Source organism: Rhizopus delemar, genomic scaffold (genome assembly GCF_000149305.1).
Source record: "Rhizopus delemar RA 99-880 supercont3.8 genomic scaffold, whole genome shotgun sequence".
NCBI classification, from domain to species: Eukaryota; Fungi; Mucoromycota; class Mucoromycetes; order Mucorales; family Rhizopodaceae; genus Rhizopus; species Rhizopus delemar.
In genome coordinates this window covers 968070-1246660 of record NW_027137834.1, presented here as the reverse complement: position 1 = coordinate 1246660, position 278591 = coordinate 968070, and the positions used below count along the sequence as shown (strand labels likewise).

The 278591-nt window shown below is 36.4% G+C and overlaps 89 protein-coding genes and 2 non-coding genes across 91 annotated transcripts in view; 47 read left to right on the top strand and 44 right to left on the bottom strand.

The window, feature by feature from the left end:
- Window positions 1–620: 620 nt before the first annotated feature.
- Window positions 621–1772, bottom strand: RO3G_10672 (uncharacterized protein; the record flags this gene model as incomplete). The annotated part of the gene is made up of 2 exons (XM_067665257.1): window positions 621–1090; window positions 1181–1772. The coding sequence occupies 2 exons, from the start codon at window positions 1770–1772 to the stop codon at window positions 621–623; spliced, it is 1062 nt and encodes a 353-aa protein (XP_067521358.1).
- A 2643-nt stretch (window positions 1773–4415) lies between these two features.
- Window positions 4416–5090, bottom strand: RO3G_10671 (uncharacterized protein; the record flags this gene model as incomplete). The annotated part of the gene is made up of 1 exon (XM_067665256.1): window positions 4416–5090. One exon carries the CDS (start codon window positions 5088–5090, stop codon window positions 4416–4418), a length of 675 nt encoding a protein of 224 aa, XP_067521357.1.
- Window positions 5091–7673: 2583 nt separating this feature from the next.
- On the top strand, window positions 7674–9748 carry RO3G_10670 (uncharacterized protein; the record flags this gene model as incomplete). Its single annotated transcript, XM_067665255.1, has 10 exons — window positions 7674–7919; window positions 7969–8041; window positions 8100–8221; window positions 8269–8359; window positions 8493–8815; window positions 8880–8907; window positions 8962–9020; window positions 9088–9207; window positions 9260–9557; window positions 9630–9748. 10 exons carry the CDS (start codon window positions 7674–7676, stop codon window positions 9746–9748), a joined length of 1479 nt encoding a protein of 492 aa, XP_067521356.1.
- Window positions 9749–10548: 800 nt separating this feature from the next.
- On the bottom strand, window positions 10549–11883 carry RO3G_10669 (uncharacterized protein; the record flags this gene model as incomplete). The annotated part of the gene is made up of 4 exons (XM_067665254.1): window positions 10549–10974; window positions 11038–11127; window positions 11226–11533; window positions 11628–11883. 4 exons carry the CDS (start codon window positions 11881–11883, stop codon window positions 10549–10551), a joined length of 1080 nt encoding a protein of 359 aa, XP_067521355.1.
- Window positions 11884–18293: 6410 nt separating this feature from the next.
- On the top strand, window positions 18294–20366 carry RO3G_10668 (uncharacterized protein; the record flags this gene model as incomplete). The annotated part of the gene is made up of 10 exons (XM_067665253.1): window positions 18294–18539; window positions 18589–18661; window positions 18716–18837; window positions 18885–19041; window positions 19109–19431; window positions 19501–19528; window positions 19583–19641; window positions 19708–19827; window positions 19880–20177; window positions 20248–20366. 10 exons carry the CDS (start codon window positions 18294–18296, stop codon window positions 20364–20366), a joined length of 1545 nt encoding a protein of 514 aa, XP_067521354.1.
- Window positions 20367–21184: 818 nt separating this feature from the next.
- RO3G_10667 (uncharacterized protein) lies at window positions 21185–21391 on the bottom strand (the record flags this gene model as incomplete). The annotated part of the gene is made up of 1 exon (XM_067665252.1): window positions 21185–21391. One exon carries the CDS (start codon window positions 21389–21391, stop codon window positions 21185–21187), a length of 207 nt encoding a protein of 68 aa, XP_067521353.1.
- Window positions 21392–25805: 4414 nt separating this feature from the next.
- RO3G_10666 (uncharacterized protein) lies at window positions 25806–26083 on the top strand (the record flags this gene model as incomplete). The annotated part of the gene is made up of 2 exons (XM_067665251.1): window positions 25806–25992; window positions 26064–26083. The coding sequence occupies 2 exons, from the start codon at window positions 25806–25808 to the stop codon at window positions 26081–26083; spliced, it is 207 nt and encodes a 68-aa protein (XP_067521352.1).
- A 639-nt stretch (window positions 26084–26722) lies between these two features.
- On the top strand, window positions 26723–27401 carry RO3G_10665 (uncharacterized protein; the record flags this gene model as incomplete). The annotated part of the gene is made up of 3 exons (XM_067665250.1): window positions 26723–26789; window positions 26852–26926; window positions 26992–27401. The coding sequence occupies 3 exons, from the start codon at window positions 26723–26725 to the stop codon at window positions 27399–27401; spliced, it is 552 nt and encodes a 183-aa protein (XP_067521351.1).
- Window positions 27402–31014: 3613 nt separating this feature from the next.
- On the top strand, window positions 31015–32445 carry RO3G_10664 (ATP-dependent Clp protease, ATP-binding subunit ClpX; the record flags this gene model as incomplete). The annotated part of the gene is made up of 6 exons (XM_067665249.1): window positions 31015–31171; window positions 31234–31407; window positions 31464–31594; window positions 31648–31773; window positions 31820–32035; window positions 32089–32445. The coding sequence occupies 6 exons, from the start codon at window positions 31015–31017 to the stop codon at window positions 32443–32445; spliced, it is 1161 nt and encodes a 386-aa protein (XP_067521350.1).
- A 323-nt stretch (window positions 32446–32768) lies between these two features.
- On the top strand, window positions 32769–33554 carry RO3G_10663 (uncharacterized protein; the record flags this gene model as incomplete). Its single annotated transcript, XM_067665248.1, has 2 exons — window positions 32769–33053; window positions 33099–33554. 2 exons carry the CDS (start codon window positions 32769–32771, stop codon window positions 33552–33554), a joined length of 741 nt encoding a protein of 246 aa, XP_067521349.1.
- A 1372-nt stretch (window positions 33555–34926) lies between these two features.
- On the top strand, window positions 34927–35337 carry RO3G_10662 (uncharacterized protein; the record flags this gene model as incomplete). The annotated part of the gene is made up of 1 exon (XM_067665247.1): window positions 34927–35337. One exon carries the CDS (start codon window positions 34927–34929, stop codon window positions 35335–35337), a length of 411 nt encoding a protein of 136 aa, XP_067521348.1.
- A 1518-nt stretch (window positions 35338–36855) lies between these two features.
- Window positions 36856–38100, top strand: RO3G_10661 (uncharacterized protein; the record flags this gene model as incomplete). Its single annotated transcript, XM_067665246.1, has 1 exon — window positions 36856–38100. The coding sequence occupies one exon, from the start codon at window positions 36856–36858 to the stop codon at window positions 38098–38100; it is 1245 nt and encodes a 414-aa protein (XP_067521347.1).
- Window positions 38101–38433: 333 nt separating this feature from the next.
- RO3G_10660 (uncharacterized protein) lies at window positions 38434–41781 on the bottom strand (the record flags this gene model as incomplete). Its single annotated transcript, XM_067665245.1, has 7 exons — window positions 38434–39094; window positions 39146–39665; window positions 39724–39847; window positions 39897–39972; window positions 40032–40467; window positions 40617–41519; window positions 41583–41781. 7 exons carry the CDS (start codon window positions 41779–41781, stop codon window positions 38434–38436), a joined length of 2919 nt encoding a protein of 972 aa, XP_067521346.1.
- Window positions 41782–42192: 411 nt separating this feature from the next.
- Window positions 42193–42751, bottom strand: RO3G_10659 (uncharacterized protein; the record flags this gene model as incomplete). Its single annotated transcript, XM_067665244.1, has 4 exons — window positions 42193–42200; window positions 42245–42360; window positions 42408–42519; window positions 42646–42751. The coding sequence occupies 4 exons, from the start codon at window positions 42749–42751 to the stop codon at window positions 42193–42195; spliced, it is 342 nt and encodes a 113-aa protein (XP_067521345.1).
- Window positions 42752–43004: 253 nt separating this feature from the next.
- On the bottom strand, window positions 43005–45325 carry RO3G_10658 (uncharacterized protein; the record flags this gene model as incomplete). The annotated part of the gene is made up of 10 exons (XM_067665243.1): window positions 43005–43009; window positions 43064–43319; window positions 43374–43711; window positions 43768–43868; window positions 43919–44178; window positions 44230–44466; window positions 44529–44595; window positions 44660–44841; window positions 44896–45047; window positions 45100–45325. The coding sequence occupies 10 exons, from the start codon at window positions 45323–45325 to the stop codon at window positions 43005–43007; spliced, it is 1824 nt and encodes a 607-aa protein (XP_067521344.1).
- A 1888-nt stretch (window positions 45326–47213) lies between these two features.
- Window positions 47214–47972, top strand: RO3G_10657 (uncharacterized protein; the record flags this gene model as incomplete). Its single annotated transcript, XM_067665242.1, has 1 exon — window positions 47214–47972. The coding sequence occupies one exon, from the start codon at window positions 47214–47216 to the stop codon at window positions 47970–47972; it is 759 nt and encodes a 252-aa protein (XP_067521343.1).
- A 12665-nt stretch (window positions 47973–60637) lies between these two features.
- On the top strand, window positions 60638–62576 carry RO3G_10656 (uncharacterized protein; the record flags this gene model as incomplete). The annotated part of the gene is made up of 7 exons (XM_067665241.1): window positions 60638–60791; window positions 60867–61208; window positions 61291–61509; window positions 61669–61721; window positions 61880–61901; window positions 62008–62508; window positions 62554–62576. The coding sequence occupies 7 exons, from the start codon at window positions 60638–60640 to the stop codon at window positions 62574–62576; spliced, it is 1314 nt and encodes a 437-aa protein (XP_067521342.1).
- Window positions 62577–72220: 9644 nt separating this feature from the next.
- Window positions 72221–73674, bottom strand: RO3G_10655 (serine hydroxymethyltransferase; the record flags this gene model as incomplete). The annotated part of the gene is made up of 2 exons (XM_067665240.1): window positions 72221–73489; window positions 73540–73674. The coding sequence occupies 2 exons, from the start codon at window positions 73672–73674 to the stop codon at window positions 72221–72223; spliced, it is 1404 nt and encodes a 467-aa protein (XP_067521341.1).
- A 997-nt stretch (window positions 73675–74671) lies between these two features.
- RO3G_10654 (adenylosuccinate lyase) lies at window positions 74672–76163 on the bottom strand (the record flags this gene model as incomplete). Its single annotated transcript, XM_067665239.1, has 2 exons — window positions 74672–75783; window positions 75833–76163. The coding sequence occupies 2 exons, from the start codon at window positions 76161–76163 to the stop codon at window positions 74672–74674; spliced, it is 1443 nt and encodes a 480-aa protein (XP_067521340.1).
- Window positions 76164–76922: 759 nt separating this feature from the next.
- On the top strand, window positions 76923–77358 carry RO3G_10653 (60S ribosomal protein eL37; the record flags this gene model as incomplete). Its single annotated transcript, XM_067665238.1, has 4 exons — window positions 76923–76925; window positions 76985–77120; window positions 77174–77275; window positions 77321–77358. The coding sequence occupies 4 exons, from the start codon at window positions 76923–76925 to the stop codon at window positions 77356–77358; spliced, it is 279 nt and encodes a 92-aa protein (XP_067521339.1).
- Window positions 77359–78165: 807 nt separating this feature from the next.
- On the bottom strand, window positions 78166–78291 carry RO3G_10652 (uncharacterized protein; the record flags this gene model as incomplete). Its single annotated transcript, XM_067665237.1, has 1 exon — window positions 78166–78291. One exon carries the CDS (start codon window positions 78289–78291, stop codon window positions 78166–78168), a length of 126 nt encoding a protein of 41 aa, XP_067521338.1.
- Window positions 78292–79595: 1304 nt separating this feature from the next.
- Window positions 79596–81396, top strand: RO3G_10651 (malate synthase A; the record flags this gene model as incomplete). Its single annotated transcript, XM_067665236.1, has 4 exons — window positions 79596–79977; window positions 80019–80160; window positions 80208–80378; window positions 80442–81396. The coding sequence occupies 4 exons, from the start codon at window positions 79596–79598 to the stop codon at window positions 81394–81396; spliced, it is 1650 nt and encodes a 549-aa protein (XP_067521337.1).
- Window positions 81397–81809: 413 nt separating this feature from the next.
- Window positions 81810–82187, bottom strand: RO3G_10650 (uncharacterized protein; the record flags this gene model as incomplete). Its single annotated transcript, XM_067665235.1, has 1 exon — window positions 81810–82187. One exon carries the CDS (start codon window positions 82185–82187, stop codon window positions 81810–81812), a length of 378 nt encoding a protein of 125 aa, XP_067521336.1.
- A 1122-nt stretch (window positions 82188–83309) lies between these two features.
- RO3G_10649 (multi drug resistance-associated protein MRP) lies at window positions 83310–88204 on the top strand (the record flags this gene model as incomplete). The annotated part of the gene is made up of 12 exons (XM_067665234.1): window positions 83310–83312; window positions 83387–83509; window positions 83557–83805; window positions 83862–83971; window positions 84023–84103; window positions 84153–84210; window positions 84289–84549; window positions 84602–84665; window positions 84712–84896; window positions 84954–85019; window positions 85077–87908; window positions 87980–88204. The coding sequence occupies 12 exons, from the start codon at window positions 83310–83312 to the stop codon at window positions 88202–88204; spliced, it is 4257 nt and encodes a 1418-aa protein (XP_067521335.1).
- A 6840-nt stretch (window positions 88205–95044) lies between these two features.
- On the bottom strand, window positions 95045–96264 carry RO3G_10648 (uncharacterized protein; the record flags this gene model as incomplete). Its single annotated transcript, XM_067665233.1, has 5 exons — window positions 95045–95329; window positions 95383–95748; window positions 95804–96009; window positions 96067–96151; window positions 96208–96264. 5 exons carry the CDS (start codon window positions 96262–96264, stop codon window positions 95045–95047), a joined length of 999 nt encoding a protein of 332 aa, XP_067521334.1.
- A 186-nt stretch (window positions 96265–96450) lies between these two features.
- Window positions 96451–97610, top strand: RO3G_10647 (uncharacterized protein; the record flags this gene model as incomplete). The annotated part of the gene is made up of 4 exons (XM_067665232.1): window positions 96451–96644; window positions 96699–96781; window positions 96838–97358; window positions 97416–97610. 4 exons carry the CDS (start codon window positions 96451–96453, stop codon window positions 97608–97610), a joined length of 993 nt encoding a protein of 330 aa, XP_067521333.1.
- A 406-nt stretch (window positions 97611–98016) lies between these two features.
- RO3G_10646 (uncharacterized protein) lies at window positions 98017–99299 on the bottom strand (the record flags this gene model as incomplete). The annotated part of the gene is made up of 2 exons (XM_067665231.1): window positions 98017–99135; window positions 99264–99299. The coding sequence occupies 2 exons, from the start codon at window positions 99297–99299 to the stop codon at window positions 98017–98019; spliced, it is 1155 nt and encodes a 384-aa protein (XP_067521332.1).
- A 548-nt stretch (window positions 99300–99847) lies between these two features.
- RO3G_10645 (uncharacterized protein) lies at window positions 99848–102364 on the top strand (the record flags this gene model as incomplete). The annotated part of the gene is made up of 5 exons (XM_067665230.1): window positions 99848–100120; window positions 100172–100387; window positions 100446–100673; window positions 100745–100847; window positions 100902–102364. The coding sequence occupies 5 exons, from the start codon at window positions 99848–99850 to the stop codon at window positions 102362–102364; spliced, it is 2283 nt and encodes a 760-aa protein (XP_067521331.1).
- Window positions 102365–104465: 2101 nt separating this feature from the next.
- RO3G_10644 (uncharacterized protein) lies at window positions 104466–104930 on the bottom strand (the record flags this gene model as incomplete). The annotated part of the gene is made up of 1 exon (XM_067665229.1): window positions 104466–104930. The coding sequence occupies one exon, from the start codon at window positions 104928–104930 to the stop codon at window positions 104466–104468; it is 465 nt and encodes a 154-aa protein (XP_067521330.1).
- Window positions 104931–105406: 476 nt separating this feature from the next.
- On the bottom strand, window positions 105407–105548 carry RO3G_10643 (uncharacterized protein; the record flags this gene model as incomplete). The annotated part of the gene is made up of 2 exons (XM_067665228.1): window positions 105407–105432; window positions 105482–105548. 2 exons carry the CDS (start codon window positions 105546–105548, stop codon window positions 105407–105409), a joined length of 93 nt encoding a protein of 30 aa, XP_067521329.1.
- A 976-nt stretch (window positions 105549–106524) lies between these two features.
- RO3G_10642 (uncharacterized protein) lies at window positions 106525–106731 on the bottom strand (the record flags this gene model as incomplete). The annotated part of the gene is made up of 1 exon (XM_067665227.1): window positions 106525–106731. One exon carries the CDS (start codon window positions 106729–106731, stop codon window positions 106525–106527), a length of 207 nt encoding a protein of 68 aa, XP_067521328.1.
- Window positions 106732–107674: 943 nt separating this feature from the next.
- On the top strand, window positions 107675–108102 carry RO3G_10641 (uncharacterized protein; the record flags this gene model as incomplete). Its single annotated transcript, XM_067665226.1, has 2 exons — window positions 107675–107908; window positions 108097–108102. The coding sequence occupies 2 exons, from the start codon at window positions 107675–107677 to the stop codon at window positions 108100–108102; spliced, it is 240 nt and encodes a 79-aa protein (XP_067521327.1).
- Window positions 108103–109278: 1176 nt separating this feature from the next.
- Window positions 109279–110179, top strand: RO3G_10640 (uncharacterized protein; the record flags this gene model as incomplete). Its single annotated transcript, XM_067665225.1, has 3 exons — window positions 109279–109286; window positions 109338–109492; window positions 109554–110179. 3 exons carry the CDS (start codon window positions 109279–109281, stop codon window positions 110177–110179), a joined length of 789 nt encoding a protein of 262 aa, XP_067521326.1.
- A 1003-nt stretch (window positions 110180–111182) lies between these two features.
- Window positions 111183–112774, top strand: RO3G_10639 (uncharacterized protein; the record flags this gene model as incomplete). Its single annotated transcript, XM_067665224.1, has 7 exons — window positions 111183–111488; window positions 111542–111697; window positions 111753–111896; window positions 111971–112153; window positions 112202–112393; window positions 112449–112610; window positions 112748–112774. The coding sequence occupies 7 exons, from the start codon at window positions 111183–111185 to the stop codon at window positions 112772–112774; spliced, it is 1170 nt and encodes a 389-aa protein (XP_067521325.1).
- A 1041-nt stretch (window positions 112775–113815) lies between these two features.
- RO3G_10638 (uncharacterized protein) lies at window positions 113816–114548 on the top strand (the record flags this gene model as incomplete). Its single annotated transcript, XM_067665223.1, has 2 exons — window positions 113816–113970; window positions 114020–114548. The coding sequence occupies 2 exons, from the start codon at window positions 113816–113818 to the stop codon at window positions 114546–114548; spliced, it is 684 nt and encodes a 227-aa protein (XP_067521324.1).
- Window positions 114549–115070: 522 nt separating this feature from the next.
- Window positions 115071–116458, bottom strand: RO3G_10637 (uncharacterized protein; the record flags this gene model as incomplete). The annotated part of the gene is made up of 5 exons (XM_067665222.1): window positions 115071–115158; window positions 115291–115373; window positions 115568–115757; window positions 115807–116166; window positions 116220–116458. 5 exons carry the CDS (start codon window positions 116456–116458, stop codon window positions 115071–115073), a joined length of 960 nt encoding a protein of 319 aa, XP_067521323.1.
- A 19-nt stretch (window positions 116459–116477) lies between these two features.
- RO3G_10636 (uncharacterized protein) lies at window positions 116478–117335 on the bottom strand (the record flags this gene model as incomplete). The annotated part of the gene is made up of 4 exons (XM_067665221.1): window positions 116478–116534; window positions 116624–116926; window positions 116988–117104; window positions 117159–117335. The coding sequence occupies 4 exons, from the start codon at window positions 117333–117335 to the stop codon at window positions 116478–116480; spliced, it is 654 nt and encodes a 217-aa protein (XP_067521322.1).
- A 1148-nt stretch (window positions 117336–118483) lies between these two features.
- Window positions 118484–119169, bottom strand: RO3G_10635 (uncharacterized protein; the record flags this gene model as incomplete). Its single annotated transcript, XM_067665220.1, has 2 exons — window positions 118484–118827; window positions 118893–119169. 2 exons carry the CDS (start codon window positions 119167–119169, stop codon window positions 118484–118486), a joined length of 621 nt encoding a protein of 206 aa, XP_067521321.1.
- A 2667-nt stretch (window positions 119170–121836) lies between these two features.
- RO3G_10634 (uncharacterized protein) lies at window positions 121837–122392 on the top strand (the record flags this gene model as incomplete). Its single annotated transcript, XM_067665219.1, has 4 exons — window positions 121837–121947; window positions 122010–122144; window positions 122209–122340; window positions 122390–122392. 4 exons carry the CDS (start codon window positions 121837–121839, stop codon window positions 122390–122392), a joined length of 381 nt encoding a protein of 126 aa, XP_067521320.1.
- Window positions 122393–123376: 984 nt separating this feature from the next.
- RO3G_10633 (uncharacterized protein) lies at window positions 123377–124669 on the top strand (the record flags this gene model as incomplete). Its single annotated transcript, XM_067665218.1, has 3 exons — window positions 123377–123493; window positions 123542–123980; window positions 124035–124669. 3 exons carry the CDS (start codon window positions 123377–123379, stop codon window positions 124667–124669), a joined length of 1191 nt encoding a protein of 396 aa, XP_067521319.1.
- A 491-nt stretch (window positions 124670–125160) lies between these two features.
- Window positions 125161–125843, bottom strand: RO3G_10632 (uncharacterized protein; the record flags this gene model as incomplete). The annotated part of the gene is made up of 3 exons (XM_067665217.1): window positions 125161–125366; window positions 125417–125546; window positions 125595–125843. The coding sequence occupies 3 exons, from the start codon at window positions 125841–125843 to the stop codon at window positions 125161–125163; spliced, it is 585 nt and encodes a 194-aa protein (XP_067521318.1).
- Window positions 125844–127029: 1186 nt separating this feature from the next.
- Window positions 127030–128909, top strand: RO3G_10631 (uncharacterized protein; the record flags this gene model as incomplete). The annotated part of the gene is made up of 8 exons (XM_067665216.1): window positions 127030–127035; window positions 127074–127157; window positions 127213–127524; window positions 127595–127847; window positions 127895–127958; window positions 128009–128294; window positions 128339–128773; window positions 128835–128909. The coding sequence occupies 8 exons, from the start codon at window positions 127030–127032 to the stop codon at window positions 128907–128909; spliced, it is 1515 nt and encodes a 504-aa protein (XP_067521317.1).
- A 356-nt stretch (window positions 128910–129265) lies between these two features.
- Window positions 129266–131168, bottom strand: RO3G_10630 (uncharacterized protein; the record flags this gene model as incomplete). The annotated part of the gene is made up of 4 exons (XM_067665215.1): window positions 129266–129282; window positions 129431–130769; window positions 130826–131020; window positions 131079–131168. 4 exons carry the CDS (start codon window positions 131166–131168, stop codon window positions 129266–129268), a joined length of 1641 nt encoding a protein of 546 aa, XP_067521316.1.
- Window positions 131169–134204: 3036 nt separating this feature from the next.
- On the bottom strand, window positions 134205–135656 carry RO3G_10629 (uncharacterized protein; the record flags this gene model as incomplete). The annotated part of the gene is made up of 2 exons (XM_067665214.1): window positions 134205–135203; window positions 135261–135656. The coding sequence occupies 2 exons, from the start codon at window positions 135654–135656 to the stop codon at window positions 134205–134207; spliced, it is 1395 nt and encodes a 464-aa protein (XP_067521315.1).
- A 430-nt stretch (window positions 135657–136086) lies between these two features.
- On the top strand, window positions 136087–136784 carry RO3G_10628 (40S ribosomal protein uS12; the record flags this gene model as incomplete). The annotated part of the gene is made up of 2 exons (XM_067665213.1): window positions 136087–136090; window positions 136351–136784. The coding sequence occupies 2 exons, from the start codon at window positions 136087–136089 to the stop codon at window positions 136782–136784; spliced, it is 438 nt and encodes a 145-aa protein (XP_067521314.1).
- A 919-nt stretch (window positions 136785–137703) lies between these two features.
- RO3G_10627 (uncharacterized protein) lies at window positions 137704–141164 on the top strand (the record flags this gene model as incomplete). The annotated part of the gene is made up of 7 exons (XM_067665212.1): window positions 137704–137886; window positions 138065–139352; window positions 139402–139616; window positions 139666–139854; window positions 139933–140343; window positions 140400–140870; window positions 140919–141164. 7 exons carry the CDS (start codon window positions 137704–137706, stop codon window positions 141162–141164), a joined length of 3003 nt encoding a protein of 1000 aa, XP_067521313.1.
- Window positions 141165–142287: 1123 nt separating this feature from the next.
- RO3G_10626 (uncharacterized protein) lies at window positions 142288–142697 on the top strand (the record flags this gene model as incomplete). The annotated part of the gene is made up of 2 exons (XM_067665211.1): window positions 142288–142431; window positions 142479–142697. The coding sequence occupies 2 exons, from the start codon at window positions 142288–142290 to the stop codon at window positions 142695–142697; spliced, it is 363 nt and encodes a 120-aa protein (XP_067521312.1).
- A 2680-nt stretch (window positions 142698–145377) lies between these two features.
- On the bottom strand, window positions 145378–146516 carry RO3G_10625 (uncharacterized protein; the record flags this gene model as incomplete). The annotated part of the gene is made up of 4 exons (XM_067665210.1): window positions 145378–145594; window positions 145662–145729; window positions 145785–146278; window positions 146330–146516. The coding sequence occupies 4 exons, from the start codon at window positions 146514–146516 to the stop codon at window positions 145378–145380; spliced, it is 966 nt and encodes a 321-aa protein (XP_067521311.1).
- Window positions 146517–150323: 3807 nt separating this feature from the next.
- On the top strand, window positions 150324–151583 carry RO3G_10624 (uncharacterized protein; the record flags this gene model as incomplete). The annotated part of the gene is made up of 2 exons (XM_067665209.1): window positions 150324–150911; window positions 150957–151583. 2 exons carry the CDS (start codon window positions 150324–150326, stop codon window positions 151581–151583), a joined length of 1215 nt encoding a protein of 404 aa, XP_067521310.1.
- Window positions 151584–151879: 296 nt separating this feature from the next.
- Window positions 151880–152356, bottom strand: RO3G_10623 (uncharacterized protein; the record flags this gene model as incomplete). Its single annotated transcript, XM_067665208.1, has 2 exons — window positions 151880–152040; window positions 152101–152356. The coding sequence occupies 2 exons, from the start codon at window positions 152354–152356 to the stop codon at window positions 151880–151882; spliced, it is 417 nt and encodes a 138-aa protein (XP_067521309.1).
- Window positions 152357–153206: 850 nt separating this feature from the next.
- On the bottom strand, window positions 153207–153380 carry RO3G_10622 (uncharacterized protein; the record flags this gene model as incomplete). The annotated part of the gene is made up of 1 exon (XM_067665207.1): window positions 153207–153380. The coding sequence occupies one exon, from the start codon at window positions 153378–153380 to the stop codon at window positions 153207–153209; it is 174 nt and encodes a 57-aa protein (XP_067521308.1).
- Window positions 153381–154698: 1318 nt separating this feature from the next.
- Window positions 154699–155783, bottom strand: RO3G_10621 (uncharacterized protein; the record flags this gene model as incomplete). The annotated part of the gene is made up of 3 exons (XM_067665206.1): window positions 154699–155395; window positions 155571–155679; window positions 155732–155783. The coding sequence occupies 3 exons, from the start codon at window positions 155781–155783 to the stop codon at window positions 154699–154701; spliced, it is 858 nt and encodes a 285-aa protein (XP_067521307.1).
- A 2512-nt stretch (window positions 155784–158295) lies between these two features.
- On the top strand, window positions 158296–160645 carry RO3G_10620 (uncharacterized protein; the record flags this gene model as incomplete). Its single annotated transcript, XM_067665205.1, has 7 exons — window positions 158296–158319; window positions 158792–158848; window positions 158899–159001; window positions 159044–159681; window positions 159736–160067; window positions 160120–160375; window positions 160424–160645. 7 exons carry the CDS (start codon window positions 158296–158298, stop codon window positions 160643–160645), a joined length of 1632 nt encoding a protein of 543 aa, XP_067521306.1.
- Window positions 160646–160767: 122 nt separating this feature from the next.
- On the top strand, window positions 160768–161549 carry RO3G_10619 (uncharacterized protein; the record flags this gene model as incomplete). Its single annotated transcript, XM_067665204.1, has 5 exons — window positions 160768–160884; window positions 160932–161262; window positions 161321–161340; window positions 161393–161456; window positions 161503–161549. 5 exons carry the CDS (start codon window positions 160768–160770, stop codon window positions 161547–161549), a joined length of 579 nt encoding a protein of 192 aa, XP_067521305.1.
- Window positions 161550–162282: 733 nt separating this feature from the next.
- Window positions 162283–163447, bottom strand: RO3G_10618 (uncharacterized protein; the record flags this gene model as incomplete). The annotated part of the gene is made up of 2 exons (XM_067665203.1): window positions 162283–162501; window positions 162551–163447. The coding sequence occupies 2 exons, from the start codon at window positions 163445–163447 to the stop codon at window positions 162283–162285; spliced, it is 1116 nt and encodes a 371-aa protein (XP_067521304.1).
- Window positions 163448–163920: 473 nt separating this feature from the next.
- Window positions 163921–165820, top strand: RO3G_10617 (uncharacterized protein; the record flags this gene model as incomplete). Its single annotated transcript, XM_067665202.1, has 2 exons — window positions 163921–165775; window positions 165816–165820. The coding sequence occupies 2 exons, from the start codon at window positions 163921–163923 to the stop codon at window positions 165818–165820; spliced, it is 1860 nt and encodes a 619-aa protein (XP_067521303.1).
- Window positions 165821–166132: 312 nt separating this feature from the next.
- On the bottom strand, window positions 166133–166967 carry RO3G_10616 (uncharacterized protein; the record flags this gene model as incomplete). The annotated part of the gene is made up of 4 exons (XM_067665201.1): window positions 166133–166441; window positions 166492–166565; window positions 166643–166784; window positions 166839–166967. 4 exons carry the CDS (start codon window positions 166965–166967, stop codon window positions 166133–166135), a joined length of 654 nt encoding a protein of 217 aa, XP_067521302.1.
- A 3909-nt stretch (window positions 166968–170876) lies between these two features.
- On the top strand, window positions 170877–172019 carry RO3G_10615 (uncharacterized protein; the record flags this gene model as incomplete). The annotated part of the gene is made up of 5 exons (XM_067665200.1): window positions 170877–170969; window positions 171021–171067; window positions 171114–171331; window positions 171388–171590; window positions 171636–172019. 5 exons carry the CDS (start codon window positions 170877–170879, stop codon window positions 172017–172019), a joined length of 945 nt encoding a protein of 314 aa, XP_067521301.1.
- Window positions 172020–172675: 656 nt separating this feature from the next.
- RO3G_10614 (uncharacterized protein) lies at window positions 172676–173372 on the bottom strand (the record flags this gene model as incomplete). The annotated part of the gene is made up of 4 exons (XM_067665199.1): window positions 172676–172683; window positions 172808–173017; window positions 173065–173094; window positions 173147–173372. The coding sequence occupies 4 exons, from the start codon at window positions 173370–173372 to the stop codon at window positions 172676–172678; spliced, it is 474 nt and encodes a 157-aa protein (XP_067521300.1).
- A 1403-nt stretch (window positions 173373–174775) lies between these two features.
- On the bottom strand, window positions 174776–176707 carry RO3G_10613 (arginyl-tRNA synthetase; the record flags this gene model as incomplete). The annotated part of the gene is made up of 4 exons (XM_067665198.1): window positions 174776–175097; window positions 175145–176048; window positions 176102–176363; window positions 176480–176707. The coding sequence occupies 4 exons, from the start codon at window positions 176705–176707 to the stop codon at window positions 174776–174778; spliced, it is 1716 nt and encodes a 571-aa protein (XP_067521299.1).
- A 536-nt stretch (window positions 176708–177243) lies between these two features.
- Window positions 177244–178376, top strand: RO3G_10612 (uncharacterized protein; the record flags this gene model as incomplete). The annotated part of the gene is made up of 3 exons (XM_067665197.1): window positions 177244–177524; window positions 177574–178103; window positions 178156–178376. The coding sequence occupies 3 exons, from the start codon at window positions 177244–177246 to the stop codon at window positions 178374–178376; spliced, it is 1032 nt and encodes a 343-aa protein (XP_067521298.1).
- Window positions 178377–179086: 710 nt separating this feature from the next.
- Window positions 179087–179337, top strand: RO3G_10611 (uncharacterized protein; the record flags this gene model as incomplete). The annotated part of the gene is made up of 2 exons (XM_067665196.1): window positions 179087–179096; window positions 179138–179337. The coding sequence occupies 2 exons, from the start codon at window positions 179087–179089 to the stop codon at window positions 179335–179337; spliced, it is 210 nt and encodes a 69-aa protein (XP_067521297.1).
- Window positions 179338–181152: 1815 nt separating this feature from the next.
- On the top strand, window positions 181153–185124 carry RO3G_10610 (uncharacterized protein; the record flags this gene model as incomplete). Its single annotated transcript, XM_067665195.1, has 11 exons — window positions 181153–181348; window positions 181416–181448; window positions 181508–181678; window positions 181735–182291; window positions 182338–182444; window positions 182499–182630; window positions 182686–182839; window positions 182901–184173; window positions 184324–184805; window positions 184870–185058; window positions 185116–185124. The coding sequence occupies 11 exons, from the start codon at window positions 181153–181155 to the stop codon at window positions 185122–185124; spliced, it is 3303 nt and encodes a 1100-aa protein (XP_067521296.1).
- Window positions 185125–185331: 207 nt separating this feature from the next.
- RO3G_10609 (uncharacterized protein) lies at window positions 185332–185878 on the top strand (the record flags this gene model as incomplete). The annotated part of the gene is made up of 4 exons (XM_067665194.1): window positions 185332–185337; window positions 185390–185515; window positions 185594–185628; window positions 185860–185878. 4 exons carry the CDS (start codon window positions 185332–185334, stop codon window positions 185876–185878), a joined length of 186 nt encoding a protein of 61 aa, XP_067521295.1.
- Window positions 185879–186556: 678 nt separating this feature from the next.
- Window positions 186557–197572, bottom strand: RO3G_10608 (uncharacterized protein; the record flags this gene model as incomplete). The annotated part of the gene is made up of 3 exons (XM_067665193.1): window positions 186557–188451; window positions 188506–193437; window positions 193522–197572. The coding sequence occupies 3 exons, from the start codon at window positions 197570–197572 to the stop codon at window positions 186557–186559; spliced, it is 10878 nt and encodes a 3625-aa protein (XP_067521294.1).
- Window positions 197573–197875: 303 nt separating this feature from the next.
- On the bottom strand, window positions 197876–207078 carry RO3G_10607 (uncharacterized protein; the record flags this gene model as incomplete). The annotated part of the gene is made up of 9 exons (XM_067665192.1): window positions 197876–200940; window positions 200997–201512; window positions 201576–204410; window positions 204468–204971; window positions 205023–205259; window positions 205310–205549; window positions 205604–206353; window positions 206409–206762; window positions 206859–207078. 9 exons carry the CDS (start codon window positions 207076–207078, stop codon window positions 197876–197878), a joined length of 8721 nt encoding a protein of 2906 aa, XP_067521293.1.
- Window positions 207079–209238: 2160 nt separating this feature from the next.
- RO3G_10606 (uncharacterized protein) lies at window positions 209239–210133 on the top strand (the record flags this gene model as incomplete). Its single annotated transcript, XM_067665191.1, has 6 exons — window positions 209239–209347; window positions 209406–209549; window positions 209600–209620; window positions 209789–209824; window positions 209878–209909; window positions 210044–210133. The coding sequence occupies 6 exons, from the start codon at window positions 209239–209241 to the stop codon at window positions 210131–210133; spliced, it is 432 nt and encodes a 143-aa protein (XP_067521292.1).
- A 2997-nt stretch (window positions 210134–213130) lies between these two features.
- On the top strand, window positions 213131–213794 carry RO3G_10605 (uncharacterized protein; the record flags this gene model as incomplete). The annotated part of the gene is made up of 3 exons (XM_067665190.1): window positions 213131–213295; window positions 213347–213655; window positions 213714–213794. 3 exons carry the CDS (start codon window positions 213131–213133, stop codon window positions 213792–213794), a joined length of 555 nt encoding a protein of 184 aa, XP_067521291.1.
- Window positions 213795–214177: 383 nt separating this feature from the next.
- On the bottom strand, window positions 214178–214521 carry RO3G_10604 (uncharacterized protein; the record flags this gene model as incomplete). Its single annotated transcript, XM_067665189.1, has 3 exons — window positions 214178–214255; window positions 214307–214390; window positions 214444–214521. The coding sequence occupies 3 exons, from the start codon at window positions 214519–214521 to the stop codon at window positions 214178–214180; spliced, it is 240 nt and encodes a 79-aa protein (XP_067521290.1).
- Window positions 214522–214653: 132 nt separating this feature from the next.
- RO3G_10603 (GTP binding protein 4) lies at window positions 214654–216618 on the bottom strand (the record flags this gene model as incomplete). The annotated part of the gene is made up of 2 exons (XM_067665188.1): window positions 214654–216348; window positions 216397–216618. The coding sequence occupies 2 exons, from the start codon at window positions 216616–216618 to the stop codon at window positions 214654–214656; spliced, it is 1917 nt and encodes a 638-aa protein (XP_067521289.1).
- A 2773-nt stretch (window positions 216619–219391) lies between these two features.
- On the top strand, window positions 219392–222037 carry RO3G_10602 (uncharacterized protein; the record flags this gene model as incomplete). The annotated part of the gene is made up of 6 exons (XM_067665187.1): window positions 219392–219476; window positions 219530–220040; window positions 220158–220279; window positions 220338–220913; window positions 221044–221361; window positions 221418–222037. The coding sequence occupies 6 exons, from the start codon at window positions 219392–219394 to the stop codon at window positions 222035–222037; spliced, it is 2232 nt and encodes a 743-aa protein (XP_067521288.1).
- Window positions 222038–222611: 574 nt separating this feature from the next.
- RO3G_10601 (uncharacterized protein) lies at window positions 222612–224046 on the bottom strand (the record flags this gene model as incomplete). The annotated part of the gene is made up of 5 exons (XM_067665186.1): window positions 222612–222775; window positions 222831–222962; window positions 223030–223713; window positions 223772–223894; window positions 223959–224046. 5 exons carry the CDS (start codon window positions 224044–224046, stop codon window positions 222612–222614), a joined length of 1191 nt encoding a protein of 396 aa, XP_067521287.1.
- Window positions 224047–226820: 2774 nt separating this feature from the next.
- RO3G_19124 lies at window positions 226821–226894 on the bottom strand. The gene has a single exon. It is a non-coding gene; the product is annotated as a tRNA-Ile (tRNA).
- Window positions 226895–235082: 8188 nt separating this feature from the next.
- Window positions 235083–235156, top strand: RO3G_19123. The gene has a single exon. It is a non-coding gene; the product is annotated as a tRNA-Ile (tRNA).
- A 1045-nt stretch (window positions 235157–236201) lies between these two features.
- Window positions 236202–238797, bottom strand: RO3G_10600 (uncharacterized protein; the record flags this gene model as incomplete). Its single annotated transcript, XM_067665185.1, has 10 exons — window positions 236202–237006; window positions 237192–237255; window positions 237365–237475; window positions 237564–237632; window positions 237702–237798; window positions 237867–238235; window positions 238293–238418; window positions 238474–238587; window positions 238641–238679; window positions 238735–238797. The coding sequence occupies 10 exons, from the start codon at window positions 238795–238797 to the stop codon at window positions 236202–236204; spliced, it is 1857 nt and encodes a 618-aa protein (XP_067521286.1).
- A 2422-nt stretch (window positions 238798–241219) lies between these two features.
- Window positions 241220–241447, bottom strand: RO3G_10599 (uncharacterized protein; the record flags this gene model as incomplete). Its single annotated transcript, XM_067665184.1, has 1 exon — window positions 241220–241447. The coding sequence occupies one exon, from the start codon at window positions 241445–241447 to the stop codon at window positions 241220–241222; it is 228 nt and encodes a 75-aa protein (XP_067521285.1).
- Window positions 241448–245410: 3963 nt separating this feature from the next.
- On the top strand, window positions 245411–245638 carry RO3G_10598 (uncharacterized protein; the record flags this gene model as incomplete). The annotated part of the gene is made up of 1 exon (XM_067665183.1): window positions 245411–245638. The coding sequence occupies one exon, from the start codon at window positions 245411–245413 to the stop codon at window positions 245636–245638; it is 228 nt and encodes a 75-aa protein (XP_067521284.1).
- A 1057-nt stretch (window positions 245639–246695) lies between these two features.
- On the bottom strand, window positions 246696–248212 carry RO3G_10597 (uncharacterized protein; the record flags this gene model as incomplete). The annotated part of the gene is made up of 8 exons (XM_067665182.1): window positions 246696–246720; window positions 246772–247040; window positions 247092–247177; window positions 247229–247429; window positions 247488–247549; window positions 247609–247700; window positions 247758–247957; window positions 248008–248212. 8 exons carry the CDS (start codon window positions 248210–248212, stop codon window positions 246696–246698), a joined length of 1140 nt encoding a protein of 379 aa, XP_067521283.1.
- Window positions 248213–248816: 604 nt separating this feature from the next.
- RO3G_10596 (uncharacterized protein) lies at window positions 248817–249495 on the bottom strand (the record flags this gene model as incomplete). Its single annotated transcript, XM_067665181.1, has 2 exons — window positions 248817–249030; window positions 249386–249495. The coding sequence occupies 2 exons, from the start codon at window positions 249493–249495 to the stop codon at window positions 248817–248819; spliced, it is 324 nt and encodes a 107-aa protein (XP_067521282.1).
- A 1832-nt stretch (window positions 249496–251327) lies between these two features.
- Window positions 251328–252236, top strand: RO3G_10595 (uncharacterized protein; the record flags this gene model as incomplete). The annotated part of the gene is made up of 6 exons (XM_067665180.1): window positions 251328–251427; window positions 251477–251755; window positions 251897–251936; window positions 251987–252058; window positions 252105–252146; window positions 252194–252236. The coding sequence occupies 6 exons, from the start codon at window positions 251328–251330 to the stop codon at window positions 252234–252236; spliced, it is 576 nt and encodes a 191-aa protein (XP_067521281.1).
- A 1035-nt stretch (window positions 252237–253271) lies between these two features.
- Window positions 253272–253658, top strand: RO3G_10594 (uncharacterized protein; the record flags this gene model as incomplete). The annotated part of the gene is made up of 1 exon (XM_067665179.1): window positions 253272–253658. The coding sequence occupies one exon, from the start codon at window positions 253272–253274 to the stop codon at window positions 253656–253658; it is 387 nt and encodes a 128-aa protein (XP_067521280.1).
- A 2739-nt stretch (window positions 253659–256397) lies between these two features.
- RO3G_10593 (uncharacterized protein) lies at window positions 256398–256987 on the top strand (the record flags this gene model as incomplete). The annotated part of the gene is made up of 2 exons (XM_067665178.1): window positions 256398–256535; window positions 256601–256987. The coding sequence occupies 2 exons, from the start codon at window positions 256398–256400 to the stop codon at window positions 256985–256987; spliced, it is 525 nt and encodes a 174-aa protein (XP_067521279.1).
- A 1754-nt stretch (window positions 256988–258741) lies between these two features.
- RO3G_10592 (uncharacterized protein) lies at window positions 258742–259248 on the bottom strand (the record flags this gene model as incomplete). Its single annotated transcript, XM_067665177.1, has 1 exon — window positions 258742–259248. The coding sequence occupies one exon, from the start codon at window positions 259246–259248 to the stop codon at window positions 258742–258744; it is 507 nt and encodes a 168-aa protein (XP_067521278.1).
- Window positions 259249–259998: 750 nt separating this feature from the next.
- RO3G_10591 (uncharacterized protein) lies at window positions 259999–261068 on the bottom strand (the record flags this gene model as incomplete). The annotated part of the gene is made up of 2 exons (XM_067665176.1): window positions 259999–260437; window positions 260485–261068. The coding sequence occupies 2 exons, from the start codon at window positions 261066–261068 to the stop codon at window positions 259999–260001; spliced, it is 1023 nt and encodes a 340-aa protein (XP_067521277.1).
- Window positions 261069–262139: 1071 nt separating this feature from the next.
- On the top strand, window positions 262140–262975 carry RO3G_10590 (uncharacterized protein; the record flags this gene model as incomplete). The annotated part of the gene is made up of 2 exons (XM_067665175.1): window positions 262140–262403; window positions 262460–262975. 2 exons carry the CDS (start codon window positions 262140–262142, stop codon window positions 262973–262975), a joined length of 780 nt encoding a protein of 259 aa, XP_067521276.1.
- A 1276-nt stretch (window positions 262976–264251) lies between these two features.
- RO3G_10589 (uncharacterized protein) lies at window positions 264252–265180 on the bottom strand (the record flags this gene model as incomplete). Its single annotated transcript, XM_067665174.1, has 4 exons — window positions 264252–264813; window positions 264870–264986; window positions 265043–265064; window positions 265120–265180. The coding sequence occupies 4 exons, from the start codon at window positions 265178–265180 to the stop codon at window positions 264252–264254; spliced, it is 762 nt and encodes a 253-aa protein (XP_067521275.1).
- Window positions 265181–268703: 3523 nt separating this feature from the next.
- RO3G_10588 (uncharacterized protein) lies at window positions 268704–269408 on the top strand (the record flags this gene model as incomplete). The annotated part of the gene is made up of 2 exons (XM_067665173.1): window positions 268704–268925; window positions 268977–269408. The coding sequence occupies 2 exons, from the start codon at window positions 268704–268706 to the stop codon at window positions 269406–269408; spliced, it is 654 nt and encodes a 217-aa protein (XP_067521274.1).
- Window positions 269409–271776: 2368 nt separating this feature from the next.
- Window positions 271777–272205, top strand: RO3G_10587 (uncharacterized protein; the record flags this gene model as incomplete). Its single annotated transcript, XM_067665172.1, has 1 exon — window positions 271777–272205. One exon carries the CDS (start codon window positions 271777–271779, stop codon window positions 272203–272205), a length of 429 nt encoding a protein of 142 aa, XP_067521273.1.
- A 356-nt stretch (window positions 272206–272561) lies between these two features.
- RO3G_10586 (uncharacterized protein) lies at window positions 272562–275554 on the top strand (the record flags this gene model as incomplete). The annotated part of the gene is made up of 3 exons (XM_067665171.1): window positions 272562–273054; window positions 273111–274841; window positions 274902–275554. The coding sequence occupies 3 exons, from the start codon at window positions 272562–272564 to the stop codon at window positions 275552–275554; spliced, it is 2877 nt and encodes a 958-aa protein (XP_067521272.1).
- A 767-nt stretch (window positions 275555–276321) lies between these two features.
- On the top strand, window positions 276322–276856 carry RO3G_10585 (uncharacterized protein; the record flags this gene model as incomplete). The annotated part of the gene is made up of 2 exons (XM_067665170.1): window positions 276322–276547; window positions 276741–276856. 2 exons carry the CDS (start codon window positions 276322–276324, stop codon window positions 276854–276856), a joined length of 342 nt encoding a protein of 113 aa, XP_067521271.1.
- Window positions 276857–278141: 1285 nt separating this feature from the next.
- The window catches only part of RO3G_10584 (uncharacterized protein), a gene marked incomplete at both ends in the record, with an annotated part of 957 nt that continues 507 nt past the window's right edge, over window positions 278142–278591 (bottom strand). The window contains one exon of the mRNA XM_067665169.1: window positions 278142–278591. This exon is cut by the window's right edge and continues 507 nt beyond it. Within this exon, the coding sequence (XP_067521270.1) occupies window positions 278142–278591 (450 nt within the window).

Genomic DNA, 278591 nt, shown 5'->3' with positions numbered 1-278591 from the left:
AGACCCAATAAGGGCATTAGTAATCTTGTAAAGCGTTATCGAAATATAAGGATGAGAAAAGTTTGTTTTGATAGCGGTAAAGCTACTTACGAAAAAGCCATAAAAGTACAAACAGAAGCACATCAGAACATATTATACAGCCATAAAGGACAAGCTATCAAAGAAATAACATACATTTAGTGAACAAAACATTAAACATTTCCTTAATTTACAATTTTAACACATGGAACCATGAAAATAAGCCTTTTAATCTTGAACACATCTACTGGGATGGTTTATACCACTTACACATTTTATCTGAAACATGAAGAGGATCTAAAGCAAGCAAAGATTGTATTAGATATTTTTTTTTTGTAGGGGCGATTAGGCCGAAAATTTATTAAATAAAGAAATAAATGAGAAGCCACATACTGAATAGCGGTGAGCTTCGCATTAACAAAAAAAAGCATAAAAGTATCTAAGGAGAACGAGATTAACTTAGAGAAAAGAAATCAAGGTGATGGACTTAAAAGTACCAACCGATGACAAAACGTTTTGAAAGACCAACAATGGGTCAAAAGGTATGTCGTCGAAAATAAATCTCCAGTGAGATTTCCAAATGCACGATAAAGTGCAACCAATTATACTTTCCATGGAAAGTAAGGACAAGTATTGAGAAGGTAAACGTAAAAGATGAATAGCTCGGTAGACCAAGTGAGTAGATAAGGGGCAACCGAAGAAGTGAGGCCACATTTGCTCCCACACAAAACATTTTTTTGGACATAGAAAAAAGAAATGATCAACATGTTTAGTGGTTGATTAAGGTACACAAACACGACAGATTGGATCACATAGGTCTTAAGCATGCTAGTAAAGTATTTGAGCACAAGGGGATTTTCCTTGTAACAAACAGTATCACGGTGTTCGAACGGCAAGAGGAATTTGTGAACGCCAAAAGAATTTCCAAAGATGTACCAGTTTTGTCGAACAGGAGAGGACAGTGGAATTGTTTGGAGCAGCTTAATCAGACTTGCCTGACGGAAACGTTTGGAAGATATTAGTTGCAGAATGGGATCCACATCAGGATCAACCAAGATTTTGAAAAGAGGATCTAAAAATCTACTGCCAGCAAGTCATATTGGCCTAGAGGGGGTCACAGGGAGATATAAGCGTGCAAAGAAAGGCAACAGATAAACCTTACTAGATGTAATCCAGCATAATAGTTTTTGAACCTGATATCGACCAAAGGTAATATTGGGACGTTCTGTAGGAAGAACTTTTCGACGTAGACAATCCAGAACAGGGACATATTCAAAGACGTAGCGAATTAGGATATTGCCAAAGGAGTTTTGTTCTTTTCTACAAAAATCATTTATATATTGTATAACAGAAGACACAGGCAAGTCCAGACTAAGGTTCAAGGGAAAGATGTCAGGCGTATTGAGATCAATGTTGAGAACCCCTGAAATAGTGGAAGAGTCATACAAACCATCAAAAGCCCGAAAAAGGATTGCGCAAACACCTGGGTGATGTTGTTGAAGCATATTACGACGTAAGACCTTGAAGAGGAAAGGTAAACGGTGATCAAATAATGCTATAGGAGCTATGCTTGATATATGTGCCCCAATCCATTTCGCCGCTAAGTGAAGCGGGTAATGATGTTGAAACAAAGGAGTGAGCCAGCGAAATTGTAGAGCTTGCTGTTGAATTGTAGGGTCCAAGGCACCAATACCACCTTGTTGTAGAGGCAAATGAAGGATATCAGAAGTAATAGGAGGGAAGACACGGAACATCTGGATTTTTCGACCGATACGACGTATATTTCCTAAAGTTGTTTGACTAACCCAGGTGACTCGGAGAACATACCAAAGTGTGAGCAGTATCAAAGTATTTAAAACTGTTACACGACCATGAATAGAAAGGTCACACTGTTTATGAATGTCACATGCCCGACTAATCTTAGCAATCAGATGAGATTGAAACCAGTTGTGGTGAGCGTTTGAATGCATCAACGGATAACCAAGATATATGAGGGATTCGACTGAGAGTCGATTATGCCATTGAGTGATACCATAAAATGCTAAGGTAGGCAACCAGTGAGGATGAGGAATCCCGGAAACAGAGAACGCGACGGTTTTGTCGTAATTCATTTTCGCGTTAGATGATTAATTATAGCAGGCAATAAGGGACTGAACTGCATCAAGATCACCAGGATTGTCCAAAAAAATTAATAAATCATCAGCATATGCAAGAACATTTATAGAACATGACAAGGGTGGTCCATATACTGGTGTGCGTATGTTCGGCAGTGATAGATTAAGTGGGCAAAATCCAATGATTCGTGAGGAGTCAACGATTGCTTTTATGAGAGGTTCGATCGCAAGATTAAACAGGATAGGGCTGATCGGATCACCTTGACGTAGACCCCGTCCCAGAGGAACGGGCATGGTGAGGAAGCCATTGACATTAACTCTCATGGATGTCCCAAAGAACAATTTGTCTATAGAAGACACAAAAGAAGCAGGAAAACCATGCTGATCAAGGACCGTACGAAGATATTCAGGATGAATTCTGTCATAGTCTTTTTCTTGATCACATAGGAAGCCAATTTCATCCGAGTTTCTGACAGCAGCTTGTTCAATAGCAAGATTGACTAGGATGCCATTGTCGGCGATAAATCGATCTTTCATAAAACCACTCTGCCATGGCGAGATAAGTAAAGAGACAACGGAACCAAGGCGGGAGTTGAGCATGCGAGTAAAGATTTTTACATCACAGTTAATTAAGGTAATCGTACGCCAATTCTGCAAAGATATGAGTTCCCCTTTCTTTGGAAGCAGACAAACACAAGTTTCAAGCCACAACTTGGAAAAAATACTATCCGAGAGGGAATCATTGTATAATCGTAGTATCAAGGAAGAATACTTGGGATACTTGAATATCAAATTGAGAAAAAAGGATGACAGGCCATCCATCCCTGGGCTACTGACTTTAGGAGCGCCTGTGAGTTGATCCAGAATTTCGTCCTTCACAAAAGGTGAGACCATCATGTCAGAATCTTTCATGGATAGACGACAAGAAGCAGGAATGTTAGAAACCATATTGCTAAGAGCGGATAAACAGATCGCATCTGCCGATTACAGGTTCTTGTAAAACTTTTCAGTAACATCTGACATCTGATCTTGTGTAAAACATATATTCTGTGTCAAAGGGTTCCGTAAAGATGGAATTGATCGTTGAACTCATCGTTGCTCCGCTGATTTCTTGAGATACCCTGCATCTGTTTCGCCTCGTTCTCTCCAGATACGTTCTGCCTTAAGAATAGCAATAGAGGTTATCTCTTGTTGTAAAGCCTGGATTTGACTTTCAACTCGAGGCAGATGAATTGTCAAAAGTGAAGTAGGCAAATATCCTCTAAGTATACGTTGACATTTCTTCTGTAAAGCAATCATTTGTTGCTTACGTCTGTCTGCACGTTTTCTTCCAAATCGTCGAGTAAAAAGTTGAATTCTGCTTTTAACTAAATCTCAAAGTTCTTGCGGTGTCGAAGAGAAGCGTTCAATTTCTTTATCATACAGGACATTAAGCATAGTCGCCAGCTGCTGTCGATATTCTTTAATATACACGTATAGGGGATTAGCCCTCCATATACCCGAACCTGTATCAAAAAGAAAATCAGCCTTTAGAGTCACCTGAAGCAAAGCCTGACCGATCCAACCAGCATTGAGAAATTCAACGTTTGCGTCAACGTAACTAACTGACATATCAAGAGACACATAGATAAAATCGATGGTGGATCGAGTGCATGGTCCTCGTCAAAAAGTGGGAGTATCCAGAGAACAGAGATCCACCATCACATTTTGGAAATGGCATTGAAGAAAATGTAACCATCTCGGAGGAGGCGAGGCGCGATTGGTTGATGATGGTGATGGGAGAGAATAGTTAAAATCTCCAGCGATAATCATACGATCAACACAAGAATCAGAATCATATGGCGAGAGTTGACGATAAGACAACAGAGTATCAAAAAAATTCAAGTCTATCACGCGGCGAAGAAGTCGGAGCGTAGACAACTAAAATGTAAAAGGGAGCCATCTGATCATTAGTATAAATGATTTTGGCTAAAATACAGCGTGCCTCTTCAGGATGAGGAATGCGCGTTAGCGTATATTGAAAATCAAAGTAGAGAATACCACAGTAGCGAGTCCAGAAGGGTTGATGACTACAAAGCTGTTGGTGTAATAACTGTAAATGATGAACATCACTACCACTATTGTCAATTTCTTGAAGAGCAACAAAAGTGGGATATTTCGAGCGAATGTACCGTATTAAATGTTTTCGTGAAGAGGGATTACTAATCTTGAAAAGACTGTTACCGTTCAAGGAAAGTAATGTATGAGTCTTGCGTTTGTTACGATTATTCATAGTCATAATATTTAAAGATTCATAACCTGTCGGAGTTTTGGTGGTCGATTGGACTTCCGAATCGGTTGAGCAGTCGAAGTCTGATGAGCTTTACTTGTCAATTTATTCTTCATTTCTGGAGTGATTATATGTGTATCCGATATGTCTTCATCGGAACTAATATCCATAAATTCCTGTGTCGAATTGAGATCGGAAGGCGAATCAGATCGTGATGGTAATTCCATCTCTTCCACCAATGTATGAGATGTATTCTCATTCGACATCGTATCTACAATGACATATTGAGAAAGATTGGATTGTTCGAACAATGGATCTGTGGAACGTTGACGATAAACGGTAGAAGATTGGATCGAATCAGTGGAATCAGATGGATCGTTCGTAAAGGTCCCATCTAAGGATACCTTCATGGCGTACCAGGAAACCTCTGTATTAAACATCTCCAAAGCTGTCGTGTCTGAGGACATGTTAGCAGTCGTCGCAGCGTTTACAGGAGGAGTTAGTTCGTGTGAAACGGAGGATGTGTGATTCCCTTTTCGACGTTTACCCAAAGCAACTTTATCAGGACATTGCGCTCTAATGTGTCCTGGCTTAAAACAATAAAAGCAAGTACGTTTATTACTAGGAGTATCTTTACATTGTATCGCACTATGTTCAAGTTCATGCCAGTACTTGCGATAGATAGGCATGTCTTTCCAATAGGCATGGATAAAAACTGAAGACAGCACTACCAGATGTATCTACCCACTCGATGGCATGCGTAAGTTCGAGATAAGGATCTGTTGAGTAGGATCAGGAGAACAATCTAAGACCGCATACCCAGATCCAAGGAATTTTTATATTTGTTGGTAGATGAAGAATGTTTTTCCGAAAAAGAGACTTATCTACCACAATCATTGTATGAAAAATAACTTAGGGAGGGTTTTTTTTGTTTGGATGAAAATTTAATATCTTGTTTTATTCTAAAGTTGAGTGTTGGATTTACGGAAATGGGTCTGATACTTATCTTTCATTTGTTGAACAAATTGAAGGGCATGTTTATATTTTTCATGCATTATTGTTGCTTCTTCTTCAGTCATATACGTAGATAGTCTTAATAAATCAGAATTAGCATACTTTAATGTTGAACTAATATCCATGCAGTATTTAGCGATTTCTTGTTTTCTGTTAACCACGAAGGTGGAAACTGTTTCAGATGAATTGTTGTGAAATATATCTTGACCAGTTGTATTGGGAAGGATGGGAGTTGTCGAAGAAAGAAAACGCAAAGAGAAATTAGTATGTAATTTCAACACAGTCGCCCAAGTAAATTATGGAACAAAGAAATTTATTAAGGAAAATTTTATACTCATAACAAAATAAACTTATCTTTTTCTCATCCATCAACACATTAAAGAAAGCATGTCTGCTCAAATCTTCAAAGATTACACCCGACCTTTAATTATGTCTGAAGATGAAACAAAAGAAAGTAAAACATGGGGGGGTTATCTTCTTAGAACACATCACACGATTAGAGAGATTGCAGAACTTGTTGGCTTGAACAAGCCTATTGTACAAAATATAAAAGCCAGGATTGATGACTATGGTAGCCCTTTACCTCACAGGCAAATTGGGCGACCATTGAAAATAAATGAAAGAACTGAAAGGCATTTGAAGAGAATAATTAGAAAAGATCATTTTGCCTCTTTTAAAGAAATAAATGTGGAATTAGCAAAGCTGAATGTTTTAGTTAGTATAGAGGCTCTCCGATCGTACGTGGATCGACTTGACTTCAAATCGTACAGAGCATCTCACAAGCCTAGATTGACTGCAAGACATCGCAAAAGTAAGCTTCGCTGGCCGAAGGAAGACCCCAATTGGACCGAAGACCACCAATGGAGAAGCGTAGTTTGGTCTGATGAATTGCGCCTTTGTATGAAAGGCAGTAAACGCGGAAAAAGAGTGCTCAAGAAGGAAGGAGAGCGCTATGATGAAATAAATATGATATCCACAATCAAGTGGGGGTGATGGCGGTGCTATGCTTTTGGGATGTTTTTGGAGAGGAGGTTTCGGACCTTTAGAAATTATTGATACCAGTTCCGTAGACAAAGAAACATGCATCAGTATTTTGGCCAATATGTTTCATCCTTGGTTTACAAATGTCACGTTGCATCAGGAGAGGAATTTTATCTTCCAAAAGGATGAAGCTTCCTGTCATACAGGTGGTTATGCTCAATGATGAAAGGAAACCCACCAAATTAGGGGTTTTGAGTACTGGCCTGCTCAAAGCCCTGATTTGAACCCCATTGAGCATGTTTGGAATGCTCTTGAAAGGCGAATTGAAAGAAAAAGATCGTCGGTCAAAAACTTGGAGCAATTGAAGGTGGCTTTACGAGAAAAGTGGGAAAGAATGGATGATGAGTTTACCGACCAATTAGTTCGAAACATGAAGAGACGGTGTGAAGCAGTTATCAAAGCTAAAGGTGGCGTAACAGAATGCTGAAAATGATTTTATGAATAAATTCTTAAAATAAACATGTGAATCTTTCTTTTCTCAAAACTTGAAAATCCAAGTTTAGGTTTATAAGTATTAATTGGTCTTGAACTTACGTGCCATAGTTTTTAAAAATGCTGTTTCAATATTTTGTCCCAAAACTAATTTGGTGTCACTGTATTATAAAGCAGTACTTGTTATACTAATAGAAATGCTAGATTATTCAAATAAAGTTTTATTTATTAAAAAAAGGGAGAAATCATATTCACAAGGCTTTTTAGAAAGAGGTTAACTCTTTTCTTAATGTCATATTATACAAATGTCAATTGGATACAATCCAAACACGTGATACGCTTTATATGCCCAATGAGAGATATATTTAAAGTTATTTCTGCTCTTGAAGCATAATATAGAGCAACTTTCAAATAGCCTATTTCACTTGATCGACTTAAAAATTAACGCATCAATAAATAAATATTAGGCAAGGCTTTTTTTTTCGGCTTTATTTAATAAATATAGCAAAAAGAGTAATGATAACATGCTGTTTGATGGCATGCTTACATTAAAGAGATACCCTTTGCGACCCAATGAAATACACGAAAAAGACATAAACAGATGCATGCAATATGTAAATTAGTCTTTTGAAAGTAAATATTATTTTGTTTGTCGTTTCACCTCCTTTTTTTTCATTGAGGGGCTATAAATGTATAAATCAATACAATAAATTATAGAGAATTAATCTACTTTTTATTGTCTATTCAAACATAAAAAGATGGATGATTTGGTTACAAAGTATAATATGACACTTGAGGGAGTACTACCACTATTCCAAAAGAGATCAAAGTCTTCTTACATTGTCGCTGCTATTCTTTTGATTACTGTCAAGCAAATCTATTCTTTCTTCCGAGTGCCCACCAATCTTCGTCACCTTCCCATTGTATCATTTTTTGCCATGGCTAAATCATTTTTAACATGCGAACCACCTTACAGTCGGTTCAAGAGAATTACTTTTCCTGCTATACAAGAGGGAAATGGATTCTATGTTGTACGATACTTACCTTTATATGTGCTCCATTTCTAATTTTATTATTTAGAGCAAAATACCTACTGGCTGGACGGTTTATGTTGCAAACCCAGTGGCTGCTAAACAACTTTTACTAAAATCAGGTAAAATATCACAACAATTTTGTTTTCATAATATATACTTATTCCTGTAAAAAAAAAGATAACTTTCCTAAATCTCACCGCAGATTTGACACCATTGGTGAGAAAAGTACGGGTGTGCAGTTCGTAGGTCGTGATAATGTTGTTTTATCAAATGGAGAAATATGGAAAAAGCAACGAAAGGTAAATGCATAATGGGTGATAAAGCTCTATGACACTCAGCATAGTAGATTATGAACCCCGTTTTTCATCGTTCAATGCCTATCAAAACTGTGGCTAGTTTGGTTCCACTGCTTTTCTCCGCTATTGAAGAAGCAAATGGTAGAATTCCTATTAATCCAAGGATGAAAGACTTTACTCTCGATGCGCTTGGACTTACAATTTTTGGTACTTTCATGATTTTTTAGATATGAAAGGATACGTTTTTTGTTGCTAAACAATACAACGTCTTTAGGCTTTGACTTCAAGGCTCTTCAAGGGGATCCTGACCATTGGACATCAATTTACAGGCTGGTGATACAATCCATATCTGACCCTATCTCCAATGTGTTTAGTGCCTTGGAACCTTTATTAGCTTATGTGTATCCCAAAAGAAGAAGGAGTGTTGATGCTGTTGCAAAAATAAATGCAAAGTTTGATCAAGTAATAAGCAAGAAGCGTGAGGAACTTCAAAATGGCATTTGTAGTAATAAGCCTGATAATGAAAAAGACTTGGTTACTTTGATGTTGGAAGCAGGAATGCAAGAAGATGTTTCGATAACAAATGAAGAATTAAGGGTAATGCATGTTGTTTCTATTGTAATAAAGAGGGCCTTGCTAATTCCTATTTTTTTTTGCACAGCATAATATGGCAGCTTTATTCTTGGCAGGTAAGTCAGACATTTGAAGTCCGTCCTGCTCTGTAGCTAAAATACGATGCTTAGGACATGCTAGTACCTCTAGCGCAGTATCTTTCTGCCTATACCATCTAGCCAAGAACAAGGTAAATCTAAAAAACAAAAAAACGTCAACATCTTTGTTAAATTTGAATGATTACGCTTATTTTGTAGCGTGTACAGCAAAAGCTAAGAGAGGAAATAATCAATATACTTGGAAATGGCGATATGGATATTGTCCCTTCTTTAGAAGAATTGAAACAGATGAAATACATGAACATGGTCATCAAAGAGGTACATGGTACATTTTCTTATAAAGAAGAAGAGTCTAACTTGCATTGGCTAGAATCTTCGACTCAACATGGTTCTTGACTTGTTATTACCACGCAAAACAGCTGAAGACATATTCTTGGCTGGTACTTTTATTCCAAAGGATACAAATATTGCAGTTGATGTAGGTGCTCTTCAACGTGATCCAAGGAGCTGGAAAGATCCTGATGAATTCGTGCCTGAAAGATTCGAAGATGATGGAGAACAAAATAGTCATGAGGGTTTAACGTGGGTTCCATTCAGCAATGGAACACGGCAGTGCATTGGAATGAACTTTAGTTTAATGGAGCAAAGACTTACTTTGACTATGTTGTGTAAGTCTATTTTATTTCTTTTTTTTTTTCTGTAATATATGTGTAGCTAAGACCTATATCTTTTATTTAAAGTGAGAAAGTATGAGGTTGATTTGCCAAAGGATTCTATCCATTATGATCATATCATATTCGAAAAACCAACTTATAGTTGTCCCGAATCATTAGAGTTGATATTCACAAAGCGATACTAAATTGAATTTTATTTTGAATGAAATAAAACTACAGACAAGTCTTATTCAAATGGATATGAAGGGGTAATCCTGTGATCTAAGTTATTGTGTCAACAGAAACTAAAGTGGAAGGGGAAAGAAAGGATTTATGCATTTAGCAGTCTATTTCAATGATTTTATTTCAAAAAAGAGTACATATAAAAAGGAAAACAAGGATATTCATCTTTGAGCTTACCAAAACCAATGGTCTCGTCTATCACTAACATGCTTTGCTATTTGACATTAACAGAACTTTACCAGCTGAGAGTAAGAAGATACAGTCTATTTATCAAGTCTAGAGTTTCTATTGGTACAGTCCTCCTCCTCCTCCTCCTCCTCCTCCTCCTCTTCTTCTTCTTCTTCTTCTTCTTTTTACGATGTCATTAAGAGACTTCAATTTAATTTATCTACATTTGAATAAAACGCATTGAAGATAGCTGTGATATGATAATGAAGAGAGCATACTGGATATGATGATTCATTTAACATGTACTTTCGGTTATTATAATAGTAACACATATGGCCTAATTCTCCATTTCTTAATTATGCAAGTCTTTTTTATATTAAAATAAGTCTGATGGATGCTGTAAATCGAAATCATGGGATGACATTTAGATCTGAGCTATAAAGATGAGCGCACGATACGAGAAATTGAATTACAATGAAACGAAATGAGGTTTTTAAGCAAATCGGTTGCCTTTCGGCTCAAAGATAAGCTAAGAAGATATTAAAATGAAGCATATAGGCATTTATTAACATTGTTGTTTTACAAATAAACGCTCTTACGCAAATGGACAGCTAGACACTTTTCCTTTGGCATACTTTTCCGGTCCAAGGTTTGATATGTCATAGCCATCTTTGTAGATCATGTTGTTAAAGACAAAGTAGTTGGGTACATATTTTCCGTTGCTGTTTGGATAGAAAGGCGTACGAACCAAAAACTTCTTGCGAGGGAGCATGAAATGACGAATAAAGAATGCACGAATCATGAATGCCACATAAATAATGAATGAATAGAACTTGTTCTCTTCAGGTAAACCAAATGCCTTTGTCTCATGTTCAGTAAGGAATGAGGGAAGGACTTTACAGGCAAATTTGTAAAGGTGTGTGGATAGAAAGGAAGGTAGGAAAGTGATGAACAATCGAAGCGTAGGTTCTCCACACATCCAGTTAACTTTTGCATAACGAATGTGTTTCTTCGCGTGCTCCTAACAACAAACATGAGGGGATATGAGCTTTGCTTGTTGTATCATGAAAAAAAGTGGATTTACCTCTTTAAACTGGATAACTTTCTCAAATGACTCAGGGATATCTTTCATGTTCATCTCAAGACCAATGACATACCAAGCATGGTAACATGCCTATATGATACATATGTAAGTTTAGGGAGTGAGGCAAACAAAGCTATTTTTACATTGATTTCTCTTTCATCTAATTGTCTCCATTCATACTTGTTTACCCAAGCAACTGGTTCCGTAATAAACATGGTTAATGTATACAAAAAGTCGTCGTTTCCAATGTTGTATTTTCCATGAAGCTCATTCAAACGTTTGATAGCCTTTTCTTTCCTATCCAATTGACCGAGAACATGCTCATTAGGGGTATCGGGGTGATCCTTGAGATGGTTTTGGATCCGTCCGTGTACATCTGCAAACTCTCGAAGGATAAGCTCAGTGTCCTCATATCGTCGAGGACACTCTTTTTCAAACTCTCCAGTGGATACTAAAATTTTTGAGGTCTTTGGTGTCGTGTATGTCTTGAACATGGCTAATTGTAACGATAATTGGAATGCGACTGAATGAAATAAAGAATGAAATAAGCAATGAGAATCACATTTGGCTTTATGACTTGTAATGCTTACATGGAAACTCTTTTTGTCCTGTGATTGCAAGTACTTCAACAGCGGCAGCGGTATCATTTAGTATCTGGTTTGGATCAGGATACTTTTTGCGGATATATTCGAGGTTCTTGTAGCGTTGCCTATGAACAGTGATCAAGTATGATACCAAAGCGATCACTACAACAGTAGATACCAAGTAGCCATAGTTAACTGAAAAATAAGTGAGACAAGTTTCTAATGGAGATCTGCTTGCCCAATACGTAAGGGATGTGTTCATTTATGAATTTCTTTGTATAAATGCAGTATTGGAAAAAAAAAGGGGGAGGGAGGATAATTGCTCTAAATCGACCGTTATTTATAACTTTCAATGATGGAATAAAACATCTAAAAAAAAAGAAAAAATAAATAAATAACTTGCTGATCATAAAGGGTATTCTTAATACTATGCAAGAGAAATGATCTCTTAAATCCCAGTGTACTATTTTTGGATACAGTTTTTCTAATAAAAACTGTTTGATGCTTTCCCCATTTAGTAAACAAGGACACTGAATACCAACATACCCACTAAATCCCTACCCCCTTTTTTTTGTTTATAGAGGAGGCAACTCGAAAGGGAGCTCTAGTTTATTTGGAGTCAAGAGTGACTGCAATTAAAATAATAATGAAAATACAAGTTCTTTTTTAACTGTTAAACATCGCCGTCAAAACAGATTTCTGTCGCGAGTTGATATGTTTTTTTTTGTGCTTGTGATGATAAGACATCACTGTGAAAAGAAATATTATGGAAAATAGATTACCATCGTATCGTCTAAATAGTTTATAAGACACATACAACAGTTTGGCTGGTGAATAATGTTGGTGCTAGGGCAATCGATCGATCGCGAGGTGGAAATACAGATAGATGGGATACAGCAGCAGAGATGTTTAAAAAAAAAATGTATTTCATGTTGTCACGCTTGTTCAATAAACAAATTTGATATGTGTATCCAAATGGGTTTAATTTTGGAGTAGGTGTAGAAGAAGTGAATAAGTGAACCGGGCTCGACTGAGAGTAATGGATATAGCATAGCGGGAAGCTTTTATGGGTTACATAGATAAAGGAGACCTGTGTTTGGGGTGGAATCATGGATAATCTTGCACCACACTGTGTATGCGCGAAGCGAAATGGGTAAGCGTCAGAAAGACGACCATTTCAGTGGGCTGATGTGTGTGAATGAGTCGTTGCAAGAGGGTGTGTATCTCGAGACAGGACATGGGCAAGATTGATGGGAATGCTGTTTGCTGAATAAGAGAGCTTTGAAGATCTTTGAGGAGGGTAAAAGAAGTCGAATTGGAATTTGTGATACTAAGTCTAGGGATAAGCAGAATATAATCGATGGAGTTGCTGTTGACAGTATTCATAGCTGTAGTAGAATGGGTAGAGGCAAGCGGTCGAAGCTGTAGCTTGTTTGAAGTAAGTTGATTAGTTGTTTGGTGATTAAATCTCCTTTTTCCGTAATACTACCGCTTTTATGCAAATTGGATTTTAGTGCCTTTTTCTCGTGTTTTTTTTTTTTTTTTTTTTTTTTTTTTTGGTCACTTTTGTTTTGTAATCTGTGCAAATTTTGATAATGGCAAAGAAGCTTGAGGTAGAGAACAGAGAAGAAAAAACCTATGGATTAGCCTTTTAGTGGACAACTATTGTGTTCTTTGTGAACCTTGAGGATTTGCCTAGTAGCTCTTGCTACTACTTCCTGAGGTCAAAATTGATGGTCTTCAAAAATAAATTTCTAGTGAAGTTGCCATAGATAGAGCAGCACAGAAGCTATGATATCCAAGTAGGCCACAGAGAATTAAAGAGCGACTTCAATGCCAAAGGAAGAAGGGAGTTGAATGAAGCTATAGTCAAGTTTGCAGGTTCAACAAAAAAACGAGAAGCAATTGTTTGCTAGGTTTCATGCTTGAAAAGACAGGTCTAGAAAAAGTGCTCTTCAGAATCGACACCGCCACAATATACACAATAAGGATCTAGAAATCGGGTTGGGATTAGCTGGTGAGGATGTTCCTTACACGGCATTTTGTGATGATAAAGTCCCCAGAGCAACGTGTGAGCTTTGTGTGGGACAAATGTCTTTCAAAAACGGTGTCAGACCGTAGGAGTTGCACACGGATATGATACTAGTAATGTAGATGAGCAAGATAACTAAAATTCATAAAATCATTCTGTATTTTAAGAAGCAATATGAGTTTCATCTTGTAAATGAATCCAGGATGTTGTCAAATCCTGTTTCAGTAAGCGTAGGAAGGGGCAGTACTGACGAGATCATGTGTATTGAGTTGTGTGGACATCTGAACTGAGAGAAAAAAGTATTTTCTTGCATGCAACATAGCTGAAGCTGTTCAAAGTAATTCTTGTTTCTGGAGAGAAAAGAATCCGAGGATGTGGGGATCTACTTCTAAACTTATCACAGGCTATATCAAATACGTACACATACTTGGCAAGGGTTCCAGGCCAGTAGGAAGCCTTGAAATCCTGATTTCACATGAGTAAAGAAAGACAGACTTCAGTCAGTGGTAGTTCATTGACCATACGGATAACGAAAACTTGCTAATCAATTTTATTCATCGTTTTGAGCAATGGGTTGAAACAGTCAAAGGACTTGATTGTGCTTGAACGCACATTAGGAAACAGTAGAGGTAAAATATGAGGAGGTAAAACTGAGAAAAGACGCAAAAAGTGTCGAAAAGCATCATTAATGAAGGTATCATAACAAGGTGGGTCAGAGGAAGGAAGAAGTAATGGCTGCAATCATAGAAGTTGTAGAGTTGCATATTGTGGTACAGGGTCTAAAATGGGAAAGTTCACCTTCCTTACATGATCGTTGGCATGTTTGGAAACTGACTGCAGGAAAGATTTTGCGTGCGAGAAATTAAATTATAGTTGAACGAGCCTTGCCAAGGTAGAATTGGGGAACAGCAAGAACATGGGTAGTATACCAGAGAGGACAAACAAGATTATATGCGTGACTAAACTGAGGCGAAGAATTAATAAACTTCGTTGAGCAAGCATTTGAGAGAGTTGCTGTAACTTAAGTAGGTGTTAAGAATACATAAGATTATAATCACTTTATTTTAGTAAAAGGAATCAAATATGATCCTGAATAGTATGTTGACTTAACTTGGAATCATTTATAACATTATTCCCAACACAGATCAATAAAAGACTTTGATTAGATTTTTATATTAAGCTTTATTCATATTAACTTCACATAGTCAAATAAGATGACATGGTTGTAATATAGTTTATTGATGATATGAGCATGTTGAATAAGGAATGACAATTATTTACCGGATCATCATTAAGTCATGTAAACATTTATCCTGACTGAGATGTTATTATTAGCAATGATATCTAATCACGGAACTAGAGGTTTTTATATTCATCCGTACCGTCTCCTTAAATAGTCCTACATCCAGAGTTATCTGAAACCATACCAATAACATAATTGACAATACAAGCTAGGAACAGGATAAACTAATAATTAGAAATAGTAATCATCTATTCTGTCAAATTGATCATAAATCTGTCCTAATTCTTTATCCGTATCATGTCTATAAATATTCTCGCTTTTTACATGTAGAATTAAATTATTCAATCTTAGTTATCTTAACTTAATAAAGAGATATCAAGTTCTAACAGTATTTCTTTATCTTTGTTGTTATACTACCTTTTACCTAAAACTCCCCCTTTCCTAAACAGTAGGGGGTTATCAAGAAAACTAGAAATCTGATATTTGGCGCTAGAGAGTGAGTAGCCAAGGTATATGGCCGTTGTGGAGTTGGATCGATCATGCCACTGTGTTATACCATGGGGAGACAAGGTGGATTGCCCAGATAGCAAAACTACCAAGGTTTTATAACGGTTTAGGCGAACATTGGATTCCTGAAAATAGAATTAGGATATTATGTAGAGCATGAAACTCACCAGAATTGACTAAAAATACAGCAATATCATCAGCATACGTCGTGTTCTTAAGGACGGGCGCTTGAGTCAAAGAATTAGCCAACCATGTGTCAGAGCCCTTTTGGAAAGGAAAATCAGGAATAGATGGAGAGGCATGTATGGTACGCAAAAGAGATCTAACAGCAAGATTAAAAAGCAGCGGTGAAAGAGGGTCTCCCTGGCAGAATCCACGACCCTGTGTAAAGGGCACCAAAAGGAAACCATTGTTTTTGACGCAAAGAGGAGTATTGAAGAAAAACGAGGTTATGCAATTGATCAGTTGTGGATGTAGACCAAAATGTGTTAGACAGGCATAAAAATAATCTGGGTGAGCCTGATTGTATGCCTTTTCTTGGTCTAATAGCAAGCCGACTCCAGAATGTTGTACCGTCTGGCGATATCTGCGATCATTCTAGGGCAAAAGCCGTTGTCTTCAATAAACCTACATGCCACAAAGCCAATATGTTGGGGATAAATCAAATCGGGGAGATATAGAGTGAGGCGAGTTGTAAGAATTCGCGTAAATATTTTGGCATCAGTATAGATTAAGGAAATAGGATTCTGATCCTTTAGCTGACTTCGATCACGTTTCTTAGGAAGGAAGATGCTTACTGAGCGTTGCTAAGTTGAAGGATACTTGCCTCTCAAAGTGCTGTATGAAGTACACGAAGAAAGAGTCGACGAATAAACGGATGATTTAATAGCAGTATTAATAGGACATATGAGATCCCGTATACTTTAGGGCTACTCTTGGTGGATGTTCGTTGGAGGCACTTATTTCATCCACTGCAGATCTGGTACAGCTTGTCCATCAATAGAATCTGGAGAATATAGCCATTCATAGTATTCTCGTGCATCCTCTGTACTGTTCAAAGACTCTATGATGACTATTCTGGTATCGGTTCGTGTTGAACTAGTAGACTGTTGCTGCTGTCATTGACGTAGGCATCGATAAAAAAGCATTCGATCTTTCTCGTTTTTCTCTCCATTGTTGGACAGAGCGAAGCGTGAACACAGAAGAAGAGTGTTCATACTGAAGTTCTAGATATGATTCGACTGAAGCGAATTGGGCGCTAGTGTCATCATTAGTTGATTGACGTAATAGTTGTTTGCATATTCTCTTTAGTTTATTAAGGTTACGGCGATGTTGAGTAGCAGCTTTGTTAGAAAATGTATGAATAAAACATTTAAGGTGACATTTGAACAGATCCCGCAATAAAGGAGTGTCTAAGTTGGGATAGAAGCGTTCAGCGTTAGTACAGAAAGCAGTCAATTCTGCGCGAAAGTGAGGATCTTGGGCGACGTAAGGATTACAGCGCAAACCCCCTGGACCTGCTCGAGTACATCTTAGTGTAAGATGTGTTAAATTTGCAGCATGGCCGCAGCGAGCAACATATATAATATCGTGGTTGTCCAGCATGTCGGTCAAATCTGCAGTGATGAGCAGAAAATCAATGGTTGAAATGTTGCAAAACGTGGATGTTTTGTTATGTTCTGGATCAGTGTTAATTGGATAGTGTCAATTGAGGTGAATCCACTGAAACCATTGATCTAAAGATTGACTAGAAGATCTTGTGTGGATGCTGTGATTGAAGTTGTCTAAGAGGATACTGCGCGAGGGCAGTAGTTGATCAAAAGGCATGATAGTCGTAAAAGAGAGAAGGAACTCGATTCATTCTCGGTATTGGGCAGGAACATATGGTTAATTAGTCTTTGAAAAGCAGCGCTCTTAAAATTCGAGTAATATTCGGCATTATTTGCAGTGAAGTCCCGTCGGCTTTATTTTCTGTCTTTCTGAACACAAGCGCGTTCTGAATGGCTGACATCAGCATGAAAGCATCATTAGCAATGATCTGTCGATGAACTTTCCTTGGGACCTGTGCTATTCCTGTATTTTCATTCGCTCATGTCTGTTCCTTCTGATTAGATCCATTTTACTCTACCATGAACTGCATGAGTTATTTTATTTTTATACAAAGCATGTATGAAGAAAACTTAAGGGAATCATCGAACCGTTCAAATACCATTTTTAGATGGTTTGTTTTTCTCTTTGTATAACACAGTACTTGATATACAAATAGAAACGCTGAATTATTCAAAATTCTTTTTAGCTATATGAAAATAAAAAAAAAAAAGATAAATCACTTTCATAAGGCTTTTTAGAACGATTTTAGTTCTTTTTTTTTTAATGGCATATTTTATAAATATTAATTGGGTACAATTTAAAGATGTAAGATGCTTTATATGCACAGTGAAATTTGCATCTAGCAAAAGGTTATTTCTGCTCTTGAAGCATAATATAGAACAACTTTCAAGTAGTCTATTTCACTTGATCGACTAAAAAATTAATGCATCAAAAACAAAGATCAGGCAAGGTTTTTTTGTCGATTTTATTTAGCAAATATAGCAAAAAAAAAAAAAAAAAAAAAAAAAAAAAAAAAAAAAGGAATGGTAAGATGCTATTTGATCGCCTGTTTGCATTAAATACGTATTCTTTGTGACCCAATAAAATACATATAAAAGAGATAAGCAGATGCAACCATTATGTAAATTAGCATTTTCTTGAGGATGAATATTATTTTGTTACTTTCATTTATTGAGGAGGAACAAATGTATAAATAGAATTTAATCACATAGAGAATTAACCTACTTTTTATTGCCTATTCAAACATAAAAAGATGGAAAGTTTGGTTACAAGATATAACATGGCACTTGAGGGACTACTACCGCTATTCCAAAAGAGATCAAAGTCTTCTTACATTGTCGCTGCTATTCTTTTGATTACTGTCAAGCAAATCTATTCTTTCTTCCGAGTGCCCACCAATCTTCGTCACCTTCCCATTGTATCTTTTTTTGCCATGGTTAAATCATTTTTAACAAGCGAACCACCTTACAGTCGGTTCAAGAGAATTACTTTCCCTGCTATACAAAAGGGAAATGGATTCTATGTTGTAAGATACTTATCTTTATATGTGTTTCATTTCTAATTTTATTATTTAGAGCAAAATACCTGTTGGTTGGACGGTTTATGTTGCAAACCCAGTGGCTGCTAAACAACTTTTACTAAAATCAGGTAAATAATACAATAGTTTTGTTTTCATAATATATACTTATTCCTGTAAAAAAGATAACTTTCCTAAATCACACTTTGGACTTGACGCCATTGGTGAGAAAAGTACGGCTGTACAGTTTGTAGGTCGTGATAATATTTTTTTATCAAATGGAGAAGTATGGAAAAAGCAACGAAAGGTAAAAGCGTAATGGGTGATAAAGCTCTATGACACTCAGCATAGTAGATTATGAACCCCGTTTTTCATCGTTCAATGCCTATCAAAACTGTGGCTAGTTTGGTTCCACTGCTTTTCTCCGCTATTGAAGAAGCAAATGGTAGAATTATGATTACTCCAAAGATGAAAGACTTTACTCTCGATGCGCTTGGACTTACAATTTTTGGTACTTTCATGATTTTTTAGATATGAAAGGATACGTTTTTTGTTGCTAAACAATACAACGTCTCTAGACTTTGACTTCAAGGCTCTTCAAGGGGATCCTGACCATTGGACATCAATTTACAGGCTGGTAACACGTTCTATATTTGACCCTATCTCTTATGTATGTAGTGCCATGGAAAACTTTTTAACTTACACATATCCCACAAAAAGAAAAGGCTTTAATGCTGTTGTAAAACTGAATGCAAAGTTTGATCGATTGATAGAAAAGAAACGTGAGGAACTTCAAAATGGCATTTTCAGTAATAAGCCTGATAATGAAAAAGACTTGGTTACCTTGATGTTGGAAGCAGGAATGCAAGAAGATATTTCGATAACAAATGAAGAATTAAGGGTAACACATATTACTTTTATTGTAATAAAAAGAATCTTGCTGATTCTTATCTTTTTTTTTTTTGCACAGCATAATATGGCAGCTTTATTCTTGGCAGGTAAGTCAAACCTTTGAAGTCCGCCCTGTTCTGTAACTAAAATGTGGGACTTAGGAGATGATAGTATTTCCAACGCTTTATCTTTGTGCCTATACCATCTAGCCAAGAACAAGGTAAATCTAAAAACAAAAAAACATCAACATCTTTGTTAAATTTGAATGATTACGCTTATTTTGTAGCGTGTACAGCAAAAGCTAAGAGAGGAAATAATCAATATACTTGGAAATGGCGATATGGATATTGTCCCTTCTTTAGAAGAATTGAAACAGATGAAATACATGAACATGGTCATCAAAGAGGTACATGGTACATTTTCTTATAAAGAAGAAGAGTCTAACTTGCATTGGCTAGAATCTTCGACTCAATATGCCTGTTGACGTGTTACTACCACGCAAAACAGCTGAAGACATATTCTTGGCGGGCACTTTTATTCCAAAGGATACAATCATTGTAATTGATGTAGGTGCTCTTCACCGTGATCCAAGGAGCTGGAAAGATCCTGATGAATTCGTGCCTGAAAGATTCGAAGATGATGGAGAACAAAATAGTCATGAGGGTTTAACGTGGATTCCATTCGGCAATGGAACACGACAGTGTATTGGGATGAACTTTAGCTTAATGGAGCAAAGACTTATTTTGACTATGTTGTGTAAGTCTATTTTATTCCTTTTTTTTTCTGTATTATACGTGTAGCTAAGACCTATATCTTTTATTTACAGTGAGAAAGTATGAGGTTGATTTGCCAAAGAATTCTATTCATTATGATCATATTGTATACGAGCACCCAACTTATATTTGTCCCGAATCGTTAGAATTGATATTCACAAAACGTTACTAAATTGACTTTTATTTTGAATGAAATAAAACTACAGACAAGTCTTATCCAAATGGGTATGAAGGGGTAATCCTGTGTTCTAAGTTATTGTGTCAACAGAAACAAAATTGGATAGGAAAAGAAAGGATTTATGCATTTAGCAGTCTATTTCAATGATTTTATTTCAAAAAAGAGTACATATAAAATGGAAAACAAGGATATTCATCTTTGAGCTTACCAAAACCAATGGTCTCGTCTATCACTAACATGCTTTGCTATTTGACATTAACAGAACTTTACCAGCTGAGAGTAAGAAGATACAGTCTATTTATCAAGTCTAGAGTTTCTATTGGTACAGTCCTCCTCCTCCTCCTCCTCCTCCTCCTCCTCTTCTTCTTCTTCTTCTTCTTCTTCTTCTTCTTCTTCTTCTTTTTACGATGTCATTAAGAGACTTCAATTTAATTTATCTACATTTGAATAAAACGCATTGAAGATAGCTGTGATATGATAATGAAGAGAGCATACTGGATATGATGATTCATTTAACATGTACTTTCGGTTATTATAATAGTAACACATATGGCCTAATTCTCCATTTCTTAATTATGCAAGTCTTTTTTATATTAAAATAAGTCTGATGGATGCTGTAAATCGAAATCATGGGATGACATTTAGATCTGAGCTATAAAGATGAGCGCACGATACGAGAAATTGAATTACAATGAAACGAAATGAGGTTTTTAAGCAAATCGGTTGCCTTTCGGCTCAAAGATAAGCTAAGAAGATATTAAAATGAAGCATATAGGCATTTATTAACATTGTTGTTTTACAAATAAACGCTCTTACGCAAATGGACAGCTAGACACTTTTCCTTTGGCATACTTTTCCGGTCCAAGGTTTGATATGTCATAGCCATCTTTGTAGATCATGTTGTTAAAGACAAAGTAGTTGGGTACATATTTTCCGTTGCTGTTTGGATAGAAAGGCGTACGAACCAAAAACTTCTTGCGAGGGAGCATGAAATGACGAATAAAGAATGCACGAATCATGAATGCCACATAAATAATGAATGAATAGAACTTGTTCTCTTTAATAATGTTACGGAAACAGACTTTGAAAATCCATCAGTTACAAAGAGAAAATTCTGGTATTATTTCTACAGATAATATCAATACTGTACGACTCATGACGTATACTTGAATTTAAAATTCTAACAATTATTCATATCTATCCATACCTATCCAAAATAAAATGTGTGCCAAATTCTGTACCAATTTATTTTTGAAAATGTGTGCTGGTGTGGTTTTGGTTTAACAGTGCTCATATGGAGGCGGCACTAGAATAAAATCCTAATACAAAAAAAAATGCGTTTTTGGTTAAGTCTGCCAAAGAGAATTTCCATTTTTGTGCTAACTGTTTTGGGGGGTGTGCCAAAAGTTGATGAAAAAAGTGTATGAACTCGCGACTCCTTTATTTGAAGCTATTAATCAACTTGATTTTATTCTTCCTGGGTTTGCTATTGATCCAAGTTTCTCAACACCACTACGTGGAAACGCCCAGATCAAGGATTATTATAGCCAGTGAAGCGGTGCCTTTTAGAGCATCTTCGTACTTTTGTTCAACATTCCATAAATCAATTTGACAATTACTTAAATAAACACCATATATGGATATGTTGCTATATCTTTATTACAAACGGCCAAATATACATGACCAAAAGTACTTGAACAAAGTGACCAAATCAAACTTTGTTTTAGTCAATTTGTTTTCAAAAAAGTGAGCAATAGAAATATCTTTTTTGAGACAAAAAAAAAATAAAATTTTCTCTAATTGACAGTGGAACCACTGTACGAGAGAAATGACCTCTTAAACCCAATGTACTATTTTTGTATACGACCTTTTTAATAAATCTTTTTGACACTTTTCACATGTAGTAAATAAATATTCACTAGATTTCCTTTTTCCGCAATATTGCCACTCTTATACGATTAAAGTAACTTTTATTTATATAAAATAAAATAATTAAAACCCACGTGAGCACATAATCACTTTTGTGATTGAATTGCCCGGGCTAGATCGAAAAAATGTGTAGAGAACTAAAAACCTTTTTGATAGGCAAAAAGGAAAAAAGACAGAGAAGGGAAGAGGAGAAAGAAAAAGTATGATAGGATAATAGGTTAGATCTTGCTGAGCCAGTTCACCAGCTTGATTCCAAGAGAGGGAATTTCCGAAGGGATCTTGCCATGATGGAGGTAGTCGAGTTCGAATAGAATTTGGCAGATAGTAGGCCAGCGGACAGTCCAGGCTGAGTGAGTTGATGAGGGATGTTTGAGAGCACCGTTCTTGCGTTTGGTTAGTAATTTGTTCAAAAGGAAGGACAAGGGATCAGGTTCGGTGGCCACTCTTATACAGTGCGGCTGGTAAATTTTGTCTGTTCTGAAAAAATAAACGACGATTTCCGAAAAATAAATGACGGTTACCTAAGAATAAGTGGCACTACCTGAAAAATGTTTGATCTATACAACATCTACTGGCACCGCTCCTTCTTTCGCTCTTCCATTTATGCTGAATGTGGTCTTACACCCCGCAATCTTGGCGTGTTGCTCAAGTTGTCCCGATATATAAAAAAGGCTCCACTAACGAACCGAGTAACTATCAACCTATCAGTCTAATTCTATCTTTAGAAAGATCTTGGAACGTTGCATACAATATAGCTTGCAAACTAACGGATACCCACTTGACATTGCACAAGGCGGTTTTAGAGAATCCCGTGGCGCGATAGATCAAGCTCTTTGTCTTGCAGAAATCTACTATATACTGCGGTCAAATCATCATACCAAGCCCGTACTAGCCTTTCTGGATATAAAATCCGCCTATGATACTGTCGACAGGAACTATATATGGGAGATCTTACAGCCTTACATATCACCTCTACTCCTTGGTCTTCTACGCAACTTATTTGATGAAGTCCAGATAGAAGTGCTCCTCTCAAATGCAACTTCTAGGCGTTTCCATCCAAAGACTGGAGTACTCCAAGGATCCATCCTCTCGCCCTATCTTTATTCAGTATATATAAATCAACTTCCGGTATACCTACGCCGTCAAGCTATAGAGGATGATACACCCCATTATATTTAGCACCACTCTTGAATTGCTTACTTTACGCGGATGATGTGGTTTTGATAGCCAACAGATCAACAATGGTTGACCTACTACGAAAATGCGAAGAACATAGTATACAAATGGGATACCGGTGGAATCCTTCAAAATGTGTCATTTTGGATAACCAACCACAGACAGTAGAATATGCTATCTATGACCAAGTTCTACCGCAAGCGACAACTTTTACTTACCTAGGAATACCCTTCAAACCAGGCGGCCATCTTGATCTGGAGAAGCTTGTTCAAAGCAATATTTTCAAAGTCATGTCTACGATGAATGTCCTATCTTCTATTGGAGTAAACCCATCTGGATTCTCCAAGCTCCTTTGCTCCCGATTTTATGCTCAAATAGTTCGGCCACAAATGGAATATGGCATAGCTATCAACTGCTTCAATCACTCTCAGCTGAAACCTTTAGAAGAGGCACAAGACAAATGCATATGTAAGATCTACGGTGCGTCTAGAAAAGCATCCACCAAGGTGATGCTCCATTTGGCTAACTTACCCACAATGAGAGAAAGAGTAGCTATCCTGCAAGCCCAATTCCTCTTTCGTTCATTATCTTTACCTGAGGACACACTGCTGTATCGCTTAATGCCACATATACAGTACACCAGAGGTCATCAATGGTATAAACTATCAAAAACTGCTCTGTGGAAATTGATGCCGCCGACAATAGCCGACTTAGATACCCGAGGCTTTAGAGCAATAAAAAAGAAATTCCTCCACTCTAACCTTGAAAAACAGATCCAAGGTAAGAACTCCAGACTACTTTCCAGCTGTCGCCCAACAATCACTCTCGACCCTATCTTGTGGCTACCAATGACGCATGAAGAAAGAAGTCGATGTATACGATGGCGCCTTGGTTGGTTGTCAGGTGGAGCTCCCAAACCCTGCCCTTACCATCCCAACAACAATCTATCAAGACGACACGCCATCAGCTGCCTCAATATGCATCGCCGTCTCTGTATGCCTGAAACAATAGCTGGCCTTATATCTTTCCTTTTGAATATGCTTCCGACACGCATATTTGTTCCCTCTAGTATTGCTTTGTCCTGGACCTGTCGATGGCCCGTTATATGTTCTATCCTCCATGAATTAGATCAACTACAACACTATACAACCATCCCGTGCAAGACACCTCATGACCAAAAATTAATTGAATGGCTGAAACAATTCGACTAACTTCGCATGTCTCTCTATGCATCCTACTTTCCTTTCTCATTTTTTACCCTTGAACCCGAAGGGGGGTTTTTTTTTTTCTAAACATCACACCTCCAAACGGATTGATCTGGTCCGGGAGGACACTTGTTTGTTTTATTTCTTAGCGCTCAATTGGACCTTTAATAAAATATAACGTTTAAACAAAAATGTTTGGCTGTTTGTTAGCAAATAATTGTCGCTTTTAATGCTTTACTTTGTCTTTTTGGGCTAAGTCAAATTGGAGTTACTGAGAGATTATTGTCGGCTATGATGTAAAAGCTTTATTTCTTTCCTTTCACTCTAACAATTGAATAACATAGCAAAAGATACATTTTTTTATGAGAACGGACACAATAATGTTTACAATAAGGAAGAGGGAGTCTTCGATTCGATGAAAGGTGAGTTGACCAAAATCAGTGATCCAAACGTAATACTTGAAACCATAACAAGCCAAAAGTCCTGTTTGAGTCTCAAACCAGCAGAGAAAGAAACTACTTCAAAAGATTCAACAAAAAAGGCTATAGAAGTGGACAAGAAAGCAGCGACTACAAAGACTACAACAACCAAACCAAAGAGATATTTATTAACCGAATGATCGAAGGTCCTACCGAAAGAGGAAAAGTGAATTTGCATGCAAAGGATCTTGGAATCAATCCTCTTACTGCTATGCGCTGGTGGAAACACTATCAATAAACAGGGAAGGTAGTTTACAAAAAGCTGCAAAGGAGTTCCGGCCGACCCAACTCACTGACTCCTGAGCATGAGCAGCACATTCAACAAATTGTAGAAAAAGACTCGCAACTTTGTGCTGATGACATTATTGATTCTCTGAAATCGCAGTTCGAGGACTTGAAAATTCTAAAGTCTCAAATAAACTAGCAATTGAGAAACAACATGCTCATTTCAGTAAAGAAGCCAACCTACAACCCTATGACAAGAAGCTCTAACAATAACTTTCAAACGAGATACGAGTGGTTCATGAAGTGGAAAGGCTCGGATCTGGGTTATACTAAGAACTTCGTTTTTATTGATGAGGCTGCCAAACCAAAAAGAAAAAAAAAAACTTGCAGGAGTCAAAGGGCAAAGAGCAGGCGACATTATGATTGAAGAGCCTACTATAGAGTACGTCGATGTAGAGGAGATTAATGCCATCGAGAACAACAAGTCAGTAGCAAAAATTACAGCTACTGCTCACTTTATAAGATTTATAAGTGAGCTTCTTGACATCATGAACATGGACGAAAGTCTTATGGGTAGTTATCTTGTAATGGGTTACTGTAATATTCGTAAGTCTCATCCAAAGATAAGAAAAATTGAGAGTAGAGGTTATAGAATAATGTACTTACCTCCTTATTAGCCAGAGCTCAACCCGATTGAGCAGTTTTAGGCTATAATTAAAGGAAATCTCAAACATCGTCGAATGAAAACTTATTGAGTCGAAGTGCTGATGCTTGTAATCAAGCTCTTTATGACTTCTCTAGTCAAATCACCCACTGTTGTAATAAAGCACCCACGTGAACATACGTTTAAAATTGTACTATAATATTTTCGTAACACCATACCTTTTTATAATATAAACTTTGCGAAAATTGGTATGATTAAAACAGTTTTATTGGGCTCAGCAAAAGATTTTTAATGGAGATTTTGATCAGTGAACATATCATCATCATGCAGTGTCATTACAAGATGACGGTCCAACGTTTTATGCTCATCAAATTTGTTCTTACCGTGTTTATTGTTGAGGTTTGATGAAAAAACACAAAGAACTTAACGCATTCAGACGCTAATAGCTTCTCGAGTCCTACCTACTATATGAACCTAGAAAACAAGTATTATCTATTGCAAGCTACTACATGGTGTAAGCTCATTGTAGGCGCATTGCTATTATTCGATTGTAGCTGTGTTTGAATAGATCTACATAAATGGGATGGGAGTATCTCTTTTTAACATTTAAATCAATTTCTGGAGACACTTTTTCTTTTTGTTCGTATATTTCACTCATGAAAATATTGAAAAATGAAAGGAAAGCAAAAGGATACTTTATTCTCTCCAAACCAAAAGAAGCCATCTAAGAGCGAAAACGGTAAGCTTCATATCTAATAATGGATCGAAATGTCACTGACCACAAAATTGATATCATTATAGACTCGTTTGAGCTATATGTAGAAGACAACTCAGACGACGACTTCCAACCCGTTGTAACAGCTAGAAAAAGAAAAAGTAAGTTACATTGCCAAACTTGATGTAGGTAAACAGCCAGTCTAACGTATGAAACCCCATCATAGGTAGGGAAAATATTTCACAGAGTGGATCACAAAAGAAACTCAAAGACAAAGGAAAAGCTACAGATTCTGAAGTTACTACTACAAGTATTACTGGTATCTCTACAACAGATGAACCTACCGTATTCAATAAGATCACTCTTGAGGACAATGATCTTGACTATTTTGATGCACCTGTCATCAAAAGACCCTTTCTGGGTGAATCAACCAAGTCTGCTTCTCGTATCACCAAATCAACTTCTACTGCTGTAAAGTCAAGCTCAACTGCTTCTAAAACAAGTATAAATTCTCCCAAGCCTAGCAAATCTACTCCAACTGCTTTCAAGTCAGCTGTAACTTCTGTCAAATCAAGTTTTTTTTTCCTGTGCCTGTTGACAAGGCAAGTGACATTAAAAAAGGTTCTAAGAAGATAAGCAAGCGTGTAATGACAATTAAAACGGCTGTAAAGAATATTTGGAATCCAACATATTTACAGCCATTGTATGATTTGGTTCACACTACCGACTTACTAATTACACATACCTTTGCCTTCACAAAGTACATATATTTACAAGAACTGACAGCAAATGAAAATTTTGCGTTGAACAACTTTGTGACAAAAGATTTCTTTGTTGAAGTTTTTCTGAGTCTTGTTCTTTTAAAAAGGGGGAAATAACACAAGACTAAAAGATACGACCAAAAATTATAGGCGGTTGATATCAAAACATAAAGAAGCTTACTTTGAAGACACTGGCTATACTCCCCCCAACTTACCATATGCTCAGCAAATAGTCTTGTACGAGTGTCCGAAGATCCAAACGGCCTACTATAATAACACCAAAGCTCATTTTGGAAACAGGCTGCATAGTTTGATAAACAAGTTATTTAAAAAGAAGGAAAAGACAGAGAGTCTCAGAGGAGAAATGCAAGCAAACAAGTCTAATAGTAAAGCGATAAAAGAAGCTATCCGAAAGAAGATTATCGACCCTGCGATCAGGTGAAGCTTGCCATCGCCAAAAAAGAGATGCCTGAAGTTGGTCTTTTAGATAATCGGTTAAGAACGCAATGAAATGATTTGCTCTCAAGTTACCCAGAGGAATATACTTTTCAAGAGAACTCAATTTACTATGATGTTATGGCTAGTCCAAAAACTGTTTCAAAGCCTTCCTCAGACTTGCTGAACTGTCTGAAGCCGAACAGACTAAACAGTTTGCTTGCTTCCCGCTACGTACCGCCTTTATTCCTTGCTACATGACGTTGGATAGCAAAATAACCCATTCACATATTCTCAAGAGCAAAAAGAATATAAAAACAGGAAGCAGGTTTGAGACATGGGGTGCCGTCGTAGGCCTAAATAAAAAGGCGTTCAAGCATCAAGGATTTCAAAAGTCTTAGCAGTTCCAAGGAACTCTCGAAACAGATGGAGTCGGTGTCTCCATAATAAAGCAAAACACTGATAAAAGCAGAAAGTCGCCTAAACCCAACACTGAAAAGAAAGTGGACGATAATCAAACAGAACATATTGAAGGATTAGGTCAACCCGACTTAAAGAGCATTGAAGGCAAGTGTGTCTTGATAGACCCTGGAAGGCGGGACTTAATGTACTGCATGAAAGAAACCAGCACTGTTGAAGAAAAACAAATACTTATATTTTCGAAGAACAACTGCTCAAAATGTTCAAGGCACTTTGGATATTTAAGAAAGCGTACTCAACCTTTTGTGGTCCAGAAAGCCGAAGCAGTCCTTTCTAGATGTGAATCTAACTCTGTAAACTTGAAAAAGTTTGTAAAGTACATTAAAACAAGAGCATCAGTAAAACACACTTTGTACGAATATTATGGAAACGAGACAACAAGGTCTAAAGAAACATATTTCCCTGAATCCGAATTTGACTTCGAGTCGACCAAAAATGCAATTTGTATTATGGAAATCTGTTTATAGCAAGAATCCGTGGTTTTTTCCCTCAACCTAAGAATTACTCTACTGATAGCTCTGTAAAATCTCAACTGTATGCCATTTGCCTACAAATAATGTTACAACAAAAGCATATTTCAGAAAGACTAGATTGTAGTGAGAAAAGCAAATTTCTAGGGCTGGCAAAAGAGATGTATAAACAATCACAGAAAAGCAATTACAAAAAGACTATCGGTACAGCATTAGAAAAGCTACAACTTTTACCTTTTCGAAAACTGAAGTTTTCAAGTAAGCTCTTCTTTGACCAGAATGATCAAAAATTGATACGCAGCTTAAAAGCAAAGTTTGGTCAAGATGCTGTCTTAGTTTTTGGAGATCGGTCCGCCCCTAATGTCAAGTATCAAGAACCGACAAGAAGCAAGGGGTTAATCAGGATGTTAAAGAAGAATGGGTTTGCTGTCTACTTAATCAATGAATACAAAACATCTTCCCATTGCCCAACCTGTGAAAATGAATTAGAAAAATTCAAAACCGTGCCAAGCCCTCGCCGTTACCAACGGAAAAAGAAGCCAAACGAGCTATGCAATGGTTTGCTGAGGTAATCCAAAGAAAAAAAAAAAAAAAGCAAGATTTAATTCTTGATAGCTAATGAAGTACTAGGTGTAAGAGCTTCTCATGTCTTAAACAACAAACCACAGGAATAAAAAGAAGACTTTGGAATCGTGATCAAGCAGCTGTATTGAATTTTTTCAAGATCCTAAATAGTTTGAGAAAGACTGGCGAACGCCCTAGCCTTTACATCAGAAAATACCCTTTAGACTGATTATTTTTAAGTAGGACAAAAATAGGAAAATCACAAAAAATTCTCCACCAAGGTTATCGCTTTGGTCATTTAATATAGACATTGCATTAAAACAAGCACAAAGCGACAACAATAAATGTACTAAACAAGATTTTCATTTAGGTTAGTGACATTTATTTTTCTGGAAATGACATTTGTTTTTTGCTAAACGAAGTTTATTTTCTTCAAACCGACAAAATTTACCAGCTCCACTGTACAATGAGAATACGTCTTTTTGCAAAGTATTAGCATGACTATTGTCAACATTTGAAATCCGACGGTTACAGTTGATTAGAAAAGCTTATTTCAGTAAAGCAGAACAAATGTATGCTGGCAAGTAATAAAGAAAAAAATGAAACAAAAAAGATATTGTTGCTTGTGCTTTCTGATGTAATCTGCTTGGTTTTAATTAATCAGATTAAAGATAACATATTAGATGGTACCTTTTGAAAGCAAAAGCTGAATATAACTCAAACGTACGATAGCAACGATAAACCATGAATTAGTAAAAAAAAAAAATTAACTTTTCATTACAACAATAGAACAAGTTTCAATCAAAAGAAGATACTCTCAGATACTGCCCTATATAAGTCTTCGTTTGATGAAAACTAAAGTGTAGAAAATTTAAAGTAAGCATAAAGAAGATCCTGTAAGCACGTTATTGATTTTCGATAAAATTAGGTTTGGCAAAAAAGCTCTTCTGACAATTCATCTTTACTTTTGTTAAACTGTTTCAACCCTTAATGTTTATCCTTTTCCCGTTTGGAGACGTGAAATAGAATAATGGGATCAATGCTGTGTGTAATGTTTGTTTCATAAAAGTCAAGTTTTTCTCTCTGATATTAGAGGTTCGGATCGGCATTTAAATCTCGAATTTCTTGAAAATGATGCATAATACAAATTCATTGGTACGCTTTTTTTATTAGCTGACCAAAACTATGAGAATCTTGACTTTATATAAACCTACAGCTTCCGTCTTTAGACCTACCTTGCTGTTATTTAGAACCTATCACAGTGCAGAGCACAGTGGTGGTGGGCTGATGGGCATAGACAATTTTTCTGTACAGCCACCGAACTCAAAGGGACTTGACCATCCTCTTAACCATTTAGAATCATCTCATATTAATAATCCTCGCTCGGTTAGTACGAAATTTAATGTAATATTCATAAAACTGACATGTTGAATTCTTTAGATTGTTCAGCATTTGAATGAATATGTTATTGGTCAAGAAAAGGCTAAAAAGACATTGGCCGTAGCCGTTTTTAATCATTACAAGCGTGTACGTGCTAACATGAAGAGACAATACATGTTACAGCAAAAGCATGAAAGAGAGATAGCAGAGGGTGAAGCTCACGCAGAACACCATCATCCTTCAGTTCCTCAAGATAGTTATTATGCTATCAATCCATTGCCGCACAATAGCGACTTGAGCCATACTAATCCATACGGTAACTTTCTCTCTCTTTTACTTATTATTTATTTCTAATCTGTTGTTGTTTATCGTATGTAGCTTCTCAAAGACGAGCATGGCTTAATCCTCCAACTGAAGGACATCCAAATTTAGAGACGAATGAACACATATTACATGATGAAATTGATTCAAGCTCTGTACTAGAATTTAATGATCAAGATACAACAGTTCATGATAAGAGTAATGTACTACTGATTGGTCCCACTGGTTCAGGTAATAAACAATCGATTTTTGCAACATAAAAAAGAGATTTATTATTTGTATATTAGGCAAGACATTATTAGCTAGAACGTTAGCTCAAGTATTACAGGTTCCTTTTTCAATGTCTGACGCTACACCTTTTACACAAGCAGGTTATGTAGGAGAGGATGTCGAGCTGGTTATTCAACGGTTACTTCAGGTATAAATAAATAAATAAAAATTCTGTGAGCGTGTTTATTGATAATTTTATAGGCTTGTGACTATGATGTGAAAAAGGCAGAAATGGGTATCGTGTTTATTGATGAAATTGATAAAATTTCTCGAAGATCGGATTCTTATACAGCATCAAGAGATGTATCGGGTGAAGGAGTGCAGCAGGTAAACCAGAAGAAAACTAATATCTTTTATACTTACTTTTTTCAAGTCACTGCTGCGAATGCTGGAAGGTACGATTGTGAACGTCACAGATAAATCTGGACCTAGCCACCCTAAGCGAGGAGGATCACCTTCGGGCGGTAGTGGAGCAAGTGCAAGTAGTAAGGGTGACACGTATACGGTGGATACAAGTAATATTTTGTTTATTCTGAGTGGTGCGTTTGTTGGATTAGAAAAGATTGTGGGTGATAGAATGGCAAAAGGGGTAAAGTACAGTACATATGAATAGTGTGTGTATATAAATTGATTCTTGTGTAGTCTATTGGGTTTGATGCCTATTTAAAACCGGAAAAGGACGAAAAGAGCAAAGATATACTGCATGAAGTTGAGCCTTCTGATTTGATCAAGTATGGATTTATTCCAGAGTTTGTTGGTAGAGTTCCTGTAGTAGCTTCTGTAAATGATTTAGAAGTGAGCGATCTTGTTCGTGTCTTAAAGGAACCCAAAAATTCACTGTTAAAGCAATATGAAGGGTTATTCAAGTTGAGCAATGTGCATTTGAAGTTCAGCCAGCATGCTCTTAAATCAATAGCAGCACAAGCATTGGAAAAAAAGACAGGCGCTCGTGGATTAAGACGTATTATGGTACTGTACAACTATAAATTCAAGCAATAAATGGTACTAACACACTGTATAGGAAAATCTTTTACTAGAACCAATGTATGATGCACCAGGATCACATATCAAACAAGTGGTTATTGATAGTAAAGTAGTTAATAAGAAAAAATCACCAATTTACATTAGCAATGAGAAATCACGATTAGCAGATGAAATTATATCGGAAGATGATGGTATTGATTTAGTAGAGGATGATACCCAAGAAAGAATGACCCAGATCTAAACTGCATTGAAAAAAAATAAATTGTGTAACGTACAATGCTTTTTTTATTTTTAATTTTATTTTTTTCTCTTCTCCTTATATTACAAATAAAAAGCAAATGAGCTCAAGTCAACAACAACCTATCCACTCTATCCTTTTTGATAACACAAACCAATATTATGGACAACAAGCCAGTGATGGTTTACAGTTTTATTCAGCAAGCTATGGAGACCAATACAGGTCAGCTAATTACTATGCTGCACCATCAGGAGACATGCGTTCAACTAATTACGAACATTCAACTTTGAGATCATTTTGGAGTGCATTTGGCACAGGTGGATATGCTGACGAACCACCTTTGCTAGAAGAGTTGGGATTAAATTTTGGACATATCAAGACCAAGGTAAGACCTGGAACGATCATCATGCATACAACTTATTTTCTATAGAGCCTGACCGTGCTAAATCCTTTTCGCGCTGTTCCAAGTACAATTATGGATGATACAGATCTTGCAGGTCCACTTTTATTTATCTTTCTATTTGGTACTTTTTTACTTTTGTCTAGAAAAGCACACTTTGGATACATCTACGGTGTGGGTGTATTCGGCGTTGCATCCATCTACCTCATCCTGAACTTGATGAGTGAAAATGGTATCGATGGATCAAGGACAGCGAGTGTATTGGGTTATTGTTTATTACCCATGGTCATGTTGAGCGGTCTAGGTGTGGTCCTAAACTTGGGTACTATCCTTGGCACCATTTTGACTGTCATCAGTACCTTGTGGTGCACCTTTTCAAGTTCAGGAATGTTTACAAGTGTACTTCACATGAGCGAACAAAGAATATTGGTAGCTTATCCTGTTGGATTGTTTTATGCTTGTTTTGCTTTAATGACATTTTTTTAATAATAAAGATTAAATTACTACAATATTGTTATACATGTCTTTATAACTATTGACAAAATAATGATAAAAAAAAGTTTATCAGACGTGCTAAAATTGACCTTTTGTTTTGTGAGAAAGACAGCCCTTTTAGTTCTAATAAAAATACTCACTAAGTTGAAAAGTAATTCACCGATTCTAATAAGAAATATCTCGCTTTTACATACCTCCAAAGTGTAGACGTCAGTATATTCACTGTGCAGTTGATAATATATTTTTTTGTACAGGAAGCACCCCATTGATGCTTTTCTTGGCTGTATCTTAAATAATTACTACAGGCATTTGATCATGCGACCCTTTCAAATGATAATGAAGTAAAGGGTGAAGAAGGGGTAATCCACGATTTTCATTGACCCAAATCTTTTCTGTTAACCAGTTCAACCACAAACCCTAACTTAAGCACTTGACACTGTTGTTATGTTACGAAAAAATATTGTTTCTATTCTAAAGAATTGTTTTGAATGCATTTATAATTCTTTGGAGGCAAAAATAAGGCTTCTCATTAAAAGCTATACCTTCAGATTCTCTGAACAATCTAAACATTTGAAGCTCAGAAACACCATACAACACAACCAAAGAGCTCAGTAAGTGGCAACAGGACTGCATTTATTGGCGCGTGTTTAAGTATTAAATTAATAAAGGTTTAAATGGCCCGTAGAAAGCTAAAGAAGGCCGTCTTCAGTTCAGATAGCTAGCATAAAAAACCTAAACATATAAAATATAGTGTTTTTCTTGAAAAAGAATCAAACTGATGGTAGATACCTGTTTCCTTTCTTTCTATATTAATTTAATATACACATAGTTGATCAAGACTTTTTAGCAATATCTTTACCTTTTACATTATTAATTACTCTGCTTGTTATAAATAAATATGCTTGTTACAGAAATTTTTTTAGGGTAGTAAATATACAAAAGACAATTGATTATGCTATTATTATTCACTTGTGGTGCGTACTGAACGACAATAAACATGTATTTATGAAATCTTGGCAAGTAGTAATAAAAATGCGGGAGAAGGATAAGGCTTATTTTTGTTTTAGTGATGTGGCTGATACGAGATAATGTTTCCAAGCAACATTTCGGACATTCTAAACATATTAAAAAAATGTTACGAAAACGAAGTCGATGATCTTAGCGCGCTCTTTTTTAATTACCCCTTAAATTTCTAGCTTTACGGTAAGCAATACGTCTTTTTTGTACCAAAAAGTAGCTAATTAAAAAATCCCTCACTCTTTGAATTTCGGCAGTGAATAGCATAGTTTCTGACATCAAAAAAATATATAAAAAGAGCATATTTTATAAAATCTTATCGTCAATCATTATTCTTCATACAAAAATGCATTTATCTTTTATCTCTCTTGGTCTGCTGACTATTCTTACCTTTGTTTTTTCACTTCCTGCTGTTTCCAATGATAACTTGAAGAGTCTTCAATTGATCAAGAAATCCCTGTCTGATTCTCATTTACATCATAATTCAAAGCCCTTAGTCACTAGAAGCCTCTTGGGAGATGATGGTTTACTTGGCAAGGATGGTCTTGTTGATGGTTTACTTGACGAAGATGGCTTACTTGATCGCTTACTTAATGATGATGGCTTACTGTATCACTTAGTTAGTGATGAAGGCTTACTGTATCGCTCACTTAAGCTCTTACTTAATGATGATGGCTTACTGGATCGCTTAATTAACCTCTTACTGGGTGATGAAAGCTTACTGGATCGCTTATTTAAACGCTTAGGATTGGCTTAACAAATGCCATTGATCTTCCATAAATAACATTTGCATATTATCCTTCTAATCTATTAAATACAATAAACTCTTTTTTTTTGCTCAAATCATTGAATTCAAGTCTTTATCATCGTTATTATTGCTATTGTTATTTCTTTGCTATTTAGTCCCATTAATTATTTCATGTTATCACAGTTTGATCTTAAAACCCCCCTAAAAAAACAATGATTGACCCATTCTATTATAAAAACGGATAAGACAATATTTTTATGAGAGAAAACGGCGCAATTAGTTGGGAAGAAAAAGCCAATCCTTTTGATTTAGAGACTTTAATGAGCTCGATACAATGTCAAAAGGCCTATATATGCCTTGGATGTCAATAATGAAGCTTTTGATAGGAATATGGAAGCTCTTGTTGAAAAGAAAATCGAATAAGAAAACTGGAAAACAATGCAATGCCTACAGGAGCTGTCAGTAAACCCATTTTCTATATTATACCATGCTAATTCTACATGGACTGCTAATACAATATATCCTATATTATTAGACAAAATAGTTTAGAGGTTCTTATGCAGAATACTTATCATTTCGATAATATTCTAATGCTTTTTATTGTTGTGTCATAATATGCTTATTTTTATAGCCACTACTGTGGTAAGTTTTCATTTTTTTCCTTTGATATTTATAATGCTGTGAGCAATTTTTTGTATTCCTTGATGCCTTCTTTCTTTTTAAAAAAGTAATGTATATATAAAAGAACCTATAGTAATATAACTTTGGCCTGAATATTCTCTCGGAAAATAATTAGAGATCTCATACTTATCCTTGAATGAATAATCGCAATTTAATTATATTACTATTATACACGCTGTTACTTTCCTTTGGTTTAATCAAATACACATTTATAAGCAATGACCTTATTAAATATAAATCATTAAAGAACAGGCATATTAAGCATTCTGCTTGATTTGATTCATTTAATAAACGCCTATTCTGAAATAGGCGTGATGTAAAGTAACGAAAAATTGGTTGCAGAACCAGTTTTCTTCTTTTACTTTTTTTTCCTACATTTTAACCTAGTAAATACCCATTTACTATCACTTTCTACCTTTGTCTTTCAACCCTTCTATTTTTTAATAAAAATTCCTCGATCCTCATATTTCCCGAAGTAGCAAAATGAAGGCTCCCTTATATGATGATCTACATATAGAGGCTTACCCGGCTCAAAGTATCATTGACATGATTATGATCGGACTACATGGTGTGGCCGACAAGAACGATAGTTGTGACCCAATAAATTCAGTAAAAGATACACCGCAGATATCTCCAATTGAGAACAAGTCGCAGAAACTTAAGGAAGAATTAAAGAAGGGGATAATAAAACGGTCAAATACAACATGCATAGGCTCAAGACCATCGCGCTATAGAGATCCATTGAGATCAAACAAGCCCTCAGCACTGCTGATACCCAATCCTGCTCCAGAGGAGTCCATCTATGAGCAGCCGTTCCCAGCATATTATCCCGATAGACCATTCTCCATGTATAATCCAGGTGTATCATTACAGCTATTTGATGATATTCACTTTTCAGAAGGTTCTTTATCGGCCATTAGCGCAACAAGTGAGCATCAATCAAGAAAGGCACAAGATCTTCCTGCAACCAAAGAGAATCTGCTTGCCTTCCGACAAGAAGCCACTCAAAGCGATGAGCCTTCTTTACAACTGGACTTTGCAAAGTTCCTACTAAAAGCATCAAATCAACTCAACGATGGCGATCCTGAGCGAGACAAAATAGCGCGAGAGGTGCTGGTGATGGAGGCGCAAAAGGTAGTTAAGAAACTGGCATCTTACTCGGGCAGAACGAAGCAGAGTTATCCAGAGGCTCAGTTCTTTTTAGCCAATTGCTATGGACAAGGCGACATGGGGCTCGCGGTGGACATTGAAAAGGCCTTTGAATTGTATGTACAGGGGTCAAAGCAAGGTCATCCGCAATGTACCTTTCGAGCAGCCGTTTGCTATGAGGTAGGCGTTGGTACCAAACGGGACAAGAATCATGCAATGCAGTTTTACAGAAAGGCTGCCAATTTAGGAGATCCAATGGCAATGTATAAATTAGGAGTCATCTTGTTAAAAGGATTCTTGAATCAACCTATAAACCATAGAGAAGGTATCTCCTGGTTGAAACGAGCAGCAGAACAAGCAGATGAAATTTATCCTCATGCACTTCACGAACTTGGGTTGGCCTATGAAAAGGATGGTATTCCATGTATCATTCCGGATGCAAACTATGCACGTGAATTGTTTACACAGGCTGCAGAGTACGGATATGCTGCGTCTCAATTCAAGCTTGGCCAAGCTTATGAGAATGGGTTCTTAAACTGTCCAGTGGATCCTCGACGATCTATCGCTTGGTATTCAAAAGCAGCTGAGCAAGGTGAAGTAGAAGCAGAATTTGCTCTTTCAGGATGGTACCTTACAGGAGCAGATGGTATACTATCTCAAAACGACCGTGAAGCTTATCTCTGGGCTCGAAAGGCGGCTGATAAGGGCCATGCAAAGGCGGAGTATGCAATTGGCTATTATACCGAAACAGGAACAGGCACAGAAAAAAATCTGGAGGAAGCAAAGATATGGTATAGGCGTGCAGCTGCTAATAATTACACAAGAGCTACAAAACGTCTAAACGAACTTAAGAATGAAGATATTGATCTTCAACAACAAAATTCAGAGCATACATTTAAACTTTTTAAGCGAGAAGGCGCCTTTCTGTGTAGAATTATGTAGCTTTACTTTTCTTTTTCACTTGGTCTCCTTCTTGTTTAAATAACAGTCTTTGCGTTAAATAAAAAGAAGAAAAAGGGTCATTATTACTTTTTCTTTTGCATCAATAGCAAACCATCAAGCATGCCTTTGTTGTTGAATAGTTGTTCAAGCTTATGCTGCTTCAATACTTTGATTTTGGTTATTGAAAAATCTTTATTTAAAATATTACAACATCTTCCCCCTCTGATCCAAGCCTATGATCAGAGCTAAGCTCTTTTTGTATAATTAAATTAATCTAAGCATAGAATCTATCATAATATGAGTAAGAAGGATAAGATAACATATTATGGTACTTTACTTTTTGTTCACAAGGTATATCAGTAAATTAACATTCACTTTAGCCATCCCATCTAGCATCATCATAGTTTGTGCACCCTCAAACTGTGTCTGTAACAACTCTTCATATCGCATATCAACTTGTACAGACGACATTGGCCAACGTGCATAACTTGCCTCGATAGAAATAATACCTGGATGATCCATAGACAGGATGATCGAAATACGATCATAATTCTTTTTGGTTATGTCCATCACCTCCAATAACACATTACGGTCGAAAAGCTGTTTGGCCGTGTATTTGTAAGATCCAAATTTAGGAACCAGCCCAAGTTTTTGAAGTCCTCGCATGTGAAAATACTGGCGAGTGAATGGCATCACAAAATTTTGCTTTCTACCGCGCTTGTTTGCCATTGCCTGCATGCAGCTGGTAAGGTAACCTTCATATTGATTACCCTGATCAATTAAATACTCTCGCTTTTCCTTTAAATGGCTCAGTGTTTGCTTAATTCTTTTGATCTCTTGATCTCGCTGTGTACGTCGGTTGTTCTTTCCGGTAATATCGCGTGCGATGAAGGTGATAATGTCTTGATAGGTATTGTCAGTAGATATCTTTTTAGCAATTTTCAAATTAGCTACAAGGCGGTGAGCCAATGCCTTGAGTTGGAAAAAGTTTAGACTAAGAAAATGTTAAAAAGGCTATATTCGTTTCCTTGTTCTTTTTTATTACCTTCTTAAATCAACGAGTTGATCATGTTGTCCTAGTTTCAAGTAACGTCTTTTGGCTGCTGCAGAATTTTTCTTCTCAACTTCTATAAATTCTTTATGTTTGAACTCATTCCATGCCTGTTCATGACTTGATGTGATGGGTTGATCAAATATACGAGCAAGAGTAGGGCCACTCTGGATTTTGATAACGTAAACCACAAGCCTTTTGGCATCTACCAGTAAACGCTGGATTTGGGCTTCAGTATCAGTCGGTAAGTCTTCATAAGGGCTTGACAATGATAGACAAACAATAGACTCTGGTAAATCAATCTCTGGATGATAAGCTGATTCTCCAAGATCATTCACAAGCTCTGAAAGTATACCGTATCCCTCAGGTTCAATCATATCCAAGTTGTTTTGAAGTGTATAGTGAAAGTGGAAAATTTCTGCAGGTAAAAGATAGACAACAGGTCTAACTGGACAAACTTGGTCTGTAAATGTATCCATGTTGTAATGAATTTCAGGATCTTCTACATTTGCCACTAGATAGTCATAAGGTTCTATCAGCAAACAGAAAAATGTATGCACTTTAAATATTACATGTAATAAACCAATCGGCAAACCTTTTTGAAGAATGAGCAAGATACTCATTTAATGGCGATAAAAGCTTATCTTGATCTGAAAATATTGATCCACTTGCAATACGTTGAAGCATCTTTGAGACCTTATTGTAAATATGATATTAGTAGGGTACCATCGAAGCATTTATTTACAAGACATGCCTCAGCCAAATTCTTTCTTTGGACAGGATTAACAACGCCATCAATCACATCATATTGTTCTGGAGCTCTGTTAAGGGTTATAATTAGCTAAAGATTTCGCTTACAGGTAAGAAATGGATCACTTACACCAAAGCTGGGTTCAAGTATCGATAGTAAATAAAATTACCAAGGATTTTGACAATGTTTATTTTAGGTTCATCCACAAACTTCTCTTCTAATGCCTGCTTAAGTTCTTTGGCTACCATTCGGATTCCATAGGGCACTGATTCAACTGTGGTCGTAATTTTGTCAAAGAATGCCTCTGTAATATCTCGCAAATTCTTTAAATGACACACAAAGGTATTGATTACATCTACATCAGATCGAACATCTTGCACATTAACTGCGTGAGGTCGATTCGATGGCTTGCCTGTCCTTGACTCTTCAGCATTGATTGAGCTGTGATAGATGCTGATAAGATCCAGATCAAGGTCTAAAGAGTCGCTTTGAATAATTTCCTTGATAAGACCACCAAATAATTCTCGAAAGAACTGCCGTTCTTTGGCCCCTCGATTGGTTTGAACTACGAGTTTCATAAATGTGTAGTTGCCTCGCATGAATTCTTGTGGACTTTCTACATATTGAATTTCTTCATAAATGCATTGCTTTTTTTTTTCATGGAGAGTTATTCTATTTAATTGAATTTGATGGTAGGTTGCTATTTTACCTTACAAAGATTGATCAACAAATATTCTTCACGGGCATTAGTAGCATATCCAAAAAGAGATAATACGGTAGTTTCAATCAACTTATGACTTGAATGGTGTCCTAAATCTTGTCGGTTGGTCATTGAAAGCAATCTCGCCACATACTGAGGCTCAGTTTGCAAAACATACACCAATTGCTGAAAGAGTTCCAACCGTCGTCTACTTTCCTTGTCTACCCCAGATAGCGAAAAAGGACTAGTATCATGACTTTCTGACATTATCCTCTTCTTTTCTCTCTTATTCCTCTTTTTAAAAGTACCTGTGTTTTTCAAAACTTCATCAATTGTAATTACATTTTTAAGAAACAAGGCAATCTGTATATCTAATGCAGTGACATGGGATTCAAGCATATTGTTTTCACGCAGATATCCAATCACCTCTTGACGAAGTCCTTCCAGCTCCAATTCACGATCAAAATCTAAATCGCTGTCATCCAACAGGTGAATAAAGCTCTTGACAGTACCTGGGGAAGGAGTTGGGTCGGCTGTCAATCGACGATAAGCCTTCACTACAAGCTTGTTCTTTATAAAACTTTGAACCCTCATCACCTGCTCGATATGTGTTTGATAGTATTCAAATGTTCGTTGGTGATAAAGTCGTTTCAGGTAGCCTCGACAATGGGCCTGTAAATGAAGAATAAAATCTGGTTTAAAAGAATTAAATGCTGCATAGCGTTTCTGCAATTCTCTTTGACCGCTTATTTTTCGGATTCTCGATTGAAGCTGAGTAATTAGTGAATTGAACTCGTGTGATTTATAGATCTGTTGCTTTTCTTGGTCTTCTTTTCTAGAAAGCCAACGACGTGCAATTCGTTGGCAATTAATGATTTTATTGGTATTGGGCTCATTTAACCAATATTTTTTGTTTGCTGAAACAGATGCAAATAAGCTATATTAAAAGTGATGTACCTTTAAAAAAGAGGATAACTAACCTTCTTCTGAATTTATCTCCACAACAGAGTCCATGTCTGATTCCTCTTCTTCAATGGTAAGATCAGGTGTCTTCAAATCGTAAGAAAAGGATTCTCTCTGCAAACATTTGTCGCCATTCTCTTTATCGTCTGTTTCATTCAATTCTAAGCGTAAGGAATGGCCTACATTCATAAAATTTGGCATAGGCAATCCTGACATATCTAAATGACGCTGTGTTTTGCTCAGTTCCTCGTCTTTTTTTTTTTTAAAAAAAAAAGATGCATTTGTAAGCAAAAACGTCTGGAACTAGTATTTCGTATATCGTTTACTTGTAAATTGAAGCTGTCCCAATAGATTCTTTATGTTAGGTGCCATTTTATGTCTTGATAATAAATGGCTAAAATGTTGCTTTATTTACACCAAACTATTTTACATATACAATATTATTTATTACCTGAGTGCATGAATACAGTAAATTACTTTGGGAACGTTTTTCTTTTCATATAAATCAGTTAGCTCAAACCAAAATATCTGTGGTAGTTCAATGATTTTTAATGCTCCAAAGAAATAGTTAATATTATCAGAATGACGAAACTGAAGCTTGGGATCCTTTTCAATTTAAAGAGCTTATTATAAAACTATGAATATGGATATGTATCTGTACTTACTTGAAATATTTTACGTGCAGTACCTGGTGCAAACCAATTAGCCAGCTTTGCTAACACAATACCGTTTCTCATCGTTTCTTCCAAGCGGATTACTGGATCAATTTCTTCTTGTAAACAATTTTCAATCCACCTAAGAGATATGGTTTACATGTAAGCATTTTATTAGGCAGTGTTTACTCTTTTGCTTCTCCAATATGACAAAGATATTCATAAGCCAATAAGTTGGTTCGTTGCTTATCCATCCACTGACTTGTATTAATTTTATTATCCTTTTGAAGCCGAATACGACCTATAGAACATTATTAATTCAGTGGATTGTTTTCTCTTTTTTGATGAATAAAAACCTTGCATTCCTATATGGAACCCCTTTTTTCTTAGTATTTTTGCTTTTAATGATACATTCAATTTTATATACCAATCACATCTTCAGCATTCTGTGTGATCGTAGCAATGTTTAGATCCAACAAACCACTTTTATCATCCATTGTTGATAGCCCAGTTAAAGGCACGTCATTTGTCATATTTAAATAATAAAAAAAAAAAGAGGACAGAAAATACCAAGCAATCTGTAAATGTTTAAACAGTTCAAAATGAACTGGGTGTATGATGTAAGTCTTCTCTACGTGTTTTTAGTAAACCGCATCTTCTCTTTTTGTATATGTGTATAAATTTTTGCAAGTTACACGGCACAAGCACAATAAAAACCCCCATCTTTTATAAAGAAGAAGAAAAAGACTACAATTTACAGGAAAAAAATTCTTTTTATAATAAAAATTAAGCTATAACAATCGTTTAGTTCATCTATGTTCGTATTCTATATACTTTTCATTTACCATTACTCTCCAAAGCTCTTGTAGCAAAGAACTTAACATCTCCATCTTGATCTGTGCAAAGTTTCTCAAGAGTAGGCTTTACAGAGCTACTAACAAGTTCAGCAGTGTTGGGGTCTTTCTTTAACAATGGTATCAAACTCTCCAAGGATTTAGCAACATTAAATCGAATGTTTGGAATAGGGTCTTTTGAAAGCTCAGTGATTGTAGGAAGAATAGAGTCTTTCACCATTACAGGTGTCAAAGCTTCAGCCATTGTCTATAATAGATATGCTTAAGAAAATGAAGAATTTCATAGAAAAAATAGACTTACTGTTAATGCAAAAATAGTGGTCATTCTGTGTAAATAATTTTCATCAGTAATCATCTTCATCACTTCAGGAATAATTGCTTTCTTCGCCCATTCAGCCCCAAATACTTCTGTCAATTTCATCAAGTTGACTGTGGCTGCTTCACGAATAGAAAATACAAGGTCACGAAGCCAGGACATGCAAAGCTCCAAAAGTTTCTCTTCAAAAAATTTTGGTCCAAACTGTTTGGCTAAAAGTGGGATATATTCAATAATAGCAAGACGAATACGCCATTGCTTATCCTCCGATAATTCAACAATGGCTGGAAGTAATGCTTGGGATACTCTTTCAATGCCAATAGCTATTTTAAATGTTTGTTAAAAATCATCATTATTTGCTTCTTCTGTTATATATTACCTTTGTTGATTGTTTCCAGGTTAGAGATAACATTCAAACGAACATCAGGAAATTCATCTGTAAGTTGTTGCAAAAATAATGGTAACAAATACTGCATCGTTCTACACAAAAAATAAGAACTCCTTCCATAACAAAAAAAAGCAAAACTTACGCATCTTGACCTATAATGGGCGCCAATCCACTAATATCTTTTGCAAGAGCAGCACGAGCATGTTGATTTTCATCTGTTACCAACAATTTGACGCAAGGCAAAAGATCAGAAAGGATTACAGCGTTATCTACCAATTTAGCATAGCCAGGAATTTGACTGGCTGCTGCTGTTCTAACTTCTCCTTCTGTATCCTTCAACATATTTACAAAGGCTCCTGTAAAGTTTTCTCGTGCAATATCTTGTCCAAATGCATCAGCAAGCTATAATACAAATCAATTTTGGGATACCAAGTGTACTATTGCATGATGTACCTCCACATATTTAGAAGCGACCATATACCTCACTCTCCATGCCTTATCATTTGATAAAGTTGTAAATGCAGGCAATAAGAGTTCCCTTCTCTTTTCTTCATCGAGTCGCTTGGCTAAAGCAACTAATATCTCAACAGTCAATAAACGAACTGAGTCTTGGTCATCTTGAGATAACTTCTGGAAGAGTGGAATGAGTGTTGGAAGAATATCTTGGTCAGACATTTGGCCGACAAAGTCCTAAGTGGGAGTTATTTTCATTTAGGGGAAAGCTGTTTTTCTAATAAAAAAATACAACGTACAACGAGAGCCTTGGAAGCAGCTCTTCTAACCATGGGGCTGTCATCTGCTGCTAATTGTTCAAATGACCTATATATTTTTTCATTAGATCTTACAAAGAAACACATAAACGAAAGCTTTTTTTTTTTTTTACTTTTTCAATTCAGTTTGCAAATTGGCATCACCTCTCTTGTAAACAATAGCATATAAGCTAGTAGCCGAAGTTCTACTTGTAAACCATTCTCCACTGCTCAGTCTTCTTAAGAGTGGTAAAAAGTATTGTTCAAGGTGTTGCTTAGATAAAATTGCTGCAATAGAACAAAGAGAAGCAACAGCCTACATAAAGCATATTCATATCTGTAATTTTCCCGAAAAAAATAAGTATTATACCTTATCTCTAACTGAAGCTTCTTCAACAGCAGCAATGTTCTCTAAGGGAGGCAAAAGACAATAAGCATATTCACTACCTCCAACAGCATCAACAAAATTTCCAAATTCTTCAGCTAAGGCTAATAAAATTTCATCCTCGTCATCAAGGGACTCTAACATACACGTGTTTTCAATAAAACTATAAAGAGAATTTCACGAGCATACCTTGAAGAAAAGGTACCAGCTCATTTCTCGTTCTTTCTACCCCGAAAGCATTAGCAATAACGTTTAATTTTTTAATAGAGGCAAGTCTAAAAGTAACGTCTTCGTTTTTAAGATCGTCAATCAAAGTGGCAATAGTGTTTATTTCATTTGGGGGATCTTCATCCATAAATTCAGTTGTTGGTACGTTGGTATCAATCTCCATATCGGTAGTGTTATTGGTTGTCATTTTTTTTTTTTTCAAGAGTGAAAAAAATGAAAAATACAAAAAAAACAATGACGTGTACAAGATGAATTTGCCGGGAGGCGCATTTTGAAAAATGGCCAATGTGTATTGCCAACAAAAAAATGAAAAGATCAAAATTGACCATTCTCTTCTTTTAATGCAACATACAAACTACTCTATTTAAAAGATAAAATTAATTCTTATGATTAAATTTGAAAGCATCTTTGGTTGCTATAATACTAATATAAATATGCTGGTGATATCAAGAGCCTAAATATATCATATAACATGCAAATCTTGGAGAAATTCTACAATAGTGAACATACAATGTGATTCAGTATATATAGCTGGATTGAGCGCGATTAATAATGCCAACAACCATTATTTGCATCTTTAAGTCGCTTACATAAATTGTTAACTACAATATTCATATTACTTATATGCTTTCGAACAGTAACTTTCTCACGTCTTCTTTTTACATTATTTCTACTACATATGGCTTTTTTCTTATTTGATAATTAAAGCTCTGCATTAAAGAAATACGTAGAATATCACAACAAAAATGTAAGCATTATACCAGTAATGAGTCTGAAAGAAATAGAAAAATATAAGATATTTCATATTTCAACATCAAATTGTTTAATACAATTTATACTTCATTGATCATGAAATTAAATAAACACCCTAAATCAAGTTAATGTTCTCAAGCTATTTTATCAAAAAGCATCATCTAATTCCTCCTCGAAAAGGGCTTTCATCTAGCAAAAAGCTTACAAAAAACCATATATCCACCATTCAATAAAGAGAAAAATCTGATAGAAAAAGAAGTTCAGAAGAACGTGTAGACCAAATAAGATAACAATGTATTGTTCTTAAACTGGCACCAAGCTTTCCTATCATATCTAACGTGTTTGGTCATCATTCTTTCCTTTGCATAGAATTTAACTGTTCTCAGTATGTGCGTTTGCCTTTTTTTTATTGTTGGATTATTATGAGTTTCATCTTTGATAGTTAGCACTTTGATTTAAAAGGGTTTTTTTTTTATTTTAGGTAAAAAAAGCTGACGGTAAATGATTATTATGTCCAATCATAACCTTTAAATTATTTTTGGTTCTCAGACATATCTACTTTTGCACTTGTAAAACTTCAATAGATAGATAAAGTAACAAAATAAAACGTACATACTGTATTAAATCATATGTGATATGAGAAAGTACGTGATTTGTTGGATTATAAAAGTATTTCAACAAAAAATGAGGAATTTAAAAAAATTATAAAGTCCCACAAGTTGAGAAAATTGAGTTCTCGTATGGTATATAAGAAGTTCAAATCAATAATATTCCGACTGGAAAGTGTAGCGTCTTTCTGTAAGCAGAGTTGCAGTCTATAAAAGGACGGATTCATCTGTTGATGGAATCACGGTATATTCAACACTTTGTCGAAATCAGTGTCTTCCAGAGTCTGGTGTCAACATTCGAGCTCGGGCGTAGGCCTGAGTTGGGAGGTTGTTCAATACTGGGGAACCGCCCGAGGGTAGCAATACAGCAGGGAAAACTCAGAGCACTGGCACGGCTGTAAGATAGCACGGTGGAGAAGTGATTGAATATACTACCATTGCGGGTGGGAACTACCTTTTTGATTTTGTTCATTATGAAAATTTTAGTGTTGTTGTGACGAAATTATAGATCCTTTCAGTCAAACTGTACCACTTGTCAAAGAAAGTTCGGACCTGAACTAAGTTCATATTCTCAAAAATTTTGATAACTCAATGAAATTGAAAAACTCAACAAAATTCACAATTCAAAGGAAAAACACTGTAACCCACAAAACACTCTTTTTCGCTTCCCCAACACTTTTGATAATTTTTTTCCTTTTAAGGAAATAATTCATCATGTCCACTCACCTTCAAACCATTCAACGATTACAAAATGAACTCGCAATCGCTAATGCCAAGATACACCAGTTGCAACAGGAAAACGCTTCTTTGCGGAAGCAAATATCCTCTGAACCCACACTAACTACAAACTCCAGCCCTCCTTCTAAATCCACTCCCCCCTCCTCCAAACGACCACGCTCCTCCAGCAATGATGCTGCTCCTCCCACAACCAAAGTATCTAAGCTTCCGAATCCCAAGCCCAAACACAGTTTAGCTGCCATTGCTCGGCATTTTTCCTCTCCTACTGCTCCTTCCAGCTTCACGTTTATCCACGTTCCCATTCACCGTCGCCTCCCCATCCATCAACTCCGTGCTAACCTTCGTGACTTGCACATTAACACACGCCGCATTCTGGATATTCAATATTCAGATCGAAATGTGGTAAGCTTCCTTATCCATACTGGTTTCGAACCTGAGCTCCGTTTTCAGCTGTACAAACACAAAATCACTATTCGTGACGACTTTGACCCTCTGAGCCCCACCATCATTCGTGATCCTACGCTTATCAATGAATCCATTGAGAGAAAAACTAAACTTGCTCGACATGTGTTCCTCCAACGACTTGGTTCTGCTTTCCGCCGTCTCAAGGCTCCTCTTTACAACGCTGTCACTAACTACTTTCTCCAATCTGGGCTCATAGACCTCAATTTCTTGGAGTCTTTTGATCTCGCTCCCCCTTACAGCCACCACAACCCTCTCCTAGACAAGATCTAGAGTTCTTTTATACCTCTTTCCTTCCCTTTCCTTTTTCCTTTTTGACTATCAAAAAGGTTTTTAGCACTCTTTTATCCTCTCTTCGATCTGGCCCGGGCAATTCAATCCCAGAAGTGATTATGTGCTCAATTGGGTTATTTAAATTTAAAAAAATAAAAAAAAATAAAAAAAATCTTTAATCGTAACCCACAAAACCAAAATGAAAGCGTTACACAAAGTCAGGCTAGCGAAGACTAGAAAGTTCAAAAATGAAACAAAGTTCAAATATCAAACAAGGTTCAAAAATCAAACAAGGTTCAAAAATGAAAAAAAAAATAGAAAAATGAAAGAAACTTCAAAAAAAAAAAGAAAAAAGAAAAAAGAAAAAAGAAAAAAGAAAAAAAAAAGAACAACCACAACTAGTATAAATATCCCAACAATTATTTTCTTTGACACAATTATTCTATATCTTATTCATTTCAATAAAGAATCACTTATATTATAAACAGGCTATCTTTACTTATAAAGTTCCTGATATTTTTATTATATACTTTAAATCCCAATACCTTCTCAAGAAACATCGTATTGATCTTACACATAAGATCTGGTGGTCACTAGCAACGACAAATATAACAAGCTTTTGCTTAAATCTTACTCTTATCAAGAAAAACTCTATCAACTTTAACAACCAAACACCTAAATTTACCTCCGTAAGCACATCTAACTACAGTATAACCGACAAGTTACAACACAAAAACCCAAAAACAACACAAAATCAAGAAAACCAAAAAACGTATAAATATCAACAATTTATCAAGCATCATTATTATTATTATCTTACCTTATCCAAATAGATCTTCTTTGAAACAAAATACTTTTTATTTTATAAACAGGAAGAATCAATAATCCCTTGAATCGTATACTTCATTGTAATCTCTTTTTTATTTAATCTTTTACCTATTACTTTTACTTTTATTCAAATCAGTTTGATCTACTTAACAAGGTCTGGTGGTCACTCTACACAAGCGAACTTATAACTCGAATTATCTACTCTATTTGGAACTTACTTTATCCAATACTTTATTCAATTACTATAACTTTACCTCAATAACTTATATCAAGCCTACCAAAATCAGAAAGCCTATCGAATCTCACAGCAGTTAGTGTAACTTTTGTGGAAGAAGGTGTAACACACGAAACACGAAAAAGGATCACCCTATGGTTATAAGAGAGATGCTATCTCAATAGAAAACGATGCTATGCTAATAGCAAAGGAATTCAAGGACAACAAAAAAAAAAGAAGAAAACAAAAGAAAAATCAAAAACAGCATAAAAATATGAAAATCAAAAAACATATAAATACCAGTATCTTTTTATAAATATTTCAATTATTATTATTATCTTATCGTATTATCTTACCTATTATTATCTTACCCTATTATTATATTATTATATTATTACATTACCTTACCTTATCACAATAAATATCCTTTGAATCCAATTATCTCTTTTTATTTTATTTGTATAGATAGGAAGAACCAGTAATCCCTTTTATTTTATCTTTACTTTATCAATATCTTTTTATTCAATCCAAGTCTGATCTACTTTATAAGACCTAGTGGTCACTTACACACAAACCCACATCTATTCAATTTTACTTTTTTGGATACAATATATATTCAATTCTTTATTCAAACTTCAGTACATTATTTCACAACAACTTATCTCGATCCTATCCAAATCCTGAAATACAAACATTTCACATTACCTATAAAAGCTCTAATCTCTTATTTTACTTTCCTTTGACATTATTTATCAAGAAACATTGTATTGATCCTATAAGGTCTGGTGGCTACTACTTATATCAAGCTTCTGTTTAAATTCTATACTTAACAACAACTTAAAAAACAATCTTAACCTTAGAACCTAACTTTACGAAAAATCTTACCTCCACTAATCCTGTAAACCTACAAGATATTATTTTGTAACATTATATTCATTATACAATAAACAATTTACTTTTACTTTTCTCCTAAAGTTCCTGATCTCTTAGTTTCTTTTTTTTATATAGCATTATGTTTAATAAACTTCTTATTGATCTTATACTTAATATCTGGTGATCACCACTGATAATAAAATATATCAAGCTTCCACTTACAATCCACCTTTATCAAGAAAAGCCCTTCCAAATTTAACAACGTACAGGTAAGTTACCTATGTAAGCCTAATAAATTACCCGATCATTAGCAAGTTACGCTAGAACCAAGGACACAGCAATTTCAGAAAGGGCAAGTTGCGTTTTGTAAAAGATTTAGATGTACACTTTACATTACTTTTTAAATGAATTTACTAGATATAAACTAATGATCTTGGTTTTTTTATGAAACTTTTTTATTTTCTCTTTTGCTTATAAAGCTTTATGCACAGATTTTATCATTTCTCTATCATTTCAAAACTTACAACAGAGAATTTAATAGCAATTATTTTCTACAGCGTTTACAGTAATTACGTTGTTCAACAACCTTTTCAAATAGAAACCAAGGACTAAGGTTAATCTAAGCATATTTGTTCATCTATGTTACCAATATCTAAAAGGATCCTGCAAGACTAACATATTAATATATGTTAAGCATTATTCTCATACAGGACGTACACGATCTCAGCGCATTACATTTGGTGTGTAATAAAAACAATATACAACGTGTTTGAAAATTTACAATATATCAATATTTTGTATTGTTTATATTTGACTTTTGCAAACCATAAAAAGTTCATTTACTAACAAATTTCATTTTCCTAAAAAGACCGAGTTTAATCACTATCGTCAAGTAGTCTCTTTTTAGAACAAGTCTCTTCTATCATTTGACAAACCATATACTAAATAATATAGTAATTTGGTCAAGAAAAAGACATATTGGATACTTGGCCAGAACATAAAGAAGTTAATAATTATCACATAGGCAACTTTTTCGTAGCTCATCAATTGAGAACTTAGAAATAACAAAGGCGACATTTAAATTTAGAAAAATAATAAATAACGTGAAAGAAAAATGGCTGAAGGAGGCCAATCAATTGAATACATTGATATAATTATAACAAGTTGTATTTTGCATAGAGTACTCTTCAAGCTTTCATTGTCAACATTAACGCAGAAATATAAGTTTTTAATTTATTACCTTGAAAATGCTTTTATAAACATTAGCAAATGCATTTCATTGTTGCTATATAACATTGAAAGGGAATGAAGAAAAGGCCTTTTTTGTTCTTTATCAAAGTTCAACTTCTACATTTATCTTGATGTTTACTGGTGTAATCTGGCTGTTAAGCAAAACATGAGTATAAACTATGTTAATGCTACCAGTGATTAGTATAGACTCAGTCAGAGCAAGCTGTTTGAATTTTGGTTGACTTTGTATATAACTTTGATTATTTTGCTAGTGAATCAGGAAGGATAAAAAAGGGGTTTAAGAGATAACCTTGCGCATTTCTGAAATGGAACTGTAATTGTGTGAGTAGAAGCTGACATGATGTAGGCAAGAGGGAAAAAAAAGAAAGGAAGCTAGCCAGTTATTGACATGCTGTTGTTATGAAATTGCTCCTAAGAGTGCTGAAAGATTGGTTTCTTTAGAGTGTATATTTTTTTCCTTAAAGCTGTATACATTGGTGATGCAAAACTCTGCTGTATCAAAACTTAAGCGGTAGCACTAGACATATAGCAATATGAACACAATACCTTATTATCCAATTTCAATGTATAATACGGAAGCATGGCTTAGGGGAGTGTTCTGATTTATATAATTACAAACTAAAGTTCTAGCTTGAAGCTTCATGAATTATAAAAAACGTTGGTAAACTGTATGCTTTTTAAATAGACTATCAATTTTACCGGTAATAGTGAATGTATTTGGTGTATGTGATTAAAAAAGAAATAAGAGGAATGGCTTGCATTGATAGCTAAAATCATAAAGACGATAACACCAAAGTTGCTATTGTTTGTTCATATTGAAGACACATCGCATATCAAGATCTTGCTCAGATATTTCTCAATCTTTTATATTTCTACATTAGTTGATTGGGATTTTTCTAGAATAATAATGAAAGGCTTCAGAAGTTTATATGTACAACAAATACCAAATAGGTCAATATGAGAGAGTTTTAAATATCCTTAATGCTTATTACCATTGTTAAAGCTAGTATTTGACTGTTACAAGCATTTTGCATTTCAATATTAAAAAAGAGGGTATGTTGGGCTATTGTGAATTCTTCTGTGTTGAGAATACTTATAATTTCTTTCTCTACTCTATGCTTTTTTTTTTAACAATCTGTATACAGTTGATGGAATGTTATATGTTGTGATCAGAGACAAAAGAAAAGGGCTTGTCCATTGCAAACAAAGCATGCTTTATAGTCAAAACATAGATAGAGCTATCTAACACTGACCATATAACATATGTTTGTCTGTTGCTTCTTTTTTCTTTCACTATCACACATTTCGCATCATTTACAAACTCTCTCATTCCCCCTCCTCCTCCTCCTCTTCTTCTTCTTTCCATTCACCAAGTCATCCTCAATCTGTCCTCATAATCACTGCTGTATGAACTATCTTTACTGGTACTTTGTTTGCTTCATGTTTGAATCCATATTTCGTCTCCTATGCAATGACATGACCTCTTTCCTATCCTTGCTATCAATACAAAAGATGTAATATTACATTATATTTGATCCAATAGCTATAAAAATTCGTTTACAAGCCTATCATACTGAGTATATCATTGCTTTTCCTCCACTCTTTAGTTTTGACTCGTGTACTTTCAAAATCCATACAGAATACCATTTTCTCTTTCTTTTCTTTTTTTGTGAAGCATAACAGCAAATACATCTCACACTACTTGGTATCTTGTAGAAAAGAAAAGAAAGAAAGAAAGAAAAAAGTCGAATACAGAAAACTATACAAGTAAATTATGGAGTAGAGGTTGAAAGATGGAAACAAAATTCCAAGCTGCCTCAACTTTTTTTTTGACTTTTCTGTCTTGGGAAGTCTTCAAATCTAAAGCAAGTTCCACACTTTGGCTCGGTCAGGGTCATCAAGTCATATATGCTGCTTTCTTTTAGAAAAGTTCTGTTCATTATTCCTTGTAATTAGCTTTTGTTATTAGAAAATAAAAATAAAAAAAAAATAAAAAAAAGAATGGATAATGTGTCACGTTAACTCTTTCGTGGATAAATGATTACACTCAACTAGTATGGAATCATGCTATTAATATCATCTCCATACACAAGCGTCGTACCTATTGTCACAGTGATACAGTGTAACGATTTAAAAAAGAACACTTGAATCGCCGTTTTGTTCATGGTGCACTCACTTTGGAATCCGTTTCTCTTTTACCCTTTTCTGAATTTGGTCATCTCGTACACAGCCAATCTGCAAAGACTTGACCGGCTTGCTTACTTTTCCATATATGTTGATGTCTCTTTATCATTTCCTGAATTGCATCTATAATCATTATATAAAAAGACAGAGAGAGAAAACACATTCTATTCTTTATTTACTTGACATGAAAATAAAAATAAAACAGCCTTTTATTCACTACAACATCTATTTGTTACATGCCAAGTACTTTATCTATGCTTATAAGCCAGCAAGTAGGCGATACATCCCCAAGTTCCTTAAAAGGAAGGTGAAAAGGGGAAAGTCGGTGCAAGTATAGTTACACTATATGCCTTATTAGTCTTGCTTACTTGCTTGTCTTTAGCTTCTTTACTCATCCCTCCTCAATCTCCATCATTCCTGTAAACATACTTTTCTCTTACCTAAATACCTTTAGACAAATAAAAGGCAAGAAAAGCAAGCAACTAAACAAAAGAACAGTAGCAGTTACTTTTTCATCTCTTGTCATCATCTGAATGCAAACCTGCATCAGAAAAATAAAAAAAAAAAAAAAAAAAAAAAAAAAAAAACAAAGGAAGATTTCTACAAAAAAAAAAAAAAAAAGGAAAGTAGACAAAGCATGCTATTCATATAATGAATACTTAGCATACATACTGACTGAATAACATAAAGAATGAAAGACTTGGCTCACCACTCATTAGATTCCTTTTGAGAATGTTGACCAAGGAATCTCAACTTTACCACCAACATTATTCTTTCTGCCTTTTCTTTTTCTTTGCTTTGACAATCATATACTATTTGGTCCTATGTTTATTTTATTACACAACTTGACTTTTCAATTAAAAGAGTACAGATAGTATTGGAAGAATGCTTAGCAAAACAATTGGTTTAAAAACAAACAAGTAACTTAGAAAAAAAAAGCAAAAGATAAAAGAGAAGAGCAATATTTAGAAAGTATTTTTTTAAAAAGTGATTTTTCATTTTTATTGAACATAAAAAAAAAGCTGACATTGTTAGCCATATTTTCAAAAAGAAAATATGTTTCCAGGCACTGCCACGTGGAGGCCATGTCTTTAAGTGCCCTTCGCTTTCGTCTTATCTTTATACTGCAGAGGAAATCGACATCGATTCAGCCACTTGATGGGAGGAGCGGTTCTCCCATCAAGCCTGTGCGATGAACAAAACGCCAACAGTTACAAAGAAGAAAATGATTTTGTAATTTGGCTCCTCTTTTTATACTTTTTTTTTTAAAAAAAATTATTTGAAAAAAGGTCACTTTCTTAACAGTCAAACCAAAGTCACCTACAGCAAAAGGATTTCATTTGTTCCTTTGGTTACATGCGAGTACTAATTCAGTAATTTTCTTTCCCTCATTCCTTGTTCAATATTAAATATTACTCCTTGTTCTAAATAATCCAACAGCATAGTCCATATTAATACTCCTTTTTATTTACTTTAATGCGGCGCTCCTTACAAAAATAAGACAACTTTTAGACTGATAGCTAAAGTCAGGGATCTTATTCGATAAAATTCGTCTGAGATGACTTCGGATTATAGAATTTATAGCTTTTTGTGGACAATATGTGACAAACGTTTCACTACATTTCACCATACAAAAGAATCATTCTTCAGCAAATACAAATATTAAATATCCACCCTATCAACAATAACACAAATTTAATTCAAAGTAGAAGATGAGCTGTTATTAAAATTATTATTTCCTAAAAATAACTTATCACACTTTAACAAAAAAGTTTTATAGCTAACGCTTTATATATTTTTAAAATGTGATATATAGTATAGAACTATAACTACAAAACTAAGCATAAAGTCTTATAATCAACAATACAACAGCGATGATCAAGTTTATATGATGATGAATAGGAATGTTTATGATTGCTAATGCATAACATGACTTTACTGTTCAGTTCGTATTTTGCACGTCCATATAACCTACCAATATTAAGAACACACAGTCCAAAATTCAATAGCATTTATTATAATCAAGTATAGTTCTTAGTTTATATCCTCATTAAATCGTATGTTTCATTATATTACTATTCATTCAATACATTGGACATAACATATAGAAAGATCCTACTTATTTTATCTGCATGTGTTAAAAAAATACTATAGTATTCTAGTCGTATATTATTTCCTTTATTAACAAACACGGAAAATAACTATTCACAACAGCTATAATATAAAAAGAACAACATGTAATAAAGCAATAGATTCTCTTGTAATTTGTTCATTTTGAACCCAACAGCGACTCATTCTATTCTTATAGGCCACAAAGTAATGCTTTTCCCGAATTTGTACGGTTGGTGGAGCATTAGCAAGAAGTCAGTTGCAAACATGTCGAATGTAAAGGAAAGAACTAAGATTCCGTCACTCATAAATTCTTCTTGCTAAACACATTTATTGCTAACCAGCTTTGTTTCATAATTGACCAATACTATAGCTCAACCTATTTCAAGAAATGTAATAATAACAAAAAGAGTAAACCAGATACACATCAACTAAAATTAGATTTGTCTCCAAGCGATAAAGGAACAGCAAAAAAGAACAATGAGAGATGATATGATCACAAAGTATCTCTTGATGCTTCTTCATATTCAATTCCATACAAAAGAATGAGTAGATAAAGGACAAGGTAAGTCTCTTTGATTTGGTATCATCTGGACGAAAGTCGTTATTTTCTTCCATTCCTTCTTCTTTATTGTACTTGACTGTGATCATGCTATGGAAGATAAAAAAAAAACATTGATTGTTTTTAGAAATGAAGTGACATATGAAATGCATTTGACTTACATTTCATAAAAGACTGTAGCATCATCTTTATGCAATACTGAATCTTAGGTTATTAATTCTGGCTAAATAGAACAATATTATGCTTTTCGGAGGCTTTGTGTTTCTAAATCTTTTCATATGCTTCCTTGTCAACTGAGAATGATGACTAGGTCAAAGTAGAATGATCATGTAAAGCCCTAGGACTTGTACTTCATTGGTTCTATAGACGAATTGATTAATTTAGTAGGACAACAGGTTTTATCACGTAATTACTTACAGATTATGTTTCAATATTACGACGATGGAAAGTAAGAAATGACTGAAGATGTCAGTTTCTTTTAGATTTTGACTGATGAATGATACAATAAAAGCATGAAGAGTGAGAGAAAGAAGGATTCCCATGGTCAAAAATGTAACAGACAGACAATTTTGCAGGAATTGTTTTTGTTAATTTCTTGTCATCGTGTCATACTAACACAGAGTAAGCTTTGATAAGAGCAAAAATTGTATAAAAGGGAGCCAGATTCGATGTTTTTTTCTTTCTTTCTTTTTTTGTCAATCACAAAAACACAGTAGATCAGCAATGCAACATACCAACAACATAGTAGACTAGCAATATAGTAGATCAGCAACACTGAGAGAGTTACAGAGTTACAATCATACAACTCTACAACTCTACCAGTTCAGCAGAGATTCTTCGATTTATTGCTTTATGTTTTATCTGATTCTCCCCTTTTTTGGAAAAAGAACGTAGAAGGGCACCTATTCGACATGGCCTCCACGTGACGGTGCCTGGAATCATGTCTTTACTATAAAGGCATGGCTAACAATGTCGACTTTAGTACTTGTACTTTTATATATATCCTATGTAATAAAATTATTCTTTGTCCTTTTTCTTTTCTCTCTCTCTCTCCTTGTATCTTTCTCTGCTTCTCATGTTACTTACATTGTCTACTATATTCTTTGGCTTCTTTTATGTCTTCAAACAAGTCCATTAGCTTCATGTATAGCAATCATCATCCTTAGCGTACAAAGGAAGAAAGCTGAAATAGCTTTGTATAGTAACATGGCTTCTTTGTCTTATATCTGCAAGCCAAGGCTTTAATACTATGCAAACAATGAGACAAAGCACCATCCACGTACCCATTAAAGCCTGGGACCTATTACCTTTTACAGATAGTATGATCATAACAGTTGGTCTAAAGTGTACTTTGCTATTCTTTTTTGGTTGAGTTTTCATTGTTCATTCATCATTACTTCATTTTTCATTCATTATTCGTTCATAATTCGTTCATTATTTGCTTATTACTTGCTATAGTAATAATGTTGTCAGCAGAGAGAGAGAGAAAGGGTGTTCTTGTGAGTGTACAAAAAAAATGCCAATTAATATTCTGTACTGATGAATGGCAAGCATTCAAATAAACCATAAAAGAAACCTCCTTGGTCACTTAGATATATTAGTAAAGTAACAGTATATGTTGTCAGATTGATTTACATTATGTAGTTCATTTCTTTCTAGATTGACCGTTCTGCTGAATTTTTTCCTTCACATGAAGTAGATCTGGACAACATTAGGTCAAGCAATTCCACTTTGCAATACAAAAGTATGCATATGACAAGTACTTATGAAGCGAATAGAAAAGGAAGTGAAAGAGAGAGAAAAAGAAAAAAAGAACAAGAACAAAGAAATAGGGATCGACAACAATGTACCTTAATTGATTTCATTATCCGTCAATGACAGATAAGATCACGTGAGAATTATGTCATTGTCGGACATTAGTTTATCCATGAGCGTACTTGACCTTATTTCCATTTATGGGTATCCTTGTTTTCCTCTCTCTTCCCCCCCCCCTTTTTCTTCATATCCTGTAGTCACCGTACCATAATAGAATAGAATAGAATAGAATAGAATAGAATAGTATAGAGAATAAGGCTCTGTTTGTGTTTTCGCTTTTTCTTATAGACTAATTAGTTTACATCGGAATACTTGGTTCACTAGTCATAAAGCTTTACAGCATCTTATAAAAACTCCACTCACACAGTCTTTTGTGTACATGAAAAGCAACTAAGCCGCATATAGAGATAGTATAGAGAAATAACATAGAGAAATAGTGCAAGGAATGTCTTTGTAAATGGGGGATTTATTAAAAAAGATATAGATTGATCAAGTATAAGACCTTAAGGTTGTCACTGAACAGTCTCATAGTGACTGATCTCACTGTCCTATTACTTGTTCCATCACTTCTTACCTTGTTTGATATATATGAATAATAAGCATGTACAGCATCGTTATGGTCATCATAGGCAATAGAGGATAAGCTCTACACGATGATTGTTGTCTATTACTGTATCGTACCTACCTTGTCATGTAAACTTGCTATTGGATGATCAACATTGATGGTGGATTGTAAGTAACTGGTTGTCATGGTGAAATCAGGTACTCATAGTCTTGTATCTCTCCTACTTTCATAATATTGTCATAGCAAGTAGGTCTTGACTAGATCCATGCATACATATATACCCATGGTTGATCTATCACATAATCACTTTCACAAGCACTACCATCTCTCTCTCTCTCTCTCTCCCCTTTCTTCTAAATAAACTATTCCTTTGCTGTCTTCTTGCTCTTGTTTTTCTTGTCTCTGCTCTCGCTATTAATAAATGTTAGGCCTCTGCAATAGCCACCCCTGCCCTATTGTTTGTGCTATAATATGAACACCTGAATCAATATTAAATAAAATGTCTTTTTCTCAGCTTAACTTTATTACTGTGCTGTCCCCCAATAATACATGTTCGTATCAGTATCCCAGCAACTATTTTAGAATCTGGTTTCAGGCATGACAGCTCAATGCAATCCTATTCGGCAGTTATTACCAGATCAATAATTTATCCACTTCATTGTTCCTCGATTCGTCAAGAAGAGGATGACTAATGTTTATTCACTAGCTTTCCTTTATATTTCCATCCTTTCCATATCATTACTTTTAACCTACCAATTGAACTAGTGCTAAAGACCCAAAAACTCAAAAAGCATGAATAGTCTTAATTGTTTTATCAATGAAGTCATATATATATAATCTTTAGTTTCATAACAATTTTTTTTTTACTTTTAGTCTTTGTCTTGTATTATATATTTGGCAAAGCATTTTCTTTTGAGAATTCTTTATTGATTTTTACATTTAAAACAAGCTCTTTTCATTACTACTTACCTTTCTCAACGTGTCAAACTCTAATGGTTTCAGCTCTTCTGCTACTGGTTCTTTCAGTAGTAATGATCAAACCCATCCTGATAACATTCGTCGTATGTCAGATGTATCTACCTTATCTTCAGAGACATAGTCCTCTGGAATGACTACTTCCGCAGTTTCTTCTGGTTCTCTTGAACCTAGAATCGCAGCTCCATCCATCCTCTCTTCTATTGAGGAGTTGGATTCCACTGTCATCGACGCCACACAGGTTATTCTTAACTTGTCTGTTCGTCTTCTTTATACGACATCTAATTCAGAAGAAGATAACATGGTGCCTACTAAGTGCGGATGTTGTATAATGGTAAAAATAGTAAAAGAAAAGGTGGAAACAAAGATCAAGAAACAGTTTGTGTACTTTTTGAGACTGATCTTTATTTCAGTTTAAGTTAAAGTAAAAATTATTCTAATTGAAGGCAGGTGTTTATATCTTATTGAGTGAGTGACTTGATATCTTCTATTGTGATCGTTCTTCTAATCTTCAGGTATTTTAGCAAGTATTATATCTAATTATGATTATGAAAACTTTTCATTTGTTCTTTTGTATGTCTGTCATAGATTATCTTTTATTATGGGAATTCCTCACTGATTTGAATAACGTTATTTTACACGTTATTTCAATTATGTGAAAGATTAGCAATATTCCTGACATTGGATTGGATTTGGTTATTTTAGTTGATACTTCTTCTTATCAAAGAACTCTCATGAATACAATGCATATTCTAAAAGAATATGTTTAATTGGAATTGATTGTATGATCTTGTATTAAGTCTTATATTTATCGTTGTCAACTACAATCAGTTACTGTTCTACAACAGCGGAGTCTGCTCCAATGACTTGAAGAATCTAGTTCATACTAGAGATCTCCTCCAACTAGCTTGAGCCATGCTGTACCTACCGCTTGGACTGGTGCACCTCAGGTAGCTCCTGCAGCCTTGAATGTTGTATCTCCAAACCTACCACTCATGCAGTGGAAGTGTGCGGTCTTTAACCCATCTGCCTCTGTCATTGTGAATATCAAGCACTGCTTGAAGGAATTTCAGGACATAATGTTCGCGCATGGCCTTGATCTTGATCAACATTGACTTCATCTTCTCTCTCCTTGTTTGTCAGCGAGTCAACGCACTTGGCTTGATGAGTATCAAGAAAAGGAGAATGTTCACACTTGGAGTCAGTTCAAAAAGGCTTTTACTGGCCATTATGGTGTTGATTCGGCTGAAGAAAAAGCCACATCTACAACAGAGTTGCTACGCATCTCTATGTCTGCTGCTGAAACTGTTGACCAGTACGTTGAACGTTTCAACAACCTCCGTCGCTTGGCACAAATCCAAAATCGCTATGCCTTGACTCGTTGCTTTTTGATCGGTCTTCAGGCCGATATTCACAAGAAGGTGATCGTGTCCTTAGCCAATTGTACGGATGCACAAAAATAATCGGCCAATTATGTTGTCAAGTTGGCCAAGACTTTGTACCATTCATTGTACAAAGTTTGTAGAATCGCCAACGCTATTCACACTTCTGCTGGCTCTTCGATGGTCAATGACTCCACTTCTGGTCGGAAGAAAACTTCTGCTTTTGTCTCTGGTTCTGCTGCTCGTGGTACACCTTGTCCAAGGGTTTCTAAGAAGTGCTGCAACTTACACAAGGCAAATAACCATAGCAACGATGAATGTCATGCTGTGAAGAAAGCTTCCTCTTGTTCAAGTTCTACCCGAGTTGATGTTTCCTCCAGTTCTGCTACCTGTCAGCGGAATTCAAGAAACCTACCTTCTGGTTTGGGAAGACCGTGCCACTTTTGTGGTGCTGATAACTGTCATCCTAATTACCCATGTAAAGGAAAGGGTCATTCAACTGGTTCTTCGGTTGATGATTCTTCTTTTGCTGGGCCTTCTAATATGTTTCGTGAAACGAGTCGAACCCCTTGCTTCTTCCTTGTCTTCCCTTATCTCTTCTGGTAATGATACTTCTGTGTCTGTTGGTTATTCTGCCACTTCTACTGCAGGTAGTAGTAATGCTTCTTCCGGTCGTAAGACTGATGCTGCTGGTCCCGTTGTTCCTGTTCCCGATTCGTCGGATGATATGGACATTGATGTTGCAAAAGTCCTCACTGTGATTGAAGCTGCTCAGGCATGTAAGTGCATTATACATCACATCTTTTCTAAAGCGCCTTCAAACACTAATACGCTTTATGTTCCTATTATTATAGAGCACATCAAAACATGGGCCATGACTGATACCGATTCGTCTTTTTCGTGTGCGTCTCCTTCGTTCTATTCGGCACTTGGCTTAGTTCCAATACATAATCCAGGATCGATCAAGTTAGGACATGATAGTTCAAGTACTGTAAGCCAGTTAGGCATAATAAATCTTACTGTTTATTATAACCAAATCCGTTTGTCATATGAATTTGAAGTCTTTGATTTTAGCAGTGATGTTGAATAGTGCTAATCGAATATTATCTTTCCTGCTTAGTGCCAACAGAAGTTTCATTTGGCGTATAGTCATCAGAGTTAACTGGATCAGGTATTTTAGGAATACTAGAACTTAACCAAGAAGTGGCTAATCCTGTTAAACCTATCCATAGCTTAGGCAAAATGTCAAGTTCTAAACAAATAGGAACCTTTGTTAGATTCTAACACGAGTATCCCCATGTCTTCTCACTGTAATTTACCTGGTGCTATTATTACCCTTGATACTGAACCCAATGCCTTTGCTTATCGAAGACAACCCGATATTGCTATTGCCAATAGAAAGATCATGGAAGATCAAATTCAAACTTGGTTGGATGATTGTGTCATTGAACCTGCTCCTTCCAATACTTGCTTCAATAACCCTATTTTTCTTGTTGGGAAAAAGGATATCAACGGATTATACACTAAGAAAAGAGCAGTTATTGATCCACGCATGCTTAACCAACTCGTGAAGAATGTTGATAGAATGCCTTTACCTCTAATCAGCGATCTTCATCAATGTATAGGTTCTGCTACTATATTTACTACTTTCGACATACGAGCATGCTTTCATCATTTTCTTATCCAAGAATCTGAAAGACCCAAGAACTCATTTACTCATCCATTCACTGGTATGCAGTATCAATTTCGTCATTGTCCTTTTGGCTTGGCAAGTACCGGTAACATTGTACAACACGTTTTTTTTTTTTAAAATTTGTTCGCAGACCTTCCTTATACTGCAGTTTAACATTAATAAAGCAAATGACCAACTGTAACAGAGCAACTGAAGAAAAAAGAAGGATCTGCACAACAAAATGTGGTTTGACTTAGTAATTAGAAGAGGAATAATAAACAAAGCTATTTGGACAAATTCTAAAGTTAGGACACTCTCTACATAGTAGCATCACAACAGACAGTCTAAACAGAAGCAGTAATAACAGTATCAATAGTAGTAGTAGAAAGAGGAGAGAGAAAAAAAAGAAAAGCCGGACAAGTATTCATCACTACAAACCATATTGCCAACCCTATGATGATCCTTTACTTTTGCTTCAGTTGTGATATTGTATAGGATATATGAGCTATACTAGTAGATGTATGGAATAATATACATGTATATACATAAAAAGAAAAAAAAAAAGAAAACAAAAGAAAGAAAGGGCAATGATTATAGACAATGGAAGACAAGTAATGTATTCAAAGAAGAATTAAGGTCATAGCAGCATCAATTCTTTGTCTATCGAAACAAAAACAAAAGCAATAGCCAAAGGAAAGCCTATAAGAGAAGTGTATCTGGTAGTTGACTATGGAACAATGGACAGTGATACTCAGGAGATGAATATGTGTAGAATAGGGTCAAGTCGAGGTAAGTGACACAAGATGATAAAAATGGGAAAAGACGGCTGCAAGTGTTTAGTCATTGTATGTACATGGCTTGATACAAGGCGATGCTTTAAACAAATGATCTACCAATAAATAAATAAAAGAGAAGAAAAGAGAAAGAGAAAGAGACTTTGTGTCTACCTGATTACCTTTGTTGTTGAGACGATGGAGTTGCACAAAGATGGCTTAGTAATACGTCTGTATTTGCTCCTTTTTCCTTTTTCTTTTCTCTTTTTTTCTTCTTCTTTACCTTTCGTGTTTATCCCGTGTCTTTTTACACAAGCAAAAAGCTTACTTTACAGCTAAAGACATAAACAGTCAAGTGCAGCCATAGACATCTCTAAAGGATCTTTTCTCTATTAATCTATCAACAGTTGAAAATAAGCAAACAATCGACGAAAGCAAACCTATGAAGAATGTTACCAACGTATTCTTCCTATACGAAAAGCAGGTTAGAGCAGCTCAATAAACAGATTAGCAACTACACATGAACCAAAGATAGGGAGTTAAAAAAATAACAAAAAGGAGAAGGAAGGAAAAAAAAAAAAAAAGAAAAAGAGCGATAGAAAAGCCTTAGTTTAAGAATACAGACACTTGTCTACTGAGATTACCACATAATTTGAAGAAAACAAAAAGCAAGAAGTAGAAATAGAAATAGAAGTATAGAGAACAGAGAGATAGCAGTGATAAACATTTTAAGTAAAATGCAACCTCCTCAGTCAACAAAAGTAGGAAATGAGATAATGATCAATAGAAAGGAGATGATGTATAGCTTAGAGTATCAATAGTCGTGGACCATAGATAGAATTCTGTATGCTTCTGAAGCCAAGTGGAGTAAAGGACAAACTATCGAAGCAAAACAGAGCGGAGACAAGAAAACAAGAGCAAGAAGACAGCAAAGGAATAGTTTATTTAGAAGAAAGGGGAGAGAGAGAGAGAGAGAGATGGTAGTGCTTGTGAAAGTGATTATGTGATAGATCAACCATGGGTATATATGTATGCATGGATCTAGTCAAGACCTACTTGCTATGACAATATTATGAAAGTAGGAGAGATACAAGACTATGAGTACCTGATTTCACCATGACAACCAGTTACTTACAATCCACCATCAATGTTGATCATCCAATAGCAAGTTTACATGACAAGGTAGGTACGATACAGTAATAGACAACAATCATCGTGTAGAGCTTATCCTCTATTGCCTATGATGACCATAACGATGCTGTACATGCTTATTATTCATATATATCAAACAAGGTAAGAAGTGATGGAACAAGTAATAGGACAGTGAGATCAGTCACTATGAGACTGTTCAGTGACAACCTTAAGGTCTTATACTTGATCAATCTATATCTTTTTTAATAAATCCCCCATTTACAAAGACATTCCTTGCACTATTTCTCTATGTTATTTCTCTATACTATCTCTATATGCGGCTTAGTTGCTTTTCATGTACACAAAAGACTGTGTGAGTGGAGTTTTTATAAGATGCTGTAAAGCTTTATGACTAGTGAACCAAGTATTCCGATGTAAACTAATTAGTCTATAAGAAAAAGCGAAAACACAAACAGAGCCTTATTCTCTATACTATTCTATTCTATTCTATTCTATTCTATTCTATTATGGTACGGTGACTACAGGATATGAAGAAAAAGGGGGGGGGAAGAGAGAGGAAAACAAGGATACCCATAAATGGAAATAAGGTCAAGTACGCTCATGGATAAACTAATGTCCGACAATGACATAATTCTCACGTGATCTTATCTGTCATTGACGGATAATGAAATCAATTAAGGTACATTGTTGTCGATCCCTATTTCTTTGTTCTTGTTCTTTTTTTCTTTTTCTCTCTCTTTCACTTCCTTTTCTATTCGCTTCATAAGTACTTGTCATATGCATACTTTTGTATTGCAAAGTGGAATTGCTTGACCTAATGTTGTCCAGATCTACTTCATGTGAAGGAAAAAATTCAGCAGAACGGTCAATCTAGAAAGAAATGAACTACATAATGTAAATCAATCTGACAACATATACTGTTACTTTACTAATATATCTAAGTGACCAAGGAGGTTTCTTTTATGGTTTATTTGAATGCTTGCCATTCATCAGTACAGAATATTAATTGGCATTTTTTTTGTACACTCACAAGAACACCCTTTCTCTCTCTCTCTGCTGACAACATTATTACTATAGCAAGTAATAAGCAAATAATGAACGAATTATGAACGAATAATGAATGAAAAATGAAGTAATGATGAATGAACAATGAAAACTCAACCAAAAAAGAATAGCAAAGTACACTTTAGACCAACTGTTATGATCATACTATCTGTAAAAGGTAATAGGTCCCAGGCTTTAATGGGTACGTGGATGGTGCTTTGTCTCATTGTTTGCATAGTATTAAAGCCTTGGCTTGCAGATATAAGACAAAGAAGCCATGTTACTATACAAAGCTATTTCAGCTTTCTTCCTTTGTACGCTAAGGATGATGATTGCTATACATGAAGCTAATGGACTTGTTTGAAGACATAAAAGAAGCCAAAGAATATAGTAGACAATGTAAGTAACATGAGAAGCAGAGAAAGATACAAGGAGAGAGAGAGAGAAAAGAAAAAGGACAAAGAATAATTTTATTACATAGGATATATATAAAAGTACAAGTACTAAAGTCGACATTGTTAGCCATGCCTTTATAGTAAAGACATGATTCCAGGCACCGTCACGTGGAGGCCATGTCGAATAGGTGCCCTTCTACGTTCTTTTTCCAAAAAAGGGGAGAATCAGATAAAACATAAAGCAATAAATCGAAGAATCTCTGCTGAACTGGTAGAGTTGTAGAGTTGTATGATTGTAACTCTGTAACTCTCTCAGTGTTGCTGATCTACTATATTGCTAGTCTACTATGTTGTTGGTATGTTGCATTGCTGATCTACTGTGTTTTTGTGATTGACAAAAAAAGAAAGAAAGAAAAAAACATCGAATCTGGCTCCCTTTTATACAATTTTTGCTCTTATCAAAGCTTACTCTGTGTTAGTATGACACGATGACAAGAAATTAACAAAAACAATTCCTGCAAAATTGTCTGTCTGTTACATTTTTGACCATGGGAATCCTTCTTTCTCTCACTCTTCATGCTTTTATTGTATCATTCATCAGTCAAAATCTAAAAGAAACTGACATCTTCAGTCATTTCTTACTTTCCATCGTCGTAATATTGAAACATAATCTGTAAGTAATTACGTGATAAAACCTGTTGTCCTACTAAATTAATCAATTCGTCTATAGAACCAATGAAGTACAAGTCCTAGGGCTTTACATGATCATTCTACTTTGACCTAGTCATCATTCTCAGTTGACAAGGAAGCATATGAAAAGATTTAGAAACACAAAGCCTCCGAAAAGCATAATATTGTTCTATTTAGCCAGAATTAATAACCTAAGATTCAGTATTGCATAAAGATGATGCTACAGTCTTTTATGAAATGTAAGTCAAATGCATTTCATATGTCACTTCATTTCTAAAAACAATCAATGTTTTTTTTTTATCTTCCATAGCATGATCACAGTCAAGTACAATAAAGAAGAAGGAATGGAAGAAAATAACGACTTTCGTCCAGATGATACCAAATCAAAGAGACTTACCTTGTCCTTTATCTACTCATTCTTTTGTATGGAATTGAATATGAAGAAGCATCAAGAGATACTTTGTGATCATATCATCTCTCATTGTTCTTTTTTGCTGTTCCTTTATCGCTTGGAGACAAATCTAATTTTAGTTGATGTGTATCTGGTTTACTCTTTTTGTTATTATTACATTTCTTGAAATAGGTTGAGCTATAGTATTGGTCAATTATGAAACAAAGCTGGTTAGCAATAAATGTGTTTAGCAAGAAGAATTTATGAGTGACGGAATCTTAGTTCTTTCCTTTACATTCGACATGTTTGCAACTGACTTCTTGCTAATGCTCCACCAACCGTACAAATTCGGGAAAAGCATTACTTTGTGGCCTATAAGAATAGAATGAGTCGCTGTTGGGTTCAAAATGAACAAATTACAAGAGAATCTATTGCTTTATTACATGTTGTTCTTTTTATATTATAGCTGTTGTGAATAGTTATTTTCCGTGTTTGTTAATAAAGGAAATAATATACGACTAGAATACTATAGTATTTTTTTAACACATGCAGATAAAATAAGTAGGATCTTTCTATATGTTATGTCCAATGTATTGAATGAATAGTAATATAATGAAACATACGATTTAATGAGGATATAAACTAAGAACTATACTTGATTATAATAAATGCTATTGAATTTTGGACTGTGTGTTCTTAATATTGGTAGGTTATATGGACGTGCAAAATACGAACTGAACAGTAAAGTCATGTTATGCATTAGCAATCATAAACATTCCTATTCATCATCATATAAACTTGATCATCGCTGTTGTATTGTTGATTATAAGACTTTATGCTTAGTTTTGTAGTTATAGTTCTATACTATATATCACATTTTAAAAATATATAAAGCGTTAGCTATAAAACTTTTTTGTTAAAGTGTGATAAGTTATTTTTAGGAAATAATAATTTTAATAACAGCTCATCTTCTACTTTGAATTAAATTTGTGTTATTGTTGATAGGGTGGATATTTAATATTTGTATTTGCTGAAGAATGATTCTTTTGTATGGTGAAATGTAGTGAAACGTTTGTCACATATTGTCCACAAAAAGCTATAAATTCTATAATCCGAAGTCATCTCAGACGAATTTTATCGAATAAGATCCCTGACTTTAGCTATCAGTCTAAAAGTTGTCTTATTTTTGTAAGGAGCGCCGCATTAAAGTAAATAAAAAGGAGTATTAATATGGACTATGCTGTTGGATTATTTAGAACAAGGAGTAATATTTAATATTGAACAAGGAATGAGGGAAAGAAAATTACTGAATTAGTACTCGCATGTAACCAAAGGAACAAATGAAATCCTTTTGCTGTAGGTGACTTTGGTTTGACTGTTAAGAAAGTGACCTTTTTTCAAATAATTTTTTTTAAAAAAAAAAGTATAAAAAGAGGAGCCAAATTACAAAATCATTTTCTTCTTTGTAACTGTTGGCGTTTTGTTCATCGCACAGGCTTGATGGGAGAACCGCTCCTCCCATCAAGTGGCTGAATCGATGTCGATTTCCTCTGCAGTATAAAGATAAGACGAAAGCGAAGGGCACTTAAAGACATGGCCTCCACGTGGCAGTGCCTGGAAACATATTTTCTTTTTGAAAATATGGCTAACAATGTCAGCTTTTTTTTTATGTTCAATAAAAATGAAAAATCACTTTTTAAAAAAATACTTTCTAAATATTGCTCTTCTCTTTTATCTTTTGCTTTTTTTTTCTAAGTTACTTGTTTGTTTTTAAACCAATTGTTTTGCTAAGCATTCTTCCAATACTATCTGTACTCTTTTAATTGAAAAGTCAAGTTGTGTAATAAAATAAACATAGGACCAAATAGTATATGATTGTCAAAGCAAAGAAAAAGAAAAGGCAGAAAGAATAATGTTGGTGGTAAAGTTGAGATTCCTTGGTCAACATTCTCAAAAGGAATCTAATGAGTGGTGAGCCAAGTCTTTCATTCTTTATGTTATTCAGTCAGTATGTATGCTAAGTATTCATTATATGAATAGCATGCTTTGTCTACTTTCCTTTTTTTTTTTTTTTTTGTAGAAATCTTCCTTTGGTTTTTTTTTTTTTTTTTTTTTTTTTTTTAAATTTTCCGAAGCAGGTTTGCATTCAGATGATGACAAGAGATGAAAAAGTAACTGCTACTGTTCTTTTGTTTAGTTGCTTGCTTTTCTTGCCTTTTATTTGTCTAAAGGTATTTAGGTAAGAGAAAAGTATGTTTACAGGAATGATGGAGATTGAGGAGGGATGAGTAAAGAAGCTAAAGACAAGCAAGTAAGCAAGACTAATAAGGCATATAGTGTAACTATACTTGCACCGACTTTCCCCTTTTCACCTTCCTTTTAAGGAACTTGGGGATGTATCGCCTACTTGCTGGCTTATAAGCATAGATAAAGTACTTGGCATGTAACAAATAGATGTTGTAGTGAATAAAAGGCTGTTTTATTTTTATTTTCATGTCAAGTAAATAAAGAATAGAATGTGTTTTCTCTCTCTGTCTTTTTATATAATGATTATAGATGCAATTCAGGAAATGATAAAGAGACATCAACATATATGGAAAAGTAAGCAAGCCGGTCAAGTCTTTGCAGATTGGCTGTGTACGAGATGACCAAATTCAGAAAAGGATAAAAGAGAAACGGATTCTAAAGCCGGTGTATCGAGAACTGCTCCGGTATCACTATTGTTGCACAAGGTCCTTGTGTGTAGAATAATAAATAAAATGTGTTACATAAGCACACAGTTTATTTGAATAGGATTCCCCTTTTTCTTCTCGTTTGTAAACACTATGAATCTTGTTAAAGCAGCATTGCAATTCTCTGAAGTAAATACCAACAAAACAAAAAAGATAGCTGGCTCTCTTTCTCAACATAAAAAAAAACGTCAATTCAAGACGTAATGTTAGTAACTACAACATACTTCTTTTAATTTGACACCTCTCTTCAGAAGAAACTCCCCTTTTTTTTCTCTTATATACCTTTGTAGTCAACAACGCGCCAAAAATAATGTGATATTAAGAATAACAAAAGGATAAACAACACTATTTCATCAGCTAAAAGAGAGAGGTTACTATCTCGAGATGCAAGTCTGTCAAATTAACTGTGTATAGCAAAAAAAAGAAAAAAAAATTAAAGCTGCTTGGGGACACTCTAAAGTTAGGATACTATCTACATAATAGCATCACAACAGACAGTCTAAGCAGAAGCAGTAATAACAGTATCAATAGTAATAACAGTATCAATAGTAGTAGTAGTAGTAGTAGTAGTAGTAGTAGTAGTAGAAAGAGGAGAGAGAAAAAAAAAAGAAAAGCCGGACAAGTATTCATCACTACAAACCATATTGCCAACCCTATGATGATCCTTTACTTTTGCTTCAGTTGTGATATTGTATAGGATATATGACCTATTCTAGTAGATATATGGAATAATATACATGTACATACATAAAAAGAAAAAAAAAAAGAAAACAAAAGAAACAGCAATGATTATAGACAATGGAAGACAAGTAATGGATCTAAAGAAGAATTAAGGTCATAGCAGCATCAATTCTTTGTCTATCGAAACAAAAACAAAAGCAATAGCCAAAGGAAAGCCTATAAGAGAAGTGTATCTGGTAGTTGACTATGGAACAATGGACAGTGATACTCAGGAGATGAATATGTGTAGAATAGGTCAAGTCGAGGTAAGTGACACACGATGATAAAAATGGAAATGCATTTTACATGCGTGTTTGTCATTTATACAGTTTTATTAAAAGGGCAAGGCTTGTCACAAATAGCAAACAATTTAAAAGAGGACTATGAGTGCTGTGTACTTTGTTTTGTTTGGATGTCACTCGACATCACAATGTTTGAATGGACTAGTTTACTTTGCAAAAAAAAAAAAAAAAAATGGGCAGTCGAAAATGGATAATTGGCTTTAGAAACAACTTTGCTCATTTATGAAAAAATAACATTTTGGCTTGATGCTATAAAAAGGCTGTGTGCTTGAGTCTGCCTTCCTATCGTGAGATATCTATACAGTTGCTCGTCTTGCCTCAAGACGAAAAAAAAAGAGGCCAACTCGAGAATTTTTTGATTTTCTTAATGTGATAAAGCTGAGATAAGATATCGAACATACAGTGTCTTTCTCTCGATGAAGACAAGTTGGATGATCTGCCCTTGCTTTATCAATCGTATGTTTCCAAGAAAAGACAGAGAGAAAGAGATGACCAGGTTCTAAAAAGTAGATTGTGAGTTAATGGAAATGAGATGGTTGACAGCACCTGACACTCAGGTCATGATGTGCATGATGACTGTTGCTGCCTAGAGTCGCGATGATTGAAGCCACAGAGCGGCTGTATGTTTCTGAAGCCAAAGGAGTATCTGTAGAGAGTAAAACGATTGATATTAGAAAAAGAAAGTACCGTCTGCGTGAAAGTGTTCAGCTGATAAAACTCAACCTTAGTCAAGGTCTATTATTATGATCAACCTATGTATGCCTATTGTTTCGACCAGTGATCACTGATACATAACATCGTATGGGTTTGTTATATATCTTGGGACATCTGCGTCTTGTTCTTGGATTACAAATGATGAGTTGATCTGGCATAACTGCATGTTTAGGTTGTGTCATGCGATAGAATATCACTTGATGAATAGTGATTATACAGATGCTGTAATCCCAAAGACGAAATGAAGACAGTTTCTTGATTTTTGTTTTGTAGACCAGAAAAAGAGGTGAAACCAAGGTTACCACCCTAGTTACCCTAACAAGCCTTGGACTTTTGATCTATTCATCTTTATACAAGCATCAAAGTATCTTCATGCTATCTTGAAGAAGGTCCCTTTGAACATTATCCTACAGCTTTATATGCACTACTTATAGGTCATTAGTTACCGTGATGCTTTGTGACAATTGTAATTTTTAATTCACAATTCATTCCTTGCTAAAACAGTCAAGTGTGAAGAAAGAAAAGAAAAAAATGTGTTTTCAGCAAAACTAAGGGTGAATAGCTCTTGTTTAGAAATAAAGAAAATTTACTTAATCATCCACTTTATTATCTACAAACAACACAAGGGGCTATATAAAGATGGGTTTATTTAATTGGCTCTCCTTTATAAACATTGAGTAGTCAATTTCTATCCATTTCTACTGGTAACCATTTTAATACCTTCATGACAAGGACCAAAGACCAAAGGCAATGGATAAACAGTTAATTTTATAATTTTTAAGGATTTTTATTATACAAAATGTGTTGAAACTTTTTACAAGCGATAAGGGAGGTGAAATAGGTATGAATAAATACGGAAAAAAAAAGACATTTAATAGTGTTGAACGTGTATACATATTTTTTGTTTAGATGGTGACGGTAGCATTGATCTTGGTAGGATCAAAACCAGGCATAGGGAAGCTGCGAGCAAACTCGATGACCTCCTTCTTCAATTGAGCAATTTCCTCATTACCTTCAAGAGCAGCAACAAAGTCCTTCATCAACTTACTACCGCACTTTTCTTGAACGGCAAGAGCGATTTGAACAGTTCTGTGCAAGAATTCGGCGACCTTGACAAAGTCATCTTCCTTCAAGGAACGAGAGGTCAAGGCAGAGGCACCCAAACGGACACCACCAGGGGTCACGGCTGACTTATCACCAGCGATGGAGTTCTTGTTGATCGTGATGTGGACCATATCACAGATACGTTCGACCTTGGAACCCGTCAATTTTTGAGGCTTCAAGTCCCAGAGGACCAAGTGGTTGACGGTAGAACCGGTGGCCAACTTGTAACCATAACCAGTCAAGGCTTCAGCGAGCTTCTTGGCATTGGCACGGACTTGCTTGGCATACAACTTGAATTCGGGAGAGGCGGCTTGCTTCAAGGCAACGGCAACAGCAGCAATGGTGTTGTTGTGGGGGCCACCTTGACAAGAGGGGAAAACGGCTTGGTTGACACGAGATTCGAGGTTGTCACCCTTGTCACGACGGAAGAAGACCAAACCGGCACGAGGACCACGGAGGGTCTTGTGGGTCGTGGTGGTCACGATATCACAGTAGTCAAAGGGAGACAAGGCTTCCTTACCAGCAATCAAACCAGAGATGTGAGCCATGTCACACATCAAGTAAGCACCGTGTTGATCGGCAACCTTACGCATGGTGTCATATTCCCATTCAGCAGGGTAAGCAGAAGCACCACAGATGAGGAGTTGAGGACGGAAAAGAGCAGCATTTTCTTCAAGACGCTTGTAATCAATCAAACCAGTGGTGGGGTTGACTTGGTAGGGCATAGAAGCAAAGTAAATGGAAGAGGCAGAGATCTTCTTCTTGGCGGTTTGGTAACCGTGAGTCAAGTGGCCACCAGAGGGAAGGTCGAGACCCATCAAACGATCTCCGGGTTGAATCAAGGCAGTCAAGGCAGCAAAGTTGGCAGTAGAACCAGAGTAGGGTTGAACGTTGACACCCCACTGTTCAGGGTTCAAACCGAAAGCGGCCAAGGCACGCTTTTGACAGAGAATTTCGAGTTGATCGATGTATTCATTACCACCATAGTAACGAGCACCAGGAAGACCTTCAGAGTATTTGTTGGTCAAGGCAGTACCGTTAGCCTCAATGACAGCTTGAGAAGTAAAGTTCTGAAAGAAACGATCAGCAACGTCCTCACTCACACAACCCTCTTTCTTACCTCAGAAGCAATAAGTTCCAAACCGGACCATTGTCTAAGCTTTTCGTTTTCGACAATATCATAGATTTCCTTATCTTCTTGTTCAAGGGTGGTGTTAAGACAGACGTTCCAGGAATCAGCGGGTCTAACGGACATTTTGAAGTATACTCTTTTAATAAAGGTTTAAAAAAGAAGAATAAAAAAAAATAAAAATCAAGCAAACCATTTATAATATATGCAAAAAGATGTGACTTGAATGATAGATTTCAAGATGGCGGAAACAAAAATTTTATTGATCAACCAATCAAGGCTGTGGAGATGAATTTAGATGAGACAGAAAAGAGTCATTTTGTTGAAACTAATGCGTACTTTGAATTCATCTTGAACCAATAAAGTTGAATGAATCAAGGAAGGTAAGAATGCGATGCGTTCATTGTGTATGTAAATAGAACGTTGATTTGTAAATAAAGCATCGCTTTGTTTGTTGAAGGGTTCAATCTGCCTTTTAATTACCTTTTATGTTCCCTAGTTACACTTAATGTGATTCATCTTTTACAAACATTGGTTACTTCTTTCAATGTCGCAATATCTCAAACACTATTGAATTGTTTATTGGATAGAAAAATGATTTTAAGTTTATTTTTAAAGATGAATGATTCATGATTCATAAAACAAAGGCAATCATACTCTTTTCAAAGCAAATAGATCAAGTTTAAAATTGTCTTGTGCTTACAATGAAGTAATTTGGATACAATTGCATATTGGTCCTATCTGGAATATGGCCGCAGCCAACGACCTTGCATCTCTTTATTTTCAAAGCTATCGTCTCTATGAATTAAATAAAACAAGTCTAGGGTACTGCTCATCATGCTATCCAATAAGTTAACTGTGAATTGATGGACCTATTCAATAGGATCAGCATGAACTGAATTTAATTATCCAACAGACTTGATCTAATCAAAAAAAGGATTTGATACACAGAATAAAATTATGAATCAATGGACAGTTCTAATTTATAACACATCAGTGTTTTATTGATCTTCACTTGATAGTGGGAACAGATTGGGATAAGATTCTGTTTCATCCTTGTTTTAAAATTCATAAATAGGTTTATACACAAAAATCAACACGCATCACAATAACAAAATAATAATTAAACAGATAATTCAGCCTTTGATTCTTGTTTCAAGATATCTTGATAAGGAGCCAAGGCAGGCTTGACATGTTTGGCCAAAAAGGAATCGACTTGTTGAGGAGCACGTCCGATGAAGGTCGATGGGTCGAGCAGACGGGGCAACTCATTCCAGATGGGTTCAAAGTATTTGGTTTTCTTGATACGTTCAATCAAGTCATTCTCACCTCCTTCCATCTTGACCACATGGCCTGCTTGATGAGAGAGCACACGGATCTCTTCATGGCATTCTTGACGATCACCCCCTTTCTTGACCATGGCCATGATGATGTTCTCGGTAGCCATGAAGGGTAATTCTTGAAGGATACGACGTTCGATGACCTTGGGATAAACCACCATGCCTTCACAGATATTTTGAAGTGTGGTCAAGATGATGTCGGTCGTCAAGAAGGCCTCGGGAAGTGAGATACGACGGTTGGCACTGTCATCCAACGTACGTTCGAACCACTGAACAGCACTGGTCTGAAGGGCATCGTTGATCAAGAGCATCAGATGACGTGAGAGAGAGCAGACACGTTCAGAACGCATAGGATTACGTTTGTAAGCCATGGCAGAGGATCCGATCTGGTCCTTCTCAAAGGGTTCCTCGATCTCCTTCAGGTTGGCCAAGAGACGGATGTCGGTGGCAATCTTGTGGGCCGTGGCACCAAAGCCAGAGAGAGGGTGGAGGACGTCGATGTCAATCTTGCGAGAGTACGTTTGACCACAGACAGGGTAGGCTTCCTTGAAACCAGAGAGTTCAGTGACGAGTTGATCGAGGGCCTCGACCTTGTCGTGATCTCCGTTGAAGAGGGCCATGAAGGAGGCTTGTGTACCTGTGGTGCCCTTGACACCACGCAACTTGAGATCGTCACGAGCACGTTCAAAGTTACGCAAGTCCCACAAGAGTTCCTGGATCCATAAAGTGGCTCGCTTGCCGACAGTGACCAATTGGGCAGGTTGGAAGTGAGTGAAGCCCAAGGTGGGTAAATCACGGTATTGTTCAGCAAACTGAGAGAGCTTGTTGATGACATGAGCAAGTTTGTTGATCACCAAATCATAAGCATCACGTAAAATGATCAAGTCACCGTTGTCTACTGTCTGTTATTTTCACCTCTTTCTTCCATCTACTCTTTCATTTACCTGTGACATAGCATGAAGTAGCACCCAGATGGATGATGGGAGCAGCAGCAGGTGCAACCAATCCAAAGGTATGGACGTGAGCCATCACATCGTGTCTACGCTTCTTTTCTTCTTCTGCAGCTACCTTGTAATCAATATTATACAAGTTGGCCTTCATCTGCTCGATGGCTTCATCCGTAATATCAGTCAAACCGAGTTGCTTCTCAGCAATAGCCAAGTTAAGCCAGAGCTTACGCCAGGTAGAGTAACGTTTGTCTTCAGAAAAGTTGTATGCCATTTCCTTTGAGGCATAACGAGAGACTAAAGGTGATTGATACTTGTCGTGAGACATCTTGATGAACAGTGAAAATAAAAAGAAAAAAAAAAAAAAAAGTTGGGATTGATTTTCTATTTAAAAAAACATAATCTGGGAAAGGGATTCATGCTCTGACTCTTCCATCTAAGTGGCTTGGAACTTTTCCTAATTTAATTAAAGCAAGGGGAAACCAAACACGAATAACATCTCTAGTCCTCTTTCTCTTTAAAAAGTCCCAAGGCAAGATCATATTGCGTACTCTTTTTTTTATTTGATTCTAAACAAAAAGAGATTGTGCTCTCTCAACTTTTTTTTTTCTTTAATCGAATGCCATTTGAAATGATGGGTGTATGCGATAATTCTCTTGAGATATTAGCTATAGAAATATTTATTGTTTTTGATAGACAGGATTCTCATTCCTTAGAATCATTTCTCAACTTTCCAATGTCTATTTGACAGCAAGCGGAGTAAGTTATCAAATGAGTGCAGTAAAATGATCATCGTTTTCCATATTCGTCCTAATTAAAAGAATCCTACAAAGAAGGTTTTCATTTTTTTTTTTTTTGTTTTCTTGTCCATTGACAATATGACCCAGATACAATTTGGTCAGTAAAGAAAGAAATAGATTCAATGTCGTAGCAGAATATCACTTGCATTCAGCATGGGCTTCAATCCATCGATTCATGCATGTCTCTTTCCTGTGGCTTAGATCACCGAAACAGTGCGTAAGTGGTGGATTGTGTTCAAACCGTCCTCTCCGACGCACACTCCCTCCTTCTTCAGAACAACTTAACCATGGTAAACACATAGATGAATGGATGGATAGATGGATGGATGGATTAATCCATGTTGTATAGACTAAGGGTACCAGTTCTTTCGGTAAACGTCACACCAAGTCTCACACCCTCTGCAGACGTTGCGGTAACCGTGCTTTCCACAAGCAAAAGAAGACTTGTGCTCAATGTGGATATCCTGCTGCCAAGATTAGATCTTGTAAGCATTGGAAATTGATGTAATGAAGCACACATTAAATCATTATTACATAGTCAACTGGTCCGAAAAGGGCAAGAGAAGAAAGACAACCGGTACTGGCCGTATGGCTCACTTGAAGGAAGTCCACCGTCGTTTCAAGAATGGTTTCCGTGAAGGTAATTGTGGTTGATTTCAAAACACATTCTAAACATATTCTGTAGGTTCTCAAGCCAAGAAGCAAGTTGCCGCTTCTGCTTAAATTTGAATTCACTTTTAAGGATTTTTTTTTTCTTTTTTTTATTCCAAGAATAAAACAATGAAAAATACAACAAAATGATTCTTTAGAAACAAACATGCTGTCTTTTTTATTGTTCTGTCGAATGTACAAACTGTGAACAGAGATAAAGAGCCATTTGTCAACTGAAGGATCGATAGGGAACAGCAGGTTCAGGAGAAGCCCTATGAAATGGCAAAAAGAAACAAAGAAATGCAGAGTTATTTACAACAGGGCACTTTTGATTCAACCGAGATAGTAACGCAATGTTACATAGCCATCCATCTCACACTGCAATTTGCTTTCTACTTTTGCTTCAATATCCTTTTCATCGACCGTTCCCTGAACAAATTTCTTCCAAGCTTCATGTGCTTTGAAAACATGCTTTTTCTTGGTCTCATTAAAAGCGAAAACATGCTCAGACTTTCTACCCAGACTCTTGTAAGAACAGAGCCATGCGTTGATAACATGAGTAAAGACCGGTCAGATGTGTTTTTCGACACCCTCCACGTCTGTTAATCAGTCTTCCTCTTTCTTTCATGATCCATTCCACTTGCTGTTTAATTTAAAAGCCAAAGGATCCTGAATGTCAATCATAATCATCTTTCAGTTTGTTTCATCCAAAAGAGCCATGATATCGAACACCTTGGCTTGCTTGATTTGACTGGGGTAAACAATCTGTTTACTGATTTCAATGGGTCATTGTTACCATACGCTTTGGTTTCAGGGTGAGAATGATTGGGATCTTTCCAAGTCTCAGTGGGTTGTGAGCTCAAGACTTGTTTGTTGTATTCATGTTGACTTGAAAGCATCCTGGTTCCAGACGTAACCTTTGTGAGGGAAATAGTTACAATCTGAGCTTATCCTTCTTGGGGTATTTTGGATGATAGGGGAGTCCTTGGGATTTCCCTTGCTCATCTATCGACCTGTGTTCAATTCTTTGTTATATATCCATGCATCCCGATCACTTTAAGTTTAGCATTGGACCAACGAGGGATCTCGACAACCTTATTCAGGATGGTCTCTTCGGTATTCATAAAAAAAAAAAGAAGGGATAGGATGAAAAGGTGAAACGGGAATACTGTTCTTGTCTTACATGCACTCTCAATTCCCCTTTCTCCCAAACCCATTCTAATATACTTTACCAAAATAGACATACTACTCAATGCACCCCCATTTGACGAGTGATAATCTCAGCCATCGATAACAAATTTTTAAAGGAAAAGAAGAAAAATTGGAAGCATCCATTGACGATGAAGATGACGTTATATGAGAAAGGAGAGAGATCCAGAATTTTAAATACAAATAGAGAGCTGTGTTGATTGTATAAAGAGTTTATTTGAAAAGGTAGATGAGAAGGATGACTCGCTTCTGTTCATTCAACCTCTTTCTAAAGATAAAGTGAATATTTGAGATAAAGCCTATTCAACTTTTTATTGGTTAAAGATAATGACTGTTTAATGAGCAAGTTTAGATGGTTTATCCTTTTTAATGGACAGTCAAGTTATTTTTTTACTATAAACATCTTGTAAGCAAAGTATGAGAAATAAAATGATAGGGTACAAATTAATTTAATAATAAAATACTTTTTGACCTCATTTAGACAAACTGGCTTTTCTCTTATCCGTAATATTTTCTCATGCTTTCTTGTCTAATGTAATTATCAACCCAATTACTTCCCCCCTCCCTTCCTTTCATCATTCAACACAACCCATCTAATCTATTTCAACTGGACATCCTCTCCTACTGTAATCTAATACCCCCTTCAACCAAATCATCCACACGGCCCTTTATTCATGCAATTGGTCATCTCAAAAACTATCGGAAATTTAAAACTTCAAATGTAAATGATGATTATACCATTTATAATTCAATCAAAAAAAAGAGGTATTTTTCATTTCAGTCTATATTTATTGAATGCATTGTATATAAAGAATCAATTTTTACTTGCTTTTTATTATTCATCTTTACCCTGTTTTCAAGGGCAAAATAAACCTTTATCCATTTACTTCCGCTTTTTCACCTTTCATTCATGTGAATATGATAAAAGTAGCATGTGATAGACCTCTTTGAAGGGTTTTTCCTGACTCGGTGGAATCACAGTCACTGGTAATGATCCACTCTTTCACACACACGCTCTCTCTCTCTCTCTCTCTTTTTGAGTATAAAAGAAACACTTTTTTTTCTATTTTTTTTTTTTTTTTTCTTCCGAAACTAAAAACATGTCCGCATCCGTCAGAACCACCCAACTGCTCACATCTTCTGCTCCAGGTGTTGCTGTCTTGGCACCTGTCACCTCTGCTGAATCAGAGATCCTTTCGACCGAAGCATTACAATTCGTAGCCACCCTTCAACGTATCTTTAATCCTACTCGTAAAACATTATTACAAAAACGTGCTTTACGTCAGCAAGAACTCGATCGTGGTGTCCTGCCCGATTTCTTGCCCGAGACAGCCCATGTTCGAAACGATCCCAACTGGCGTGCGGCTCCTCCCGCTCCTGGTCTTCAAGATCGACGAGTGGAGATCACGGGTCCTGTGGATCGAAAGATGGTGATCAACGCATTGAATTCGGGTGCTTATACGTTTATGGCTGATTTTGAAGGTATGATTTGAAGGTGAACATCAGAGACTGATGTACGATAGATTCAAGTGCTCCTACTTGGGAAAATATGATCAGTGGTCAAGTCAACTTACGCGATGCGGTTCGCAAGACAATCACGTTTGCTCAATCCGGAAAGAAATATGAACTTCGTAAGGATGGTAAGCTGGCCACACTGATTGTCAGGTAAGTCTAAATCCAGAGTGAAAGGACAAGAAACTAAACATAAACAGACCAAGAGGATGGCATATGGTTGAAAAACATGTTATTGTGGATGGTGAACCTTGTGCTGCTGGTATTTTTGATTTTGGTCTTTACTTTTTCCACAATGCCAAAGAGTTGATCAAACAAGGCAAAGGACCTTACTTTTATTTACCCAAGATGGAATCTCATTTAGAAGCCAGGTAATGAAAAGCCCATTTCAAATCATGCCTGTCTTTCTCATCCCCCATTTGTTTTGTCAACAGGCTCTGGAATGACATCTTTAATGTAGCTCAAGATATGATCAACATCCCTCGAGGCACGATCCGTGGTACGGTCTTGATCGAAACGATCCTTGCTGCCTATGAGATGGATGAAATCATTTATGAATTACGTGAGCACTCTTCTGGCCTCAACTGTGGTCGTTGGGATTATATTTTCTCATTCATCAAAAAGCTCCGTCAGCATCCCGAATATGTCTTGCCAGATCGTTCGGCGGTGACCATGACCGTGCCCTTTATGGATGCCTATGTTCGCTTGCTGATCCAGACGTGTCATAAGCGAGGTGTCCATGCCATGGGAGGTATGGCTGCTCAGATTCCTATCAAGGATGATGTCAAGGCCAATGAGGCCGCGATGGCCAAGGTCCAACAAGACAAACTCAGAGAGGTCACTGCAGGTCATGACGGTACCTGGGTTGCTCACCCTGCTCTTGTCAAGCTCGCCCTGGACGTCTTTAACGAACATATGCCTCAACCCAACCAGATTCACGTCCGTCGTGAGGATGTCACAGTGACTAGCGTCGATCTGCTCAACGTGAACTTCAAGGGCGCGATCACCGAAAAGGGCATTCGTGATAACATCCAGATCGGTTTGGCCTATATGGAGTCCTGGTTAAGAGGTGTCGGCTGTGTGCCCATCATGAACTTGATGGAGGACGCTGCGACGGCCGAGATCAGTCGATCTCAACTACACCAGTGGGCTCGTCATCAAGCACGCACAGATGAAGGCAAGATCATCACGGGTGATTATCTCTTGAAGGTGCTGGATGAAGAAACCGAAAAGATCAAGAACAGACTGGGTTCAAAATATGCTGCTTCCAAATACGAGGCTGCCAAACGCATCTTTTCTACAAATATCACAGGTGATCAATACGATGATTTCCTTACTACAATGCTTTATGATGACATTGTCACTATTTCCTCACCCGCCAGATTGTAAAAAAACAAATCCCCCCTTCAATAAATACAGAAATCATAAATTCAGCCTCTCTCCTTTTTTTTTCATTATTTTTTTTTTCTTGGAGAGGTCTTTTGTATAGACCTTGAAACGATCGATCGGGTCGTCCGATACAGTCTGTTGGTTGATTCTTCAACTTGTTATCTTGTCTGGTTCCAAAACACCTTTTGTGGATGAGTCATCTACTGCCATATGGACTGTGCACTTTACACACATCATCCCTTGGGTCTAATCAACAAACGTCTTTCATTTTTATGTATTTGAACTGATACATGCCTCACAGCTCAGACTATCTTTCCGGGGGGGTTTTCCGATGCCATCAGGGCCTTGACAGCGATCCTTGTCATCTCAAAACCCTACCGACCCATTCGATTGAAAAGAACAGATGGCCCTTATCAGCAGCCTCCTGTGTTGAATCCACCGACTACAAGAATACCCGAACTCGGTGAGGATCGATCTGAAGGCATGCCATGTGCATGGCCCACCCTACCACAAAGCCAGCCCAGCACTTGTAGGATGAATGACCCCCTGTCTTCAGCCGAAAACTCAACCTGTGGCACAACGTGGCACGATCGGTTCACATTCATGCTGCTCGACATTGACTTTTTTTGTGCAAGGGATCGCTTCGGAAGCAATACCGATCGGATGGATCGCTCCAAACAGACTGCGGTCTGAAGCGATAAAAGAAATCTCTGGAGGGTTTCAAAAGGCAGCCGATCGGGTTCAAGCCGACAAGCAGACTGGGGACTCATCTCATCCGGACCAAAAGACATGGACAACTCTGTGACATGTGTCCTCAAAGCCCAATAGAATGAAAGTGCATTGTTGCTTGATCAACCTTGTGTGATTCCAAAGGATCGTCTTTGGGTGATGCATTGTTTGTGGGTTAGTACAAAGAGGACAGTTTTTATAAAGTCTGTTGATCAGGTAAGGATGATTGGCTCTTGCCAGAGAGTTTCTTGATTCATCCAATCCATGATTCTAAAGAGGGGCAAGAAAGTCTCAGTGTTGTTTCCTCTTGATTATTATAAATATATCTTTGATATGCAAATTGGATCATCCCAGAAACTTCAAGGGCAAATCACTTTAGAGCAAATGTGCAAAGATGAAATGGTTTAAAGAAGCCGTAGGTCGTCATCTATAGAATGAATGATTTATAATAGATGCTGTCTATGTGCAAAAGAATAGAATTGATTGCAAGCCAATGTTCTTTATCGCCTTTAAAATGTTTATAAAAAAAAGACATACGATTTATTCGACTATGTGCGCAGAGTATGTCTCTCTTTGTATTTCATGAATACATTAACGATTCAAGTCATTTATTCCTCTCTGGTCTGATTCTATTTGTAGTTGATGATGCAATCCTTCTGTGGATTTTTTATTTTTTTCGTGTAGGCTTCTTTTTGCTTTACGTGGAAAAAAAAGTAAGGCAAATGAGTTTTGACCCACTGTGACTATCATCAGCCATCTTACTAATCCAAATTTTTGCATTTATTCTGTTTTTTTTGTGATTTTTTTTTTTTTTCTTTGCAGTTTTTATTACTTTGTGTGTATGGATCAACTGGTAATAAACTCTTATTTAGAGAAAGAACCTTGGCTGTGTAAAAATCCAGAAGGATGGGTAAATAGTGTATGTCATGACATAAATTGTTTTCTAACAAAAGACTTCAAAGGGTCCTTTCTCGGATGAACGTCTACCAGATTTTACACCTTGTTTCGAAGACACGTAAAGCGATTATAAATCCAACCTGATGCTCTTTACTTATTTTATTAGTGCACTTGTATCGATTCCCTACTTTTTTGTCCTTGTTGCTGGTATGGCACGAATTTGGATTCTTTCCAAGCGATCCAGTCTGTCTACTGAGCTCACGCACAATTGGCTGTATTTTATAAAAATGGTAATAAGGATATCACGGAAAAATTAGGGCCGAAGAATTAATTTTTTTTTTTTTTTTTTTTTTGTGGAAAAAAGACGACTTTGCTGTTACTCTTTTTGACAACGGTTTCAAGCTTTGCCTACTCTGTATTCCAAGTGGGTATTGAATGGATTGATAATGTTCAAATTTTATCTGAAGCTGTCTCTGTTGTGATGATGGTAAAATATAAAAAAGAGCGAATTATGTAGTGTAACACAATTGATAGGTATTCGTCATTGTCTTGCATCATATTGAATATACACGTAACCGTGTCTCATCCGCAGTGCTTTTGTTCTATTGGCTTTTTGTGATCCTCGTGAACGGTACAAAGTTACGTACTCAAATATTAAGCCATGTTTATGAAACCCAATCTGTGCCATTTATTCTTTTTGGTATTTATTCTGGATTGTCCCTTGTTATTTTTGTATTGGAAAATATACCAAAGCCAAAGTCCCAATACATTTTATTAGAAGAGGTAACTTGATAAACAGACGAGGAAAGAAAAGAATGCGATGGTTGACTTTAAAGTAGAATGATTCACCAGAAGAGATGGCCAATATTTTCTCAAGACTTACGTTCAGTTGGATGACACCACTGATGAGATTAGGTTATCAAAAGCCTTTGATCATGGACGATTTATGGTAAATGATCTTTTTGAATGATTCTCTTCTAACACTTTCATTCATATTCAGGAACCTTACAACTGAAGATCAATCTGCTATTATTGGTAATAGATTTCAACAAAATTGGGAAAAGGAAATGCAAAAAGCAAAGTAAGGGTTTAATAACAAATTGAGAGACACTCTGACTTAAACCGATTAGGCCTTCCCTTTTACGTGTGCTCGTCAAGACCCTCAGTGGTCCCTTTGCCTTGGCCGCAGTAAGTTGTAGTGGGTTCGATTAGTCATCTGAGCTGACACGTCCATAGCTTTTCAAACTCCTTCAAGACATCCTACAGTTCACGCAACCCATGCTCTTGAAGCAATTGATGCGCTGGGTCACTAGTTATACGACCTCTGAACATGAACCTTCCTATCGAGGCATCTTTATCGCAGTGGCCATGTTTGTCACTGCTGTCTGTCAAACCATGTTCCTTCATCAATACTTTCAACGTTGCTTCTCAACAGGCATGCGTCTTCGTGCTGCCTTGGTCACTGCGATCTATAGAAAGACGTTGGTGTTGAGTAACTCGAGTCGACAGAACTCTACTGTGGGCGAGGTAATGAGACTTGAATGCATTTTTTTTTGTTGTATTAAGCTTTGCGTTGTAGATTGTGAATCACATGAGTGTCGATGCCCAAAGATTGATGGACTTGTGTACTTATTTTCATATCGGTAAGCGATCCATTCAGTCACTTTTCTTTTCTCATCTCTTTTATAGTTTGGAGTGGACCATTCCAGATTGTGATTGCCTTGTTCTTTTTGTATAACACGATGGGAGTAAGCGTAGGTGCTGGTGTGGCTGTACTCATCCTGGCCATCCCACTGAATACTTATATTGCTCGTAACATGCGTGATTATCAAAAGACACAGATGGGCAATAAGGATTCAAGAGTCAAATTGATGGTAATCAAATGAGTGATGGATGGGCTGTGTTTCTAACCCTGTTTTTTTTTATATCAGAATGAAATCTTGAATGGTATTCGTGTCATCAAACTTTATGCTTGGGAAGCTCCATTTTTAGACAAGGTAAACAAGAAAAACCCAAAGTCAAAGAGGTAATTAACACCCTGTTTGGAATAATAGATCAACTTTATCCGTAACGATTTGGAATTGGCTACACTTAAAAAGATTGGTGTCTTGTCAGCCGTTCAGAACTTTACTTGGATGTCAGTTCCCTTCTTTGTCTCGCTATCTACCTTTGCCGTGTACGTGTCGATTTCGAGTCAACCCCTGACGAGCGACATTGCCTTTGTGGCCATTGCTCTCTTTGGTCTCTTACAGTTCCCCTTGAATGTGTTTCCAAACGTCATCACTTCCTTGATCGAAGCCTCCGTCTCACTCTACCGTATTGAGAAATACTTGTCTGCACCCGAACTCGATCCACATGCCGTCACCCGTGAGGACTACCGACTGGTTGAATCCTACACGGCCATCACGCCCCTGGTTGAAATCAATCACGGTGAGTTCAAGTGGTGTGAAGAAGACGCTCAGCCGACCCTCAAGAACATTGACTTGAAGATCAAGAAGGGAGAATTGACGGCGGTCGTGGGACGTGTGGGTGCCGGTAAATCGACCTTGATCAGCGCCCTCTTGGGAGACACGATCAAGGCGGATGGTGAAGTCATCCTTCGAGGCTCTGTCGCCTACGTACCTCAGCAACCTTGGGTCATGAACGCCACACTCCGGGACAACATTGTCTTTGGTCATCGCTGGGATCCTGAATTTTACGAAAAGGTCATCGAGGCCTGCTCACTCAAGACGGACATCTCGATTCTCGCCGGAGGAGATCAAACCGAGATTGGTGAACGCGGTATCAATCTCTCGGGGGGTCAAAAGGCCCGTGTGTCCTTGGCCCGCGCGATCTATGCCCGTGCGGATATCTATCTGCTGGATGATCCCTTGAGTGCGGTGGATGCGCACGTCGGTCGTCATATCTTTGACCATGTGATTGGACCCGAAGGGATCTTGAAAAACAAGGCCCGTCTGCTCGTCACCCACGGCATCTCTTTTCTCTCACGTACCGATCAGGTCGTCATCCTTCGTCAGGGCGAGATTGCATCCATCGGAAGCTATGATGACTTGATGGACCAAAAGACAGAACTGTACGCGTTGATCACCGAATTTGGCAAAAAGAACGTGTCGGCTTCATCCGATGAAGACAGCACGATTGAAGACGGTCAAGAAGATGAACTCTTGCCCGATTCGGCCTCGATGGATCTCGTGCCTCGTGAGGAAGAAGCTCTTTTGAACCGTCAGCGTCAAAGGATGAATAGTCAAGCGTCCATCATGAGTGGTCTCACCCTCCGTCGTGCCTCGCTTGCCTCGCTCGCAAAGACAAGCAAGGTGAAGAAGGCTGAAAATGAACGTCTGATGACGGTAGAAGAAGCCGCCAAGGGCAGTGTGAGCTGGGATGTATACAAGGAATACGCCCGATCTTGCTCCTTTTATGGTGTCATTGCCGTCCTTGTCCTCTTGTCTCTCTCTCAATTGGCCTCGGTGGGCACGAACCTGTGGTTGAAGCATTGGTCTTCTGCCAATCAAGAAACGGGTAACAATGATCGTGTTTGGTTCTATCTCGGTATCTATGCTCTCATCGGCTGGTCCTCTACGATTCTTTCCATGATCCAAACCCTCGTCCTCTGGGTCTACTGTGCCATTCGTTCCGCTCGTGTTTTGCACTCGGAGATGCTCGAGACCGTGATACGGTCACCCATGTCCTTTTTTGACACGACTCCCTTGGGTCGAATCTTGAACAGGTTCAGTAAAGATCAACACACGGTCGATGAAGCCTTACCCAGGATCTTTAGTGGTTATTTCCGTGTTTTGTTTGTCGTCATCTCTACCGTGCTCATCATTGCCTTTTCAACGCCTGCTTTCTTGATTGTCATGATTCCTTTGGGCGTGATTTATATTTACATCCAACGCTACTATCTTGCTACCTCTCGTGAACTCAAGCGACTGGACTCGATCGGTAAGAGTCCGATCTATTCTCACTTTCAGGAAACCATCTCGGGTGTATCGACGATTCGTGCCTATGAACAGCAAACACGCTTTATCTTTGAAAACGAAAATCGATTGGACGACAACCAGAGAGCCTACTATCCCTCTGTCTCAAGTAACCGTTGGCTTGCTGTTCGTCTTGAATTCATGGGATCCATCATCATCTTGTCTGCTGCCTTATTTGCCGTCCTTGGCATCCTGTATGGTGGATCGGCCATTGATGCCGGCCTGGTCGGTCTCTCGGTCTCTTATGCCCTGAGCGTCACACAGGCCTTGAACTGGGTCATTCGACAATACTGTGAGATCGAGACAAACATTGTGTCGGTCGAACGTGTGAAGGAATACATCGATTTGCCTACCGAGAAATACAATGCGGTCCGTGGTGTGAGTCCGATGTGGCCCGAGAAAGGTCTGATCGAATTCCGTGATTATGCCACTCGTTACCGTCCCGGATTGGACTTGGCTCTCAAAAACCTTTCGTTCACTGTGGCCTCCAAGGAAAAGATCGGTATCGTCGGTCGTACGGGTGCCGGCAAGAGTTCGCTCAGTTTGAGTTTGTTCCGTATTGTGGAGGCTGCCAAGGGATCGATCATGATTGATGGTGTGGATATCTCTAGCCTTCGTCTCTTTGATTTACGTTCTCGTCTGACGATCATTCCTCAAGACCCTGTTTTGTTTGCCGGTACGGTCCGTGATAACCTGGATCCCTTTGGTGCTCATGATGATGCTCAACTCTGGCAAGCCCTTCAACATTCTCATCTTCATCAACACATCTCTTCACTGGACGGCAAGTTGAATGCTGTCGTGCTCGAAGGGGGTGAAAACTTTTCTGTAGGACAACGTCAACTGATCTGTCTGGCTCGTGCCTTACTTCGTCGTACGACCATTTTAATCTTGGATGAAGCTACAGCTGCTGTAAGTTCTCGTCATAGTTTCATTACCGTTTTTTTTTTTTTTTTTTTTTTCTAACCCTTCCTTTCATATAGATTGATGTAGAAACAGATTCCATCATTCAGGAAACCATCCGTCGTCAATTCGCTCACTGTACCATTTTAACCATCGCCCACAGAATCAATACCGTCATGGATTCAGATAGAATCCTTGTTTTAGATAAGGGTAACGTGGCTGAATTTGATGCACCTCAAACGCTTCTCGATAACAAAGAATCCATCTTTTATTCGATGGCAAAAGAAGCTGGACTTGTTGAATAAGAAGGCTTGAATTTGTATCATTTATTCTTTTATAAAATAAATCACGTATCATTATTATTATTTTTCCATTTAAACTCTATAAAATCGACTTTTTTTATTATTATTATTATTATTATTTAATCTTTATTAAAAGAAGCGAATGAGGCTGTTTTTATTTAGAAAGAAGAAAGGGTTTATTTGATGGCTTAGATATCTATTGCTACCAAGGTTTTCTTAACCTTTTGTATGATTTCTTTGCTCTCTTAGCGTGAATTGGATTTAATCAGTTGGCTTATGGCATCTCACTGTCGTATGAGTGACTGGGATAGAAGGTTTGGAAAGATAACATATACAAAAGACCTTTGGTAGCAAGTTCACCGCTGCCCATAGGCATGATCTAGTCCTGACTTTTCATCTTTCAATGAACAAAAATTACGCGCATCGTTTTGTCTTGTGCTCTTTTTTTTTTTAATCAAAAATAAAGGAAAAGGAGATGGAAAGAGATTGCATGTTTTCAAAAGTCACTCTCTTTTTCGGTTACACGTATATCCGAATGATTACATAATTGTCTGGTTATTCCATTTGTGGGCATTTTAAACACAGAATAGTAAGCAAGGTTGAATGAGGTAGGTTCATATTTCAATGTAAAACAGTAAACAGATGACGTAAATAGCAAACTTTGATTGTCTGTGAAGGTATGAATAGCTTAGAGAGAATCTAGTAATATCAAGTAGATGGTAGTGTAAGTATTTGCTCTATCCTGTAAAAATACCAGTAGCACATGTATCTAGCCCTAGAATATACAAGTACTTTATTATTTCTTGGCACTCATTTTAAGGTTTTTTTTTTATTATTATTTGAATTTAAATTTGGATTTCATATTCCTTTCTTCAATGCAACACTTTAAAAAAAATATCTTTCACAAATGAGGGTTCTGTGGCAGTTGAATTTCCTTAAAAAGAAAGTAAATGTTCCATTCTTGCACAACCGCGTTCGTATTTGATTCGCGTCCTTTTTTTTTGTAAATGAAGCTAATTTGATTTCTTAAAGTACATTGGAGTAGTTTGCTAACAATCTAATTATTTCTGTGAATTGGTACACTCTTTTCATATAAGGCTTATTTCGCAGGAAATCCAATGGCAAATACCAGAATCAGTCTTTGAGACGGATCAAAGATTGTAAATCGAGATTACATTTTTTTCAATTTTAAAGTTCGCCAATCACGACATGTGTATGATATTACAACATGGATTGTTTATAGTAAAATGCAAATCAGTCTAGAAACCATGGATGCCTTGTCCATTCTTGACAATGAAAGTCAGTGATTGAAGCTTTAGATGAAAAGAATACACGTATTCATTTGTCTTTACTATCTATCGATCTTTAATCTCTACTTGGTTTTGGTTTAAAAAAAGGTAATTCAATACCCGACATATGCGATTGAAATCGTTTAAAGTCAGTGCATTGTTGCATATGTCGGTACCGGGTTAGTGTAACAAAGGTACCCGAGATGCTGTCGTTTATCGAAAACTTGCTGATGAGTAAAAGCTCCGTGTGAAGCTATGGATCGTTCTTGTCATGTATTCAAGAAAGACTTTTTGACTGAGCACATACAGCAAAGAAAAAGGAAGAAAAAAAAAAAAGAGATGTACTTGTCTCTTATTTGACTCTATGATTATCATGAAACCCATTGAACCCAATGAAGCTACTTTTTTTCTTTTTTATGCTAGGCGTTTTATTTTCGCTGAAGCATGTTCTTTATCTTAGCATTTTGTGTAATTCCGCAACTTTTTTATTTTTAAAAATTGTCTTGTTTCACTTTCTTTTCTTATTATAATCTTTAAATAGCTTCAATTCACAGACATAAAACATGAGATCAGCTTTCAATGATTCAATTTGACCCTGTATTCTTTACAAGCCCTTATGAGCTGCAGAAGAAGATAAAAACGCATTTTTACAAGAAATTGGGAGTACAAGATGATAAATAAGATGATCAAAGTCCTCAATGTTTTGTTGATAAGAAAAGTAAAAGATCATGAACAAGACAGTGACAATTAAGAGCTTGATTTTATAGGATAAAACCATTTATTATCAAACTTGGGATTAAAGTATTTTTGTCAGTTTGACTTGTTGTAGGCTTATTAACATATTCTTTCAGAAAAAATAAATAAATAAAAATATCGTCATGTGCATCACAAATGGAAAGAAGAAGAAAAAAAAAACATGGGGTAGCAAAAAAAAAATTCATTTTTATCTTTGATATCGTTTAATAAAGCAAGAAAAAAGCAGCCAGTCTAGTGTAAAGTCGACTCAAAGAACAGGTTATCCTTCAAGATAGACCATCTTTCTTTGCACACTTTTTTTTTTCAACATGGGGCATGCTTGGGTGCATGGAAATGACGGCTTCATGATCCGGTCTAGAATGAGATGAAGAAAGCAAAAGCTTTTTTTTAAGACAAAATAAAAAAAAAAAAAGAAACGCCGAAAAAAAAAAGGATTCTGTTTCCCAAGCCCCCCTGTTTTTGCTTGAAGATGATAATATAAAAAAGAATCAGATTTTTGTTTTTCGAAGCTTTTTTTTTTCTTCTTTTATAAAAAAATAGATGCTGTCATCAGACAGACATAATTTGACAATGTAAGACAAACAATAAAAGCTAATCCCAGTAAGGTCACTAATGCATCGTGTAAATCCCCAGACGTGAAACGTGAGGCAAGAAAAAACAACATTGAAATTGTTCTCAAAAGGATCAAGATTGGATAAGCTAATCTAACGATTGTCATACGCAAGGGAGAAAAAGACGGAGGTAGAGGACTTGTGTTGTTTGGATGAAATAAGTTTACTCAATCGACTTTTTAGGTATATTTAAAATGATATATTCATTGGCTTCAAGTAGAAACATATCCTGGATATCAGTGCTTTGCTTTGCTTTGATTTATACTCGTTTGGGAAAAATAGATTTCCCAATAAAATTTCTATTGCAATCATTTGCTAAAGTGAAAGAAGAATGAAAAAAAAAAAAAAAAAAAAAAAAAAATGAGATTGAATAGTGCTAAAAGATAACAAGAAATTATAGCCGTGTCGGAAAGTATGATGAGTAATGTATAAGAGAGTCGGAAGCTGCTGTATATGGTTATTATCGATAACAAGTGTGTCAATTGCCTTGTTAACCTTTCACTTGTCATCCCTTTCCTTTTTGTTATTAGCATTTCGCGTAAATGATTTGATTCGATTACTAACAGGCTTTTCTGTGTATGTATTTTATAAAAAGACTTGGCTCTGTCTCTCTCTCTCTCTTTCTGCATTTTATCTCCATTTGAATTCAAATGTATAGCTTACATTGGACTTTGATTCTAAACAAATCTCTTGATCACCTTTTGTCGTTCGCTGGCCTAGTGGCCCAAGATGCTGAAAATTATAAACAAGACACGTAAAAGGGAAATAGGACAAGATTTGACGTATCTTTGTTACACTTCTTTGGGACATTCAGGTGCAAACTACGCCGCTTGGAAGTTGGAAATAAAACGTGGATTATGTTTTGCATGCACGTGTAATTGATTAAGAAGGAAGAGCTTTTTGGCTCTAACCAACAAGATATCCAAATAAAACTTACTTGTAAACATCCTTGGCAATAAAAGTAAGCTTGATGAACAAACGGAATAAAAGAGAATAAAAAGCAATGAATTGCTTGTGAAAAAAAAAATGAAACATTTCTTAGTTTTACCTTTATCACTATTCATTCATACAACCCCTCGCATGTTTTTATAAAGAAATAGATTACGATCAAGTAGGATAAAGATGAATGGACAGACAAAGAAGCTAAACTGACAAGATATTTCTTTTAGTATCCTTTGCAGCCATCTTATTCCACACAGACAGATAAATTGAGTTGTACCATTTTCCTCTTTTGGTAAAAGTTTCTTTTTTATGGTAAAGCTTCTTAAAAAAATCTACATTTGAAGATCCTCCAGTAGAACACACCTAGATTATCATTTTCTTTTCTCTGAATAACCCAACAACCTATGTTTTTTTTCTTATTTTATATATAGTAAAGAGCCAATAAAAAGTAAATGTACACATATTGCATAGAGCATATTTTATTAAGTTCTATAAACGGTATTGAGCATAAAAAATAGAGATTGATTATGTGATAAGGAAGGGAAGAGGAGAGATGGTGAATGTATAGGTCTTGTTCTGATATTGTTGTTAAAAGAATGATGAATAAGATGGTATCAAGTATGTGCTTTGTTAATCGTTGAAATGGAAATGAAGTATGAAGCATATGTTTCTAGTTGCATAAATAATAAAAGATTTAGAAATTCAAAAATGTAGGCGGTGAAGGATCCGGAGGGTCTGGTCTTGGCGGCGGCTTTGGATTATTCGGTCGTGGCTTTCTATAGACTCTATTTGTAAATTTATCTGCAGTGACTGACATTTGTTCACTTTATATAAGATCAACAAATGATGGTACAGTTGCGTTTAGCCACTTGTGGTTTTACTACTGCAGTGATGAAAAGAGCAGTGACAGTTGTATGAGGAGATGACCTGTATAAATATATATAAAAAGTAGATGAGGTTAATAGGCTACATTGAAACGGGATGTTTATCAAATGTTTTGCATAATTGAACTGACGTTTACAAAGATTAAAAAAGGGACAAAAGGTCACAACAAATGAAGTTTAATTGAATGTTTGTGCGTTGTCAATGTCACGAAACAGAAACAAAGGAGGGAGCATAAAAATGATGCAACCATTGGTATTTATACAAAAAAAATTAGGGGTTTCAATTTCTTTTTTGAACAGTAGTACAGCATCCAGTACTTATTGTGTTAAAAAAAAAGTCAAGTAAAACAACTAAAATTGAGAGGGTATTGAAATAAGGTATTTTCTTTATTATGTAATTACTTGCTGATTTTGCTTGCTTTTTTTTTTTTTTTAAAAAAAAGAATTCAGGTTTTTACAAACTATAAAATGATGTTGAATACATTCTTATTGCAAGTAAAGAAGAAAAGATGGTGACAATCAAGCATATTGATTATCAACTGCTTACAAAAAGAAAAAAAAAAAAATAGAAACCAAGGTGTAAACCTGCTAAATAGTAATGTAAATGTTAATAGTTGCATCACAAGGACAATTGGATAAACACAAGCTGTGACTATTTTCATTCGCTCTTCTTTGCGAATCAAAATAGTTCTTGGCTCAATAGGTTTCGTTGGTGATTTAAAATGGCCAAGGAGCTCAAGATGATAAAAGAACATATGTTGATTACTTTTCAGTGCAACGGTATTGAATAGATAAAATGATAATAGTGATTAATGTCATTAATTACTTGAGTATAATAAGGACAGTATTAATCGTAAGGTTTCTATGTAAATTCTTGAGTGATACATGGAGGATGAAAGGGAAAAAGTAACATGTCTCTGCCACGTGCATTCTTTCTCAAAAACCAAGTCATATAAACCATCAAACGTATCATACGATCCCTCCCAGTGATTTTCCAAAGTAATTTTCAGGGGTTGCACAGATTAAAGTGTCATTAGGTTATCATTTTATGGCAGATGAAGGTGGTCATAGCTCTGGGGGTCTGTCTGTGTGTCATTTTGATGTAAAAAAATATTCTTAATTATCAAACATATCTTTGTCCTTCTCTCTCCTCCTTTTCCTATTACACAAAACAAACAGCTAACTTTTTTCAACTCATCCTTTCTCTTTTTTTTTTTTTTTTTTTTTTTTTTCCCTTTCCCTTCTTTTTTAGCCTCTTTCTACTTTTAAGTTATAGATCCTTTTATGATTAGCGCAGAAAAAAAAATAATACCACGTTCCTACTTTTAAATTCTGCAACTCCTGCATGTTTCATCTTTAACATTTAAACATTAGCACTCAATTAGTTATAAAAGATAAACTAGAGTAGACCTATAATTGTGACAATAGCATTACTTTATATGATGACGTGTCATCTTCTTGCACGATGAGTTACCTTTCAAATACAAAAATTGTCATAAAGACACATATGGGAATACAACTTGTCAACCTCGTGCTACTATATATCAGGTACATACTTTATACAATAGTTCAATTCATCGAAATAGATACAAATGAGTAAAAAGAATCAAACATGTTAAAATTTTTAAAACAGAAAATCAATCCGCATTAAAAGTAGAAAAGTTTCACTCTAAGCTTTTCTCTTTCTCCTTCACACATGCTTTTACAAAAGTAAACAAGCCAAATAAAATAAATGAATTAAAAAAAAAATCAAATCAAGTAAAGACACATCAGAAACGAACCACTCTCACAGCCAATTGAAAAGCGTATAGAGTTTCAAGGGTTGGAGCGGATGAATAATTTAGCCAATACTGAAATGAAAACTGCCGTTTTTTTAAGTCTTACAAGACATATGATTCTATCCATGTGAAGAGGAGGAGGGGGGGAAAGAAAATGTATAGAGTGAATTATTAGGATCATAGAGTATAGCGAATATCTAATGATAGCCTTTAAATATTCCCTTTTTCAAATTTAAAAGTAAATCAAACTATATATCTATTGGCATACAACATGGACGCATTTTCGTATAAACTCTCCTATGAAATTCACCAAAAAATAAGACATAATGAAAAATTGTTTTTTTTTATTAACACATCTTATTAAACATCAATGACTCGACTCAATTTTTGAATTCTGTTCAACAAGACATCGCCATGCTTGATAACTGATTGGTATTGAGCATTTTTTGCATCGGGTCTGTTTGTTTCAATGATGCCATTCACCTTATCAATAACACAATTAAGACGACCTGCTGCAATGAATTTATAAAGGTCCCTTTTGATGGTCTCTATTAGAACTTGTATCATACTATATTCACTCTGTCTACCTGTCAATATAATCTTCACTAACACCGAATGCTTGTGCCATACTTGTCACCGTCAAAGATCTGTAACTTTCTAATAACTGAGCATAAGCAAGGATACGCATTTCTCGAACGTAATAACGCATATGAGGCAAAAGGTAACGAGACGATCTCAAGTGTGTTTGTTCAATGGCCGCCAGTGAACGAAAGAATTGTGCATACTGACAATGATATAAACTGTTCATGTAGTCTTCAAGATGAGGGATATCGGAAATAACTTCTAAAACTTCTGGAGCATCCAAAACCTACAAACAGTACATCAACATACATCCAGAACCTATTATTCAAATCTCTTTACTCTTTTTTTAATATCAACACGTTGCATACTAATCAAGCTGGTCAAGACGGCATATTTCACAAATTCTTTATAAGACATAATCTCGGTACTGGTAAAGGTGCTCAAGGTATCCAAAAATAAAGTAGCAGCTCCCTTGAAATCGCGAATCGACATGAGATAAACGCCTTCATAGACTTTTAACCTATTACGACGATCCCAATCCCCTCCTTGTTCAATCAACTCTCTCAACTTTTCAATGTTGGTGCGAACGAGGTTGTTGTCATTAAAGAAAAAGCCAATACGAACATAGGTGAAGATGATATCGATACGTGTTCCCGTTGTGATGGATCTTTTCAATAAGCCTTCATAAGCTTTCAATGCATTTTCCTACAAGCTCAATTAATATCGAACGGCATACGTGCGCGTCGCGAACAAGAAATACCTTGTCTCCAATCTTGGCATAATAATCTGCCTTTGCTAATAAAGCTTCATTCACTTCTGTTTCGCCTTCATTCTGCTCAGCATTGGCTGCTTTTTCATCTTGCTTCTTTAATTCTTCTTCATTTTTGGCAACCATATTATTGTATAAGGTCGGATCTGCAGTTAATTGTAATTCATCAATCATAATCTTATAGAAAGGCGCCATATCTATCCAAAATAAAGTTATTGTCATACTTCAAGGTTGTCTGCTTTATGTCATTTTACTGTTTTCGTTAATGGCTTTGAATAGTTTGGTTTGGGCATCTTCTCGAAGTTCTGCAGGACCTTGGTTAATCAAAAACCGATAGTGCTATGTTCAATCAATAAACACACTATTTATTTTTTCTAAAAAAATATATATTTTACAGCAAGATAAAGGTCAGGAATCTTTGGAATTTGATTCTCGTCAGCAATATTAGACATGACTAAATAATTATGTATAAAAGAAGAATAAATATATTAGCTTTAATATCAACAGTGTCATTTTTCATCCCAGTGACTGTGAACGCGTAATCCCCTTCAACTGAATAGAGCTTTGAGCGTCTTTCTTTTTTTAATTTTTTTTTGAAAAACACATTTTTTTTTCTTTCTTTTCTTTTATTTACAACTATGGTTACTGCCATCACCAAAACCGCACCAAGTGAAAGATTACAACAAGCTGATTTATCCAAAAAAGCAAAAAAATTTGAAGAGGCTATAGTAACTTACCGAAACATCTTGGCACAACCATCCAACGACGAAGAAACAATAAAAGAACAAGAATATGCCCTTTCTCAGTTGGGAGAGGTTTACCGTGATCTTCAGTAAGAGTATATAAATGTAACAATACAATGTGCACGCTAAACATCCATATTTAGTCTCTCTCGTGAGCTTGCTGAATTGATCCGTTCTTCACGTCCTTTCATGCTTACTATTGCCAAAGCAAAGACAGCCAAACTCAGTAAGCAAACCATTCAAAAATGAAGAATTCAGAGACTAAATCACTATTGTCCGTAGTTCGTACGCTTGTTGATTACTTTAGCGATATTCCCAACTGTCTCCCACTTCAAATTGAAATTTGTAAAGAAAACATTGAATGGTGCATTCAAGAAAAACGATTGTTTTTAAAGCAAGCATTGGAAACTCGTCTAGTAGCGCTTTATTTGGAAAACAAAATGTACCACGAGTCTCTCAATTTGATTGCACAACTGTTGAAAGAATTAAAACGTCTGGATGATAAAATGGTGCTTGTCGAAGTTCAGTTGCTCGAGAGCCGTGTGTGTCATGCGCTCAGAAACCTCCCAAAGGCCAGAGCTGCTTTGACCTCAGCTCGTACATCTGCCAACTCGATCTATTGTCCTCCTTTATTACAAGCCTCTTTGGATATGCAATCAGGCATTCTCCATGCAGAGGATAAAGATTATAAAACTGCTTATTCTTACTTTTTTGAGACATTCGAAGGATTCTCGAGTCAAGAAGATCCTAAGGCTGTCTTGGCTTTGAAATACATGTTACTTTGTAAAATTATGCTCAATATGGTAACCGACATTGAAATCAACCGTGCTGATTGTTTTATACTGACGTTGACATGATAGACAGATGATGTTCACTCGATTGTTGGTGGAAAGGTAGCATTAAGATATGCAGGTTCAGAGATAGAAGCAATGAAGGCTGTTGCACAAGCTCATAAAAATAGAAACCTTCAAGAATTTGAAACAGCTTTGGCTACATACACAAAAGGTAAATTGAAAGAAAGATACGATAGACAAGATGCTCATGATGAACAATAGAGTTGAATGATGATCCTATTATTCGTAATCAACTTGCAGCTTTATATGACACTTTATTGGAACAAAACTTGGTTCGTATTATCGAGCCATTTTCTCGTGTGGAGATCAGTCATATTGCTGACATGGTCAAACTACCTACACAACAAGTAGAAGCTAAATTATCTCAAATGATTTTGGATAAAAAGTTTCATGGTATTCTTGATCAAGGAGCAGGTTGTTTGATTGTATTTGATGAGCCCGAAGAAGACAAGACTTATGAAAGTGCTGTTGAAACATTAAAACAGGTTGATAAGGTTGTCTCTAGTTTATATCAAAAGGCTGCCAAACTTTCTTAAATAAAATATTTATTTTATGATGCAAGCAGAAAGTGGGAATTTTAATACATTATCTAACAATAAATAATAAACTACTGTTGAGCACACTGCACGCCAGGGCCATGGCCATGATGATCATCTTCATCATCCTCGTCTTCGTATATGCCTCCATTTCTAGAGGGACCGCTTCTTTGATACCCTCCAGCATCTGTCATAACAACGTCTTCTACATGCTTATCCCCAGCAGAGGGAAGAGAAGGACGAGAAGGTAAGATTTGTTCGAGAGCTGCGATATTTTCGAGTGAGGTCCAGTTGGGTTGAGGGAATTCGATAGTGAACTTTACAAAGAGATGACCCTTGGAGTGGGTACGAGGAGCAGGCATGCCTTCATTAGGAATCACTTTTGTTTCGTTAGGCTTAATTGCCTCACCAGGGAGAATGGAAACCATGAGCACACGATCGTCTAGATGAGGAATGACAAATTTACCACCAGCAAGCGCCGTCAAGAGATCAATTTTGGCTTCATAAATCAAGTCATTGCCTGAACGCTTAAAGTGAGGATGAGGTTTTTCTTCTACAACGATAATGATATCACCAGGGATAACATCGGGTGCTTGATCCCCTTCACCCGAGAAAGTAATCTTTTGGCCATCTCGCATACCCTTATCAATATGGACTTCCAATATTTTCTTTTCGCCCACCACCTTCTTTCCACGACATTCTTTACAGCGATCCTTTTCATCAATCACTTCACCTGTCGCTTGACAGTCACCACAAGGCTGCTGCATTTGCTGAATCATGGGTCCCATCTGACGAGTGATGACTCGAACACCTTGTCCGTGGCATGTCTTACACTTTTGCACCGAACCCTCTTTGCCACCCCGGCCTTCACACTTTTTACAAAGAACCCGCTTTTGAAGAGCCAATTTGCTCGTCTTGCCGTTATAGAGGTCCTCCAAGCTGACCTTTAATGCATGGACCATGTCCTTACCCCGACGAGGACCGGATGGACCACTGCGACGACCGAATCCACCACCGAATCCACCACCAAAGAGTTGAGAAAAGAGGTCTTCGGCATCCATACCACCCATACCAGGACCACCGTTCAGGCCTTCTTCACCAAACTGATCGTACATTTGTCGCTTTTCGGGATCAGACAAGATCTCATACGCATGAGAGATTTCTTTGAATTTATCACCCGCTTCAGGGTTCTATAACAAAGAAGGTGAATACAAGAAAGGAAAAATAAGTGTTGTTTTATTACTTTGTCAGGATGGTATTTCAAAGCTAATTTTCTATAGCTCTTTTTAAGTTCACTTTCAGTAGCGTTCGGACTTACACCTAAAGCGTCATAAAATTTTGTATCCTTCACCATTTTTGATATATAAAGAAGAAGAAAAAGCTGCTTAGCTTTGTAAACATTTGGTTTTTTTTTTAAAATTTTTCCACTAGTTTCTTGACGTTTCTGTTCTTTTTTGATTGGCTAATGTTGATTACTAAAAAGAGTAAAGAATAAGATTTAACAAAAGAGAAAAGAGACATAGAGAATAATGCTACGATTGTTACACACACCCATCATTCTAAGGGACAGCATGCCAAGTTGACTTTCTAGTTGTTCAATTTTTAATTGTACTTGTACATTTATCAACTGATGAAAGTGACGTTCTTCATTTGAAACAAGTATAGAATGATGAAGTGGTAGTGATAGCCTCGGATAATATCTTAACAGGACTGAAAACTCCCTTCAAGGCAAAAGTTTATACATTGATTGGATATGTAGCATAATTTTAAAGAACGTTGTCAAAGAATCTTTGATTGTTCTCATTCATCATGTTTCTTACTTTGTAAAGAAACTTTTTTAGTTTGCATGTATCATTGTATTTTTTCTTTTTTCTTTTTTCTTTCATTTCCCTATAGTACACTATGCTTGCATTATCTTTTTGTTATGGACCACCAGCGTCTGAACAATATGTCTATAATGTTGATGGTAATGAACACACTTTGAATAAATTAAGAGAAGATTGTAGCAAGATTAGTTTATCTCGAGGATGTCAAATTAATTTAAAGACGGACAAAATAAAGGAAACCGTTTCACTCATCGATACACCTACTGGTTATAATCTCTCCATGATCGGTACGATCGAAAACGCCTTGCTGAAAGCTCGCGGTGATTTGCTTCAACAATGTTCACTCAAGGTTTGAAAATAATACTGAATATTTAAGAACATGTCTTTAAACACACAATAGATAAAATTGACACTTCAGATCCTACTTGTAGCTGACATTTCAAACGATCTTTTTACAGATCTACTCAAGATTTATAATGTCAAGATTAATGTAATACAGCCTAAAATTCAATATTCCTCCCTTGTCTCAGATAATCCTACTCTAATTGAAATCATCGGTACACCAAAGGAAGTGGAAGACTGTCGCGTTCGTATACTTGTTTTATTAGATGAAAAAGTAAAAGAAAAAGTTAAAAAGCCTTGTTATTCAATTTCCGACAATAATCCATTTGTAGCAAAATTTAAAAACAGAGACATTGCAATTACCACTGAAGCTACACTATCTGATATGTGGGAAAAAGAGAGGTGGTTTATTGCCTATTATTGAAGAAACGTCCACCAATATTTATTTCCCGTCACCTTTCGATCAACAAGGTGATGTAGAAGTTGATATTTATATCACAGGTGAACAAACACAAGTGACGCGTGTCAAAGGCATGTTGAATAAACTTGCAATCCAAAAGGTATACATAAACAACCTTCTTGGATGGGAGGGGTTTCTTTATAGTAAAATTAAAAAAAAATCCAATAATAGGCGAAATCAATGTACCACAAAGACATAGATTTATCTTCAAAAAAAATAGACTGGCTCTTACTACATCGTCGTGATGAATTACGAAAAATAATGCATGACAATGGTAAACTTATAAAGTTAAACTCTGTTTCTTTTTTTTAATGATTGCTGTATGTAGGCGCCTACATGATGTTTCCACCTATAGGTTCTGGTGAAACCCGTGTTACTGTTTATGCAGAGAACCGTGTCAACGCAGAACGTACACTACGTGCACTCAACTTACAAACATGCACTATTTATGAAGCCTTCTTTTACTTTAATAACGGAAATGATGAACAAGACGATCTATACAATGCACTGTTCAATTCCCCATCTCACTTGACCGTCTTTGTATCCGAGCTCTCTCGAGTGTCTGGTTCGGAGGTATTCTACAAACCCGAACAAGGGTGCATTGAGATCCTTGGTTCAGAAAGAGCGATACGTAATGTGTATCAACGTCTTCAAGAGATGCAGTCCCTTCAAACCCTTCATGCCCAAACCATCTTCCGACTCGAATCCTCCAATGACCACCAAGATTTTATCTCTGGCAAAAAGAATGGCAAAATCAACAAGATCATGCGAACTTCGGGCGCCAAGATTAAGTTTTCACCCTTTATCAATGATTATAACTTTCTAATTGAGGTCGAGAGTACAAGCTTCACCAAGGCCTTGGACGGTTTGACGCTACTTCAGGAAGAACTTCCCGCTGAAATTTCATTCTTTGTACCCGAATCGTACCATAAGCGCATCATTGGTGTGGGTGGAAAAAATATTCAGCGAATCATGAAACGATATGGTGTGTTTGTGAAATTTTCCAACACGGAAGAGTTTGCCTCGTTAGGTGGATACTATAACAATGAAGATAATGTGGTTGCCAGGACCCCAATGAAGAATGGTATTAATTTGGATAACCTTCGTCATGCCGTTATGGAACTTGTTCAACCTCGAGACAAAAACTATATAAGCAAACAGGTCCGAATTCCCTTTGTACTTCATCGAGAGCTGATTCATAACTATCAAGCTGATTTTATCACTGAGGTAATTGCCAAAAGATCGCACACCCGTGTTATCTGGCCTCCCGGTGAGCTTGCATGTAACTACGTCACTTTGTTGGGTCCTGAAGCCCATATTCCCAATGCCTCCAGTCTACTGGAAACCATCGTTCCTGAGACTTATCATCTCTATGTGCCCAATATCATCAACTTGGATCATGCATTCCAGCAAGAAATCGCCGGTCGTTTCCTGGAGACATACCATATTAAGGTAGAATATCAAAACGACCTGATTCGTCTTGGTTTCTTTAGGCATCAGGTTGATACGGATTTACCCAAGGCTCTCTCTGATTTAATTGCTTATTTGAAATCGCACAATATCCATCTAGATCCTAAACCTGCACCTATCACCTACGTCGCCTTCCCTCATCATATCCTTGGCACTAATCTAGCTTGGACACCAGTCACTCAAGATAATGATGATAGTTCCATACCAGACAATAATAATATACGCTCCATTTTTAATGCCCTTCCTTTAGAAGATCCTCTTATTCCTGGTTATTCTGGGCTGACGCCCGGTGGTGGCATTTGGACGCCTTCAAGATTTTAATTTTTGTATAGTTTGTGTGAAAAAGCTTCTTTTTTTTAAAAAAAAATGATTTATAAAATAAAATAAAAAGTTTAATATGACATAGTTGTTTATAGAGTTAATATTGAAAGGGATTGGGTGTAAAATATGAATATATTAATCACTCTTTATTAAAATTCGTAGCTATGTCACTTTTCGTTGACATTGGCTAACAAGATACGCCCCAAGTTTGCTAGATTACAAATGGCTTAATATGTAGAGCTAACAGCTTGTGTAGAGGAAAAAGAAAAGTTGAAAGATTTCACAAGTATACTTTGTACGCATTCTTATCTGAAAGTACCAAAAAGAAAGAAAGATTTAATCATTTCAATAGAAGAGTAATCTATTACTATTGAAAAATGTATTATATTACATATAGCAAATATAATGTAAATTAATAAAGTATATCATTTATCTTGTTTACCTTAATAATTTCCTTAACGTCGTGCGAGATCACTCAAAAAATCCTTATATTAATAGTATGACTGTATACTGTAGATAGCACTTTTGTCTTATCTTTTTATTCTTTATATAGATTTGTTTATTACCTTTCAAGTTCAAGCAGTTGCAAGCTATGACCCACAGAAGAACTACACATGTTCATTATCAATGACTCATGGTTTATAACAATCCCTGTTTGCACTTCAAATTTATAAATAATATAAATAATCAAATATTTATTAGAAATAAACATCATCTTCCTTTTGTTTAAACATAACCTTTTATTTAAAGTCCAATTGGGTGCATAAAATAAACAACATAAATGTCCACCCGGACCAGTTCAATCCGATTAGAAGTTAATGCTATGGAAAAACCTCTTTAGTAACAAGGGTAAAAAAAAAGTAAAAGGAAAAGCAGTGAGTAGAATCAATAAGCTAAAGGAATCATTGGATCCATTCAAGAAGCATCTGGCCATGTGGATAAGTAGTTGGGATTGTCGCAGCTCAGTGAAGTTGGCCGAGGTCATCCAATATTGAGCAAATAACAGTCCAACTTTATGATCAAAAGAGTGCCAGACCTGAGGGTACTGAGGGACGAGACGGAAGCATACTCAGAAGGAATGACAAGGAATCCTGAATTTTTTCAGGCATAAAGAGACGCCTATGCATGTTTATGCAGTTAATGACATGTTTCTTCGAGAGATGGTGAGCAGGGTGTCTGGGGCATGGTTTCGGCTTGCCACCAGGTAGCCAACCTAACCTCCAGAATATACAGCGACTATGTTCAGAAGTTGACATGGGCAACCACAGGATGAGGTCGAAAGACACAGAACGACGACGATGGGAAAGCGGTTTAGAATTACGGTTCGTAAGGCGCTTATCTAAGCTTTGCTGCAGGAATTACCGTTTGAAAGCTTTGAATGCGCGGGTATAAAAGTCATCACCGGAGGCGGGTATCATCTTCCAAAGTGTGGTTCGAGAAAGAAAGTACTACTGATGACCTCTAGTACATCGTATGTATGGTAGTAGGCAATCGAGCAGTGAGGCTTCCGGCAAAAGTAGAGAACTAAAGAGGAACTACGCTTGTAGGATATTGACCCGTTCGGACATGGGAGGTAGTTTGGACAGGTGGAGCGTCACTTTGGTAGAAGCTTTACCACGAGCGCCGTATATCCCTCTGATACATGCATCTTGCGCTTCTTCAAGTGTGTAAAGTTGAGAGCTTGTGAATCGATTAATGGTCACTCCGTATTCGAGCTGTGGACGAATAATATGTGCGTAGAATCTAGTGGAGAGAATCTTGGAAAAACCAGATGGATTTATCCCAATAGATGACAACAGGTTCATCGTGGCAAGGGCTTTGCGAGCGTTGTGCTGAATAAGTTCCTTTGGGTCGAGGTAACCACCTTGTTTGAACGGGACGCCAAGATTTGCAAATATGGTTTTCTGAGGAAACAGTTGGCCATACAGTATACAGTCACACCAAATAAATTTCCGGACAAAATATTGAAACAAAAAATTTAAAAAATATGGCATGTAAGTTCAAGACCAATTAATATGTGTATACTTAAGCTTGGGATTTCAAGTTTTGAGAAAAGAAAGATTCACATGTTTATTTTAAGAATATATTCATAAAATGATTCTCAGTATTCTGTTGCGCCGCCTTTAGTTTTGATAACTGCTTCACACCGTCTCTTCATACTTCGAACTAATCGGTCCGCAAACTCATCATCCATTCTTTCCCACTCTTCTCGTAGAGCCACCTTCAATTGCTCCAAGTTTTTGATCGACGATCTTTTTCTTTCAATTCGCCTTTCAAGAGTATTCCAAACATGCTCAATGGGGTTCAAATCAGGGCTTTGAGCAGGCCAGTACTCAAAACCCTTGATTTGGTGGGTCTCCTTCCACCATCGAGCATAACCACCTGTATGACAGGAAGCACCATCCTCTTGGAAGATAAAATCCCTCTCCTGATGTGCCGTGACATTTGTAAACCAAGGATGGAACCTATTGGCCAAAATATTGATATATTTTTCTTGGTCTACGGAACTGGTATCAATAATTTCTAAAGGTCCGAAACCTCCTCCCCAAAAACATCTCCAAACCATAGCACCACCACCACCCTACTTGACTGTGGACATTATATTTCTTTCGTCATAACGCTCTCCTTCCTTCCTGAGCACTCTTTTTCCGCATTTACTGCCTTTCATACAAAGGCGCGATTCATCAGACCAAACTACGCTTCTCCATTGGTGGTCTTCGGTCCAATTGGGGTCTTCCTTCGGCCAGCGAAGCTTAATTTTGCGATGTCTTGCAGTCAATCTAGGCTTGTGGGCTGCTCTGTACGATTTGAAGTCAAGTCGATCGACATACGATCGAAGAGTTTCTATAGAGACAAAAACATCTAGCTTTGCTAATTCCACATTTATTTCTTTATAAGAGGTAAAAGGATCCTCTCTAATAATCCTGTTCAAGTGCCTTTCAGTTCTTTCATTTATTTTCAATGGACGACCTGTTTGCTTGTGAGGTAAAGGGCTGCCATAGTCATCAATCTTGGTTTTTATGTCTTGCACAGTAGACCTGTTCAATCCAACAAGGTCTGCAATCTCTCTAATCGTATGATGTGTTCTAAGAAGATAAAAAACCCCCCATGCTTTACTTTCTTTTGTTTCATCTTCAGATATAATTAAAGGTCGGGTGCAGTCTTTAGAGATTTGAGCAGACATTTTTTTTTAATGTATTGATGGATGAGAAAAAGACAAGTTTATTTTGTTATGAGGTTAAAATTATTTCAATAAATTTCTTTGTCCGAAAATTTATTTGGTGTGATTGTATATGAAGTAGGATCAGTGTGGCTGTCTAAAATTACATACTTTGATGGGCTCCACTCGTATCCCATTTGCATACTGTGATATTCACATTTCTGAAGTAGATCAACCATATTCGAATGTTCGGCAATGAGGGGTACATCGGCAGCATAGAGTAGGCAGTTCAGGGAAGATATCATATCCAATGGCGAAATGTTAGGAGTGAGAGCTTGAAGACGTAGCTGAGCTGGAAGTTGGTTGATATATACTGAGTAAAGATATGTAAACAGTATAGATCTTTGTAGTACACCAGTTTTTGGACTGAATCGATAGGATGTTGCGTTAGAGAGAAGGACTTTGATTTGTACTTCATCAAAAAGACATCGCAACCGGCCAAGCATAGGAGGTGAGATGTAATGATGTAGAGTCTCCCATACGAAACTGAGATTGACAGCGTCGTATGCAGATTTGATGTTGAGGAATGCTAGTACTGGCTTGATTTGATGATGTATATGTAGTACATTGCAAATCTCGGCAGGGCACAAAGCCTGATCCAGCGCGCTACGGAATTTGTCAAAGCCATCCTTCAGGGTAGTTATGAATCGCTTTAGTTGGTGTCGTATCCCAATATATTTTAAACATGGTTCATATTCAATTTACAAGAAAAGAATGTAATAAATCTTTGTAAATCGTTCACTACTCTGATTTCTTGTAAATTGAATTTGAATCATGTTTAAAGTATATCGGGATACGGCACTATGGCCTTCGTGGGGAGGTAAAGGTACTAGAAACCTTGGTTTGCCGAAGTTGGTTGCAAAAGACTTGCGACAGTCTCTTGGTGTTGTTGACGGCTTTGTTGTTGCATTTGCAATAAATCCTCTTTCATATGTTGGAGTCATTCAGAATTGCGCCAGGGAGTAGAAGTAGTGTTATGCCAAGGAAAATTGAGGGAAAGTTGAGAAGTCGCTGCCAAAAATGGTTCAGATTGGCTAAATGATACATGATCCTTGTTTAATTGGCTTTGAAATTGAGCATTAATGACGTGTAATTGTTCAATTTCGGATCTGGCGGCTGCAATTTCACTGGTGAGACGTTGAACCATGTTTAAATGTTTGTAAATCTTCCGTATGTGGAGTTGGAATTTCCGTAGAAGTTCTGGAAATTTCAAATTTTCCTTTATGGGAGACAACTGCGAAGAAGTAGAAAGAGAAGAATAGACAACTGATCTCATAGTTGCAACTCGAAAGCTGACGCCACAGCCATCGCTGCAAAAAAATTGGCTGTGGGGGGGGGGGCTCAGTCTTAGTGCTGCCATTGTGGCGAAAGGCTCTTCTTTTTGCACATTGGGGACAAGCTAAAGTTTTGTGACAAGCTTCAAACTTTGAAAGCAGGTCTTCATTTTCCCCTGGATTGAGATTACTTATCAGAACTGTAGTATTTGTTGGCTTAGTAGAGCCAGATGACATAGTTATGGTGAGTTTGTATTTGTAGTGTGTGTTACGTATAAATTCACACAAGAAGTTCGGCGATCATCCTCATTTTGGGTTTTAAACCATTTTATATTGCTACTAATGCTCTACATATATACATCTATACTACAAAAACACCACTTTGTGCCATCTACGATAAAAAGCCTACAATTTATACCATACTACCTCGGATCCTAAATCGCATTATTATATTCTAAGACATAGTTTGCATTGAACAGGTTCCCTCTCTCGTCCTTACTCAATAGAGGTTCAAGTGACTCATTGATCGTTTGACTTATTTGTTAGTTTTATTAATCGAGAGGTATTAACACGCCTATTCCACATAACTTTATCAAAGAAGATAAAAATGAAAAATTGCAATTATTCAAAATCAGAGAAATGTCGACCGGCAAAAACCAATTAAGGAAAATTCCGACAAGAAGGAGCGATGTATTACTATTGAAAAATAATAAAAAAAAAACGCGTTCCTTATTCAGCAATTACTATATTCTTTTAAATATATATAAAGAAAGTCTGTTTAAATATTAAAAGGCAAAATTCATTTTTAAAACAAATATGGGTTATGACAATTACGGATTTAAGATAAGCAAGTTAGGAAGGCCGGAAGAGCCAGGAGAAACTGGTGCTAAGATTGGTGCAGCGCTTAGATATTTTGTTGATAATTACTGGCCCAGCATAAGAGATTGGATTGATGCTAAGGACGGTAGAAGTGAATTTACAAAAGCTACGGTTTCGGAATTGTGGAAACGAGAAGGCTCTGAGACTGTTGCTGGTTACATTATAACCGATGTAAAGTATAGAACTTCTGAAGAAATAGATAGCTGGAAAATAGAATATTATGGTGATTTTCCATTTGCTCAGTGGGAGTATACGGTCTTGGCATTTCCTAATGACAGAGAAACATGGTTTACACTCCTTGGAGATGGCGGTTATTTAAATTGGGCTGTTATAGGGAACTTTACTAGTGCAAATGGTAGTCCTGATGTATATTTTCATGAAACAGAATATTCAAAAAATAAAAAAAGAGAAGAACAGGAAAAACAAGATAAAGAAGATGAAGAACGACTGGAAAAACATCTTGATGACGATGAAAAATGGAAAAAAAAACATGGTGGACGTGTAGGACCAATTTAAATTAAAAATATTAAACTATACAAATAAAAAGAAAACAAATAAAGTGTTTTAAGTATAAAAGTAAGAACAAAGAAGAATTAACAGGACTGAACAATATTTCTAAAGTCGAATACTTCTATTAAAGAAAGATTTCAAGGTTATTTACATTAGTTTGAGCAGGACCTGAGATTAGATGACAAAAAGTAGTTACGACCAATATGATTAGGCAGAAGAAAAATTTTATAAACTGATGTTAATAATCAACTATTAAGATGAAAACAAAACTTGGCTGTTCAGAGCAGTGATAATTATTATGATCTATTCTTATTCAAACTTATTTGTTAAGATTTAATTCAGAACAATAAGACTGTATCTTATTGACATGTCAAAACATGACAACAAAAAAGAATAAAAATAAAATATTTGTGTAACGTCAAAGTTTAGAAGTAAATAAATAAATTATCTTTGATTCTAATGGTATACCATTATATTCAATAAGCATATTATAAATGATGAAGAGTAATCTATTACTATTGAAAAATGTATTATATTACATATAACAAATGCAATATAAACTAATCAAAATTTTAAAAAAATTCAAATTATTTGAGGGTTATAAGGAACTAAAAAAGATAAATCAATTAATATTTATTTTACAATATAAACACTTTATAAAGCAAATAAATAATTAATCATTGATTAAACGTTCAGCGCAACGGTAGTAAGCAAATTCTTCCTCAAATCTAGAAAGAATGATGACGATATGCTTGATAATGGGATTTAGAGGTTAGAGTTACAGAAGGGGTAAAATGTAACGTGGTGAAATTAAACTATTGATTTTACTTTATATTGCATATAAGACATAAACACCAATTAATAATTATGCTTTATAGTTGAACAATGGCGTTTTTTTGTTCGTGTTACTAACTAGCGGGCATAATTTTTTTTACATAAACAGCATCATATTTGATTCTTTTCTTTCATTCTCTAGCTTTTTATTTTATTTAGCATATAAATTCATTAGGAATTAAGTTTTGAAAATATTTATGGGACAGTATGAATTTTAACACATATGCTTGCGTTATTGTAATACTTTTATTTATAGTAAATTCAATGTTCATTCAGATCGCAAGATCGCTATTCCTAAACGTCGCTTGAAAAGAAAAGAGACGACCACTTCTTTAGATAGTACTGGAAAACCTTCAACATATTGGTCTTCATCATTTGGAAATCAAGCACAAAACATTTTTAACGCACCAAGTAAATAAAAAAAAATTGCTGCGTTTTCGTGTCATACCACAACATTATTTTTTAAATACAGGCACTGAAGCTATTAACCAAGGTGCACCCTATCAAGCCCTACCTAAAATGTTTTCTTTTGAAGCCTCTTCTATCAATAAGCCATTTACTTTTAACATCTCTTTACCTTCCTCAGTCCGACATTCTGGTTCTCCTATTGTACTAAAAAACAATCAGTTTGACATTCAATCAGAGTCTCCTGTTCAAAAATCTCTGTCGCTAGTGAACTCAAAGCTTTCATTGCCCACCTTTGGAACCGCTTCAAATGATCTCCCCACACCATTTACTTTTAGCCTTTCCAAGGAGCCTGTCACCCATTTCAGAGAGCATACTGCAGACGCAGGCACAATTGTGTTTGGCACACCACCTGCAACTATGAAAAAATCAATTGGTATCAAGAAGACATCTACGATCAGCAGTCCTGATGAAACAATAAGGGTTTCTAGTGTAAAAGGTAGCTCATCTATGAAGGTTACTGCCTCTACCATGGTGATGTTAGATACCAGTAAAGAAGTCGAAAAACCTGTATCCACAGCTATTGCATTTAGTAAAACAAATGAAAGCGATCAGAGCACATCCGTTCTCTCACTTAAGCCTATTCCCAAAAATGACTTTCGGTTAATCACTAAAAAAAAGAAGCTAATATAATTGCTTAATGTACTTTTGATAGCGAATCATCATTTACACTTACCACTTTAAAAACTGAAATCATTGACCCTACTCAAGTTTCATATGCAACTCGACTATGGGAGCTTCCAGAGACAGTCAGATGTGAGATTACACAATTGCAGTACTTTATTAATCAGCAACGAGATAAGCAAAACAAGATTAATGAACAACTTCATTCGCTCCATATGCCTATGATCAAAAATATTCAAACAAAGACAGATAATGCCAATGTTGTATGTTTATGTTTTCATTCTTTCTTAATTGTGTGTTTAACTTTTTTTTTGTTGAAAAAGGAAGCTGACATTTTATACAAAAAGCTTGAGATACAAGATCGCTCACTGGACCAACTCATCGATCATTGTTCATATCAACGACTTAGCATACATGCTGCAAGTAGTGTCGTCTTATCTGAACAAGCCCAATGGCATCGAGGTGCCCTTGAGAACTGGCAATTCTTTAAAGATGCAGTAAAAAGTATGGAACAAAGAATCTGCAGTCTTTCAAACAGGATGGTGCTCGTTGAGGAAGCAGTTGCGTCTCTTGGGAAAAAGAAGACTGAAGTGACACCAAAGCTGTTATCGCAAGTCATGATTGGACAGAAGCGCATGTATATATCTTTGGCTGGAAGAGTAGCAGAGCTACATGAGCAAGCTGAGCATATCATCAAGAAACGCAGATTGCAATAATGAATTCTCGTTATAATAAAACAAAAACACATAATTTATGCATACATATAATAAAGATTGAAATGATATACTTTATCTAAACTTTTCAGGTTACATAAAACTGCGCCGCCGAGACCCCTTCCAAGACTAAGTATTGCCAATAATTCATGTTCAGTGTAAAACTAGGCATTATAAGTTATAACAGAGGTGATATTTTTAATCCAAAAGAATATCGAAAGCCCTATATTAACTAATTGAATTATGCAAATGAACTGATGTTTTTTTTTTTTCAAACAAGTTATTTTTTTTCTTTTGCCATGCAACTTGGCAACTTGGCCAAGATCTTACGTAATACAAGCTCTAAAAGGTATAAAAAGACGAATATCTTTTTTTTATTCCAAACCCAAACAAAAATGAACTATCAAGAAAAGCAATCTTTGCTTCCCACTACAATGGCAGATGAGCAACCTTGTGAACGATATGATTGTCAAAAAAAATTAAAAAAGGCCAAGAGACGTTCGTTTAAGGTGGCTGCTTATGCTTTCCTTGTATGTTTGATCTTTTACATGCTTCGACGCGATGAGCATCCACACTGGAATAATCATATTGCTCATACAAACAAGGTAACAAAGTGGCTGTGCCGATTAAAGGAATGATGCTTACTCAGTAAATGTAGTCAAATGATATGGATGTTACAAGTGTGTATGGTTGTACAAAAGAACCCACCATTCCTTATGATGGTGTTTCTTCTTTTTCGTTTAAACCTGAGGATTATCGGAAATTAAGTATCAAACACAAACAGCATGGAAATGGCAGACAATTGAGTCTTATGGTAAGTACCAGGGATTGTTGTACAACATGAACTCTGATATTTTCTTCTGGGACAGAGAGGTAGTACCACCGTAGTTGTGGACAAAAGCTTGTCTGATATCACTGTAAATGTGGATGTCAAACTTAGTAAAGATGATTTGCAAGATTCATTTGATATTGAACAAACAATTGAAGATGATGTTTATGCTATATACCTGAACGTAAGCTTTCTCATGCGCAAAAAAAAGGGGGGGAGGAAGGCTTTTTGAAATATTCACCTTTTTTTTTCATTTAGACTGAGAAATCGATTTCCTATGAAGGCTGTGCAAAGATTGAAATCACTATCAAAGTGCCCGATGCATCTGCTTTAGAAGGTCTTTACATGTCTCTTGCTGACAATAGCTATAATCTTGGAGAAGGTCTAGTCTTTAAAGAACTTTCTTTAAATACTGCCAATGGTCGATTTGAATTTAAAAAGGTAGGACGAAAAAAAGATACTTTTGCAAACTAATTGTTCTATGTTTAGGGTATCACTTCTGGTAGTATTTCCCTTTCTGGCGCTAATTCATCTATCAAGGGTACAATTGTATCTTTATCTGATGATGTTAATATTAGTACAGCCAACGGTTCAACTGAACTTGTCATTAAAGAAATTATTCAACAAGAAGGTACCAAAATCACTGTCAGTTCTGCTAATGGCCATATTAATGTTCAATTGGTAAATAATAGCAATTCGCTCTGTGTGTACATAGACACTTACTTTTTACATGAAGCCCAGTGATTTTGATAGTCAATTCAAACTTAGCTCAATCAATGGCAGAAAAGTCGTCAAAGGTGATAGGGAAGCAATTCATGTAACCCATAGGTCATTCGGGTTAACTAGCGGTTACTATGGTGATCATGAGCAAACTAAAAACTCAGTTTCTTTAAGTGCTGTAAATGGGAATATAAATTTAACATATTAAATAAATAACTTTACATGTGAAATATTCCAACTTTATTATGCACGAGCTATCTTTATAAAACTAAAGAGGGGGGGGGGGAGTGTTATCGTTGATCGACAATATTATAGGAAATCAGATTTTTGAGCGATTTATAGAACAATCATAAGCATTCGAACTAGTATGACGTTTTTAAATACTCGAGTCTAGAACAAGTTCTAATCATAAGGAACTCTTTCGGTCTCTCTCTCTCTCTTTTTCTTTCTTCTCTTATATATTTGTTCAAATTACAGCTGAAGCTACCTCTTGCACTTTATTATTTCAATATACAGTGTGCACAATATAGCCATTTAAAGTAATTGATCTCATTTTATTTTACCTGTTTAAAATTCAGATTTGCTAGTCTTACTTCTTCTTCTGCTTTCTTAATGATAGAAACACCAATTTCACCAATTCTTAATTCAGAATTATCAGTAGAAGATCCTTTACACCATCACAGACGTATTGTTACTGATTTTGAATATGGAGACATTATAGGTGAAGGATCTTATTCAACTGTACGACAGAAAGTCCTTTGTTTATTGTTCTTTTTTTAATTATCGAAATTAGGTTCTTGTTGGAAGAGACAAGAAGAGTGGGAAATTATATGCAGTAAAGCGACTGGATAAAGCACATATTGTGAAAAACAATAAAGTTAAATATGTAATGATTGAACGAGATGCGCTCAGCAAAATGAATCATCCGGGAATTGTTAAATTATATTGGACTTTTAAAGACAATCGTAGTTTATGTAAGAGAAAAGCAAGATGTGTTTAATGTATTTTCTGTTTTTCTGATAATGATATAGATTTTGTATTGGATTTAGCAAAGAATGGTGAATTATACAGTTTTATTAGAAGAGTAAATGTCCATTTGACATTATGGTGATCACTGTACTAAAGTAACAATGTTTTAGCTTGCACCTTTTGATCTAAAGACAGCGCAGTTTTATGCAGCAGAAATATTATTAGCAATTGAGCATGTTCATAAACAAGGGGTTATTCACAGGTAATAGCAACGATAATAATAGTTGCTGTGATTCTAATAACATAATATTATCATAGAGATATCAAACCTGAAAAGTAAGTTTGTAAAACAAGTAAAGGGAGAATGGGATACATGACTTACACCAAATATGTAGTATATTAATAGATGATAATATGCATATCAAATTGACTGATTTTGGATCTGCAAAGATATTATCATCTGGTGAAGCTACAGAAGAAGAAAACAACATTGTTGGATCAAGATCATTTGTAGGAACAGCAGAATATGTTTCACCAGAATTACTTGCAAGTGAACCAGTATCAAAAGAGTAAAGAATACACTGTCATGTCTCGTTTTGCTTACATTTTTTACTTTAGAGCTGATTATTGGGCATTTGGATGCGTCATTTATCAAATGCTGTCTGGAAAATCACCCTTCAAGGCAACCACAGATTATTTAATATTTCAAAAGATTAAAAATTTAGAATACACAATACCCAACGAATTCCCACCTGCAGCCAAGGATTTGATTCAGCATCTGCTGGTTTCTAATCCCGCAGAGCGATTAAGTATCGAGGCCATTAAATCGCATACCTTCTTTGAAGGTGTTGATTGGGAAGGCATCTTTGAATCTACTGCACCTTCAACATTAAAGGAAAAAATGATGGAGGACTTGAGGAGGAATCCACCACCAGTAGAACAAGATGATGTCTGGTTTCAAGAGGATCCATTTGGTGATCATTTAACAGTAGAAAGACGTATGGATTCATATCCTTCCTCTGTTTCTTCCGTTTCACCAAAACCCAAGTTACCGCCCAGTCAGCAATCTTCTTTTACACATCTCTCAAAGGACGATAAACATGCGATCGGCGAAAGATTAGGGGAACAATCCCATCCATTATGGTAAGTAAAAATAGTAATATACAATGTATTCATATTATATAATAATAAAGCAAAAAAGGATACCACATCTTTATCCAAATGAATCTATCATTAAATCAGGCAGGGTGATACGACGAAGAGGATTGTTTTCAAGAAAGAGAAATTTGATATTAACCAATAGACCAAGGTTGCTTTATCTTGATCAAGGTACAGAAAAGGATAAATTGGATGGTAATCTAAGGTGTGAAATACCTTGGACTTCCCAACTACTACCCGAATTAAAAGGGAAATCTTTATTTTGTATACATACCGTAAGTACCATTATAGTGTTATTTATTATAAATTATAGCTAATATTCTCTGGATGGGAAAAAATAGCCTGAAAAATCATATACATTTGAAGATAGAAAAAATGCTCAAGAATGGGTTAATATTATTAATGCAATGCTTATTGACTCATTTGGTGTTTCTTCTTAAACTATATTCTGAGACATGTGCCTTTCCAACGCTTGAAACACATTATAAGCTATACAAATACGTTAGCTTTTTTATATATAACAACCATAATAAATATTACCATAATACTTTTCATCGAGAAAGTCACCCACTTTTTTAATAAATTTCTCAAATTCCTTGCTGTATTTTTCATTAATCACTTCGGGATATTCCATTAGAGTCAACAGTAATATTTTAAAAATGAAATAAAATATTCGATCACTAATCAACATCATTAGGATAGAAACAAGGGAAAGATTGAGTTTTACTTACACTTCTTCATGCGCCACGAGCGTTGTTGGAATACCTGAATAGGTTATAACATCCTCCGCAGTACGCACCAATTTCTCCAAGATCTAGGGTAAAATGTAAGTTGTCTTTTCCATTACTTTTTCTTTTTTTAATTTTACATTCTTTTTTAATTGAATGCCTGCCTTGGTCATGTCGTACAAACAATTCAGTGACATTCGTCTTACTCGATGCCACTATATGTGAAATAAAAATGAGAAATTGCGTTTTTTTTTATACTTTGTATGTTCATCTTAATTACTTGATGAGTGGTATAACTCCCTTGTTGAGTAGAAACCAAATCCGCTAATTTATTGGCAAGTGGCATCACTTCTTCCTTTCTTTTAATCATATCTATTGATTGTATGAGCATCAGGCATTCCTCAATGATGTTGATAGGCGTCTCTGAAGATAAAAGTTGGATAAACCCTTCCTGTCCAATCAATGGTAAACTATAAAGAAATTAATCTCTCTGCAAATATTCCGATTGTATTACTTTACAGTGGTGTATCATCTGTTTCATGAACAATGATTGAAAAAGTCCGTAGCAAATTAAGCACTGTTTCCTCTGCAAATTCTGGCTTACGTTTCCTGTTTAAATCACTGGTTATTTCTACTGGTGTTGTGTTGTATTGATCACAAATAGCCATGATCTCTGTATAGGATCTATCGGCAATGTCTGGATTATCTTGTATCACTTGCATCAGCGGCTTGTCATAAAAGCAATATAAATCCAATGCCTGTGATAACTTGTGCAGGATGGATGTACTGCCTAATATTAAATCTTTATATAAATAATAAGCTGTGTCATCAACAAATTTTGAAGTCAAGGTGAATATGATAGAAGAGATGTTTCCCAAACTAGCAAACTATTTGTAAATTGAATCAGTATCTCCTATTTCCTTTTTTTTTACATTATTCCTCTGTATTGGATACTTGCCAACTTTTCTTGAAGGCAAATGTTTAAACACCCACTCAAAGTGTTCAAGATCTGTGGTATAGTTCCACTTGCAGATTCGCATTTAATAATATATTCTGCCAAATCAAATGCCAAAAGTGATAATCTTTCCTTTGCTTCATTATCTGCTGTTGGAATGATTTGCTTTGCGAATTTAATACTAAATTCTTTTAAAAGTTTTGGTGAAAGAGACATTGTAAAATCACGTCTGTTTTCATGATGTTGGATGTTCCACTGCTGAAATACAGGTCCTAACAAGACCCTTAACAAACTATTCTGCAAAAAAAAAAAAAAAAAAAAAAAAAAAAAAAAAAAAGACTTTAAAGACTATTTCACACCATTGTAAACACGAGTACTTACGACTTGCTCTGAATCTGTAGGATCTACTTTAATAAGCTGTGGTGGCGGTGATGGTTGCTGTTGAAATTGCTGTTGTGGCTGTTGCTGAGTTGCTTTTACTTCTGATCTATTCAAATCAATTTGACTTTGTGTTAAGGATCCTAATCGAGCAGATGAAGAACTTGTTGGAAATACAGCTGCCTTTTTTCGAGGTAGATTTGATTCACATTCAGGAGATAATCTACCAAGAACATTCTTTTTCGTAAAAGATTGGTTATTTCTTAATACAGCCACTTGTCTCTTTAATCGATCAAATTCATGTGCCTAGCAAAAAACGCGTACAATTAATCACTCTCTCTTTCTTGTTTTCTGATCTCATCCTCACATTGTAGACAAGTTGGGCTTGTTTTTGTTGAAGTATTTGTAAATCCCTTTCTTTACGTGTTGAATCTTGTTGATGTTTCTCGAGTTGAAATTTTAATTCTTCTATTGTTTGTTTCAGCTACACACGATAAAATTAGATCATGCCTTTTTTTTTTTTTTTTTTTTTTTGTACTTTTTCAGTTTCTAGATTATTGACGTGAGTTGAAGGTTGAGATGCATAATGTTGAATAGGCTGGTTTTCATTGCTGGTTTGTTGTGTGCTCGTATACTCATATACTTGTGCATCAATGGCAGCAATAGCATCTTGATTAAAAATGTCGTCGTCAAATAAATCGTCGCCTTCATCCATAAAAAAGAAAGAGAAATTAAATGAAAAAGCGACACACTTTTAAAGAACAATGGTAAGCCCTGACTTTAAAATAGCAATGGATGGAAGTATCTAAAAAGTAATTAGCTTGAGTTTCCATATGAATTATATTGGTATAGTGCATATTGCAAATCAATTAAAAGACAAATAGATTTATATTTGAAAGCTACTTTGTTTATATGGTTCATTGTAGATGTAATTCATCTTGTTCGTTTTCTTTAAATGAAAAATAATAAATTGTCTGAATTAATCTTTAAGACATCTAAAAATGAATGCAAGTAATCTAAATTGATTAGACAATTAGTCCAAGTAAGAATTTTTTTGTCCAAAATTGAAGTAGAAGTGGTGTAATCTAAATTTGGGTTTGCTCTCCAGAGACCCTTTCCAGTTGAAGAGATTCATACGGTGAAATCTATAGATAAAAGGGTATAGTCTGTCCATTCTTTGCTCATGTATTCAACGTTTCAGTTAGTGAAATTGTTGTGTATATTTTTGTTTGCAGATATAAATCTATACAAGTGGATGGATCTGCTCTTCGGAAAGTGAGTCGGTAGCTGATATCTTCTTCCACGTAATCTATACAGCCATCAAATTGAAAAAGCATAAACCGCAGAAAGTGATGTGGGAGGTTCGATTGTCTAGTGTTTTGATAAGTATTGTTGTCAAATGAGAAATTAAAGTCTCCTGCTATGAAGAGATTTGGAATAATAGTATTTGAACTATCTGTGGAGTTTAGTTGATGAAGTACACTCGAAAAAAAAGATATTTCTGTCGGCTGCATTACTTGCTGGAGCATAGAGATTTAGTATAAAAATAGGTTGTATAGATTCGTCTGACCAAGTGAGCATTACAAATAAAAACCTTTGATCATCAGATTGTTGAATTAGTTCCATATCTTGGGACTGATTGAGATTAATGATTCCACAATACTTGGTTCACAGCATCTGATGAACTTGAAACCTCATGTTGAGTGATTAAGTTATTTCGCCAAATGAATGAAGAGGTATATTTGTTTTTTGACATAATAATATATTTAATTGCTGTTGTCTTAGATATCAGATATATGTATTAATGTGTTGTAAATTGTTCTGCAATTAATTGAGCCGAACTTCATGTTTATGACCTTAGTATTATGATGATTCATAGTGACTATATGTTGGGTTAGTAGAGGGCTGCGATGATCCTTCTGGCACAAAGTTATTTCTATCATATTCGTCTTCAAAAGCAACATCTTCTACTTCTAAACTATCATCAAAAAGGGCTGATTTTTTCTTGGCTCTTTCCGCGGCTGAAGTAGGTGTAAATGCTTCAGAGTTATTACGTTTCCGTATATTCATAGAGAGGCTATTAAATGTGACAAGTGGGTGCAGTAACCTCTTGGTGACTTCTTTTCTGTCCGGTTTCTTATGACTTGAATCTTCATTATTTTGGGTAGATAGGTTACTACGATCAATATTCTCTTCATCTACTGAACCTAAAGTAAAAATGGACTCTTGGAATTCACCTTTTCTTCGGTTACAGATATGCTGTCGGGTTTACTGTTATCTTCTGCTGACATTTCCGTATCCATTTCTTGAGGACTGTTCAATAAAAGCGCCTCTTTTTCAGTGTTCGTCAATTCTATATTAGTGTTCATTAACCTAGAGCGGTAGGTTGCCACTTGTTTTCTCTTAGGGTTCCAAGGGGCATCAGGATATTGGGATTTTAAATGTTGAGTACTCTCACAGATGAAGTAGGCTTTTCTTCTACGAAGGAGAACTGGACAACTAACTCTTGTATGATCGTCAACATGGCAAGGATTGCAAATAGACTTCATATTACTCCAGACAATATATAAGTAGTAACCTTGTTCCCAAGATGGAATTTGAAGTGTAAGAGGTTCATAATTTTTTACTTTATCCTTGACAAGAATAACATATCCTATGCCGTTAAACCATCCACTATCCACTGCATGATGAAGCCCTATTTTCAAAATACTTCCATGCTTTTCAAATGACTATATCATTAAAAGTATGAACTTGTCATCCTTTTCATAAGGAATATTGGTGATCCCAATTCTGATCACATCCGAGCTTTTATCCATCGTTGCTTATATTTTGATTTTTCTATCGAGAATTAAAACCCCTTTATTCAATGCTTCCATTCTATCTTCTTCATTATCAAAACTAAGCTCAAAGTACTGATGAGCCCTACCAATTTTTCTTTCTCTGAGGACAAGGTTAAGACTTCTATCTTTAAATTTTAAGATATCAAATTCTGAAGCGACAATAACAACGGAATGTTTGTCAATAGTTTGAAGAAAAACTGTTTGACCTTCCAAAAAAGCATCGTTATTATTATTTGAATGATTGTGAAATGAGGCGCTTCATTTTTGGTTTTTAACTGTTTGCGCCCATGCTTTGAATTCAAACGGTTTATTGCTGGAATTATGGCGAGAACCATCTATCCTAGGAGGATTATTAGTCTTGCTATTAATGTCGTAATTAATAGCGGAAATAACCATGGGCTTTTGTTTGATCCAATGTGCCGATCGGAAACTGAGAACTAGACGTATGCACACATTCAAATTAGACACACTAGGAATTTTTACTGGATGAAATGTTTTTCTTATGGGCACAGTAGGAAATTAGTTTAGATCTTACATCTTTTTGTCTAACACTCAATGATATTACTATCTGAGAAAATATATATTGAATTTTATTTTCGACCTAATTCTTTGTTTAAGCATCAATTCCCAATAGCTTTCAGAATGCTTAATTCAACGTAAACAATCCTTTACAGTAACAGTATACGTTTTAAGCTTAACATTCGTGTTTGTCACTTTGTCTCCATAAGCTAGATAGGCTGGAGCATATAAATAGAGAGTTTGTTTCAGCAGTAGAGGGACGGTATATAAAAAAATCCTTATGACGTTGAATTTACATAAATTTTTTAAATGAATGAAATCTCTGGCATAAAACGTCAGAAGATATAACTTGGATCATCGGGATTTGAATTTGAGAACCACGTTCTTCGTGTTCAACGCGTGTCAGCTTCAGCATCGCTATCATTGGAGGTTGATCTTTGGTAAGCCAAACTTTTCGTTCTCTTTTCTCGCATCCCTTTCTTAATAGACGTAGCCAACACTTGATCATTTTTATAGCTTGACTCTATTTTTTAATACAATAGTAGAGAAAAGAGTGTCTTCGACGATAATGCATTCATTCTTGATAGAAGGATCATCAGATATCAAACCGGAGCTGCCTTGTTGGCTAATTCTTCGTTTTGATCCGCGGGTGATGATGCCTGTCACGGTTGGTATATATACATTGAGCATGTTGAAACTAGCTGCCAAATACGCTGAATCCGTTTCAACATGCAAAAAAAAAAAAAAAAAAAAAAAAGTACACACATTTTGAATATCTGTAAAATAAACTGTAAATAAAAGAAAAAGAAAAAAGAAAAAAAAAAGAACTGTTCGCTTATATGGTAATTACTAAGCGACAAGTAAAGATAAACAAGGTTCATGAAATGTGAGTACGACTTCATTTTAGGGCGCAAAGCTTTTTGGACCATATCAAATATTAAAACTACGACTTTACTATTAGAAATGACTGGAAAATAAAAAAAGCGCAGCTATAAACATATTTTAGAGCATCTCCAAGCCTTGTGCAACAAGACAAGTCCTTTAAAGTTGAATATTATTCATTGTAACCATTAAATATTAATCTTATCCAAAAAAAAACTCTTGCTACTTTTTAACTGCAGTGTACAATACCGAATCCAGTGGCAATTTAAAATATAAAAACTTTTTTAAAGAAACATTCGCTTTCACAATATACAAAAATCAACAGTAAAAAGTAAGATTCATCTATCTTTACAAATTGAAATATGAACCCCACAGCATCATTCCTCTATTTAATTCTCAAAAAAATTCAAACGTTTTTAGCGATTGGATAATAATATTGAGGAAGGGAGTATAAAAAATAAAGATGTTTGTATGATTCAAAAGCGCGTTCAACCAATTTAGATGTTCTATAAGGAGAAATGAAATCCTTTTGCTTATTCAAGGAGGCGGAGCGACGTGCCATATAGGTTTGTATGCCACATGGTATTATGTTTAGACGTCAAATTAAATGTTTACATTTGTGGATCTTGTAAACGTTTTCATAGTTTATGAAATGGATCAAATTTATATGAAAGCATCGTCTGAGATCATAACATTCTCACTAAATTATTTGCACAAGATTTAGATTGAGTTATTATAGGATACGTCATTCATATTAATCAATACATGTGTAGATAAACCATGCTCAAGGTTCAATAAGCATTGAAGCACGCTTTTATTACTGCTTTTGAATCAATTCAAAGAACTTTGCTTACACGTGACAATTTCATTATCCGACAACAGACGATTTTTAAAACTTCTTTTTTTTCCTTACTACTTTTTTCTTGTTTCCCTTTTTTATTTCAAAAGAAAACAAACTCCTTTTTTTTCGCAAACATGTCTTGGCAAGCCTACGTTGATAATAACCTTATTGGTACTGGAAATGTATCTCAAGCCGCCATCTATGGTCATGCTGGTGGTGTTTGGGCTACCTCTGCTGGTTTCCAGGTAATGACGCGAATGTGTCCCTCCTTTTTTTCGAAAGCTAAAAAGAAATAAACTTTTTCTAGTTGCAACCTTCTGAAGTTCAAGAAATTATTGCTGGTTATGCTAATCCCGAAAATGCCACTGCTCATGGTGTTCACGTCGCAGGTGAGAAATACTTTGTAATTAAAGCTGATGAACGTTCCATCTACGGTAAAAAGGTAATAAAGTGTAAAATAAAAAGAAAAAGAAAGGGATACTCACTTGACTTCTCGATTAATAAAGGCTGCTGATGGTATTTGTATCGTCAAGACTACGCAAGCATTTTTGGTTTGTACTTATAAAGAAGGCATTCAACCTGGTAACTGTGCCAAGGTTGTTGAAGCATTAGCTGATTACTTGATCTCTGTGGGCTTTGTAAGTTTTTATATAACTGAGACTCTATGTGTTATTAACTGTTCCATAGTAAACTGTCTGTACCTTTTTATTACCCATTCTTTTTCTCCTTTTTTTTTACCCAACAATAAAATTGCATAAGGTACCCCTCTTTCCTACTTGTTGTTTTTGAAAAGTGCAAAAAAAAAAAAGATTGCATTTTTTTATATTTTGTGCAGACTGGAACTATTGCCTGTAAAAGCATTGCAGAACTCGATCCAAGTTACCGAGTCAACTCTAACTAAATTTCCATTTGCAGACGTACTAACGAATTGTTTGATGGGGTATTTTTTTTCTCTGGCTTTTAAAAGATTGGAATATTCAGATTTGTTCATAAAATATAGAAATAGAATAAATATACTTTTACATGTCTAAAATAAGCTCCCAAACAGGACAGAAATTTCTTGTATTTTATCCAAAGATAATTTCTAGTGAGTCAAGCAACATAGATCATGGACTGTTGATTAAAGGTTTTTAATTGTACAAATACAGCAAAAGTTGATCGAAAATTGCTTTTGTCTCGGAAATAATCTACAAGCGCTTTCTTTCATCGAAGGCTTTTTCAGTGACAAACCAAGCATCTTTTTCTTCAGTTTGCGCTTAAATTCCCTTCTCTCCCCTTCTATCTTCCAGTTAAGCTTTTTTGATACAAGTTCACAGTAAGTCACTTTGAAACGATCAAATACTCTACTTTTTGTATTCTAGCTCTTTTTTTTTTTATTTCCTTTTTTTTTACTTGTTACAGCTCACATCTTTCTTCAGTAGACAGTATGCACACAGATTGAAAGATCCAATGAAAAGAATATGCAGTCAACATTTTCAATGTCAGTGACGAATGATCGATCAGGACTAAACTTCATACCACTTGTAATGACTCACACCAATCAAAGCGCATGGATACACATTATGCATTGATGATTGATAAAAATGAACTGAATTTGATTGGATAATATGAATTATAAGTTGGATATAAAAAAAAAAAACCACTGATTTACCTTTTTCTTTTTCAACAACAACCATGGCTTCTCGTCTTTTCACTACCGCTCTTCGTACTGCCACTCGTGCTTCTCGTCCTTCAATCAGATCCATGTCCGTGATGGCCATGAGACGTGCTCCTACTGCTGTCAAGCCAATGGTAACAAAAAGATAAATAGACCCAACAATGATTGACCGGTTTGAATAGATGACAACTCAAATCCGTGGTTTAAAGACTTTGGATTTTGGTGGAACTCAAGAAACTGTCTATGAACGTTCGGATGTTCCCAAAGAAAAGTTACTCGAAACCTTTAAGGATGACACCATCGCCGTTCTCGGTTACGGTCCTCAAGGCCGTGGTCAAGCATTGAACTTGCGTGATAACGGAGTGAATGTGATCATCGGTCAACGTGAAGGCAAGACTTACCAACAAGCTATTGATGAAGGTTGGGTTCCCGGCAAGAACTTGTTTCCTGTGCTTGATGCTGTCGACAAAGGTACTGTTGTCATGAACCTCTTGTCCGATGCCTATCAAAAGGAAATCTGGCCTCAAATGAAGCCCTTGATTACGCCTGGAAAGACCCTTTACTTTTCTCATGGTTTCTCTATTGTCTACAAGGATCAAACTAACATTGTTCCTCCTGAAGGTAAGAAAAAAAGTGAGTGAGTGAGAGTGAGACAGAGACTGATGAGCTATTTAGGTGTCGATGTTGTTCTTGTTGCACCCAAGGGTTCCGGTTTCACAGTCCGTCGTCTCTTCCAAGAAGGTCGTGGTATCAACTCTTCCTTTGCTGTCTACCAAGATGCCAGTGGTAAGGCCAAGGAAAGAACGGTTGCCTTGGGTATCGGTATCGGTTCCGGTTACATGTACGAAACTACCTTTGAAAAAGAAGTCTACTCTGACTTGTTTGGTGAACGTGGTGTTTTGATGGGTGCCATTCAAGGTTTATTCCAAGCTCAATACGAAGTTTTACGTGCCAATGGTCACTCTCCCTCAGAAGCCTTCAATGAAACGGTCGAAGAAGCTACACAATCTCTTTACCCCTTGATCGGTGAACGTGGTATGGACTGGATGTATTCCAACTGTTCAACAACAGCCATGCGTGGTGCTCTTGATTGGTGGAAGCCTTTCCACAACGCCTCCAAGCCCGTGTTTGAAAAACTGTATCAATCTGTCCGTGATGGATCCGAAACCGCTCGTTCTTTGGATCGTAACTCTCAACCTGATTATCGTGAAAAGCTCGAAGAGGAATTACGTGAAATCCGTGAGTCTGAAATCTGGAGAACGGGTAAAACGGTTCGTCAACTTCGACCTGAAAATGTTGGCAAGAATTAAGAAAGTATTTATTTATTGTGTATAAATGTTGAAAGATTTAGATGACAACCATCTTTCTTTTACGTGTAAAATAAAAAGCAAATATTGGTTATAAAAGTCATTTTTTATTTTATATTTTAATCTTTTTAGCATTTTTATCATGCTGACCCAAGTTACCAAGGTTCCACTATACAACAAAATTGTCAACTTAATTTTTTACAATTCATCTGAAACTTACATTGTCTTCGATAGTTCTAAGCAAAGAATAATGATTGTATCTTGTCTTATCCTTCTTTTTCTTATTTGAAGGATGGAAATCAGGACCAAACAAGAGAGTGAGTACTTTGTTGTTATCAGAAGCACCATCGTCTTCATCAAAAGTAACCACAAACATTGTATTCTTATTGAATGCCTTCTTGTTGATTCGATTCGACAAGAATTTCTTTAACCATCTTGATCCATAAGCCATATTTGTATCATGAGCATCATTATCAATCTATATTCATATTAGTCTACAGATGGCACGTATTATGACGATTTACATTAGGAGTGTAGAACACAAACTGAGGCACACTGTTATCCTTAATGTCCTTATCCAATTGCTTTGAGTTTACAATGTTTGCACATCTTGATTTGCTGCTTTGAATATTCTTGAATGAAATGAATGGATTATGTTTACGTGCATAACCTTTAATATCCATCTTTTTATTACAGTTGCCTTTAAACATATGTCAATAAAGAATCATTCGGTTTGATCCAACATCATACCTGGATAATCTTCTTGATACGTTTTCCATGAGATACCTTTGGCTTCCAGCAAGTCAACGATGGTCTTTCTGTTGATATTGGATTCATCATCTTCATTTGTTCCTTTAGTGGATCCACTGATCATGGCAATCTATTGAATTGTTAATCATCATGTCATTCCTAAAATACTTCAACTTACATAATTGGGCTGAGAAGGATGGGTAGTAGCCAAATAGTTGGTAAGGGCCATTCCCTTATATTTAGACGTCAAAGTAGAGAGATATTTGTCCTTGGCTGCCACATCATAATCTTGATTTTCAAATACAATAATCACCACCCGATCAAAATATTTCCCTTTGATCAACTCGCTGGAATTGCTACTGACTGGACGAGCTTGGATCAATAGCCATTGGAGAAAGAAAAAGAAGAGAGTCAATTGGTTCAACATGATTTGAATGATAACATAAAACAACTTATTCTGTAGCTTATTTATATAGATTTTTGAGTTAATCAAAGTAATGGTAAATTCTAATGAGTACTTCCTCAATTGGAAGTAGAATTTATTACCAGGTAAAGAGTCAATCAGGGTACTCTCTTTACAATTAGGAGAAATTACTTGATTCGGTACCTGTGGATCCAGTGTACTTTGTTCAATCATGATAATTGATCCCTTCCAAATATAATGTGTATATCAATCGATACACATGGCTGCACTTTCTGAGTTCTATAATTTGCCTTTTTTTCTTTTTTTTCCTGAATCATCTAATTATTTAGCAATTAAAAATTACCAAAAAATCTAAAATAAATTCCGTATATTCGCACACACACAATTTAGAATGATTTATATTAAGAAAAACAATTTTTATTCTTGTCTTTTATCATCAGAATAATATCATTCGGCTGATTTACTGTAAAAGACTTTAGCCGTCGTAATTAAAAATCTGTATTGGTCTTGAATTATTTGCATAGGAGAAAATAAGTTGTCTGTCCTTTCGTCTGTGAATAAATGATGTCTATTAATTAAAATATGATGGGTATTTTTAAAGGGACATCAGGCGATATTTTCAATGCTCGCACATACACAAACAAGAAACCCATTCATCATTGTTCACTTTGTGTTTTGTCTAATGCGATGCAGGGTGATCCTACAACAATAGACAACAACAAAAACATCTGTTTAAATCATGTTTCTATGTTACACTACACTGGAACACCGACAAAGTGGCCCATTTATTGATTTCTCCCTCTTCCTTTTCTCCTTCTTTTTATTTTCATCGATGCCTGACGTTATTATCAAAGAAGGTTATCTTTCTTTAAAAGAAGAAGGATTGAGAGCTTGGATATGGTCTAAAAGATATTGTGTGTTAAGAGACCAATCACTTACTTTTCACCGCAACGAAGTAAGACAACTCGAAAGCACCCTCCACTCCTTTTTTTTTTTTACACTCACACCTTTGGTTTATAGGCTGGACAGTGTATTGGTTTATTATTTTTAAAAGAGATTGGATCAGTGACTAGAATTGATTTGAAACCCTATTGTTTTGAGATCACTGCAAAAGATAAAACTTATTACATTGCTTGTAAAAGTGATGAAGAACTTTATGGTTGGATGGACGAAATATATAATGTAAACTATGATGGTATAAACATGTCTGTTGAGTGCTAATGCGTTCCATAGAGATCTTCTGTGGGTACCTCAGGTCCAACTAATTTTGAACATAAAGTTCATGTCGGCTTTGACCCCATCACGGGTGCTTTCACTGTAAGAAAAGAGGTGTAGAGAGAGAGAGGGTGAGAGAGAGTAACCGATAGGATAGGGACTCCCTGATCAATGGACTCGATTACTGAAAGGCTCAGCCATTACAGCCGAAGATGCCGCTAAAAATCCACAAGCCGTATTGGACGTACTCGAGTTTTATGCAGAACAGACAAAACGAGAAGAAGAAGAGTATGGTACGTCAGAACTTCAAGGTGCTGTTGAACGTATGAGCGGATTGAATTGGGCAAAGGAGATGCAACAACAAACAGAGAAGCCAACAGTCAAGTTACCACGAAAGACAGCACCTACCCCACGGCCTGCTCCACCTCCTCCACCCGAGCCACATCCAAATGAGTCCAGTCAGCAAAAGGTAAATACTAGAAGAGAAAAAAAAAAAAAAGGGGGGGGGGGAAGGTTGATTGACTGATCTGTTGGCAAAGGTGACATCACCCGCAAAAGATGAAATTTCAGCCAAGGAGGGTCAATTGGATCAATGGCTGGAGACAAAACTTGCTTTAAATAAAAAACTACCCGATATGCCTACCAACAAGGAGCTGATTGATATGGAAAGGGAACGAGAGCGAGAACGTATCCTTCGAGAAAGAGAAAAGGCAGCGGCTCAGGTCTCTTCAAAAAAAAAGGTGGAGCAAAGAATCAGTACGATGACGGAAGCACAAATCATGGAGAAACTTCGTAAGTTCTGCTTGTGCCTCGACCTAGTTATTCATCATTTTCTTTAGGCTCTGTTGTTTCCAAAGGGAACCCTGGTGAATGCTACAAAAAGGTAAAAAGAGTCGGTCAAGGGTAAGTGATGACTTTATGTGTGTTGCGCAGATATTGATAGATGTCTCTAGTGCTTCCGGCTCAGTGTTTGTAGCTCTTTCATTAGCCACCAATACAAAAGTTGCCGTCAAGCAAATGGATCTGAGCAGTCAACCTCGTAAAGAGCTGATTGTGAACGAAATCCTAGTGATGAAAGAGTCACAGCATCCCAACATTGTGAATTATCTGGATTCCTTTCTTATTGGAAATAACGTTCTTTGGGTGGTGATGGAGTATATGGAAGGAGGCGCGTTGACTGATGTGATTGATAATAACAGCACAATGACAGAACAGCAAATAGCCACAGTTTGCCTTGAGGTAAATTGAAAAGGTGATATAATCTAGACTCATTGTTTATATAGTCCATACACGGCCTTCATCATTTACATTCACAAAACATCATTCATCGCGATATCAAATCCGACAATATCCTCTTGAACGCTCATGGCCATGTCAAGATCAGCGACTTTGGATTCTGTGCTAAACTCACGGACCAAAAACGCAAACGAGCGACCATGATCGGTACGCCTTATTGGATGGCACCCGAAGTTGTCAAGCAAAAGGAATATGGGGCCAAGGTCGACATATGGTCACTGGGCATCATGGCCATTGAGATGATTGAGAATGAACCACCCTATTTGGATGAAGAGCCGCTCAAGGCACTGTATTTAATTGCAACCAATGGAACGCCTACTCTGAAACATCCAGAAAGACTATCAACCGAACTGAAATCATTTTTGGCTGTTTGTCTTTGTGTCGATGTACGATCTCGTGCAAATTCAGCAGAATTGCTAAAGGTAAATCAATTTTTGATACCAAAAAAAAAAAAAAAAAAAAAAAAAACTCACTGGTTTATAGCATGAATTTCTGAAAAAGGCTGGACCTTTAGAAATTTTGGCGCCTTTATTAAAATTCAGATCAAAACAGACTTAGATTCCCTTCCCTTCTACTTGACCTTATACACGTTTAATAAACACACAGGAATTATTGTAATATTGACAAGAATGGGTTTAAATAATGATGCTTTTAATCAATTTTTTTAATACAAAATCATGCTGCTATTATGTGTTTATCTACTGAGATTCGATGTGCTTCTTGAGGATCCCTGACGAGAGATAGGGGAGCCAAAACTACGGGAGCTGCCAGAGCGTTTCATAGTTTCTTTTTCTTTTTCTTCATTTGCTTTCTTGACCTCTTGATGGATTTGTGCAATCGTCTTGGGTCCAGCTTGTGCTCCTCCACGTGTGAGCGTCCATCGACTCTTGCGGAGATCCATCACATCCTACATGTTATGAGTTGAGGAAGACTGTATATAAAAGAAGATGTGAATCTTACCAAAATCATAAATTTAACTCTAGAACTCAGTGTCTTGCTTTCATACATTTCTTTCATTCTCGTAAAGCAAACATCAAGCCACTGTCTATTGTTAATATCATTCGACTCAAATGTTTTACCGACTGTCGTAATCAGTTTACACATCGTCTCAGTCTCTTCATCTTCTGGTGTTTCGACATTACTGCACAACCTTCGCAGACATTCCTTCATCACATTATTACTCAACATACGAAGCTTATACAATTCACCAATGAACTGGACCAGACCCAGGCCACGACGTTTGGCCTTGACAGCAGCATAATATTCGTCTGTCAGCATCACGTTGGGGTCATTTTCATCCAGCTTGGGAATATCACTCTTCCAACCTTTATAAAAGTCAGACTGACAACGAATCAAGAGATATTTACGATACAGTGGGCCACCACAGACAGGCTTCTTGGTCTTTTCATCCAATATATTGACATTCTTGATGTTCTCATTGGCTGCTGTCAGTTCATAAAGTTTCATGGCCAACTGAGCCCACATGACGGCAAACGCGGGTTCATCACAGGCCTTATCAAAAATAAGGTCGATGACTGTCTTTAAGGAAACCGCATCCTCTTCCTTTTCGGCTTGCTTGACATAATCCCAGATCTGACTGGAGATGGATTCAAATTTTTCCAAAGTGAGTTTGTTCAAAAGCGACTTGACTTTGCGAATAATCATCTCTTGAGACACAAGCTCTTCTTCTTCTTTAGGCCCTGCCTCAGTCGTTTGAACCTTGGGCACCCAGCGGTTTTCGTTCTTAATCAAAGGTGCTACCTCTTCCAGTGGTGTGCTTGGTGTACTACCACCCTCTTGATCTTTCGGTGCCCGGCGCAATTTACCCCCACGACTGCTACGATTTCGACTGGATCCCGAACGCTCCATACCCTGTGAGCTGTCTTGACGACGACGACCCGATCCGCTGCGAAGCATGGCCTCACCCGCCAAGCCGCGTCCACGACCGCGTTCAGAGGTTTGGCGACGTGACATGCTGCGGCCGGTAGGTTTTTCGGCATTCATGTCTTCAAAGGGTACTAGATTGGCTCCGGCTGGAAGTGCTTTGCAGGTATCTTTGAATTGCATCATAAAGGCAATTTCGTAAACTACTCGATCACCCTTGCCTTCGGTTCTTGAGGTAGTCTCTGGGCTTGATCCTTCCTTGGCGGATACTTTGGGTTGGGTTTCATCTGTTGCTTTAATGTTGCTTTCTTCCTTGATAACATTATCCTTCTCTTCTTCCTTCACGTCCTCGCCTTTCTTTTCTGCTTGTACATCCTTTTTCACTTCTTCAGATCCTTCCAATCCCTTTTCCTCGACGTCTTTTACTTTTTTTTCTTCAATTTCCTTGGCTTCAGTTTGGTCTTTTATATCCTTATTCACTTTGCTTTTTTCTTCTTTTACATTATTTTCTTTTTCGCCCTCTTTCTCTGCTTCCTAAATAGTTCACATCATTAATACTCGTGCACTTTTATATGTCAGTTTAACAAAACCTTAGTGTCAGCCATCTTGACTGGGCAAGAAGTTTCTTGATCAGGTTCTTTGGTTGGAGGTTGAATCACTTCTCTGTTATTGGGGTTAATAATCGGAATAGCTTTACTTCCGGTAGGTGGTCGAATGAATGTTTGGCTGCTGTAATTGGCACCACTATTATCATTATAGGGTTGAAAAGTAGAAACAGAAGAATACTATGCATATATTCCGAATAAGCATCGATATAATATATAGTTTTATTTATATATTTACATGTTGATTATTTTGCCAAGTCTTACTAGTATCTTGGTTGTTAGATAAATCTGTAGGTGATGTTCTATCCTGAGAAGGTATATGGCTCATATTGAATATATAAAGATAAGAAAGCCAAAATAAAATAAAAAAAAATAAAAATAAAAAAAAACCAAAGTTTTTGTGACTATTTGTTGTTTCTAAAGTGCTTATGCATGTGTGTATCCACACGAAATTACATGGCATTCTTCATTGACGTACAGAGTACAACCATGGAAAGGTTTTTAGTACACATTCATAAGGCAAATGGCTTCTGTTAAAGACAAGCCTATATTTGAACATGTCTAGAGAAATGCAATCATTTTCCTTGAAAATCATACTTCAACTTGACGTCAAATTGATCTATTTTCTGTTCTTTTTTTATCTCCTCTTTTATCATCCACCTCGAGTTGATTTCCTCCCACCCCAACCTATGCCCTTTTCTTTTTGCGTTCTGTGAATTTTATTTGATTCAAGTAATTTTTTTATGCTAAAAATTCATGCGGAGATGCTTGTTTTATCCGAATCGCAATTGTTTGTATCTAGCAGTAACTTTCTCCGAAGAGCTTCTTTTGAGCAGCTACATGTATAGATATTGAAATAATGTTATTGAAATATTAAATTGCACTACTTTCACTATGATATATATATGATCTTTATGTTTGTTGATCTGTCTAAGTCATTATAACAGCATCAAAACCCTCGGATAAATCAACGCTCCGGGAAACTTAGCAGCAACAAAAAATATCATGGATACCTTTTTTTTGTCGTAATTTGCTTTAAAACAGACAGACCCTTTTCTATTTAAAATTAAAGCAAAAAAATATTATTAAAGAAAGAGAGAGCCAATAGCCACAGAAACCATTTCTATTTATTTCCAATATAAGATAAAATCTAAGTTTTTCTTTCTTCAAGGTTTCTTTATTATAACTGCTATCAGGACCATATAAAATGTATTCAATTGTAGGCTTTAGTAAGTCATTTCGTTTGGAAAGTAAATACTATGTATCTTTTATAGAAAGCATACATCTTATATGTCACTATAAGTAAAAAGAATGAGCTAAGGATAGCACAAGTAGAATTCGTAGTATTTAGCTTCTACCTTTCTGAGACAAATAGATACTCTTATACAAAGCCCAAAGACACTATTTTTTTCTATAATACAATATAAAACCAATTATAAGATAAACAGAATCTGCTTTTTCAGAACCTAACTAATACATACATAATAAAAAAGCAAACTGATATTTACAAAATAATGTATACTAAAGCAGTATGTAGCAAATAATGAGCTTGTTCAAACAATGCAAATCTTCAATCTTATTTATTATCTGATTTGTAGTGAGACTTTTTTTTATAGATTCAACAAGTAGGCGTATTGCTTTGAAGCCAATAGCCCACCTCCCTTTTTTTTTTTTTGCCAGTACTTTTTGCTGTAATTACAAATGGAATTACGTGCCAAAGTGATGTGCAAAAGTAAAATAGATAAAAAAAAAAGCTAACTTGAAATAAGCGATTTCAATCAATGTACCTTTAGACTCCATTGGAATTAAACTTCGTAAGCTTACAGTCTTTCTCAAAAGACATTCAAGAGTAAACAAAGACAGTAACACTGCATCAACACTACTGATACTTATCTTTATTTTTAAAGAAAAAATCTTCCTGTTAGTACATTAAAGAAGTACTTACAACTGTAACGATTATTTCCTGAAATTATATATTTGCAAAGCATCTGAATATCATTGAAAAAACAGAATTGTAAGCATCGTTCTAAAGATATTTCCTTTTCTGATGTATTTTCTATCCACAATGTACTCCTGCAGACTGTCTACAGCTACTTGTCATTTAGATACAAACTATAATTCTTTTATATCCTCACACTCTCTTCCACTAATTTGTTTTTCTTTTTAAAAACATTATGCATGCTTTGAATAAAGAATTAAAATAACGATAAAACCAAAATAAAAAAGTAAGCTTTATTTCAACAACTATTTGAGAACATAGTCTTGTCCCTGTTTTCTACGTTGATGTTAGGTAATGTAGTACAAATCGGCGAAGCGAGGAGAACAAGGTAAAGAATGATCTACTCATCCAATGTTGACCCAGGAAAAAAACGATTTGAGTATATTATGTATAGAGGAATACCACTTTTAAGAAGTTGTTCTGGAAAACATCCTTCAGGAAATCCTTTTTCACAAACGGCTTCACAGGTCACAGTAAAAACAAACAAGAATAGCAAGAGTAGGCTTTATTTCTGCTTTGCTTCATAATAATTTTCCTTTTTGTTGCAAAAGTGTATTCTTTTTATCTCAAATCTGACTATGTATCAAAAGAAATAAAAGACATAGGTTATGATTCAAGACTGGTACTAATGCTGACCTTGTGGTTTAATTTATATAGAATACACATTCTATGCTTCTCATTATATCCTGAATAGAGCTAAGCTGATATTTATTTAGTAAATAATTCTATTCTATACGCTGATCAGTATGCATACGGTTCCTTTCAATTTTTTTTTTTACTATAATGCCACTAAGAGGAAAAGCAATCATCAAAATATCACAATAACGCTTTTTTTTTTCTCTTTAGCAAATTTATTTATGCAGTCAAATACAATTTAATAAAAGCAATAAATAATATATTGAATAAGTTAATGGGTGAATATATGAGCGCAGTACAGCTAGCACTGAAGCTAATCTTTTGAACACATAAAAAAGAAGGCTAAAACTATGTCATACATACGATATGCAATTTCGGTTGTATTAGATGAAAGGTACTTCTATATCTTTTGTCGTCTGTATATCAACTTAGCACAAACTATGCTAGTGATGCTTTTGAGAAGAAAAAAGGTAAGAGTATAAATCTTTGTTGATTTATATGAAATTTAATCTTAAATCATCGCGTAGGCTAAAGAGGCATGAATTAAAATTTATTGCCTATAAAAAGATGAATCCGAATCAAAATAGACAGAATTTATAGAGAAATCATTCCTGTGTTAAAGGATGTTGTGTCTGTTTGAATTAAAGACTGGATACTTTTTAGTGAGATATGATACAAATAGCGAATCATGTTTAATATATGAACAAATTGTCCTTCTTCAAATGAAAATTAATAATATTGAAATCCTGTATATGGCACTGTCTGGGTAGTCATATAAAATGAGTTTTTTGATGTTGTAGATGATGATGAGGTATAGGTATGCTTATTATATACATTCCCTTGTGAGGATGGAGAGCATTTCGCTTGAAAGTAATCGGGTGCTTGATAGTTCTTTTTGTGTAACAATATTTTGTTTCTTTGTCGAAGCGCAGAGGATTTTTGCGATTCAAAGAGATGAGTCAAGGCCTGAGTGATGCTTACAGTGTTCACATTATGCTTTACTACAAATTCCTTGGCTAGCTCTTCAGGTTCATCCAGCTCTCTAATTTTCACAGGTATCTTTAACGTGTCACTCAATTCGACGTTGACCGTGATCAAGACTTCGTTTGTGGGTGGTGATGTATCCAAAGGTTTGTTACTATGATCAGAGTCCTTCTTCTTGCTAGGATGAGAGAAGGTGTGTGCTTTCTTTGTCGTATTTTTGTTATTCTCTAGATTGGATGTATCTTGTATAAAACTATTAGACACATTCCTTGTATTCTTGCTCTGAGACGGACTTTTTCTTGCTTGTCCCCATCCTCCCAGATCATTTGTTGGAGCACTGTTAATATCATCAGAACACGATGGCCAATCCGATGTATAAGTCTCTGATGTATCATCTGTACTCGTTTTTCCCCATTCTGATGAGCTTTCTGTGATCGATTCCCAATGATCCGAGCCCTTTTGAGCCGCATCAAACGCTGCCCATCCATTATGGGTATCCTCAGCAGCTTTGGCCCAATCTTCTGCTGTCGCCTTTGGTTTCGCTAGACCTAAATCAACGGGTGCCTCGGCTGATTTTATCCAGTAGTTATTCACCGGTGGTACTTTTTGGCGGATGAATGGTCTCGCTTCCTTGTGTCGATCTGTCTTTGATTCCAGTATGCTGACAACTACTCGTGCTGGTTTCTTTTGATGTTTGCCACTCTCTTTCACCTCTTTAATCCAACTTGCAGTGGTAGATGGGTCCTATTTATAAAGATGTTAATCAGTCTCTTTTCTCTCTTTATCATGTGTTGTACTCACTTTTTCTTCCCAAAATGGAGTCTCTATTAATTTTTTTGAATTCCAATGATTTGCCTCTTTTATCATTGACGTTGGAGTATTTTTCGAGAGCTGAACAGTAGATGAGTAAGTTGGAGTAGTCGAGATCGATGTTGATGTCGAGTTTTTTTTAACTTGTTTGATAGATTTGGATTCCTTGGGTGTTAATTTCTTTTTAGTTTGTTGAAGGCGATGAGCAAGAATATGTTGTTCAGAAATGGGTATAAAGTTCTTGCCTTGTCTGTGAAGTTGTCCACTACCAAGGCCATTGGGTCCAGGTAGATCTTGAGGATCGGCAAGTGTATGCCAAGATGAATCGGCGAGTTGTGAGCCCCAAGTAGAAGCCAAGGGTCCATATTCTTCGTCATTATCTCTCATTTAATTATATAATATGAAGAAAAGAAAGAAAAGAGGAGTAATATTTGAGTGATAAAAAGAATAAAAAATATTTTTTTTGGCACGGTCTCAAGAAATTTAGAGCACTGTGCACCTCCTTAACAGGGACTAAAAATACATACCTAAAAGCTTAATTTATAACAGGTATTTAAAGGAATCAAGGAGAAACCAGGGGGAAAGTGGGGTATGATAAAGCTTAATATGATTAGAATTGCAGATAGAAAGAAATGCATGACAATAGCAAAGAAGCATATGGTCCGATTTGGATACGAATTCCGGTCCGGAAACCTATTTTATCTAGGATGGGAGAAGCAGTAAAAAAAGAATCAACTTTGGGTGGTGCGAGTGCACATGATAGAAAACATGGCATATGCCTGTAGCCTAAAATCCTTCTTTCAATATATAATCCATCATGGGTATGTAACTTGTACATTCTTGTTGAGGTTTACTGTTGATTATAAAAAAGAGAGAGAAATACTATTTATTGGATGGATGCATTAGAATGAAAAAGACAGCTTAAAAAACCATGATGGACAACAACTAATGATTTGGCAGACAGTTTTGATGAATTCATTACAATGCAACATTCTTTTTTTTTTTTTTAATCAGCATTAAGCCTTTTTGAATTGTACAGATGTTGTATCATCAGTTTATTAATGCTCTTTCATTTTCATAGGTAAGGGACAACCTAGAGGTTTAAACGCTGCCCGTAAGCTTCGTATCCACCGTCGCGACCAACGTTGGGCTGATAAGCAATACAAAAAGAGAGCTCTTGGAACCGCTTTCCGTTCTTCTCCCTTTGGTGGTTCTTCCCACGCCAAGGGTATCGTTCTTGAAAAGATTGGTGTCGAAGCCAAGCAACCTAACTCTGCTATTCGTAAGTGTGTCCGTGTTCAATTGATCAAGAACGGTAAGAAGGTCACTGCTTTCGTTCCCAACGATGGTTGTTTGAACTATGTTGATGAAAACGATGAAGTCTTGATTGCCGGTTTCGGTCGTAAGGGTCGTGCTATTGGTGATATTCCTGGTGTCCGTTTCAAGATTGTCAAGGTCGCTGGTGTCTCTCTCCTTGCTTTGTACAAGGAAAAGAAGGAAAAGCCCAGATCATAAATTACCCCTCTTAATAAAAGCCCAAGTTATATACACATTTGATGTCATGATTCAGCACTTGCTGAACAATATGCATATCTTGGAGAGCGTTTTTTAAACAAGGCAGTTGCATATGTCATTTTTATGGTTGGCAAAGAAAAGTGGCAGGGACATGAAGCAATCCATGTATAAATTTCACATAAAACTTGAGTTCTTTGTACACGAAATACACATCTTGCTAAATTAGATGAATTATATTATGAAGACGACAAAAATGGTTGGCTGTGGATTACTCCTAACTCTTTTCTTCTCAATAGATACAGTATATGCCAGTCTCTTTTGACTAATTCCCCCTATCTTTTTTTTTTTTTTTGCGTAAATAAACTCTTTAACCTTTTGAATAGTAAGAAATTAATACTGTTCAATTGTGTTTTCATATATATTTTATTATAATCACAGAGAAAATATAGATTAAAAAATGATGTGTTTAAAGTTGTGATTTGCTTTTGGTTAACGTGGCCAGAATATTTCCCTTTTTTTTTTTTTTTTTGTTACCTAATAAGCCAATCAAATTAAACTTACACTAATTACTGTAGCCTAATTGACTACAACCATCAAAGTGACTTGAATAAGTCTTCAATCTTCTTATCTTGTATTCACTACAAGTAAAAGCCCACTGAAAGTAATAGTGAGTTACACAACAAAGTGCCATGTTAGTAAAGAAAAAAAAAAAAGTCTTTTGATCTTTTTGCGCAAGACAGAGAAATGATATATGATCGTGAAAGAAGAGGAGGGCGAAGAAGGTGGAAGAGAGAACAATAAACCATGTGGATAAAACCCTTTTAAATGCAAGTTTACCATGTTTGGTTACACTAAGCAATAAATTTTTTGGATCTTTTTTTCATTTACTATTCTTACTTCTTTCTTTCCTCTTACCAAAATGATGCCTAATTCTCGCTTAATCCCAACTACACCTACTACAACAACAACAAATCGTAAAAGATCCAACTCAGCAGCCCCTGTATATCATCAATCCACTACAAAAAAAGGATTCATGTCTCGATTGTTAACAAAATCAAGTACTGAACAACCTACCCATCATGAATACAGAGTAGAAAAAAAGGTACAGTTAATTTGCTCTATGATTTATGACTCAATGAGTTTATGTGACCTATAGACTCCTAATAGCCATCAAAAGAATAATGGCAGTATTGGCAAACTATTTAAAAAAATAGGTGGAAATAAGGTGACATTTTAATAAAATTTCGTGTGACAAAAAAGATGATTAATACTGCATACAGGCAGTGTATGAGGACAACTACCCAGAGACTATGCTAGATACCAACATTGAGGATGATTTACCTAAAGTAAGGCCAATTCGACAATCAAGACAACATTCAAAGATACCCTTAGCGCCACCACCCACATTAAATCGACACCGTACTTATTCTCAGCCTTCGCAGCAATTCTTGTCTGATTTACCAGATCAATACATCGTCAAACGACCCACAGTCAATACAACCCACATGACAAATACAATACGAGATGAAGACGCGATATCTATGATGAGGAAATCGTCAGGATCCATCTCGATTTACTCTACTTTTGGTAGAGATTCTATTGAATCTCAAATTGATGCTGAGATCAGCTCAGAAAGTTTAGATTCTTTTAATACAGTACTCCAGCACCACACAACTCCAGCACAACACAACGATGTCGAAGATGATGAGGATGAGGATGAATTTGTGGATGCCAACGGGTTTTCTCAAGAAGATATCGAATTATTTGAAAAGAAACTGATGATTGAAAACAGCAACTTGTCAAACCGACTGAGTGGCGGACATGTTGGAAGCGCGGGTGGGCTGTTGGTTAGCATTCAGCCCATGCCTGAGGATGATGAGCTTGCCCAATCCCTGCTGAACTGGAAACGACACAGTGGTGGAAACAAACGTTGGAGTCACATCTCTCGTGCTCAGAGCCCACCCCTGCCAGAGGAAGCAAACCACCATCAGAGCACGATCACCGTCATCGATCTCAGACAGACCAAAGAGGAAGAAGAGGAAGAACTGTCGATACCAGACAAGATGGCACTAAGAAAAGAGGCTGAAAAGGCATTGAACGGAGAGACAGCGACAGAAAAAGAAGAGACGTTGTTTGATAGCGATGTGTGGACCTCAAATACGGAATACAACATCTCTTTACCCGAAATCTCCCCACAAGAAGCAAAAGAGGAAGAATTAGCTACAGACACAAAAGTGTTAATCACTGACGATTTGATGGCAAAGGAGGATGAGGATCAAGAAGCAAAAGCCAAGGAAACAGCACAGCGACTTTGGAACGAAGATGAATCGATCGTAAGCAAAGAAAAGATGGCAGAGTGGCTAGGACAAGGCAAGGCTTTCAACTCGACCGTGCTAGCACACTACATGCAATATTTCAATTTTGATGACATGCGATTGGATACCGGATTCAGAAAGCTGTGCAGCAAGCTTTATTTTAAGGCAGAGGCACAACAGATTGATCGAATTCTGGAGGCGTTTGCGAATCGATACTGGGAATGCAATACGGATTGTCTGCTGGGCAGCTCAGGTAAATCCATCTCTTATGTCTCGTTTTATACTAAAACTGTCTTGGGCAGATGTGGTTTATGCGGTGGTCTATTCTTTATTGTTATTGAATACGGATTTACATGTGGCACAAGGCAAACATGTTCGAATGACACGATCAGAGTTTATTAGAAATACAATGTCGACTGTTTTGGATCAAAAGGAACATGAAGAATCATTGGGCAATAGAAGACCACAGAGTGATGATCATCGTACATGGGAAATGGAAGTGGAGAACTATTTGAAGGTATACTTGATAATACACATCTCTTGGTAAATACTTACAACTGGGATAGGAAATGTATACATCCGTTAAACAATATCAAATATTGCAACCCTTGAAGAGAAAGACAAGCTTGGTGAAAAGAGGAAGTATCTTGGGTAACCGTCGAGTGGCTGGATTGAAGCGAAGTGTCAATTCCATTATACGTAAATCAGGCATTGTTGATAGCATGATTATACCAGAAGATTTTTACCCTGCTATAGTAAGCACTCCCCTTCTTTTTTTTTTTTGCATACCATTCCAATAGAATCTGCTTACATGACCTTTTTTTTTCGCGTAGCAGCCAAGAGCAAGTATGAGTTCCAATCAGACTTCACCCAGAAGAGAATCCTTTTCATCCGTCACGTCCAGCAACACCTCTTTTTCTTCTCGCTGCGGGTCTCCAGTCCACAACATGAGTGCTTCCAATAGTCAGTACCAACCGATGATGATTGAGAATCACTTCTTTTCAAGCCGACCTCCTTATTACAAGGAAGGCATCGTCATAAGAAAACACCTGTTGGAAAATGCATCTCAGAAGGCCAAACATCGTGAGTGGAAAGAATGTTACCTGGAAGTGGGTAAAAACGGAGAGCTCTGCATGTATCAAGTACAGGAACAGGCACCACAAGACAAAAGTTTGTTTAGACATTCAAGTGCTCATTTTACGGATCGGAAATCCAATACACTCGGGGGTCATACAAAATGGGTGGTAAGCAAATAAACGAAATGTGACAAACATAGCGCTCATTTTTTTTTTCTGGATAGAATAATGCCCAGTTGATGGGTAAGATAGCTCTGAATCACACATTATCGAACCCGCTTCCACCTCCGGGTTACAACCGACAACGACCTCACGTGTTTGCCATTCAGCAACCGGACGGCGGTGTCTATTTATTTCAGACGACCTCCAGTGAACAAGCACAAGAGTGGGTTTCGACGTGTAACTATTGGGCTGCCAGAAATAGTAAAGAGCCGTTGTCGGGTGGTGTGGGTAACATGGAATACGGATGGAGTCATTGTCTGGATGACGTTGTTATGGACCTGGATGCCTCTCAAAGTTTTTATCTTGAGGACCCTGATCTTGTCGTCGTGCAAGATTGGTTACCGCCCACTCCAAGCATGGTCTCGAGTACATTAAGTGAAAAGGAACAATACCGAGTACTTCAGAGATATTTGAGTGAGTTGAACGATGAAATTAATGAACACAGAGATAGAAAGACAAAGTTATTGATCAAGGTAATTGTATTTATTCATCATGACAGTGTGATTAAACGCATAACGTAGTTTCCAAGTAAATGTAACAATTATACCAAAGTCATTACAAATTGGGAAGCGAGAGCTAAATACCTGCTACATGAAATCATCAAGTACCAAAATTACTGTGATGCCTTGGAGAAAAGTATAGAGCAAGTGGGCAAACTCAAGGGCGAGCAGCACTCAATAGAACAAGAAGAAGACAAGTTAATATACCAAACACTACAGGTGGATTTGTTTAAAGAAATCAACCAAGAACTACACTTTAATTTATAAAAAATAATAAATGCGCTCTCTATCGTCCTATAGCGCGCATGCAGACAGAATTAAACTTTTGTTTTGAAGCGGCCTTTTGAACTTTGAGTGATTCATCGCTATCTTTTGACACAAGCTATAACGTAATGTTTTTAGACATATTGTGACTCTAAAGTGCACAAGTGTTACACTAGAGTACAAAGCATGTGCGTTTTCATTCGGCTATTTGTAGAGTTTTGTTCTTGATCCTTTTATAATTCTGACTTCATGTCTAGGATTTCCCCCGTTTGAAATTGTGATTGGCCGACTGGGATTTTTCATTTTGCCAAATCAAATAGAATCATTGGCTCGTTAAACCATCATGTCTTTTCAACTGCTGCAAGAAAACATGAGTAACCCTACCACATACAAATTTGCTTATGAAAACATAGCCGATGATACACAAATAGATAATTTTGTAAAGGAAATGGACTTGAATACTGAGTATAAACCCTGATATTAATAAATAAGTGGCAGCTTTTTGCCAGGTCCTATGGAGTCGAAAAGAGCAAACACAAAAGCGTAAAATGCGTGACAGAATGTGGAGAGAGAGAGAGTATAAAGACGAGAAGGCTGTAATGAAAAATCGAAATAGTCAGTATAGAGGTGTCTATAGAAACTAGACTGAAGACTTGATGTATTATAGATATGAGGAACAACTATCTGCTGCTAGAAAAGCAGGAACCAACAAAAGAACAGGAAGAAATACGCTTTAAAAGTACAAAGATGATGAAAAGCAGCTGCCGGTGAAAAACACAACGCGAAGAACGGGACCAAAGACTAAACTTTATGAAATACAAGTACTTGATCAATTACTTGGAGAAAACCCCTCTAGCTGTTGTAGATGCCCTTTGTGAGCAGTTGAAAGAGCTCAATATGTCAAAAATAACTGTTCATAAGCACACAAGAGAGCAATGTTTGTTTTCGCTCAAACAAATCAGGTTGATCAGTGGTAATAGACGCTCTGATCGTGTCATAGAGCTTCGTAAGGTAGGGGCTTTGAAGATGGATGATTTTGGGAGAAAACCATTTTTCACTGACAAAGCTGGTTTCTCTATGCATAGAATTCGACTTATGGCTTGGTCAAGAAAAGGAGAACCAGCTTATGTCTGCGTTCTTGCATAGAGGAACATCACTGACGATCTTTGGCGCAATCGATCATCGAGATCTGGTATCCCTCTCTGTTCGACTCTCCGTCGGCCAGCAAGAAACAAAAGTTCTCTGGACAATGAAATGTGTTTACTTCAAAGTAAGGTGGAACGAATTCTTAGCACTACTTCAATTTTATTTTCTCAGTTCTTGACGAGTTTGACAAACATGCGCAAGAATGCAATTTGGTCATGGACAATGCATCGATCCACCACTTTAAAAAAAAAAAGAAAAGAAACTGTCAGTAAAAGAGGCTACCACTGTGTCTATTGGCTTCCATATTCGTCATTCTTGAATCCAATCGAAGAATTTGGAGCAAATCAAAAGCGTCCTTCCGCAGAAAACGCTTCAAAGTTGGCGAAGTAGTACCTGATGGAGTCATTGAGACCACCAAATCAATTTTGGCATGAGGATTTTTCTGGTTGAATCAAGTATTCCCTTTCATTTATTCCTCTTTGTCAAGAAGGAATAATAAATTGTAGAATAACGAAATAAAATGAAGTGACCAATTTACTTCACTGGCAAAATTATTTACTCTAATCAGCCAATCATTTTATTGGATTGGACAAAATGAAAAAATCTCAGTCCAATCATCTCGGAAATCCTGGCCCCATATCAGATCGTTTTCGCACTTTGATAAAAGTGAAAATTTTTTTAAAAAGTATTTTCAAAAGTGGTGAGCCATTACGACAAGAGCGAAAAGAGTCTATAAAAAGAATGAGAAGTATGCAAGCGGTCTTCCTATCTACGTATCTTCTCAAATCATTATCCCTTCTATTTCCTTCTCCTTTGTGTTTCGTATCACGCTCCCTCCCCTCCTCCTTTTTTTTTTATCAAACAAAAACATGTAAGCCTTTTCATTCGGTCCAAACTTTTCTTTGGTTCATTGTATTGAATATCTTTTGGAAAACAACAAAAGTTTTCTGCAGTGACCTGTGTTATTCTAGAGTTATGGTCTTGTTGTAAACAAACCATTCAGTGAAATGATCATCGTTTGTATTACAAAAGTTCCAATACATCTTTTAACAATCAGAAGATGGTGATTTTCCCACTGAAGACAAAGAGAACAAAATCACTGGATGATAAGAAAAGTATGCGATTCATATGGACAGATGAATTTCTGCTACTTTTACAAAACTCAAGCTCCTGGTGGGATATAGGCTCAACAGGTCTTGCTTGCGTGATCTGAAAGGTCCAATCTCTTGTCTCACTGACGTACAGAGAGCTAGGATGTGTTCAATAGAAATAAGCTGAGATCGCCTGTCGCCGTACGTTTATCACCGGTTGGTTTGTCCCAGACAGACTTGTCTATTGTTTTGAATGTGAACCCTCTCTTTCAGACGTGCTCACTGTATGACATCCACTTGTTCACAAACAGCCTTATCTTTAGACGTCTTTTCACGACCGTCGTATTTGTTACAGACCAAAGCTGTCAGGGAAGGGCTGCAGTCTGATCTATCTGAAAAAGAAGAGTGAGAGGATAGTTCATCTTTCACGATGGCAGGGCTTGGCAGCAAACATGGTTTGGTCAACAAATATTGCAGAGTAAAAGAAAGTACGAGACGAATCCCTTGATGACTCCATCCTCCTTCGTTTTGATGTTCAATACAGACACTGTTGATGGTGTTTTATTGTACTGATGCCTGAGCTGTACCTGAATTCAAACACAACAATGCTGTGATCTAAACACGCACGAGGTAAGACAGGTTCGTAAAGTGAATCATTTTGCAAGTGGGCTGAACCCAAAGTGAAACAGATTTAATTCGAAGCTTCTGATGTCCTGACAGAAAGTGTGCTGAACAAAAAGCAAGGTTTTGTTTATCAGAGAATTGGAGTAGGAAGAAGGATGGTGAGGTTACAAGTGGTTGTATCCGAATTTTTAAAACTTGATGACTTTATAGGCAAAGTCAAAGAAAGGAAGGTGTTGATGGTGAGGCAAGATCAAGATGGATAGATCAGGTTTGAGGATTCAGTGGACCCAAAATAGGTTCTTTCCTTTGTATTCTTGATGGACTCTGAGGTCATCAAGATGATTCGGAATGCTTTAAAGTAGATGAGAGAAAAGATCCTTTTACGTCATCGACAGTCATCAAACACTCTACAGCTTACTTTCCCATGGCTTACTTGTTTCAGTAACGAGTCGTTGGATGGGCATTGTCGGACTTTTTAGAGAAAAAAGTGTCTCCAGACTTTTTTTTTTTTTTCCTATAAAGTATAGAATCCTATTTATTTCGGGAAAGGATCATTTTATTCGTTATCGGCATTCGAATTGTGCCTCAAACCTTATTGTCTTTATTTAAAAAAAGATTTTTCCAGATTTCAGAAAAAATGCACAGTTTATTTTTCATGCCACTGGTTGACCTCATTCTAGATTCATGCTGTTTATGTTGAAAAGGGTAAATGTGCATGGAGTTTAGGATAGAAAAGCTGATGGTTTATAAATTAAGGTTTCATGAAGAAAAAAGGCAAGGTTACTCAAACAGTACACATACCTTTATCTCTCTCTCTCTTCCTCCTTGTTTTTATTGTTATGAAACAAATTTACATAAAATCAATTTGGCTTACTTTTTTTTATATAAAAAAGAAAATAGAAAAAAAAATGCTTCAGGAGCACTTTTTTTTTTTTTTTTCAAAAAAGACCGTGCATTTCTATGCGATGATTTAATTTTATTGTAGCACTTGTCATTGTCATATAGATTACGGAAAGGTTTATATGTAGTGTGACATTATGCAAAAACAATAATAAAATGCTGGGTTACCCTGTTCTTTTTTTTTTAACGGATCCCCCCCTTGTACAAAGAGCGATTGTGTTATGAGATGGATGCTTGTGTTTTATTTTAATACAAAGAGTCTTTTTTTTATAGGCTCCCTTGCTTCCCCTCCTCTTATCAAAGAGGAGAAGAGCAATTGTTTTTTTTTTTTTATAAAAAAAGGGTATTCAAAAAACAAAAATGCAAAAAAAGAAGAAAAAGAAAACAAAACTGTAAAGGCAAAAGAAAGAAAATGGAGTGTGTATGAGAGAGGGGGGGGGTTATATACTTGGAAATTATTTGGTTTTACGCTTGACTGATTTTTTACTACAATCATCTTCATCCATTGTTTCTTTGATAGGTCTCTTGATAGGTGAAGAAGGAGTCGCACGACGGGGACAATAGCGGTATTCAGGGAATGCTTCCCGATGAGCTAATTTTTCTTGTTCGGCAAGTCCATGCCATGGCTTCTTTTCATTTTCAGACAGTTGACTCCATCTACGTGAGGCACGCCTGATAAAAAAAAAAAAAGAATGTGTGTGAGAGGATGATTTATGATTTTTTTTTTTCATTGTTTTACTTTGATATTTCTTCTGCACGCAATGTAGGATCTTGTATTTTAAGTGCTTGTCCATAATGACATCGAAACTAGTCATAAAAAAAGTTAGTCTCTATTTGGGTGTGAAAATCAAGAGGGGCTTACGTGAATCCATGCATTACGAGGTCTTTTGATATGAGCGTTCTTTGTGAGAAACATGCTTTGATCAACATTATTTCTGCTATTGGAATAACAATCAGCAAAAGCCACAGCGATATCGACTTCTTCATCATCCGGTTGAATCGCCTTCAAAAGACTAGCAGCCACTTGAGATCCAGGATGTCTGTGAGCAGCGGAAGCAGCTGCCGAAGCAGAGGCAGCTGCCATGGTAGGTGACATGGGTGAAGATTGAATGGCCTTAAAAAAGGGATCCTCGACTTGTCGACGAGGAATGGGTATCTGGATAGTTGGATTGGGTATAAGAAATGAAAATGGACGTTGTAAGGGTTCATAGAGACGAATGGGAAAGGACACCTTGAAAGGTTCATGAGATTGAGGCATAGGTTCAAGAGGACTAGGACGTTTTTCTTCTTGATGATCTAATTCGTGGACCATGAATCTTTTTATATTGGGTGATTCGGGAGACGGAGGTCTGTTGTCTATTCAATCCTATTTAATTTCTTTCTTTTTTCTTACAAGTTTAGTTTTACCAATCAAATCACATAAATCCATCATTGGAGCTAATTCAACTGTGGGAGAAGCTGAAGAAAGTGGAGGGGTAGGCACAGGAAACCGCTCTGTTCTATTTTTTGCTGATTCAAAATCATAAATCATTGGCGGAGGTTTAATGGACAGCTTGGTAGGTTGATGGACAGTGATAGGGAATGAATGTGACATTTGGTATCTAATGTAATTATATATATTTATAAAATGTGTGGTGTATTAAATATATAAAAAAAGAAAAGAGGGGGAATAAAATATATAAAATGGGATATAAATGCAAATAAAAAAAGAATTCCTTTTTTTTGAATAATAAAAAAGAAAAAGAGAAAGAAAGAGAAGAGAGAGAGAGAGTCAAATATAGGTTCATCCTTTTGGACTGGGCTCAACTGACTTTTAAAAAATAGAACACTTTTTTTAAACTTGTACAATGAACAAAACGTAGAATACAAACAAGAGGCGCATTGCATTTCCCCCCCCCTCTCTCTCTTCTCTCTCTCTCTTTACTGAGGATTATAATAAAGTTGATAACAGTAAGGGGTTTATGTGTCTAGAAGAAGAAATACAACTGAAAATCAATCCATCTTTGTTACATGCAAAACGAATTACTTTGAAGATCAAGTCGTTCTCTTGCCCTTGTACAACCAAGCTCATGAATGATTGTACACAAAAAGATCTTGTTTAAATTAGATGGCCGAAGAATAATCATTCTTGTTTACGAAAAGAAAAAAAAAAAAAAAGTAAAGACTTTTCTCTCTCTCTCTTCATTCTTACTGAAACAAAGTGAAAGAGATCCTTTTTCTTCATTTCCCCTAAAGTAGGATTTAAGGTTTTATACAATAAAAGGATCATAAAAAAATTGAACTCCGGGATTAATGGAAACGATCTTTAAAAAAAGTAGACAATTTTTTTTTACTCTTTACTTTTTTTTTTTTCTTCCACTTACTTTGGTTCCTAGGCTACCTTTGTTGACATGGTGATTTAATTTAAAAAGGTGGGGGGAGGGGGGCAACGGATCCGTCATGATAAAGTGAAGCACACTATTTCGGCCAATAAAAAGTGCTATTTTTACACTCTCATCTTCTTTTCGGCATCTCTCCGACTGGTTTTCATTTCAATAACCGAAATAAAGCCTATTTATGACAGAAAAACGTGCTCTGGATTGTTAACAACAATAAAACACATTACGATTTATTTCACGATAGGTTACCTTGAGCACACCGGATTATTCGGAAAGCTTACCCCTTCCTTAGTCTCATGTTTTTTCTTTGTGAAAGTTTATTTTTTTTTCTCTACACACACCCCTTCTTGCCCATCAATGAGAACAATAATTCAAGTGGGTTGTCGAGTTCCGCAGTTGTTGTTTATTTGGGTTCATTTACTGAATTTGAAAACAACTTGATGCTGCACATGAGGATTATTGTTACAGCGCCCAACTTTAATTTACTCTTCATTTTTAACTTTCCATCCTCCAAAATTGTACACTGCCGAAAGAAAAAAAAAACAAGACTCACTTTTCATACACAGAACAATCCTATTTGAGTAACAAAATAAGAAATGATGAAAAAGAGAAAAATGGAACCTTTCAGGGGGGGGAGGGAAAGGTAGGGAGGTAGGGTAAATACAGATAACTCTGGACCCTATATAAAGAAGCTTTTGTTATGCTGAATGAATAAATTCCTGCAGAAATCAAACCATACACAATAGAATTGCCAATTGGATATAAAACAATAATTAAATGTGAACACACACACACAGGATTTTCCTTCTTTTTTGGCTCATCTTATTGAACGGCTGATAATGAAAATTGCATGTGGTCAAAATTCTCTCCCTTCTTTGCTGAGCTTTATCTCAACAAAGAAATCAAGAGAACAGTGGCTACTCATATTCTGTAGTGAATCTCAATAAAGACATCAACAGCTTCAAAACAATGTCTTTAAAATAAGCAGACTTTGGTTGAACCCTGTTTACAAAAAAAAAACCAAAGAAAAAAAAAACAAAAAAAAAAGAAAAAAAAATGCGCTTCAGTGAGGGAGAGGGTGCCAGAGGAGGGTGGCTTAAACTCTTCAAAAAGGACGGCTGCTTGAACTCATCTTTTGAAAAAATATCTCATTGAAAAGATTCAGTGTAACCCTATTAGGATAATGGACTGTTTCATAGGTAAAAAGAGGGAGAGTCACTGCCAGTGTTTATATCCGTGTTCATAAAAATATGAAATACTCGAGTGAATCGTTTTACAAGAGGATTTAAACAATGGATTGGATAGAAAAGGAGAAAGAGAAAAGATGGGCGTGTGCTGCCCTGAGTTTCTAAGAAAGTTCTCGAGTTATTATGCATTGAATCTGTTTATTCCCTTTCTTCTTTGTTATGCCGATGTTTATATTGTCTGATGATGGCTTTGCTTTATTATGATAGATGATGCTAAATAATCGTACATTCATGCTTTAATAAACGATCAAGAAAGATGCTAGGTTTATCCCTTATTGTACAGTGACGCCGTTTCAGTAGAGGCCCATCGTGTTTTTTTTTTTTCTTAAAAGAACCTCTCCTTGTTGCATATTTGTTTGTTATTGTTAAGTAACAAACGAGATGGGCTTGACTTCAAGTCCTTTTCTTTTTTTTATAGGAGAATTGCATGACTGTTGAGCCAAACTTTATTAAACCATGGTTCTGTAGAAACCTTATTTATAAAAAAAAAAAAAAAAAAAAGGTTGAATGCAGAAGTAGTGACATACATACCTTTACTGCACTTAACCTTTATTACAGGTTTTCTTTATGGTGTCTAGACAGAGGAAAAGTGATAGAATGAGAGGTGTGTGTATCCCCTGAACATCTATTCAGATCAACAGAGTGCGTATCTCCTCCAAATAAGAAACCCATCACCTTTTCCTCACAATCAAGGGCAGTGGCTATTCACAATGAAACTTTTATGGCGCTGCTTACTGATGGCTAATCCATTTAGTCTTTAAAAGCCATCGATAAACATTCGTATCATTGGCTGATGAGTGCTTGATAAAGACAAGTTACGATGGATCATTTTATTCAATCAATACACAACAGGATGAAAACAGACATAACACATTGTTTGTCTCTCTCCAATCCTTTTTCTGTTTCATTCAAACTATGTTCCCTTATCCATGAGCAAGGATAAAAGGGTTTGCTAAAAAAGAAGAATTGACCCTGTGTCATCCATCATTTTAAGATTCCGCAGAAAAAAATCCCACAAAAGGCAAATTATTGTACTTTGTCAATAACAATAGGGCAACATGAACCGATTTTTTTTTTTTTTTTTTTTTTTTGCTTTCTAACCTAGAAAGATGGTTAAATCAAGAGGAACACTCGGTGTTTATTAAACAAACATTCAAAAATAGACTTGAGGTTTTGAAGTGAGTTGTTGATTAGATCTACTTGAAAAAAGCTACACACTGAATTCGTTTTGTAATCAAAAAGTCTTGGCACCCTCGGCTGATATAAAAATAGCTTCATCTGATTACATCAAAGCGATGGCTGACGTTATTTTATACGTAAAAAAGAACATGTATTCCCCGCACTTGAATCATGATTCGATTTGATTCGTTTTTTTCCGGAAAAAGTTTTTCTTTTTCCTTTTCCCACAAAATACCCAAAAATAGACAATTTAAATCCTTTGTAGAGAGCTTGTTCAGAAAGTAGAAAATAAAGACGTGTATTCTTTCCTATTTTTAAAATAAATTGTCTTTATTTGGAAAAATAATAAACATAGAGGTTCCTATCTGGCGTTTTACGTAAAATAAAGTTATATTAGATCCCATTTTGCTCCCCTTTTTTTTTTCATAAAAAGTATGAGAAAGGATATAGTCAAAGAGAGCGCTTGATGACTCCCAAACATGGAAAAACTATTGATATTTATAGAATCTTAAAGTTATTGTGATGAAAAAAAAACAGATATATAAACTGGACCCCTTTTTTTTCATTCTTTTTCTCTTTTTCATCACCATTGCAAGGATGAAAATTACTCTTTTTGGTACCGCGTTACTTTCCACAGGACATTTTGTCCTTGCAGCTCCCTCTACCACGACAAACACGGCTACTGCCACCACCTCTTACATGCCTCAATTTTCACCTTCCTTCAATGTCACTGCTGCTACTGGCGTCGTCTCTGAGTATAACTATGGTCCCTACAATACCTCTTCGGCCCTCCCCACCTATGAACTCACGGGCTATCCCGAAACCTGGAAGACCCCGAGCACGACGCACGCAGAGGTTCAGGCCGCGATCGCACAGATCGATTGGTCTTTGGTTCCTGATGCCCCCGTTCGAAAGACAAACAAGGACGGTGACTTTGTTCCCGACACCGATGGGGACGATGACCCTTACTGTTGGTGGTCAGACACGAACTGTGTCAAGCCCAAGGTCAAGACGCTACCTGAAGATTACTACATCTGTCCCACGACCGGTGATTGGGGTTTATCCTATGACGATGGACCCTTCAACCTGTATGATGATAAGAACGCGGCCACTCAAAACAAGTATGCCGAACCAGCCCTTTATAACTTTCTGGTGGAGAACAACAACCAGAAGGCGAGTCTGTTTGTAAGTAGGATTGGCCATGTATTTTTTCATACTCATTCTCCATAGTACATCGGCTCCAATGTCGTCACTTACCCCGCGGCTGCCAAACGTGGCTTCAACGACGGTCACTACATCTGCGTCCACACCTGGTCACACCCCGCCATGACCACCAAGACAAACGATGAAATCGTCGCCGAATTTTACTGGACCTTGAAGGCCATCAAGGAGACCACAGGCGTGACTCCCAAATGCTGGAGACCACCTCAAGGTGATGTCGATGATCGTGTTCGGGCCATTGCCTGGCAGATGGGTATGCATACCGTTCTCTGGGATTGGGACAGTAACGATTGGGACATGCCTGCGCCTGGTGGTGGTGACCTGCCTCCGGCCACGGTCGATGGTTACTTTGAAGGATGGATCGCGGATGAAGAGTCTGGTAATCAAACGCACGGTCACATCGTTCTTGAACATGAACTCAACAATGCCACGGTCAACATGACCATGTTCTGGTTGCCCAAGGTGCAAAAGGTCTTTAATGTCGTACCTGCACTGGCATGTAATAATGTCACACAACCCTACTGGGAACAGCAGTATGTCTATCCTCTGACGAATTTGCCCATCGGTGGATCCAATGCGACCTCAACCACGAATTCTACAAGTGCCGATGCTACCTCGACCACGATTGTTCTTTAAATTGTTCTATTTTGTAAACTGTTTATTGCATAGATAATAATAAAAAAGAAGGGAATAAAAAGGATGAATGTTGTCTTGTATTAAATCTTTTTTTGAAATTGAATGGATCCTGAAAGGGAACCAGCATAACTATCAACACCAGGTATTTTGATTTCACTTGCTGCACTGATGTCGTAATTTAGGATCAAAAAGGAAATAATGCCTTTAATCTGTTGAATTGCAAACCATCTTCCTGGACAAGATCTCCTAATGCATTATTTTAGACACCCAAAGCTTTGGCTTGTCTTTATTATTGATTACCTTCCTAGACCAAATGAAATAAAATCATGACCTGGCTTTGTTGACGGCTTATCACGTCCTACAAATCGAAAGCCTTGAAACTGTTCTGTATCCTTCATGTTTTCCTGATTGACCTCATTGGTATTAACATGCCACATGTTGATATATACATTTTCTCCTAATTATTTTATAAATTCATCTTTTTTTTTAGGAGACATACAAAAGTGAGGTAGTTTACCTGGATGGACGATAGCTCCAGATCTCAAAACGATGTCCTGGTTCGTAATGTTCTTATGAGGTAGCCCGATACCGTTTGAACGCGTACGTAGAGACTCACGAATGAAGCTATCCAATTTTACCATTTGTCTGTAAGCAGAGGGACTATAGGCACTTGAATCATAGCCAGACTTCAGGACCTCTTGCTGCTCTTCAATGAGTTCTTTTGTGTATTCTGGATGCTTCACTAGACGATACAGGACTTGAGCCACGGCCATGGATGTCGTATGGACACCGACAAAGATGAATATAAGGATTGTGGTTGTGAGTGCTTCCAAGTAGTCATCATCTATCTCAGCGGGGTATTGATCAAGAATGAATTCTAAAATATTAGAGGGTTCCTTTTTTAAAAGAAAATAAGCATCCCACGTTATTTGCTTCTTCTTTGCGCTATTCACCTTTTTATCTAAACCATTGTTTCTTTCAATTTCTGATTTCAAGGCAGTCTTAATCAGCGTCCTATGTTTATTGATGGACACCGCATTGGGATAGACAAATCTGTAAAGAAGGCGTCAGTTTGTTCTTAGCGCTCCCAAGTCAGCAATGGACTTGCCTCATGTAGAGTTTATTCCACCAAGGAAAGATCACACGGAAAAAACCTGGTGTCATCTCCTTTCCAATGTCTGTTACTGCATTCTCAAAAGCATTCATCAAGTTTGGATCACTGCATAATTCTTTGCCTACAAAAGCACGTGCACTGTACTGAGATACCAGGGACCTTAAAAAGGAGATTGGATTTGTTATAACGACTGGGCCTGATTTATGATCAACGCAGCTTAGTTTTTTTTTTTTTTGAACATGTCATTTTAACACAATACCTTTTTCAGCATCCAATACAGATTTCGCTTTCTTGCACAACTAAATGGAAAGGGTTATGTTAATGATTGAAGGAGATAAAAAGTCTATTTTCTATACCATTTCAAATGATTGAGGAGCATAATGATCCAAATTAGGTGTCAAATGCTTTACTATACTTGTTTTTATCACGCTTGCTGGCAAGACATCTTTCTTGGCTGATTTACTGGCCGTAGCCTCTCCAAGAAACTGATATGATGTAAGTAACTGTGTCTATGCTGCCTTTTGGAGCATTACCTCTACTTGACCGGCCAGAAAACTCAAATCGGGATGCGTAAAGGCTTCTGGAGCATCATCTGCACCCACGACGGTGATGATCTGACCGTGAAGATGCATATGAAACACGGATCCATATTTTTCCGAATGTTTCTTGGTGAATTCAAGCATATTTTTATAATAAGCCATGGTGGATCCAACGAAAGGAATCTTGTAGGGAACAAGGGGGATGCCATTCCTTGACTGTTGCGTAAAGAAAATGAATGAATTTGTGATGGGATGAAATAAGGCTGTTCTATATACCTTATTAGAAAATACAGAAGTTGTTGCTTTGAACAGAACAATGGCAGCAGTCAAAACACCAACAGATAAGCAAATCTGCTCTACTTTTTTATCTAATACAATGGAATTCATAACAGAAAGGTTATACTTTTGGTTTCAATAAAAAAAAAACAAGGGCAAACTTTATATATCTTTAGCATTTACTATATTTGCTTTAAATTGCCCGAGTCAGATGGTTGCTTAGTCCATATCTTCACTTATTTTGGACATTTCGGCATATTTATTCTTTTTATGGTATTCGACAGTCAAAATCAACGCCCCAGCTGCAGTATTTTTGGTTACATTTGAGAAGATTATAAATTTTTTTGAGAAGTCTTCGAAAAAAATTTGAGAACTAGCCCCTTTTTAGTTTAGAAAAAAACAGTGTTTTTTAGAAATTAAGTTTTTCGACGATTTCATTTCTTTTAGTTTAGACATCTTTTAAATAAAAATGAACTACGTTAATTATATTCCAAACGAAAATACTATAGCTCGGCCAATATTTTTTTACGTCTCATTTGATCTGGCTTGGGCAATTACGGTGTCCTGAGACACCGCGTGCTCATTTAAGCCATTAAATAAAGTATCATTTAAACGTACAGTGTTTCCACCGTCAATTGGTCACTTTTCGAAACTCCAATTGGCTATCGGTATCCCAGTACCAATAAATTAGCTTGTGATTGGCTAATATTCTGGGTACCGCTATTGATATCGCCGAGTTTGCCTCATTTTTTTAAAAAAAGAATTCATAACGAGATTTGGCTTTTTCATTGGACAACAGAATACATTTAGATACATAAAACACAATTTGAAGTCTTGAATAACATTTTTTTTTTCCTTTTCTCAAGTATTGGAAAGAAAAGAAAACGCAAATGAGTCTTTCTACCTTTTTACAAAAAAAAAAGGGTAATACGGACAGATGTTCTCATCTAAATGTGTAACATGTCAAAATGATGACTGATCCCAAAAAAAAAAAGAAAGGACGAATCTCGCCTACTCCTTCCTTTGTAAATGCAACAGATGTCTCATACTTATATAGACCAAATTCATTGGGACCTTTTTATCGATAAACCTTTGGGCTCTAAAGATTAAGAAAAGCCAAAAAAATAAAAAATAGCCTGATATTCATCAGCAAATCCTTAAATATAATGGGTATGAATTTACAACTTTATTTTGACATATGCAACAAATTAATCTTTTTACTTAATATTTTATAAAATGCAGTCTTCAAACTTGAGCTGCTGGAATAAGAACTAAAAAAACTTTCGCTTTTTCCTGCTTCATAACATGTTTTCCAGTCCATTCTACTTTTGTTTTGCTTGAACTGCTTAACATACTCCACATCTGTTTTAGGTATACTAACTTCCTCACGAAGAATATCAATAGAAGAACTGCTTTCATTCGTCATGCTTTTGGCCAAATCTGATAATTCGGGTGGTGGTGGCATAGACTTTACAGATTCTTTGTTTCTTTTTGTATACTTGTATTTACATGTCTGGGTGTAAAGAGCACCATCATCAGCATATGCGCGTAGGCGCTTTTTCAAAAGGGTGTCAGGCATGGGTTCTAGGGTGTTCAAAATTTTTTTGAATTGTAGATTGGTTTGATTGCAAACCTCAAGTAATACCTCAGAAGTTGAATGCTCTGCAGCGACTTTGGTCACTGTTTGTTCTTTAGCAATTGCATAGAGTGTTTGTAAAGTAGGGTCGTCTCTATATTCAGATGCTAGCAATGAAAGCTTTTTTGAAGAGAAGAAGTAGGCAATCGCCACCAGAGGAGGGAGAGGAACAGTCTTGGTAGCTTCCATGATTGTGTTTTGATCAAGAATATAACATTTTTCTACCCAGTACTTGGCAAGGGATTTGCTTCATAAATGAAAAAGAAGTTCCCTCAAAGTCCGAGCTGATTTCATTACGTGTTGCGTAGGTACCAAACACAACCACAATTGGCTTCGCTTTGTATTCTTTTTTTCGCAAATAAGGAGCACCCTAAAAGGCGGCCAACAAAATCCAGGTTAATGGTAGTTGGACCTCAATTAACACTGGTGGCAATTTAGAGGATGTTGCTGAGGCAGTATAAACAATGTCAGATTTTGTTCCATTGGGCCATTCAGTAGGCTTAGATGTATAAAGAGAACGAGCATTCTCACCTATACAGAAAATCAGCACTTGTATACATTTAAGTCAGTGGGCGTCTCTTACCAACAACAGTCGTAACAATCATGTCAACCACATTGGAATCGCGTAAAATCATTTTGGTCATTAAATCGCTTCCCGGTGAATATTTTGGGTCTAATTTAAAGAGTAAGAGATCAGGATCTAAAAATCAATAAAGGATTATTCTTATCTATTAACGTGAAGTACAACAAAAAAAAAATTGAAACTATACCAATAGGTTGTGATATTTTAATGATATCGGTACCGGTACCTATGGGTACCGATACAGTAGCCGCTCTATTTAAGGGTGTTCGATTTAAGGGTATGTTCTATTTATGGGTGTATTTCTAAAGAACAGTATAGGTCCCCAGCATAAATACTACTATACCACTATTCTATTTAAGGGTGCAGTGTAAATATTTTTTTTACCACTAAATAGAAAATTTTTTATGATAGCTTTTTGGAGTACTCTTACAACAAATTATTTACTTTATAAAATAAGATCAAAGATCTGTTTGCTCTTTTGACTTATTTAATTCAGCACAAGAGTCAGCCAATCGCATTCGAATTTGGCGATGTAATTTACGAACAAGATCGTCCAAAGGAACTTCGTACATAAAAATAGTTTCATAGGCTTCTCTCAACAGTTTTTTACACTCTACTATATCGACACGCTGCTCATCTTGCTCTGTATTATCATTTTCTTCTGTTTATATACTTCACTCGAGCAATATGCCTTACACATCGAAGGATTGAGTTTCGATTGACTGGCAGATTGTTATTGTTCATGTCTGCAACAAACTTTACTACTTTACCATCAAGTTGAGGATAGCGTGTTCTTTTTAGGCTTTTGCCATTATTGACAACATTAATATTATTATATAACGTTTCAACATTTTTGAGAATGTTTGATATAGTCTGTTGGGCAAGTGGTTGATCTAAATTGAATTTCTTTATAGCCCATTCATTTAATTCTGTTTGGTTAAGTCGGCCAGTAGCTTGTTGATCCAAAAGCTCAATTTTTTGAGGAAGAAAGGCGTACACGTTTATTATTAGACATTTTTTTATAAACAAAGAAAAGAACTGTTGTTATGTCATATTTATTCTCATTAAAATTATTTTGAGTCTACGACTCGTATATTATCCTTCCAGCAACTTTGATCAAGTCTTAAGCAAGTTTTGATTTGTTAATATCCTTACATAATTACCAAATCTATACCAACCGACAGTGGCCTATGTGGAAACATGTTGTATAAATATGTCTATAATGCAGCTACAATACATATTAAGTGACTTCAATTTTTTAACAGCTACGAATTTCGATTTAAGGGTATGTTCTATTTAAGGGTGAATATTCCAAAAATTTTGGCCACCCTTAAATAGAGCGGCTACTGTAACAATATAATAGAGATGTATCCATTTGACACATGTCCTTGTGCTGATGCGCAGATGTATGGGTTTGTTTGAACAAGGAAAAGTGTACGAAGACAAAAAGGTAACTTTCATTTTTTAGTTTGCTACTTAAACTGACTTTGCATTCTACCAGACGTAATCTCCACAAGACCTTGCTAAAACCATTCGCAACTGCCACTAATTCCGCGTTTCTTTGCCCTGACTGTACCGACGCTTGACAACAGGTGCTGTGCTTTGATCAAGGCAGGCAGTAGTAGCATGTTCTAAGACCCCTGGACTTTTGTTCTTGGGCGAATGGGATGGCGGTGACTTATCAGTCTAAATTCTGAACTGCTACGTGCATTGTGATGTAGGTAAAGATAAGTGTAGTACAATCATTTGTTCATTCGCTTTCTTTTGTATGATTGTGTAGCAAAGACAGCTGAAAAATAAAGCCTTGCATATATCTGATACCTACTGTAACGTCGAAATGTTCTAATGTTGAACAGACAATATCTCTGGATATATAAAGAATTGGAACCAAGAACAACAAGTTGGCATGACACTAAACTCTATGCTTCTTAGGTAAGTTGTTAGTAAAACAATTTGTTATTGCATTGATATATAATATCATAGCACACCCTCAACTATTTTCATAGGAATAAAGTCTTCTCTTACTTTTTCCATCATCCTAATCACTTGTTGACCCAACTTGGAGCTTACTGCCAGCTTTACTTTTAAGGTAATGTAAAAAGACATCCTACAATTGTAGTACATGTTAATTTAGTATGTATTTGAGGCATACTGTATGCCAGTTGTAATAGTATACATCTGTAGCATGTAGTTATATGATAAATATAATAAAGCAAGCATTTTGAAGTTGCAACCTTACTATATTTATCCAAACATGGTATTCATTTATCTATGACTACAATGTAACACGTTCATTCATGCTATATTGGTGCCTGACAAATTTAATAGTTTATCAAAGAATTTCATCATGTCTTAATTTATTGCAATATAATCAAAAATAAAATTGTACTGCATCCATAGCTATACATGTAAAATTGACACCCATTATACTTGAATAAGCAGGGCAAACATGCTAAAACTACTGATCAAAAAGCTTGGCAAATTAGCTTCAAACATTTGACCAAACTAACCTCAAATTTCCGGACGATTTACCCTTATACAAGTGCGCCATAGTTTTTAAAAAAATGGGCGATGTTTTCAAAAATTCGGTAAATTGAGAGTGGAAGCACAGCAATAGGAAAGCAAAAGTGTTTATAACAAATTACTATGGTCAGCGATACTGTTTATTTTTAACAAGTGCTTGTATATAGTTTCGATTGGGCTATTGCCCTTGTAAAATAGAACTGACTGCTAATACAAAAAAAAAAGTACAAGAAGCCGACCATTTGCTGTTTGATAAGAAAAAATGCTGATTGGGTGGCGTAAGCATTTAAATCATGCATTCTTTTTGGGCAATCTGTTTCTCCTTTAACTGTCACTCTCGTTTCACTCTCCGGCTCGAAACGCATCCAGCACTGCCTCGGAAAAAATAAAGTAACGCATAAATTTTTTTCGCATACACACATTCCAATTAAGGCAATTTTATAGTTTTTTTTTAAATTTTTCGTTATCTCTCTTTCTCCTCATTTGCGTTTCTCCTTTTTTTTTTTTCCCTTCTTCTTTTTTTTTATGACATCAAAGATAAATTATAGCACAATACCAGTAGATCCCGAAGAATCTTCTCCACCTGTCAACAATGTAAGTTTTTATAAAAAATAAAAGAATAAATGATTTATCCGGAAAAATAGAGAAAGAAATTTCATTTGATTGTTGGGTCTATTCTACTTGTCTTTACAGGTTCGGTTATTATTGGATCTCTTGTTCTTTTTGGTAAAAAGGGCCTTGTACCAGGTAAAACAGATTTTATCCACACTGAATAATAAAAACTGACAGCCAATAAAGAACAACCTAGAAATGTGATCATGATGATCAGTGACGGTTTTGGTCCTGCCTCAGAGACCTATGCTCGACAATACTCTACATGGCTCAACAAAGGTCCTTACAAGACGTTGTTGCCCTTGGACGAGATCCACGTCGGCCACAGTCGTACCCAGAGCAGTTCGAGTTTGATCACCGACAGTGCTGCAGGCGCCACAGCCTTTGCCTGTGCACAGAAATCGTACAATGGCGCCATCGGTGTTTATCCCGACAAGAAGCCATGCGGTACCGTCCTGGAATCCGCCAAGCTCAAGGGAATGCTGACCGGTCTGGTCGTGACCTCTCGTATCACACACGCAACACCCGCTTCGTTCTCGTCTCATGTCGCCTGGCGTGATTGGGAAAACCAGATTGCTGAACAGCAGATTGGACATACGCCGTTGGGAAGAATGGTCGATTTGATGTTTGGTGGTGGCAGCTGTGAATTTTTGAGTAACACGACCGAGGGAAGTTGTCGAGCGGATGACCGTGATTTGTTTCGTGAGGCACAAGAGCAGTTTGGTTGGAATGTAAGGTATGGATCAAGAGAACATTTGGATGTATTGGATGAGAACCATGCACAGCTACCTCTGATGGCTCTCTTTGCTTCTGATGTAAGTCTTTCATCTGTTAATAAAAAAAAAATGAATGTTGATGTATATGTATAGCATATGGATTATGAAATGGATAGAAATCCAAAAGAACAACCAGCGCTTCATGAAATGGTAGCCAAAGCCTTGGCCATTCTTGATAAAAAATCCAAAGAACAAAACACTGGCTTCTTTTTAATGATTGAAGGTAGTCGTATCGATATGGCAGCTCATACCAATGATCCTGCTGCTCATGTACATGATATCTTGGAATACCAACACACAGCTCAATTGGTCAAGGACTTTGTAGATGAACATCCTCATACCGTCATGATTTCTACAAGTGATCATGAAACAGGTGGATTTACTGCAGGTAGACAAGTAGGGGAAGACTATCCTGAATATAAATGGTAATAGACACCAGAAAAGGTTTTCATTTTCGAATTATCCTAATGTCCATAGGAACCCTGATGTCATTCGACGTGTACAAAATTCCTCAGAGGCTTTGGCTGCTGCTTGGGATCAATTTGTCAAGAAAGAAAAGGATGTGAAGGCTGTTGAAGATCATTTGAAGCGGATCATTGAATCTGGATTAGGTATTGAAGATGCCTCAGAGCAAGAGATTGAAAGAATAAGAGCATGGGAAAAGAGTGGTAAGACAGTGATGGATTTAGCCTATCTCTTTGCAGACATGGTTTCTCGTCGTGCTCTTATTGGCGTAAGTGTTCATCATTCTGAGGTAAAGAAAGCTAAACTTTATTTCTAGTGGTCTACGCATGGTCATACAGCAGTGGATGTTAATCTATATGCAAAGGGTGATGGCACTGAAGTGTTACGAGGAAGTCATGAGAATACGGACATTGGAGACTTTATTGTAGATTATCTTGGCCTGGATCTTGCTTTGGTCACGGAAAAACTTGAAGATTTATCCGTGGAAAGTGGTGAGAGATTGATGGAGAGCATGAAAGTGACAAGTTATCACCATTAAAAAAAGCCCTGTTTATTGGCTGATTTCACCTTGTACGAGCTTACTAAACATTGACATCATAAACTTATATTTTTTTTTTATTTAAAAAAGAAAAACTTTTGCATTTTCTTTGTTTCTTAAACATGCTTTCTACTGTTGCTCGCACATTAAGAACAAATACAATCAAGCGTACTGCTTTTCCTATCACAACCCTCATTCGTACCAAGGTGACCTTACCTGACCTTCCTTATGACTACAATGTAAGACAACACGCCTTGTTTGTCTCTAGTCATTAATGTCTGTTTAGGGACTTGAGCCATATATTAACGAAGAAATCATGCGTCTTCATCACTCTAAACATCATCAAACCTATGTCAATGCATACAATCAAGCCGAAGAAAAGCTTTCGAGTGCTTTCCAAGCCAATGATTTAACGCAGCAAATCGCACTTCAAAATGCATTAAAGTTCAACGGGGGTGGACATATCAATCATACCTTGTTTTGGCAAAACTTGGCGCCCGAGAAAGAAGGTGGTGGTCAATTGGAAAAAGGAGAGTTGTATGAGGCGATTGAAAAGGAGTTTGGATCCTTTGATGGATTTGTCCAGGAGTTTAATGCAGCTGCAGCTGCTGTTCAAGGTAACCATGATCATTGCATTGTATTTTATTTATTTATTTATTTTTTTTAAAAAAAAAGGATCTGGTTGGGCCTGGCTGGTAATTTTTTTTTCTTTGGCATGAAAATAAGAGCTGAATGGTATTTTTCTAGGGTTATAATAAATCAGGAAAACGTCTTGAAATTGCTACTACACCCAATCAAGATCCTTTGCTTCGTAAGTAACCCTATTTCACACTCAATCTATTTATTCATTTTTATAGACTTGACTCCTCTTTTGGGTGTTGACGTTTGGGAACATGTAAGGTGATGAAAGCAAGATGGACGATACTAAATTCACTGTACATAGGCTTACTATTTGCAATACAAGAATGTTCGTCCTGACTACCTCAAGAGTGTTTGGAAAGTCATCAATTGGAAAACAGTGGCTGATCGTTTCGCCAAGGCCAAATAAAACAAGTTTTTATTCGTCTTACATCACAACACACGAACCGGATTCTTTTTTATTTTTTTCAGTCTTTTTGTATTTTGCCAAATTTTCCAACAACAAGGCACGATCATGAGCTTGTTTATGATTTGATTTACTTGCCTTCATATAATAATGATATGCCTGTTTATAATCTCTTGGTACACCTGTGCCTACTTCATAATACCAACCCAGTAAATAATATGCCTCTGGTAATCGATGGTCACTGGCGGCTAGGTGACACCAACGAAAGGCAGCCTCTTCATCACGCGGATGTGTCTTGATCCAGTACGATGTGTCATGCTCAAACATGTCATATTGTGACTCGGCTTGTTCTGAAGGGACTTGAACACCTTGATTGTAAAGTCGACTGAGAGCCATCATGGCCAGTGGATGGTTGTTGGTGGCAGCCATCTGATAATACTCAAAGGCCTTGGTGAGGTCAACCGGATGATTGTATTTGCCTTGTTCATAAATATGACCCAGTTTATATTGTGCTGCGGGCATACCCATTTCAGAGGCTTGACCAAGGTAACTCACTGCTTGAAAGACGCCACTGTCAGTTTGAATCAGGTCGCTATAAAAGTAGTGGTGAGTTGTTATCAACAATAGATAGGTTGCTATCGTACTTGGGTATCTTGACAGAAGGATAATCATTTAATAACAATAATCCAAGGGTATAAGGTGCTTCTGGATAAGAAGTTGATTTTTCACATGCTTTTGTTAATAATTGGATAGCTACTTTTATATTTTGTCTAGAACCAAATTCACCGTTCAAATGAATCATTGCTATACGCTATCAATTACATCAGCATCCAATCTGATCGAGTCCATCTGGAACTTACATAGATAGCTTCTGTTAATCCTAAACTGGCAGCCTCTTCATATAACTGAAATGACGTCATATAATCTTGCTCCCTTTCATGATACTGTGCCACGGCAAACATTGCTTGAGGCACACGGTCTTTGGCTGCTAATTCATAATATTTGATCGCCTTGGTCGGACTTTTTTTAAACCCATACAGACCATGATCCAGCCAAGACCCTAACAAATAAGCAGCCTCACCCACTTTTTGATTCGCTAATCTCTTGATCCATCGAACCCCTTCTTCTTGCAGTCTTTTCTGTTTTAATCCTTGCTCTTCAAGCCACTGAGGTGGATGCTCTGTGCTGCTACGGCGTCCAAGATCCAGACTGCTCGGTCGATAACTCATCCGACGGTTCGCTCTTGGCAGTGAAGATGGATGATCGTAAAGCTGAGCAATTTCGAGAAGGTATTTCGCATAGGTCAATTGAACCATGGGATCCTTGGTTTTGAGAGCCATGGTTCGATAGAGTTTGATGGCATCCGGATGATTCGTCAGACTGTAAGAGGCCTTGGCATATTTAGACAAGAGGGTATGTGAAGAACTGAGAGAGTTGACAGAGTTAGGTCGGGGAGAGGGTATGGGATCATGGTGTGGAGGAAGCTTGGGTGGTTCGGGTTCAAGCTGTTTTTTATCTTCTTGGGGGATGAAGCTGTCGTCATCCATGAGGGGTGGAAAAGTTTGAAGAGGAGGGAGGTATTCAAATCGGGGTTCTCCTAGTAGTGTAGGTTGAAGGTCTGGTGTGGTAGGTAAGCTGTGTAAAAGAGGTTGATAAGGTCGAATGGATTCCTCTTCAGAATCAAGATCGGGATTAATCACACGTAATGTACCAGAGTGATTCACGTCACTGTCTGAAAGTCGATCGTTAAAGTCCATGGTTCCTTTTTTAAAAAAAAGAAAATAAATAGAAAAGAAGAAGAAAAGAAGCAAATGAAAAAAAAAGAAAGAAAAAGAAAAAGGAAACCTAAAAATAAATAAAGAAAGCAGCGCGGTCCTCTTTTGTACTTCCTATTCCTGGTAACACTACACACATTCCCATTTTTCTTCACCTACTCCTTTTTCATCTTCAGAATGAGTTTTATAAAAAAAAATAATTTTTAACCTTTTTTTTTTTGATATTTAAAGTTTATGCAATTTAATATAAAATGAAAAAAAAAAAAAAAAAGCTTCTTTTATTAAATAGACTTTGGGTTCAGTGGTACATGAAAACTTTTTTTTTTTTTTTTTGCGAGTGCATTAAAGCGCAACACTTTTGCCATTTATGGTTTATTTCAACATCCGATATTTATACATTTTTTTTTTTTGACTTTTTTTTTAAACAAGTACAACTTACATTTATATACAATAATATGCCTTCCACCATGCAAATGCAGTCCATTTCTGGAATCATCACACAAACACACAACACATTAGGCGAGGTACCTCCACCGCTTGTAGGAGCCTCGATTAATGTGATTAACGACAAGGTGTATGTGTTTGCAGGTCGTTTAGCATCCTCTCGAAAGATGACTAACCATTTATACGTTTTGGATCTCTGCAACCTTCGTTGGACTCGACACATTCCACCACCTGATTCAGACAAACCACCTCAGGCACGCTATTTCCACTCGGCCAGTGTGCATGACTCACAACTCATCATCTTTGGTGGTATGGGATATTCTCGACAGTCCACAGGCGAACTCTGTGTGATGGACGATGTGTCTGTGTTGGATATAGAAACAATGTGCTGGAAAAAGATCAAAATACAGCCCTCACTTTATTCACCTCAATCGAGATATGCTCACCTGGCTACGGTAGTCGATGATCGGCTGGTGGTCTTGGGTGGACAGGATTTAGAAAGTAATTATTTAGACGAGATGAATGTGCTTGATTTGAAAACATGGGAGTGGGAAATGATCAAAGCGCTTGATAAACATGTAGGTGCCTATCGTTCGATGGCGACCGCTGTGTCTTTGATATCAAAAGTAGAACAAGAAAAGAGCAAGGAGGAAAGCGTAAAGGCGATTGAGGAAAAGAAGGCGATGTCTGGACTTTATCTGTACACCAACTCAAATTTTTCGGACGTCAATCGAGAGTTACAGCTGATCCTTAGCAACCTGTCAGTGGAGGATTATTCGAGTCACATGACTGGCTCCCTCATGCCGCCCGGTCTTCGGTTTCCTTCGGGCCATGCCCTGGGCAATCATCTCATCTTGGCTGGCACCTATCTTTGTCCACAAAGCCAATCCTACACGATCTGGTCTCTGGATCTTTCCAAGCTGACTTGGTCGCGTATTGAGACCGGCAGTATCTTTCAGAGCGGTTCATGGAATCGTGGGGTACTTTACAAGGACAAGAATCGGTTCTTGGTTTTTGGACACACAGAGCGTAACTTGCTTGAAGATTACAACCATCGACAGATCAACTTTGATCATATGGCCTCTGTGGACCTGGAAGCCTTTGGAGTTTATGATTTGCCCAAGACGACCTGTTCTTCTCTGGCCCAAGAGATGGGTCTTCGTCTACTGAACGAACCAGCCGTCTGTGATTTTTACATCATGACACTCGATAATCAAACGATTCCTGTAAACTCGGCCGTGCTCTGTCAACGATGGCCCTACTTTGCCAAACTCATCGAATCCGCCACGAGTCGATATCTCTCTTTTCCTTACCCCCAAACAGTCGTCGTCGCCCTCTTACAATTTATCTATACCGATCACCTCTTGACCGCCCAACAGTATCAACCCCACATCCTTTCTCAGCTCTTACTCTTATCCGACATGTATCACCTTCCTCGTCTTTGCGCACTGGCCACCCATGCCCTTCATCAGATGCTCAACATGACCACAGCTCCCTTGATCTTCGAAACCGCCGCGCTTTCCCACCAGACCAGTCTTCAGATCCGTGCGCTCAAAATGATGATTGCTGCCAAAAAGATGATTCAGCAGCAGCAAGAACGGACCCGGACCGTGTCCTCACCCATGCCTTCCTCACCACAACCCTCCTTGACCCCATCCCTTTCAAGCGAACCACGCTCATCCCTTTTTGAATACCAAGCCAACAGTGCCTCACCCACCCTGAACTCATTTCGATCTCGAAAATATTCTGTCGGTGCCACACCGGCCAAGTTGGGCAAATCCTCTTTTATGCAATCCGAACCCGACATGTCAGAACAGCAACAGCCTAAAGAAAAGAAGAAAAAGAAAGCATTCTTGGAAGCATTCGGTAAATTTTCTTTTCAGAATTAAGTATGTTTTATTATCAGTATGATTAAAAGCGACCACTATAAAGTATTATGATTTATTCAATACTTCTTTTATGATTTGTGTTTCTTCAATTTCTGGAAAAGAAACATAGCTTTTTTGAAATTCGGAAAGCGCAGAGTCATTCATGATGGCTTGTGGTGGTGAACTCGTATGTAAGATACGTTTGATATAACCATAAAGAAAGGACCAGGTATTGTTCTTTGAGGTTGGCATGATTGAAAGAAAGAAAAAAAAAATAAGGCGCCCCCTTTCATTTTTATATTAAACACACTATAGGAATTTAAGGGTTAAAAAAAAAAAAGAAAAAAAAAAAACTTTAATAATAAAAGGGCAGAGTGACAGGACCAGCTGTTGTGAATTCATGCGACTTGATATGTTTACGAAGTGACCTTGAATGAAAATAAGCCTTTTCACAGTGAGGACAAGCAAAGGGACGTAGGTTGGAATGTGTCTTGATGTGAGTTTGAAGTGAATCTGGTCTAGAAAACTTTTTGTCACAGCCTTCGACGGTACAACCAAAGGGTTTTTCGCCTGTGTGGGTACGCATGTGGTTTTGCATCTTGTGGCGTTTTAAAAAGGGCTTCTTCTTACGCACACAATCCATCCATTCACAGTGATAGGATGGCTAAGGAGAATTAATCTACAGGCTATGAAAGTAACGAATCATAAAAATACCTTGCCAGAACCAATATGAACGTCTTGAATATGAGCAATCAATTGTTCCAATGAATGAGTGGTGACTTGACATCCTATCCATCGACAAACAATGGTGTCTTCCTCTAGAATTCCTTTTTAGAAAATTATGGAGTTTCTCTTTTTATTTTACCTTTGGTTTGAGAATAATAAGATTGTCTTTCGGTTTCTAACTGAATCAAACGTTCAATCAATTGTTCTCTTGATAGATGATAAAAGGAGAGGTATGGATCATCTTGTATAACACTAGAACGGGAAGACAAATTAGGTAAATCCTATAAAAAGTATGTTCAATATCAAAAGTGATTGGCTTTTTTATTATTATTCACATTCAATTCGTCGTCATCTGTAGTGGTTGATGACATGTCTATCGGCCATGGTACTACATCGGGTGTCGGATAAGGATCTTCCATATGCAGATTCATCTGAGTTATAAATGGTTGTTCTAAGGTTGCCATGGCTATGTCTTTTATATAAGAAGAAGATAAAAATGTCTTTTTCATGACTTTTACCGTAATCTGTTGGGTAATAATGATAATAACTTGTGTCTTTACCTTCTTGATACATGTTCATTAGAATAAATAAAGAAGGAAAAAGAATTGAAATAAAAAAGAAAGAAAGAATATAGAATTATACCCTTTTTCTCTCTTTTATCTTTTCCTCTCTATTCTCTCAAGTAATACAAGATACTTTGGTGTTCATCTTTTATTTTTCCTCTATTTTTTTTCTTCTGTTTGTTTACAAAAGTAAAGAAAAAAGAAAGAAAGAGACAAAAGGAATTGGATGCTTCAAACAAAGGAAGGAATTTTAAGCTTTTTTTCTCTCTCCTGATTCAATTCACTTTTTCTACATTTGTTGGTCTAACTGATTTTTTTTTCACATGCTTTTTCTTTTTGCCGATCGTTGTCTCAAACCTCAAATTGATATACTACAAATCATGGTTCTAGAAGTTTAGTGTTCCATTTCAAAGAAATATCCCGGATACTTTTTGTGCTATAAACAATTTCCATAATCAAGAGCACTTTGAAAAATAAAAAAAAAGAGAAAACTTGAATGAACAAGGGTTTGTCTTGATCTTTTTCGAGTACAAAAAGCGTGATTTTAACGTGTTTGTGGGTCTTGGACTTTTAGCTCTTTCTGGGCGCCATTGGCTTCCTATACTTGACGATGTATTCGTTAGTCACAAATGCTTGTCTTTGTTTTTTTTTTAAAAAAAAATAGAGAAGAGAGCAACACGGTATTCTCTTTCTTCGTGAGGTAGTAAAGAAGCAAGTTATTCTTTTAGGTTCTTTTTTTTGGAATTGGCTTTAAAAAAAACGAAAGCATTGAATTACCAAAAGAGGAAAAGACGAGTGTCCCCCACTTGTCTTTGTTTCAAACATACACAAGGTTCAATTATACTGATGCTTAAACCATGAGGTACTTGAAAGAGCTGTATGCTTTTTTGTTCGTTTGAACAGTGTAATTATTATTATTTTTGAGAAAGACTGAGACAATCGCTAAAAAAAAAAGAAGTTGATTAATACACTACACTGTTATTGTGTGACAGTTGGGCTTTTTTTTTAAAGCTAACGAATATGGATTTAATTTTAGTGCCTTATGAATTGCAAATCAACGTATCTATTACATCATTTCTCTCTTGTCATTGCTACTCTTTGACAAGCATACATGAACATTAAGAGAGTTTGTGAAAGGCAGCAAGAACAGACCATAAAAGACGGTCAAACCAGCATTAGATTAACGGATAAAGATGATGAATAGATTCAATTTAGCAATATTTTCAATATTTAAGAAGTTTATCTTAGACCATCTCATTAAACATATTCAACCAATGTATCTCTAGTAATAAACAATGTGTTTTGAATGGTTAATATTCAAATCTTGCTCTTATTAACCTTCTTTTATTTCAATAGCGTATACCGTTTCCTAAATTTCAAAATATTCCATGTTTCTGAATTCGTAGCGTTTTTCTCAACCAGTACATTCAAGATCATTTACGTTTGGCTTACAAATTTTATTATTTTCTGTCGGCGCATAACAAGATTTTGTCAGTTTGAATTTTACCACAGGCAAATCTTTCTAAACAGAAAAAAAAAAATACTTGTCTGGATTTACACAGCAACGTATTGTATCCATTTTGAGTCGTTTTATTGCATGTAGCTTAGTACAATAATAATGATTTATGCTAGATACCATCCAGTTACTCCATTACATCTTACCTGAAGCTTGTTAGCTTAGGTTGAAATATGCTTTAGCAAATAGCTTGATAAGCATGTACCCAAATTCAGCCTCACTATTACAAGAGCTTCGTCTGCCTTAGCTTGTATATCTTTCTACTGATTTATTAACTTAAAGTTTTATTGGATGTTTACCCTATATCTTACAACCAATGCAAAGCATTGCCACAGAGACTTTCTATGTTATTTATTTGTGATATGGCGTGAAAATCAATGACAGCATTTTCTACTTTTTTTTCTATCTTTCTGCCTTTTCCAAGTCTAGCATTGTTCCTATTCTCTATATCAAATAAGCAGATACAGTATACATCTTCAATCATTTAAAAAAAGAACAAAAATTATAATGAGGCATCAGCCTTGAAATTTCAAGCCAGTCGTATTTTTCTTTTGTATTATCTTGCAAAATTATTAGCAAGTACAAGTAAGAATTCAAAATATCAATTCGAACACTCGCTTCGGTTGCGATAAGTCTGAAAGGCAGGTGGAAGCGAATGTTTCACAAATCCATGAATGGATGAATGCCATGTCAACAAGTAAAATCGCTTCATGTCTTTGCAAGAATTCAGTTGTGGATGAAAAAGCGATTAAAATATAAAGATGTTTAAAGATGCATTTTATTTCTTGTAAAATTCAATTATCAAAAATCACAATATAAGGAATTCTTTGTTCCTTTTTTGTATTTAGGGTTCGTAGGTTCTTGAGATAAGTAAAGAAGTGAATTGATTCTTAAACTCGATATAATGTAGACTGCTTCAACTAATCTTATACGATCAGCCCTCTCTTGTGTATAAAGAACAAAAGTTGGCTCTTTTATAAAATGTCTTGTCTGAGCTTTTGAAATTTGTCTTACTTTTCAATCTACAAGAAAAGTGCACAGGAAAATGTTTTACGAAGATTTTACTTTTGAAAATATTGCCACAACTCGACTGAATCACATGTTCTTCTCTAAAAATCATTAAAACATTGCTTTTCAAATAGACATAGAGCCATCGAATCCTATAAGCACACCAAAAACAATGAAATCAATGCATTAGACAATAATCTCTCTTTCTCTTTAGAGAACGTGAATTAAAAATCAATCAAATTGAACAACAGGCAAGAGAATGTGTTTAAAAAAATCATCCAACAAAAAAAAAAGCTGTAAAACATTCAATTGTATACGCAGACGTAAGCTTTTCTTTCTGATAAAAAAGGAGTAGATCAAAGTAACGAACAACTTGATAACAGGCTTGTCTGTCATCCTTACTTTACCATTGATTCACGGCACAAAGAATACAAGAACTTTCCTGATTGCTGGCATATCTAATGATAATGTGTAACATTCTTATTTATTGCATTCATTTCTCTTTTTAAATAAATTGATGCTGTTGCAAATATCTTGTCGAACTCGTGTGTTCTTTTTTTTGGATCTTTCTAGATAGCAATACTACAGTGTCTTTTTTTAATAGAGTGGAGCCACTTTCCTCCTGTGCCAAATTACCAACCAACTCCATAATTTTAGATCCAGAATACAATCATTAGTGCTTCTGGCACTGTCGATAAGCGTATAAATGGAGTATGATTGAACAGTAATATCTTGGATAAATATGCTAAAAAACCTGCAAAGAGGAAATGTACTTCTTTACTAAAATTTTGATCGCTGTTGTCATGTATGTATTAAAGCATCTATTCCCACAGGAAGCACTTTGCCATCTGATCATTTCAGAATATTGTTATCCAGTTGTATTGATGAGATAGATAAAAAAAAATACGTGTACATTTAGATGGAGTGAACTATTTTGCAGATAGGCCAACCTCAGATGCCGTTTTTACAGTCATCAACCCTAATACTTCAGATAGCCAAAATTGAAAACAAATACAGCCAGTTTTACTTATAAATTTAGTTTTTTTAAACACAGAACAGTCTGAAAGAAAAATTGTCTAAGCTTACTATAAAAACCTGTTTTCTTGGAAAAACAAATTGTTCTACAAAAAGAACTTGTTTTTGATAGAAATTTTCTTCTTTTTATAACAAGAAGTATGAGTACTACAGTACACAATTGAAAAATAATTTGGATTACCTAAGGTCTATATGAGCTTCAATTTATAAAATAAGATTTTCAGGGACTCTTTTTTTTTTCTTCTTTAGCAATGAGAGATTTTTGGTCAAAGAGAAATTACTCTTTTGAAAGTATTCCAGACTTGACTGGTAAAGTAGCTATCATCACAGGTAGTAACACGGGTGTAAGTATAGTAAATTGTCACCTTTCTTGATACCAACATACGATATTCTAGATTGGTAAAATATGTGCTTTAGAAATGGCCAAAAAAGGCTGTACAGTGTATGTATATAAATCTTTCGTGATCTATTCATTAACCATTTTACAGAATCCTTGCTTGTCGTAATGAAGAAAAGACAATAAAGGTAGTTGAAGAAATCAAGACGGCCACCAAAAATGAAAAGATTGAATTCATCAAGCTGGACTTGATGTCTCTTGCTTCTGTTAAACAATTTGCTCAAGAAGTTAAATCCAGATATCAGGAACTTCACATCTTGATCAATAATGCAGGTGTCATGATGTGTCCCTTTGGACTTTCAAAGGATGGTAAATGATAATCTCCATCTTTCTTGATAGCTTATATTTTTTCTTTATTTGGTTAGGTATTGAAACTCAATTTGCTACAAACCATGTTGCTCATCATTACTTGACGATGCTTTTATTACCCGTCTTGGAAAAATCCACACCATCTCGTATTGTCACTGTGAGCTCCTTAGCACACGCTTTGACCTTCTCCAAGTTGAATCTTGATTCGATCAGTGACCCAAAGGCCTATGATCGACGTACTCAGTACTCTAAATCAAAGGTAACCTAGATTACTCTTGAGCTTTCTTTACTCATTTATTTGTAGATTTGCAACATTTTGTTTACAAGAGAGCTCGCCAAACGTTTAGAAATCAAGGGTATCACCAATCTCTATGTCAACTGCAATCACCCAGGCACTATCAGCAGTGATCTCTACCGTCATCTGTATGATCCCAAGGTGGGCATCATGGCCTGGCTCAGTCGTTTGTTTTTCATTTCTGAAGAAGACGGCGCGCTCACTCAACTTTATCTGGCTACGAGCCCCGAGGTAGAGGAAAAAGGCATTCGTGGACAATACTATGTACCCTTTGGTGTCCCGAGTACACCTCGTGGTGAGGCTGCTCACCAAGAAAGACCTATTGAATTATGGAAATTCACAGAGGACTTGATTAAAGAAAAGATGCCCGATTATGAGGGTGCACCGATTTAATTTAATAATAAATAGTAATGTTTGCTCTATGATGATTCTAAGTGTAGGATGGAATATTAAAAGATGACTTGTTGATCTGTCTCTGTTCATCATCTTCACTTGTAGGTGACGGAGCTAAGCTGTAAAACACAACACCAACAATCACTAGTGTATATGAGATGGGATAAAATTGTGGCATCTACAGATCATTAGTTTACATTCATTTTGTCTATCTTTATATACCTTGGCATCTAAAAAGCATATTCCTACTAATAATGAATAAAAATTACTTGTGATCAAGCTCATACTAAGAAAGGCGGCACCTGCCATACGATACACTATAGGAACAAGTGAATACATACAGAACAGACAAAGGACATAAACTGTAACAAGTAAAACTAACTCAACATGATCAATAATCTAAGTTTTCTCTTGTAACTGATATCGTTACCACTGTGAATAGACCATTGTGTTGTGATCCATGTGTCGTATTCAAAATAGAGCCTACAGCGTATGTTAGGGCGTATGATGTTGATCAGCCTGCTCACTTACGCTTGTATACCACACAATACAGATCCCCAAAGGCCTGCCTTGCCCAGAAATTCAAACGATGTATGGTTTCTTACTAAATGTTCTTCTGTTACATTACTTATTGCATATAAACTTGCGCTCATCAACTAAACAACTAATTAAAAAAGCATAAAAATACATTTTCATTCTTTTTACACAAATCACATCTCCAATCCAGCTGTGGTTTGCTAAAAGATCATAAGTACAAGTATTCATTCATGCAAATATGCAAAACACACCTGATGCATCATCCGATTCTACGGTATCACACCATATGAGGATAGCCAAACCCAATAAGCATAATGCTGCACTCTTGATATGGGTTGCAGTGTATTTTGCATGTAAAAAATAAGTTGAAAGTAGCATGATGCAAGGAATTGACCATGAAGATAATATTAATGCCGATAAAACCGAGGTCCTTTTGAAAGCCAATACAGCGAGTACATTACCTAATAAAAAACATTAAGTTCCGCTTTTAAATCAATGTTTATTTTACCTCCAACATCAGCAAAAGAGAATCCTAAAACTAATCAAAAACTCATCAATACATGAATATGAAATAAAGCCTATTTATTTACATTGCCAACTTGTTTTTGAAAAAGATTTGTGTTTGAAAATCAAGATGGAAGATCCATAATAGACAATAAATAAGATCAGGTAATTCACAAGATTCTGTGTAAAAGGTATACTGATGCCGTAATGCTGCCATAAAGCAGAAGAAGCTGAACTAGTACCTGTGATACATAAAGATAAAAGTTGACCAAGACAAACCTGTGTGAAGGTTTGTGCTTTGAATAGTTGCATGATAGTAAAAGAGAAAAGAAAAGTTTTTTTTTACTTTGAAAAATTCAGGGTCTAATTTTAAGGGTCGCTTTCCATTGGAGTACAGATCATGAACCAAAGGCTGTAGAATATAAAGAGTTTTCAGTGTAATTTTGAGAAAGATTAAAATTATTCAAAAAAAAAGGGGGGGGATCGGTTAGACTGAAAGGCAAGAGGTCTCAAGAAAAGCTCTGGGTAAATCTTTTATATCCATTTCATATCAATCATGCCTTGTTGTACTCTATTGACAATAAGAAAATATAATTATGCAGAGACATGGCGTATGGGAAACATTTGCCTCAACGTAGAATCACAATCAAGCACAAATACAAAGTTGCGTAACCTTGACATTTTATTTTAAAAAGAAGGATGCGCAATCTATTTGGCAAGATTTTATTTTTGTTAAGTGCAGGCATAAAATTCCATCTATTCATTAAAGGCAAACCTCTCTCTCTCATATTTTGTGCTAAGTTAGCCACTGCTTGTAAAGTAGATGAAGAATGCCTTTTTTTTTTTTTTTTTTTTTCTTTTGCACTCATACGCGCACAGCTGAAAGAAAAGAGATGATGAAAGGGTCAGAAAACTGCAAGTAAGCAGCAGTTGTGATTTTTTTAATGAAACTAGATTTTATAAAGAAGATATGATGTCAACAAAAAAAAAGGTAGAATTGACAAACCGTAATTAAAACAACAATATCTTTTGCACTAAAGTCTCACTAAATTAGCCCATATCATTCCTTTTCGAAGCACGTCTTGATCCTCACATTAGGTAAACTGTGAAAATTAAGTCTCAAATCTGTCAAGTTGTAGTGAAAATTTATCTCATTTTTGCACTTGAAAACATTAATTTCCATTCCACTAGCTTCCAAGTGCAGCAGTCAAATTGGCTGATTTAAGCAAGCAGTTCACATCAAGCCCGATATTCGATAGGCAGTCTAGATGGTTCAGGGTTAGTGAAATTAAGAATAGGATTGCATATCTTATCGTAAGGCCTGAGGTCTGATTTGCAATTCTAAAATCCCGTGTGCTCGATGGAGGATCAATCTCTGTAGCTGATTTTTGAGTAAGCATCAACGCATATGAAGATTTTCTTGCTTTCAAAAAAAAAAAAAAAAAAAAAAGTAACAGAGTAAAAAAAAAGGGGGTTGATTTCTTCAATGCCTAAATATTCTTTTGGCTTTGTAATCTAAAAAAAATGGAATACATTGGAAAAGCAGGATATCCAAGACACAATGGATAACATTGGTATACATCACCGGAAGAAGGCCATTGAAGTAACTGGGAAGAAATGATAAAGATTCCTGTTTTCGCTTTATTCTCTGTAAGATTTTTTTTTTTTTTTTTACTTTATTGTAAGCGAGAACCAAATATTTTATTTGCGCATAATCACATCCTTTCCAGTGGATGAAGCCCGATCAATTTCATACCGTTAGCCAATGTAGTCTTGGCTGCCCAAAACAAAAGTAATCTTGCCTCTGCCAATTTGGGATCCACATCTTTGATTCGTAGATTGTAGTTGACTTGGCTGATCATGTGGGCCAGCTTAAACAAGTACAAAACAAGAGTAGATGAATCCAATGACTGGAAAGTAGTCTGTATAATATCTGGATAAAGTGATATGGCCCGTGTCAATTCAAATGCCTCTTCTTCATTCAATAAAGAAAATTGACAGTGAGGGGAGACAGGAAAGTTCAATTTACGTTCAATACTAGAGCATATTAATATCTGATCATTCTTTGTCTAGCCTTGACTTACCCACAAATACGCGTGTGTGTGTACTGCAAAAAGATACCCGTGTCACCTCTTGCATCTGTCATTCTATCCCAAGCAAAATGATAATTCCTAACCCTCTTGTTTGCCATATCCTGAGTGATAATACCAGATATCCCCAAAGTGTCTGCAATGTAATCAACTGCTTTTTCTCCTTGTACGAGATGCTCATCTACAACAATACCTTCTTTTAATATATCAGCATATTTTCCATGTCTCATATCTTCCTTGATGACTCTAAGCATATTCTCTTTGGCTGTATCTAGAATTTCTTTCAATGATGAAGTCGACATATTGAGGATCCTGCCAAAAGGTATGTGGACTAATTCGGGACAATCTGATATTATTTGAAGAATCTTAAAGAGTTGTTTGCAATGATTTTCTTGTTCAACACTTGCAACATAAATAATCTTTTCCACGTCCTTGTACTTTTCACAATACATCAAGGTTCCTGCTATTTCTCTAGTAAGATATGTGCTGGATTTATCTGATGTTCGAATCACAGCCCTTCCCAAGTTATAATTCGAAAGATTGATGACCAAGGACCCATCCTCTGATTGATTGCAAAGACCTTTTTCTTCCAATCGTCTATAGACCATGGGAATATAATCTTCTGTATCATTCATGTATTCGAATCGTTGGTCCTTTAATAATCGTCGGTGAGTTTCTTCAGAAGATTGTCTACTGAGCAACCGAAGCTTTTGCCATTCCTGAACAGTTTCAGGGTCTCCTTGATCTAATTTCCTTAAGTAGACGGATACTTCTTGAGTCACCTTTTTGAAATCTTGTTTCATATCTTGATTGATCTTCACAGAGATATCATCCAAATGCCTCACAATGTCTTTCTCTTCGGGGTTTCCATATTTCTTATATCCAACGGCCAGCAATGCTGAAGTAATATATCAATAAAAATTTCTTTTTTTGAACAAGTCATTCATTTACCATATAGATTTTTTTCATCGCCCAAGTCATTCAATTTATAGCACTTGTACCCATTTGCTTCATATATCCTTTGAATAAATCCACCAAGAATCATACGTTTTAAATGTCCTTCGTGATGCTTTGCAGGTGAACCAAGGTGGATCAAGACAGAGCGATCATTGAGAGTATGCCCATATCTTTCCTTTTCTTCAAAGACAGTCAATAAAGTTTCCCTGATATATTCTTCCTTATTGACGTTAAAGTTTAAAAATTGTCCTTGCGCCTTTACACTTTCAATATATGAATCTGGTTCAAACTTTTTTTTTGCGATGTTTGCTGTTACATTGAATAGAAAAAAAAATATTCCCCTCACACTTTTTACACAAAATGGAATCTTACCAAGTGAACAATTTCTTTACATAATACGTCTTTATCTTGATGTGGAACCAATTTTAAAAGTTGAGGAATAGGTAAAGTGAATTGGCCATGTGTTGTTGATTTTGGAATTTGAATGAGATCAAGTACTTTTTGTTTTTCAACTGAGACTGTATCACTCAATAAAGTGGCAATAGCACTTTTAAACTTGGATTTTGTATTTTGCTGGTTTGATCTTTTGGTTATTTTCATTAAGAAAAAAGTTGACAGGTACAACGGAAATTGAAATATCCAGCAGGGTGAATTTATGGAGAGACATTTATCATGGTTTTACCAAAGACAAGTTTTAATTTAAGCCAAGAAAAAAAAAAAGTCCAGGGTGTTTAAAAACATAAAGTTCTAGACTTTAAGAGTAGTATTCTATTGGTTCTTCTTATGATCATAGACATAAAGGTTTCTTTTTAATAAATGCGTCTTTGGTATTGCATTATCCGTGAATATGTATCAGGATACCATGGTCATAAATTACGTACACAAATCTGTTTGCTTGATATAAGATAATTTATAAAAGCATCCGGAATCTAACCAGAGCCTTTCTGTCTCTGTTTTCAGTTTTGATTCATCATCCATACTTATTTTCCCCCTTTTTACTGGTGTTTCTCTATACTTTATACTTGGTGAAAATCAAAATAAAACCTTCTACACGTACGACTGTCTCTTAAACCCAATATTTAATCTTACCCCAGTTTCATTTCAACTTTCTTTCTTTCTTTTTCATACTCTACTTGATGAAAACAGATTCGCTCGTGGATGTTTCAGTCATAGAACGTGCTCAATGTAATTCAATTCGTGAACTAGCCAATTCTACTTCATCACTTTATTCCCATTTTGCTGGAGAAAACTTGGAAGCGAGCCAGTGCAGTTCGCTGAATGAAGCAAAAGAAAGCATTGGTCAAGAAGAAGAACCTGTTGAGCAAGAGACTTTACCTCATCGTGCATCTGTGAAAAAAGCAATGTTTATGTTTTTGAAGGCCTTTATTGGATCTGGTGTATTATTTCTACCTAAAGCGTAAAAATTGACATCTATTTCAAATGACACGATTCAAATGTCTTTATAGGTTTGATCATGGTGGGTTGGCTTTATCTGTTGTATTAATGATCATCATCGCCTTGGTTTCCTTGTTTGCTATTTTACAGTTAGTCAAGACTCAGGAAATGGTTGGAGGATCCTACGGGGATATAGGTGGTTACTTGTTTGGTAACTACGTCCGACATACCGTCTTGTTCTTCATCGTCCTTTCTCAGATGGGCTTTGTCTGTTCTTATCTTGTTTTTGTCTCGGGCAATTTGCTCAATATTGTCAACGTCTTGTCTCGCTGCACAGCAACGATTGTTGATTCCAAATATTACATATGGATGGTCTCTCTTGCTGTCTTGCCCATGGTCCTCATTCGACACATTGCCAAATTGTCTTGGACAGCAATCATTGCCGATGTGCTCATCTTGTTTGGTTTGATCAGTTGTCTTTATTTTACGTCGTACGAACTGCACCATTCCGGAATCGGACCGGGTGTCAAGGCGGTGAATTCTGCGAGTTTTGCATTGATGATTGGTACAGCTACATTTTCGTTTGAAGGCATTGGGCTAGGTAGGCTATTATAAAAAAGAGGTAATACAATTCAATTGATGACTGTTGATAGTGTTGCCTATTGCGGATGCTATGAAGGAACCCAAAAAATTCCCTCTTGTTGTCACTCTGGGCATGATGATTGTGTGCTCCATTTATATTTTAATTGGTACAGTATCTTATCTGGCCTACGGTGAGCATATTCAAGCAGCCGTTGTTTACAATTTTCCTTTAAATGATCCATTAACCATCTCTGTTCAATGTCTTTACTCTATTGCTATTATCTTGACGTAAAGCTTTATTTGTGTTTTGAGTCAATACTAACAAATAAAAGATTAGTGCGCCTTTTATGTTATTTCCAGCAACTAAAATTCTAGAAAAAGCAGTGTTTTATAAACTGCCTTCTGGAAAAAGCAATGTAAAGGTGAAGTGGCTCAAGAATCTTTTTAGAATCTTTTTACTGTTTATTTGTGCCACTATTGCTTTTCTTGTTGGAGGACAAAACTTGGATATCTTTGTGTCTTTAGGTACTCCTTATTTATTTTGGTTTTATCTAACTTTATTTTAGTTGGTTCGTTAGCTTGTGTACCGTTATGCTTTATCTTTCCAGGTTTGTTTAATATTTCATACTTTACAATTGATTAATATATTATTTACATTTTTCAGGGTTATTTCATTTTAAAGTAACTCAATCAACAAGGGATAAAGTATATGATTCGATATTAGTTATTTTTGGTGTGATTGTAATGATTTATACTCTTTATGTCACAATCACTTCAATGCTTTTTCCAGAAGCAGAAAAATACAAAATTCCACCATTCTGTCCAATGGCTGCATAAAAAAAATCAAACCATATGACACCCTACTATGCTACTAATATTTTATATATAAACTATTCCTTTTTTTTTATTGCAGTCTTCTTTTCTTTTTTTCTTTTTCTTCTTAGTCTATTATGTCCCGTAGTAAAGATAGTTCTTCTTTTCATTATTATCGTCATGAAAGACATGTTAACAGGTAACAGTAGCTTATATTTCCTTGCTGGTATTAACGTTTAGTTAGGAACGGTTCAAGTGAAGACCGTTATAGCTTGAAAAAGACAAGCGCTGCTAATATGAACCAGTGGGAAGCTTTGATAGATGAGGTTCCCGATATTATTGAAGAAGACAGTCCTCATACCGTAAATAATACAAGCACTAAGCTGTGTCTTGTTGATCCTAGCACTTTTCAAACTATGCGTCATGAACAATTATCTTGAAATCACATTAGGTTTCTATACCACCTTCCTCTCCTTCTTTCTCTTTAAAGTCGAAATAAATTTGACTTTTCTATACCGTAATTATGTCTTTATTAGATTACTGCTTTATGATATTTCCCGTTTTTTTTTATTTTTATAAACAAAAGATGTCAATTAGTTTAAACAGTAAAATTGGAGCATCTATACCAACATACTATTTTTTCTTATCTCGTTACTTATCTCTCCTCAGATGAGTTGCTTTAATACAATTGGATCTTGATAGAAAATAGTCAAACATCAAACCCGAGGTAAGTTCATGCAATAAAACATTCTAGAACTCTGTAGAAAACACCAGTTTCTCCGCCTTTTTCTTCCAGCATAATATAGGATTTTCAGTTCAAGTTGTGTATCCAATTTTGCGCAGGTCTGTATATTTTGTACTATGAAATGAGATTCTGATACGCAAATTTCTAGTGAAGATCCCATAGTTAAATTCTATTGCACTTGTGCGACATATGCTAATGATTATTGGCATGCTAAAAAAAGTATAAAGAGTAATGCTAAACTAACTTTTCAAATTAAACGATATAGTATCCTCTATTGAATATCAAATCAATAATTTTGTTTCATAAAGAACACTTTACAATGAACGTAATTTAAAGCTTATAGCTTCAGATTATACCAACAAGAACATATCACACCAGGACTAGAGTATTCAGAATAAAAAAAAAGCTGTTTATTCATAACGATGCTAGCTGTAATGCTTTTACTCCGTTTTTATCACCACAAAAATACCATGCCTAAGAAAATAGTTTAATGTGTGTAAATTTATGGCAAAGAGGTCGATTATGGGTTTTGCCCTATCTTGGCATCACCTAAAGCTTTACATGGATAATTTGTATATGTAATAATGGAGAAAGTACATATCCAAATCCCTCTAAAAACATGCTTATATGTGTACAAAAAAAGATTGCATAATACTGGGATGCTTGATCTTGGATAAGATCTTGGATTGACTGGAAAAAAGCTACACTAATCCCTTAAGAAAGATGATATATTCGCTATTTTTGAGGAATAGGCTACAGAATTCATACCTAATTGCGGTCTTATTCCTTTCTATATAGTTGCTAAATATGTAAACGTGAATAAATTATAGTCTATATCTCTTTACATGACTCAGCCCCAGATAACGATTTTTTATATGGTTATGCTACTAGCTCAAGTTATATTTCTCCATGTTAAACTTAATACATGAAATATTTATTTTTCTTTCTGTAAGTAATGCAGTAATGTAAAAGAGAGGTGATACAAATTATCGCGTTGATTTTTTCTTTTTCTTTTTTGCAGTCTTTTTTTGTGTGTGTCCTGAAATTGCATGTCTAATCAATGTAAAAAAAAAATTCCACTAGTATTTCATCAACTAACTGATCCAAGCAGTAAACAAAGAGAATCTTGCAGAGATATTTTCAAGATTGAGATCGTCTGAAAAACAGGTCAGTTGTGAATATTCATATGGACACTATTAAGCTGAAAAAAAAAGTAAAGCCTTTTAGACTTGTAAAGCCTAGTGCTCAAGACATCAAAAATGAATTAGAAGAAGCATTTCTTACACCAAAAAAAACATTTCCAACCTCATGGCTTTCAAAATGTCAAGAGTAAGCTCCTTTTTGTATTTAAAGAAAAAAAAGAAAAAGAAAGCTTATACATTCTAGACATTGGGAAGAAACACCTAATTATGCCAACAATGTTTATTCACAATTATCCAAACCACGCACTGCAATCCAAGTAGCACGACAAGGATTTGATGGCGATGTCATTGGATATAAGGAATATATTATGGACGATCCTAATCTTTCTTCGACCAACTCAACTAGCTTTTCAAGGGCCTTTGGATCTACCAAGAATTTTGTACGTGGTTCTGCTGCTCAATTTCCTTTTGCACCAGGAGGACTTGAGAAGGAGGTTATTGAGGAAGACGAGGAAGGTTATGAAGGTCGAGTGGACATCAACACTGATCTGTTCAACTTGAATGGTAAAACAAAATTCTTGTGCCCATGTTATTTATTGACTAGAGATGATTATAGGAACATGTGGAATAGCGCCGGGTTTAGAGAGAGGCTTGTCCTTTGGAGGTAAATAAATACAATAACTTGCGAAGCAAACAGAGACCCTCTGATGCTGCATTTCTTAGATGAAGAGCCACAACAAGAAGAGGTTGCTCCTAGAAAGACAGTATTTAACATTGAAGACATGATGGATCCTGTTAATAGTACATTTGACTTCTTAAATGTAAAGATCAAGCCAGTAGATGAGCAATTATCCATCATTTCTTCAGAAGAAACATCGGATAATAGCAGCGTTGGTAATTAAAAAAGCACATAAAAATTACACGTGTACAATATTAAAACACTGTACTAGGCCCTCAAGAAGTCGATGATCTTCTCCCTGCTACTCTTCCACCTCAAAAAGATCTTGTACCCAAAAAACTTATATCCACCAATGACGCTCTCAAGCGCCGAGACTGGGCACACGAAATCAATGTGAACGAACCGTTTGAGAACTTTCATGATTTGGTACCCGAGATGGCGATGCAGTTTCCCTTTGAGCTGGATACATTTCAAAAGCATGCTGTCTATCATCTCGAGATGGGTGACTCTGTCTTTATTGCGGCCCATACATCCGCAGGTAAAACGGTCGTAGCTGATTATGCGATTGCTCTTGCCACAAAACATATGACCAAGGCCATCTATACCTCACCCATCAAGGCATTGAGTAATCAAAAGTTTCGAGACTTTAAGCATACCTTTGGTGACGATGTGGGAATTTTGACAGGCGATGTACAAATCAAACCTGAAGCGAGTTGTTTGGTAATGACAACAGAGATCTTACGAAGTATGCTTTATCGCGGTGCGGATTTGATTCGTGATGTAGAGTTTGTTATTTTTGATGAAGTGCATTACGTGAATGATTTGGAGGTAAGGAAAAAGCATGTAAACGAAATAATGACTAATTTTTTTGTAGAGAGGTGTTGTTTGGGAAGAAGTCATTATTATGTTACCAGCTCATGTAAATATTATTCTTTTATCTGCAACAGTTCCCAATACAAGAGAATTTGCTGGTTGGGTTGGGTAATTTCTTATTTTTACATAAAACAGAAACCATTTTTAATATTATATCTCTAGACGTACCAAGAAAAAAGATATCTATGTCATCAGTACATTAAAGAGACCTGTGCCTTTAGAACATTATCTCTATGCAAATAAGGATATTTACAAGATAGTAGGCGCAAACGAACTTAAATTGAGCACAGCTGGGTAAATATTACGTGGAAAATGTACAAAAGATGATTCCTAACATATATAAAAAAAGCTACAAAAAGGCACAGGATGCCATGACAAAACGTAAAGAACAGATTGAAAAGTCAAGTGGAAATAACAATGTACGTGGAGGGCGTGGAGGAAGAGGTGGTGCTCGAGGTGGTGGCAAACCTATGGGTCGCAGTTACCATGCTGCGATGCAAACGGTAAGTTATCATACAACACATTTTTTATTAATTTTATTGAAATAACTTTGTTTTTGTAAAGGACCGCAATCTATTTGTACACTTGATTGGTATGCTCAAGACAAAGAGCCTTTTACCAGTTGTAATCTTTACATTTTCCAAAAAGCGATGTGAAGAGTATGCCTCTGGTCTTTCCAAGACGGATCTGTGCACAAGTCTTGAAAAGAGTGAAATCCATGTGTTTATTGAACGTAGTTTGGTCAGACTCAGAGGATCGGACAAATTTTTACCTCAGATTTTGAGAATGCGAGACTTATTGAGTCGTGGTATCGCCGTACATCACAGTGGCCTTTTACCAATCATCAAAGAAATTGTGGAAATCCTATTTGCCAGAGGTCTTGTCAAGGTTTTGTTTGCCACCGAGACTTTTGCTATGGGCGTCAACATGCCTGCACGATGTGTAGTCTTTTCTGGTATCCGCAAACATGACGGTCGCAGCTTCCGTGATCTCTTACCAGGCGAATATACGCAAATGTCTGGACGTGCCGGTCGCCGTGGTCTGGACAGCACGGGTGTGGTGATTATTGCAACAGGTGGAGAAGAGCCACCGGAGGCATCAACCTTGTCAACCATGATCTTGGGCAAACCTACCAAACTGGAATCTCAATTTAGATTGACCTATAACATGATCTTAAACTTGCTTCGTGTTGAGGCTCTCAAGGTAGAAGAAATGATTAAGAGAAGTTTTTCTGAAAACAGCACGCAAAAGCTATTGCCGGACACAAAACGATTGGTGGATGAGAATGAACAGAAGCGAAACGCACTACGTCAATTGGATTGCGCGATCTGTGAACCTGACATTGAAAAGTTTTATGATATCTGTGGTGAAGTTGTCTATCTGAACCGAACCATGATGACCCAGTTTGTTACAGCTATGCCAGCTGGAAACAGGGCCCTCTGCCCAGGTCGTTTGGTGATCATCAATTCAAATGTATACAGAAATGCACCTGCTATCATACTCAAGCCGCTTCCCTCAAATGCTTCTGGGCATCGTTCGTTTTATTGTCTTGTATTGCTGGATAAAGACCTTGATGTCAGCGATACACCCAACTTGGATGAAACACCTCCTTTGCCTATCACAGATATTTGTGCGCCTGAAGAAGGCAATGGTAAGACAGAGATCATTACAGTGGGTGCACCTGATTTCCTGTTTATCACAAAATTGGCTCTCAAGATTGATGCAGATACCATCATGACAAGCGAACAAAATAACCTAGAGAGAGTCAAATCTGCACAAGAGCTCCAATCCTTTGGAGTGGATGCTAGAAAGGGTGGCTTGACAGAGTATGAATGGGGTAAGATTAAAGACGTAGAATTCCAAGAGATGCTGCGTGCAAAGAATGGATTAATGAAAAAATTGCGCGCTGAGTTCCAATGCACGAAATGTCCAGAACTAAAGGAACATGTAAGGATTGCACTTCCCGATAAATTTATATGCTAATTAGCCTCACAGTATGCACTTATTCATGCACATAAACGACTTTCCAGTCAAATAGAATTGCTGAAAATGACTATCTCAGATCAAAACTTGGAACTGCTTCCAGACTACCACCAACGTATCGAAATCCTTCATCGATTAAACTACATTGATGATCAAGGCACGGTTCAACTCAAGGGTCGTGTCGCTTGCGAAATTAATTCGGCAGATGAACTTTTACTGACAGAACTCGTCTTGGATAATGTTTTTGCTGACTTTGAACCAGCTGAACTAGTTGCCATCTTGTCTTGTTTTGTGTTCCAAGAACGTAGTGAAAGCGAACCTCGACTGACACCCAAGTTGGCCAAGGGTAAAGGGATTGTCTTGTCGTATGCAAAGAAGCTTGCGGAATTGCAAGCAGAGTGTGGATTGTCTATTTCTGTTGAAGATTATGTAGGCAGTTTCCGATTTGGATTGGTTGAAGTTGTTTATGAATGGGCAAAAGGATTAGTAAGTTTTTTTTTTATTGCAATACCGATAGCATGTTCTTGTGCTCATTCAATTATATTTGTAGCCATTTAAGCATATTACCGACTTAACAGACGTATTGGAAGGCTCTATTGTCCGTTGTATTAGTAGATTGGATGAAACATGTCGTGAAGTGATGGGTGCTGCTCGTATGGTAGGCGATACAAGTTTATATAAAAAGATGGAGCAAGCAGAACAAGATATCAAGCGTGATATTGTATTTGCAGCAAGTTTGGTAAGCAGCAAAAATAATAATGATTATAATATGCTAACCATTTCTTTGTTTAAATAGTACTTTTAGTACATCATGATAATTCTCTATCTTCTTTTAAAATAAAACAGTTTTCTACTAATCCCATTGTACATTTCATAAATATTTTATTAAGCAATAAAAGAAAGCATTTTGATGTGTGATGAAAATAAATTGAATCAATGTCATTTTGAATCTCCGCGTCGACCTTAGCTGAGGGAAAAAAGAGAAAAGGCTCTTCTTTACAGTATTAATAAAATGGCAGTAAGTTATTTTATGACAAAAAGAAATGAAATCAACTTTCAATATTTAATAGATAAATTGGTTATTACTTGTCAGTAGACAAGGAAAAGTTCGTCTTACAAAATGGTTCGTTACAATCCCTCCCAAAGAAAAAGCAAAGATTGTAAAGGATGCAACACAATTAGTTTTAGCCAGACGAGTAAAAATGTGTAATTTTTTAGAATATAAAGGTGAGGAGATTGCGATTTTAGTCTTTTAAAGTTATAATCTAATATAGCTATCCCAAATAGATCAAAAGATTGTCTACAGAAGGTAACTCCTTTTATATAGTTTTGTATATATTCAATAGGGCTGAAGAGCGGATATCTTATTAGATATGCAAGTTTATTTTTTGTTGCTGGCATCAACCAAAACGACAACGAACTTATCACTCTTGAGATTATTCACAGATATGTTGAAATACTTGATCGTTACTTTGGCAATGTATGAACATCAACTTTATCAATAAGCATTATATGGACTTACATACCTTAACTAATATAGGTTTGTGAACTTGACTTGATTTTCAACTTTCAAAAGGTATAACACGTAGCTTGATCTTCTTAGTTGCTGATAGACTCGGATTTTATAGGCATATTTTATTTTGGATGAACTTTTGATTGCAGGCGAATTACAAGAAACAAGCAAAAAATCTGTTTTAAGGGTTATAACACAAGCAGACCAGTTTGAGGAACAAGAAGGAAACGAACCAAAGACTGGATAAGGACAATAAGCAGAGTTTTTACGATTAATAAAAACTATCAACTGGAAGTGTTCATACCCATTACAACATTAGAGTAATTTGTATTTTTTTATATCAACTGAAGCTACTATACCTAGCTTTGAAAGTTACGAAAAAGGAAATTATAATGATAAAAAAAATTAGAACCTTAAGGATACAGCATTGCTTTTATACCCAATTATATTAAGGGAACAGTTATAGTAATAATACTACTCTTTTATAAAATCATGTTGTGGTTCATGATAAATCAAGGCACAAACAGGGTGGTAAACTGTTTTATACGAAACAAATTCGGCTTTGCTACTTACAATTATTTTGAGAAACATCATTTAAGACAATGGTGTTTTCACACTCTCAACATAATAAAAAACAATATAAATACAAGTTGGTTTTTGTTAAAATTTTTAGTTTATTTTAGTTGTATTTTTATGAAATGGATAACAGTGTACACGTTTTTCTTTAGCCGATAACAGCATTAGTAACTGTTTCAGCAGCATCAGCTACAGTAGCGACTACTCTTTGAAACCAAGAACGAGTAACTGGAGCTTCTACCTTTGTAACGGCTTTAGTTTCAACGAATGCTTCATAACTTTCAGCAAAGATGTCTAAACCATCAAAATGAATATCAAAGTCTTGAGCAGGAATGTTTTCTTGGCGATCAATTAATACAGTCTTGGCTCCATTTTGCTTAGCAACTTGGAGGATTTCTGGGTTGGAAGAAACAACAGCGAGTTCACTAGGATCCTTTAAGCAACAAAGCATAGCGGCGTTAGAAAGGACAGTAGCAGAAGTGCTTCTGAGATCAGTAAAGTTATCTCTAGCAATACAAGCAGCGAACACATCACCAGTGAGTTGAGCGTGCCAGTTAAGTCCAGCATGTCTTGCCACCTTCATTAAGGTACAGAGCTTGAATCCGCATGAGATAGAGACAGCAAACATACCATCAAGTTGCTTAATCTTTTGAAGACTGGAAGTACTGTCTTGGAAAGGTTGAAGCTTGAACCAAGTTGTACAAAGGGTGTTCAATTCTTCATCAGTAAACGCTTTTTCAAGAGAGAATTCGGATAAAATTAATCTCAAAGAGATAAGAAGGACTTCACGATCACAAGTAGAGTAGTCGATCTTGCAACGTTGTTCAAGGAAGACATTGTACCATCTGACCACAAGCTTTTCAACATCGACATGAGCAAAAGTAGATGGTTTCTTCTTAGAAACAATTGTGTTCCAGGCTTGAGAAATGGTCAAACGGTAGTTAAGAACAGTATCGGGCAAATCAAAAGCAAATGCCTTGACATCCTTGAATGAGACAGGGAACTCAGTGGTTTCGATCCATGTCACAGATTTTCCTTCAAATCCAACAGAAATGGCAGTTTCAGTAGTATTTTCAAGAGCAACGACAGCGTTACGCTTGGATTGGGATTCAATGATGGAAACCTTCTCTTCAATGACTTCGATATCTTCATCAGAGACTACAATTTCCTCAACAGCGCATATTTGAGTTGAAACAATCTTTTGAATGTTGTCAAATGATTCAATAGCTTGCTTTTGAGCACCTTGAACAGTGACAGCCACATTAGAATCACAATCTTCAGAGACTGTGTAATCGAATTCAAAGGCTTTCTTGGCTTCAGTAATAATAACAGAAGCTTCTTTATTAGCATCTGTGATAAGCTGTTGAATTTCTTTCTTCTTATCGTCAGCACTAACTTCAGTAGAGGCAATGACACCTCTGATTTTACCAAAAAGAATATCATACCAAGATGACAGCTTGGCTTGAGTATCTTGAACAACAGTAGCAACGACTTGTTGAGTCTCCTTTTGGGCTTGTTCAACATTTTCATAGCGAATAACATCAACAATCTTTTCAGGAACTACAGCAGGCTTTGTATCAGAGACAGCAATGATAGCAATTGAATCGGAGTCAACGTCAACTTTTTGAGTGGTAGTCTTGGGAGCAACCTTTTCATAAACGGCTTGCTTGGTTTCTTTAAGTTGAACATCAAGTGTCTTCTTTAATTCTTCCTTAGCATTATGGAAAGTGATCTTTTGAGGAACCTTGTTATCAACATAGGCTTCATTGACAGAAGTCTTGATACCAGATATTTGAGATTTGACAGATTCATGGAGCTTATCGTAGTAAACATCCAATTCTTGTACTTCAGCACTAGAGCCAGCCTTGGATTTTTCAAGGATGATTTGCAATTGAGATTCTTCAGCAGCAATGGCAGCATTCACATCTTCAGCACAATCACCGACTTCAAGCATAGAATTAATCTTTTCAACGAGACCAGAGAACCAACCATAAGTAGTCTCAGCAGCCTTTTCGACATGGCCAATGACTTCAACATTTTCAACTATGCATTTTGGTTAATATAAAAAAATTTAATCATATAATCAAAGCATCTTACCTGGAGTGATTTCTCTTGAAACAGTAACAGAAGTCTTGCTTGCATCACCTTCTTGCACATCATGCTCACCGATAACAACGCCTTCAATACGATCCACCTTCGTAACATCTTCAACCTTGTAATCCTCAACATCCACAACAACTTGTTTATCTTCGTGTGTCTGAGTCTTGATTACGTCCTTTTCGCCAACGGTAATGACATCAGTAGTGACTTGGATATCCTCAATGACCTTAAAATCAGTAGATACAACTTCATTGGCTTTGGCCTTAGTAGTCTTATCAGAACCAACAGCAACTGAGACAACTTCGGTTTCAGTAACAGTAGATTTCTCAACCTCATCAACAACTTGGTCTTTAATTGTAGCTTCCTTAGGAGAGTTTTTCTTCTCATCAGAATCAATTACGGCAACAGTACCAATTGCGGCACCAATTGCGGCACCAACAGCAGCGATTTCTTTAATAGTATCAACCTTAGAGTCCTTGGAAACAACATCAATTTCAGAAACAACTTCTTCAACTGTGGCCTTATCAATAACAGTTTCAGTCTTCTTATCACCAGCAATAACTTCAACAGTAATGGAATCATCAGCTTTCTTGATGACTTGTTCGATAGCAGAGACTTTTTCCTTATCGGCAACAACTGTCTCAGTAATAGCACCGGCAACTTTACCAACAGCATAGGATTCGGATTCGGTGATCTTTTCAGCTTCGCTAGTAGGCTTATCTTCAGTGATAACTTCAACATTAACCTCGTCAGAGCCCTTGATAGTAGTTTCAATGATATCAACTGTATCCTTATCACTGACAATACCGGCAACGAGAGTACCAGCTACAACAGATGTAGGAATAGTTTCTGATCCAATGTTAACTTCTTGTTTGACGATTTCGTCAGTTTCCTTTACAATAACATCAACCTTAGTATCAAGAGAAACCTTATTGTCTGAAGAAACAAGTGTAGCATTGGTTTCGGTAACAACAGCGATATCAACGGAATCAGATTTGCTGACGATTCTTTGAGTATCAATAGTGTCATTCACAACAGCTTCCACAATAGTACCGGCAATGACACCAGTAGTAACTACTTCAGTAGTACCAACTACAATTTCTTGATCCTTGTCTTCAGTAGAAGAAACATCATGTTCCTTGATAACAACTTCAATTTTCTTGGAGCCAGTCTTGTCTTCTACGTTCTTGGATGAGACTATCGAGTCAGCCTTCTTATCTCCAACAGTAACTTCAATAACAACTTCATCAGTTTCTGTGAGAATGGTTTCATCATCAGCAGTTTCCTTGTGCTTAACAATCTCAGCAACTGCACCAGCAACAATACTAGCAGCAATGACTTGAGCCTTGGACACATTGTCCTTGCCAGATTCTTGAGTAGCGACATCTACCTTGGAAACAGTCTTTTCGACATCAGAAGTATCAACAATAGTCTTGGTTGTCTTTCCATCAACGGTGACTTCAATAACAATAGCATCAGATTCTTTGACGATAGTCTCTACATTAGAAGAAACTTCTTCATCACCAACGATAACTTCAGTAACAGCACCAGAGACAACACCAGCAGTAGTACCTTGAGATTTGGAAACAATATCAATGATAGAAATATATTCTTTTCTATCAACGATAACTTCATCACCAGTTACTACCTCAGTCACACGCTTCACAATAGGCTGTTCTTCTTCGGCGATTACTTCAATGTCAACTGAATCAGATTCCTTGACAATAGTTCCAATGGTTGAAACAACATCTTTGTCTTTAAGAACAGCATCAATAACTGCACCTTTCACGGTATCGGAAGATACAAATTCAAGTTGCTTTTCAATGACGGAAGCAGAATCATCCTTCTTGACAATGACATCCACCTTGGAATCAATGACTTCAGTTGAAGTATCCTTCCTGATATCCTTTTCAACTACATCAATGACAACTGAACCAGTTTCCTTGATGATAGCTTCAACCTTGGACGAAGTATCTTTGTCAGCAACCACTGCTTCAGCAATCTTACCAGCGACAACACCAATAACGACAGTTTCGGATATATCTTCAGTCGTTTCGTTTTGTTCAGAAGGCTTGACGACTACATCAACCTTAGTGATATCTGTTACGTCCTTTTCACCAGAAGTAGTGTCAACAACAGTCTTTGATGTCTTATCACCTGCAATCACTTCAACGGCGAATGCACCAGATTCTTTAGCAACTTCCCCTTGACGAGCCACAATTTCGTCGACAACACTAGAAATAACACCAGCAGTAATTGCTTCATCAGAAATATCGACAGCCTTGGTCACTTTATCCACCTTAGTTACATCATCTACGATGATATCCGAAGGTTTCTTTACAACAATATCAACCTTGTCAATGGTTTGCTTAATATCGACAGTATCGATTACAGCTGCAGTCTTTTTGCCACCAGCAGTAACTTCGATGGCAACAGAGTCAGAATCCTTGATAATAGTATCGATAGCAGTGGCAATTTCCTTGTCCTTGACAATAGTCTCAGTGACGGTACCAGAGATAACGCCAGTGACTTCAGTAGTGTCGATGACAGTGACTTCCTCACCGATTACCTCAGTCTCAGAGACATCAACAACAGTCTTCTTATCGTCAACAACTTGTTTGGTCTCTTTGACAATGACATCAATATGAGAGTCGGAAGTTGTCTTGTCCTTGGTAATAGTATCAACTTCTTGTTCACCAACAATCACGTCAACATCAACTGTGTCAGTCTTTTTGACAATGTCTTCAACAACTGTTGCGACCTCTTTATCAGTGACAATAGCTTCAGTGACAGCACCAACAACGACACCAGTAGTGACAGTATCAGGCTTAGTCTCATCAGTAATCGTGGTAGTATCGACCACAGTCTTGGTCTTCTTGTCACCTACAACGACTTCGACATCGACAGAGTCGGATTCCTTGACAATAGTATCAATAGCAGAGACAGTGTCCTTGTCCTTGACAATGGTCTCAGTGACGGTACCAGAGATAACGCCAGTGACTTCAGTAGTGTCGATGACAGTGACTTCCTCACCGATTACCTCAGTCTCAGAGACATCAACGACAGTCTTCTTGTCATCAACGACAGTCTTCTTGTCGTCAACAACTTGTTTGGTCTCTTTGACAATGACATCAATATGAGAGTCGGAAGTTGTCTTGTCCTTGGTAATAGTATCAACTTCTTGTTCACCAACAATCACGTCAACATCAACTGTGTCAGTCTTTTTGACAATGTCTTCAACAACTGTTGCGACCTCTTTATCAGTGACAATAGCTTCAGTGACAGCACCAACAACGACACCAGTAGTGACAGTATCAGGCTTAGTCTCATCAGTAATCGTGGTAGTATCGACCACAGTCTTGGTCTTCTTGTCACCTACAACGACTTCGACATCGACAGAGTCGGATTCCTTGACAATAGTATCAATAGCAGAGACAGTGTCCTTGTCCTTGACGATGGTTTCAGTAACAGTGCCTGCAATGACACCAGTAACACCTGTCACTTCTTCAACAGTCTTGACAACAGTCTCTTCCTCACCAACAACGACATCAGTCTTCTTGACAATAATTTGGACTTGAGAGTCAGAAGTGATCTTGTCTTTGTTAGTAGAGTCAACGTCCTGTTCACCAACAACAATGTCAACATCGACAGAGTCGGTCTTCTTGACAATGTCCTTGATGATCTTGGCAACGTCCTTGTTGGTAACAATGGCTTCGTTAACAGCGCCAACAACAACACCAGTAGTGACAGTATCAACTTCAGTGTTATCAGTGATAGTAGTGGTATCAATGATGGCCTTGGTCTTCTTGTCACCAGCAATGACTTCGACAGTGATGTAGTCAGAGTCCTTGACGATAGTATCAATGGCAGAGACAGTGTCCTTGTCCTTGACAATGGTCTCAGTGACGGTACCAGAGATAACGCCAGTGACTTCAGTAGTGTCGATGACAGTGACTTCCTCACCGATTACCTCAGTCTCAGAGACATCAACGACAGTCTTCTTGTCATCAACGACAGTCTTCTTGTCGTCAACAACTTGTTTGGTCTCTTTGACAATGACATCAATATGAGAGTCGGAAGTTGTCTTGTCCTTGGTAATAGTATCAACTTCTTGTTCACCAACAATCACGTCAACATCAACTGTGTCAGTCTTTTTGACAATGTCTTCAACAACTGTTGCGACCTCTTTATCAGTGACAATAGCTTCAGTGACAGCACCAGCAATAACAGCGGCAACAGCACCTTCAGTCTTAGAAACACCAGTGTTTGGTTTGGTAACGGTCTTCTTGTCGCCAATGATGCATTGATCAGTTTCCTTCTGAATAACATCGACTTGAGAAGTATGAATGGTTTTGTCCTCAATAATAGCAGTTGTCTTTTCGTCAATAATATCAACAGACTTGGGTTTCTTGGTATCAATAACTGATATTTCTTTGATATCATTAGCTACAGTTTCGGTCACTACTTTTTCAACAATATCGATTTCTTCAGTGACAATAGTAGTAGTATCAACTACGGTTTCAACCTTCTCGTCACCGGAGATAATTTGGATAGCTATAGCATCAGAAGTTTGGGCAGTATTGCCAACGACAGATGAAGTGTCCTTGTTACCGAGCACAGATTCCGCAATAGTACGAGCAACGATAGCGCCAATGCTGGTATTATCCTTCTTGGTAACTGTAGAATCAACTGGGGCGGACTCCTTAAGCACAAAACCAATTTGTGATGTGGGCTTAACTTTATCTGTATCTTTATCGGTGATGACTTCAATGTCAAAGGAGCCAGAACCTTTGACAATAGTATCAACATTGGATAAAACCTTTTCGCTTCCAATGACAGCAGAAACAACGCCACCAGCAATAACACCTGCGGTGATAGCTTCAGGGATGGAAACAATTTCAGTCTTTACTTGTGTTTCATCAATGACAACTAAGATTAAGAAAAGAAAAAAAAAGGGGGGGGGGAAGTTAGCTACTTGATAGTGTAAAGCTATTTTTATAACTATATATTTACCATCAGTAACGTCAATGACATTTTGAGTAACAGTAGTTCCAGCAATGACTTCGATGGCTACTGAATCAGACTGCTCAATAATATTTCCCACCTTAGAAGCAGTTTCCTTGTCCTTCACGATGCGTTCAGCCACAGCGCTAGCGATGATACCAGTAGCGTCAACAGGTGCAGTTTCAATTTCTTTGATGCGTTGGTTGTTAACAATTTCTGTTTCTTTAATAATAATACCAATCTTGGAATCAGCGGTAATTGAGCCAGTGGGCTTTTCGGTAGTAACAACTTCAATAGATACATCGCCATACTTCTTGACAATGTCTTCAATAGCAGAAACAACCTTCTGGTCACGAATAACAGCTTCTGTAACAGTGCCAACAACAACACCAGCAGCAACAGCCTCATTCTTTGTAACAAATTCGATTACAGTTTGCTCTTGAACAGGTTTAGAAGCTTCAACAATTTCAATCTTCTTGTCAGAATCAGAGACTATTTCAAATGAACTAGTTTCCTTTACAGTAGAAACGACGTCCTTGTCACCCAATACATCCACTGAGATAACAGTAGGAGCCTTGGTTTCAGAAGTAATAATCTCTTCAACAGTTTCTGTAGTAGTTTTCTTCTCCTTCTTGGGAACATCAATAACACCACGGGATTTCTTGTCATCAGCAGAAACCTCAACAATAACAGAGTCAGACTCTTTAATTGTTGAAGCGATTTCTTTATCAGCGGTAATGACTTTGACAACAGTATCAGAAATAATATCAGCAACTTCGGTTTCGACTACAATATTTGATGTGTCAACAACTGTATCAGACTTATGCTTAACATCATCGACTGTAGAGTCAACGATGGTCTTGTTTTCAGTAACAGTATCAACAGATTCTACTTTCTTCTCCGCAGTGCCGACTACAACAGTAATAGAATCAGATTCCTTAACGATGGTTTCAATGGCGGAACCAGTTTCTTTGTCACCGGTGATAATTTCAGTAACAGTGTCACGAATGATGTCTTTCTCATGATCGACAGGAACAGATGAAGTATCCTTCACGACATCAGTCTCGTCAATAGTGACCTTTTCTACGGTGGTATCAACAACAACACCGGCCTTCTTTTCTCCAGCAACAAGCTCGATAATAACTGAGTCAGATTCCTTGATAGCAGCATCAATCTTGGCCAAAGTTTCTTTGTCCTTCGCGAGAACATCAGTAACAGCGCTGGAGACAGAACCGACGACACCTTCAGTGTCCTTTTCAGATATAACAACACCTTCGGTATCAACAACTTCAGTAATGTCCTTGATGATGATTTCAATTTTTGTAGCAGAAGTCTCACCCTCTGATATAGGCTGGGTCTTGTCAGTTACAATTACGTCTACATCAATGGAGGAAACATTCTTGGTAATGGCTTGAATAGCTTCCAAGGTTTCCTTGTCCTTTGAAATAGCTTCAACAACAGCGTCAGTAACAATACCAGTAGTAACGGTTTCAGTTCTAACATCAACAACAGTTTCAACCTCACCAACAATAACATCAGTGGTTGAAGCATCGGAATCCTTGGCAATTATATTAATCTTGTCTTCGGTTGTGATCTCAAAGACAGTATCAACCTTCTTGTCACCAGTAATAACTTCAACAGAAGGCGAAGTCTCCTTGTCAGTGCTTATGGCTTCAGTAGTAGTGCCTGTGATAACTGTAGCGGAGGTATCAGTAACCACATCCTCAACACTAATGACATCAGAATTAACGGTTTCCTTGACAGTAACATCAATCTTAGAAACGGTAGCATCTTCTATGTCAACCTCACCAATGACAACCTCCGATTTTTTGTCATCTGCAGTAACTTCAACAATAGTGCCCTTGGATTCTCTAACAGTAGTTTCAATTTGGGATGGCTTATCGTTAGCGATAGCTTCGACAACGGCACCGGCAACAATACCAGCAGCAACAGTTCCGACCTTGGAGGTAACCGAATCCTTGGTAGTGTCCTTAACATTTTCAAAGTCCTTAGAGATGTCAGTCTTCTTGACAGTATCAACCTTTGAAGCAACTTGTCCTACAGCAGAGGTATCAACAACAGTATCAACCTTCTTATCACCTCCAACAATTTCAACTGTGACAGACTCTGCATCAGTAACAATAGATTCAACAGCGCTAGCGACCTTTTTGTCACTAACAATAGCTTCAGTAACAGCGCCTGCAATAACACCACTAGATTCAGTTTCAGAGACATCAACAACAGTCTTCTTATCGTCAACAACTTGTTTGGTCTCTTTGACAATGACATCAATATGAGAGTCGGAAGTTGTCTTGTCCTTGGTAATAGTATCAACTTCCTGTTCACCAACAATCACGTCAACATCAACTGTGTCAGTCTTCTTGACAATGTCTTCAACAACTGTTGTGACCTCTTTATCAGTGACAATAGCTTCAGTGACAGCACCAACAACGACACCAGTAGTGACAGTATCAGGCTTAGTCTCATCAGTAATCGTGGTAGTATCGACCACAGTCTTGGTCTTCTTGTCACCTACAACGACTTCGACATCGACAGAGTCGGATTCCTTGACAATAGTATCAATAGCAGAGACAGTGTCCTTGTCCTTGACGATGGTTTCAGTAACAGTGCCTGCAATGACACCAGTAACACCTGTCACTTCTTCAACAGTCTTGACAACAGTCTCTTCCTCACCAACAACGACATCAGTCTTCTTGACAATAATTTGGACTTGAGAGTCAGAAGTGATCTTGTCTTTGTTAGTAGAGTCAACGTCCTGTTCACCAACAACAATGTCAACATCGACAGAGTCGGTCTTCTTGACAATGTCCTTGATGATCTTGGCAACGTCCTTGTTGGTAACAATGGCTTCGTTAACAGCGCCAACAACAACACCAGTAGTGACAGTATCAACTTCAGTGTTATCAGTGATAGTAGTGGTATCAATGATGGCCTTGGTCTTCTTGTCACCAGCAATGACTTCGACAGTGATGTAGTCAGAGTCCTTGACGATAGTATCAATGGCAGAGACAGTGTCCTTGTCCTTGACAATGGTCTCAGTGACGGTACCAGAGATAACGCCAGTGACTTCAGTAGTGTCGATGACAGTGACTTCCTCACCGATTACCTCAGTCTCAGAGACATCAACGACAGTCTTCTTGTCATCAACGACAGTCTTCTTGTCGTCAACAACTTGTTTGGTCTCTTTGACAATGACATCAATATGAGAGTCGGAAGTTGTCTTGTCCTTGGTAATAGTATCAACTTCTTGTTCACCAACAATCACGTCAACATCAACTGTGTCAGTCTTTTTGACAATGTCTTCAACAACTGTTGCGACCTCTTTATCAGTGACAATAGCTTCAGTGACAGCACCAACAACGACACCAGTAGTGACAGTATCAGGCTTAGTCTCATCAGTAATCGTGGTAGTATCGACCACAGTCTTGGTCTTCTTGTCACCTACAACGACTTCGACATCGACAGAGTCGGATTCCTTGACAATAGTATCAATAGCAGAGACAGTGTCCTTGTCCTTGACAATGGTCTCAGTGACGGTACCAGAGATAACGCCAGTGACTTCAGTAGTGTCGATGACAGTGACTTCCTCACCGATTACCTCAGTCTCAGAGACATCAACGACAGTCTTCTTGTCATCAACGACAGTCTTCTTGTCGTCAACAACTTGTTTGGTCTCTTTGACAATGACATCAATATGAGAGTCGGAAGTTGTCTTGTCCTTGGTAATAGTATCAACTTCTTGTTCACCAACAATCACGTCAACATCAACTGTGTCAGTCTTTTTGACAATGTCTTCAACAACTGTTGCGACCTCTTTATCAGTGACAATAGCTTCAGTGACAGCACCAACAACGACACCAGTAGTGACAGTATCAGGCTTAGTCTCATCAGTAATCGTGGTAGTATCGACCACAGTCTTGGTCTTCTTGTCACCTACAACGACTTCGACATCGACAGAGTCGGATTCCTTGACCATAGTATCAATAGCAGAGACAGTGTCCTTGTCCTTGACGATGTGTTCAGTAACAGTGCCTTGCATGACACCAGTAACACCTGTCACTTCTTCACAGTCTTGACAACAGTCTCTTCCTCACCAACAACGACATCAGTCTTCTTGACAATAATTTGGACTTGAGAGTCAGAAGTGATCTTGTCTTTGTTAGTAGAGTCAACGTCCTGTTCACCAACAACAATGTCAACATCGACAGAGTCGGTCTTCTTGACAATGTCCTTGATGATCTTGGCAACGTCCTTGTTGGTAACAATGGCTTCGTTAACAGCGCCAACAACAACACCAGTAGTGACAGTATCAACTTCAGTGTTATCAGTGATAGTAGTGGTATCAAATGATGGCCTTGGTCTTCTTGTCACCAGCAATGACTTCGACAGTGATGTAGTCAGAGTCCTTGACGATAGTATCAATGGCAGAGACAGTGTCCTTGTCCTTGACAATGGTCTCAGTGACGGTACCAGAGATAACGCCAGTGACTTCAGTAGTGTCGATGACAGTGACTTCCTCACCGATTACCTCAGTCTCAGAGACATCAACGACAGTCTTCTTGTCATCAACGACAGTCTTCTTGTCGTCAACAACTTGTTTGGTCTCTTTGACAATGACATCAATATGAGAGTCGGAAGTTGTCTTGTCCTTGGTAATAGTATCAACTTCCTGTTCACCAACAATCACGTCAACATCGACGGATTCAGATTTTTTGACAATAGTATCAACAACAGTAGCAGTTTCCTTGTCAGTGATAATGTTTTCAGTAACGGCACCAGCAATGACACTAGCAATAACAGTTTCAGGTTTGACATCAGTCTTAGGAGCCTTTTGCTTTTCGGTGTCAACAACTTCAATAGCGGTTTCTTGATCAGTTGTGACAATAGCGTCCTTTTTGATATCAGTAGTGTCCACCACAATATCTGACTTCTTTTCACCGGCAGCGACTTCAACCGTGACAGAATCAGACTTCTTTGCAACTTCTTCAATTTCGGAAGCAGTCTTCTTGTCAGAAATGATAGTCTCAGTTACAGCCCCGGCAATAGTACCAGCAGTAACAACATCAGATCCGGCCTTGGTGTTATCCACAATAACCTCGCCACTACTGACCTTTGTAGTCTCGATTTCATCCGCCTTGACTGTTTCGGTGCCAATGACATCAACTTGAACAGCGTCAGGTTTCTTTTCACCGGTAACGAGTCCAGTGATCTTACCGGCAGTAACTGCAGTGTCAACATGTTCAGTTTCACCAGTGACGACTTCGACATCAGACGTAATAGTATCAGCTGTGTCAACGACAGTTTCAGTGGATTGATCAGCAGAAGTCTTTTTGGTAATGACCTCCACTTCGTCGGTGACAACATCAGCATGAGTAGGCTTGTGTCCACTTTCAGTGACACCTGATGCGACACCAACAGCGACACCAGCGACTACACTGACAGCAGCACCAGCAGCGATATCTTCAAGAACAGATTCAACCTTATCGGCCTTGGTAGGTGCCTTGGTGTGTTCCTCATCCGTCACTTTGGAGCTGGCGGTCTCAGAACTAGTTTCGATTACCTTCATGATCTTGGAGTCAGTAACATCAGTAACAGTAGGTTGAGAACCTTGATGAACAACCTCAATGTTGGAAACATAGGTTTCTTCGGAAATGACTTCAGTGACTGGCTTACCGGTAACCTTTTCAACAACAACATCAATGTTCTTGAGAACATCCTTTTGTTGATCTTTACCAAAGGTAGAATCACAGATCTTCAAGATAGCCTCCTTGTCAGAGTTGGCAACTTCAGACTTGAAGTAATCAACGTTGGTCAAAAGGTAAGTCTTGACAGTGATCAAATAAGTGACCAGACGACGACGCTCAGTCCAAGTCAAGTAAGTGAGGCTACCAGAGAGCATGGAAAGCAAGGCGATGGTTTCCTCAATCTTGGAAACGGCCTCCAGTTTGGCTGCATCAATCACAGTTAATGTATCTTCCTTGGGAGATTCCTGGACGCTCCAAGTGACATCTTTTGTGAAATTATCAAACCAGCTGACCAGATAGGCCTTGGTTTCAGCAACAGTGGCCACCACATCCAATTTGGTGCTTTCAACCTCTTTCTCGTCTACAGTGACAGGCTGTTCTTCAACTTCGGTAGTGGTTTCGTACTCTTCAATAGAGCACTTGCTTTCTTGAACCTTTGTGACCAACTTATCCTCAATTTCGCCTGTCACCTTATTCCAATCGTTTTCGGTGTAAGCAGTGATTTGTTGAACATCAATATTTGATACAAATCGGTCCAACTCAGTTTTGGAGGTGTCAATGACATCAGAGACAGATTGCTCCAATTGCTTCTTATAACCAGCGCTAACGTAGGGTGATTTGGACAAAGTGGTCTGAGCAGTGGTCTGAACTTGGGTGATTTCAGTATCCAATTCCTTTCGGGAATCTTTAATCAACTTTTCAATCTCTTCAGGCTTGGCGCCTTGCTTGGAAGCTTCAACAACGCGACGGCGGATGATGATGATCCAGCGACGGATGATGATGTGAACAGTATCGATCGCAATAACAGCTTTGTCTACAGTCTCAGTTTCAGAATGATCCTCAATAACTTCATAGGTAGTCTCATCCTTCTTTTCAACTGGTTTTTCCTTGGACTCAACAATCGTATCCAATTTCTTCTCGATCTTACCACAAGCTTCGGAAACGATGACAGAGACATCAAATTCCTTGGTAGGCACTACATCGTCTTCCTTCAAGTCCTTGAGGTAAGTGATGGACTTTGTAAAGATTTCTTTTTCGATCGTATCTTCAGTTTCAGCAACAAAATCTTCAATGGCGCGCAATGCCTCACCAGAGACCGAGGTACGATAGATTGTGAGATATTGGATGAAACGGCTGTGTAGCAATTGACGGTATTCTTCAAGAACTTGCATATATTCCTTTTGAGTACGGCTGTTGGCAAGGCGACGGATCAACACAATTCTCCACCAGCGGATGATCACAAGCGTTTCACGATAAGTGTCAACAGAGGTCTTGGTGGATCGGCGAGTCAGAGCCAGATTGGACTTGTTGACCGTAGCCACTTCTTCAGCACTCTCGATGACAGCCCCTTCCTCAATTGCCTTGGCAATGTCAACTGGGGCGGCAGGCTGTTGAGTAGGTTGAGCGCCAGTGGTTGTAGTTGTAGTGACAGTCTTCTTGCCAAAGACAGGAGTAGAGAACTTCCATTGGATGGGCTTGACATCACTGGGTGTCTTGGAAGAACCAAGGACAATGAAACTACTATCCTTGATTTCTTTTGTACCGAGAACAAAGCGATCATGGGCTTCAAGTTCAATATGACCTTCAGTGGTCAAGATCCATTTTTGAGTGCTGACACCAGCCTCAGCACCATGAATGATCTTTGATGAAGTAGCAACAGAACCTAGAAAAAAAAAAAGAGGGTCAGGACTAAACTTTTTCAATAATTTTTTTTTATACCTTCAACGTCAATGACAAATTTGCTGCCATAGTTGATCAAATGTCCTTCGTTAAAAGTCCATAATTGAGATTTAAAGTTCTTAAAGTCCAACTTCTTCAAAGCAAGAGGAGACTTGGATTCATCACTTGTGACGGACAAGACTAATTCCTCAGCACCACTGACCTTGACAAAGAACCAGGTAGCAACAGGGAAAATGGCTCTGCGAATAGAAGTGCTGGCGTTCAAGATGGACCAATCTGTCTTTTGCTTACGAATCCAGGCATAGGCGGAAGAGTAAGCCAAGACGAGATCCTTTTGGTAGTTGGCATCAGAAACAACAGGCACATGAAGCTCTAAGCCTTGAGATTCCTTGATAGAGTTGTCGGTCGTGACATCCAACTTGTAAGATCCAGAAACGACAATGAAGCGAATATAGTAAATTGTCTTGTGGATACGGATAGAAAGTGAACCGTTGGGTGAAATATAGAACTTTTGGTTAAGTGTGGTATGAGCATTCGACAAGACCCATCGACGAGCTATATATATATATAAAAAGGAGAATTAGTACATCAAGGTTGGATATGTAGATCAACACTTACAAGTACTCAAGATCAAACGAAGCATGTAGCGGTAATTGATCAAGTATCCGTCAACATAGGTCCATAAGAATCGTCTATAATCTACTTTTTCAGACACTTCATAAAGTCCAACTTCACTTTGAGCCGTTTCACCTGAGGCAAGGAAATGATTCTTGGTACCAAAGCGAATAAAGAACCAGCCTTCTGTGCTAGGCCACTGGTTTTGAGCAGTGACACGGTGACAGAACGTTTCCTTGAGCCACTTGTAAGACACAACGGCAGCTGCAGAACTGGTGACAGCGTCAATCTTGCCAGATTCAACAATCTTCACGCCGGATTCGCCTTGAGTGATAGGGATCAAGGAGGGAATCAAGACCTCCCAGCGTTGTTCGGGGCGAGCTTCCTTCTTGACAAGGGGCTTGGCCTCTTGACAGTAAACGTCGATTTGAACATACTTATCACTACGTTTGAGTTCCTTGACAGACAAAACAATGTTGCGCTTGTTCAAGAGAGGAATCATGCTTTCATGATTGAATTCCCAAAGCTGGTCATCATTGTCGTTCACGTCCTCATTCTTCTTGGACAGATGAAGACGTTCACCGGCCGCGATCGAATCTTCTTTCGATGCATCCAAAACCAAACCATGACCTCCCTTCAGATTGACCAAATAACCATCCTTGTAGGACCAAAGCTGACCGGCATAGTCGGTAGACTTCATGCGAGTCAACACGATATCAGCCCCATCCACAGCAGTACCGACGAGCTCCAGGACATAGCCGTGCAAGGAACTCTTGATGAAAAAGTAACCGCCCTCGGGAAAGTTACCGACATGGTTCTTGTATCGTACGATTTTTTCAAAACCCGTAGGCACATAGTTTTCATCCAACTTGAACGTGTTACGGTTCGTACGATCCGATGAGTTACGCTTCGGTTTGCGCGAGGGAGAGCCGGGGCGTGAAGGGGAACCGGAACGGGAGCCTGGAGGAGAGGACACGCGAGAGGGAGAGCTAGGTCGAGCGATCTCAGTGACTTTCTCGACCTGGACAACGGTTGCATCTGCCGCGGTCTTGGTCACGTCAGAAGAAGATGCCTTGGGCGTCGTCGTCGTCACGGGTTTCGTAGCCTCCTCTGTCACTGGCTTGGTAGGCTCAGGAGCCACGGCAGAAACGGCCGCGGCGGCGATCGTTCCAGCAGCCACGATGCTCACACCCGACTTGGACATGCTGGTGTCGGAAGAGGAGGATGGGGTTTGGATAGGTGTTTCGATCTCAGCATCATTGGCTGTTTCTTCCACACGACTCTCGCTTCCACCCTCTGCTTCCTCCTCGTCGTATTCTTCTTCATATTCTTCTTCGTCTTCTTGAAGTTCTTCATCTTGTTCCTTGACGATCGTCGTCTGCTCTTCACAGGCAGCAATTTCTACATCGGCTGTGGATTCACCAGGTGAAGTGGTGGTGGTTGTACGTTTGCCAAAGACAGGTTTGGAGAAGGACCAACGCAACCAAGCATCGGATTTGAGATGAGTGACCTCTTTGTGATCCGATTCAGAGCGAACCACACGAATCTTTTGAAGACCCACCAGGGCACCTTCGACAGAGGCTTCTTCAGGCTTGGCAACACCGATCGTCAATCGTTCGTTGGATCTCAAATGAATCTCACCCTCAGCACCAAGGTCCCAGAATTGACCCTCGTTGGAGGCCTTGGGATGCAGGTAAAGTTGAGGTTGAGGACCTTCGAGAGAGAGATCTTCAGATGCTTGGGCGTCCAGGACCAGGCCGGTTTCTTCATTGACCAGGTAACCATCGGAATAAGTCCAGAGTTGGGATTTGTATTGCTTAAAGTTAAGGGCACGGAGGACGACGGTGAGGCGTTCGCCTCGTTCGACGGTGAGTGCCAGAGGACGTTCGCCACAGGTGCAGCGGATAAAGAAGCCGCCGGTAGGAAAGATACCATAACGACGGGTGACCACTCGCTTGTTGACCCGTTCGTATTTCTCTGTCTTGGACACGTCCATCGCCGGCTCGTTTGTGCTCTCCAGCACGAGTTCACCCCGATGAGCCTGCTGCTCGGTCACCGTACTGTACTTTGTCTTTCCAAACACGGGACGAGCAAATGTCCAGCGTGCGCTCTCTCCCTTCTCATCTCGTTTCATCAGCTTCAGTGCGGCACCTTCCTTGGGCTCTTTCAAGCCAAGCACCAGGCTCGTGTTGGTCTCGGTATGGATCTCGCCGTCGACCGAGAGACCCCAGATTTGGTTCTTTTGACTGGAACGCAGGAACTTGGGACTCCACTGGATGATCTGGGCATGGGGCAAGAGCTTGCCACCGGCGACGTCCATCACGTAATCGGTTTCCATATTGACCAGGCAGTGATCGTCTCGGAATCGCCAGAGCTGACGAGCAAACGATTTGAAATCCAACTTGGACAAGATCAACTTGGCACCCTTCTTTTTCTCAGAGATCGTGATCACCAGTTCAGGATGGTGTTTGGATCGGATAAACATCCAGCCTTCGGGGAAGACACCAAAGGAACGTGTGACGAGCTTGCGGTCGACGTTGTGTTTATAGTTGACCAGAAGCGTGAGGATGATTCTCTGGAAGCGAGTGAGGTAAAGGATGTCCTTTTGTTCCTTTTCAGAATAACGACGTTCGTAGATGCCATAAAGTAATCGCCAGGCATGGTATTGGGTCGATGAGATCTGGACGGTCCAGACACCGTTGATTTGAACCAGGTTCAAGCCAAACTTTTGATCCTTCTTGGACACAATCTGTCCGTTCGTTTTCAGTAACCAGTATTGATATTCGTCACCAGCGGCTTCTGTCGTCAATTGAAGTTTGGCACCATCCACCAGTTTATCTAAAACATCTTTAGTTCCCTTGCCCTGCTTGATTTCTCCCCCCCTTTTTATCTTACCTTGAATACGCAACACGTATTTAGAAAGAACGTGTACAAGATAACCGTTGCGATAGGTCCACTTGAATAACTCTGCGTTTTCTGTTTCAAGTTGCTTCATGACCACAAGAGATCCAGCCTCTGACTTTTCAGGCACCAAGGCATATCCCTCAGAACCTCTAATAAAGAATTCGCCCTGTGGCCATTCGGCGATCGGATGATCCACAGCGGTGGTTGTGACCGTGGTCTTGATGAGCTTGCGGTATTCACGAAGGACGACGAGAGACCACTGGATGAGGATCTGACGGCCTTGACGGTAGCCAAACTTGGGAACCAAGAAACCCCAACGAAACTCTTGAGAATACTTGTGATGTGTGATGATCAGCTTATATTGACCCTTTTCTCCTGCGACGGATAAGGCCAGCTTTTCTTTATCGGAACCGTACAAGAGGTAACCATCCATGGTCATGAACCATTCCTTATCTGACGTTGAACTTTGCACAAGCTCGGAACCAGCTGCAAATGCTAGTGAATCAAGACGTTAGTTTTACATCAGAAAAAACCAAAAGGACTTACAGTCGACGTGGATCACAAGGTCTGTAGAATAACTGATCAACTTGCCGTCCGAGTAGGACCAGAGTTGTGTTTGCCAATTTTCACGATCCAATAAGGATAATCCAATGGATTTTTCTGTGGCTGTCAAGACATAGGGGGATTCGGTCGTAGAGCCTTCGAGATAAGAACGAATAAAGAACCAGCCGGAAGGATAACTGGCGAGTTTGAAAGAGCTGGTCTTTTTGACGGTCGAGGTGACTATCAATAGAAAGTGAGCGGATGAGAGATGTCTCGCTTGGTTGACTTACCTTGTTTTTTTTTAAACACGGGCACAACAAAGTTCCAACACTGTCCCTTGTGATCGTGCGCCTTCTTTTCGGACAAGAACAAAGCAGATCGAACCGTCTCGTTTTCCTTGACGGTCAAGATGAGGTTCTTGTTGGACTCTGGGTGAATGGAGCCTTCGACGGTCAGGCCCCACTGCTGGTTTTCATTGTTTTCCGTCTTTTTTGTGTATTGACAGATGGTAGCACCGGAAGCGATGGCTCCTGTTTTTTTTTTAAAATGTTAGCTCACGGTCGCCCAGTGATATCTGCACATACCTCCACGAATATCGAGTACCATCTCCGAGGCTTTATTGACCAGGTAGCCATTTTCAGACTTCCAAAGCTGACGGGAGTAATTGGACGTGTCCAGCTTGGCAGCCTCCACTTCGGCCGCGATCGTACCGGTTTCTAAGACGGTCAAGACCAGACCGTGTGCTTGACTTTTGACAAAGAACCAACCTTCGGGGAAGACACCTCTCTTTTCGACCTTGACCGTCTCTGATTTCTTAAAGATCGGCATGACCACTGTGAACTTTTGCTGCTGGTTCCCCTTGAGTTTCTTTTGAAGGTGAAGATGAGCCCCTTCACGATTACCAAACCAACTTTCCTTGAAGCCGATGACAAAACTAGGATCGTTCTTTAAGGTGACCTCGCCTTCGGGTGAGAGTGTCCAGGCCTGGGTCTTGTCTTGGGCGGTGGACGAGGCCACCTGACAGACATAGGCACCGTCCTTGATCGAGTTGTGTTCGACACCCAAGACGAGCTTGGTCATCTTGTTGACAATACGATGGTTGGAAGGATCGAATGTCCAGAGTTGACTGTCATAGCCCTTTTTACGAAGGGAGTCAATCGAGAGGATACTGCCGGGTTTGGTAGACGTGATGGATTCGGTACTGATATAAAGACCAGAAGCATCCGATTTTAAAAAGAAGGGAGAATCAGGGAAGGATCCGATGGGGATACGAACGGATTCATCTTGATCGATACTTGAACGACCTGAACCGGTAGAATGAACAGAACGAGCATCTGTGAAAGGGAGGGGGATAAGTATTGTTGAATAAAAAAAAATAAAAAAATTTACCATCTTCTTTAAGTTGTGCCACAGTAGCGGGTAATTTAGTGGGGGTAGAAGTGCTAACAGTACTAGAACTTGAACTACGTTTGGCAGGATCAGGCTTTTCCTTGACGATAGGAAGAACGAAATCCCAACGTTGTTCTTTACGATCCAGATTACGCTTGTCGACCAACTGAAGGTGAACATGAAGACCTTCACGACGAGCAAAAAAGGATTCTTTGATACCGAGAACAAGAGAAGACTTGTTCATCAAGTAAATATGACCATGAGGAGATAAACCAAACTTTTGATAATTATCTTCTTCTTTCAGATTCGTCGATTGGATTTGCTGGACAATGTCGACGCCAGCCTTTGCGTTACCTGAATTAAAAAAAAATAAGTGTGTTGTCCAATCAAAAGAATTTTAAAATCCGAACGTTTCGGATTTATCCCGTAGCGTGTGTTAAAGAACGTTACCTTTGGCGACATCCATCACTTGGCCAGATTTTTTATTAATGAGGAAACCCTTGGGGTCATAACGCCAAAGTTGAGAGGCATAGTCCTTGGTACGAATGGTGGAGAGGACGATAGGACTGCCGGTCTCTTGAGATTCATTTTCGACCATTAAAACATAGCCATTACTGTGGTTCTTGATAAAGAACCAATTTTCAGGAAAGTTTTCACTTTTTTCAAACATGTTTTTTTAAAAAAAAAAGAAAAAAGGGTTTGGCTTGATTCTTGATTAAAAAAAAAGAGAAAGTAAAAGAAGAAGTAAAGAGAGAAATGTGACGATAATATTCTTTTATTAAAAAACAAAACTTGTAACACTTGTCATCTGTGAATGTCTATGTGCATATTATAAAAAAAAAGTGCTTTGAATTTAGCGTAGCACATATGCTTGTATTACGCTGTCTGTGTCACTTTTAAATCATATTTTCTTTTTTAAAGCATGTGTATGTGAATTATAAAAAGATAGAGTCCATTTCAATCCATCTATCAAATTATGAGATGGAATAAAAAAATAAAAAAAAAGGAAAGAGAAGGGGGAAAAGGATACTATTGAAAGAGTGTTGTTTTAAGAAGAGAAATTTAAGCTATCAGTGTACTACTGGGCTAGATTTCCTTTCATAAAGTTTCGACCGTGTACATTCCAATGTCCCCCCCCCCTTCTTTTGCTTTTTTCTCGGACAAAGCTTTCGATTCTTCTTTTACAAATAAAGTAATTTGTGTAATATTCTAAAGTACCTTGAAACCTTAATTTTTTAATACAAATAATAAAAAGAGCTTGTTGTGTTTTCAAAGAAGAGATAAACATCTTTTGAAAGAAAAAAAGAGACATCTTTAAAAAAGAGAGAAAGGAAAGAGAGAAAGAGAGAGAGAGGTAATCGTATTACAAGAAAAAAGAAGGTTTCGATCATCAAAAGAACTTGTGATCTTTCTTCTCATTTTGACAGAAAATAAAAGAAAAAAAGGGATAGGTTTGAATGCTATATATACTTTTATTACCATTAAAAGATAGCAAGCAGTTTAACTTTAGACTCTGTTATTTGTGTACCCCAACTTGACTGTTTTTTAAAAAAGAAAGAAAGAGAGAGACGAGAATGGTAATCACCTAAGAAAGAGAGACATGAAACAGTTTGGTATTTCATCTTTAATCCATTCTTTTTTTGTTTCAAAGACGCGCATTCTTTTTTTTTTTTTCAAATGCTTTATAAAGTTCAATAACCGATTTCTATGTTTATCGGAATACCGGCAAAGAAATCATATGTCTTTAGCGTCTTTTCGATTACTCATCAAAACACAACGTTTTCAAAAGTATTATCAGGGCCTCGACATGGATGAGTGAACCGAATGAACACCAGTCAACCTAAAAAATCATTTCATGCAAGTACAAGACCTGAAAATCATTTCATCTTTTGAAAATCTTACAGCCTAAAGTTCCCCTCATCAAGGATACAGTACCTTCTGGTCATCTTCATCTCTTTCTATCACAACGCGTATTCAATATACTTTTCTATAAAAAGAGTCACTCTTTCAAATACTTTGCTAAAAAGTCGCCATTCGATCCGAGTTCTCTGAGTTTTTTTTTTTTTTTTTTTTTCCAAGAACAGTAGCCTATACCATAAACAATCTGAAAATAAATAAAAAAAGTGGTTTTTTTTTTCTATACGCTAAAGCCAAACAATGTTCAAATGTATTCTTCTGATTCAGTTGCCATCGTGTGACAGTGAATGTTTGCGTATGAAAACAATAAGCAAAAAAGAGGTAGAAAAGAAAAAAAGAAAATGTTTGTAGAGAAAGAAAAAGGTGGATGACATAAACATGTTTCAGTAGAAAAAAAAAAAAAAATAGGGTGAAATGTAGTCTGTGTTTCATGTCTTGAAAAGGTTTGGGAAAAAAAGAAAAGATCAAAGTGATAGATGAATCATTTCCTTTTCAAGCTGCATAAAGAAGTCAAGGTAGTTTAGTAATAAAAAAAACAAATCAAGTCACAGAAATATAAACTTGCAGATCATTCAGTGATGCCTTTCTTCTTTCTCTTGCATTTATTTCAATCGATTTCAACCAACAAAAAAAAAAAAAAAATTTAAAAACTATTTCTTGAAACCAAATCAATAAAATAAGACAACACTCTTTATTTGAATAAACAAGTATCCCTTGGTATGATTTGACTTTGATAGACTTGATCTCGGATGTGTGCCTGAAAAAAAAAAAAATCAAGGCAGGAAAACGTAGAGTTGAATAATTACCTAAAATGGATATAATTACCAAAAGGATCCTCCACATTCAATCACAGACACAAGAAGAAGAAAAAAAGGAAATAAAGCGCATTATCTCTCTTTCTTCTTTCTTTCTCATGTTTTCTTTTATGCTTTACAAATGTCTCTTGCTACTTTTACTGGTTGTCTCTGTATGTTTAGCCAACAAAGAATCTGAAATGGAACAACCTACAAAATTACTTGGAGGTAAGTCAATCACTTTATCCCAACCCTACTTCTTTTGACCTTCTCCCCCCCCCTCCAGGTGTCCTACACAAGCCAGAAAAGTGTGGATTTAAAGCAGACACGTCTTCAACCGTCAAGTTGCATTATCGTGCTCGTGCTTGGGGACAGGATACATTTTTCGAAAATACATACCAACGAGAGGCTCCTCTCGAATTCAAACTGGGTAAAGAGTCACTGTCTGCAGCAAGTTATTCATCTGACCTTCATTTGTAGGAAAAAGAAAGCTGGTGAAAGGTAAAAGGGGGCAGGAGAGTGTGATTGAGTGTGATTTAACAAGATAGAAAAAGGTATGGAGGATGGTATAGATGGGATGTGTGCTGGTGAGGTACGTAGGCTGTTGATTCCAGCTAATCAAGGTAAACAGAGTCATCCTCTTTATTTTGCATTCATCATGATCCTTAGCTTATGGTGAATTGGGTCTTTCCAACTTGGTACCACGTAAGTGTTTGATTTTCTCTTTTTTTTAAAAAAAAAAACTTACAAAACAACAGCCAACACGGCTATTGTTGTGGATGTTGAGATGGTAGAAGTCATATCCCAATTTTCGTAAGTCCATCAGACCTGTTGATCCCTTGATCCTAAAGCCATTCTGATAGAAACCCCTGGTTTTGGGTGAGTGGTCTCTTTCTCTGTGTTGCTTTTTACTTGTACATGCAGCAAGCGCAGCAAGGTGACAGCACCAGTCCCGGTGCCTTCTTGGCAGCTCAGCAGCAAGGACAACCAAGTCAAGAAAAGAAGGATCAGTGATCTTTTGAATCATTAAAAATCATCGTGTACACTTAGACCACTTTATTCATCTGATCCTTTTTGAACCATTGAGTTTTATGTCATGAATACATATTCGTCATGTCTTTAATAGAAAAACAAATAGACTCTGCCAGAGCGATCAAACCAAACGAATGAAAAAGAAAGGTCAAAGGATGGATGGACAATGACGCGGTCCTTGATTGATCGTAAGCGAGTTTGGCAACGTAAATGATGAAAAGAATGAAAGAGGAGGAGGGGGGGGTTCAGACAAAGTGAGTAGTCTCTGTAGAAAAGAGGATTGCAGCCAGTGCACTAGGTTCGTATGAAAGGAAGGATGGACAGTGACTCTGGCACACATGTTTTGCAAAGTGATTTTTCAAAACAAGTACTTGCTCTTCAATCATCAGTCTACTGTAGTCAGTCTGCATATACAAAGTTCAATTTCCTAATACTCTCATCATTCAAAACAAACCATACCCCCATTGTTATCCTAAGATTATCTCTAGAACAGCACATCCATCTTTTCCGGCTCAAGTAGCATGCGACGGATAGAATGAGTGCAAAGACCCCCTGTTTAATAATAGATGGAGCTGGATACAACGATACTTGTTTACCGATTTGAGCTATAGATCATTGGATGAAGCGGAAGGTTTGGACAGCATCCTATGCCAAGTAACGCTCTTTGAGCAAAGTGATTAAGGTAGGACTGTAGGTCGAATGGATACATGTCTCCAATTTGCTTTTATAATCTCGTTCTTTACATGAAAGCGAGCACGTTGATCGTTTACCATCTCAAAAGTGACTTCCCTTTTAAATTATATGTTGATAAAGGTCCCATGGGTCAAAAGGAAAACATCTACAAAAAGCTCAACTAGAATATCAATAGAAGCCTATTACGACACATCTTGTCGTATCACGATTGATGCCCATGTTCTTTGGTAAACTCGTAATGCTCATATCAGTGAGTAGTGTAGGATTCCAAAAGACAATATTTAGATTCGACAAAAGAAGAAGAAGCTAATCTCTAGATCCGTTCGGTTCAACTTATTTGATGCTTTCCTTGTTGCTCTATGGATGATGACTATAAATATTGAATGAGATTTTATAACATCCAGTTGAATGTACACAATCGAGTTTACTACCGGGGGCCCTTATAGAGTTAAGCTCAACAAAACATAGAATAAATTACGATAGCCGATTCAAAGCAAAGTAATGAATGTACTGAACATGCACGACAAAAAAGACTTTTTACATTGTCATAGAGAATAACAAAGTCTATTTTTTGTTTTTATAAAAGCCATGAATAAAAAGTAAAGAGATCTGATGCTTATCATCTTTTTCAAACTTTTTTTGAATCAAAAGAGGAAAAAGACATCCCTTTGGAGATGACATTCTATTGCTGAAGCCACTGTAAAAGATGGTTTAGGTTAGACTAGCCTTTCGGAATCTTATCAGAACAAAAGACCTGTATTGCGTTTGAATCGATCATCATGGCTTGACTAAACGACTTTGGATGAATTTTAGGCTGTGATAGAAAGATCTAAAACTGATTTCAGTGATCCCAAAAGATGATGTGAGTACTGGATTCTAAATGTTGTATTCAGATGTCAAACTTGTAACCCAGCTCATGGTGACATCGAGATCAAGTGCCATTTCATTTTTACATGCATCGTCAGTGATCGGAAAGGGACAGGTTCATGCGGTCTATAAAGAGAGGATTGAATTCTTGTGAGATTTTAACTATAGCCTTTGTTGATGCCATCAGACAAGACTATTTCACTGAGGTTGAATGGCTTTATGAAATAGAAGGATAAACCCTTCTGGATCATCAAACACAATCACCACCATCATCTTTACCTTTTTCTGTTGTACAACATAAAGTCCATCATGCGATAGGCAAGTACTCACAAGAAAGAAAGCAGATACCACGCTTTCCAACTGAATTGATTGCCATTATGAGTTTTCATATGATAATTAGATAAAAAATAAGACAATATTCCCTTCTTTATTCTCAGCCATCGGTTGTCAATTAAAACTGATTAAGAAATATGTCTTTATTGATCGTATGAATTGATTCTTTTTCCTCCTCCTTTTTTTTTCATATCTTACAACTAATTAAAACTAGTTTAGTATCCAATATATTAAATGTTTCCCTTTCTCTCTCTCTCTCCTTAATGTAGGATCATTTCATGTTGTCACAGCAACAGTCAGTGGATGCTTTGAAACTCAGTAACGTTCAACTCGCGTGTCTTTTAGATCCTTTTTTTTTTTTTTTAATGGGTGAATTGTAATGCATTCTATCAGATTACAAGGAGTATCATGGCCAACATAATAAATGAACCAAGGAGAGATTGAATTGACAAATGAAAAGATGATAAAGTTTTATTTGCTCTGTTGCCATGGTAAACCTTGAATTTAATAATTTCAAGTTCAGGATCTTATTGTAAGGATCCGAGTTTAATGAATAACATGGTACCCTTCCCCCCCCCCTTTTTTTTTGAGATATAAAAAAAAAAATTAAATTATTACCAAACGCTTCTTCATTTTCTTTTCATCCCACGCAATGGGTTCCATATAAAGAGCAAGCATGTGTCTCTTTCTTGTCACATTGATGAAAGAGTGAACTCGAGCTAAAAATAGAAAAAAACATATCTCCCTCACTCTTTCACTGTTCTCCTCTTCAGAAACAATATTATTTTAGTCTCTCTCCAAGGAATTCATGGATGATTTTATAGGATTGTTGATTTATGCAGGATCCCTTACAAAGTGGATTTCCTTTATTAAAATACTTTTTTTTTACCTCATCATTCAGTTACCGGGGAAACTGGCAGATGAGTACACGGTTCTTTTTTTTTTTTTTCTAAATAAAGAAACCCACTTTAATAAAAAAAAAAGTTTTGGTTGACCGTGGTCCGCGGGTTTGATTTACAATAAGAACACTTCTTTTTTCTCCCCCCTTTCTTTTTCTTCTTCTTCTTTTTTCCCAAATAATTGACTATGGCTGCTGCTACACTTGAAAATGCCCATTATATCCCACCTGTAAATACCATTGGCACACCTGTTGTTACAAATGATGCTGTTCAAGAAAAGAAAAAGAAGAAGGGAAAAAAGGACAAGAAGAAAAAGAAGCAAGTGAATGAGGAAGACAAGGCGATTCGTGAGGTAAGAGAAAGAAGGATTTGGCTCAATTCCCATTCCTCATGATGATCCTAGGCTGTTGGTGTGATTGTGATTGATTCAAATACAAAAAAGATTTTAATGCTCGCAAGTCGTAAAGATGAAAACATCCTTGTCCTTCCTCGTGATGACTGCAACGTAGATCAGCAAGAACATCCAGAAAAGGCAGCCATTCGATTATTGCATGATAAAGCAGGTATAGAGGCTCATTATTTAGCAAAGCGTCTTGGTTGTTTTTCAGAATCAAACAAGAAGGGAAGAGTGGTAGCACACCATTGGATGTATGAAGTACACAATCCTATCTTGTTGGATGATTGGCCAGAATCGAATCGAAAGCGTGTTTGGGTAAGTTGAATTGTAAAACAAGCAAAAAAAAAAAAAAAAAATCTCATTCTTTCAATAGATGACACACGAAGAAGCTTTAAAGGCAAGTGAAAATAAGCGTATGGCACGTCTTGCACTTCAAAAAGTCAATTTTGAATAAACATTCTTTTCTATTCTAAAACAATGCTTGAATACACATGTTCATTATTGATTTTTTCCACATGAAGAAGCCAAAAGTGCTTTTTGCATGTAAGGTTTATAGCAAAGTAATTTCATTGCTTCATCAAAAGTGCACTATACGCAACAAATGAATACAAATTCAGATTGAAACCGTCTATTTTTATTTTTTACCCATCTTCTTTCCCTAAAATCATCTTCTGGCCAATGTTCATAAACGCAATCGACTTCAAGTTCATAAAACCAAACGTGTGACTTGGGCTGACCGTAATCATCATAATCCAAAAAACTTCCTACAAAGCCCTTGATAACACCCTTGACACCACCTAAGCGCAAAGATTTAATTTCCACTTTTTTTTTTAATATTTACTCAAAACCTTCTTCATAAGCTTCACGTCTCGCAGCTTCCTCTCGAGTCTCGTCCATTTCCCAACCCCCTTTTGGCTAATGATGGAGTCAGCATTTCATAAAACTATTTTTCCTTTACGCTTGTACCAAAACCCAAACATTCTCATGCTTACTACTGGAGATGACGAGCACTTTATTTGTCTTGGGATCTATTGCAATACTTCCCGAGATCTATTAAAGTTCACTGTCATTTTTTTATTGTTACACTTGGATTTTTATTTTACCTGACGAAGAGCGTCTTGGTCATACACTTGGTTTTCTCTTCCACTACGAGCTTCACTTGGGTAATCAGGATGACTCATAAGAAAAATATAAAAAGGAAAAAAAAAAGGGAGGAGAAATGAACTTTCCGAAAATTTCTTTTTTTTCTATTTATTTTATTCAAAAAAAAAAAAATGATGCAAAATGATGAAAATACAGGTAAAATAAAGGGTTTATCGGCGATCTCTTGTGCCCATAGATAATTTACCACTAAACAAATGTTTGGGCATCTTAGTCTGAATAGCTCTATCGGATTCACCACGTTTGCCCATCTTGTTATTCTGCTTTTGACTGTTCTTCTTTTGTTTATCTGCCTCTACCTTTTGCTTCACGTTACGGAAGCCCATGTCACCCATGGCCACATTTTCAGCTTCGGTACGTTCACCCGCACTGGCTTCTCTCACAGCCTCATCAGGCACGGCCTCCTCACGCACCCGTTTACGATTCGCAGCACGCACCCGCTCCGATGCATCTGCACCATCGATACCCATACTAGCCAACTGTTCATTCATCTCACTCACCGTACTGAACTTGGAAGCCGTAGGCTTGGGCAACACAGGACGTGTTCTACCGTGAGCCGCACGATGGGCTTGGACGATCAACTTTTTGCGATCACGAATAGCATCTGCAGCGACCTTGATGGCCTCTTGCTCATCATCCATGATGTCTTCATCGGATTGATAAAAGCCCTCTTGCTCCAACCGTTCCTCTTCTCTCTCCAGTGCTTCCAATTTCTCTTCAATCTCGGGATCAATAAAGTCAGCCACGTTATGTCCATCCAAGAATTCAGGAATCACGTCGTATTTCCAGTCATCGCTCTCCAAGAGATACTTCTTCTTCAGGTCCACATTGTACACACCCGCACCTCCTTGTTCGATCTCGAGATCCTTTTCGAGCATACGACGGTTAGGATCGTTGGGATCATATCTGACTCGGGTCGATACGTCCGTGGGGATATTGGGCAAGCGAGCCACGTTATCTCTTTGCTGAGGCACAGCCAAGTGAATCTTGTTGATCACATCGTTGATCTTGTTACCCTTCATCTTCATCTCCACACGAGCCGCGAGCAGTTTATCACAAGAGATATTTCGAACATTCATGACACCTTCTTCATTGTAGCAAGACATCGTCACCACCGTCGCGTTCTCCTCCTTTGCAATGTTTTCAATCCATTCCCTTTGCTCCTCAGGCAAGTCTTCAGGCTTGACTTGATCGATCTTGTTGATGACCAAAATAATGGGCTTATTGGCAAAGAGGGGCTTGATGTTGTGAAACAACTTGACTTGATCCTCGACACTGTAACCACACTGTTCAGACAGATCCATAAAGTACATGATACAGGATCGCAAGTGAGCCATGGCCGTAATCGATTGCATTTCAATCGTATTTCTTTCTTCCAGTGGATGGTCCAAAATACCAGGTGTGTCAATCACTTGCCATCGCATGTACTTGTAGTCCATGTGTCCCACAAAGAGTGATTTTGTAGTAAAAGCATAGGGTTGGACATCCACATCGGCACGAGTGATCTTGTTGATAAAGGAGGATTTGCCAACGTTGGGATAACCACAGATCAAGAGGGTACGTGTGTTGGGATCAATGGAAGGCAGACGGGAAAGATGCTGACGGACTTGTTCCAAGTAAGCCAGACTGTCCTTTTGACGTTTCATGACGGTGGCCATTCGACCCAGAGCGGCCTTCTTGAGTTGTTTACATCTGTAAAGAGAGTCACCAAATTTCAGCAGACGGACATAGTCCTTGGCAACTTGATCGATCAAGTGGCGAGCTGTGTTGATTTGACCTAGAGCAAGCTTGTAGTGATCTTTATCATACAAAACGTTCATTAAATCAGCATAGAATGGATGAATGTCCTATGGTCACATAAGTTATCCTGTCTACCAAGTGAATTAAAAGCATACCTCAAGTTTAGGGAACTCTTCAAGAATGTTTTTAAACTTTTCTTCAAAACTATCTTGTGTAAACTTGACCTTCCGCATATAGAACTGTCTGATACGACCAATGTTATAGTTCTTGTGAATAACAGTAGGTGTCTTTCTTTGTGTCTTTGATAAAATGATATCAACAAAGTCGGACGCTGTAGGAACTGGCTCGATCTTTTTGAAATTATATAGCGATGTCATTCTGTAATATGTAGATTAGGTGTGAGTGCAACTTGAAAGAACAAAAAAAATTTTGAAACTTTTTTTTTTCAACTCTTAAAAAGGTAAAGACAGTCACCAAAGCCTCCCTTGGGTTGAACAGAATGAGATCCAGTTAAATTTTTTTTTCAAAAGAGGGACTACTTCAGGTACAGTGATCGGAAATAGAATTTGGACTCAACTTTCACCTGTTGGAATCCATCATAGTGAACAACTTACCTTTCCCTTTTTGAGTTTATCACTATCACCATTCATATGTACTGGAGAAAGAGCAAAATGATGGTAGAACTAAAGAGGCTTATCAAGCTGTAGACATGATAAATACCATATGTTATCCTGGAATGAAAGTAATTCTTTTTTTTTTTTTCTTTCTTTGTGATCTATAGATTACTCTCAAGTTACCCTACAAACCTTTGTGAAGTAACAAAGTAGGAAATTAAAGAAGAAAAATTACAAGCTTAGAGTCTCAGATACCCAATGTCCATGGTATGATTGGAATATATTGCCATACAAACAACAATGAAGACACATACCCATTTTTTTTAGATATACAAAACTTTCTTTTGCTCTTTGATCTCTTTGTTAGTTTTCCTCTATTCACTTACTATCCAATAAAACAGGCTACATAAAAAAGTCTGTATATAATTATGTGCTTAACCTTACTAAAGTTAAATGCCAGCAAAAGACCTCGGGCTTCTAAACCTTCTCTTGTGTCTCAAACGGCAAGTCAAGGAGGAAAGCACCCTGAAAGTAACATGGACGTAAAAACAACGGTCCTGTACTTGAATTGCTCCGTCTTATTTACTGTTTTAATCACTTGGATCTAGAGCACCAATCCAACTCTAGAACAAAATGATCAAAACATGGCAATAACAGGTTAAAGCCTGCTTGTGAATATTAACAAAAAATTATTTTCTATCAGGACTTACTGACACTTTTATACATGACAAATGAATGAAATGCATGATTTCCCTGGTCTATTTTTAAATAGTCAAGAAAGGCAGTGCACTATTAAGAAGCATCTTTAGTGATCTTGTAATCCAAATGATAAAGGAGAATTGAAAAGCAAAGTCAGAGCTGAATAAGACCAGTTCATTTGCAAAAATAATGCAAAATATGGCTTGCATATAAAAAGGAGCTCTCGAATCCTCAGATCGCCTTGTGTCCGACAAAGACATTAGACTTTTTGTCGCTATAAAAGAAAATACTAGAATAGAAAAGAAAATTGAACACAAAAGGCCCAATGCGCTTGATTGGAGAAGGACAAGAAGGTTGCTTGGCATGACCAAGATGATTCTTCTCTGAGATTGGTAAACGATTGATACAAAAAGTCAAAGACCACCTAATATGATTTCTTTACAAATTTCAGCCATGCCTTTTTGTATAAAGAAACGATTGTTCTGGATATGCATTTCATTGAGAATAAAGTTATGAAACTGTACACAAAATGACTGTAATGGATTCTCGACTTGCAACACATTTCATCCAATCACATGTACAGAAATTTAAAATACAGAGAAAATAAAACATTTTACCCAACAGAAATCTCTTGTCTTATCACTTGTAAGGAAATGGAAATAACTCAAAAAAGGAGAAACGAATGAGGGGAAGAGGCATACAAAGAGAGAAAGATAATTAAAAAAGTCGTTTTTATGGCTGAGTAAAAAAAAATATAGTATTTCAATGGCTTGTGTTTAATTTCAAGTGAATATAATCACTGATTCTAATTGGTTGAATCATGCTCTGCTTTTACTCCACCTTTTTTTTTTTTTTTTACTTTCCTACTCCTTTTTCTTTTTTTTTATATTAACAATATACAAATCAACTCGTTCTTCTTTTCTCCAACTACTTCTCTTTATCTCCTCTCCTTTTTTTTATTTTTTCCCTTTTTACTGTATTTGTTAAAATATTTTCTTGTTGTCTTTTTTTTTTTGCCCCCCTTTCCTTTCCTTTTAAATGACACAACCTGAACCAATAACAACAGAGAGTAGCAGCAACAGCAATGCATCAATAAAATGTAGTGTTTGTCAAAAATTCGTTAGAAGGCAATTTTGCACGCGCCCTGGATGGTGCCTTTCACTGGGAATGTTTTCTTTGCATTGTAAGTTTTCTTGCTTACTTACTTTTATATATACTTGACACGTTTTTTATTATTAGGATTGCAATGAGCCAGTTGCAGAAAAGTTTTTTCCTATTGAACTAGAAAATGGTGTTCAAAAGCCTTTATGTGAACGAGATTATTTTAAAAGACTAAGCCTTACTTGTGATAATTGCGGTGAAGCCTTACGAGGCTCTTATATTACAGCCGTTGGAAAAAAATTTCACTTGGAGCATTTTTGCTGCAGTGTATGTTCAACTGTATTTGGTCCAGATGACTCTTATTATGAACACGATGACAATGTGTATTGTCACTACCATTATTCCATTCAATTTGCAATTAAATGTATGGGTTGTGAAACGGCTATTCTTAAACAATTTGTCGAAATCAATAGAAATAGTGTAGATGAACACTGGCATCCGGAATGCTATATGATTCACAAAGTGCAAAAAAAAAAAAAAAAAAAAAAAAAAAAAAAAAAAAAAAAAAAAAAGGCAATAAGGTGAAAAAGGCTAAACTTTGTTTTGCTAGTTTTGGAATGTAAGGTTAGCAGAGTCCTTTGGTGAAGAAGAAACCAAGTTGAATATAGGCAAGCATACACATGCAACTCGTAAACAATAATAAATGCTAATTTCTCGCTTTATAGACCTTAGTAAGATGACTTCTGAAGAACTCAAAGAGGCTCAAAATATTATGGAAGAAAAAGTATATAGAATATGGACCGTTTTATCAGCATTTGAAGGTATACAAAATCACATTTCACCGCTTATATGTTTTAATACTTTGTGTTCACAGAATCTGCTGCTGGTTGTATATCCGACATGTTGCTCCACGTTTCTGAAGGAAGTTATGCTGAGGGTGTTAAGATGGCTGATTATTTTGTAACTCATGTCGAAGTGTTGTTCAGTGCCATTGATGATCTTGTTGATGAACATTTAAAACAAACTAAACAAGAACTTCAATATGATAGAGAGTCTAGTATGCTCTGTAAAAAAGTATCCAACTTCTTTTCGCTTTTATCCCACACGCAAGAAAACGGTCTCCGCAAAATTGGTATTACACAAGATTTGCTTTCATTGGTAACTGGTCTGGCACATTATCTGAAGGTCTTGATCCGAATTGGTTTGACGGGCGCTTTAAGATTAGAGAAAAAGGGAGATACCAAGTCGACGGCCATCAGTCGATTTCTCAGCCAGCTAATGGAATTGGCCAACAAGAAACGGCAACATCTTCATGAAGCAGACTATACTGTCTCTTCTGACCTTTGTCAATTTTGTAGAAAGCAATGTGAAGATGTCTGTTTTAGGTACAAAGCATATATTTGGCATGACCAATGCTTTGCTTGTTCCATTTGTTGCACTCCTCAGAGATTGGAGTATAAAGACGTATTTATTCATCAGCAAAACTTGACAATTACTTGCAGCAAGTGTATTCAACACACAGATAGCTACGCTCGAGGTGTCCAATATGTATCAAAACTCAGACAGTCTTCATTTTTATTACGTGTTGCTTTACGCCGGTTATACAGTTTATTAAATGTACCAGGTACGTTGATCATTATAAATTAAGTTGCGGATATAATAACCACGCGCACTATTTATAGATCCAATGGTTGCTTATTATGGTCAACCGACAACTGATCAAACACATTTGCAGCAGCAATTACAGCAAAAGGTAATACAACCACAAGCTCAGCAGCAGACGCAGCATTATGTTCCGCCCATGCCACCACTGCCAAAGCTTGCCAATAGTGAAGATTTACCAAACGAAGAAATCCATCTGAACGATATCAAACGTATGAAATCTACCCAAATGAACAGAAAGGTCACCAATTCTCATCGAATCGGAAAGCGATCTACCCTCATGGAGACACCTCTTCCCAATGCTGCCTTTGTTTCTAGTCAATCTGATGACAAGACCAACCGTCCACAGAGCACAGTCTCCAACAAGCGTGCGTCGTTCAATGAGCTCGGTAGCTTTACTGAATCATCAACCAGACACCGGTACACAAAGTCGGTGCCCGAAGCAAAGAGCTTTTATTTTGCCGAATTGGGCACCTTGCAACATTTTATGCTCAAGCATATTGCCGTGCTCTATCTGGAGGAGATCTTGCACGACCATTTTACTTTGGAAGAATTGGCAGATTTGATTGATGATAAAAAGAATTCAACTTTATGGGGTAAATTCGTTACTAGCTTAAAGGCAGGGGGAAACAAAAAAGTGCCTAAACCTAAAGGTATGAGCATGTAGCCTTTATAAAACAAAATGGCTAATTTTATAAAAAGAGGGCACATTTGGCGTATCTATAGATGTATTAGTAGAGAAAAATGGCATTGAATCCAATCTTGGTGTTGGACCCACACGTATTATAAAGATTCCATCATTTATTGATGAAAGCATATCAAGCATGAAACAAATGGATATGTCTGTTGAAGGAATTTTTAGAAGAAATGGAAATATTAGAAAATTAAAAGAATTGAGCGATGAAATCGATAGGAATCCAAGCAGCGTTCAATTGAATCAAGAATCTCCAATACAAATAGCCGCTCTGATAAAGAAGTTTTTACGTGAGCTTCCAGATCCATTATTAACGTTTAAATTACACAAGCTATTCATCACCGCTCAAAGTAAGATGTACCCGCCTATACAAAGTAGCGATTGTTTCTAATCTCCGTATATGTAGAACTGGAATCAGAAGCAGAACGTAAGCGAGTTACTCATTTGGCATGTTGTCTTTTACCAAAGGCAAATCGCGATACGATGGAAGTACTATTTGTATTTATGAAATGGGTATCTCAGTTTGCTCACTTGGAAAACAACACCGGAAACAAGATGGGAATTGTGAATCTAGCCACTGTTATAGCTCCTAACATATTATATTCAAAGAGTAAGGATCCAGTGAAAGATGAATCATTCTACTCTATTGAAACAGTGACCATGTTGTTGCAAAACGCTGAAGAGTTTGCTACTGTACCAGAAGATTTCATTCCTCTTTTACAAAACCTATCTTATGAAGAGGCTGATATGGATATGAACGTTCGACACATTTTGAAAAAATGTGAAATGGTCATGAAACTCAAAAGATCAAAAGCAGCAGGCGGTCCCATTCCTCCTCAACTCCCAAGGCAACACTCTTCACCAGCAGCTGTGTTTAGTAACAGTAGTACACCAGAAAGTGAATCACCTTGTTCGCCTGATCAACTATCTTCCTCGCCTCAAAGTGTTTCCAACATGGAAAACCATTTAAAATTACTAAACGCGCAAGTACCCGTACTGAGATCTCAATCCTCATCACAAAGTTGATAGCGCCAATTGTGAATAATTCTTTTTTATATTGCTAACTCTTTCCATTTCTTATCTTCAATCCATTTATTATACGTTCTATATATTATTACTCTTTATATAATTTATACCTCTTCTCTCCTCTCTCTCTTTCTCTCTCTCGCTCCTTTTCTTTTCTTTGTAGCCTTCAAAAAACGAAATAAACAATAAAGAAAGAGCAGTGTGCACAATATATACTTTATTTAAAGCTCTTCATGGATTGGCTCTTTTGTTGTCATTTCTTGACAAACAGCAGGCGAGATAATACGGAACAAGTATTCACACTTTTCAGGTTCAGATACCTCCAAGATTTCATTCTCAACACCACACTGAATCACTGCCTTAACACTTCTTTCAGGACCATTCCAGCAACGGGTGCCTTGATCGTGAATGTGTTGCGTAACGTCGCCTCCAATAAACTCTTTAAACTTGCCTAAATGAGTACGTGTATGATCCTTGTTACTCTTTTGGTAAGCATCTCCCAGGAAGCAAAGTGAGTAAGTATATCTATTACGATTGTTTAGTCTTGATAATAAACACAAATATCTCCGGCACTTTACTCTCCTTCATCCTTTTTAATGCACACATCCTTCAACTTTAACCATTCTCTGTTTTTTCCGTAATCAAAATTCAATTCTTCATTGACTGTATCCAATTCAGAGTTCAATCGATCCAATTCAGATTCTGCTGCTTCAAAAGCCTCTCGTGTCTTTTCCATGTCTACACATCAAATGGTTACTATACATTTCTTTTCTTTTTGTGGACATGAACAAACCTCCTTCCTGGTAACTATAGTCTTGATCGGGTATTTTGGATGTCAGCAGTTTGTCCAATACATTTGTTTTCACAACTTCAGGAAGAATTGTTTCCAACTTCTTAATTAGTATGTCCACTGTAGATTCCTTGTCTACTAAAGGTTAGTTTATTTCTTTTTTCTTTTTTTTCTCAACTACAGCTCTCTTTATTATTATTACCTTCCTGTGCATGATCGCTCTCATTATCCTCTTCTAAATCAATTTCTTTATTATCGAATCTACTTTCTTTAGCTTCGATATCTTTAAGGTCTGCCTCGATATCAGCCTTCAACTGATCGTATCTGTTCAAAAACTCATCATAACCAGAGATAGCGCTCTTAACAGCCATATCATGAAAATTGTGATTATGATCTCGTTTCATATCATGCAAAATGCCTTTTAACGTTTCCAATTCGTTTTGCAAGACAGAGACATCATGCTTTAATGTAGCAATTTCTTCTACACAAGAGGGGCAATTAGATGCCGATTTAGACTTTTTGCTCTGGTTCTCCATAAGCTTCAGTGCGCGTTCAAATTTCAACACATCAGCCTTTTTCAATACAATCTCATCTTCCAGTCTAGCCTTTTCTTCTTGCCAAACTGTCACTTGAGCTTTGGCCTCCTCAATCCACTGATACTTCTTTTTTAATCCAGCCTCGGTCGATCTTTGCTTTATTTCTTGGTTCTTTCGATAAGCTTCTCCAACCTCTTGACAACGGTTAGGACATTGACCGCTTTCTTCGTCTGAACCATCACAGCATGCCTCATCACAAACACCGTCATTGACAGCAGAGGATTTGATATAGGCTGGAATGTGGCCCTTATTTTCACAATAAAAGTAACCATTAGGACAAGCAGACGTACCTAATTAGAATTTATATAAATCAAAAAGCCAGTGGTGTCATTATTTATCTATTTTTACCTGGTTCATCAGAACCATCTGGACAGTCGCAATAGTCGTCATTAATGGCAGAGTATGAAATAACTTTAGAGCCATCTAAACATTGCCACGTGCCATCACTTGAAGATTGATATAAAGCTTGTTCTTTTTTAAAATAAAAGAATATGTATTAGCTTTATATCACACTATTTCAGTCTTTTTCTTTTACTTTCAGGTGCAAGCCCTTTAATATGGGAAGCCTTGACCAAAGCAATAGCAGCTAAAATATAAGGTAACTTGAGTGCAAAGGAGACCATATTTTTTTTTGTTCAAGTGAAAAAGGACTAGAATTTTACGTTTGTGCGGACATGAAAATAATAATAACAAATTGAATAAAATGAATCCACGTTTCACTTGCATGTTTTATAGTAATGAGTTTCTCGCACAGTTACTTTTCATGTGAAACAAACTATGAAGAGGAGTATCCTTGATACAAATCATTCGTCTATTTTTGAGCTTTATCTTTCTCGCTTTCTGATTGTTGATTGATTCATAAACCTTCTTGTTCTTGCGCTCCATAATTGATTAAGACAGTCATTTCGTCCATTTATGAGAATCATTCATAAGTTAAAAGTTCATTTTAGCAAATAAGCAATAAGTTCAGCATTTGCTCTTTTTTGTTTTCTTTGTACATTGTTAATCTACTTTACGCGTTCACCTCTTAACCATTCATTGGCCATCCATATTAGATGATAAACATTCGTAATTTCAATTGTCCATAATATATTTACCTTTATCAATCAATATTCTATGAAGAGATTCTTGAAATTTTTTTTCTCTTTTTCCTGTAGGTCATGTTTTAAGATATAAAATAGCTCAAGATTTTATAAATTCTTGACTAAAATATTTTCATACTTATATTCATCATTCAACGTGTAAAGTAAAGCAAATATATAGGTCTATTCCTTTTCTTTTCGAAAAGGATTGGGAAGGGACCATACAAAGCAAAGAGGCTTCTTAAGTAGGTGTAAAAGCAAGTTTATTTCTTTCCAAGAGTAAACACACATATTTTGTTGAAAAAAGATACATTAAAGATCATTGGCTTCAAGACAGTTATTTTAAATTTTCAAAATATTTTAAGCTTATTATAAAAAAAGCTATACCATCTATATTGTTAAAAAATCAGATTTAAATTTGAAAAGAGACAAGGAAGCTAGTTATCTTACATTTCGTGAAAAATGATTCATAGATTTGTAAAGGAACCAACTGTAAGACAAAATACAGTGGAAATATATATTTTTAAAAGCAAGAGTAATTTTATAAAAAATAAAAAGTAGCTTTATTAACTTTTACTTTAAAAAATTGTTTGCATTTATTGTACGTTTAGTTTGTTTATAGGAATTAGGTCTTGAAACTACATACCTTTATCAAATAAAGTACCAAAGCTCGAATATAAGAAAGTTATAGAGTAGACACATTTGCTATACTGTGAGATTAGAGTTTGTGTTTTTATAGTATAAAGTAGGCTTGTTATAAAGGATTTTTGATTTAAGACCAAGGTTTTGAATAGTATTTGGTCTCCAAAATAGTAATAGATTAAATATAAGTTCGCTTGTAATAAGTGACTACTACATCTTGTTAAGTAGATCAAACTGTTTTGAGTAAAGTAAAATAAAAAGATAAAATAAAAGGGATTACAATGAAGTGTATATGCTTCAAGGGACTCCTTGTTCTTAATGTTAAAAAAATAAAAAGATTTAATTTGGATGATATTTATTAAAAATAATCAAAAAGTAAAGAAGAGAAGTAAATAATGTAAGTGAAGTGAAGTATAAGAAATATTGAAGTTATTTATATGTTCCTGGCTTTTCTGATTATATGCTGTTTTTGGTAATTTTGTGGATATTCTATATTTTTTTGTATTTTTCTGGATTTGAGCTAGTTAGATAGAGAAAAGTCAAAGGCTGTCAAAGTTTGCTGCATTGCGTTACAATACATGGCAGTTAGGTTTTATAAAGCATATCAAACTTTATTTAGAAAATAATGTAAATTGATATTGATAAAAAGAAATACAATAAAGGCTGCTAGCTTCAAGAAACTTGATCTATTTGCAGTTACAAGCAAATATCAAAGAGGAGGGATTTTTTTTTAACAAACTGAATAAATCCAACGGCTTGAGCAGATAAAGGATAAAATTAAACAAGTGGTCAAGTAAATAAAAGGATTTTTATAAAAAGACTTACTTGATGTGTTTAAAGTTCTTTAGAGACGTTTTTTTTTTATTTTACTTTATTTTTTTGGTACATAACTGATAGATTGTAATACCCTTTAGACTTAATGTATTTTGTTTTTTTAATACACCCTTCAAGTTTATACCTTGTATTGAAGTTATATACACCTTTTGAGGGGGAGAGGAGTCAGGATTTGAATCATTGCGGCTTTTTTGGCTCTTAGTGGATTGATATTTTTAATTGATACAGAGGTTTAATATAGATTCAAAGGTGGTTTTCCTTTATAAGTGATCACTAGATCTTGTTAAATAGATCAGACTTGTTTTTAAAAGCTACTTGAGGTTTATTTGAATAAAAGATATTCCAAAAGTAAAGTGAAGACAAGTAAGCTTGTCATGAGTCCAAAAAAAAAAAAAAAAGAGAGAGAGAGAGATAAAAGGTAGACACTTTTACAAGAAAAGAACTTAAAGCTATTGAAAAAAAAGTGAAGTTGGTTACTTGGGTAGAGTTAGTTGCTTGGGTAGCTTTAATAAAAAGTTTCGGAGTTGCCACTTTCATTCTTAATCTTACAATATTTATTTGATAAATTTTTTTCTTTTTTCTTTTTTTCACATTTTTGACCTTTCTCATTTTTGACAGTGCTCGTTCATCGACTTAGACAAAAGTTGCCGTGTCTCTATTTCTTCTTCTTTGTTGCAAAGACAATAACAACAACACCATAACAACAGAAGTTATTGAATAAATAAAAAAAAAAAAAACGAAAAGAAAAAAATAACCACGGTCGGAAAATAATTTATCCTTAGCGCGAAAGGGAAAATGATGTTCCGATGCCGAGAAGACATTGGAAATCAGACAAGATATGGTCACTACGAGGGTCGAACTCGCGACCTTGGCGTTATTAGCACCACGCTCTAACCAACTGAGCTAAGCGACCTTTTTGCGTGAAATCTGTGACTTTTTTTCGCCCACATTCGTATTGGTCACGTGATTGCTAAAGACACTCCATTATACACCCTATTTGGGTTTTTGCTTATGCTGATTGGCTACTTTTTGTGCGTCGTATTATTTATTTCAACATGATCTGCCTTTGCTTATATGATCTCTTACTTTATCTTAGAGAAACTTATCTATTGTGTACATTAAAAAGTACTTTTTTTTTTTTTCTTATATAAATAGACACACCAGATTTGAAATGGAATATATAAGCCAAACAAAACAGTATTTGTATCTATCGTCCCATTTTATATAAGCATTCTTCTTCTTCTATAACTGGCTCTTACATTAATAGCGAATGCAAATAATTGCTTTTAGTTACACTGTTTATTTATTCATATATTCTTTTTCACTTTCTTTTTCTTATTCACATATTCTTTTTTTTTCTTTTTTTTTTTCTTTTTTCTTTTTTCTTTTTTCTTTTTTTTTTTTCTTTTTTCTTTTTTTTTTTTTTTTTTTTTTTTTCTTTTGATTGATTTTAATAAAGCGTGTTTTCATCATGTAAATAACATCTAGCCTTTCTGTCATCGAGCTGATTTAGCCTTTAGTTTCGTACCTTAGTTCTTTAAGATATAGAGACGTTTTTCTTCTACACATTAAGCTATTTCCTGCAACAAAACTCGCACTAATTAATTTTGATAATATATCCTAAAAATTACATCTTTACAGCTATTATTATTATATTGTCATATTTTGACATGTCAATAAGACACAACCTTATTGTTCTGGACTAAATATTTATAAATGAACTTGAGCAAAGATAGATTCTGATAAGCACAGCTGCCCTGAGCATCCAAGTTTCAGTTTCATCTTGATATTTTATTCTTAACATCAGTATATAAAGTTTTTGTTATATATATCAAATTATATCGACCATAACTATCTTTTGTTATCTGACCTCAGGTCTTGCTCACACCAATATAAATAGTCCTGAAATTTTTTTTTTTTAATAAAAGCATTCGACTTTAGAGCGGTTATTCGATTTCGTTAATTCTTATTTTTTGTATTTAAATCATTTCATATACCTAAAATAGTTGTAGATCGTAATGAAGGACACAAACCAAGTATATCTTTCTATTTACATCACATTGTGCAAAACTGTAAACAGTTGATAATCGCAAAAATTGTTTCCTTAAAATGCCATTTATGGGAATTTAACTATGGTCTGTTTTACATAAAGCTCGAAAAGCAGATACTTGATGGCAACTTCATTATTGAGTGAGATTTACGTTTTTTTTTTTTTTTTTTTTTTTTTTTTTTTTTTTTTTTAAGTAAAACATTATAGAGCTGCTAGCAAGTCTAAGAGCATATCTGAAGCCTTAACAGCTATTATTAAATAAAGCACATAGATATTAATAATACAAATACTGTTGTAGAACAGCGTCTGATCAAAGATAATAATCTAAATCTTTATTGAATAAAATATACTATTTTTCTTTATAAATAAAACCATCACTATTAGATTTATTCTATAAAGTAAATATGAGCAATAAACAAGTCATGATCTTTACTATTCATCATTTCTATCAATGAATAATAATGAACCAGGTACCTAGTCAAATTTGATCTGACTGGAGGCATTTCATATAAATATATCTTTCCTCTCAATGAAGACGGAACAAATCTCCCAAATCAGTTAAAGAATAAGATCTATAAAAACAACGAATTAAAAATTTTCATAATCGATTCAGTGATCATTCTTCAATCAAACATGTCAATTATTGGATCTATGCTCATAAATACTCATTTACCCGCCAACTGATGGAAGAATATAAACAGTAGACTTTGTAATGATTTCTTTTTAACAATTGAGGTTGTCTTAAATAAAGTTCAGTCTCAAAAAAGTATTCTTTTGGTTTTATTATTACTTTGATAATTACTTTACCAGAACGTAACAATAGTAATAGTAGAGCAGACTTCTCTATATTAAAATATGAGCACCCCTACTTTTACTATCGTCAAAATAAAAGCTCGTAATGTTTCTATAGTGTTAAATATATTTTATTTAGAAGGCTCTTGATATGAGATCAAAGATTTGGGGTTAAATTTTTTTCAAAAAGAAAGTTATAATTTGAGTATGTGTTAATTGTGCTAAGTGATCACCAGATTTTATCAAGTTTTGAATAAAGTGAATTAAAAAGATAAAATAAAAAAAAAAAGGGATTATAATGAAATATATTCATTTCAAGGGACTTCTTGTTCTTGATATTAAAGAAAAATAAAATAAAAGATATTTGTTTTGAATGGTATTTGTTTGAAAATAATTAAAGCGCAAAGTGAATAAGAAAGTAAATAAGTCAAATGAATTAAGGAGTATGGGATTATTTATATCTTTGATTTTTTTAATTAATGTTGTCTGATAAAAGCTTTATTCTATATGAACTTACAGAGCTCTATGGATTTGCATAACTTCATGATTTCGTGTGATTGTATAAATCCGGGCAAGATTTATGACACTAACCGTTGAACTTTCAAGGTTTATTGTGCTAGACTCACTAATCCAACAAATCCATTCATGAAAATATCAATTGTATTCTATTAAGCAGATAACATATGTATAGAGAATCTAGCTTTTACAAAGAAAAGATGTCTATGTTGCTTAAAGTCAAAGCCCTTTCAAATTTCCCATTCAACTATAGTGACGTGCTAAATATACACAAATTTGGAATATGAAAACACATCCTAGCCATATGAGATCATTTGCTGAGATCCTGCAAGACACATGCTCATAAAAAAAAAGAAAAAGGCATTGTTCATAATATGTAAGCTTTTCTCTTTTTTTTATCGCTAACTATATAATGTAAGCAGCCAATTGTTTGAGAAGCTAGACTGATTTACATTGATCAACTATGATACCATATATGCACTACAGTATGCAATGTGCGCGATATGATCTTATTTAGTTTCTTACAAACGAAAGCCAGGAATTTGTACAACTGTTTCACATTTAAGCAGGAAAAGTGTGCTACTGCTTTGGTCACATGGTAGCTTACATTTGGTTCTTGAAGAATTTATAAAAAGGATGTGATTGAATTCATTTAAAAAAAATAAGAATAAAATATCATTGTATATGCATCAATAGTCTATACTGCTAGCTTCATAAAGCTGAAAAGAAAGATTTTGATACTGCAACAGCAATTGCTAAGAAAAATTTAAGAAATATTTATTTACACCTAATTAAGTATATGTTTGTATCATACTCTGAGCGAGTAAAAAAGAAAAAAGAAAAGAAAAGCAAGCGTGATCTATTCTGAAACATCTTCTTCGAACAAATTATGAGAGATATTAACGAAAGCCTCTACAACTGCGTGTATTTTCATGAACAAATGACTAAAATTAAGATTAGAATACATAGGATTTTAATATAAAGTTACTTATTCTTTAATAGTTTACTTTGCTTTTAGCTAAAATCCATAAACTAATGTTTTCTGCTTACGTTCTATTTTCATCTGTTTTGTCATCCGTGAGATCGTTTACTTGGGAAGAGCCGTCATTAGTGGTGAGTAACAAGAGAAAAGGTAGTTTATTAGTAATAAACAGCTTCATGAACTTAAAGTTTAATAACATTTCTTTGCTTGTTTATGCAGCACATGTACCAAAAGAAAAACGGCAGAAATTAACGGAATACTCAAGCCTAACAAATCCTACACTTCAGTTTAACGAAGAATACCAAAAATTTATCTGTAAAAGTAAAGACAAAAAGGCAGTTAAAAATATGACAGATAATCCAAGGTTACCAAAAAAATTAGAAGGGCACATTGATGAAGACCATATGCAATTTTTTATTAGTAAAGAAGAATACAAGCTGCAAGATGAATGCATGTTTTTGCAAGAAGATTTAAATGACACTGGAGTAAAAACTCAGAGGCTTGGGTATAACAACAGTTTTTACAGAGCTTGGGAAGACAGAGGTAATATCGCAGTGACACTGGTATAGTGGTATTAACAGTAATATACTCTTAGAGAATCAAAAAGAGATTATCCTAAAAGAGCTACTTCACCAAAGCTTAGAAGTAGAAGAAAAGGCTTTAATGACAGCGAAAAGCCTGTCTTACTTACGTAAACAACACAGCAATTCACAATCAGCTGTCGCTAAGCATGAGCTATTAAAGGAAGATCTGAAAGCTCAGCAACAATGTATTCAAGACCTAAAAAGTTTTTTGGAGGATCACCAGACATTTGTGAACAGACTAGAAAACTGGGATACATTCAATCATTTTGATGCAGACGATGCATCAGATAGCAGTTATCAAGATTTTACAAATAATAATACTGTTGGCCAACTATCTATAAAGGAAATAAAGAACATAAAGTATGAAGATAATATAGGAAGAGAACAGAGAAGCTGCACACATATATCGGATAAAATGAACAGTGGAATGTCCGACTATAGCTCAGTCATAGATTCAATCATAGTAAAAACAAGCACATTAGATGTGAATAGTATCAACGAAGTGATAATGATGTTTGTCGAGTTGGAAAAAAAATACAAATATAAGGAGCTATTGGAAAACGGGAAAAGTAGCTTTTTAGAGAGTTCATCTACCTTGAGTAGAGAAACACAATCTGTTAGCAATGCCGGAACAATAAGGAAGGAAGTTGAACAGAAAGAAAGAAGGACTATTAATTTAAAAAAAATATTCACATCTTTAATATATACGGGTTGGCGTTGTGTAAAGTCCACAATTGTGATAACTATTGCAATATACTGGGCAATCACAAATGTTCCAAAGAGCCTTAGTTAATAAAGTAATTATAATGAAGTTTGGTATTTTTTTAATGTGTGTCTTTGAATTTATGCATCCTCTCACTTAGACAGCTATTTGTGTTACTTCCATTTTAGGTAGATAGTAAAGCGGCTATTTGACCCTGGATGAGTTTTCAAGCTCCTTCCCTTTTTTTTTTTTTTTTTTTTTTTTTTTTTTTTTTTTCTTGGTTTCTGGATATTTATACTATTTATAATGAGTACAATAAAAATAGGATCTTTGTTGATAAGGTAAATTACTATCGTACACATTAGCTTTAACTTGGCTTGAGTTAATTGATAATACAAAGGACTTTGGCAAAACCAGTAGCAAATTCAATTAAAACACAAGCCAAGAATCATCCAAGATTCAAAGAATTTTGCATTAACGTCGCTCAAGTAACTAATAATACCAACTCTCAAGCAAAATTGTATAATAATGTAATTATTATTTAGAGCTCGCACAAGCTGGAAATGACCTTGAAAATGAAGTTTTTGGGATATAAAACTGAAAAGATTAGACCATTGAATGATGCCAGGTCAGCTAATTAAAAATCACCAAGGGCTCTTTTAGCACTGTTTAATAATAATGATTGATTTTTTTGGTTAGAGCTATAGAAAGTGGCGCTAACTTCTTAAGCGAAGCTTTTGTTTTCTCAGTTGCTGCATCTATTATTATTGCTGAAAGTTGGCGGTATAGTTTAAAAAATGTTATGATGGCTTAAGCTAACTCTTTGAAGATCACATTCATCAGCGAAAAACCGTAGAAACTATGTTGATGATGCATTAGAAAGCCTAGAACATAAAAATCAAACATTGACAGAATTACTAGAAGAAACGAGGCGCTTGTATACAACAAATGAAGAAAAGCTAAAGCAAATAGAAGAAGACAATTTGCATCTGAGAAAACTCTTGGACGAGGCATGAAAAATACGAGTGTGTATATGGAGTGCAAACTAACTCTTTGATCTAGGTCTTATCTGTTAGCATGGGGCTTAAGCGTCATACAGAATATCAACAGCAACCTACCGTCGTATCCCTTCCCCAATAGTACCAACAGCTAGACTAGACTAATTAAAGGTAACCTGAGTTGGACGATTATTCCAATGCGACTACATTTCAGCATAATTATCGCTTTTTTTTATTGTTCCATTGTATCAATACTCATTGTTGAGAACTTTTTTTTTTTTTCTTTTCGCTGCTACACATGCAATTCAGCATCCCCTTTTTGTATTTACTTTTGCTCATATTGAATAACACACACTAACAATAGATTTGGCCAAAAGGAAGGTCTATAATGACTTATAGCGCGTTTATATTAATGAATTGACTTAAAATAAAAATCACGATGTGTGTTATCTCGCAAATAAAAAAGGCTATAAAATTCAACGAGACTTAAAAAGTTATATTTTTATTTAATATTACTATTGTTACGTTCTGGTAAAGTAATTATCAAAGTAATAATAAAACCAAAAGAATACTTTTTTGAGACTGAACTTTATTTAAGACAACCTCAATTGTTAAAAAGAAATCATTACAAAGTCTACTGTTTATATTCTTCCATCAGTTGGCGGGTAAATGAGTATTTATGAGCATAGATCCAATAATTGACATGTTTGATTGAAGAATGATCACTGAATCGATTATGAAAATTTTTAATTCGTTGTTTTTATAGATCTTATTCTTTAACTGATTTGGGAGATTTGTTCCGTCTTCATTGAGAGGAAAGATATATTTATATGAAATGCCTCCAGTCAGATCAAATTTGACTAGGTACCTGGTTCATTATTATTCATTGATAGAAATGATGAATAGTAAAGATCATGCCTTGTTTATTGCTCATATTTACTTTATAGAATAAATCTAATAGGGATGGTTTTATTTATAAAGAAAAATAGTATATTTTATTCAATAAAGATTTAGATTATTATCTTTGATCAGACGCTGTTCTACAACAGTATTTGTATTATTAATATCTATGTGCTTTATTTAATAATAGCTGTTAAGGCTTCAGATATGCTCTTAGACTTGCTAGCAGCTTTATAATGTTTTTCTAAAAAAAAAAAAAAAAAAAAAAAAAAAAAAAAAAAAAAAAACGTAAATCTCACTCAATAATGAAGTTGCCATCAAGTATCTGCTTTTCGAGCTTTATGTAAAACAGACCATAGTTAAATTCCCATAAATGGCATTTTAAGGAAACAATTTTTGCGATTATCAACTGTTTACAGTTTTGCACAATGTGATGTAAATAGAAAGATATACTTGGTTTGTGTCCTTCATTACGATCTACAACTATTTTAGGTATATGAAATGATTTAAATACAAAAAATAAGAATTAACGAAATCGAATAACCGCTCTAAAGTCGAATGCTTTTATTAAAAAAAAAAAATTTCAGGACTATTTATATTGGTGTGAGCAAGACCTGAGGTCAGATAACAAAAGATAGTTATGGTCGATATAATTTGATATATATAACAAAAACTTTATATACTGATGTTAAGAATAAAATATCAAGATGAAACTGAAACTTGGATGCTCAGGGCAGCTGTGCTTATCAGAATCTATCTTTGCTCAAGTTCATTTATAAATATTTAGTCCAGAACAATAAGGTTGTGTCTTATTGACATGTCAAAATATGACAATATAATAATAATAGCTGTAAAGATGTAATTTTTAGGATATATTATCAAAATTAATTAGTGCGAGTTTTGTTGCAGGAAATAGCTTAATGTGTAGAAGAAAAACGTCTCTATATCTTAAAGAACTAAGGTACGAAACTAAAGGCTAAATCAGCTCGATGACAGAAAGGCTAGATGTTATTTACATGATGAAAACACGCTTTATTAAAATCAATCAAAAGAAAAAAAAAAAAAAAAAAAAAAAAAGAAAAAAGAAAAAAAAAAAAGAAAAAAGAAAAAAGAAAAAAGAAAAAAAAAAAGAAAAAAAAAGAATATGTGAATAAGAAAAAGAAAGTGAAAAAGAATATATGAATAAATAAACAGTGTAACTAAAAGCAATTATTTGCATTCGCTATTAATGTAAGAGCCAGTTATAGAAGAAGAAGAATGCTTATATAAAATGGGACGATAGATACAAATACTGTTTTGTTTGGCTTATATATTCCATTTCAAATCTGGTGTGTCTATTTATATAAGAAAAAAAAAAAAAGTACTTTTTAATGTACACAATAGATAAGTTTCTCTAAGATAAAGTAAGAGATCATATAAGCAAAGGCAGATCATGTTGAAATAAATAATACGACGCACAAAAAGTAGCCAATCAGCATAAGCAAAAACCCAAATAGGGTGTATAATGGAGTGTCTTTAGCAATCACGTGACCAATACGAATGTGGGCGAAAAAAAGTCACAGATTTCACGCAAAAAGGTCGCTTAGCTCAGTTGGTTAGAGCGTGGTGCTAATAACGCCAAGGTCGCGAGTTCGACCCTCGTAGTGACCATATCTTGTCTGATTTCCAATGTCTTCTCGGCATCGGAACATCATTTTCCCTTTCGCGCTAAGGATAAATTATTTTCCGACCGTGGTTATTTTTTTCTTTTCGTTTTTTTTTTTTTTATTTATTCAATAACTTCTGTTGTTATGGTGTTGTTGTTATTGTCTTTGCAACAAAGAAGAAGAAATAGAGACACGGCAACTTTTGTCTAAGTCGATGAACGAGCACTGTCAAAAATGAGAAAGGTCAAAAATGTGAAAAAAAGAAAAAAGAAAAAAATTTATCAAATAAATATTGTAAGATTAAGAATGAAAGTGGCAACTCCGAAACTTTTTATTAAAGCTACCCAAGCAACTAACTCTACCCAAGTAACCAACTTCACTTTTTTTTCAATAGCTTTAAGTTCTTTTCTTGTAAAAGTGTCTACCTTTTATCTCTCTCTCTCTCTTTTTTTTTTTTTTTTGGACTCATGACAAGCTTACTTGTCTTCACTTTACTTTTGGAATATCTTTTATTCAAATAAACCTCAAGTAGCTTTTAAAAACAAGTCTGATCTATTTAACAAGATCTAGTGATCACTTATAAAGGAAAACCACCTTTGAATCTATATTAAACCTCTGTATCAATTAAAAATATCAATCCACTAAGAGCCAAAAAAGCCGCAATGATTCAAATCCTGACTCCTCTCCCCCTCAAAAGGTGTATATAACTTCAATACAAGGTATAAACTTGAAGGGTGTATTAAAAAAACAAAATACATTAAGTCTAAAGGGTATTACAATCTATCAGTTATGTACCAAAAAAATAAAGTAAAATAAAAAAAAAACGTCTCTAAAGAACTTTAAACACATCAAGTAAGTCTTTTTATAAAAATCCTTTTATTTACTTGACCACTTGTTTAATTTTATCCTTTATCTGCTCAAGCCGTTGGATTTATTCAGTTTGTTAAAAAAAAAAGCTTTTCTAAATGTTTTATTTTATGCAATAATTAATGAATACAAGTAGAGAACTGGATATTTTGATCATATATTTATATGGCCTTGTATAAGTTTTAGCCGAATATGTCATTACCCATACCCAAAAGGACTAAATCGTAGATAATCATAAACACAATTGCTGTAGTCAAGGCAGCACAAGAAATCAATGCCAAATAAAATGGATTGAATCCTTTTCTTTGCTTAAAAGCAATAAAACGATCTTCTGTGTTTTCCTTTTTGTCTTCATTTCCAACTGGTACTTCTGGAGCGATTGCCGAGGACTTGAATGAAAAGATACTGCCAATCATAGAAGGGCTCTGCTGTGATCCAATTGATGGTGATCGAGGTGCTTGACTTATTTCAGGGGACAGCGGAACTATTAGATTATGATTGGGAGATATATGATGTTTTGGAGAAAGTGGAGCGTTGTCGTTTTTCTCAGCAGATGACCTTGGTGAAAGACCGGGCAGATCGGGTGATAAGCCATTATTATCTTTGCTGTGCGTTGGGTGAGAGATTCCTAATCCATTGGGAGATAGATTTGGACTGTGGGCTGTGTACGAAGAAGGTGTGGATGAGGGTCGATGTGGCTGATCTGGTAATTTGAGGCCACTGGGTGTATACATGGGTGGATCGCCCGTTGGTGCGTGCGTATCAAACCTGTGATCTTCTGCAGAAGCTGCATCACTGTAAACAATTGTAGGAACCACTGTAGCTTTAGTTTCCATGTTGGAAGGGTAAACCGTTATAGAGCCGCCTTCCATTTGATTGGTTTTTGAAGCTTTTATACTGGATCTTCTAATTGAGATAGAATAATTATCATCTGGGTTATACATGCGAACGTCATTATCGTCAGGACTTTTAAGAGCCAAAGAAGGACTAATAACATGGGGAATAGGCGACTTTTTCATGTCGAGGGATCCAGCATCAGATGATTATACGTTCCGCAGAGGCTTGATACCATAAAGAAAGTAAGTATAGAACCAGAGGTAAGATAGATCTCAAAGTGTACACATATGAAATTTGAGTATTGGTGTAAATTTATAAAAATGCAAGAAATGTACCGATTGAAAGAATAAACTACTCCAATTTTGTATGGTATCAATATAATCTTTTGTTTGTAGAGGTCTAAATAAATAAATAAATAAGATGTAACGTCTGAGTCTTTGTGTATCGCCTTACATGCAAACAAACCAAGGTAGAAAATTTGACCAAAAGATTGCCCACGCATTATTACAAATTTGACCTCGACGGAGATTTGCTCTGATAACAATGGTAAACACAGGTATTGATGTGATAAGAGCACAAACAGGGAACAAGTAAGCTGTTACTATAGATGCTGTTGATCCTATTAGACGATTTTAGTAAATAGTATACGATAAGCACAAAAAAAAATAAATAAACGGAGGAAAAAAAAAAAAAAAAAAAAAACTTACCATTTGCACTTAAAATCGATAAAATATCACTAGATGCATCCATTTGGTATGCCATTGCTCCAAGGATACCTGCGAATATGAAAAATAAAAAATTAAAACATACTTATTTTTTAAAATAAAAAAGGAACAATAATTTACCAAGAACAATGTAAAATATAGTTGATATAATGACAGAGACCCACATACATTTATGAATGTTAGCGGTAGGCTTTAAGTCGTTTACCCAAGAGGGGATCTATATACATATAAGCAAATTATTTTTTGTTGTTCAAATTCTCAATAAGAAGAAAGAGGATGACTTACAGTAGTAATGAAGCTATAATTGAATATGACAATCCCCAAGACCGTAGTCGAGTTATTTCCAATAGCAGGTAACAATTCAGGCTTCAATCCTTCTTGACAAAAGGCAACACACCACTGAATCAATACAGCAATCAAGACGATAAAGGATATCATTTGTACGGCAATGTTTTCCACTAAACTGAAGAATCCTAAAGGAATTACCATGACTGCAGTCAAAAGGTACCCAAAAGTGAAGATAAAATAGTCATCAGAAGAAAATGGAGAGTTACCAGTGATGCCCTCGGAATCAGTAACGCAAAACCAACCACCAGGTGATACACCAAGACCACAAGTACCGTGGAATATAGTGATAAACATACTATCAAATGTCTATAGATAAAAGAAATTTGAGTTTATCTAAAAAAAAAAAGATATATATAGACTTACCTGAGCAGCAATAATAATACTTGTGACATTAACAGCTTGAAGAGCCAAATACAACAAGACTTGGAAAACATAATGATATTTTCTACCAAGATAAACTTGCGCTATGGTCGTTAATTCAACTTTGGACTTTTTTAAAGTGAGTGTAAAGATCCCAATTAACCGATATGTCAAATTAATTTACCTGAAATTTTTCATTTCCTTTAATGTTTGATAAGGCCTCGCATACAAACAAAGCAGAACAACCGGAAAGAACAGCGATGACGAGGAAAATAAATACTGGAGGAAGCCAGCCAGACTGCAATATAAATGATGAATACAAAATGAGAAAGTTGAATATTTTTTTTTTACCTGTTGGAAAAGAGCCGGGATGGTAGATAATCCAGGGCCCTAAATGCATATGATTAGATCTGTTTATTATTGGTGTATATATGTGAATACTTACTGTCATAGATGATACTAAAAGAGCAGTACTTCCAAAACCTCCAATACCTTTTACTTGAGACATAGTATTAACGAATGAATGAAAGAAGAGAGCAATTAAGCAGAAAATATTTATAGATTTACGATTTTCGCCTTTTTTCCGGTACCGGACTAATTCAAGTAAATAAGACCATATATAGGATTTAAAGATCAAAATCCATGTTTCGTCAATTTGGTTACACGAATCACTACTTTCTGTCTTTATCCTTAGCATAAATACGTAATTGATAGTAAAAATGAATTTGATAAAGCTATAAATGAGTATGCACATTCTGAAGAAAAATAATAAACATATATAATTCAACGAACAAAAGAGATCGCGTAGATCTCAGAGTAACCAAAAAAAAAAAGAGAAATAAACAAAAACAAATAACAAAAAGACTGCACTATTCAGCTATTGTCCTCCCCACCTTTAGCTCTTTTAGGTCATGAAACAAGAAAACTAATCAGTGTAACAAAGAAAAATAGTCATCACGCTGCTTTTGTGATTCTGTCAATCGTTTGATATAGGATAAAAGGAAAAAAGAATCAACGTTCGTATCTCTGAGAAAAACCAAGGAAAACAGTAAAAATACGCTAAATTATACTATAGCTTAATTAAGAAAACATAGATACACATGATAAAGTATAAAAAAAGATTACATATGTTTTAGTAAAAGAGAAGTATCCGTGCTTTTTTTATATTTTTTTATCTAAATAACGAGTTAATAACCCATTAAAGAACACAAATACCTTTCTTATCAGGAGCTTTTATTATTATTGTTATTGTTATTAAAATTGATAAGTCTAGTTTGATACAAGATATTATTGTGCAAACAATGTTATATGAAAGTAATTAAAAACAAATGATCATGTATTTAGAGGGTTAATAGAGTTATAACGCTTTTATTGTATTGACTTAGGTATGATTATATGTTTCTTGTATATGCAAATAGCGATGGATGAAGCAGACACTAATGTTTTGTATCATTCTCCTTTTTTCACTCGTATTGGATCAATTATGTTTCTTTAACAGTAGTGCTGTTCTATTTTAAGCTTACGGTATTGAACATTGGCTGATCAAATACTTTTCTATTTTATCTTCATGGAAAGTACAGCCAATTACGAATTGTTTTGATTTTGGTCCTTGTATCGATACTTGTATCATTACAATGCTCAAAAAGCGGACTTTTTTGTCGGATTATTCAATATTTCGCAATAAGTAGCTTTAAGCCAAGCTACTAGATTTTCCTTGTAGGACCAAAGATTCCATAAGGCTAATAATGAACGATGATACTTAATATTAATAAATATACTTCTAAAAAAACCCCATAGATTATTATTGTTTCAATTGGCACTTTCCAATGTATCAAATACAGCTTTCAACATGTAGCTTAGTTTCAGAAAATCATTAAACGGGATTTTGATATTTCTATCTTAATAATTTGATGACCTTCCTTCTTTTCTCAATCTTTTCTTAAACTTACTATATTGGCGAAGGGTCATGTTTTTTGGTGCCTTAACGACAGTTTAAGAGTGAGATAACTTAAGATAACAGTAAATAGTTATATAATAGCACACTCAGATAATTGTATCATAACGATATAAGAAATAACAACAAAAAAAAATAATTGCCATGATAGTATATTATGCGATAAAATCGTAAATATATACTCAAAAACTTTTTCAAAGTAGAATTTTTGAGAGATTCAATATTAGAAGATATTGTATCGATAGAGGCATTTAGCTTAAGCAACTGTTGCTATTACAACAATTAGATTGGAATTTTCTCTGTCTGTTCGGACTTTGTTCTTTTAGTCAATAAGTTATAAAAAATATTGACGACAATCTCTGATGTTAACAAACAATAAAGAAATATATGATTTAACATTAGATATATTTTAAACTAAAAACCTGTAAGCATAATTAATTTACAGAACTTATGAGCTGTAGCGTGTAGCTGTTTGAATACTGAAAGAAAAATAATTGATTATTAAAAGTATCTTCTATAACAATACACAGGGTAAGAAAAAGAGTAGGTATTAAGAAGGGTAAAACTCTTTTTTATGTTTTCTTGAGCAAAATATCAAAATAAAGTTTGTAATCTAGATATTAGTTGAAACTAATGATCCTCAATGCGAAACCAAGACCTGGAACTTATCGCCACATTAGACGTTGTAATAAATTTAGTAGCAACTACATTAGGGATAACAGAATATATTCACCCTTTGATACAAGCTATAGGACCATACCTTGTATCCCTTTATATAAAACATAATCAGCATACAAATTCAAGTTTATTGCAAGAAAATAAAAGTAATAGTAGGCTCCAAAATAAACTTTATTTCCATTAGTTATTTGAGAGTACAGAGAAGAAAAATATATAAAAAGAGAAGAGATGGGGAATAAGGGAAAACGCAAGCAAAGAAAGCAAAGCAAAGCAATCCTATAGCCATATCCTCTTCCACTTATTTACAGCACAAATCACTTGTAGGTCCCCAACAATAGTCTTCATATCTTTCTCCAGTGAATCTTTTACCAGAGCCACAAGCACTTTCACATTGTCTGTCTCTAGTGGCTGTGCTAGAAAAGGGACCATTGTAGACACATCCTGTCTTGCATCCACCTGCACAAAAGGCTTCACAGGTCATAGCAAAGGCGAACAAGGAACCCAGGATAGCAAGAGTGAACTTCATTTTTGTTTTATTTGATGATAAACTGATGTTTTTCTGTTTTCCCCTTTTGGATGAAAAAGGGCACACCTTTTTATATTAAAATTGAAAGCATTGATTTTTTTTTTTTTTTTTTTTTTTTTTTTGATTTCGTGATATACAAAAGAAGGTACAGAATACAAGAGATGTGAGATTGCTATTATTGTTATTTAGTTTATGCTTTCTCTTAAAACACAAATACAAATGTAAGCACAAGCATTAAACCTGCATATTGTTAATCCTTATTTAATCTCAGTATTTAATATGATCTGTACACTTTTTTTTTTTGGAGTTATTCTTGATACAAGTCCGAATAAATATAATGTATGTTTTGTGGAATAAACAATTCTTATTGAAAATGTAAATCAATTTACTTATTTTTGTTTTGCTTTGGCCTTGTGTTTCTCATATAGCAATGTAAATCTATAAATGATAGGCGTTTATAAGACGTATGGTTGAGTTATATGATGTAATGAGAACTCTAGGCTGTGCTAGTCTCATGCATCTACTTATTGAGAAAACATTCATACTGATTCATTCAACAGCTTGTGTACAAAGGCAAGGCCCTTGAAACTGGTAAGTGATATTCTATGTTTGAATATTAAATGTAGTTTCTAAGAAATACGAAAACAAAAAAATTCAAGTAATAAAAGTGTGAAAGCAGAAAACAAGCAATAAACAAGAAAAGTAGTTTATAGCTATTGCCTCTTACTTTTATAAAAGCACTCTATGACGGCAACTAAATTTCACTTCAAAGCCTCCAAATTAAACAAACATAGATGTTTAATGCTTTTATCCGATTAAAGAGAGATAAATAAGTTTTTGCTGATATTGTTAGGTCAATTAGCCTCAAATTCTATATTATTATTTCTGATTTCAAACAAATTTCCGTCAAACTTGAATATATTTTCCGCGTGTAAACCGTCAGTCTTGAGAAAATAAAGGACAAAAAAAAAAAAAAAAAAAAACTGAGTTTAAAATGTTAAGAACTAATGATGTTCTGAAAGCAGATAGAAAGCAGCAATGACTATTTTATTTACGATAAACATTGAAAATAAGATCAGTTGAACGGCAAGCAAGAAAGAAAAAACTTACCAAAGTAAGCGCATATGAACCAGAAAGAGAAAGTGAACATGTAACACTTTATGCTTATTACATGAGATCACAGTAGTAAACATCCGTTTTTGTATGCTATTTACAAGGATGGATGCAATAAAGGTCTAGGTACATATGTGAAACCATGCGACATACTCATTTTTAGTCAGAAGTTTATGATACAAACTCGTTATATGTTCGTGTGGGAATATGGTATCCGTAAGGGTAGGTTCATGCAGATCTATTCTTACCAAGGATTTACTACATAAGTGATTATTATTGTTTTTTCAGGGATTTTAAGGTCAAACTTTATTAATAAATAAATAGAGCCACATAACCAAGTACACGAGCACACAATCACATAAGAGCTCGTAATGTGTTAGAACACATGAAAGCTATAGGCAGTTTGATTCAATTAAAGACAGGTATCGAGTAAAAAAGTATGCTATCGAAAACAAATAACCGATGCACCTTCCAGCTACCAAGAAAAGTACAGTCTAGTATGCTATAATTCTGAATAAATCGAAGCTTTTGTTTAGGGCACATTGGTTGATATAGAGTATTAGAAATACCCAACACAATCACTACTGACACACCAAAAAATCGATGTCAAACTATTTTTGAAATAATGAAGCTATTAAGACACAAAAAGAGGAAGTGATCGACCTGTTCGATTGTAAGTAACATTTGGAACCTGATTTAAGAATGACTAATCTAACATAATCTTGAAATTGAGGAAAAGTCAACTTATAAGTAGCTCTGTAGGATTCTTTATGATACATAACGTCAAATAAAATACTGCCAGGTGCTTGAAGTACACCCTGATATGAAGCCCCACTAATAACAGGCGGTTTTGTATTCGAGCCAACAGAATCTAGCCTGTTTGAGAAAGTTTTATGTATCAAGCTAATTTTGTTGTAAATCAGACTTTTACGAGTTTAAGTAGGTCTCATGTGAGCTTTTAAAAATAATACCGAATTTGTTGATCTAGAGGGTGTATGCAGGCTTGCTGTCTTATGAGCATTGGTATAAGGACTCTCATCTTTGTCGGATGACTTAGAACTGTTAATCGGAAGAATCAACTGCTACAAAAATGATGAACACGTATAGGCCGTTATGTCTCAGTATTCAAGCTGTCCTTTGAATGTGACAGACTAAGCACTTTACTTCTCGCAAATATAATAGCCCAATGATAATTACTAGATATACAGCTTGAAATTTACATTTTAAATTAGTTGCTTTGGGAAGTTTTTATCTATACTTTTAAATTAGAAAAATTAAATATCAAGCTATACACTATTACAATCCTTTATATCAAAAGAACCTCATTATTTACAACCATATTTGTCTAATTTAAATAATACAAGTCCCTTGTAATCAAACATAGATATTTTATCTAATAAAATACTTTAGTTGCTTTATAGAAATATGGTTATTTTGATTTTCCTATTTCCTTTCAACTTGGTTATTTTCCGATTAAAAGCCAATGAATATCTTTTAAATCCTTTTTGCTAAAGCATATTTTTGACCACATTCTTATAATGTATTATTATAAAAGTTTATGCAGAGAATTTCTTTATAAACATTTTCTTGTATCAAATAAGGATTGTAAATAAACCTTGTATAGTAAAATTTAAGTCAACTATGTTCCACTATTTTCCTTGGCGTTGAAACGGCTTAACTTTATTTTGCCAATCTTTTTCTCCTTTCATTATACTAACCATATTCAAGGATTTTGCCGTTTTTGCATGTATTTGGTATGACAGAGTGGTTAACATTATATTAAGCATCGAAAAGTATAGATTTCATTTTATTCAGCTGAGTAATGCTGTTTTTATTGAAAATTGTATAATAAACCTTTACAATCTAAATACTCAAGATATCGAATGTGTTTTCTCTTTCTTTCTGTATCACATTGCATGATACCAAATTGTTCTGTCATTGTAACTCCAATAAGAAAAAATGTATAATTATTTTCAAAGTTCATGCTATAGCTGTAGAGTAACCACGTAGATCAATGTTCCAATATGAACAATCTACTCTCGTCATTGGTCTAAAAAAGTGAAAAATTAGCTTTGATAAAATCACAGGTAAGATGACGTTCTCTTTCTTGATAGATCATCAAGCATAGATGTTTATGCTGCAACAATTTAACATTATTTCTTCCTTTTTAATTCATTTGTGTTTGTTTAATAAATACACAACGCTTCTCCTGTTTACAACTTCTTTGTTTCATACACTGTTGTATATTGCTATCAGCATTATCGATGCTTCTCGGTTACAATAATTACCATTTTCGACCATAGGATTATGTACATTTAGCAATATAAATAATACCAAGATTAAGTACGGCATAGAGTTCTCATTACATCATATAACTCAACCATACGTCTTATAAACGCCTATCATTTATAGATTTACATTGCTATATGAGAAACACAAGGCCAAAGCAAAACAAAAATAAGTAAATTGATTTACATTTTCAATAAGAATTGTTTATTCCACAAAACATACATTATATTTATTCGGACTTGTATCAAGAATAACTCCAAAAAAAAAAAGTGTACAGATCATATTAAATACTGAGATTAAATAAGGATTAACAATATGCAGGTTTAATGCTTGTGCTTACATTTGTATTTGTGTTTTAAGAGAAAGCATAAACTAAATAACAATAATAGCAATCTCACATCTCTTGTATTCTGTACCTTCTTTTGTATATCACGAAAAAAAAAAAAAAAAAAAAAAAAAAAAAAAAATCAATGCTTTCAATTTTAATATAAAAAGGGTTGCCCTTTTTCATCCAAAAGGGGAAAACAGAAAAACATCAGTTTATCATCAAATAAAACAAAAATGAAGTTCACTCTTGCTATCCTTGGTTCCTTGTTCGCCTTTGCTATGACCTGTGAAGCCTTTTGTGCAGGTGGATGCAAGACAGGATGTGTCTACAATGGTCCCTTTTCTAGCACAGCCACTAGAGACAGACAATGTGAAAGTGCTTGTGGCTCTGGTAAAAGATTCACTGGAGAAAGATATGAAGACTATTGTTGGGGACCTACAAGTGATTTGTGCTGTAAATAAGTGGAAGAGGATATGGCTATAGGATTGCTTTGCTTTGCTTTCTTTGCTTGCGTTTTCCCTTATTCCCCATATCTTCTCTTTTTATATATTTTTCTTCTCTGTACTCTCAAATAACTAATGGAAATAAAGTTTATTTTGGAGTTCACTATCACATTATGTCTATTTCTTCTTTTCAAATTAAGCTTATTCAAGTTAAAAAAAAAAAAAAAAAAAAAAAAAGAGTATAGCGATGAGAGAGGACTTGCACCTCAAGCGTTGAATGGGGGACATCATATATAGCTTTATGAGAGATATGGTGTACCTGAACTTCAGGTTTGGTTTTGCTCATCCCAATCAGTCAATGAAAAAGTCGATCTACATAATCGTTTGCCGTCGTGGATACATTCGTGTCCATCTTTCCAAGCTAAGCTCAGTTGAGAATGATTGATCTGTTTATAAAAAGAGGGTAGAAAGGGAAACGGTGTTTGAAAAGGGGCAATCTTTTTTTTTTTCAAGAGTATCTAGCGCTTACATTTCTGTTTGTACAAACAACAATCAGTTATTTGGCAAGCATTCTATCTTAGGACACGACCATAGATTGAATAGATGATTGATTCAACTCAACATAAGCTATACGTTAGTGAGCTTTGTAAAGATTATATTAATGATAATGACTATGATGCTATATAAAGTATTCTTGGATGATGACTGCTTTGAATTCTTTGTACTCTATCGCAAAAAGGATAGGATAGAGTAAGATAAAAAAAAAATCAAATAGCTTGAGACCTTTCTCCATCTTTATCGATGCTTTTGTTTATTGTTATCTAGGAAAGCTTTGTTTAAATGTGCTGTTCCTTATTCCATTTTAAAATCAAGCTCAGTGTTTAAAGCAAAGGATAGCCAAGCAAGGAACTCGAATGAAAACAGACAGGATGTCTATGATCACACTGTGTAGACTCAGTTTTCTAACCATTGATGGTTAATGGCGTTTTCTTTTGTGAATTAAAGTTGACCGCCATAGTGCTATTTGGGATGATAAGGATAAACAATGCATCAAACGTGGTAGTGGAATCTACTACTATGTATGGTATAAACGACATACACTATAAAAAGAGAAAGAAAAAAAAAGAAGCAAAACAGGTGCTTTTTATTACTGTATATCCTGTTTGGGCCAAATATTCAAAGCCTTAAATTCATCAATGATTTCAATCAAATTTTCATCCGTCACATACGGTATTTGATAACTGAAGCCAGTTTCATTTTCTATTTTGGAGCCATCTATAGACAGTGAGTGGTTATAAAGTAATTCTCGATCCAAAAAAGGCGATAATGGTGTAGACTCAATCCTGTTCTCTTCAATGATTTTTGTCCAGGGCGCCAAATGTTTTTCATTTATTTCTTCAACAACAGCAGTCAAGTCAAGCTATGTGAATAAGTACACAGCGTGCAACACACTTTATATTTTATAATTTACCTTTGCTAAAATTGAGAATGCATGGTTATGATAGCCAGTATCAATGTTGAAAATACTTTGAATGCGTTGGCTGATTGTTTCCTGATCTATACAACATGTTTGAGTAAAGCTGTATTTTCTATTTTTATATTTATTACTTGTGTCTTGTTTATCAGCTAAATTAAATATAGGTACATCTGTGCCTTGTTCATGATTATCCACATACCATTCTGCCAAGAGCCAAGAGGCGTTAGAAACATCCCTTACATGGACCGTGTTCAATTTAAGATCCTTTGACCAAAGAAATTTCATTTCCTCATTTAAATATTTATATACTCTTCCAATAACTAAGCGAGGTGCTATAGATTCAATAGATGTTAGCCACAAAAGAAATAGAAATATCAACAGGTACTTTACTTAAACCTGAAAGGGCACCTGGACCGTAAACGATGGCAGGACGAACAATCAAGAGATTAAGTCTAAACAACAAGGTAAGAGAATAATTCAAATGAGTCTTTATGACGATTAAGCCTATTACCCTTCAATTGACTTCAGTTCCTCTTCCGCTTTGTACTTGTATTCAGCCATGGTCGTCCAGGGTTTAATTTTTGACATCTCTGTCGAAGGGCCCTGTAGAAAAAAAAGTGAATAAAGTCGTTCTGTGTCAATTAAGAATCCACTTGTTACAGATTTATGATCATAAACTTCAGCAGTTGAAAATTGAACAAACACCTTCACGTTCTGCTCAGCAGCTTCCTTTGCGCAATTGACAGATAAATTTAAAATGTGATCTCTATACAATTCAGAGGACTGGGAATACTTTGTTTCAGCTGCAAAATTAAATACATAATCAAATTCTACTTCATCAAAGCAAGAAGCAATGGATTCTATTCAAGTGTTTATAATGGTGACTTGTAGCATGTGTGAACTCTCATACCTGGCATAGTAAGGTTACATTGCTTGAAATCAACTTGCTCAAAGTCTTGTTTGAATTGTTCAGACAAATGGACTGTATGTGGTAGAGTTTTATCAACTACGCGAATGTAATTTGCTAGCTGATTGCTTATCAAATAATGGACAAAGTGTCTTCCAATAAACCCAACACCACCAAGAATAAGGACGTTTGGTTTTTCATTGGTCATAATGAAACGCGTTTATGTAAATCAAGAGAGAGAGAGAGAGAGAGAGAGAGAAAAGGGGATAGACTGTAAACAACCGAGGTTTCTTTTTATATCCGTGTTACTTTATGAAGTCCCTTTTTTTTAAATAGAATCTCTATACGAACATGGCTTTCTTTTCCTCATTTTGTAAACGAGCAATACGATGATTGAAAATATGTACAAACGACTTCAATATAAAAAATGTTCCTTCCCAAGACTATATTTTTTTCTTTAAAAAAAAATTTACAGCAATGACCTTTTATAAAAAATCAGGTTTTTTTTATGAACAAACCTATCCTATTAGCCGTTCATTTCTGTTCAAAAAAAAAAAAACTCAATTGCCAAATGATATATACATTTTAGATTTTTTGGGGTGTATTATGCGCCTCATCAATTTAGCAGATTTTGACAGATGAAAAAAAAAAAAAAAATAAACAAACCACGTAATGTTTGTATCATTCGATTTATAACATTGCCTTGTACGCTATTTTCAGAAAATGATGTCGCTTATTGACACATTTTATCCTATAAAAGCGACACATCAGCACAATGTTTATTCTCTGAAAATAAGATGAGAAGGAATGACTTAAAGCAGGATGAAGCATTCTTGTTCGGGTTGATCGATGAGCACTTTTCTGTATTGGTCCAAAATTGCGTTCAATCGATCGATTTCCTTCTCTTTCTGACTGAGTTCATTTTTTAACGATTCGTTCTTTTCCAGCAGTGAACTCTCTTCTTGCCATTTCCTCAACAGCCTCTTGCGTTCTTCTCCAGGGCGAGGTGGGAATGGCAGTGATCGCCTTTTGGGTGGATTTAAGACGGTGGCTGCATGATTTTTATCTGAAATGATCATATAGCCTGTGTGTGTGTGAGTGATTTAAAAAGAAATTAACCAAAGCAAGATATTACGAAAGCATGACTAGAAAAAAAAAACCTTTTGCTTTCTCGCCTTCTACTACCACACATTGAGATGTCTTTATCGTAGACGACGGTTGCTTGCCAACAGCCTTGGTGTGATCCTTGGTTGGCGTGCTTAACAGCTCAACCAGGGCCGGATGTCCCCTCACTTTTACACACCATTCGCTTCCGTGTTTCGGATGAGTCGATAGATGACTGATAAGATGTGGAATAAAAGCAGTGGGAATATTTGTATACTTTATAAATAAACATAGTCTTTCTGGAGACATGGGAAATAGCTTTGTCTTTTCATCTGGGTATGCCTTTTGTGCCCATTTGATATAGTCGTCGGTTGGTGCACTGACCATTTTTGTTTACTCTTTCAGAAGAAAAAGAAAAAAAAAGCCTGCTGTTGACTCGTTTTGGTGTGAGTGTTTTCCCAAAAAAGGAGAAAAATACCAATGTATTTACCCCTCTTTTTTTTTTTTTTGGAAATAATTAAATAAATTGTATGAAAAGAATAGGACAGTATGTTAAAGATATGGTCTGCTTGGTGTTATAATGAAGATTTGATTTAAGGCCCACCTTAATAGTATCATACCACATACCTTCTGCTCTTTCTCTACTTTTTAAGGTTTCATTTCTCGTGACTTTGATTTCAGAATATAGACAACTTTAGATGATCTCGGACATAGTCTTTTATGAATAAAACCAATTTTAATCGTGTCATTATAGTTGGTGTGGCCTTTGATTGAGAATGACCCCATGGCATCCAACCCAGTTGAACAAATGCATAAACATGGATAGTTTCTTAGGCATCAGCTTGCTTTTGGAAACCACTTTACAAAATGTCTGTGTCAGAGTATTTTATTCAAGCAGACCTAGAGTGGATTTACTTTCATAGGGCTTGTTTGCAGAGAATACATGCATTGCCTGAATCCTTTCGCTCTTTTTATGTTGTTTCTGTCTGCTGTCAACCAAAGACTTTTTTTAAAGACATGATTCATATACTTTGCTGCTAGTAATCTTGGATTACAAAAACCTACATGGCGACTAATACAAAGTGCCAAGGCAACAGAAGGTGTAATGGCCTCTTTTTTCTTTTTCTTTTTTTTTTTCACTTTAAACGACTTGAATAGTTTCAGTCTTTTCTCTTTGTGCCAAAAAGGGTCCGTGTTCATGTCAGACATACTACACTCATTTATTCCTCTATCGACTCATTCGATTTATTATTTTTGCTTTTGTACGTTGGTGAATAATCCATTTATCAAAGAGAAAAAAAAAAAAAAAAAAGGACGATTGTGATGTTTTGATGATTGTGTTGCCTGTTGATAGCATGATCATAAAGAAGAATGAGAGAGAGAGGATATGTTGGCAGGAATAGAGTTATTTAATAAAGATACACCATCTTGGATTTATTCAGAATGTAATGAAAAGCATAGTACATCTATTCTGTATAAATTGGATTATAAGAGGAGTATTAAAAACAGTCTGACATGACCTGTGTCTTGTATTTCATTGGATACATTATCAGATTCGGGATAAAAAGAACATGATGTTGTACCAAAAAGGGGAAATGTTATGAAACAAAGCAAAAAGTTCACTCTTGCTATCCTTGATTTCTTGTTCGCCTTGTTATGACCTGTGAAGCCTTTTGTGAATTTGGATGCAAGACAGGATGTGTTTACAGTGGTCCCTTTTCTAACACAGCCAGTAGAGATAAACAATGTGCAAGTGCTTGTGACTCTGATAAAAGTAGATAGGATGACTATTACATTCCCCCTCCTTTGTTTGGTGATTTATGCTGTAATTAAAAGCAAAACGCTTTTTTTCAATCGTATTTTACATGCTTTCAAATCAATGTTGAAATAATAAATAAAAAAAAAAAAACCTCGTCTATCACCACTGAAACTGTGCCTTGCTTTTTGTCAAATGAAACTGTAGATTGAAAAAAAGAACTGATGACGATTTAGAGAGCGATGATTTGTACCAAAAGAAAGGCTAATCTATTGTCAATCCATCTGATGCTTGTTCCATCCTCCTATTGGCTTTGTGTTATACGCCATAGAGAGGAGGGATGATTTCATGGCCCGATTTAATGCAAAGGGGTTTAATATTGTGTAACAAAGATGAGGGTGAACCAATGACTTCATACTTGCTTTATTTCTTTTTTTCTTTTTCTTTTTCTCACACTTTAAAAATGAAATTCCTTGAAGTGAACTCACTTGAGTTGATAAACACAGCTTTTCGCTGGGAAACATCTGAATGTGTATTGACAGGACGTGTAGAAGCTTATTCTTGTAAGTAAAAGACATGGCTTGTATCGTATTGAATAACATGTGTTGTTAGGTAAATCGGCTGGAACAGATAAAAAGCTATTCAAGACATTAGAACATCGATACAATACGTTGGCACCTGGGTCCATTTCCCCTGATGACTTGCAAGTGATTTCCCCCTTTGGAAGGCTGACAGAGTCTACACCACGCAAGACCTTTTTTTATCTTTTGGCTACTTTAAATGCAGCTTTCCCCGATAATGACTTTGAGGATGTGAGACCCGAGCAGTTCATGAAGATGCCTTCGGTGGAAATGGTCATGAATTCTGTGAATACAACCTTATTTAACCTCGGTAATGATGTGATTGTGAATAAATACAGGCAAGTTGGATATAAAATCGATTTAGTTTTATTTTATTTATTTTGTAGATTGTGGGATGTGTTGGATGAGATTGTGCAATTCAACGAATGTGATGTGTACACATACAACTCAGATGTAGATGACGACCCAATGAATGAAGAAGAGGGTTACCTGTAAGTTGAATGATAAACACCTTTCTTTTTTGTACTTATTTGATTATTAGTTGGTCTTTGAATTATTTCTTTTTTAATCGAAAATTAAAACGTATGATTTTCTTTTCGATTAAAAGTGAAAGGTAAAAAAAAAGAGAAAAAGAAAACGTCTTATTGATTTGTTTATAGTTTAAATGCACCCATCGTACAAGAAGAAGAACAAGAATCAAGGTACAAATAATAAGAATCTTACATTTTAAACTAATGCTTTTCAATAGCCGATATGAGGATGAATTCGTGATGGACAATATGGAAGTTTAAAAAGAAAGAAGAGAGAGGATGAACAGGATGTGTAGAAGAAAGAGGAGGATGAAAGGGAATGAATTCAATTTCTATGGAAAAAAGTAGTGCAAGAATAAAAAGATGGAGTGTGCATCTACATTCGAATACAAAAGAGCTTCAAAAAAAAAAAAAGCTTTTGTGTATAAATTCATTTGCCTGAATTTAATAAAACTTAAAACTTGAACCTAAAAATATAATAAATCGCACGTTCTTGTTCAATCATCCAATTTGGCTAAGCCGGACTAAACAAAAAAAAAAAAAAAAAAAAAAAAAACAGTTCCCCGTTTCACGTGCGTTCAAGTGGGTCAAAAACACATGACAATTTCTCAGGCACAATTCTTTTTGACTTTTAAAAAAAGGACATGCCAAACAATAAATACTCGTTCGTTAAATAATCTATGCCAACTTTATTTTGAATCATCTTGGCTATGAGCACGATGGCCATAGAGTCTCTTTGTTCAGCTTTAGGAAGGAACAGTGTGCTTGAGGGATTCTCCTTTTTTTATAAAAATTCAGACAATGACCGCATCGTTTGTGTTGACAATGCCAGCAAAGATCCAAATTGTTCACAGTGTGCTATGACAAATTTTCTTTTCACATGGCACCTTAAACGCAACAATTGAGCATGACAACATCAAGGCTTCTTTAGGAATAAAAGAGGATTCAGAAACAGGCTTATGCTATAAAAAAAGTCGCGTTGGATTGAATCAAAGAGACTATAACCTCAAGATCACATTCAAACTACTTTTTTCTGATACTTAAAAGAGAATCATACTCTTTTTGTACAGTCAGCAGAGGTTGACGGATCGATTGATTTAGCTCTTTTGTTTTTCAAACGAGCCTGGACGGGGGGCATCCCGTACTATCCTGACGGTTTCTGCAGATCATCCTATGGATGCCTCCCCACCTTTTTTTTGCCTCTTTCTTATGGTCCCAAATCTGTGCTTGATTCAAATCTAATCTTTACACTACAGCTGCTAAACATGCATCGTCCATTTTTTTTATGGGTGGTCAATGAAGGATGCTGCTGCTCAAGTCAAACGTCTTGCTGGATCCGATCCATGTCCCTGCCAACCCCAGACAAGTTGGATGCTTACAGTCCAGCATTCAATCCCATTTTCTTCCAGAGCTCGTCGTGGCTCCCACCCTACGCTTTACCTTGATCGTGTCAGCCAAGGCGTCCAGAAGGGGGAGATCCAGGTCGCTGGACAACAACACGTAGGCCAATCCGGATACCTCTGTGGGCAAGATCGCTCCTCCGATGCTCAAGGACCTTCCCTGTACGGGGGAGCTCATCCTAGGGCCACTCGGAACATCGTGCTTGCTCTACGGCCTCCCGATCCCCTGCGTGGCTCAAAACGTCCGTTTCGCACCGGACGCGGGGTGATGTGTGGGTTGTGAAAAGCACCAGGCGAGAATCATGTCCGAGGTCGTCCGATGAAGGCAAACAAGGACGGGTCCCGTGCGGGGGTATGCACTTTGGGTGATCGGTACCGGTCAGGTGACCAGGCCGGATCCAGCGCAAGACGTTCTTTGTCCCCTGGCTGGGCTGAAAATGTCTGCTGAAAACATACGTAGGGTGGCTCGGTGAGGGGGGGGGGAGCGAACGGTCAGGCATAGGCGACGAAGCCTGATCTCGATGGTTTCTGGTAAGTCTCTGTCATCCGTTCTGATTCTAAATGAGGTCGGTTGTCTTCAACCAGCGTTGGCTGATCTCTTGTCCGTAAAAAGAAAACAGTCTACATTATTTCAGACATCAATTCAAATCCTCTTGTGACATCACGGGTAACGATCCAAGGATGTCCTCTTTCACTGGATCCGCTGCACGGACCCCTTGTGAAAAATCCGGAAATCCACAGAGGCATCGTGTGAAGGAAAACGTGTGAGGACAAAAAGGGATGTGTATTGTTATTTTATGTGGATTCGTTTAGCATGTTGGAAGCAGGTCAAGAGAAGAAAAGGAAAAAAAGAAGGGTTCAGTCTTGTTCCTTTCAAAGCACCAAGTTTTAAAAAAAAGAAAGCTTGGATCCATCTACTTTTCATTCGTCGATACTATCTTTCAAAAGAAGTAGGTGTCAGATACACTGTGTCTGAAACATGTTCCTCCCTGTTCAATCACACAACCCGACTCCAATTTCCTTCCTTTCTTGATCATGTCGCGTAACCCAAGTTTCTGAAGTCCCCTTCTTTCTTTGTCTAGTTGTATGGCCTACCTTGACTATTTTTAAAACTCTCAAACCTGGAAACGCGTTGTTTAGCTAATTCACTGATGACGAAAACAAAAATAAGGCATGCTGACATGTACCGGGAACACATTCTTGGCATGTCCATCTCTTTTTGAAAACAAGTTGAATTGGCTGATTGCAAACCAAGTGATACTCTTAAAAGGCCATGCGTTTTGTGTCTACTGACAGAGTAGGAGGACGTGGTACAGGGTGATGAATGTGTCTGAGGAACAGATGGATGTGCGTGATTTTGTCATTTTAGTATTTCAAGAGACAGTATGCTTGATGCAGGTCAAAGAGAGAGATCGTTGATTCAGAACAGGACGTAAAATGAGAAAAATGGATGCAAAAGGTATGTCTGATGATCATTTATCAGATCATTCTCTTTAACATCCTACCTTCATCTCAGTCCTTTTCTTTACCAACCTCAGCGTCATCCTAGCCTTCGTTTTAAATACAACCTGTCCAAAGAGGTTTCTTTACGGCTCATTGTATTTTACATTTGTCAACCATCAGCAGGACCTCAACTTGTGTTTCATCGTCCATTTTAGTTTTACAAGAGAAAGGTAGCTTTTCAAAAAAAAAAAAAAGTCTTATAAATGGTTTGCTTCATGAAAGCAGGAAGCTCTCTCGTTCATCCATTTATACAAAATAAATGGTTTACTAGGCATCTGTGGTCAATTCACTCACGTCACACCCATCTGGATTTCAGAATTCATCTCGCTCTCTTTCATATCAAACTCAACCATTCTAACCTCTTCCGCTCTACTGGCCAACGAGCAACGTCAGTTATCTGAGCCAAAAAAAGAAAGAGAGTGCGCTAGGACAAGGACAATTATTTCTTTGCAAGCCCGCCTATTGCTATTTATATTCTTGGCATAAATCAATTCAGACTCGTTCGGAGAACACGTTTTCTTTTGGGGGAAATTGGATGGCCTTGAACATAACTACAAGGCTCATGTTTACTAAAAAGTATGAGACAAGATGCTAAAAATAAAAGAGAGAGAGAGTGTTTGTGTGTGATTGTGACAGAAAGTGGATGATGAACTGTTTTTTTTCTTTCCCAATCCTATTTGGGCGGATAGTTTGCTAAAATAAGAAGAGAGGTCTGTGCTCTTTTGGATCACTCAAAAAAGATTTGGAGTCAGACAGAAACGTGGCAATCAACGTGGACGGTTTCTAAAATGGAATAAAAAAATACATTCACTTTAGATGCGTTGACTAAGCATGGCTGTACAGCGGTATTTTTTCATTTCACTGCACCCAAAAAGTAGAATCGGTTTATATTACAAATGGGACCCTATCATTCTTGAAAGAGCATTCTATCCTTTTAACAGATCAAAGGGGAAAGCAATACACAGTATTGTTTATGGACAGTGTAAAGACTCATAAACAGATTAGGACCAACATCATTCTGTTACAATTGACAATGAGGGGGAGACGATCAAAAAGATAGAGTTCACGATGCTACTTGCCATTCTAGGTTCTGACTGAATCCAACTGGTATTGAATGAGCTATTTATTTCTAAACAAAAGATGTCTCAAGATCACCAAGACTGTGCTGAACCTGTGGATGATTCTATTGGACTTGAAGGATAGGGAAAAAAAGCAACAGTGATTTGTTTGTTTGCATCAAAAAGAAGAAGCATTACACGAAATTCATTATTTGACTTTAATTAATTTACTCGCTCACCCCCCTTTTGATATCCACCAGTTATATTTTTTATTTTTAATTAAGAAAACAAAAAAGGTAAAAGCATGGAAAGGAGGAGAGAGAAAGAAAGAGAGAGAGAGAGAGAGAGTTGGTATAAAAAATTAAAATTCCCCTCCTCTCCTCCCTCTCCCTCCTCTTTCTTTTCTCCTTTCTAATTTTCTGTAATCATTTTTTCTTTTTTTTTTTTTTTTTTTATCAACAATGACTTTGAATTCACCGACTTTTCAGTGGTCAATAGCTTCAGAACAAGAGATTTCAATAAAAGAATTACTTGAAAAGTATACAGACGATCATGAATTACTAAAGTATGTGTTGATGGCGAAATCAGAAGAAGACAAAGTAAACTTTTTTTTTTTGTGTTAAGAAAGGCATCTCGTTTTCTTTATTTAAACCTTGTACTCTAGAGACAGACAGCCAAAGCGATCTTAAAAACCGAACAAGCCAGGATCCATCTCCGTCGACTGGACCTTCAACTCGCCAAAGAACAAAAACCAAGACGCGCGCCTTATCATGTCCCTCATCTGGCACCTGTTCGTCCCGACGATTCATCTTATCCACATTCTGCTCATCCACTCTGTCGTCCCTATCTTGCCACGCCTGTATCGCCTACGGATAACAAAAAGAGGAATTCTCTGGATGATCAGCATCATAAAGTCATGAGTGCACTCAAAGCAAAACTTCAACGGGGTCCACTGGCCTATGAAAAAAGACAGCGCACATTACCTACACCCCCTCGATTACCACCCATTGATACCTGTATCGGAAGATCCTTTGTAAATAGACATCTCTGACAACTTCCATCCTCTCTCTCTCTTTGGTGAAGGAAATAGAAATGTGTAAAGACCAACAAAAAAAAAAAAAAAAATAAACTGCGGGCATTTTATTACTTTTTTTTTTTTACCTATTCACAATCCACATTGACTGTTGCGCTGTATGCACTTTGGACATTTGGTTCTTTTTTTAAGCATGGTCTAGAGGAGAGTGAGATGCGTGTTTCTTTTATTAAAACTCAAATGACAGAAATTGGATGCGGGTCACTTTTTGTACTTCTGAACCCGGATTCCCATCTTTTGACTCGAATAATCAATAAGAAAGGGGGGTGAAATCAGTTCATCCGAAAGTGACGGATGCTTTTATGCTGCTGTGTTCTCCTGTTGAAATGAGGATCTGTTCAATCAACCATTCATGATTTGAATGACAAGCAACGAATTGGATTGTGTGACATTAGGATGAATCAGGGCTCCTTGACTTTCATGATAAGCACTTTGTTCTTTAGGTGACACCATGATCTCATGGTGACTCGCTCTCTTTTTAATGATTCTATGTTCAAAATGGACAAGTTTCATAAAAAAAGGCCTTTAAAAAACCTATTTTGGCATTGTAGCTGGGGCACAAACACATTGTTTCCTTTACTTGTAAATCCAGCAGCACATGGTCATGAACACTCAAGGAATTCATTAGGCTTCAAGCCAATGAGCTAGCTAGCAAAGCTTCCTGACAACAATCACGATACAAATTGAGTCCAGTCGAAAGGGCAGTCCAGATGACAGATCGTCAAGTACCTTGGCTCTTGGTGATAGCCTCTGGTGAAGAGGTGGGGGGATGGAGTCAGACATAAGCTCTCGGGCAGAGAATTGTTAGTGAAACTTGGCTTGGTCTTGACGATAAAGACAAATCAAAAGGATATCTCATTCAGGCACCGACCAATCTCAAGCGCTCATGGTCATTCATGCTGGCTAGACGTGTGAACATGCATCCTTAAGCATAGGATACCATCTTGATTGCCTAGAGTGTTTTGGCCTGGGGGTGTTTAGCCATGTCTTTTTGATCATCCGTACTCGGTTGGGTCTCTCAATCTTTAGGATGTCTCACAGGGTCTCAGCGAGTCTCTTTGCCAACAGAGATATTCAGGCCAACAAACAAGAGACGACTGTCTTTCTTTTGACACAGTGGATCGAATGGATGAAATAAAGGTGGCCACTGTCGGTATTTCCCCGCCTCCCTTCCCTAAATGAAGCACAAGTCAATGAAACTGAGACAGTCAGATGAGACTTGGCGAGTAAAACAATCTTTGGAATCGTTCAAGGAGATTCATCTTTATTCACATCAGAGCCTATGTGATAAAGAGAAGAGGGCGAGCTCTGAGGATCATTTGAAGAAAGTCTGTGGATGAATCTCAACCAGAGAAAGAAGGATTTTGAACGAGTGAGCCAGCTGAACACTGCGTGTTGCATGTATTCATTTTACATTGCTGGTCACTGACTTTATTGCTCAAGAGTTCAGCGGCACTTTTACTCTTGAAAATAACGCGTTTCTTCAAAAAACTAGTGAATGCATTCAAAAGGGTTGCTTACTACTTCATAAGGCGTTTTGGTAACTACTTTGAGGGGGGGGGGCAGTTGACTCAAGTAAAAGCCCAGGTCTTTTTGCTTGCTATTCAAAGTTAATGTGATTCCTACTTTTATTGTAGAGTGTAATGAAGGGGTTTATTTTTGGATGATGTAAAGATGCAGTGTCTTTTATGCCATACAAAACTCAGACGGTACTATGTCTGAACGAGTAAACTTTTCAAGCCGATGATGGCACACTGCTGTTCATAGCGAACGAGGGATAAAATCAAGACAGTGATCGATCTTTCACCCACCAAATATACTTTACCACCTTGCTGTGTGAGCTCGCCCAACTTTTCTAAAGCCTTTACGATGCCTTGATATTCTTCCCTTTGCAAGAATTCTTGTACAGATTTAATTTCTAATGTTTCGTCTGCTTCTGGATCGATCAAGCCGAGATCTTTGAGATCCTTTACGGTAGTAGGTAGCGTGTCTCTTTCGGTCACTGTGTTGATAAACTCAAAAGGTTCATCGGATTCTGAAACGAGATGAATACCACGAGAGGCCGTGATAAGTAAATCGTGTGCTTGCTGAACAGGAGGAAACGAAGCCGGTTTCAATTTCTTGTCTTGCTTTGTGTTGGATGTGCTTTCTTTTTTATGAGATGGAGGATTGATGGTTTGGTTGTTTAACATTGCCATATAACTGTCATTGTCTGTCATTTTTCAAGATAAAAAAAAAAGAAAAGAAAAATACACAAAAGATGAAATGTGAACCATTCAAAAATAGGTCACTGCGTCATTCGAAAATAATTAGCTGCAAATCATAATGGAGCGGGGTGTCATAGTACAATGGACAATTGTCGGAAACATCTCAGCAAGTCGTACGCCATCGAAAGGGATCAGCAATTTTTATTGACATGGAAAAAGACTTTTATTCCCAGAGAGTATGAAATGGATGCCAAAAATCGATTTCTGTTATTGTAGTCTAGGAGATAGATCTATCAAAGAAGTCACGTCTCTCCATTTTAAATCATCCTCTTCAGTTGAGAAGAACGATGCTAACGAGAAGATTGTCAAAGATGCTCTTTTACATCGGAAAGAACACGACACGCCCAACTCTAGGGACCCAATAGAAGCAAATGCTTAAGCAAGTTTACATCACTATTTTGAATGACTTTATGTGATACAAGAGGAAATGAATAAAAAATTACTCTCGGTTATATTCATAGGCATCTAAAGTCCCATATTGAAGGTGTTCTCCTCTGAATGCTAAAGAGTACAAAAGTCTAAAGGAAGCTATTCTGGTATCTATCAACCAAGTCCTTGGAAGTCTCAAAGAAATTCGAGAAATTATCCCTCCTTTTCTCATACGAACTATGCCCAAGTTTTCGCTATTCTTTCCAAATTACTTTTTCCCAAATTATTTTATTGTTTTTCTCAAAATTTGAAATAATAAATAGTCTAAACATTCTAATCGTCATTATCATCATCATCACTGTTTGTATAATCCGTCGTACAATCAATCTGTGTGATTTCATGCGTGAGGATATTCATGGTCGTCAACTGTCGACCATAGACACAGCCTGTGTCCAACCCAAAGGTATACTGCTGCAAATTCAATCCACGTCCAGCATCATGTCCATAATAAACGACGGTGTTATCACTCGAAAGGCTCTTTTGATTCGAGTTCCATTCAACACCCCACTGGGTGCCCTTGCCACTTTTCGGTGTGGGCTCTTGATGCTCGTCAATGTCACGCATGTTCATGACCAGGTAAGGAACCTGGTCTTTCAAGGCAAGAATGTTTGGATCTAAACCTCCATGGACCACGATCGTGTTGTTTAAAAATGGGATGTGAAGTATGACTGGACAAGAGACCAAGTAATCATACTGATCCTGTGTCATGTTTCTAATAAAAATAAGCATGTCTACAAAACAAAGCAAAGCAAAACTTACAAGGCCAAAGGCTCATGGTAATTTTTAAATTTCAAAGGGTCAGGTACATCTCCCTCTGGCATGGTTTCATCCTCTGGCTGCATTTTATCTTGTCCATTGACCATTTCAAACGTCTTGAATCGAATCAGCTTATCATCATGATTACCACGCACACACAAGAGACCCAATTCTTTTGCTCTCTGGATCACACCCAAGCTATCGGGTCCTTTGGAAGTCATGTCGCCCGCCAGGATCATCTGGTCCCTTTCTGGGTCATAGCGGACTGCTTCCAACAGTGCATTGAATTCATCTAGACAGCCATGAAGATCGCCCGTCACAAAGATACGCTCCTTTTGTTGGAGTGCTGTGTCATTGTGGGTCACGATCTGAGTAAGATGTGTATAAGGTGAAAGAGGGTACTTTGTGTTGTTGTTAGCATCGTATTCATCCTCCATACTTCGCTTCTTGTTATTGGTCACAACAACAGGCACCACAATGACAATCAGGATCATCGCCATGATTCCTGCTGCTGCTACAGCATATTTCCACCACTTTTTTTTGTTTCTAGGATATGCATCGATGCTGTAGCTGTCTAGAAATCCCATGGCTGAAAAAAAGAAGAAGCAAAAAAAAAAAAAAAAAAGAAAAACAGAAAAAAAGTGTAGAAAATGAGGGTTGGATCATTTCCATATTTCTTGATAAAAATGACTCATGTCGTCTCAAGAGCATATCCATTTTGTCAGGTTTCAAATTCGTATTTATGTTTTCGTTCTGAAACAAACATTGGTTCAGTGCGTAGTTGACCCGGAAAAAAAATGTATCGACGCATGACGTCAAATGCTTAGTAAACCTTGAAGGCAGATTCAACGCTACTAAACACTGTCCGTCCCTTGTCTCCTTCGGCTCTTTCAACAGCCTTAAAGGCATTGCCATATCACTGACCCCTAATGATGAAATGTATATGCTTTGATCTTCAACCGACGAGTATGCACATGCATCGTCCTGTTGTCTCATCCTCTGGTGTTGTTGTCTACTGTGTACAGTCATCAGAATTCAAATTAAAATTTCGACCAAGGCAATAAGCACGCTCATTCGAGCAACTGTGGAAGCCATACTTGCCAAGGTATGGTCTTGAATGAATAGTATCATTTTGTGTCCTGTGAACAAGTCTTGTTCAAATCAAAAGGTGCTGTTGATCTCTATCCATCCTTGTCAAGGGTCAGTAGGAGCCTGCACTTTCTGAATGAGCTCTTGTGAGAATGCGTCCTATAAATCACAAAAAGGCATTTTTCTTTCTTTTGATGGATGTTTTATGAGAAGAGTAAGATCAGCCGTCGATGAACCAAAGGAACACAAGAAATCATGCTATACAAACCGCAAATCTATCGTCTATCTATTTTATTTTTACTGGATTCTCAAATCAGACTCACTTCCTTTTCTCCTCAACCCACCCATGGGTCTCATCCCGTCTCACAGCAAACGAAGTCGAGTCTCAGTAATTTTTCAAATTTCAATTTGGATGACTGTAACCCTCCGAAGACAAAGGACGCTTTTCTTTTTCCCTTTTTTAATCTTTTTTAATCTTTTTTAATCTTTTTTAATCTTTTTTTTTTTTTTTTTTTTTTTTTACATAAAGTATTATGTGTAGCGAGCATCCACCTTCCATCACTTCCATCATGCCTTGCAAATTATCCACCTCCTCTGTATCCCGGAGCTTGAAAAAACAAGCCACCTCTGGCTGTCCACACATTCGACTTGTACCCAACCTAGGGCCTGTGGATCAGAACTTTGTGTTTGACATTATCAAACGAGAGCTGAAACCGGGTGTTTCGTATCGTATCGGCCGATTCTCAGAAAAGAATTTTATAGAACCCAAACTTTCATTTAAAAGCAAGGTCGTCAGTCGTAACCATGCCGAATTATGGACAGAGCAAGGAAAGGTAACGGATGAAACCAGAGGGGAAGGGAAAAAGAGAGATATTCATGCGTCCGTTAGGTCTTTCTGCGTGACATCGGGTCTTCGAGTGGCACGTTTATCAATCACATCCGACTCAGTACGCCCAACCAGGAAAGTGAAAGGCAAGAACTCAGAGACGGAGACGTGATTCAGCTCGGTACAGATTATCAAGGTGGGCTCGAATCCTGTTATCGAGCCGTCCGTATTCGAATCGAGATCAACCGACAGCCAAGTGTCTACACACGTACCGCCTTTCAAAACCTGGCCGCCCGCCTGAATGCCTCTCAGGCCGTCGTCGAAGAATGCTGTATCTGTCTCTATCCGATGACACCCTCTCAAGCTCTTTTTGTCGCTCCCTGTTCGCATCTCTTTCATTTCAAATGTTCACGGCCCGTGATCTTTCAAAGTTACCCAGGCTTCTCTTGTCCGCTCTGTCGGCATTACTCTGATCTGGAGGCCAGTGTCGAGGTGGACGACGAGCTGCAAGAGATAGCGGATGGTTTGGTGAGGCACAAGCCTGTGCTGAATATGAATGCATCGGTGCCTAAGCTTTGAAAACAATAAACAAAAGACCTTCATACCCTCGAATTTTATCCAAAAAAAATTTTTTTTGAAGAGATGTTGGACAAGTACTTTTGTTTTCTTGTCAATGCCAATGAGAAGAAGCGAGAGTAGTGTATTTTACCCTTTATTGCTAAACTATACAACATGTGCAAATAACAGCACAATTAAGCTTATCTAAATCTTTGTTCAGTCACTCACTAGCTGATTCGCCTTGGCTAGATTGATTCATGTCATCCATGCCTTGATCGTGAAATGGCTGTGTGCTGTATTTGGATCAGGCACAGATCGAGTACAAGCATATTGCAATTGTATAGACAGTACTTTATGAATCAGAATCAACGCAAACTGTTCACATCACACTGACAACAATCTTATAAATAACTCCAAAAGAGTCCCATCATAATATCTGGTAACCAAATCCCACTGTTGATAACATCCCAAAAGTCAACAACCATGAAAACTTCCCATGTCTGTCTTTAATTTTTTACATGTACAGGACAAGTTGAATTTCAGCAGAGAAATAAATGTATGCAAAAGAGTGCCCAAAACAGTTTGAAAATGGCTTTTTTTTTTAAAAAAAAAATAGTAAACCAAAATCTGTTATTTCACTTGCCATCCTTATTCACTCGTCATGCTAAATTATATTGTATCACTTACTTTATTGTATAACCTGCGCCGAGCTGCGGCATCCAATGAGCCTCATTAATCTTCACCCCCAATACAAGGTGGATAAAAAACCCATTTAACTGAAAGGATAGAAAGAGGATTCATTCTAGAATGGCTGCTGTTCTTAAGTGATGACCTTGTATAGAATGAATTGAAATTTATATAATAAATAACCATAGTAACATTTGAAGTTAATGATGGTCCAGTACTTGTTCACAACCAATGAGCCTCTTCAAGGAGGTGTTATCAACTGTTCTATACAAGAAAAGGTTGCCATACTCTGTGTTGTAATATTTCTTGGCTAATAAAAAAAAAAGGACGGTTGACTGGTCTGCAAGAGTAACAAACAAAAAGGATTATAAAGTTAGAACATGCAGTAAGAGTAGTAGTCGAGTACGTGAAAGTTTCATCTTTTTTTTTTCAAATGTAATTTTTAAATGAAAGAAAATGCCCTAGACGAAAAGTAAATAATAACAAAGAAAGTTACACGAGTAAGAAGGAGAACGATGCTTTATTTTTGACATGTTTTGTGTAAACATGGATAAATTAAAAAAAGAAATGTGCGTAGGGTGATGTATGAATGTGTATGCTGTGTGATGTGTTAAGGGGAGTTATCTACATAATTGAGAACGACACCAACAAATTCATCTAATATTTTATTTGAGTCAACATATTTTATTCCTTCTTGTTTTTCTTTAAAGGATAAGAATGTATGCATAGATGGCAACACGCGGTCACTGAGTGGTATGTTGACCGAATCTTCCTTTGTGTATTGACTGCAAGTACTGCTCGTGCTACTGTTGCTACTGCTACTGCTGCTACTTGTTCGTCGTTGTAAGATGGGTGATGATAGTTCTGGTAAAAGAGGAGAATACCAGTGACGATTCATTTGATGAATCGAGGGCAACTCAATCTTTTGCTGTAAGCCACTGTAAAAGGGTAATTCGTTTAAATCATGGCCTGTTAAGCTTGACGCTTTTCGTTCAAGCATCATACGTCGACCGAGTCTTCTGGCGATTTCTTCTCTCACAAAGCATTGCTTCTCAATCGAATCATGTTCACCAAACTTTTGACGCGCCAGACGGTAGACTCTACATCGTAAATCATTCTGTCTGTTCTTTTCTCTATTCTCAGCTCGCCATTTACGCATTCTGTCATTATTGCTATAAAAGAAGATAAGAAGAATGCTTTTTTTTTTTTTTTCTACATCTTCAATTACCTCTCAGTCGTTTCTTCCTTTGAAATTATCTTTTTTGCGTGTCCCTTCCATCGCTTTTGATCACGACTTCTTATATAAGGTATATTGTGAATATTAGGATTTTCCATATGTCGCTTTCTGTGTCAAATAAAAATTAGTTTAAGGAGGAGGAGGAAATGATGTTGTTTTATTACAAATTAGAACGGGTGGCGAATACTAAAATAAAAAAAAAGTTTAGTTTTCACTCTAAATCAAATCGTATCCTTATTACATTTAGGGCATTGAGGACAAGGGAATATCTTTGAAGTTACTTGTTCTTCATCTAACATCATCTTTTTTATTTATTTAAAAAGGGAGAGAGAAAAAAAAAAAAGAAAGAATAAATGTTTATAAATAAAGCTCTTTTTTTTTATTTTTCATTATTTTGCAATCTATCCATAATTATTCAAATACTAAAAGATTTGCATGTTTACAGGAATTGGGGGTGTAGAGAATGATATATTTTGGCGGGAAAAGGGGGTTTTATATCAGATGATATTATAAACAATACAGTTTGATTTTCAATATTTCTTCATTACTACCTTTTACGTTATTACTTTTATGTTTATACATTGTGACTTGAACAATTTATATAAAAAAAGAAATTATTGTTTGTTTTTACTTTGTGTACACCTTTTTTTTTTTTTTTTTTCTCTCTTTTGTGTGAATATCTATCATCATCATCATTCTAATACCCTTCCTTTTTACATGTAAAAAAGACACACATTCGTTTGTAGTAACTTCATCTTTACCCTTCTTTACTATAATCACAATTATATTGTACATGAAACTATGCTACACAAAAAGCAGTAAAAGATTCTTTTTATTACTCTACGCACGTATCTGTAGATCATCCTCTTTCCCCCCCTAAAGAATATACAAGATCAAAATGAAGGATAAATTCGTTTGTGGAAATACAGCTTTTTTTTTTTTTTTTTTTTTTCTAATCGAAACCGAAAAAGGTATTGATTTGTTAACATAAAAGATGTGTAACTTTTCAAAGTGTTGATTATAGGCAGGATATACAGATTTATTAAAACGTATTTTATTTCACAAAAAAGTATAAGGTTAATAATTAATGCTAGAGAAAATAACAAGCAAAAAACAAATAAATAAATAAAAATAAAAATTCAATTTAACTGAAAAAAGCCTAGTTTTTTTGCTTTTATTGTTTGTTGCATGACAATTTCGAATTCTGATATTTTATTCAATTTCACATATGATGCCAATGCGAAGTTTTTTAATCAGCGATGTTTTAAATTAACCAATCAGCAACTCTTTATAATCTCACTCAATAAAGAGGTTCAAACTACATCCTCAAACACCACAGCTTAAAATTAGGCAATAATTGTAGGTGCAGCTTTTTAGATAATATGTTTGAAATAATACCAGTATTTGAATCATATCTACTTAAGATCATTCAATTTCGTAATGTCGCTTTCTCTATTGATAATGTACAATGTAATTTAAGCTATACAAAATAAGAAATAGGCTCCAAATAGATTTTCATGTCTGTCATTCCTTGCATAAATAAATTCTATAACAAGCCCAAATTTTTGGATTCGCTCAATGGTGTATCATCACCAGTAATCATGAACTGTTTTAAAAAGTCATGACTGATCAATTGCTCGTTCAACAAAGATACTCCTTCATTTTCAAAATGCTCATCTCTTTTGGATTTCTTTCCATAATAATCGCTTTGTTAAAGTATGCTTACATTTTAGAGGACCTTGTAGCTCTTTTAATCATGATGTCTGACTAAAAAAAAAAAGAACTAGGACTGGTTTCTATGGACCATTTTCATAACTAATGTCCAATTCTTTGGTATCATTAGCCATCTTTGGAAGTCTATCAGCGTTTTCATCACTCTATTCTTTGCAGTAAAACATGCAACTTTCTTAATTTTGTTCATTCAATGGGAGAAAAAAAAATGCTGTTAACTTGCTTTTTAAAAGGCCTCAATCTCATTGATTTACTTTTTTTTTTTTTTTTTTTTTTCGCTTAGTCGAAGCTGAATAGATTCACTGTTTAGTTGGTGACAAATTTGATAATGATCCATCATAATGAGATATTCCTTTATATCAATTTATAGTAGAAGAGATGTATACTATGGAGCGCATAAAGCCTTAGGAAATGTTGTTTAAAGAAGTTTATTCAAATTTAAACATGGCAAATATAAAAATTATAAAGGACATTGATTTAAATTGTCATTGTCATTATTATTATTGCTTGACTTTAAAAGCACACCAGTCTCCCTTATTTGGTGTTTTCTTTTTTATTTCATACACCAAGTGTTAGTGGGTTCAACTTATGTAACCAGACTATGTGAATATAAAATACTTGTACAAAAAAAAAAGTACGCCATTTTTAAAAATAACGACAAATCTACTAATTGGAAAAAAAAAAAAGTTGCGAATTGAGATGTGAAACGATGGGTTGGCAGAGGGGCTACTGTATTTTGAAACAGTACAAAAACAAGTTTTAATAAAATTATAAAGTTGTACACATCTTATTCAATAACGGATGAAATTCATTTAAAGGAACAAAAGGGGTAACATCACGCTTCTCATCTCCTATCTTTCTTTTTTTTTTTTTTTTTTTTTTTTTTTTTTTTTTTTTTGGGTTGGAAACATGCATAGAGCAAGCAAGAGTCATGGTGTTTAAATGTAAAGTAAGTAATACATTTATTAGACGGTTTAGTGTATCGAATGATAATAGCCTTTTATAAAGTTCATTCTGTAAATGGAATGAAGCCATTGCTTCAACACCAGGCCAAATGGTTGTTATAAACTCTTCAAGCTAAAAAGGAGAATTCAATCCATGTTCCTCCTCATTCTAGTACATCATCCTCTTTCACGCGAGCATCGTATCAGAAAGAAAAAAATAAAATCAGCAGGGTGACTTCTACATTGAACGCATACAGTCTGACTGAAAGCTATTTAGGACTTGTGATTTATCAAATAAATTATGTCAACCTTTATTGAATAGAGGAAAATACTGTTTTTCAACCGTGATTTTTAATCATAAACGTAACGCTATAGTAGCTAACTGTTCTTTTTTTTTGGGACCACAAACAATAAAAAAAAAAGCGCAGAAGCTGAGTCGATCCTGAGAAACAGTGGCTTCATGCACCACTTCTAGTATCCATCATTCTATTTACGCTATCTTTGCCGATGATTCAAAAACATAAACCAATCACATCCTTTATTTTTATTCAAGGCTGAATACACGATTCATTTCCTAAAGTGAATGGCTTGTCTAAATCCAGATTATTTTCCAAGTCATATCTCTGTGTTCTTTCTTGAAACCAAATGGATCTTTTGATTATAAAATCAACTGGAAAAAACTCTTTTTATTTTCTCTTTTTGGAAATTGTGTGCTTTTTGGTATCTTGAGGCTTTTAGAGATTATCTTTTCTCCCCCCCCCCCTCCTTTGTGTGGGAGCGATCTACGTAACAAGTGTGACACAATGCGGGGTAGTGACTTGGCTTCGAATGAATTAACAGAGGCTTACATGATGTATACAAGAATGATTCAGATTTCTCAAGTAGGAAATATAAGCATTATAAAACATATCCAATGATAGAGGATGAAAAAATAAAGAAGGAGAACAAAAGAAAAATGTTCAAAAAGAAAAATAAGGGCAGTCCACAGATATACACCTGAGTTTTTACTTTCTCCTTGAAAATCTCTCTATTTCTCTTTCTTTGGTGCCGTTTCTCTTTTCCTTTGATAGTAATTCTTTTTTAGGAAATATAAAAGCATATAAAATAGGATCTATTTTCTACTTTCTTTTTATTTCATTTTATATAAACCATGTCATCTGAACTTCAAGACGTTGAATCCAAATATCAACACTCTCATCACATACCCGTCGCCGCTCCACCTACCATTGCCAATCCTGGTCCATTGGGTCTTTGCGGTTTCGCATTGACCACATTTGTCTTGTCTCTCCATAATGCTGGTGCTGGTTTGCCTGCTACTAGTCCACACGGTGTTGTTACTGGACTTGCTTTCTTTTATGGTGGTTTAGTTCAGGTAGGACACATTCAATCTGATAAAAAAACCTACTTACCTCGATTGAATTAGCTTTTGGCAGGCATGTGGGAATTCAAGACAGGAAACACATTTGGTGCGACTGCGTTCTCTAGCTATGGTGGTTTTTGGTTATCGTTCGGTTTGATCTTTATCCCAGGCGCCAATATCACTGGTAGTTATGGAGGAAATACAGCCATTTTGGAAAAATCATTGGGATACTACTTGCTTGGCTGGACGATCTTCACAGGCATCATGCTCATCGCCTCTCACCGGTCTAGCATCGGTCTCGTCTCGCTCTTTTTCTTCTTGTTCTTGACCTTTATCCTGTTGACAGCCGGTAAGCTGAACAGTTCCATCAGCTGTCAGGTAGCCGGTGGTGCTTTGGGTATCATTACAGCTTTGATAGCTTGGTATAATGCTCTCTCTGGTCTGCTAACAAAGGATTCTTCCCATTTTACTTTGCCCGTCGGACGTCTTAATTAATTCCCCTCCTTCCCTTTTAATTAAAAAACAAGTTTTTTTGTTTGCTGTTTCAGCAAGACATTTTTTTTTTATTAATAAACTTACTAATTTTAAAGCATCCTACATATACTATCCTCTTTTTTTTTCTTTCTCCCTCCTGCATCACATTAAGGAAAAATAAAGTCATACTTTAAAAAGGGATGAAGGATAAAATATCCCCTAGATCTCTTCTTTATAATCCACATTCATACAAGAAAACAAAACTACTCGACTTTTGGAATAATTACTATAAAAGACTATTTTTTACCGCAGATCTTTTATACAGTTTTTAAAAGTATATGTCTGCATGCGTCTAGGCTTCTCCTTGCATGATCACATCTATACTTTTATTTTTTACAACTCCTTTATGTGATCCTCATAAAGGAAGGCAGCAAAGAAGAAACATAATTCGACTGTTTGAACGGTTTTTTGTTGATATAAAAAACCTTTTGATACATCCTACAAAGAGCTTTATTTTATTGAATCAAAAGGAAAAAAAAAAAAAGGTTTTGTTAATGAAAAAGATCATTTTGTCATCACAGATTATCTTATAAATGTAAAGCCTCCTTACTTATTGGAGCTAAAAAATAAACATTCAATGGTAAACAAAATTTTTTACTCTCTCTTAATTAAATCTACTTTTTGAGAAGAGAGCATGTGTTTATGAATTCAGAAAGTCTCTTTATCGTTAATACAATAGGATCCATCCTACTACTTCAAGAGCGTTTATGTTTGTTGATCCCAGCACGTTTATGTAAGGATCAGGCATTTATAATAACAGTAGCCTAGAACATAAACTTGGCTTGTGATCATAGCCTGCTAGATTATCTCATAAGCCTGCAACTTGCAAAACATGTATGGCTTGGTTTATTTTAGTTTTTATTATCATGTGCTTGTCTTTTAGTTTCGTGAACACAGAGGCATAGCATAATGACTGGATCATAATTAGATCCGCAGCTTATTTTCATAATTGATTTGATCTCGTCCAGGTAGAAACCGTACCTCTTTCAGTAGAGCCGCATCTCATTGATTCATTGATTGTGAAAGAGTCTGTGTCTGTTTACATACATTTTACCTTTTTAAAATAAAACAGAAAAGTAGAACATTAGCTCCTTTGTTTCCTAATTTCTATTTTATTTAAAAATTAAATGTCGCTTTTATTAAAAAGAAGTAATAAGAATCCTGTCAATGATATATCATGTTTAAAGATATTACTATGACATATTATATTATTACAGCACTTGTATTTCAAATGGTTAAACAGATGCAATATGTAAACGAGAAAAAAAAAAGGGGGGGGCTCTAAACCAACACTTTGAGAGCGCAGTGATACTGTAAAGAGCAAAACCTTTGAGTTTTTAAAATGATCCTTTCTGAAGGATGTCAGATAAAGACATAAAATTATTTGAGAAGGCTTATTATTGTGTTCTTTCTCTGCTCCTTACAGAAAAAAAAGAAGAAGATAATCTTTCTATCTAATTACTGGCTTAATTTTTTTCATTACTATGCTTTTCTCTAAGTTCAGTCTTAATAATAGACCACAGAGTAAGATATGCTTTTACGGCTAGTCTTTTCTCTGACCTACTGTTCTTTTAAACTACAGTATTAATTGTAGACCACCTAAAAGTCGAATCTGTCGAGGTAATCTTGGTGTGTGATTCATGACATTTCTATCAGCACTGTAATCAAAAGATAAATAAGTAAAAGTCAATGATACGCATTATGTCCAAATAGAAATATTACTTGATTATTTATCAAAAACTGCTTGTTTTCGTGTAAAGATCGACAATGACTTTCAAAAACTTGTACCTAGAAAGGACGTTTGCTGTGACAGCTTTATTCATTCCCTAAATATCCTGCTCATTTCTGATTTTTCTGTCTCTGGGCTCACTTGAGGTATACAGAGCATGACATAGAACCAACAAAGGATAGAATCAATATCAATTGGACATGTAGTTTATCATGGCTTCCTCTGTTGCTATTATGTGCTTTAAAATAAATGCACTCGTAAGTCAATTCAAACCATATATCATTGTCAGGGGACTTTTGGATCTTGGACAAAGTCCACATGAACCTTCAGCAAACACACAAGCAGCTCTCATGATTTTATGAGAAAGGGTGCGAAATGCTATTTTGGAGCCTTACATTCAACATCATCTTACTTTCCTTTCGAAATCAATAAAAAACGTACTCATTGGATATCAAGAATACAAACAGACCGACCGATCGATGCTTTGAAATATTCATGAAACGTATTCATTGCAAATAAGAAGGTTATTCGGAGATTGGATAAGACACGAAATTTTGTTTGTTTTTTTCTTTTTCGTTCTTTTTCTTTTGATTTCCTTTCATGAATTATCATTATCAATCCTATACCAAGGCCAATAACGACGAAACCACAACGACTGTAGTAGTGCATGAAATATCAGAGACAGAAGCTTCTCGTTTACTCTTGGAAGAAAAATCATATTATGAAATATTGGATGAAGATAGGTTGACAGAGCATGATTTTGTCTCGCTCATGAATTCAAACGATATAGAAAGCGACAATGAGTCAGATATAGAACAACGATGGTTTCCTTCTTTATTAAAAAACTCGGTAATTCAATTTCTGGATGATAAGGAAGAAGAAGACGATGGTGATACGATCATAACGGATGCTGTGAATGAAATGGTCATTGAAGAAGACGAAGATGAAGCCTATCTAATTATAGATAACGAAAATACCACAGAAACAAACCAGGGCTCAATACCTATTGATGTTTATCATTTTCATTAAAAAAGCATGTTTGTTGTAAACTCGAAAGGAAAGGGGAAACAAGTGGAAAAATAAATGGCATAAACTTCAATTTAAACTACGATTGCCTAACACAGACTATTTCTTGTTTTGGGAAACTTTTGATTTGAAATAAATGAGCTTTGACGCTGATGTCCATGCTCACAAAGACAAGCCAAGCAACCACTTTCAGTCAAGTCAGCATCTCTTGACGAGACTCGTAGGATTTGATTGGATAAAGGGGTACTTGCTTTTTTAAATTTGGCATGATTTACTCAGCCACCGATTTTTTCGGTTCCCTCTTTGTCTTTATTTTTTTTTTTATTTGAATTGATTGATTTAGATCTTTTTCATCTTTCATGGCCATTTTAAAAAAGATAAAGTCTGCGGCCAAATCAGCCCCCAAGTCAGCAGCTAAATCAGCTTCCAAACCATCAGCTAAATCCGCAGCTCTGAAAAAAAAGTCTACGAACGCAGTGGAAAAGAAAAAGGAGAAATCAGTCTCTCAAGTAAGAAAAAAGGAATTTCAACGCAGGAAGTACAACAAAGATAGCAAAAAGAAGCAAGAAGATGAAGATTCCGATTTTGAAATTGTACCTAACCAGAAGACTCTTTCTCAATTTGATTCTGAGGATGATGAGGAAAGTGACAGTTCAGATCTCGAAGTTGACATGTTCAATCAGTATAAAGACAAGAAGCCATCGATCACAACAGCCTCAACAAATAAATCAGCGCCTAAAGTAGAAATCAAAGTGAGTGAAAGTGATGACGAACAAGACGAGAAATTTATTGCTTCTGAAACGATGGCAGCCAATCGTAAAAATAAAAAGTCGGGAGGATTTCAATCGATGGGTAAAATAAAATAGGATGAATAAATATTCGATTGTGACTAAACTATTTGCATAAAGGTCTCAGTAATCCAATCTTCAAGGCCGTTCTTCACAAAGGTTTCAAAGTGCCTACACCCATTCAACGTAAATGTATTCCGCTTGTCTTACAAGGCGATGATGTGGTTGGTATGGCTCGTACCGGTTCAGGTAAAACGGCTGCCTTCCTGATCCCCATGTTGGAAAGACTCAAGGCACACTCGGCCAAGACAGGTGCTCGTTCCTTGGTCCTTTCACCTTCTCGTGAGTTAGCGCTCCAGACACAAAAGGTCTGTAAGGAATTGATGAAATATACCGATCTTCGCAGCTGTTGTATTGTGGGTGGTGACAGCTTAGATGAACAGTTTGAAATGATTGCATCCAACCCAGATATCTTGATCGCCACACCTGGTCGATTGCTTCACTTGGCAGTCGAAATGAACCTGGATTTACGTACGGTGGAGTATGTTGTGTTTGATGAAGCAGATCGTTTGTTTGAAATGGGTTTCGCTATTCAATTGCATGAAATCTTGTCTCGTCTGCCACCCAACCGTCAGACTTTGCTCTTCTCAGCCACATTGCCCAAGATGCTAGTGGATTTCGCCAAGGCTGGTCTGCAAGAACCCACCTTGATTCGTTTGGATGTGGATACCAAGATTTCACGTGATCTTGAGATGGCCTTCTTTTCAGTCAAGGACAACGAAAAGGATGGCGCTCTTCTCTACCTTTTACGAAATATCATTCAGCTCCCCAAAAAGACTGGAAATGAAGAAAAGGGGACTTTAGGCAAAAAAGGAAAAAAGAAGATGTCAGCAACTGAGGCCGATCGACAGACCATTCTGTTTGCTGCCACCAAACACCACGTAGAGTATTTGGCTGGTCTGCTGACGATTGCCGGCTACCAAGTCTCTTATGTCTATGGTTCATTAGATCAAGCCGCACGTAGTATCCAGATCAATCGGTTCAGACAAGGAGTGACAAACATCTTGGTCGTCACGGATGTCGCTGCTCGTGGTATCGATATTCCCGTCTTGGAAAACGTCATCAATTATGATTTCTGCGGTTCTTCCAAGGTCTTTGTCCATCGTGTCGGTCGTGCGGCTCGTGCCGGTCGTCGTGGTTGGGCTTACTCTTTAGTGACTTCTGATGAACTTCCTTATTTGGTGGATCTGGAACTGTTCTTGACCCGTCCTCTGGTGCTTGGTGGTGACAAGGACGAGTATGATTACACATCAGAGTTGGTGGTGGGAACCCTGCCGGTCGATGCGCTGATTGATGACCAAACCTGGGTGACAAATCAAGTCGAAAGAGACGCTGCATTGGAGGGAACATACAGAACAGCGATGAATGCCTATAAGCTCTACAACCGTACCAAGTCTCGTGCGGCTCCTGAAAGTTACAGTCGAGCAAAGGAGGTGATCAAGAAGAAGAATTACAGCCAGCTGCACCCCTTATTGAAACACACGGTGGGCACCAGCGCAGCCGACATTGAGCGAGCCAATATGATCCAGGCCATCTCTGGCTTTAGACCGGCCGAAACTATCTTTGAAGTCGGTGTGCGTGGCAGTCGAAAGTTGACACCTGCGACAGCCATGATGCGTGAGAGACGTGAGGCGGTCGATAAAGTGATTGCTGCTCATAAATCAAAGCTGGAGGCTGAAGAGGCTGATGAGAAGGACAAGACGGAGAGTACACCAAAAAAGATTGAGTTGGGTGGAGATGTAGAAGAAGATGAATTGGCTAAAACATTCAATATACCAGCTGCTAGAGAAAGTAAGTGTGTTTTTTTTTAATTTGAAAAATAGAAAAAAACTGACTCTTTTTTTATTTTAGATAAAAAGAAGCAGAGCTTTAGAGATGAAGAATACTATCTTTCTTATACTCAAAAGGATGCCAACACAGAACGCGGTTACTCTATGACCAGCAAAGGCAACTTTGCAGAACAAGCATCCAAGGCACAACTTGATTTAATAGGAGATGATCAAGACGGTATCAAAAAGAATCAAAACATGCTTCGTTGGGACTCCAAGAAGAAAAAGTTTGTTCGTGGTACGGGTATTGGTTCAGACAACAAAAAGATGATTCGTACTGAGAGTGGCGCCTTAATCTCGGCCTCTTACAAGAGTGGTCGATTTGACGAATGGGCCAAAAAGAAACACATCTCGATTCCTCGTGCTGGTGAACGAGAATTGGACAACGCGACCCATTTCTCAAAGAAACGATTCCGTCATAATCGCTCAGAGGAAAGCAAACCGTTGGATCCCTTGGCTTATGATTATGACAAGAAATTGAAGAAGCGCAAGTTGAGAGAGACAGATGGCACGATTGAACAAAACGGCTTGGGTAAGAAGCGTGTGGGTCAACACGGAAAGACAAAGAGCGAATTGAAGAATGCCGGACAGATTCGTAAAGAGCGTATTGCTTATGAAAAGAGAAAAGAAAAATCTACTCGTCGTCCTTCGCGTAAAGGAAAAGGTCGCAAATAATAATAAAGATTAGACTTGGACTTTTTTTTTACTATTTTTGTATAATACATTCCCTAAAGAAATAATACATTCATCAGCTTGGGAACGGTTACCATGGAAATTATCATTTGGTTCAAGGGGGGAGACCCAGGTTCTCATCAATTAAAGGGAATAATAATGCGAAAACAGGCACCAGGATGTCAATGTTTTTGGGCTCAACTTTAAAAAAATTACACAGGGAGGACTTTTGAGAAATTAGGTTCTAGACTGCCATAATGGATTCTACACAATTGGAAAAAAGGATGACGCTACTGTTGACCTAAAAAGACAATTCTTTCTATCGAGACACTCTTATCCAAACCTAAAACAAAATATTGAGTACAGATGATTCAAATGATTTGTGAAACACTTTTGAAAGAGAGGAGGGGAGTAATATAAAGACTGGTGCTTTTTTTTTAATAATTCAGTATCCAAGTTACAGATGAATCTTGTGTACTTTTGAATAGTCTAGCCTTGCCTCCCCCTTTTTTTTAATCTTCACCTATTTTTTTTTATCTCCTTTTATTCTTATCATAATATAGTAAGCCATCAGGTTATTATAGTGTAACTATCAACTGAATTGATAAATATGTGAATTTACTCTTATAAACTTTTTTTTTTTTTTTTTTTTTTTTTTTTTTTTTTTTTGTAAATAAATAGTATATTTTTATTTATAAAATATAATATAATAGGAGTCACACGTCTGAGAGCGGTGTGAACCAAAAGAAACAAAATGTAAGCGATTGAACATGCTAGTCAAGGTCGAGCCTGCCCCTTTTGAGGGTGGCAAACTGCGACATAGCACGAGTGACCAGCTGTTGATCAATAAAAAGAACACCGTCAATCGTAAATCTCTAGTGGGCACGCCAGATAACGGAAAGCACACAGCAGCTGAGAGTCCAGAGATCAGTATTGTCAACAAAAGGAAACCGCTAAAAAGACTAGAGGATGGAGCATGCATCGTCTTGAGTGAAAGTGAGATGTGGACTAAAGAAATTGAAAACATCTATCCATACTCTCCATTTCCTGGGACAGCGCACGAAGAGGTGTTGTAGATCTTCATTATTAGCAGAGCAAAATTTGCATTGTGAAGAGGTCAAACCGTCATCGAATTTTGAGAGAAGTGACTGACTAAAGAGTTTACGATGGAATAGACAATACCATAAAGACCGGCTTCCAGGCGAAACAGGCATTTTCCAAAAAGTGACCACTTTGAAGTTGGTATTGGTGATATTGCCGATGATGGTAGAGGTCGCTGTATTAGAGACAACGGAAATGGTTTAGGTTTGTAATTGATCCATTGGGGCTGCGAACAGAAGGCATCGATGAACGTTGAATCATTTACTTCCCCAAATGGCTCATTTTGATTCAATATGTGAGGCCAGATAAGCTGATTTAGCTTGATGATATGATTATGAATATCTCGGCTTAACTTGGAAACCAGATGAGGTGAGGAAGGCTGGTCAGACGACAATAAAGGTCGTATACATCCAAAGTGGTGATCATACGTAAAAAATTGAGACACCTTGAGTTTTTTGTGTCGTGCTTGAGTGATCCAATAGTCAGTAGGAATCATAGCGAATATAGCGGACAGGGGCAAGCGGAGAAGTGTGGCAGGAGTACACTTTGCTTGTTGTGTATCCGCATATCCGAAAGAATCAACTGCCTCATATATGTTTTGCATAAAGTTATTAGCGTGAGCAGCAGGACGTAATCGCAAAAGAGGAAAAAAGAGAGCCAGTCTTGTTCCAGTATTTCCTGAATGGAAACGACGTATATGATCTAGCAATATAGGTTGACTACAAGACTGAGGGTGGTTGTCTTCCAGGACTTGACGAATCCAGCGTATCTGTAGGTTGTGTCGTTGAAATTGTAGATCCAAAAGACCTAACCCACCTAACTTTGGATCTAAACACAACTGCGTGTATTTGATCTTAGGTTTGCAGTTATTCCAGACGAACTGATAAATCACAGAATTGAGCCGTCAAAAGAAGGTAGTCGGTAAATGAACCATCCGCAGAACATACCACAATTTAGAAAATATTAACGAATTCATGATGGTAACGCGTCCTTTGATAGAAAGCCTACGTTGAGAGTAGATAATACATTGAGAGTTTACTGTCTGTAACAACTGTTGTTCTAGATAACGACGTTGATGAAAAGACTGAATCATGGAAAATACAAGGTATCGAAGAGGACTAAGTGCCGAATGATCGTGCCAATTGGAAATACCTTGTGTTGCTAGAAAAGCAATCCACTCTGGGTAGGAGTGTCCATCCAAAGAAAATGCTTCAGTCTTGTGAATATTAACCTTAGCGTTGGATACAGACCCATAACGGTCTAAATGATGGCGTAGACGACAGTAATCATCCGTAGATTGCAACAGGACACATACATCATCTGCATATGCAAGTACCTTTAAGGGGAAAGGTACGATGTTGGATGTTGTTGTAGCCGAGTTGCTCACAGATTGAAATTGGAAACCTTGAAAGGAAGAGCCTTGAAGGATATGTCGAAGAAACGGCTCCAGCGCAATGTTGAAAAGAAGAGGCGATAATGGATCACCTTGTCAAAGACCCCGACGCTGATCAACTTTGTTGGTAAAATGTCCGTTAATATTGATTCTCACCGCATTTCCAAAGAAAAGATTCTCAAGAGAATGAACCAAAGATGGAGGAAAACCAAAGGCCAACATTATTTGACGCAAGTACATAGGGTGGACACGATCATAGGCCTTTTCTTGATCTAATAAGAGACCAATCTCAGGCCGTCTTTGAACATGAGCTTGTTCCATGAGTATGTTGAGAATCATGCCATTTTCAGCTATAAAGCGATCACCAAGAAAACCAGTTTGATAAAGATTGATAATTGTGTCCATAACGGATCTCATCCGTTGGTTTATAATGCGCGTGTAGATCTTTGCATCACAGTTGATCAAGGAGATTGGCCGCCAGTTTTTGAGGGTAGAGAGGTCCACCTTCTTTGGCAGTAATCTTACACGTAAATCTTGCCAAGATGA